General features: G+C 42.8%; 2 protein-coding genes across 8 annotated transcripts in view; both read right to left on the bottom strand.

Annotated features, from left to right (window-relative positions):
- The window catches only part of FHDC1 (FH2 domain containing 1), a 153,875-nt gene extending 108,185 nt beyond the window's left edge, over positions 1-45,690 (bottom strand). The window contains exon 1 of one of the 4 annotated variants that reach the window (XM_033940804.1): positions 45,531-45,690. The gene's annotated coding sequence lies outside the window, so the exon portion shown is untranslated. Of the gene's footprint in view, positions 1-44,749; positions 44,881-45,375; positions 45,509-45,530 lie in introns of those variants that run through there. The other 3 variants (XM_033940784.1, XM_033940795.1, XM_033940813.1) reach the window with 3 other exon arrangements.
- A 44,208-nt stretch (positions 45,691-89,898) lies between these two features.
- Positions 89,899-278,893, bottom strand: ARFIP1 (ADP ribosylation factor interacting protein 1). Of its 4 annotated transcripts, XM_033940741.1 has the most exons (11): positions 278,227-278,892; positions 265,770-265,916; positions 232,039-232,140; positions 201,509-201,617; positions 185,430-185,477; positions 181,333-181,428; positions 175,466-175,578; positions 170,998-171,219; positions 137,896-138,053; positions 121,068-121,242; positions 89,899-91,612 (listed from the first exon to the last, which is right to left on the bottom strand). In XM_033940741.1, exons 3-11 carry the CDS (start codon positions 232,129-232,131, stop codon positions 91,457-91,459), a joined length of 1,170 nt encoding a protein of 389 aa, XP_033796632.1. In that variant the 5' UTR covers positions 232,132-232,140; positions 265,770-265,916; positions 278,227-278,892; the 3' UTR covers positions 89,899-91,456. The 4 variants fall into 4 exon arrangements, with proteins under 4 accessions (XP_033796632.1, XP_033796642.1, XP_033796652.1 ...); XM_033940751.1 differs by lacking the exon at positions 185,430-185,477 and having other exon boundaries at positions 278,227-278,893; XM_033940761.1 differs by lacking the exon at positions 181,333-181,428.
- Positions 278,894-285,735: the final 6,842 nt, after the last annotated feature.

Below are 285,735 nucleotides of genomic sequence, written 5' to 3'. Positions count from 1 at the left end.
GTGGGTGATAATTTTGAGAGAGCTTTAAATCTTAGGGGACAATGCTGGATATACAGGCTTAATACGGTAGAGCCTGAGGGGTTGAATGTGGAGGTGGAGTGAACTACATTAATCTGACATCCAGCCAATGCAGTGCGGGGAATATCAACTGCAAAAGAAAGTACTGAATATTAATGAGCCGGTAGGACGCCACCGCCGCCATCTTACGCTGGTAAACTGTTTGGGAGTTCAATGAAGGCGGTAAATCTGGTAAGTTCAATGGGGAGTTAGTTAGGGGGATTTCAATCTTTTAGTACAGTGGTTCCCAACCCTGTCCTGGGGGACCACCAGGCCAGTCGGGTTTTCAGGCTAGCCCTAATGAATATGCAAGAGAGCGATCTGCATATAATGGAGGTGCAAGGCATGCAAATCTGCTCCATGCATATTCATTAGGGCTACCTGAAAACCCGATTGGCCTGGTGGTCCCCAGGACAGGGTTGGGAACCATTGTTTTAGTAGATTAAGGGATAATGTTAAGGGTATAAACGCTGACAGTTTTTGTTTATTGTCTTTTTAGGGGGGGGATCCTCGATAAAGCTTTGGCAAAACATGTCGGATCCAGCCTGCCCCTAGTCACATTTTTCAAGATAAGCTTATATTAACACTGTATTAAACTTATGAATGAAGTATATGATTAATGGAAATGAGATTGAAGCTGACCCAATATGGGATATTTGTAATCTAAATGGAATAATTTATGAAAAACAGACCTGTGAGGATATCTAACACACAAGGCTTCCCGCATGAAAAAAGTTTATTTCAGGGCGGTGGAGTGGTATTTCTGAGGCCACTAAAAATTGAATATAAATTCTTATAATAGTCTACAAATCTTCCACGAGTTGAGTGGTATTTTGGTCTACTTCAGGGGTGTCCAATGTCGGTCCTCGAGGGCCGCAGTCCAGTCGGGTTTTCAGGATTTCCCCAATGAATATGCATGAGATCTATGTGCATGCACTGCTTTCAATGCATATTCATTAGGGAAATCCTGAAAACCCGACTGGACTGCGGCCCTCGAGGACCGACATTGGACACCCCTGGTCTACTTGGAAAGTCAGCCACTAGGCCTGTATCAGGTGTCTAAAACACATAGAAACAAAACCATCAGCACAAATTATTACATTACAACTGAAATATATACATTAAAATTTGATTAAAAAATAAATCCTATAGAAATATATATGTTCTTAAAAAAATGATACAAGTTAAAACCACATAGAAAACATATCATAAATGAACATAGTACATAAGTAATAAATGGTGAACATATAATGGTATAGATAAAATCATGTATACAATGCAGTACAGGTGACTTATAATTAAAGACCAATATGAACAAGGCTAATGTAATTAAATAAAACAAATTAAAAACAAATACAGAGAGCAGTGGTGATATCAAGTTCAAAACTCATCACAAAACCTGTGAAGAAAATTATACTCCTAGCTATAACAACGATTCCTTAAAAATCTGTTTTTGTTATATTATCTTCTATTTTGTTTCGTGTGAATGGCCTTCTGAGGGGTGGAGCACGTAGTCAAAAGCAGCAACAGTATTCAAGAGAGCCTGGGGCAGACACAGAGGATCCTTAGCCATGAAGGAGGAGTAAAGGAAAAGGCAGAGATTAATTGGGGTCTATGATGACACTGCCTCAGGAAATCAAGTGGGCAGAACAGGGGAGCTTCAGGGTCCTATTCCTGCCTCCCTTCAGCAGTGTATTGCAAACTGTGCGCCGCCTGAGATTTCAGGTATGCCGCGAGGAGAGGCACCGGCTGACTGCCTACAGGACATGCCTCTCGTGGCGAGAGGCACATCCTGTATAAATTTAGCCGGCGCCAGTGCCTCTGTTTCTGTTCGAATGTCTTCCCTTCAAGCGTCCCCTACTGGTGGCTTAAGGCCCGTCTGGAGGACCGTCACCCATGCGTCATCACGTCAACGTCCACACCCTTTTGGATGCCTCGAGCCACGGCCACTATGTTTAGCGTGCTGCGGCTCGACAAAGTTTGCGAGACACTGCCCTATATATACTTCCTATGGTGTATTTAAGAGACAAATATGCACCTATTCATTGTTCCCGAGCTTTTAAACCCAGTGCAATCCATTTTCATCTCTGTATACCAGTGGTCTCAAACTCGCGGCCCAGGGTCCACATGCGACCCGCCAGGTACTATTTTGAGGCCCTCGGAATGTTTATCATAATCACAAATGTAAAATAAAACAGTTTCTTGATCATATGTCTCTTTAGCTATAAATGACAATATTATTATTAAGACAGCCAAAAGAAAAGATTTATAAACTATAAAGAGTTTTACCTCATGCAAAATGGTCATTTCTTTAATAAGACATTAACTATTTTTTCTGAGGCCCTCCGAGTGCCTACAAATTCAAAATGTGGCCCTGCAAAGGGTTTGAGTTTGAGACCACTGCTGTATACCAATACACACTCAAATGGCTTACCCCTTATAGAGGACGACTGGTACTCTTTCACCATCATTGTAGCAGGCCAACAATGCACTCATATTACATTACATATGTTGGGAAAACTTATTCCATAAACTATCAACAAGTGCAGAACAATAAAAGCACTTTTGCTTTTCAATACCTTCACTTTAGCAAACACAAATCCAGTCTAATCACGTATTGTACTATTAAGTCTTCTCTGCCTCCCAAGTACCCTAACTGGGATCTAGTTACACACAGCTATGCTGAAAAAGCACAGATGAGATAGGAATGTGGGAGTAGTACTGCTTTACTTAAGGGACAAGAAATGGAAGAAAGCTCTGTATAATCCTGTGGGATGGGGTGGAAAGGAGAAACAGCAGCTATAGGAGAAAAATATGTTCTATCCTGACACCAGGCAAGAAACAGTGACCTGACCAGGAAAGCACTTACTATAACAGAGGCTCGCCATGGATAGCCAGGAGAGGCAGCCTCTCAAGTGGAAGGCTGTGAAGGGGTGTAATAATAATAAAATTTTATTTATAACCCCGTAATACCTTAACAGTTCAGAGCGGTTTCCATCAAGAGAATCTGCCAGAAGCAGGTGAAATACATATAGAATTATATTACTCGCAGATAGCGTAGCTGATTTTAAGAAAGGTTTGGACAAGTTCCTGGAGGAAAAGTCCATAGTCTGTTATTGAGAAAGACATGGGGGAAGCCACTGCTTGCTCTGGATCGGTAGCATGGAATATTGCTACTCCTTGGGTTTTGGCCAGGTACTAGTGACCTGGATTGGCCACCGGGCTCGATGGACCATTGGTCTGACCTAATAAGGCTATTCTTATGTTCTTAAATTTATCATACAAATAGGACTTCACAGATTTCCTAAACACTTGGTAAGACAATGAATTAAAAAATAAACCACTTAAGGTTTTGCTCCAAAAACCAGCTTGATAAGATAAAGCTTTATCCAGAAACCTTTTTAAAATACATCCTTTTAACATAGGAATAGAAAAGAAAGTAATTCTCCGCATAGGTTGAGAATTTGTAGAGAATACAAAATGATTATTAGCAAAGAGTGTGTCCCCTAATCTAATCTAAATCTAACCCATTTGATCCAAGATGGCTGATGAACAGACGCTCTGAGAGCGACACTCCAGACATCCTACCTTATTTCCTGATTTGGTGGCTTCACGGCCCAATTTTCTGCTAGGATGCTGAAGAGAAAGGGCAGGAGCGCAGCTGGTGCCTCGCTGCGCTCGGATTTGCCTTCCCTCGGCAGAGTTGATGAACTGCTGCGGCGGATGCAGGGGGCAGCGTTGCCCATGTCGGTGAGCAGGCCGTTGGGAGCGCCCAGACAGAGCGAGGCTGGGGTTGTCTCTTCTGGGCTTGAAACCACCCTAAGCCCCGACCTGAGAACCCCATCTCCGCGACCTCGGTCTACCAGTTCTCCAGGGGTAGAGGAAACCCCGGAGAAGGGGGAGGTCCTTTCCCCAGAGGCAGTAAGTTCTATTTTGGAGACTGTGGAAGCAGTGCTCCATGACCAGGGTGCAACTGCAGAAGAAACCGAGGTAGACACATCATTGAAGGCGTCGGCGCAGTGTGCCACAGCCTCAAGGAAGGCAAACAGAATGTTGGGCATTATTAAGAAGGGCATCACGTCCAGGACGAAGGAAGTCATCCTGCCACTGTACCGTGCAATGGGCGCCCGCACCTGGAGTACTGTGTCCAGTACTGGTCGCCGTACCTCAAGAAGGACATGGTGGTACTTGAGAGAGTCCAGAGAAGAGCAACTAAGCTAATAAAGGGTATGGAGGACCTCTCGTATACTGACAGACTGAAGAAGCTGGGGCTTTTCTCCCTGCAAAAGCGGAGACTTAGAGGGGACATGAAGAAGCCTTCAAGATCATGAAGGGCATAGAAAGAGTAGACAGGGACAGAAGGGCCGCCGCGGGTGCAGACAGCTGGGCAAGATGGACCTCTGGTCTGCCTCAGCGGAGGCAACTTCTTATGTTCTTAGGACAAGCAGATGGAGGTGCATTCCAGTCAGAATCAAGCCAGGACAGCTTTTCTTCTCAGGACGGTGAGCATTTCTACACCCAGCAAAGGTTTCCTATTTGGGAGAAACCAGCACAAGTGACTTCTAGATTCTTTATGGGATCTGATAGCAAATTTCACTAAAACTATCAGTCCCAATTTCCAATATATAGAGGGGAAATTGATTCAACACACTAGAGAGCTGAAAGATTTAACAGCGGATTTGGCTGTCTCAAAGGCTACGATTCAAAAGTTTGATCAAGATATGCTTACAGTTAAACAAGTACAAGAGTCCCTAATTAAAGATAATACTAGTCTCAGGAAGAAAGTGGAAATGCTTGAAAATAATTCCCGGAATAATAATCTGAGACTTATCAATTTCCCTAGATTAACCACCGTCACTCCTAGGGAAATGTTAAGGATTGAAATATTGCAAGTTTCTGAGGAAACTTTACCACCATTTACTCAAGCGTATTATTTACCAAACAAAGATGGGGCTCAATTGCAGTCTAAAATATCAAATCAAATACCATTGAAAGTTTCTGAAATTTTAGAAACATCAGATAGAGAGACAGCGGTACCTTCTACAATGGTTGTGACTTTAGCCCTCGCAATAGATAAAGTATGGTTATTGAGACTTTTCCTCAAAAATAAACAGAAAGAGTTTCTTGGATGTAAAGTACAAATATTTCCTGATTTTTCTAGAGAAATTTCTACTTTTGAAACCTGGAGTCACTTTACTGGGCGCGACGTTTTACTTAAGATATCCTTGCAAGTGTATTATTTGCTACCGTTCAGTTAAATATGTTTTTTTTGAACCTCATCAGTTAACTGCTTTTCTGGCTTTGTCTCGACTGGATAAAGAGGAATCAACAGTAGCTCAATAGTTTATATAAGCTGTTCTTTATATCTCAGTTTTGTCTGTAATCTGTCTAATTTCTATAATAATTTTGTTTTCCTCCTTTTCTCGCTTAACGTAATCTTGGATCTCTTTTTCGAGGACTTGAGTTGGGTTAGTTGAAATAATTTTCTTTATGTTTATTGTGATTTATATTGGTTATAAGTTATATTTCACTAACCTACTTTCTGTACAACTGAATACTTATATTATTAAAACGATGCATATTTGTTTGTATAGAGCACCTTGGGGTGCCTGGGCATTGTATTTGATGTTGTTTGCATCAATAAAAATTGTTTGAACCTAAATCTAACCCATTTGCTTATGTTTCTCTAATTACCTGGTAAGGGTCCAAAGCAGATTACCGATAAAGAAGGTGGGTATACTAGCCAAGATCAAGAAATTATAAAAAAAAAAAGGTATATGTAAAGTATTAAAGCGGTAAAACAAACAACATCCACTTTCTTGGAATTCCTCAAATCTTAATACCACCAGATCTACCCAAAAATCGAAATTATCCTTCCCCTCATTAAAAGGCATTTCCCACCCAGGAAAACTGGGGACTTCCCTCTCCTTCAGATTCACCGAGCTCTGGAACAACCTTACCTCCCCTCTTCGAAACCTGAGTGCTCTTCAATCCTTCCGTAAACATCTGAAAACCTGGCTCTTCTCCAAAACCTAACACTCCCCCCTCTTCTGACATCCTAGCCCTCTAACATTCTTCTCCCCTCTGCTCTTCATCTAGCCCTTCCATGGAGTTCCTTCTCATTACAATTCCTGTAAACCGTGCCGAGCTCCATGGAGATGGTGCGGTATACAAACCCAAGGTTTAGTTTAGTTCAGTTTAGTTTAACATTCGATACAAGAATCTGTTAAAGTGCTTAAATATCGATGAAAGGAATGGTAAGAGCTGTGAATCTTATATGTAATAGCAGCATATTCCAAACTAATATAGCCCGATAGCTAAAGAGTTCTCCAGCAACTTTTTATAGCGAACTCCAAAAACGGAAGGGAAATATAGGATGACATTGGTCTTAGTCTGCAAAAATCTGACAGGTTTCAGAAAAAGTTACGCTATTTGCTCAGGGCCAGAGCCCTTACACCTCTTAAAACAGGCAGATTGGAATGTAATCTGAGCTTGTACCAGCAACTCGTGGAAGTGAATCAATAAAGGAGATGATCTTATTTCTATGTAAACAAAATCTCAGCGTGGCAGCTGTATTCTGTAACATCTGTATTTTGAGTCTCAACTGCTTTGAGAAACTAGAAGACAGAGCATTATATCAGTCAAAGTGTGACAAAAATTGGAGCCCAGACCACTAGAAAAGTACCTTTAACTGTTCATATGGTAGGATGAAGTTGCATGAAGGCACACAGTCAAAGGTAAGAAAGGTATAACAATGAAGACCTCTATGTGGTATAAGAAGTAACAAGCCAAATTGTGTGGAATACTGTCAAAGGCTTTGCTAAAATCTACCAATTGAATTAGCATTTTCTACCAACTACATGTGTCAAATATATGAACATAAGACTAGCCTTACTGGGTCAGACCAATGGTCCATCAAGCCCAGTAGCCCGTTCTCACGGTGGCCAATCCAGGTCACTAGTACCTGGCCAAAACCCATGCTACCGATCCAGGGAAAGCAGAGGCTTTCCCCATGTCTTAATAACAGACTATGGACTTTTCCTCCAGGAATTTATCCAAACCTCTTTTAAAACCAGCTATGTTATCCGCTTTTACCACAACATCTGGCAACGCGTTCCAGAGCTTAACTATTCTCTGAGTGAAAAAATATTTCCTCCTATTGGTTTTAAAAGTATTTCCCTGCAGTTTCATCGAGTGCCCCCTAGCCTGTAATTTTTGACGGAGTGAATATTCGATCCACTTGTACCCGTTCTACTCCACTCAGGATTTTGTAAACTTCAATCATATCTCCCCTCAGCCTTCTCTTCTCCAAGCTGAAGAGCCCTAACCTTTACAGTCTTTCCTCATACGAGAGGAGTTCCATCCCCTGTATCATATTGGTTGCTCTTCTTTGAACCTTTTCTAGCGCCGTTATATCTTTCCTGAGATAAGGAGACCAGAATTGAACGCAATACTCCAGGTGAAGTCGCACCATGGAGCAATACAGAGGCATTATAATATCTTTAGTCTTGTTAACCATCCCTTTTTTAATAATTCCTAGCATCCTGTTTGCTTTTTTGGCTGCCACAGCAGATTAGAAACATAGAAACATAGAAACATAAAAAGATGACGGCAGAAAAGGGCTATAGCCCATCAAGTCTGCCCACTATACTGACCCACCCAATTTAGTCTGTGTGCTAATGACCCAATTCTTTAACTTGACCTTCGTAGTGATCCTACGTAGGTGTCCCATTTATTCTTAAAGTCAGGCACACTGGTGGCCTCGACCACCTGCACTGGAAGCTTGTTCCAGCGATCTATCACTCTTTCCGTGAAGAAGTACTTCCTGGTGTCGCCATTAAATTTCCCTCCTCTGAGTTTGAGCGGATGTCCTCTTGTGGCCGAGGGTCCCTTGGGAAAGAAAATGTCATCTTCCACCTCGACACGTCCTGTGATGTACTTAAATGTCTCAATCATGTCCCCCCTCTCCCTACGTTCCTCAAGAGTGTAGAGCTGCAGTTTGTGCAGTCTCTCTTCGTACGAGAGACCCTTGAGCCCCGAGATCATCCTAGTGGCCATCCGCTGAACCGACTCGACTCTGAGCACATCTTTATGGTAATGTGGCCCCCAGAATTGCACACAGATTGGGCGTAAGGTTTCATCGCTAATCCCCAAGGTGAACCCTAGCATCCGGTAACTATGAATTGGGTTATTCTTCCCAATATGCATCACTTTTGTCCACATTAAATTTCATCTGCCATTTGAACGCCCCATCTTCCAATTTCCTAAGGTCTGCCTGCAATGTTTCACAGTCCGCACCCGTTTTAACAACTTTGAACAATTGTGTCATCTGCAAATTTAATCACCTCACTCGTCGTTCCAATTTCCAGATCATTTATAAATAAGTTAAATAGCACAGGTCCCAGTACAGACCCCTTCGGCACTCCACCGTTTACTCTCCTTCACTGAGAAAAATGACCATTTAACCCTTCCCTCTGTTTTCTATCCGATATCAAATTAGCATACCTACTACATCAAGCTGCATTAATGTGGAATTCGCTTCCTTTGAATATCAGATTAGAAAAGAAATAAATATTTATGTTTTCATAAGAAATTGAAATCTTATCTGTTTGGAAAATTTTTATTTGGACATTAGAACATGTCTGTTGTGTGTATATTTTACTGTATATTCTAGTAATGACTAGCTTCTTTTGTTGTGATCCACATAGAACCATTTTTTTTATATGTTGTGGAATATACTGCAAGAACAAACATTGAAACTATTCCTGGTCCACATACAGTACAAAGCGTCTTGGTTCATTGTTAGAAACTGGGGTTCCCAGGTAGGTGAGCCCTGAAATTGCCTAGCATGCTGTTGTATTTCTGTTCAAGTATGGAAGTCCTATATCATGAACCATGGACTGATACTTTGGCTGGGCTGTTAAGCTATTGGAGACAGTTGCCAAAATCAAACACACAGCCATAGGCTGTTACTCTGCTTCATCATGCGGGTCCCTAAGCAGAGGTGTGTGAGGAGCAGAACTTTATGAACAGCCTGGAGCCGATATTCAAAACTGGATGCAACTTGTCAGAGTCTGATTGAAACCTGGAGGCTCCATAGCAGGTTGACTTCAAAGCTGCTTGCAACAGAGTCAGTTGTTTGTTCACTGCCAATAAGCAAGACTTGTGGTCTGAAATGTGGATGAGCTGAAAACTCATGTTCTGTCATTCTAAACTTGCTCATGCATGTACGCTATTAAAACAAGAGTTGTGTAGGAGACACACACTACAAAAAAGACTAGCTGTCATGTCCAGAAGAGCAGTGTTGGCAGGAGCATCAGGGATAGCTTTTAAGTCACACTACTTAAGACTAGTCATACCGCATCAGGGCAAGGCCCAGTATCTTGTTTCCAAATATGGCCAATCCAGTTTATAAGTACTGGCAGAAAATCAAAGTAGATGGTATTCATGCTACTACCCTCCCCGGGACAAGTAACAAGTTTTTCCCTCGTCTTCCTTAATAATTGGTTTATGGGCTTTTCCTCCAGGAATTTTTCCAACTCCCTTCCCCCCCAACCGCCTGCTTTTAATCAAATCATCTAGCAGGCTGAAGCTGTAGAGCCAGGGATGGCCCATGATATCTTGAAGACTTCTGTATTATTTGAAGTGCCAAAGGCACGTGATTTTGTTTTTAGTTGTTATAGTGAACCTCAACGTTAATTATTTTAAAAAATTTATATTGAATTTCTAATCACTTATTAGAGTGTGAATGATATAATGTTTACATTTAGATCTTTGTCTCCTTTTGCTTGTCTGTGATATGGATTTTTAGGATTTTATATGTTCTTAAAGATTGTGTATGTTAATTGTGAGCTGCTTTGGCCAAAGGCGGAATAAAAATCCTCTATAATAAAACCCTAAGCGCACATGCGCACTTACAACACTGTGATCCCTGCCACCTTAGTGTCTGACTCCATGGCCGTATTCTATTTGCAGCACGTGCAGCTGTTTGCGGCGTGTGGTGCATGTGGCGGTTGGAAGATGGCCTACATGAAAAAAACCAAACGCTGCCCAAAGAAAACAGGAAGCGAAGAACCGCCGCACGCAGTCGCGCAATCAACACTAACATCCGTTTGGGGGGGGGGAGGGGGAAGGAAGAAATTGAGCACCTTGGAGCAGGAGGACAGGGAGAGAGTGTGAGCGTTGGAGATAGGCATCGCTGCAGGCACCCCAGCAACGGGATGAGGAGGAGAGGGCCCGATGATAGGGAGAGACCGCTAGAATTGGTACTGCAGGACAGGGGGAAGGTAAAAGGAAGGGATAATGGCTACTATTGGACAGGGGGAGCAGGGAAGGGGTGCTGTTGAACAGGGGGGAGGTAAAACCAATGGAAAAGGGGGGAGGTTAAAGTAAGGGAAAAGGCCTACTTGCTAGACAGTGGGAGCAGAGAAGAGGGGGGGTGTTGCTGGACAGGGGGGAGAAAAAAAATAAGGAAGAAGGGCTGCTAGCACCCGTTAATGTAATGGGCTAAAAAACTAGTGTTTTAAATAAATAAATAAATACATTTAAATAATGGGAGCAGTGAGGCTAGGCAAGTTACAATAGGGGAAAGAGCAGAGCGGTGGCGCTCTGGTGCCAGATTCACAGATGCTGAGATATCAGTATGGCAGCTTGAGTTAGTGCTGCCTGTGTGATCCTCTGAGAAAGCCTCATTCTGCATCACGGATTAGTTAGCACAGAGTCATTCTCTTCGCCATGCAAAGTCCATTGCAATTTGGTGCCAGATCACCAGTGGGCTACGGCAATGCCAGTTGCCAAGTTTTCACCCAAGCTCCTCCTTTATAATAATAATAATAATAATAAACAGTTTATATACCGCAGGACCGTGAAGTTCTATGCAGTTTACAATGATTAAAAATGTTACAAATTGAGTAGAACTGGCAGGTTAAAACTAGTGAAGCGGCTCTAGAGATCAGTTATTGTGGGAAAGATTGTACAAATCAACTGCCTAAGTACTTCAGGAACAGATATGTTTTTAGGTGTCTCCTGAATTCCCCATAAGTATTAGCAAGCATAAGTACGGTAATTGTTCCAAGTTTTTACCCCCATAATGCTGCTTGATATGAGAGAAGATGTTGATGATGACTTTTGAAATTTACATCCTCTAACCGGTGGAGATACAAAGTTCAGGTGTGAGCTTCTCTTATGTCTGTTGGTTGGGAAGGAGAAAAGGTCAGTTATATATTTAGGGGCTAAACCGAACAGTACCTTCCTGATCAAAGGGTTGCTGCAAATTATGCCAGGACCATCAGCACCAGCAGCAAATGACACAGACATGGATCAATATGAGGCAACATTGGCTTCAGCATAGGGAGTGGTTGAGTCAATCTGTGCTGATATAGAGTCAATAGTGCCAGTGGGTGCTGAGCAGGGCTGTGGAGTCGGAGTCGGAGTCGAGGTCGAAGGAAATTTCGGGTACCTGGAGTCGGAGTCGGAGTCAGAAGTACAAAAAACTGAGGAGTCTGAGTCGGAACATTTATCTACTGACTCCAATTTTGAACTTGGCATACCAATCACGAGCAATTCTTTCAGCTATAGCACCCACTATATACACAGCACAAATGTTGCGAGCAGCTTCTGCGGCCTTAGAACCTTGATTAAAAGCAAAAAGAAGGTGGTGTCGAAAATGCTCATTTTTCTCAACTTGACATTCCATTTTAACGATCTGAAAATTAACCAGTGCTGTGGAGTCGGAGTCGAGGAATCGGAGTCGGAGGAAATTTCGGGTACTGGAGTCGGAGTCTGAAGTACAAAAAACTGAGGAGTCGGAATCGAAACATTTATCTACCGACTCCACAGCCCTGGTGCTGAGGCACCATAAATGCAGTGACCTACACCAGTGGTTCCCAACCCTGTCCTGGAGGACCACCAGCCAGTTGGGTTTTTGGGATAGCTCTAATGAATACGACAGGCGTGCAAATCTGCCCCATGCATATTCATTAAGGCTATCCTGAAAACCTGGCTGGCTGGTGGTCCTCCAGGACAGGGTTGGAAACCACTGACCTACACTAACTCTGACTGGAGTTCCCGGAGTTCTCATGGAGCCAGTCAGCCAGAATAAGAAATTGCGTGTTTAAAAAGCTGAAGTCCCTCTTGGTAATTAACTCTGACTCAAGGGCTTGATTTGTTCTTCCATTCCCCAAGAGACATGAGTGAGACCACATCAAATACCTACAGATTTTTTAATTACAATTCTCAAGAATAGCATTGAAAGGTGTTTTGGGGGTTGGTTTTTGGGGTTTTTTTTAAGTTTTAATGGTACATTATACTTATAAATATCAGGTGTAGCCATGGGAGCTACTTTTGCCCCTTCAGTGGCTAATTTGTACATGACAAGCATTTGAAAATAATTAATTTACAACTTTCCATTTATTGGCAAGATCCACAGCTGGTATCGTTTCATTGACAATATCTTTACGCTGTGAACTGGAACAGAAGTAGAATTAAAACAATTTGTAACTTGGATTAACACCTGCAATGAATGTCTGTCATTGACGGTCAACAGCTCTAACAAGGAAATAAGCTTTCTGGATCTCGTTATTCACCAAGAGGCAGAAAGTTTTACAACTAAGGTATTTGGAAAGAAAACAAACACATTTCTCAAAGATGACAGTTGTCACCCGAAAAGACTGAAAGGCAGACTTCCTTTTTTCCAGTTTCTTAGGATTAAACATAATTAGCGGTATCGAGGCGTGCTTCAGCTTTGCAAGGTGTCCCTGTGGTAGGCGCTGATATATTAGGCCAAGTTTTACCTGGCCTAGTTTGCCGGCAACTAGCTATACCCAAGTCAACACCACGCCTACTTTTCAGATAGGCATCAACAGGCATTGCGTGGTATTTCACAGGAAACTTAAATTAATCATTTTTTTAAATCATTTTTTAATGGCATTGTCAGTTACTATTTGGCAAACTCATAGGGTTTCCAAGACCAACGTTGGATGAGCAGCAGCCTATTTAAGCTAAGTGTTGCTGTCGTATTAATTGAACTAAAAGGCCCTTTTATAAGGCAGTTTTTCAATGAATTAGGAGTTCTTTAATATGAAGGAGTAGTAATAGTAGTAATGTTTTGTTATTAATAAAATTGAATACTATTGGGAATAATAATAAAATTTGCCTATGAAAAATTAGTAATATTAAATAGTGAGTTTTTGAATACTAAGGGAAGGGAAGGGGGAGATGGTACAGGACTACCATGAGAGCAGAATGTGGACCTGAGATAACGTGGTTATGGGAGGTCCTATGCATTGAGAGTTGTCAACAATATACGATATACCCTCCTCCTAGTTTTTTCACCTAAGTTATTAAGACAGGTTCTGTGCTATATTTAGGCTAAGATATAATTATCAGTGGGACAATTAAATTTTCTTATGAATTGTTAGGCATGAGGAAGCCAATTTTAATTGTATGAGTAGATTAGTTCATTATTAACAATCCGGGAACCATATGAGTTGGCCAAATTTAATTTATTGGGTTGGATTTTATTTAGGAAGATCCGCTTACTGCATCTTTGGTTGTCAGCTACTATGCCATTTAAAACAATTTAGCTCCATGCGGAATTAACAACCCCTTTTATGAAGCCACATTAGGGCTTTTGTCATCACTGGCCACGGCGGTAAAAGCTCCAACGCTCATAGAATTTGTAAGAGCATCAGAGCCTTTACTGTTGCAGCTGGCGATAAAAAACCCTAAAGTGGCTTCATAAAAGTGTGTGTGTGTGGAGGGGGTAAGTTAGGCAACACTTAGGGCTCCTTTTACGAAGGCGTGTTAGCGGTTTAACGCCTCCTCTTGAGCAGGCGATAGTTTTTCGGCTAGCGCAGGGGTTAGAGCGTGATGAAAAGTCACACGCGTTAAACCCGCTAACACGCCTTCGTAAAAGGAGCCCTTAGTGCTCGTGATTAGGGTACCTAGAGGTGTATAGCCTAGGCTCCATTTATAGAATCAGGCCCAAAAAATGTATCTGAATACAAGAAAGCTTGGGGAAAGAACGTTGGATCTCTAAAGAAGAGGAGGGGATAGTAGGTGACATGGTTGGGCAGACTAGATAGGCCATATGGTCTTTATCTGTCTTAATTTTTCGGGTTTTCTAGGTGTAAGTCTAGATAACAGTCACAGCTGAGAATGATAGAGGTTTAATGATCTCTGACCACTATATTAGTGTCATTTGATTAACTTGACTGTTACAAAGAATTAAATCCATTAAAATTTGATGCTGTGTTAAGTAAAAAAAAAAAAAAAAAAAAAATCTGCCATGTTAAAACAAACTGAATATACGGACATTGTTTACAAGGTGCATCAAAATGAAAAATCTAAGGCACCTATCCAATGCCTTCTTATAAGATTTTGTACATATACGGTGTCTGGTGTTAACTCGCTTCAGATTTTCCTATGTACGGAAGCATGGTACATAGGAAAAAGCTTTCCTCCAGATTGTAATTCTATACAAAGAAAGAAATACCAATAAGAGCAATTACAAAAAAAGCTGAAAGTTGCTTATTCAACTGTCATAATAACAGTCAAACAAATTGAAAAGCTGAACAGTTTTCAGTCTTGGGCATGCTCAAGTCACCTAAAAGCTACAAAGGTATGAATGGACAATGGGATCATAAAGGCAGCTAAACCAAGAGCATTAAGTGTTAGGAGTCAGAATCGAAGGTAGTCCACTGAAGAAACCAAGCAACAGGACAACACACAAGAGATTATTGGTTGCTGAAGAGCCTGCTCAAAAACTAAAGTTGTCTGCCAAAAATATCAAAGATCGCCTCACTTTGTCACAGTTATAAGGAGGAAAAACAGCCAGTCAATAGGAGTGAGTTATGTTTTCAGGTGATAGCACTTTCACTCAGTTCTACCGCTTACCGGTCTGAGTCGCAAGTACCTGGGAGATCACAAAAAGTAGATTAAATTTCACATATCTCCTTTGAAGGGATAAACGTGCTTTTATTTTCCAAGTCATTTGGCTAATAATGTTTTATAGATTTTTCCTCTTAGGAACGACTTAAGAGACTGGGATTGTTCTCCCTTGAGAAGAGGAGACTGCGAGGAGATATGATCAAGACTTTCAAAATACTGAAAGGAATCGACAAAATAGAGCAGGAAAAAAAAATTACTTACAATGTCCAATGTGACACGGACAAGAGGACATGGACTGAAGCTAAGGGGGACAAGTTCAGGACAAATATCAGGAAGTTCTGCTTCACGCAACGAGTGATGGACATCTGGAATGCTCTCCCAGAAGAATCCACCGTTCTAGGATTTAAGGATAAGTTAGATGTACATCTCCTTATGAGTGGCATAAAGTGACATAGGTAAGGGTAAGCTAGATGCACATCTCCTTATGAGAAGCTTAGAGTGATATGGGGACTAAAACTATGCCAGGATACACCTGGCGGGGCCTCTGTGTGTGCGGATCGCTGGACTTGATAGACTTAGGGTCTGTTCCGGAGATGGCACTTCTTATGTTCTTATGTCCACACTTCTATTGTTAGTCACCTTGATCACATCCTTGGCAACAGATTGTATAGTTTAATTTCGCAGTGCCTGAACATGACTTTTAAACTAAAGAAACTGTATAGCCCGAGATATGCGTTATGGGCGGTGTGGCCACAAAGGGCACAAGGGAGGCAGGAGCTCCAAAATTGTGTCCTGTCCGTTGCCTTCACTGCTTGGCTGCAACACAGTGGAGGGATAGGAGCTCTAGAAGTGTGTTGTCCAGGATGTGTTTCCATCTCGGGATGGTCTTGGTTATACCCACCATGAAACAAGCACCAAAGGTTACGGTTTGGGTGCAGTTTCAGGATCTGGTTGAGCAGGCCTATGGATTATGCTGAACAATACCAAAATCAACAGAACAGTCGGAATGCTTGGAAGGAGAAACTGCTCAACTTTATGCAACCAGCAGTGATAAGTAACCTTTTGATTCAACATCAGCTAAGTTCTGATGAACATCTTTATTCAGAAGTCCCATCTCTGAAACAGGTAAAATTAGTGCATCATCGTCGCTCGATGATTGCAGTGCAAGGGTGCTCTTTTATGGAACACCTTGCCGTTTGAAGTTAAAGGGGGCTTCATCCCTAATAAATTTCAGGAGACGGATTAAAACTATGATGTTTAAGCGTTATTATTCATGCAGTTAGGAGGAGCGATTTGATGTGATGTAGGTGAGGACTGTGGTATTATGGATATTTGATTTTAAGCATACTTATCATTTGACAGTTGCCCGTTTATTAGATTTTTGCTTTTTGTTGTATGTTTTAAATTGTGAGTGTATTTTGTAAGTTGCTCGGAATTGCAGGATGAAGTGAGCAAGAAATTTTTTTAGAATAAAATAATTCACAACATAGCTCATTTCCAACAGGATAGTGCACCTGCATCATGGAACAAAAGCCTCTAAAAGGCATGGCTGGCTCGTGAACAGATATAATTGTTAGAACTCAAGACACCTTTTACTCACTCCCCATTCAAGGGCATTCTGCGCAATAAAATAATACGACAGCCTACTACTGTGTTTCCCCGAAAATAAGCCCTACCATGATATTTGGGGTAGGTCTTAATATAAGCCCTACCCCCAAAAATAAGCCTTAGTCACCGGCGGCAGCAGCAACAGCGCTCCCCCTTTCATCTCTCTTACCCATCCAAACCCCAGCCGTGAGACTGAAATACAGTACCTTATAACAAACCGCATCGTCAGCAGCACAGGCCCCATCGTGGCTTTCTCACACCTGGGCTGCCGATGATGCAGTTTGTTATTTCAGTCTCGCGATCGGGGTTCGAATGGGTGGGTCAGCAGGGAGGGGGGGTGCACGGCGGGGGGGATGGGAAGAAGGGAGGGATAGAAGCTGCAAGGGTTCTACTGCACAAGAGATGGGAAGGAGGGAGGGATAGAAGCTGCAAGGGTTCTGCTGCACAGGGGGATGGGAGGGATAGAAAGATGCTGCACATGTGGGGGAGAGAAAGGAAATAGGAAGAATTGGGGTGGAGGAGAGGAAGGGAGAGATAATCACTGTATATGAAAAAAAATAAGACCTCCCCGAAAATAAGACCTAGTGCCTTTTTTGGGCCCAAAATTAATATAAGACAGTGTCTTATTTTTTGGGGAAAACGTTAGCAACACAAGCAGCAAAACTTGACCATCACCTCTCCAACCTGCTAATAACACCACCAGACTACAAAATCCTCCAAAGGGAAATAAAAGCTCTACTATTCAGAAAATTTGTCAGGACAACTTAATACAGAACCAAAATTGATCACTATACCTGTAATTAGCACAACTTAATACAGCATCACATTTTTCCTCTGTTCCTGCAACTTGCACTTTTACCCTGTACCTCTTCTGCTAATGTCCAGTTTATATCTTTTGCAATCTGCCTAGAACAGCAAGGCTAAGGCGGAACATAAATCACTAATGTAACACAATATAGCTTTGACCAGGCAACAGCCCAGATTTTAACATTATTGAATATGAGTGGACAGTGATGAAAACAATCAGATATAGAATCAATCAGCAGAAGCCACATTAACTTTGGGAGGTACTGACCCAACATGGGCCATGTTTCAACTAAACCATCTTCCTCAGGGGTCCTAAGGTATGAAGGAAGAGATAAGGCGGCAAATGTGGAAACTAGGAAAAATTGCAAGAGAGTTTGGTAACTGATTCATTGATGTTTGGAGAACTCCGTGAGGAAACCCCCCCCCCCTAAGCAAAGCCTGTTACATACCCATGCTATCAGTCCAACAGCTTTGGGATTTGATATACCACTTGGGCAAGGTGTATTAAGCGGTTTACAGTCAGGTACTCAAGCATTTTCCTTTATCTGTCCCAGCGGGCTCACAGTCTGTCGAATGGACCCCGGTAAAGCAAAAACTCTAATCACATCTTTATTTAAAGGCAAAGAGACTTTGAAAACATTCAAGAATAAACGTGCAATGCCAGAAATGTTTCCTACCTCTATGAATGCATAATAAACACAGCCTTCTAAGGAAAGGCTCAAAAAAAAAAAAAAAAGGCAGTCATATGAGAGATCCATAAAGGGGAGAAGAGTCCAGCCTGCTGCAACCTGAAAACTTTCCCCTTCCACCCTCCTCTGACATAGCGTTAAAAGCTGAAGCGTACATTGCTCAATGTCTGCCTCTTTTACCACTGTATGCAGAAATTAGTCCTTCACTTGAAATCATTTGTTCCTTTCTGTTTCTGGAGGAAAAATCTACTTGCTTAAATACCTTTCATTCCAAGGCTGCACTGCTTCCATCCAAAGATCTCCACAGGAGAAAAAAAAACAAACCTAACAATTTTCCTAGTATAGAGACAAAAAACTGATTTCAAAAGCACAATAAGGCGCTGGAGTTTATTGGACGATTACAGCTTTTCACCTGTTTGGATGTAGCTTATTAAACTGACAGTAAAAATCAGGAATGCTATGAATTGCTAGAAAAGAACATCCACAACAATGGGAAGTTCTCGGACTGGGAAAAGGTGACAAGCGGTGTGCCCCAAGGCTCAGTTCTTGGACCAATATTATTCAACAAATTCATAAATGACCTGGAAGAGGAAACAACGAGCAATATAATCAAGTTCGCAGATGACACGAAACTATGTCGATCAGTTGGATCACAAAAGGACATTGAAGAACTCCAGAGAGATCTGAACCAGCTAGAGAATGGGCGGAAAAGTGGCAGATGAAGTTTAATATAGACAAATGCAAAGTGATGCATCTGGGTACGAAAAACAAGGAACATGATTATAAAATGTTAGGTGTGACATTGGGCAAGAGCGAACAAGAAAGGGACCTGGGGGTACTGATAGACAGGACCCTAAAGCCATTGGCACAATGCGCAGCGGCGGCAAAGAAAACAAACAGGATGTTAGGCATGATTAAGAAGGGTATTACGAGTAGATCGGCGGACGTCATAATGCCACTTTACAGAGCAATGGTCAGACCACATCTGGAGTACTGTGTCCAACACTGGTCTCCTTACCTAACGAAGGACATAACCCTGTTGGAGAGGGTGCAGAGGCGAGCCACAAAGCTAGTAAAAGGCATGGGAAATTTGAGCTACAAAGAACGCCTCGGAAAACTAAGCTTGTTCACCCTTGAGAGGAGAAGACTGAGAGGGGACATGATAGAGACTTTTAAATTACTAAAAGGTTTTGACAAAATAGAGCAAGAAGCATCACTATTGCCGTTGTCAAATGTGACTCGGACGAGATGTCATGGACTGAAATTGAGGGGCGACAGGCCCAGGACTAATGTCAGAAAGTTCTATTTTACACAGCGAGTGGTGGATGCTTGGAATGCTCTCCCGAAGGAGGTAGTGATGGAAACCTCCATTATGGGATTCAAGTGCAAGTTGGATGCACACCTCCTTGCAAATCACATTGAGGGGTACGTGAATTTAAGGACTTCATCAGGAAACACCTAGGTCTTAAACAGGGAACACCTGGATTGGTCTCCGCGTGTGTGGGTCACCGGACTAGATGGACCAGAGGTCTGATTTGGTGAAGGCATTTCTTATGTTCTTTCTTATGTTCACAAACCAGTCTATTTTGGAGATGTGCGAATGGCCAGATCTAATGGTTCTGATGATACCAGCGGCACACGGAAGACATTATTATCCTTCAGAACTAATATGAAAGAGGATCTCGTCAGACTACATCCCACAGAGACAAGAAGTGTTAAGGACACAATCCTCCTAATATATTCCATATATAGAGGGACATCTACAAGTTAACATTACAAAGTCCCGTCTAAACCTTGTGAGAGGCTGGCAAGAAACATATATCCCTTTCCTAAAGTTAAGGCAGTAACTGTCTCGGAACCATATGCAAGTTCACCCTTAGGGGCATAAGACATCTGGCCCGGTGCTTCATTACACAGAGTTAAAAAACACATTTTCCCCAAAAATGACAGACAGTAGAAACAAAACACAAGGCTTGACGCACCCAAAACATTTTTTGGCTGGAAGGGGAAAGAGTACAGGGAAAGGGCATCAGGTTTTGCCAGACAAAAAAACCTGTTGACTAGTTCTCAATTCACATAACTAATTTTATAACACTTAAAACTCCTGGTCTTCAATGGGCCACAAATCCTCAGCTACCCTGTCCAGCAGAGAAGAGAACAAAACCGAGACAGAGGAAGCAGAAACCACTTTTACTCTGAATAGTTTGGATGTGGAAAGCTGGTTTCAGGCCTAGGCCAGTTCATGCAGGCAAGCTCCTAAGGCACATCGGCTTCTGTGGAGGAGCCCGCAAGTCAGCAGGCACGTGCAACAAGATGACTGCACAGTGGCAGCTTAGATTTCAGATTCCATTAATTGCCTTTCCAAAGCAAAGCTAAAGTAGGAAAATCTGTTGTATAAAAGGTACAAAAGTTGTAGACCCTCTGGGGCAGGGAAATAACCTGCTGTTCCCAATTCAGTTGAGCTCAGATTTGAAAAGGCGTGTAATCATAGTAAATGACAGCAGATAAAAGACCCGAGAGGTCCATCCAGTCTGCCCAACCATACATGCTCCATAAATTATTTCGTTTAAATGGTCCTTTTTTTTAAAAGATATTTCTGGGCCAGGAAACCAGAGCCCTGCCCGGTAGTATGCTTAGGTTCCATCTACTGGAGTCTCCATCAAAGCTCGCTCCAGCCCATCTTAACCATCCCAGCCATCGAAACTCTCACTAGCCCATCCTCAACTGAATGATCATATATGCACATTGGTTACCCATAATCAAAGGAATTACTTACAAAATAGCACTACTTAAATACAAAATGTTAATGAATAAAGCTCCTGCATTCTTAAAAAGACTTCTAATCCCTACAAGATCTTTAAGATCTGAGGAGAAATCTCTCCTCTCAGTCCCTTCACTAAGATTCATTTGCACGCGGCGGGACATAATCTTCTCTGTTACAGCACCTCAAACCTGGAACTTGCTTCCAATTTATATTAGGGAAGAAAAATCACTTAGTAAGTTTAGAGGACTTTTAAAAAGTTGGCTCTTTAAGGTCGCCTTCAACTGAGCTGCTTGAATTCTATAAAACTCAAACATTCTATAGTAGACTAAAACTGCCTTAAACCGCCTTGAACCGCAAGGTAATGGCGGAATAAAAATCACTACTGTTAATGTAAAATCCTCTAAATGAAAATTAATTGGGTAACAATTCCCATCCTACTGTCATAAGAACATTAGAATTGCTGCTGCTGGGACAGACCAGTGGTCCATCGTGCCCAGCAATCCGCTCACGCGGCGTCCCTTAGGTCAAAGATAAGTGCTCTAAATGAATCCAGCCTCAACTGCATACGTTCCGGTTCAGCAGAACTTGTCTAACTTTGTCTTGAATCCCTGGAGGGTGTTTTCCCCTACAACATTCCAGTTTTCCACCACTCTCTGGGTGAAGAAGAACTTCCTTACGTTTGTACGGAATCTATCCCCCTTCAACCTTAGAGAAGCCTCTCGTTCTCCCTACCCTGGAGAGGGTGAACAACCTCAATGGTTTTTTGGGGGTTTTTTGTTGTTTTTCTTAAATGAATTGTAGTTAAATCTGTCTTCCTCGTGTCCTGCAATGTCATAGTTTTAAAATATTTGTGTTTTTTTACCTTTTTATTATTTGTAAATCACATTGGAATATGATATTGCGATTAAATCAAATTTTGAAATAAACTTGGAACATGGCCTTAATTCCTTCAAAGTACACCCATTATTTTCTGATTAGAGATCCTCTGTGTTCATCCCACGCTTGTTTGAACTCTGTCACCGTTTTCTTCTCCACCATCTCCCTAGGGAGCGCATTCCACGCATCAACCACCCTCTCTGTAAAGAAGAATTTCCTAACATTACTCTTGAATCAAATATGAAATCCAAATCCAAGTTTGTACCAGAGGTAATGGAGAGTGAAGCAGCTTGCCTAAGGACACCAGAAGCAGGTTTTGAACTTTGGTTTCCACGTTCCTGAGCCAGCCGCTCTTCCAGTCCACTCAACTTGCCTCGGGAGTTTGAGAGAAACGTTTCTAAGTTAACATCAGCAATCGCCCTCTTGCCACAATGGCTTTGCTATGGATGCAACAACAGCACTTTTGAACACGATGAGGCAGACACAGTTAATGCATAGCCCGTACTGCATGGGGGGGGAGTGTCTATATTTTACCTTTTAAATTTGAAGAGGTCTTGGGGAAGCAAAAAATCATTTAACAGAGGGAAGCCAGAATGTTTTCAGAAACCTTGCTTTTCAAAGCTGTAAAGAGAGCAGCTTATTCCTGGCTTTCCAATGCACAATTTTTCATTGCTATAGACAGAAATGAAGTCCAAGAAAATCCTTAATATTATTAAAGGAGAGAAAGAGCACCAAGCTTTGTGTCCAAGTCTATTTCTCTCTCTCTGTGAGAGTATCTGGGGTTAGAAATTCAATACACCTAAGAGAACATAAAGGGAGACCTGCAGGGTCAAGCTTTTCTTACAGTTCCAGTGATCCTTTTAAAGTAAACATTTCTGCTCCAAAATACCGTAGTTGAGAGAGAAAGGTTAATGGAAGTGAAACTGAAATATCGGACACATCAACTGCCCCCAACCTACTCCAAAAGGAGCCCCTAGGGCCTAGGCATTCTGGTATTCAGGATACCCACAATGAATATCCATGAGAGAGATCTGCATATAACAGAATCAGTGCATTCTGTTATATGCAGATCTCAACAGCAGAGATCAAGTGTCGATTAGCACTGGGGTATGCAGCCATGGTGCGCATGGACCAAATATGGAAGTGCAAGTACGTCTCAATCACCATCAAACAAAGACTGATCGCTTCCATTGTGCTTCCGATCGTGAAATACGGCTGTGAGGCATGGACATTCACAAAAGCAGATAGAAGAGAAACTGACGCCTTCAAGCTGTGGTGCTGGAGAAGACTTCTACGAATCCCAAGGACAACTAGGATCACCAACAAATAATCATATAAACCCAGAGTTGTCCCAGGAAGGCAAGATTGCCAGACAGAAACTGACCTATTTTGGACATGTGATGAGGGTGAATGCACGAGAAAAGTAAGTGCTACTCGGAATGGTCAGTGGTAAAAGGAACCAGGGGAGACCAAAGGCCCGTTGGCTGGATACCATAAAAAATGTCAGAGGAATGAACAAGTCATTGAAAGAAGCTGTGGAAAACAGGGAAACATGGTGAGGGCCAGCCTACAGAGTATCCAAGGGTGGTGGCATAGCGATGGTGAGGGGCGTTCTTACCCTGCCCCATGCACTCACCCCTTCCCTATGTTCCTATTTAACATTCCTGGCGTGAGCAGCAACCCCCAACCTGCTGCTCGCGCCAGTGTTGGCTCTTCCTCTGACGTCAGTTCTTAGGCGTGGATCAAGGAAGTGACATCAGAGGAAGTGCCAATGCTGGCGTGAGGAGCAGGTTGGGATTGCTGCTCACGCCAGGAATAATAAACAGGTATGGGAAGGGGCGCGTGGTAGTAGGAGGCAGGGAAGGAGCGGGGGGGGGAGAAGAGGACAGGCACCCCCACCAAGATGGCCCTATGGCACCCCCATCTCCTTTGCTATACCACTGTCCAAGGGTTGGACACGACTGAATGGATAATAGTAGTATTTATTATAGATAGGCTAAAACCAGACTGGCTGGAAGTTCCTTTAGTAATGGGGAAAGGTAAGAGTTTGGAAAAGCTGCCCTCTCAGAGACTATCAAGAGTCTGCATGCTTTTCCCCAGGTACATTGTTCGGCTCTGGCAGTTACGTCCTGGGTTAGCAGGATGCGAGTGGATGACCACGGGTCCAACTAATGTCCTTTCTTTTGCCACCTTTTCATAGTCAAAAAGTCTACTGAGCAGTAACTTGTATCGCTGAGGACTTAAAAAGTTTAAAAGTTCCGTTGCATCCCGAGAGGTTTTTGTAGATACGTGTGGCCAAAATGAGGATCCATCGCACCAGCTCTTCCCCTCCCACCCCAATGCAGCACTGCCACGAGACCCAGGCCAGAGTACTGCAGCAAAGAGGGTCACACCACAAGCCAGATCAGGCCAGAAGACGTTCGTTTTTCTCCTTTCAGGAAAGAATGCATTAAGAACTCTGCAACTGCTAGGAAACACCAAACTTGTCCTCAAGGACCCCTGTTTGTGGCTGTCCTGAAAACAATGCGTCTACCACATATTTGCCTACAGTGAAAGCAATCATTGGGAATCACTCAGGTATTTCAATTACCCCAGGGAAGTAATTCATTTGGTGTCTGCTCCACCTACCCAGAAATGATAACAAAGGATTGCAAAGAAGTTTAAACATTATTAGTGGCCTCATGAGGAGTTAATTTCTGACCACCAAAAGCACCTTGAATATTTTGAATCTGATGCAAAGAGTACATTAAAATCAGTCTGTATCACTTGGCTCTACAGAGAAAACAACCCTGAGTCAGTGAGAGATTAGAGAAACTGGGCCTCTTCTCCCTTGAAAAGAGGAGACAGAGGGGACATGATCGAAACATTCAAGATAATGAGATGGAATAGACTTAATTGATAAAGACAGGTTGTTCACCCTCTCCAAGGTAGGGAGAACGAGAGGGCACTCTCTAAAGTTAAAAGGGGATAGATTCCATACAAACATAAGGAAGTTCTTCTAAACCCAGAGGGTGGTAGAAAACTGGAACACTCTTCCGGAGGCTGTTATAGAGGAAAACACCCTCCAGAGATTCAAAACAAAGTTAGACAAGTTCCTGCTGAACCAGAACGTACACAGGTAAGGCTAGTCTCAGTTAGGGCACTGGTCTTTGACCTAAGGGCCGCCGCGTGAGCGGACTGCTGGGCACGATGGACCACTGGTCTGACCCAGCAGCAGCAGTTCTTATATTCTTAAAAAAAGAAAGAAGGGTGTACTTAATTGTTGGAAGCCCAGAGGGATATATTAAGGCTCATTTTGTCTTCCGCTCAAAAAAGCACAAAATCGGATCTGCATCTGTGTCTCATTCTTGTTTCATTTAAGCAGATACTTATTTAATATACTCGTATATTTTTAAAAAAAAAAAAAAAAAGAGGGGGGAGGGGAGAACAGAAAAATGAAACGAAGAACTCCCCCATTTGGCAATCCAGGAACTCATTTCTAATGAACGAACAGCTCCTATTAAACAGTGCAATTATTTTTTTTCCCCCAAGAAGATTTTTGTCATTGCATTACGAAGATTCAGCAGCCTGCAGTTTCAGGAGTTAATAAGAACAGCCATTCATACGGCAAGCATGTCTAACCCTAAGGATACATCGGACAGAAAGATTGATGGAGCTGAAGGTTTCAATTTCTTCAGCCTGCGTTTCTAGAGCACTAGTAAACCAGTTGAATAATTTACAGTCTGATCACAGCTGCACTTCCCAGCCTTGTCCCAATGATCTCACAGCTAGTCACACTTTCAGGATCTCTCCACTGGATCTGCGTCAGATCTCAGCACATTCTCCTGCGTGCCCACGGGGGTGATCCTGAGAACTTGAAAGGTGAGGCGGGGGGAAATAAGGACAGGTTTGGGAAACTTGGTCTATTGACTAGTTTATTTATTAAAAGCTTTCACAAAAATGTGTTCTGATCTTGGATACATTGGAGAATCCATGTATGATTTAACACAGTGGTCTCAAACACGCGGCCCGGGGGCCACATGCGGCCCGCCAGGTACTATTTTGAGGCCCTCGGTATTTTATCATAATCACAAAAGTAAAATAAAACAGTTTCTTGATCATATGTCTCTTTAGCTATAAATGACAATATTATTATTAAGACTTAGCCAAAAAGAAAGATTTATAAACTATAAAGAGTTTTACCTCATGCAAAATTGTCATTTCTTTAATAAGACATTAACTATTTATTTCTGAAGCCCTCCAAGTACCTACAAATCCAAAATGTGGCCCTGTAAAGGGTTTGAGTTTGAGACCACTGATTTAACATTAATGACATCAGCTATTTTGGCCAGAAATGGATGTGATTTCAGGAATGGAACACCAGGCTCCACTTAAAGTCAGATGTAACCCATGCCCCATCTCAAGGAAATAGCCAGTTTGGAAGGATAATTCCGAGTAAGAATTCCTTCCTCCCTCAAGACTAAAGGTCAGATTTAAGGGCCTTTCTCAGGGCTCTGAATAGGGAGGACTGTACCAGACTCTTTCAGACTAGCTGTAAAAGAGTCAGAACTAGAGGCTAGGACAGAACATTCTTATCTTGCAGAATCGGGTCTGTTCACAAAAACTCTTCCCTTCACAGGGAACAGAGGAAAGGCAAGACAAGAAAATGCGGTACTCCTTCACGCGGGTTCCAAACGCGAAGTGAGGCATCTCATTATTTATTCATGCCAAGAAGCAAATCTTTGAGAACAGCTCAAGTAAAAAGAGGAGAATTTCTGTGATGCACGCAATTAGGTAGACACATTGAGGGCACCTCGTTTCATCACGCTCCCTTCTGACTAGGTTAAAATCAGCAGCCAGGATGTCATAGAACTTCTGCTGGCTCTCAGGACAGCATTAAGAACACACGCCAGAAACAATCCTGTATGAAAATAAAAGCAAAACCTAGATGCAATGAATACAGTTGGAAAGGGCCTTAGGCGCATGAGCCAATCAGGGCATTAGGCCCCTCCCCATGCATCCCAGGATACACCAGGAAGAAGAAGGTCCACCATTTTGGAGTGACAGGCTTAAGGAGCAGGAGGGACTAGGCATCTCTCCTGCTGTCAACCTAATTTCCAGATACCGGAGGGGGGGGAAGGGGGAGAGGGTGCATCCAGTGGCAGGAGGGCATGAGCATCCCTCTTGCCAATTTTTTATTTTAGGAAGGGGAGCAGGGGAGGGGTCAGTTCGTGGGGGGGGGGGTCAGTGCAGGGAGGTTTTGGCTTGTGCTGGTAGGAGGGCATGGGCATCCCTCCTGCCTCTATTCTGGTTACAGGGTATGTCATCAGGGGGGGGGCAGCATGGCACTTTTTTTTATGGGCCAGATATTGTGTGTAAGATACATACACACCATCTGTGCCCATAGAAAAAAATGAAAAAGAAACCTAGGCAGACCTGTCATCTTTTTCGGGTTGGTAATACTGATCTGATTCTGGCATGCAATGTTAGGCCATCAATCGGATGGCTAGTTTTAATATTAGTGACCTCATTTGCATGCCAGAATTGGAGAATGTACAACTGCACGGAAAACCATGCGGCGAGTCGTTTTGTACATCAGGTCGGCATATACAATTGGTCGCTAATAAACTGGTTTAGCGACGATCATTAGATGATCAGAGACTTTAGTGCATCTAGCCCTAGATCTGGTGACAACACCCACAAACCTGATCGAGAGATCAATTTTCATCCTCTTAGCAGAAAAATGGGAATTCAGACAAGAAAGTCATTCTTTCCACACAAGCCACAGAACTCCCCTCAGGTGTCATGTTGATGGAATAACCTCTCTCAAAAATGTCATTAGAAAAACCACAACACTGTTAAAATGTTGTAAAGGCCATAATTAAGGCTGGAGAGATCACCACTAGGGAGAGCAAGCCAGGGTTGCCTTAAACCATTACATGAACCTTGCTGCTAAACCAAGTATCCTGTTTCCCAATAGTGACCAAGCCAGGTCACAAAAATCTGAACAAAACCAAATAATGGTAACATTCCATGCTACCAATTACAGAGCAAGCAGTATAGAAACATGACGGCAGATAAAGGCCAAATGGCCCATCTAGTCTGCCCATCCTCAGTAACTATTATCTCTTTCTCTCTCCGAGAGATCCCACGTGCCTATCCCATGCCCTCTTGAATTCAGACACAGTCTCTGTTTCCACTACCTCTTCCAAGAGACTGTTCCACACATCTACCACCCTTTCCGTAAAGAAGTATATCCTCAAATTACTCCGGAGTCTATCACCTCTTAACTTCATCCTATGACCTCTCATTGCAGTTTCCTTTCAAATTAAAGAGACTCAACTCATGTGCATTTATATTATGTACGTATTTAAACAACTCTATCAAATCTCCCCTCTCCTGCCTTTCCTCCAAAGTATACAGATTGAGATTTTAAGTCTGTCATGTCCCCATACGCCTTATCACAAAGACCACACATCATTTTAGTAGCCTTTCTCTGGACCTATCTTTTTGAAGGTGCGGACTCCAGAATTGTACACAATATTCTAAATGAGGACTCACCAGAGCCTTATACAGAGGCATCAATACCTCCATTTTCCCAATGGCCATACCTCTCCCTATGCAACCTAGCATCCTTCTAGCTTTTGCCATTACCTTTTCTTTTTTTTTTTTTAATTTTTTTTTTTTTTATAATTTTTTATTTATACTTTTACAGTTTAACATTCAATCAATATATGAAGGAAATATAACCATCTAATAGGAAATACAAGTATTAATTATAAAATAATAACACATAGTAACTATGAGTAAAGTCCACAATCTGAGAGAAGAAGGAATCAATCAATTCCAAGGGAAGTTGGTTCCAAGAAATAAACTAAATTACAAATAACAGAGTGCAGTTGGAATTAACTAACTAATGGCCTGCTGGGCTGATTCCATGGAGGTATCTGGAATTCTTGTAGTTACTTTACCTTCAAGAAAAAACTGCAATTGATCAGGTTCATAAAAAATATATCTATTACTCTGATAGGTAATACAGCATTTACAGGGGAAACGTAATTGAAAGGTTGCCCCTAAACTCAAAACAGATTGACGACAAGCCAGAAACTTCTTACATCTGGCTTGTGTCCATTTAGATACATCAGGAAATATACAAATTTTTGATCCATGAAATTCCACCTTATCAGTCCTATAGAATAGGCGAAGAATTGCTTCTTTATCTTGAAGAAAGACAAATGTTACTAATAAAGTAGCTCTATTCGTTATATCTTCTTGAGATGTCTCCAGCATACCAGTGAGATCCAATTCTCCTGGTATAGCATTCCCTTTATCTTTGTCCTCCTTTGGTAAATTTAGGTAATATATCTTTTGTAATGGTGGCATATTGTTTTCAGGAAATTTCAGGACGGTATTCAAAAAGGACTGAAATAGATCCCTAGGAGATTGAAACTTGGAGATAGAAAAGTTTAGAAATCTCAGGTTTAAGTTCCTATTGGCATTTTCCAAATTCTCAATTTTCCTGGCAAATAAAGCTTTTTCCTTAAGTTGTAAATTAGTGGTAATCTTCCCATCTGCCACAGATTTCTCCAATTTGTCCATTCTATTAGACTGTTGCTGAAGTTTCTCTTCCAAAGTTTTAAATTTACTTTTAGTATTTTGTGTAGAAAGTACAATTTGAGAGCATACCTTGTGTAAAGTCTCCATAGCACTCCATAATGCCTCCATATCGATCACCGCTGGCTTAATCAGGGGAGCAGGTGCAGCTATTCCGGGGGACTCCACCAAGGGATCCACCTCCACCTTCCCATCCTCCCACTGACTTCCAGATCCTCCGAAACTCGATGCTGACTGCAAAGGAATCAACAAGTTATATTTCCCATCCGGGGTCAAGGGTGAGACCTGCAGCGCCGCCAGAGACGTCAATTCTGGCGCTTCCTGTACATCTGAGGGCGTCCCCGACATCATCCCGGGACGCGGAGGAACTCCAGGCCCGAAAGGGCTAAGCAAAACGTCGCCTTCCAAGACCGAGGTCTGCCCACCTCGGTCAGCGGATACGCCCTCACCAACTGGAACGGCATAGGAAGTTATTGCCGCTTGCCGAGTCAACGAAGTGGAAGAGGAGGCAGGAAGCACACTCCTCTGCTTACCCCTGCGCTTGGGCATATCAGGTAAATTTCTTTGTAGAAAATTGAAAAATTGCCGAACAGAGCAGGAGCCACCTGATAGCTCGACTCACTCCGACGCCATCTTGATTCCTCTCTCCCCGCCATTACCTTTTCAACCTGTTTGGCCATCTTAAGATCATCACATACAATCACACCCAAGTCCCGCTCTTCTGTCGTGCACATAAGTTCTTCACTCTTTAAACTGTACCGTTCCCTCTGGTTTTAGCAGCCCAAATGCATGACCTTGCATGTTTGTCTCAATTGCAGACTTGGACTTTTCCTCCAAGAACTTGTCCAAACCTTTAAGCTCAGCCATGTTAACTGCCGTAACCACATTCTCTGGCAACAAGTTCCATAGCTTAACTATTCATTGAGTGAAAAAAAATTTCTTCCTGTTTTGTTTTGAAAGTATTTTCCATGTAACTTAATTGAATGTCCCCTAATCTTTGTAAATTTTGATACAGTAAAATACTGATTCACTTGTACCCATTCTACACCACTTAGGATTTTGTAGGCTTTACTCATACCCCTCCCCCCCAAGCTGAAGAGCCTTAACCTTTTTAGCCTTTCCTTATATTAGAGGAGTTCTACCCCTTTATCATTTTGGTCACTCTTAAGCTTTTCTAATTCTGCTATGTCAACATGGAAAACCAACTCATTTGGAGATACCACCCCAAGAGATGACATTTTGATGATAAGAAGGATGTCATATAGGCAGCTTTATGGGTAGTCAAAGTAAACCAATAGGTCTTGAGGTCCCACCATCCTATTAGCCTACATGGAGTGTGAGCGATAATTCAAGAGCCCGTTTTGGAAACTGACCTCACTAGTATGCAAACTCATGGAAACACTGATCAAACAGAAACTTGATACAATCCTGGATGAAGAAAATCTACGTGATCCCCATCAACATGGATTTACCAAGGGCAGGTCCTGCCAATCAAATCTGATTAGCTTCTTCGACTGGGTAACAAGACAACTGGATGCCGGGGAGTCCCTGGACGTAGTGTATTTGGACTTCAGCAAAGCTTTTGATAGCATCCCACACCGCAGGTTATTGAACAAGTTGAAATCGCTGGGATTAGGGGAAACACTAGCTGCATGGGTTAAGGATTGGCTGAGCGGTAGACTTCAGAGGGTGATGGTAAATGGTACCCCATCCAAAACATCAGATGTGACCAGTGGAGTGCCACAGGGCTCGGTCTTGGGTCCAATCTTATTCAACATATTCATAAGTGATATGACCCAAGGGCTCAGAGGAAAAATATCATTGTTCGCCGATGATGCCAAACTGTGCAACATAGTAGGTAAAAGCACTATGCCTGACAGTATGACGCAGGATCTACTACTATTAGAACAATGGTCTTCGACTTGGCAGCTCAATTTCAATGCTAAAAAATGCAAAGTGATGCACCTGGGTAAAAGAAATCTGTGCAGGACTTACACGTTAAATGGTGAGACCTTAGTTAGGACCACGGAAGAACGGGATTTAGGAGTAATCATTAGTGATGACATGAAAACTGCCAATCAAGTGGAAAAGGCTTCCTCCAAGGCAAGGCAAATGATAGGTTGTATCCGTAGAGGTCTTATCAGCAGGATGCCAGAGGTCATAATGCCACTGTACAGGTCCATGGTGAGACCTCATTTGGAATATTGTGTTCAATTCTGGATACCACATTACTGGAAAGATGTGCTGAGAGTTGAGTCAGTTCAGCGGATGGCCACCAGGATGGTCTCGGGGCTCAAGGATCTTCTGTATGAAGTAAGGCTGAATAAATTGCAGCTGTACTCACTTGAAGAACGAAGAGAGAGAGGGGACATGATTGAGACATTTAAATATATCACGGGTTGTATCGAGGTGGAAGAGGATATCTTTCGTCTTATGGGACCTTCGTCCACCAGAGGGCATCCGCTGAAAATCAGGGGAGGGAAATTTCATGGTGACTCCAGAAAGTATTTCTTCACTGAGAGGGTGGTCGATCATTGGAATGAACTCCCACAACAGGTGAATGAGGCCAACAGCGTGGCAGATTTCAAAAATAGATGGGATATTCATGTGGGATCTCTAATGAGGTAAGGGCAGGAGGTTGGTGAGCAAACTCATGGGGGAAGGGTCACTGGAGTGGGCAGACTTGATGGGCTTTGGCCCTTTTCTGCCGTCATTTTTCTATGTTTCTATGTACACATACCAAGTCTAACATTTATAAGTATATTATCCAATCTTGGGGCTGAGGCAGGAGTAGGGATGGACGAAGGGGGATATAAGACTAAGTTTTGCCTAGGGCAGGGGTAGGCAATTTAGATTTGCATCTCAAGGAGGCAGTGCATGCAAATCCATCTCATACATATTCATTGTGGATACTCTGAAAACCTGACCTGGCTCCAGCTCTCACAGACCGGAATTGCCTACCCCTGGCCTAGGGCATCCAGTTCCCTTGCAGTAGGTCTGTCTACCATGATATCTAACAGGAAGATGAAACCAAAATGAGTGGCAATGATGAGTAGAGATGGCAAGAATAGCTCATAGCAAGAGTTTTCCTGAAACCCCACATATGCTACATTGCATCTTCTTTACCAGTTTATCATAGCATTAATCCACTTAAGACACACAAAAAATAAACAACACCTTCATCAAACTCCAATTAAGTTAATTAGTTCAATCAAAACAGGAATCACCTACAGTTTGTTTACTGGATTAAAGTTTTAAGGTTATCATAAACGGCAATGTTTTCACTTAAGAGAAAAGCTGAAATGTCAAGAAAAAATATATTGTGCATTATTAATTTTCCTCAAACAAGCCTAAGGAATCTTTACTACAAATTGGTCATATTTACTCTCTTCCAGAAAGAAAAATCCTTGGCTCTGACTGCAGAGTCACAAATGTCTTAGATAGCTCTAAGTCTAATAGATGCTGGCACTGTCATCTTGAAGCTCAGACATTGGATCATCTACTATTCTATTGTCCTATGATACTTAGTTTTTGGAAATCCATATGGGACCAAGTGAATAATTTATTGGAAGATCTAGTGGCATTATCATATGACACTGTATTATTTGGTACTTCCATGAGAGCTAAGAGTCAAATATCCTCTAATAATAATAATAAACTTTTACTCATTATGACGGAAGTTGCCATATAGCATATTACGAAAAACTGGAAAACTTGGGACTGGCTAAGTTGTAGTTTTTGGTGGAATTCTTTATGTCATATCTTTAAAACAGAGCGTGTAATAGCCATACAGCAGGGGCATTTTAAGAAATTTAGGGATGTTCGGGAGCCATTAACAAAATACTGTAAAGAATGAATATTATTTTTCCTTTTTGAATATGCACATCCAAGACGGGGGGAGGGTGGGGGTACTTTTTGGTTTCTTATGTTTGCAGATAACTGTTGGGTAGGGAGGGGGAGGGATATTTGGTCTGAATGAATCTTGTGAAAATATTAAGTGATGTTAAAGTGTAAAATGTTTTTATCCTGTATTACACTTACACTTCTCCCTCCGTATTCGCGGTTTCAGTATTTGCGGATTCGATTATTCATGGTTTTTAGCTTGCTGGCTCCTCCCTCCAAATTACATTAGCTTGCATAGAGAAATTGCTGATTCCAAGCGTATACAGAGAAATCGCTGATTCCCAGCACTTTCTTCGCCATGTTTTGCCTCTCCTTCAGGAACAGACCAGGTCTCCCACCATGTTATTCGGGTTTCACTATATTCACATGGTTTTTAATAGAAAACAGCAAATAGCATATGAAAAAGTTATTCACGGTTTTTCTGTATTTGTGATTCTGTTAATCCCCTATCACAGCGAATACGGAGGGAGAAGTGTATTGAAAGTTTTAAAAATGAAGAAAGAAATATATATATAAAAAAAAAAAAAAAGAAGAGTCACAAATGTCAATGAAAAATTATTCTGTTCAAATCTCTTTTGAAACTTCATGACTCCTGAAACTATTCAATGAGTGAAACGGCTGCTCTCAGTCTCCTAGAGTCAGATTATAATGCTGGGATTAGGAAAAATTACATACCTGCACATTACCAAAATTATCTAAATAAGCCCAAACCCCTCGTTATGTAACAGAAACATCTTCATATTTACAGACTTACCATACCACATTCTACCAGGCACATATCGCTAACACAGTATTATCTTTCCACGCTAATATAACCTGAAGTGAAATTCTCATCATGATGTCAAACAACCATGCCCTGTCTTTACGCAACACCCCTGACAATGCTGCAGATCTCGATATAACTCTCTTAGAAGCACAATCAACAGCAATGTCAAACACACCATAAATCCATTCCCACACTTGATCCCCAAATTGACTCATATAGGGACACTTATACAACATAAGAGAGAGCATGCCGACAGCCAGTTTACAAGATCAACAGACATATCTCCTTTGCTGGACAACTTTTGATACTTTCAAAAATGTTCAGCATGTTCTATGAGTTTATGCCAAAGATGTGGACAAAGAAGGCCTAGAAACCCGGACTCAAAAATACTCCTACACCCACCCCTCAGTGGCTATCCCCAAATTATATCCTCATACTTTCTGCAATGATGAACATGTATACACCATCTCCAATTTAACCCGCCTATAGACTGTAGAGACTTTATTAGTCTGCTGAACCAACTGAACACAAAAATCCCTTATGAACACATCGTTTAAGCAACCCTGAACTCTGTAGACAATAGAAAACACAGAAAAATATAGAAACTTAATGGCAAGGGGTCATGTGGTACTCTCAGCTTGAGTGGACGTCCCTTACACCAGTTCTGGGGCACTTCCTAAACAGATCCTGCTTACTTTACCTCCAAAGAGACCCACAAAAAGGCAAAAAGGTCAAAGGTTCCCAAGAGTGGTAGTGAAACAGTGTCCCCAACAAAGATTAAATCAATAACCGACAAAATAATATGAATAAGGTAAATAGCTATCAGAATTTTACAAGGCATAGGTACCCTCAGTGCGAAGGGACAGCAACGGGAGCGTGGCTCCAATGCTTCACGCATCAAAGTGGCGCCGGGAAGGCGTACACCTACACACCATCATAGGGTACCAGAGTATGTGTTTTTAAATAAAAATAACACTATCACCAAAAAAGCAGTGCAAAATAAACACAGGGCACTGTTACAACAACCAATCAGGGAACCCCCCAGCCAACTCCCAAAAAAATGAAAGAGCAAACTTAGCTTCAAAAGATTTTCATCCAATGTCCAAGGGAAGTGAGACAGGGCAGATGGAACGCCAGAAGACCAGGTTCAACCAGCCTGGTTTCGAGAACAAGTCCCTTCCTCAGGAAGTTTTGGATTTTTCATCTTCATTGTGCGTCTCCTTATGGACTAAATGACAGCATCGAATGGAACACTATTGTTTAGTGTGGCTCCTCCTCCTGTGCTCTGATTGGCTCTATGTCCTTCCTGTTGGCTTTTAAGCAAGTTTGCGTGCCTTCTCATTTGCTCCTCCTTTCTTCCCAGCTCTCCTAGAGGACTGCCATTGATTGATTTGTTCAGTTATGGGTTCCTGTCGCTGTCCCTTCGCACTGAGGGTACCCAAGCCTTGTAAAATTCTGATAGCTATTTACCTTATTCATATTATTTTGTCAGTTATTGATTTAACCTTTGTTGGGGACACTGTTTCACTACCACTCTTAGGAACCTTTGACCTTTTTGCTTTTTTGTGGGTCTCTTTGTAAGGTTCTCTGGCAATTTTGTTTTTGGAGTTTGTTGTACTTTACCTCCAAAGCATCTTTTTGGCAGCGATGTATGGATATCGGTTTACTGCTGCTGGTTCAGGAGAGCATCAGCAACAGCAGAGCAGAATAGGAGGTTGCAGTATGCTAGCTGTGCGATGGGGCAGCCACACAGCTTAAAGAGAATGTTGAACACCTGCTTTTCGCTTGCACCCATGGCAGACTGCCCCTGCCCTCCCCCTTGGTGAGCCACTGCATCTAACGGGCCTGTCTTGTACACGGTGACGGGACAAAAGCCCACCGACAAATTGGAGCAGACAATTGAGCGCAAGACATCAGCGTGCCGACGAGGGGTGTAGGGAGAACCACACACACACTATTTACTGAATACTGTTCGTGCTGCCATATTAGGGGGTGTAATCCCCCCACATTATACAGAAAACTTAACTTTTCTCCTAAAAAATAGGGAAAATTTAAGTTTCCTCTATAATGGGGGGCTACAACCCCCCAAAACCACCCCAACGGCAGCGTAAACAGTATTTAGTAAACTAGGGGGTTCCCCCCCATACCCCCTGTCGGAGTCCTTTAAAATAAGGTTTTGTGCGGCGCGCTGAAGTTTTGCGCTCAATTGTCTGCTCCAATTTGTCGGCGCGTGTTTGTCCAGTGCGCTTATGACTATGAACCCATGTACACATACCCTGGAGTTATGCAAGTAGACAGGGGGCTACCAGCATCCCTGAGCTGGGGCTGTGCGATTTATCTTTTTTGCCCTCCCATCACTTTTTGGACATAACTGGGATCTCAGTACTGGCAACAGCAGGTTCTAAGTGCTGACATCATCCCTAGGAGCCAGAAACAGTAAACAAAACCTTAAAGATTTATTTAAATTTACATCTGAACATTCTTTGGGCAAGATGTATGGATGAAAGGGCATGCCCCTTTGAAATCTGGAGGAATGTAGAGGAACATGCTGGTCAGAATCTGTAGTCAATGCAAGGAAGAAAAAAGGAAAAGACAAGAATTCAGTTGTAGCCTCTTCTTCCACCAGAGTAGGTCTCATGGATAAACATGGTTGGTTGGTTGGTCACACTAATACTTCTATGGTTTATTATTATTATGGGACTAGTCTTTAAGCCCGTTATATTAATGGGTGCTAGAATAGATGTATCTGTCTGTCTTTCTTTCTGTCTCTCTGTCTCCTTAGCCTCTGTCTGTCTTTCTTTCTTGCTCACTGGCCGATGTCTGTCTGTCTCTGTGGCCCCCTGTCTGTTTGTCATTCTTTCTGTCTGTGTCTCTCTCTGGCCCCTTGTCTGTCTGTCTTTCTTTCTTTCTGTCTGTCTCTCTCCCTGACCCCCCCCCCCCCCGAGCAAACCAAGATTGCTGCCTGCATCCCAGCACACCCCTCCCCCCAAAGCAGCCCATTTTCCCTCTCCCCCTCCACTTCCCTATGCAGCAGTAGCAGCCGGATGCCTCGCAGCACCTTGAAGGACACCCTCCTGCCATTGCTCTCACTGCCGCACACGACGTAAATGGAACACAGCACGAAGCACAAATCAAGGCAGCAGGCAACACGCTATTTCAACTGCGCATGTGCAGGTAAGGGTTTTATTATAGAGGATTTATAATCCACTCATACTTTATCAGTTCCAGTGCAGCTAACAATTTAAGAAGTTGACTAACTCCTAGTTATGTCACCAGATTATATACAAGATTAGTGCTCTTTCTAGAAAGAATAGCATACTAAAAAAAAAACAAAAAAACAACCACAACCCTAGTGGAGAAGACATTTTTAAACAAGCATGTTTTGATGAAACATTTTATATGAAACCGAAGACTTAAGAATAGTGAAAATTTCTTTGCCTACCTTAACCGCTTGATAAGACAATAATTGTTCAAATAATTTTAATGTTTTAATTATTTTAGGAGACAGAAAAGACTTGTCGTTTTGTTTCCCAGAAATGCTATCCCCTTTTTTATGTTACACTGTTTGTGAAAATAATCAGGAACTTTATAAAGGAAGCAGGACATAAGAATAGCTTTACTGGGTCGGACCATGGTCCATCTAGCCCAGTGGGCCAATCCAAGTCACTAGTACCTGGCAGAAACCCAACGGGAAGCGACATTCCATGCTACCAATCCAGAACAAGCAGTGGCAGCTTAAACAGAGTCCTAATTTCCACAGGAAATCAGTGCGGGTTTTCAAAGTACATTCAATCAATTTTTTTTAGTGAATAAAATAAGACGAAGTGCCATACTGTGTATTGACTGAACTTTCTTACTCAAATTTTTACACACCCTACATATGCTATGTTGCAATAGTCAAGTTGACTCAGAATTATAGGTTAAAATCAATTTTGTAATAGGAAGAAGGCTTTTCTAATTTAATGATCTATATGTGGCTGTAGAGTTAACAGGCTAGCTAAATAAAAGCTAACCTGTTAACCTAGCCTAGAATTTTTAAGATTTTAAGATTTAAGCTAGCCTAGAATTTTTATAGATTAATCCAATTTGTATTCAGTTTGATTCATACAGATAATGAAAAGGATCTTAATCAAATTATTTCCAAAGCTCATGAATTTAGTTTTTTCTATATTCATCTTCAACTTGTGTTTACTCATCCACATTTCAAATAATTGTATCCCTTGTTGAATCCTTAGAAATGTGGATAAGTAAACACAAGTTGAAGCTAAAATAGAAAAAAAAAAACTAAATTTATGAGCTTTGGAAATAATTTGAATATGATCCTTTCAATTATCTGTATGAATCAAACTGTGAATGAAACTAAAATTGAGATGTCATCTGCATAAATGTTTGTTATAGAAACATTTCTTTTCAAACTCTAGTCCTAGAGATTTCAAGAATACATTGAAGAATGCCAGGGACAGGAGGGAGCCCTGTGGAACCTGCATGGATTACTCCAGCCCTCGGAAAAATCAGATGCTATCTTAACCCGAAAAAAACAAAACAAAACCCTGAGCCATCCACATACTTGACTTGTGACTCCCCATTTTTTCAAGAACTGTTAACAAGAGTATGGTCCATCAGGTCAAAGGTACATGATAGATCAAATTGCAAAAAAGTGCCTGCTTATCCTCACAACGCAAACAACATGTATTATTAACAATTCAATAATACAGTAGTTTCAGTACTGTGATACATTCTACCTCTCAAAAGGGAGAAGGGTTCTTGCACTGAAATTTAAAGGTGTCCCCATGGTCCCCTAGCTGATCTTGATTTAATTTGCCTGCTGTGTTTTACTGTACAATCTGAACACATGTGCAAACATATGTTGTTAATTAAATGTCAGTAAATAAATACAATTAATATTTTCTTGGTGGACAAATAGAAGTTTTTCATGGAGGACAGAGTTTGTGAAGAGATCCCACTGTCCAGCTCTGTTCCTTCACTGAACTGCAAGCAAATTTGAAGAGTTGGACATGAAGGGCCCCTTTTATCAAACTGCGCAAGCAGTTTTTAGCGCAGAGAGCCGTGCTGCTCCCGACGCTCATAGGAACTCTATGAGCGTCGGGAGCAGCGCGGCTCTCTGCGCTAAAAACTGCTAGTGCAGTTTGATAGACGAGGTCCTAAGTCTGGGTCAATGGACTGTTGCAATCCAGATGTGCAGCTTATAGGCTACCGGACTTTCTGGGTTATAAAACATAAATCAGAAATTTGGCAAGAACTCTACCAGTGCAAAAAAAAAAAAAAATCTGTGCTGTAATTTTTTTATATATATTTTTGTTAACACACATGTGCTTTCTCTGGACACGTTATTAAATTACTTGAAAGAGGTACTTCACCTACCCATTGGGGAACAGATTGGATTCACCGAATGTCATGTTTCTTGGAATGTCAGTTCTTATCAAGTCCATATCGCCCTCATTTCACATTGAGATCTCCAGAGAGCCTCGATCTTTCTGGATTTTTGAAGGCTTCCCCAGGATGACAATGCCAAACTCTCCTCTTCTCTTCTCGTAGTTTTAAGAATAAGCAACTTATCAAATAACTTTAAAAGAAAGAAGACACTGCTCTACAGAAGAAAACCTAAATATTTTCCCGATACGACAAGTGCTGTGCAGCTTTGCAAGCAATCTCTTTTGCATCCCAAAATCCTGATGCTTGCTAATAGCACCTCCTTTCACCCCCTCCTTTACAAAGCCACGCTAGCGTTTTTAGCGCCGGCCTCAGCGGCGACAGCTCAGACGCTCATATGAGCGGTTACTGCTGCAGCCGGCGCTAGAAATACTAGCGCAGCTTTGTATAGGAGGGGGGACAGGGAAAAATGCTTGCGTACCTGAATAAATTCATGTAAATCACTCTGAGCTTTCCCGGGAGAACGGTATAGAAAATGGAATAAATAAATAAAATTTGCAATTCCCTTATAAGCACTTGGCTGACTTTCAAAGCAATGATAATGTTTTTGTTGATCCTTTGCATTTTCTTCAGAAAAAAAGGAGAAACTTGTGCTACTTCCCCTTTCCAGTAGAGCTTTGGTGGGTGTAGAAAGCTATTTAGATGGGGGGAAAAGTGCATCTTGGGAGTAAAGTATTTACTATTTTTTTCTTATTTCACATATTTATGCCATGTGCCCCACTTTATCCTCATTACGTAGGCTTAACACTGAGATTGTTAATTTGGATTGTTTGAGTTAAGATGATCTGTTCAGTTTTGGAATGTAATTTTTATTTTTTTATTTTGACATCTGGAAAATAATTTTTTTAGGTGTGTGAATGCACATTCCTAAAAGGTGCAAAGGTTGTTTTACATTGATGCACCAAGAGATACTATGCTACCCCTGGAGTCTATAAAAAGAACTATGATGAGCAGTAAATTTGACAGATTAAGATCTTACCTGACATACACCTGCTTAGGGGTGATTTATATCACTGTCATGATATGTGGAAAACTAACCCATTTGGAGATTCTGCCCCAAGAGATGAAGTTAACATGATGAGCTGATGTCATAAAACGAGCTTGAGTTGATCCTCTAGAAAACTCAAGTAGAATGGATTAGTTACTCCTGAAGGTGGGGGATTTTTCCATTTTTTTAAATCATCCAAGGCTATTGTGTCCTCTGCATTTTATAAACTGTACTTAACTTGAAAATCAAAGGGACTCTGACTCATTTTACATCTGTGCACCATTGTCTATATGTAAACTCTGTTATTGTAGCTGGTTAACACAATATCAGGTGGCCCTAAGTAGTACTTTAACATGTTCAGAATGCTGCTCCTAGCCCTCTGAAAGGTTGCACGGATGCTATTTGTCAACATCTCCCTAAAGAAGCCTTTTGCCTGATTACCTGTTAAGCAGCGCACATATTTTAAAAGCTTGTGTATTGATTTTTAAGTCTGGGCGGCATGCATTGAAGCTACTAAGTAGTCAACTTAAAACAAACCAGAGAAAATATATCTTCACTCAACATGTAATTAAACTCTGGAATTTGTTGCCAGGGAATGTGGCAAAAGCAGTTAGCTTAGCAAGGTTAAAAAAAAAAAAAAAAAAAAAAAAAAAAAAAAAGGTTTGGATGATTCCTAAAAGAAAAGTCCATAACGCGTTAAGAGTTATTTCTAGGATAAGCAGCATAAAATCTTTTACTTTTTGGGGATCTTGTCAGGTACTTGTGACCTGGGGTGACCATGTTTGGAAACAGGAGACTGGGCTTGATGAACCTTCAGTCTTTCCCAGTATGGCACCACTTATGTTCGGTGACGGGTCAAAACCGCACGAGACAAAGCCACGTGGAAAAAGGAGCACCGACAATCGCGCACAGGATGTCTGCGCGCTGGATTTAAACAGTATTTTAAAGTGCTCCAAGGGGATGTGGGGGGACCTCCCCCCCCTTTACTTAGAACTGCTGGCGCTGTTAGTGGGCCTGTTATAGTTGGTTGCCCTTCACTTAAATTTACTCATTTTGTAGTTACTCATAATTCACACTTGAGAGGAATTCAGGGCTCCTTTTATCAAACCGTGGTAGAGCTTTCTATTGCGGGTCGGTGAGGTAAATGCTCCGACACTCATAGGAATTGAATGAGCATTTACCTCGCTGGCCCACGGTAAAAAAGTTCTACACAGTGTGATAAAAGTGCAGCATTTGTGCCGAGTTCTGCACAGGACCGGCAAAAAGCTTTCCTTGATCCCTCCCAGTCTTCCTCCAGCACAGTTCTACAGCTCCGTGTGTTGCAAATCAGCAGCAGGGCCCAGAAGAGCGATTATGTGCCTAGGATAGAAACCAACTCAGAATCATACACCAAGGGGTCCTTTTACTAAGGCGTGCTAACCGATTTAGCACGTACCCGTTATATTCTATGGGCGCCTTAGCATTTAGCGCATACTAATCTTTAGCGTGCGTGCTAAATCGGTTAGCACGCCTTAGTAAAAGGACCCCCAAGTTAGGGAGAGCGAATTGGGGAAGGGGAGAGCATGTGCTAGAGGACACAGAAAGAGAGAGAGTTGGGGGCTGAAACTACCAGGAAAGCAGAAGGGAAACAATACTGTGCTGGGGGGGGGGCCTTCAGGAGAGAAAAGAGACTGCTCTACCCGCCCCCCTCCCCCTCCCGAAAAAAAAGTTACAAATAAAAGTTGGCAGAATTCTATATTTTTTGTTTGCAAAATTCCCCCAGGAGTAGTTTCAGGACATTATTGCTGGGCATAAAATATTAATTCCTTATACCTAACTTGATTAGAACAAAAGGGGTTACTAGGAATTCAAGGAGAAATGTAAAGCTTTTCTCAAGCTTACTATTCCTATTGGTTTTGAATGAAAACATTCTGTATATTTTTATTGTAGTTAGTGCGATTATATAATATGGCTCTACATTTTTGTTTATTAGTTGTCATGTACCATTGGCTGTTATCTTATATAGTATTTTATATATCATTATCAGTGCTGAACATAGAGTTACCATATGGCTCCAGAAAAAGGAGGATGGATCGAGACATCCAGATTTTACTTCCTTTGCTTTCAATGGAAGTAAAACCCAGATGTGTCTAGCTGTCCTCCTTATTTCCACTGCATTCACTGAAGTAAAACCCGGATATCTCAATCCATCCTCCTTTTTCAGGAGCCATAAGGGAACCCTAGCTGAACAAATGATTTTTTTTTGTATTTGCAGAATAAAATTGTCAAATAAACAAGAGAATGCAATGACTGTGCAAGGTACAAGGCTACAAAATTGGAGGCAAAGTAAAATTGTTGTAGCAAAACCCTCATACCCACACAGATCTAAACCCACACTATTGATCAGAGGTTCTCAACCAAGCCAATCAGGTTTTCAGGATAACCCACAATTAATATTCATGAGACAAATGTTATGCGTTGCCTCCCTTATATTCAAATCTCTCCCATGAATTATCATTGTGTGTATCTTGAAAACCAGACTGGCTTGCTGTGTCCCAAAAACTGGGCTGAGAAGCCTTACTATTGCCAAAAGTCATTTTCAATAGTCATTTTAAAAATGTAATGTAGTTGCCTTGCCACAGCAGTATTAGTAAGTTTGTATGTAAGCATGGTTCTGCCAGCAAGAAAATTAAACAAATCACTATTGCCTTTAATAGAATCACATTTTGGACAATGCTATTTGTTGCTACTAAAAACACCTGAGTCAGATGGTTGTGCTTGTGCAGAATGTGGGAAACAGGTGACTTGGAAATAACAAGTGTAAAGGTGACTGACTATTAGATGTCAAAATGTTTGATTATTCACTATATTTATGTAGCTTCAGGAAACTTCATATGAAATATCTGCTTCAATATAAAACGCAAATCAACTATCAAAGTCTGGTTTGAAAGAAAAAAAATAAGATGTATTTACCTAATAATTATCATTTTCCCAGCAGGCCAGATTAAAGTCTGCAAACCACAGCAGAGGAAAACATCCTGTCCGATTAACCTCACCAGCCCTTTTCTAATCTAGAGGATCTGAGACTGAAGAAAGCCCAAGGCTTGCAAGTTTATCTCCCAACACCTCAAAAGATTAAAAAAAAAAAACAAAACAAACAACCACCCCAAACCACCACACAGATTGGCTTTGTCAGCTGAGCCATTTATGACCCAGATCGATATCCTACAGGAAACACAAAAGACATCTTTACAGCTCGAGTCAACCCCAAAGCAAACCTATTCAAGCAAACATTAACCCGAATTGCGGTACTGCTGCCTATTACCCCCGGTGGTCTCCAAAAGGCTGGGGGGGGGGATGGGGAGAGATGCTCGAAAACCCGAGGCCACAATTTCCATCCCGGGGACTCCCACAATTAGAGATTAACAACTACAAGATAAAAGCAGCGAGCTTTGAAGGTTTCCCACCGCGCGAACAGGCGACTAAGCAAGGTGCCAGAGAGAAGGACATCGCAACAGGTGCCGGGGGCAAGGGAAGAGGGCAAGTAGCTCGCCCGCACGGTGTAGCCCTTGCCATCCGACCAGCCCCGGCCATCAGTCTGATATGCCGCAAGCCGCGGCATTTCCACGCAAGCGACCCCGGCCCCAACCCGAGCAAAATCGCTGCACGTCGGGGAAGGGGTAAAACGTGGATCTCACGGATCTTAACTGCATCGGGATCCATCAGAGCCATAACCTATGCCGAGACTAAAACAATCATAATAATTTTATTGTTATATACCAAGTGGCACGGACCTCAGATTTTTAAGGATGTGCGGTTATGATCCGTCTTTTACCCCTTCCCCCTACACGTCTTTTTATTTCAACATCCAACACTCTATAAACCCTTAGTCCTCTCTAATTTTTCTAGTGACCAAACATTATCTAAAACCCATAATTCTCCCTTAAAATTTTATCTCATCGTTTAATCTATTACTTCAAAGTTGAAATGTAATTCTTGTTTTAGTTTGGACGTAATCCGCCTTGAACCGCAAGGTAACGGCGGACTAGAAATCACTAATGTAATCATTTATATTCCGCATATCCTACAATTCTATGCCGATTACAAATTATTCAGGTATTCAATCGTTTTTCCCCCAACTGTCCCGACGCTATCGACTGTAGCCGGGGCAATGGGGATGAAGTGACTTGCCCAGGGGTCACAAGGAGCAGCGCGGGATTCGAACCCACAACCTCAGGGTGCCGAGGCTGTAGCTCTAATCACGTCTATTGGAAAACGAGAAGAAGCGGGCTCGCGCTTACCTCCCTTTCCTGGCAACAAAGGCAGAGTAAAAGCCGGGGGGGGGGGGGGTTAAAGGCACTAACGCTGCAGATACAAACCGGATCCCTCGATCCTGCAGGGCGCCGGATCCCACTCGGCGCTGGTTTCATCGGAAGGAAGGACCCCCCCCCCCCTGAGCAGCGTTACTAGCCCTGCGGGGGGGAGGCTGGCAGCAGGGGCTCGGGGTCAGCGCAGCCCGACATTTGTAAAATCAATCAAGCCCGAGGAACAGAGTGAAAAGGCATGAGGGGGAGGGGGGAGGAGATGTGCAAACAGATCGCCTTTTAAATCAGGGGCCAGCAGTTCAGGGTCTCCCTCGGCCGTCCCCCCCCCCCCCCTTCTTCTTTATCTCCTGCAACTTCGTGACGGATTTACAACTTCCAGTCAAGCCTGAGCCGCGAAAGCGATTGCAGCCCCCCCCCCCCCAAAGGTTCGTAGAGATGTCCGTTTAAACGTGCACATTGGGGGAGGGCAGGGGAAACCAGCAGAGGATTACAAAAAAAAAAAAACACCAAACAAACCCTAGGGTCTGGCAGTATAGAGAGAAGCAATGCAAAAAAAAAAAGACAAGACAGGATTTTTAATTAAAAAATAGCACAGTGCAATTAAGAAGGCTGAAGTGGCAGAGCCAAACCAAATTCCCACGCGCACAGGTACAGCAAAACAGAAGAGAAGCCGGATCTACCTTTCAGACGTTACGTCCACGACACGTTTCGCCTCCAAGACTAATAAGTTCATGGCTTTCGGCTCGGAGGTGTTGGTGCTCGTTAGGCGGCGGCAGCAACGGAGCCGCTACCGCTTTCAGGCAGCCACCTGTCTCGTCAAACTCTGCCACCCTACCTAACTCACCTCTCCCGCTCGGGTCCAGGTAGCCGCTGGGGTGAGGAGGAAGGGGGGCGACGCCGCAGCTCCGCTCCCGATTAACACCTGACCCGCGTCCCCGGAGACTCCGCACCCGCCTTCACGCTGAGCTGGCTGCGGCGCGCGGACTGGGGAAGGGGGAGTGCAGTGCGCAGGCGCGGAGCCCGGGCGGGGCGGGGTCCGGCGCAGGTGACGCGCCCGCTACTCTGCTTTCCCTGCGGTCAGGGACGCGGGCTGAGGCGGCGGCCCCCGGGTGCGCGCTCAGAGCGAAGAGGAAGGGACGGGGCAGGTAGAGAGGGGTCGCCAGGGCATTAGGTGGGATGCCAGGGTTTCATACAAGTACCCTGGCAGGGGCCATTTCATATCTGTTACACCCTCCCCTGCATTTTTCCAGTACTTCCCCCGTGCATCTTCCTTACACATGTACCATAGTAGATGACACAACTGGGTAATTGAATAAATTGAATATTGTTCCAAAGGAAATGTAGCACAAACAAGGAACAATAATAGTTATTAATACAGTTTTAAAAAAGGCGTTTAGAATCCAAAAGTAGAGTAAAATAACTCAGCATAGGGAAAAACCCTTTTATAAACTTTCATAGAATCAATCATTGCACCATCTTGTTAGAATAAATTATTTTTAAATAACTTCATAGATTCATAAGTAATTCTTAAATCTCCATAATGTGTAAATAAAGTCCAAAGTCTCTGAGGAAGCCAGGACGGCGAAACGCGTCAGAACCCCGCTGGGTCACCGCTGCAGAGACATTGAAACTATAATCTGTTTACTTATATTAGCTTTTCACAAAACTTTGGACTTTGGACTTTATTTACACATTATGGAGATTTAAGAATTACTTATGAATCTATGAAGTTATTTAAAAATCATTTATTCTAACAAGATGGTGCAATGATTGATTCTATGAAAGTTTATAAAAGGGTTTTTCCCTATGCTGAGTTATTTTACTCTACTTTTGGATTCTAAACGCCTTTTTTAAAACTGTATTAATAACTATTATTGTTCCTTGTTTGCTGTTTGTGCCATAGTAGATGACGGCAGATAAAGACCCGAATGGTCCATCCAGTCTGCCCAACCTGATTCAATTTAAATTTTTTTAATTTTTTCTTCTTAGCTATTTCTGGGCAAGAATCCAAAGCTCTACCCAGTACTGTGCTTGGGTACCGTACTGCTACTAATCATTTCTATAGAGCTATGCAGCAGAGCTGTACATCAAAGCATAGAAGAGACAGTCCCTGCTCAAAAGAGCTTACAATCTAGTCAAGACAGAGACACTGAACAAGAAAGTGCATCAATTCACTGCTCAGGTAGGGGAATTACAAAGGGAATGATAAAGAAAGAGATTGGTGCTTAGCAAGTAGGGGAATTACAGAGGTAATAAGAGCATATTGGTGCTTAGGTAGGGGAATTACAGAAGGAAAGACAAGACGGACATGGGGGAAGGGGTAAAACACGGGCCTGACAGACCTCGCGGATCTAAAACCGCACGTCCTTAAAAATCTGAGGTCCGTGTCCTTGCCACTTGTAGTTTCTGTCTCTTACAGACCTCTATGACATTTTAGCGCTGACGGATCCGTCCCAGCATAGGGAGGGAAAAGTATTAGGATCCGTCAGCGCTAAAAATGTCATAAAGGTCTATCAGAGCCAGAAACTAAAAGTGGTGCGGACCTCAGATTTTAGGAAACCGATTTAAAGGATTCGTTTTAGAGCCGCTCCAGCACTAGTCTCTGGCTCTGACAGACCAGAGATTATAAACACAGAAAATAATTAAAAGGCCAGAAGGAAAAGTCCAACACGCTGGTGGGAAAAACAGAGAACCATGAATGAGAAAACCTAAGACAAAGAAAAGGAGGAAGGGGAACCATAAGAGAGAAGAGAAAAGGTGAGAGAGCTGACAGAAAGGGAACTAGTATGTGATGAGTTGTTTGTACAATCTAAATCACACAGATGCCAGGTCCAAGATTTATCCTTAACTCTTCCCCCCTGGGACCTCCTGGACTATGCCAGAGCGTTAATTGTGCAGCTCAGTAATAAAATAGGATGTCTGGAAAGCAAACTGAAGTACGGGAATGTTTAACAGCAGTCTCCCCACGAAGATCACAAGTTACCTCTTAACCCCCGAACTCCGGAGGGGCTCCAAGATCCAGGGCCTCAATTACGGCAAATTCTATGTCGGGCTTAAAGGATAAGCAGAGCGCAAAACGGTTAAACAGCCCTGTTAAGCGCTGGGTTTTCAGGATCTCCTCAAAGAGACCTCCAATTTGCGATCCAGGAAGCCTGATTCACTATAGTGCACTCTTACTTTTAACTATAATAAGATCCAGCAGACTTAAACTTATACATAAAAAGGCTTCTGCTCTGCCGCTCCAGCACTAGTCTCTGGCTCTGACCAGGGCCGGATTTAGATGAAAAGAGGCCCTAGGCTATTCCACTTATGAGGCCCTTTCACCTCCCATTTTTAAGTTTGTAAATTACACGAGAGATAAAATACATCATTGCTGTGATATATATCAATATGTTAAATGAAACATGTTGTTATTGGTACTAACCTTTATAAAAAATGTGATACGGATAATAAATTAAAAAAAAAAAAGTCGAGAACACTTATTTGGACATTTATTCTCAGCACCATATATAGTACTTGTAACAATAACTAATCAAACATAACACACAACATTTACAAAGAAACAAAATAAGGCACGTCAATATTTGCCATAGCGAAAAAAGCTGGTCCAGGGAGGAGTTAAGATGGCGTCTCGCCGGTAACCACGCTGAGGAAGGCTACTGCTGGAGTTTACTTTACTTCTGCTGTTAAAGCGTTTTGAATTACACTAACATGGGTAAGAGAAAGGGGAAAGTAAGGACTTACCCCTCCGAGTCCTCTCCTTTTCCCCTTTCCACCATGGAGAGATTTGTAGTCCGAACAGCGAATATCCCCGGAGCGGGTGCTGGCGAAGGGGCGGCCTTACCCGAGCTCAATGTCACGCTGAGCCCGGAGGAACGACTTCCACCCTCTGACCCAGGCATGGTGACACTGCCAGAACTAGCGTTGAGCACGCAGGCTATGATTGGCGCTGCGGATCTCTCAATGGAGGAGGGTGGTATCCGGAGCATGAGAGGAGAAACCAGTTTGCTGGGAAACAATATGGGAGCGAGTTCTGAGCTCCACCTGGTTTCTGAAGGTGCCGTAGGAGGTGCAGAGGAGATGCACGGAGAGAGATCCAGGTCTGAGAAACTTGGTCAGCGGAAGAATATTGGTGAGCAGCAAATTACACCTCTGGTTAAACCTCCCCATGTTACTTTAGACTCTATCTGGGACGCTGTAGCTCGCTTAGAGAAGATTTTCATTGGAAATAAGGCTTTGGTGGACAATTCCTTGCAAGACTGTAAAACACGTATTGTCATCCAGGAGGCAAAGAATTTTGAGCTTGAGAAAAAAGTAGAGGAAGTCCAACAAAGTTTTAAGGATATAAAATCTAATACCTTGATTTATGGACAAGGTATGACTGGACTGAGGAATAAAATGGAGAAAATGGAGAATTATACCCGTAGGTTGAATCTGCGTTTTATCAATTTTCCTCAATCCAGGACTGTAGCCCCCATTGAACTGCTTAAGAAATATCTGATGGAAGTTCTGGGGGTTCCAAAGGAAACTGTGCCTCCATTTTCTCGAGTCTATTCTATGCCGGGGAAGAAACGACAATCTTCTTCCCAAGGAGAACTATCGATGGACAGTTTAAATGTAACACAACTATTAGAAACATCTTTGGAAGAAGAGTGTATAAGAACCACACTCCTAGTTACATTTGTTTTTGAATCTGACAAGGACTGGGTGATGAGAATGTTTTTTCGTAACTCTGATAAATTGTTTTTGGGAGGAAAAATTTGGGTTTTCCCTGATGTCTGTATAGACACTCAGGAGAAAAGGAAGCAATTTTTGGCTCTACGAGCTCAGGTGATAGCCCTGGGTGCTCATTTCTTTTTGCGTTTTCCTTGTAAATGTTTAATATTATATGAGTCAAATAGATATCTTTTCTTTGATCCCAAACAATTGGAGGCTTTCCTTGAGAATAAGCGTAAAATACAGGTACAGGTATCGGGTCAGGGGGAAAGAGTATAATTATTATAATAATTATTAGTAAGTGGAAGATGGTAGTAGTAGTAGTTTAACTGGCGAGACGTTGTCATTGTTGATATTATTGATTTAATTAAGTAATTTTTCTGAGATGTGCCTCTTTTTCCTTATCCTCTCCCCAGCTTTAATTGAGGACTTATAGAGAAAGCTGCTATGAATATACTTGCTTTTTGAATTTCAAATGGAAAATAATATTTAGTGGTTTGTTTTGTAATTAGCAATATGCTTTCTATTTCTTAATGCATTTTTATGTTGTATGTTTATTTAAAATTGCATAAATAAAAAAAAAAAAAATATTTGCCATAGCAATCAGTGAACGTATGAACTATACTTTGGTGCAATCTAGTATATACAAACGAACAGACCCAATGAGCCGAAACGCGTTGATCTTAACCAATACATTTTTATGTTTGTTTATTAGTCATATGCGTAGAATTTCTCCTTATTTTCGGTTCAGTGTTTTAGTGTTCACTGTTTTTAGAATAGTGTAATTTTAATTTTGCTAACAATTTGAATGTAGGCCCCTCTTGATCTTGAGGCCCTAGGCTGAAGCCTAGTTAGCCTATAGGAAAATCCGGCCCTGGCTCTGACAGACCTCTATGACATTTTAGCGCTGACGTATCCTAATACTTTTCCCTCCCTATGCTGAGACGGATCCGTCAGCGCTAAAATGTCATAGAGGTATTTAAGAGACAGAAACTACAAATGGCACGGACACAGACCTCAGATTTTTAAGGATGTGTAGTTTTAAGGACGCGAGGTCCTTGAGGTCCGCATTTTACCCCTTCCCGGACATTGGTGCTTAAAAGGTGGGTTGGAGTTTGGAATTGAAACCATCTTCAAAGAAGTGGGCTTTGAGTCTGGATTTGAATACTGCCAGAGACAGAGCTTGACATACTGAGGCCTAAATTCTTTTTGATAAAACACGTTAAAAAATGACAGGGTGCTATCACAGCCATAATGGTAGCAAATTTTTTTTAAAAAGCGATTCATTGTCCAAAAAACGCTCATGTAAATGAGGTTGGTGGAGAGAAGCGAAGACTTGCTAAATTTGCATGTGCCCATCGCTGGTAATAGAGATGGGCACATGCGCAGAAAAAAACGCAAAAAAGAAAAAAAAAACACAACAGCAGGAGAGATGCCCTTGCTCTCCCACTGCCACACTACACCAGCTAGCAGCAAGAGAGAGGCCCACTCTCCCGCTGCAATGTTTTTTTTTCATTTGGAAGAGGGACAGAGTGGGCTTCTCTCTCATTGCTCGGGGGGGGGGGTTGCTTGGCAGCGGGAGAGAGTGGGCATCTCTCCCACTGCAGGGGGATTTGCTTGGCAGCGGGAGAGATATCCATTCTCTCCTGCTGCATCACAACACCCCCCCCCCCCCCGCCTCCGACCCCTCTCCCCTGTACCTTTGGTTAGATGGCTGTTCAGATGGATGCCTACTCCCTCTGGCTAGTGCTGCCCAATTCACAATTCAAATCGATTCACTTCGTCAGAGGAGGGGCGGACCGCAGCAGAGGGAAGACAGCTCCTGAGGCCTATGGCAACCTGCAAGGATTACCAAAGTACCGGTGATCCTCTCTGCAGCCTGCTCTGTGCTGGGAATAGGTAAATGGATGTGCGGGAGGTCAGAGGGGAACACGCAGGCCTTTGGGAGGGAGGGGGAGGGACATTCCTTCGGTGGTGCAGTCCTTCGGGGAGACATGCCTTCAAGGGGGGTGCAGGCCTTCAGGGGGGACAGGCCTTTGGGGGTGGGGACAGGCCTTCAGGGGGGACAGGCCTTTGGGGGTGGGGACAGGCCTTCAGGGGGGGACAGGCCTTCAGGGGTGGGGTGCAGGCCTTCAGAGAGGACAGGCCTTCAGGGGGGACAATGCAGGTCTTCAGGGGGGACAGGCCTTCTTGGGAGGGGAGTCCTGGTGTAGAAGTATACGGAGGGAAGGAAGGGGAGTTCAAAGAGACGTGCATATGCCAGACTTTGGGGGTAAGAAATAATGAGTCTAAAAACAGAGGAGAGGGAGGGAGATGGTGGACAATGGGATTTAGGGAGGGAAGGAAAAGAAAGGGAGAGAAGTTGTACACAAGGAATGGTGTGGATGGGGGATAGAGATACTGGACAGGAGGGTAGTTTGGAAGAAAAAGGGAGAGATGGTTGACCTTGGGGTGGTGGGGAAGGAGGGAGAGATGAAGGATGAAAGGGTAGTTGAGAAAAGGTGGATCTAGGGTTGGAGATGAAAAAAAAGAAAGATGCCAGACCTCCAGGGGAGGGAAGGGAAACGGAAAGGGAGGACAGAGATGGAAGATGGATGGTTAGCACGGAGAAAGAAGAAAACGACAAATAGGCAGGAGACCCTGGCAAGCGAGTTAGCAGAAGACAACTAGAGCCTGGGACCAAAATGATTTGAATAATGACCAGACAACAAAAGGTAGGAAAAAAAATTTTATTTTTTATTTTGTGATTACAATGTCAGATTTGAAATGTGTATCCTGCCAGAGGTGGTGTTAGACCTCGAACGTGAGCTAGAATTTAACAGAGAGAGGGAACGTCTTTTTTATTTGTTTATTTTGTTTACACCACAGTGCCAGTGTGGGTAGGAGAGGGCAAAGGGGGTGAAGAGGTTATAAAAGGGGTGAAGAGGCTATAAAATAAACCCACCAGGATGTTTGAAAAAAACACCCACTTGGGCAGGAAAATCAAATTGAAATTTTTTTTCCTGAATCGGGCAGCACCTCCTCTGGCCAACTGGCCTGCCTCTTCCAAAATGGGCCTTCCCCTCCCCAGTGCATCCTGGTATGTACTGGGCGAGGGGCCTAGGGATCTGTTTGGCCTTCTCCTATGGGAGGGGCCTTAAACAACTGCTTGCTGCTTGCACATGCATGCTCCAACCCCTACCTTACACATGCATGCTCGCACCAGCGTTGCCTCTGACGTGACTTCCTGGACTCACGCCCAGGAAGTGACGTTAGAGGAAGAGCCGACATCGGCACAAAAAGCGGGTTGGGGTTGTTGCTTGTGCCAGGAAAGTTAAAGAGGTACGGGAGAATGGAAAGGGCGTGCGAGCAGTGAAGGAGCGGATGGGGACGGAGATGTTTCAAGTTTATTAAGGTTTTAATAAACCGCTTATCTAAGAAAATCTAGGCGGTGTACAATAAAATATAAAGAAAATAAAGTCATAGTAAAAAACAAACAAACATAATTACATAAGAAATATAACATTGCACGTGAGACAAGAAGGGGAGGAAATACAATGTACCATATAAAGGGCGGGGGAGGAGAACCTCTCACCCTCCCTACTCTACTGCATGCAGTGCAGCAAAGCAGAAGGGACAGAGGCCCAGATTCACTAAGGGCATGGATCGGATCCGATCCATGTCCAAGGGGCTGATTCACGAATTGCCCTCATGCAAATGAGGGTGATCGGAATCAAGCCCCCAACCGACCGCCCAGATCGCTCTGTAGCGATCCCGACACATGCACAAGACCATCTGTAGATGGTCTGCGCATGCTTAAAGAGCAGCAACCTTTTTTTTTTAACTTTTAACTTTAGACCAGAGAGCCCGTGGTTTTAACCCGCTTTAAACCAAGGGCTCGCACAGCAGGGGAAGGCCGGGGCAACGCTTGGAGCAGAGAGCAGGAGAGTTGGGGGCAGAGAGCGCAGGAGATTCGGGGCAGAGCAGGGCGGCAGAGAATTGGGGCAGAAGAGAGCAGGGCGGCAAGAGAGCTGGAGATTCGCGGCAGAGAGCATTAGATGCAGTTGGAAACAACATGAGCGATTAGACCCCAAAAGTCGCTTGTTTGTTCATCGGTCATCCCAGTCGGTGTTGCAGTTTTTTTTTTTTTTAAGTTCAATTTGTTTATTTATTAAAGTAATAAAGAAAAGGAAAAAAGAACATCATATAACAATAACAGTGTACAGAAGACTGGCATTAAATGACATACCATTACAGAGTTTAAAAATGCTGCCTGCCTACATTTGAATGCCGTTCCCCATCATTTGCATGCGTGGATCGCAGGATGATCGGGACAGAGGTTAGTGAATCAGGTCGGAGGGAAATCAGTTGCAAAGGGGTCACAAACCAATCGGTAAACAGTTGATTTGCTTAGTGAATCTAGTCTGGAGTTGGCCCTTGAGGAGAAGGGTAAGATATGAGAGATTTCTCCGATGAGCGGAGTGCCCAGTGGGGATGGGGGGGGGGAGGAAGTGTGGGGAGAGAGGAGAGATACTGAGGAGCTGCGGAGTGAATACACTTGTAGGTCAGTAAGAGGAATTTGAACTATATGTGGAAATAGAGAGTCAATGACGTGACTTGAGGAGAGGGGTAATGTGGGCATAGCGATGTGGCGGGATGTGAGGCGTGCAGCAGAGTTCTGAACAGAGTGAAGGGGAGAAAGATGGTTTAGCGAAAAGCCAGTGAGAAGCAAATTACAGCAGTCTAGATGAGAGGTGATGAGGGACTTGGCAGTGTACACTTCTCCCTCCCTATTCGCTGTGATAGGGGATTAACAGAACCGCAAATACAGAAAAACCGCGAATAACTTTTTCATATGTTATTCGCTGTTTTCTATTAAAAACCATCATGAATATGGTGAAACCGCGAATAACATGGTGGGAGACCTGGCCTGTTCCTGAAGGAGAGGCAAAACACGGTGAAGAAAGTGCTGGGAATCAGCAATTTTCTCTGTAAATGCTTGGAATCAGCGATTTCACTATGCAAGCAGATGTTATTGGGGGGGGGGGGGAGGAGCCAGCAAGCTAAAAACCGTGAATAATCGAAACTACGATTGCTGAAACCACAAATATGGAGGGAGAAGTGTACTCAGAAAGGAAGGGTCTGATTTAAGCAATATTATAGAGAAAGAAACGACAGGTTTTGGCTGTCTGTTGGATATATGAAGAGATAGAGAAAGATGACTCAAAGATTACCCTAAGGTTGCGAGTCGATGAGACAGGGAGGATGAAGGTGCTGTTCACAGAAAGAGAGAATGGGGAAAGAGGAGAAATGGGTTAGGTGGAAAGATAAGAAGATCAGTCTTGGCCATGTTTAATTTTATCCTGAGCTTCACTTCAAAGTCATGCTTCTGTAAAAATTTGCTATCTAGAAGGTGGCACCTGCTTCTGTCATTTTCAATATATCCTGTTATATAAAGTGAGCATGTTCTGACTGTGATCTTGAAAATGTACCATGCAACCGCAAATAAACAACACAATACAGAAATCCTTCGCTATCATGAGAAACCTCAGACAAATTCGGAAATTCTTTGAAAGAACACAATTCCAGCTTATAGTACAATCCCTAATCCTAGGACTACTAGACTATTGCAACATCCTCTACCTCCCATGCCCAACCTTTATGACCAAACAACTACAAACAATCCAAAATACAGCTTTAAGACTCATCTACTCATTGAGAAAACATGACCATATCACAGAAGCCTACATCAACTCACATTGGCTACCAATCCAAGAAAGAATACAATTCAAATTCTACTGCATGTTATTTAAAACTCTTAACGGAGACAGCCCATCTTACCTGAACAACCGCCTCATCCCAGCATCCACAACCAGACATAGAAAAACACACTCCCCATTCATTCCCCCACCCCCCCCGACCAAAGAAGTAAAACGATCAAAACTACACGACGGCCTCCTGGCCACTCAAGCAGCAAGACTGGACGGCCAGATCTCCAACCTTCTGGTGTCCACCCCAGACTACAGGACATTCAGAAAAAAACTAAAAATCATACTCTTCAAGAAATTCCTGAAACAGCCCTAACCTCACGCTCTCTCAACAACACTAATAATAGACAAAGGATCTACCCTTTACTTTCATAGCAAGGACAATTGTAGTTTATAAATCTTCTGTTAAACCTCCCTGTTCTTAACTACCAAAGAAATGTCAAAAGATCTACTCTCTACCACTCTAGCAATTCTATTGTTATCTCATTGTAACCCTGTTTATAAATCTTTTGTAAGCCGCCTTGAACCTCAAGGTAATGGCGGAATAGAAATCCCTAATGTAATGTAATGTAATGTAAAATGGCTGTAAGAATTTTGATGGAATTGGGTCAATCTACACTTTTCAGTGTGAGAAAGCAATTTAACTAGGTCTGGAAAAGGGGATAGAGGGGTATAGATAAAGGATTACTGCACAGGTCCTGGACCTGTTGGGCCGCCGCGTGAGCGGACTGCTGGGCACGATGGACCTCAGGTCTGACCCAGCGGAGACATTGCTTATGTTCTTATGGAGTTCACCAAAACTCATTGGGGGGGGTCCAAAGGCAGTGGCGTAGCAAGGGTAGGAGGCACTTGGGGGCGGTGGCGCCCCCTGTGCCCTCCTCTCTATCCCCCTGCTCATTTTGCACCAACCACCCCTCCCCTTCTCTCTACCCCCGCTCCTTCCAGGCCCCCACGCCACACTCACACTCTCCCTTCCCATCCAGTACCTCTTTATAACTTTCCCAGCGTAAGCAGCTTCTCCAGCTTGCTGCTCACACTGGCTTTCCCTCTAATGTCACTTCCTAACCCTGCAACCTGGAAGTGATTGAAGCCATGCCATCGCGAGCAGCAAGTTAGAGTAGTTGCTCACGCTGGCAAAGATTTTAAAGAGGTATGGGGGCGGTGAAGGGAGGGTGCGAGCATGGCGTGGGGTGGCAGAGAGGTGCCAGCGCCCAGGGAAGTCTGCCCCCCTCCCCTACTATGCCACTGGTCAAAGGGGAATTTTTCAGCCCATTGGTCAGACAAGAAAGCCAGCCAATAGGCTGAAGGGAAAAACAAGACTGAAGGTTGCTAAGCAGGTTGTTAAGGTACTGTCTCCGTAGTTACTGTTCCTGCTTCCCCCCTTTTATTGGCTGGCTAAGGAAGAAAACCTGCACAATGTAGCTAAGGGGTTCTGAGGGAAACAGAGGCTGAGGGAACAGATTTGGAATGTAGATATGATTTCTGATGATTGTGTGTCTGCTTTATCATGTTTTTACAAAATTATGTATGTAAATTATGTAAACCGTTTAGAAATTTTTTAAATCTATAATAATAAAACCCTAGAGCGCGCATGCGCTCTTGAAAATTCGTGATTCCTGGCGCCGTGAGGTGTGCTTCTGTGGCAGTATTCTATTTGACACCTCACGGCGCTTGCAGGGGCTGGAGGCGCGTGCGGTGGCTGAAGGCGCACGACTGTGCTCTATCCAAACCTCCAGGCTCCAGCGGCGTAGGCAGCACCAGTGGCAGCAACTGAGTGGTGGACAGCAACCCCACTCCGGCCGTTGACCCTCAGCAAACCTCCCGGCTCCAGCGGCGTAGGCAGCACTATAAACACGCTGCTTCGCGCCCTTCTACTGCCGATTTCCTCTGCCGCGTCTCTGATGACATCATCGGAGACAGACGCGGCAGAGGAAATCGGCAGTAGAAGGCCGCGAAACAGTGTGTTTAAAGTGCTGCCTAAGCGGCTGGAGCCCGGAGGTTTGTCGGCGATGGGAGGGTCAGGAGCAGGCTAGATCGAGCAGGACAATGGCAGTAAAAGAAGGGGGAGGGGCCGAACGGAGCAGGGAAGGGTAAGGGAAGAAAAGGGAAAGGGAGGTGGGGGAAAATGCTGCTACTGCTACACAGGGACTTGGAGAGGAAGGGAAATACTGCTACTGCTTCTGCACAGGAAAGGGGGGGATAGGAGGGAAATGCTGTTGCTGCTGCATAGGGAAGTGGGATGGAAATGCTGCTGCACAGGGAAATGGGGAAAAATGACAGACAGATAGCGGGAGGGAGGGAGGGAGACAGAAAGAAAGAAAGACACAGGGGCAGGGAGAGGGACAGAAAGACAGGCAGAGAAAGGGGGCCAGGGAGAGAGAGAGAGTCAGCGGGAGAGGGAAAGGGGGCTGCTTTGTGGGGGAGGTGTGCTGGGGACAGACAGCTTTGCTCTGGGGGGAAGACAGAAGGGGCCATGGAGAGACAGGGAGAGGGAAAGGGGGCTGCTTTGAGGGGAGGGGTGTGCTTGGGGCAAACAGCTTTGCTCTGGGGGTAGACAGAAGGGGCATGGAGAGATAGGGAGAGGGAAAGGGGGCTGCTTTGAGGGGAGGGGTGTGCTTGGGGCAAACAGCTTTGCTCTGGGGGGAAGACAGAAGGGGCCATGGAGAGACAGGGAGAGGGAAAGGGGGCTGCTTTGGGGGGAGGGATGTGCTGGGGGAGACAGAAGGGGCCATGGAGAGATAGGGAGAGGGAAAGGGGGCTGCTTTGGGGGAGGTGTGCTGGGGACAGACAGCTTTGCTCTGGGGTGGAAGACAGAAGAGGGCCATGGAGAGACATTTGGGGGGGAGGTGTGTGCTGGGGGCAGACAGCTTTGCTCGGGGGGGAGGGGGAGGGGGGAGACAGAAGGATACAGACAGCGGCCAAGGAGAGAGAGATAAAGAAACACAGACAGACAGACAGACATCTATTCTAGCACCCATTAATGTAAAGGGCTTAAAGACTAGTAAATAAATAAAATAAAAGGGGGGACACAGCAGAAGTTAATGCAAGCTGGGGGATGCTTGGAAACTGATACAAGGATAACTGCAGCACATTGGTCAGACATACCTAACCAAGCTTTGCCAGCCAATAAGCTGCAGGCAAGAAAAACCAAAACTCAAAGTTGCTAGGGCACTGTCTCTGTAGATACTGCTCCCGCCTCCCCCTCCCCTGCAGCCCACAGGTCAGACATTGCTTAGTCAACCAATAGGCTATAGGGAAACTTGGGCCTAAAGGTTGATGTCTGATAACCCAAACAACAACCCCATCATAATCGCACAGCCCACTTTCCCAAGCAAGAAATATGTATATACATAGATCTCTCCTTAACAAGATAAAGTGATAGATAGTAGAGAATGGCACGGGTCAAATCTTTCCCTGTCCCCGCAGGAACTCAATTTCTCTGTCCCGTCCTCATGAGTTGTGATGATATCCCTGTTAAGGTCTGCCTTAACTGCACAAGCCTCGAACACTTATGATTTTAAAGTGTTTGAGGCTTGTGTAGACGAGGACGGAGCTTACAGGAATGGGGCAGGGATGGGACGGGAAAATGAGTTCCCGTGGGGACGGGGAAAAATTTGTCCCCATGTCATTCTTTAATGGATAGCTCATTGTAGATGTACAGTATGTGTAAGAAAAACAGGTGTGGATATATGTGGATATTTAACCTACACATTTTTTCTTTGGATACTGTACATAATGTAATGGACAACTCATTCACTACAAATGCATATTCTATACCAGTGTTCTTCAACCACCGGTCCATGGACCGGTGCTGGTCCAAAGAAATTTCCTGCCGGTCCATAGGGCCAGCACGTGCATCAGGCCCAAAACAGTGTTCTTCAACCACCGGTCCACGGTGTGATCGATGCGGCGTTATCTTTGAGCCAGCTCCCTCTTCCTCACTGATTCAGTGCACAAAGCCACGGGCAAAGGCTCCTATGCGTGTCCTGCGCCTGAACCGGAAGCCTTTGCTCTGATGTTGCAACATCGGAGGGAAGGCTTCCAGATGAGGCACAGAACGTGCAAGGAGCAGCTGCCCGCAGCTTTGTGCACTGCATCAGTGTGGAAGAGGGAGCCGGCCTGAAGATAACACCGGGGGTGGCATAAAATGGGCAAGCGGGAGCAGGCCAGAAGGTAAGGCATAGCATGGAGACAACAAAGGTAGGGGGGAATGATTTTATTTTTGAATTTAGTGATTGAATTGTGTCAATTATGATAATTTACATCTGTTGTCAGTGTGTTTTGTGTAGTTTAATTTTGTGGTTAACCATTATGTGTTGTTAATAAGATTATATTGTGTATCTGTGAAAAATGAATGGAAAAAATAGTGTTACAATTAGTACTATTATGGGGGCGGGGTCTGGGGTGGAGATTGGATAGAGATGGGCAGGGTCTGGCCCACGATGTAGCCCAGTGTTCTTCAACCGCCGGTCCACGGATCAATGCCGGTCCACAAAATAATTATTTTATTTCTGCTGGTCCATAGGTGTAAAAAGGTTGAAGAACACTGTTCTATACTTTTTGTTTTAACTTTATCGCTTCACTTCAGTTCAGTGCATAGGTCCACCTGTTGGCATAGGAATCCTTGGATATAGGGTCAGCTGAAAGCTTGTTGTTTGTTTTAAAACCTGCATTACTGTATCCTGCGTCTCATGCAAACCTACCCCCTTGCATTTCAAGCCACTGGGGAAGAGAGGAGCTCGGTGTGTTGTTCGGTTACCTGGGTGCATGACGCCTCGTCAAGAACAGATGTTTGTATAAACAACAACCAAGGATTAGATTTGTATAGCAAAGCCAGTCCTCAGCCTTAGGAAAATAAATAACGACCAGAATTAGAGAACTAACCTCAGTTCTGCTTTCCCCCTAAGAGACGGGTCCAATCTGCTGCTTTTGGGTCATTCTCGGGGGCTGCAGAGAGCTGTAGGGGTATGCGCAATGACAATCCTAGGAAGGGCAAGGACTCCTGGAGTGAGGAAGGTCTCCTTTTAACTCTGGGCAAGTCAATTATTAACCCTCTAATGCCTCAGGTACCAAAACAAGCCCCTGTATATAATATGTAAGCCTCTTTGACTGTAACCTCAGAAAGGTGGCATATCAAATCCCACCGCCATGTGCACGATGGAGGATTATCACCTTCCCCGACTCAAAGCTGCAAAAGTTCAAATGTTGCCTTAGGGATCGATAAGGAAAATAAATAAAACAGAGCATTGAGCACACCTTACAAATTAAAAGCTATTCTCTATGACTCAGACCTTGGCACACAAGCAAAGAAGGCTTGTTCCGTCCTTGGCAACAAGTCAGCCACCTCAGTGATCATAGTGCTATACACTCTTAAAGAAACACCTTGATAAATTCAGCCAGAGGTGAGAGCACAGCTGGGCGTGTGGTGTGCACAGTGTTTAGAGATGTCCAAAGCACTAAGGGGAGGTAATCCCTTACATACAGGCATAGATGATTGCAATACCAGCATATATTTTTCCAATGTTTCTTTCTTATTAACAACCACAATGATACATATTCTCTGTCCTTGCGCGCACTCAGTGGCATAGTAAGGGGGCCCAGCTCCCTTCCTCCTCTCTGCCCCCCCTATTACCGCACGCACACACCACTTCCCTTCCCCCATACCTTATAACATTTGCGGCGTAAGCGGCGATCCCAACCTGCTGTTCGCGCCAGCATTGGCTCTTCTTCTGATGTCACTTCCTGGACCCGCGCCACGAGCGCTAAAGAGCTACAGGGGAAGGGAAAGGGAGAGCAGCAGTAGAGGGCGGGAAAGGAGGGGGTGGGGGGTATACCTCTTCTGGTCCTTTTGAGAATTACACCCCCCATAAACATAAAAATCTCATCCTTCTAAATTTTTCCTTAAAACATTTTTTATAAAACCATGCATTTTAAACATTTTTAAAAAAAAATTGATCATAAGACTGGACTTGACAAAGTCCCGAGGATAAGTTTTGGGTCTTGCACTGCAAAAGATCTTTGACATTTAGGGCCCTTTTTACAAAGCCGCAGTAGTGATTCCTGCTTTGCAAATGTGACAGCTCCAGTGGCATGGTAAGGGGGAAGGGCTAGCACCCCTTCTCCTCTCCACCCCATGCTCCTTCCCACTCCTCCCCCCACATCACGTGCATTCACGTCACCCCCACCATACCTCTAGCTCTTCATTGGCACAAGCAGTAACTCTAACTTGCTGCTCGCGCCAGCATCATCTTGCCCTCTGATGTCACTTCTGGGTCCCACGCCTAGGAAGTGATGTCAGAGAGAGAGCAGGCAACAAGTTGGTAATATCAGATGGAGAGCAGGCCTTAAGCTGGTGCCTAGGAAGTGATGTCAGAGGGAGAGCAGGCAGCAAGTTGGCGCCTAGGAAGTGATGTCAGAGGGAGAGCAGGCATCAAGTTGGCGCCTAGGAAGTGATGTCAGAGGGAGAGTAGGCATCAAGTTAGCGCCTAGGAAGTGATGTCAGAGGGAGAGCAGGCATCAAGTTGGCGCCTAGGAAGTGATGTCAGAGGGAGAGCAGGCATCAAGTTGGTGCCTAGGAAGTGATGTCAGAGGAAGAGCATGCAGCAAGTTGGCACCTAGGAAGTGATGTCAGAGGAAGAGCAGGCAGCAAGTTGGTGATGCTGCTCCCGCTGAGGAAGTTAAACAGGTATGGGGAAGGGGGCAGGCATGACAGGGGTGGGGGCAGTGAAGGAACAGGGGTAGAGAAAAGGGCGGAGGAGGGGCACCACCCCCCTGGGCACCTCTCACCCTTGCTAAGCCACTGTACAGCCCATTCAATTCCTATAGGCTGCATCACATTTGTTGTGCCAGGACTCACCACCACCGCTTTGTAAAAGAGCAGGAGCCCTAGATTTCTAGTTTAGTATTATTTGGTATTACGAGACAACCCTGTTGGGTGGCCTACGCTGTCCAGCACATGTATATATTTTTAGTAAATCCTGTAAGTATAAAGGTTGGGTGAGGGATGTTGCACATGGGGGGAGAATTGGGGTAGAGGAGAGGAAGGGAGAGATGATTGTTGTACATGACAAAAATAAGACATCCCTGAAAGTAAGCCCTAGTGCATTTTTTTGGACCCAAAATTAATATGACACTGTCTTACTTTCAGGGAAACATGGTACTTTCCCAGAGCTCAGAACTGTAGCATTCTTGGTTGATCCCTCCCAGACACAGAGGTCTCCCTCAGCTTCTTGATTAGTTCCCAAATTCAACACAGACACTCTTGGGGTGGGGACTGGGTGGGGGGACAACAATGAACCCTACGCCTAAGCCAGGCTATGTAGAGTATGATCTCAGTCTGAAATTCATTGTGAATGCTCATCGTTACGCTAGCTCTGTGCCAAAGAGAACTTCCTTCTGGAGTTTATAAGATGTAACGTGTATAGGCAACCTATCCAGGTATGCTTAGAAATTCTTTCTTAATCAAGCCTGTGGCATCCCAAACAATGGCAAGTATTTCTGTATTTGTCTTGGCCTGGGACTGCCTTTTTTGGTTCTTGCGGATCTTTCCTTTCTCCACAGAGCAATCGCTTAGGAAATGACACCTCTACGATTAAGGGCAGGCAAAATCAGATGGTATCACCAGCGCAAAATGAAAAGCACAGACATAAGCATAGCGGTCAGAAGAAGAGGTGGAGGAAACAATGTTTATTAAAGGATCCAACACTTTTCTTTGTTACTACACTTAAAGGAATACTGTGTACCCTGCACGCGGTTTTGTTTCTGTACAATTTAACATTGGATTGACTTGAGAAACAATTCATTAGTAACGTCTATTGATGACCCCTGATGTAGGCATTACACCAAAACAGGGCCATGTCAGGTCTTTTAAAAGCACTGTTTCCATTACCTCTTCTTAGGCCCCTTTAATTTCCCATGACCTCCATGCCCTTCAGGTGTTTTTCTCTTTTACTACTATTTGTGGCTTTTGAATTGGTTGGAATGGGGATGTCCCTGGTGACCATAACCTCTTAAGCATTTCCTTTGGGTGCTTCTCTTCAAACCCTTTCTTTCTGAGTTCTCACACTTTTCCTCTGATGCTCCCACCTAGGTCTCTTCTTTTTCTACAGAAACCTTCAGTTATTTTAAGATGTTATCACTCACATACTTTTTTTCTTTGATCTTTGGAAATTAGGGGTCTGAAATGTGCATCAGAACTTATGATATGAAGATATGATAGAGACATTTAAATACCTACATAATGTAAATGCGCATGAGTCAAGTCTCTTTCATTTGAAAGGAAACTCTGCAATGAGAGGGCATAGGATGAAATTAAGAGGTGATAGGCTCCAGAGTAATCTAAGGAAATACTTTTTTACAGAAAGGGTGGTAGATGCATGGAACAGTCTCCCAGAAGAGGTGGTGGAAACAGAGACTGTCTGAATTCAAGAGGGCTTGGGATAGGCACGTGGGATCTCTCGGAGAGAGAAAGAGATAATGGTTACTGCGGATGGGCAAACCATTTGGCCTTTATCTGCCATCATATTTCTATGTTTCCCTGTAGCAATATTCCTCTTTCCTCTAGTTTTTGGCAAAGTTTCTGGGTATAACTTCTTGGTTTAAATATAGGGTCTGTAACATAAAGGTAGCAGTATATCATCTCTTCTTTATCTCCAGGAGTTCATAGTGACAGAGAGAAAACTGGAGAGGTGGCAGAGCTGAAATCAATCATGTACAAAGGAGAGAAGGGGCACAGGATATATAGTTTATGGAAGGAGCATAGAGAGAGGGAAGATGCTATATGGAAGAGAGATAGCGAGAGAGAGAGGGTGAACACTGGATGGAAAGGGCAGAGAGGGCAATGAAAGGAAGGGACGAGACAGAGGGTGAACAGTAGATGGAAGGGGTAGAGAAAGGGAGACAGACACTGAATGGAAGTGTGGGGAAGAGGAGGGACAGCCGCTGAATGGAAGTGTGAGGGAGAGGGGGAGCAGACACTGGAAGGAAGTGGGGAGGAGAAAGAAAAAAGGGCACATGCTGGATTGAGGGAAAGAGGTGACAAGATAAAGGTAGACACAGTGAAAGAGGGAAATTGAGGACTGAATAGTAAAAAATAATTTTGACAGAGGCAGAAAATAAATTGAGTAGGAAGACCAGGGAAGAACAGGAGGAAGGAAGCAGAGAGAGAGATGCCAGAGCAGGGGGGAAGGGGAGAAGACAGATACCAGACCTGTGAGGAGGAAAAGAGGAAGGAGACAGATATTAGATCTAAGGGGAAAAAAGGAGGAGAGAGATATGCTAAAATCTTCTGGGAGGGAGGAAGGAAAGAAGGAAAGAAAGAGGCAGAGAAAAGTGGGGGTGTTGTAAGTAGATTAGAAAGAATACAGAGAGAAAGGCCTGGACGAAAGGGGAAAGACAGGAGGCAGATGCAGGACTATTGGAGGTTCGGAGAGAGAGGGAGACCTGGAACAAAGGTAGAAAGGAGAACTGAAACTGGCTCTGGGGAGGGTAACAGGGGGAAAAGAGAGAGAGACCTGGACCCAAAGGGGATGGGGCTGGATTGTGAAAGAAATGTTGGATGCAAAAGAAAGAAAGATTGGATGCACAGTCAGAAGGAAGTGCAACCAAGAGACTCATGAAATCACCAGACAACAAAGGTAGGAAAAATGATTTTATTTTCAATTTAGTGATCAAAATGTGTCTGTTTTGAGAATTTATATTTGCTGTCTATATTTTGCACTATATTTGTCTATTTTTCTATAGTTACTGAGGTGACATTGCATATTTTAAAGTAATCTGCTTTGACGTCTTTGAAAAAACCCCGAAACTCGTAAATGATAATTAACATTTTCTCTGCGTACAGTGTGCTTTGTGGGGGTTTTAAAAATATATTTTATATTTACCATTATGAATTAATAAGATATTGTGTGTACATGAAAATGAATGGAAAAAATTGGGGGCGGGGCTGGGGTGGGGCTAGGGTGGGATTGGGGGCGGGACTGAACATTAATAGATGTCCTGTTTTGATGAAAAAAATTAATGGTCACATTAGCAATATACTATAAACTAGCATGACGCTGCTGGGGGCAAAACAGGGGTCTCTAAACCTTTTCACCTTGAGGGTTGCAAAGTGGTAATAAGAAAGCCTAGGGTTACCAGATGCCCAAATTTCTCCGGACATGACCTCCTTTGGGGTTCCGGACGGCTTTTCAAAACTCGGCATTTTGTCCGAGTTTTGAAAAGCTGTGTCGGGCAGGGAGGAAGTCCGTGCTGAGCGGCTGTCACGCGATGATGTCACAAAAGCAGGCAGCGGGGGGCAAGTCTAGGGCTTGGGGGCAGGGGTGGGCGTAACTAGGTGAGCCTGGGGGGCAGGGCTAAGGGGTCCAGATTTTCTGAAAGGAAAATCTGGGAGCCCTAAGAAAGCTCAAAGGACTGCAAACACCACCCTCTCTCCCACACACACACACAGTTGCTACCTTCCCACTCTCACTTTCATCCACTCGCCCATTTTAGGCCTCCAGACCTTTCCCAAATTAAAAATGTTGCTTCTCCAGCCCTTCCTCCCCACTGTCCTCTCTTCTTGCTATTTCTTTAGCCCTTTATACTTACTAGATCTGACTGACCTTTATCAGGCTGGAGTCAGTGAGAGAAGAAGGGGTGTAGTCCTGAGCAGTCCCACAGTAGCACTAGCGGAGGCCTCAACAAATTTTCAGCCTTCATACACTCTCTTTCTCAACTCCCCTTTCTCCCCAGATTTACTCACCAGATTTACTCACTCTCTCTCAACCCTTCCTCTTCAGTCTTCACCTACTCTCTCTCACTTCCTCTCCTTGAAAACAGTGTACTAGCATAGGGCTTCTCTACTGCGATTTGACTCTCTATGTAATCCTGAGCCACGCAGCGCAGGAAGCTCAGGAGTTGTACGGGAGTTGAAGCCATAAGACTCCTGAGCTTCCTGTACCACAGTGGTCTCAAACTCAAACCCTTTGCAGGGCCACATTTTGGATTTGCAGGTACTTGGAGGGCCTCAGAAAAAAATAGTTAATGTCTTATTAAAGAAATGACAATTTTGCATGAAGTAAAACTCTTTATAGTTTATAAATCTTTCCTTTTAGCTAAGTCTTAATAATAATATTGTCATTTATAGCTAAAGAGACATATGATCAAGAAAGTGTTTTATTTTACTTTTGTGATTATGATAAACATACCGAGGGCCTCAAAATAGTATCTGGCGGGCCGCATGTGGCCCCCAGGCCGCAAGTTTAAGACCATTGCTCTACCACAAGGCTCAAATTTACATACAGAGCCGAGTCGCGGTGGAGAAGCTCTGTGCTAGCGCACAACTTCTGAAAGGGGGGCAGTCCTGGGCAGTCCACAGCAGCACCACTTGCTCATATGCGAGGGCAACAATGAAGGATTGTTGGAGACCATCTGCCCTAAGTATTCTGTATGTATTCTTCCTTTTCTTTCCAACCATACTTTAATTGTAGCATTGTGTTGCTGAGATTCAGTTTAGATGTTATACAGTGGAGTTAGCACATGGAGGTACTCAGCAAGACTCGGGGAGAAAATTTTATTCCCTGTCCCTTACAGAAGCACCATAATACGTTAGCTTCTGCTGCGGAGTTAGGTGTTGCATTCCCTTTTGATCTAATCTGATCTAATATTTGTGAGTTGTACAAACCTAAACAGGCTCTAGGCGACTTGAAAAGGGTAGATAGGGCAAGAGGGGAAGTAAGGAGGAAAGGGGGGAGAAAGGAGGAGGGAACCAAATCGTACTAAGCAAAAGAACAGATGCGTATGGTGGTCTAATCAAATTAATTGTCAAAGAGAAGAGTTTTCTTTTTTTTTCCAGAATTGGGCACGGTTGGCTTCTGTTCCTGGCACCATCATTTGATATCTACTTGTATGTCTGATTTATCATGTTATCTTCGGAGAACACCTAGAACAAGTAAGCAACTTTCCTATACCAACGTAGAATTTTTCAAAGCAGCTTCAATCCAAAGCAATTGTTCAATGATGCACTAAGGGCTCCTTTTATCAAGCCGTGCTAGCGGTTTAACGCGACTAATAGCGCACGCTAAACCGCTGGCCGCGCTAGCCGCTACCGCCTCCTCTTGAGCATGCGGTAGTTTTTGGCCAGCACAGGGGTTAACGTGTGATGAAAAGTCACGCGTGATAAAAGGAGCCCTTAAATTACCTGTAGCTATCTCTTCCTGCCAAGGACCTTTCTGACTTGGCAGCTCGTTGGAGTGCTGAGTTGGTGCATTTGACGTTACCAACAGATCTTTTTTTCTCGGATACAAGCTATCCCTTATTATGTTTCCTCGGCAGAGTTGAGGGAATGTCAATACAGAATAATTTATCAAGCTTACATATCTCAAAATAGGCTTTATCACATGGGTTTTCTTGTCTCGGCTCAATGTTTGAAGTGTTCTTCGGGGGCCAAATTCTTTGACGCAGGCTCTCTGGACCTGTGGCCTTATTACTGCCTTTTGGAGGAAGGCGACGAGATATTAAGGATGGGTGCTGAATCAATCTATTGCGTTACATGCGGGGGCATTTTATTGGGTCAGAGGTCAGTTTTGGGTTTCCATGGGAAAGGTCCTCGCATTTGGGTGAGGAAAGTGTGGGGAAAAGTGCATTCTTCAACATTGGACACAGATGAGTGGTCCCTCCTTTTGGCATTGGAGGAATAAACTTCATGCTCTCCTGTTGCTGGAACTTCAGGATCTACATTTCACGTTCAAGAAGCAGAGACATTTTCTATCAATCTGGGGGCCATATATTCATACTTTACATCTGAGAATTCAGAGTCATATTCTGAATTGGTTGGGGGATCCCATGGTTTCCGTATCTTAAGCTTTTGGGGTTTTAATTCATCTACGGTTGACTCTGTATATATATTTCTCTGCCTGTATGGTACATATGTCTCTCGGTAAATGTGGGTATATGTATATCTACATTCTTCTTTTTATTTGCCTTCTATTTTTTTTTGGGGGGGGAGGGGGCTTCACATATGCGCTTTGTATAGTTGTGGCCTGGTACTCTGTCATTTGGCTATAAGGGTGGGTGGTTTGGGATGGATGGGGGGAGGGGTACGTTTGGAATAGTTCTCATCTGAAAACTTGGCTACTTTCGAAGTTGTAAATTCCGCTCCTCTCCGTACTATTCCAAATCCATATTTATCTGTTCTCCTTTCTAATTTCTTGTAAACTGTGCCAAACTCTACTGTTATAGAGAAGATGTGGTATATAAGCCTAAGGTTTAATTTAGTTTAGTATGGTGTTATGGAGGGGCTTGAAGGGGGGAGGGGAGGTCTAATTTGTGACTGGTGTTCTGCTATCATCTATACATATGTTTCTTATGAAGTGGGGCACCTATGATACGTCAGATGGAGGGTTTTGCCAGTGTCTTTCTTGTTGTACTGTTATGCATCTGTACATGCTCATGGTTGCACAGCACAGAATAGTTCATGGGAGGGCGGTGGCAAGAGGGGGAAGGGGGGTTCTAGTATGTTCTTTATGGTAAAAAAATTTTGAAGGCCTGGAATTGTCGATACTTTTCTTTTCTTTCACCTAATAACAAAATATTTTTTTTTAATATTGTCTGCAAAATTGTTCACACTTTTCAAAAATAACTACAGCTACTTTTCAATGCCCAGAAATAGCTAAGAAGAAAAAATTAAAAAAATTTAAATTGAATCAGGTTGGGCAGACTGGATGGACCATTCGGGTCTTTATCTGCCGTCATCTACTATGTTACTATTAATATGTCCATGCATGTTACGGATCTCCTCTTCTTTTTCAGCAACCTTTTTAAGCAGCGGAGAAATGTGTTCTACTAGCTGGGCCTTGTCTGTCCGCAGTTGGGAGTTTTCCAGTTGGAGTCTTGAATGACTTTTTTTCAAATCAGCCAACTGACTTTGAAGAGGTCAACTATTCAACTTCCCTTATTTTCTTCCTTGCTGTATATGATGGAGCTGTTTGTGTGCATTGAAAACGTTCTGTGATTCATCCTGTACTAATCTCTTCAGATGAGAGAGCATCAATTCAAAATGTCTTTCTCTTTTTCAGACGCCAATGCCGAGATCTGTCTTGACTGGCTATTGCTTTCATCCAGTCTCAGCTGTTGTTCCTTTTGTAAGTGATTGGTACTTTCCAGTACTTGGGAAAGTAAATATCCATTTTCTTTTGTCATGTATTCACACTTTTCAGCTATTTTGTTACATAAATATTTATCCTTTTTTCCCCTGCCATGCCGGTATTTTCTGCATTATATTGTAAATGCTTTCTGTCTTTATCTGTTTTTAATAGAGAATGACACGGTGACAAAATTCATCACCGTTCCCATCCCCGCGGATAACTGCGGGAAACCATCTTCAAGTCATTCTTTAAGGAGAGAGGGAAGAATCAGAGTATAATTGGGCACAACCACTGACCCACAAGCTTTGCTTTGAAGAATGCTGGTGTAGAAGGACCGAGGTTGAAACAGACACTACAGAATGACAGTCTCTGGTATCCAGAGCAGATATTGTGATGTCATAATGCCTCATTCCACCAGTGAATAAGAGCCAATCACATCAGTGATGTCACAATGGCTTCATTATCCTTGGCTCACATAAGAATCAGAGTATGAATGGCCACAACCAGTGACCCGCAAGCTTTGCTTTGAAGAATGCTGGTGTAAAAGGACTAAGGTTGAAATAGACACTAGAAAATGACATGGGATTGTATATCAAGTTAAAATTTAATAAAATGTTTTGCTTGTCTTGCAAAACACTTGCAATCCAAGGTTTTACTGTCCTTGGTTGGCATTGTTTGCTATTCTTGTTTTTGCTGTTACGTTTGTCATCAATAAAAATTGCTTCAACATAAATTTCCTGTAGCTACACTTTCCCCTCACCATTCGCGGTTCCTGCACTCGCGGTTTCATATAACCGCAATTTTTTCTGGGGAGGGGGGAAAATTTAAAAAAACAGTCTTAATGTAAAAAAAATCCATCTTTTTTTCCTCCCTGCCGCCTTCCCGGCCTTACCTGATGGTCTAGAACAGGAGTGCCCAACGCGTCGATCGCGATCGACCGGTAGCTCAGGAAGGCAATGTGAGTCGATCGCAGAGCCCATCCCGGGCTCTGTGATAGACTCGTTTTGCCATCCCGATCTACCGGGCCTATCAGCCTTCTTCTCCCCGACGTCAAAGACGCCGACGCCGGGCATCCACTTTAGGCTGTTTTTGTCATTTCGGGGTGGGGAGGGGAGCGTGGCAGCGGTAGCAGCAGCCTGAAAAAGAAATCATCCTGGCCGGGGTCGGTGTCATGCTCCGGAGCTTCTACAGGTATCTCCCTCTCCCTTCTACCTGCTTCCGGCCACACCCCCTGCTCCGCGACTCTCTTCGGCAACTCAGCAGCAGCGATCAACACAAGCTTCTGACGTCGGGGCCTACCCTCTGCGAGTCCCGCTTGTTTCAACTTCCTTTTTCCACAAAGGCGGGACTCGTAGAGGGAAGGCCTCGATGTCGGCAGCTTGTCTTGATCACCGCTGCTGACGAGTTGCTTAAGAGAGCCGCGGAGCAGGGGGGTTTTGCCAGGTGCAGGTAGAAGGGAGAGGGCCAGATGCAGGACTCGTGGGTGAGGGAGCAGAAGAGAGAGAGAAAGAGAGAGGGGAGGGAAACAAAAGGAAATATTTCATACTGGGCTGGGCCGGAGTGGAGGGAGGGTGGAAAGATTCTGGCTACAGGGTGCATTAACAAAGGAAAAGGGGGGAAAGCTGAAAATGGAGATAGTGACACAAAGAAGAGAAAGGGTAAGCAGGACCTACTGAATAAGGATAGAGATACAGAGGGGACATGAAGAGGAGGTGAAATAGAGACATAGAAGTAATGCTGAAAAAGTGTGTGTGGGGGGGAGATAAAGACATTGAAAGGGCAAATGGTGAACATGGGGTAAAGACAAGGACAGAGACAAATGAAGATTCTGAAAAAGTGGTGAGATAGGGATATAGGTGAGATGGACACAAAGAAGGGTGATGCTGGAAAATAGGTGGAATGGTAATTCTGACAGACACAGAAGGGAAATGCTGGATCAAGGAGAGATGGGGCTCAGGCTGGATGGAATGAGGAGAAATGCCTTGTTGGCCCGGAACTTCCTCTCCTACGTCAGAATTGACGTCAGGGAGCGGAATGCTGGTCAGTGCGACGCTTCTGCAGGGAAAGCTTGGGATGGTGTTGGCTTGGGGGCTGTTTCCCGATGGCGGTGGCAGCAAACCGAGTGGCTTGGGGGAGGGCACGGAGAAAGAAAGAAAGGGGGCAGACAGGGAGACAGAAAGAAGGGGGAACAGGGAGACAGAAAGAAAAAGTTGGGGGAGAGAATGAGGTCTGGAGGAGAGGAAACATACAGGAGGCTGAAAGAAAGGAAGAAAGATTGGATGCACAGTCAGAAGAAGAAAGTGCAACCAGAGACTCATGAAATCACCAATCAGCAAAGGTAGGAAAAATGATTTTATTTTCAATTTAGTGATCAAAATGTGTCGGTTTTGAGAATTTATATCTGCTGTCTATATTTTGCACTATGGCTCCCTTTTACTAAACCGCAATAGCGTTTTTTAGCGCAGGGAGCCTATGAGCATTGAGAGCAGCACGAGGCATTCAGCGTAACTCCCTGTGCTAAAACCTACTATTGTGGTTCAGTAAAAAGGGAGGGGGTGTATTTGTCTATTTTTGTATTTTGTTACTGAGGTGACATTGCATAGAGTCATCTGCCGTGACCTCTTTGAAAAAACCCGGAATATGAATAATTAACATGTTTTCTGCCTTTCAGTGTGCTTTGTGTTTTTTTTAAATTTTATTGTTGGTAGATCATTTTGACTTAGTCATTATAAAAGTAGCTCGCAAGCCCATAAAGTGTGGGCACCCCTGGTCTAGAGTGCTTTCGGGGCAGGAGCGATCTTCCTACGCTCCTGCCCCGTGCAGATCACCATGAGGAAATGGCTGCTGGGAGCTCCCATAGTCTCTCGAGACTACGTTGGGAACTCCCTACAGCCATTTCCTGATGGCGATCTGCACGGGGCAGGAGCGTAGGAAGATCGCTCCTGCCCCGAAAGCCCTCTAGACCACCAGGTAAGGCCGGGAAGGCGGCAGGGAGGTGGGGGTGGGTCAGAGCCAGATAATCGCGGTTTTTCGGCACTCGCAGTCTGGCTCTGCCCGTATCCCCCGCGAATGACGAGGGAGAAGTGTACTCATTTTAGAGCTGAGAGAGTTGTCATTATGGCAAGAGAAATACTCATGGTAACAGTCTGAATTGTTACAAGATGTCACTGTATGGTGTGGCCTTTAGAAAACATGAAACTGTTGTTAGTGACGCAGTGATTAAAGCTACAGCCTCGGCACTCTGAGGTTGTGGGTTCAAACCCACGCTGCTCCTTGTGACCCTGGGCAAATCACTTAATCCCCCCATTGTCCCAAGTACATTAGATAGATTATGAGCCCACCAGGACAGACAGAGAAAATGCTTGAGTACCTGAGTAAATTCATGAAAACCGTTCTGAGCTCCCCTGGGAGAATGGTATAGGTCAGGGGTCTCAAAGTCCCTCCTTGAGGGCCGCAATCCAGTTGGGCTTTCAGGATTTCCCCAAATGAATATGCATGAGATCTATGTGCATGCACTGCTTTCAATGCATATTCATTGGGGAAATCCTGAAAACCCGACTGGATTGCGGCCCTCAAGGAGTGACTTTGAGATCCCTGGTATAGGTAGTGCTTTTTTTTTTTTAATTTACAGTGACCAAGCTAATAAATGGTGAAAAGAGCTATTTTTATGTGAAGGTGATTGCTTGCATAGAAGTGTCAGCCCTTTCTGTTAAGAACACAATGTTATCATTAACATAAACTCTCAACACTGCTGGAGATTTCTGGAACAGCACTGGCTGAACCCTGTTTCAAGAACAGACTTCTTATGCTGGCACACAAAGGTGAACATAAAATCATTCTCCCATCTTGATCACTGCAGCTCTGCCACAAAAAAACTCAGAGGCAGCCATTACTATTTCTCTTACGGTGGGTGAAGTTGCCGCTGCCTAACATTAAAAAGAAGCCATGCTGAGAGAGAAGGTTTTAGAGAATGACACGGTGACAAAATTCATCACCGTCCCCATCCCCGCGGGAAACCATCTTCATGTCATTCTTTAGGGAGAGAGGGAAGAATCAGAGTACGAATGGCCACAACCACTGACCCGCAAGCTTTGCTTTGAAGAATGCTGGTGTAGAAGGATCGAGGTTGAAACAGACACTACAGAATGACAGTCTCTGGTATCCAGAGCAGATATTGTGATGTCATAATGCCTCATTCCACCAGTGCCTAAGAGCCAATCACATCAGTGATGTCACAATGGCTTCATTATCCTTGGCTCACATAAGAATCAGAGTATGAATGGCCACAACCACTGACCCGCAAGCTTTGCTCTGAAGAATGCTGGTGTAGAAGGACCGAGGTTGAAAATGACATGGGATTATTTCCCGCGGTTATCTGCGGGGACGGGAACGGTGATGAATTTTGTCACCGTGTCATTCTCTATTTCCTAGCAGTAAATATTAAAAAGAGAGAAAATGACAATCTAACTATTAAATCCTATGAAGATGCTGGCTATAGATAAACGAGGTATAGAGTAACTTTGGATGGCATCAGAGAGTGAGGCACCCTATTCATCCCTGTTCCCCCTACACTACACCCATACCAAAACTAGAAAAGCAAGTCATTTTTGAGGATGGCACCTGTAAGTGAACTAACTTGTTTAGCCTTTTTTTTTTTTCAATGGACAGATGTTCCACCTCCTTTATCAGGTTTTTCCTTATTCACTCTATTCTTTTTGAGATGAGGTAACCAGAACTGGCATGGTTGCGACATGAATGCTCTACAGAGCACCCTGACGTTCTCAGTCTTGTTTTTCATTCCTTCCCAAATAATCTCTAATCTTGTTTTCTTTGGCAGCTGGAAATGTCAACATATTATCCACAGTGATTCTACAAACTTATTGGATAACGACTCAACTTAGAACTGAATAGTTGATATCTTAGGAATTACTTTCACTATGGGCTCCTTTCACGAAGGTGCGATAGTGGTTTTAGCGCACAAACTGGATTAGCGTGCGCTCACTGAAAAACTACCGCCTGGTCAAGAGGAGGCGGTAGCGGCTAGCGCGTGTGCTATTCCATAGCACTACATCGGGAACTCCCTACAGCCATTTCCTGATGGCGATCTGCATGGGGCAGGAGCGTAGGAAGATCGCTCCTGCCCCGAAAGCCCTCTAGACCACCAGGTAAGGCCGGGAAGGCAGCAGGGAGGTGGGGGTGGGTCAGAGCCGGATAATTGCGGTTTTTCGGCATTCGCAGTCCGGCTTTGCCCGTATCCGCCGCGAATGACGAGGGAGAAGTGTACTACATTCTCATCCAAAAAATCATCCCAAGTTCCAAATGCCTAGAACAAGACCTTTTGGATGTGTGAAGGGAGCAAAGTGATGGACTGGCCACCCAGACATGGCAACAGAGCAGTGGGGCACTGTACAGGTTGCTGCTGTGATCTTCACAAAAAGGGTGCCACATAAACATCTCACCAGAACTTCCTTATAGGTCATGGCAAGCCCCCCCCCCTAAAATCCACTATACCCACCTGTCTACAAACCCAAATGAACTTATGGCTGTGGGTGCCACCTATATGGCAGTAGAGTGGGGTTGGTTTGTTTGGTGTTTTTTTTTTTTTATGGACTCACATTTTCCACCATGAATGTCATGGTTAAAGTGGCTTATGGACCTGGGTCCTCCTCTCTATGGTTCACTATCTCACCCCCCCAGACTACTTAACTCTGTGCAGCTCTACTAGGCTTTCCTCTGCCAGGTGCTGATGTTCTTGAGACAGGTATGCATGTTTTTATTCCGATTTTTATGACGGTGTGAGGGAGGGGGGGTCAGTGATCACTGGGGGAGTGTGTGGGAGTCTGTACTTTGTCCCTGCAGTGCTTATCTGGTCACTTTGGACACTTCTGGGCACATATAACTGGTTTTAGATTGCCGAAGTCACAACGTATAAGTTCCATCCAGGCCTCATAAAACTTTCAATTATTCCTGCAGTACGACTGTCTAGGCCGGCCCACATCCCGCCCTAACCACTCCTTCAAAAACACCTCTTTCAGCTATGGGTGCACAGCGGGATTCAGAGGCCTAGAAAGGGTCTGGATACGTCTAAAAATCCGTTTCGGTTATCGGCACTTAGACGACCTGTCTTTTTGATCGTCCAAGTGCCGACTTGGGTGGAGTTTTAGACGTATTTCTGTTTTGATTATGAGCCCCTCAGTCTCTCCGTTTCACAAAATCTTCCTTCAAATCCTCGCGTTTTGCAATGACTTTGAATAACTTAGGGCTCCTTTTACTAAGGTGCGCTAGCGTTTTAAGCGCACGCAGGATATTACTGCGCGCTACATGGCTAGAACTAACGCCAGCTCAATGCTGGCGTTAAGGTCTAGCGTGCGCAGCAATTCAGCACGCGCTATTCCGCACGTTAATGCCCTAACGCACCATAGTAAAAAGAACCCTTACTGTTATCAGCAAATTTTATCATTTTACTCAGGGGTCCTTCTCCTAAAGTGTGCTACAGGATTTAGTGTGTACTAAATGCCAAGAAGCCCATAGGTATAAAATGGGCTTCCTAGTATTTAGTGAGTGCAAATTATTAGCGCACCTTAATAAAAGGTATGGAGAACTTGGAATATGAGGAACGACTTAAGACACTGGGATTGTTCTCCCTTGAGAAAAGGAGACTGCGAGGGGATATGATCGAGACTTTCAAAATACTGAAAGGAATCGACAAAATAGAGCAGGAAAAAAACATTATTTACAATGTCCAATGTGACACGGACAAGAGGACATGGACTGAAGCTAAGGGGGGGACAAGTCCAGGACAAATATCAGGAAGTTCTGCTTCACTCACCTGGAATAATCTCCCAGAGGAGGTTATTGCGGAATCCACCGTTCTAGGATTTAAAAGCAAACTACCGTAGATGCACATCTCCTTACGAGAGGCATAGAGGGATATTGGTGATTAAAATTACACCAGGTGAACACCTGGCTGGGCCTCCGCGTGTGCGGATCGCCGGACTTGATGGACCAAAGGTCTGATCCGGGTATGGCAGTTCTTATGACACCTTGTTGTCTTTTCTCCAGATCATTTATTTATTTCAGTTAGTTATATACCGCTTATTAGCTTACATTCAGGTACTTGATCATTTTGTCCTTATCTGTCCCAGTGAGCTCACAATCTATCTAATGTACCTGGGGCAATGGAGGGTTGAGTGACTTGCCCAGGGTCACCAGAAGCAGTGCAGGGCTTGAACCCCCAACATCAGGATGCTGAGCCTGTAGCTCTAACCCCTAGGCCACACCTTCCTCCTTATGCAAATGATAGCACAGGTCCAGGATAGACCACTAGGGCAGTCCACTATTGACCTTTTACCATTTTGAAGACTGACCGTTTTGTCTTATGCTTTGTTTCATATATATTAACATAGTAGATGACGGCAGATAAAGAACCGAATGGTCCATCCAGTCAACCTGATTCAATTTCAATTTTTATTTATTTTTTCTTCTTCTTCTTAGCCATTGCCCGGTACACAGTAAAGCTTTCTTCCCCATGCCATTACTTCTTACTCCATAGCCCCAGGTACGTTAGATAGATTGTGAGCCCACCGGGACAGACAGGGAAAATGCTTGAGTACCTGATTGTAAAACCGCTTAGATAACCTTGATAGGCGGTATATAAAATCCTAATAAAAACTTGGAAAAAAAAACCAAACAACACTTCTTATTCTTTCTAAGCCAATGCAATTTAGAAGGAATTACACAAAGGGCATGAGAATGCCCATCTCAAAAATTGAACAGAATGTGGGAAAAAAACTGACAAAAAGACAATTTATTTATTTATTTTTAAAATTTCTACTCCTCCTAAGACCTATGTGGTTTACAAGGAAAACATACATAATCATGTGAACACACATAATCAAGCCCACATAATACATTAACTCATCAGAATTATTTAACATACCAAAACTAGTAACATTTCAGTAAAATCTAAATCTAACCTAGTAAAAAGCTTTCACAATCAGATGTGTTTGAAATAGGCCACATTGGATCCCCCCCTCCCTTCCACCCAAATATGGCCCAATGTATTTTTGTGGGAGTGGAAGCTAATATACGTACAGTGAAATGGAGTACTTAGGAAATTCCTTCCTTCAAACTGCCTCCCTTGTACTCTCCTAATCCGTTCAAACTGCCCCTAAACCACCAAAACTATGCTCTACCAAGGATCCATCAACCAGCAAACTGCTCTCACCGCCATAAACTATCCCAACTGCCTCAGCCCCCACAATGTTTATATTTATTATTCATTTGATATTCTGCTTAATGCAAAACGTCAAAGTGGCTTAAAAAATAAAAATAAAATTGAAAGAAATGCCAACGATAAAAGGAACGATAATAGAATCAAACAAGAAACACTCATACAATTAAAGTTAAAACAATATGGTGCTCATAATCGAAACGGAAATACATCTAAAAACCGGCCTAAATCGACACTTGTACAATCATGTAAAGCAAGTCGTCCAAGTGCCGATAATCAAACTGGGTTTTAGATGTATTTAAAAATGATTTAAGTCTATTCAGTGCTGCTGTACACACAGAGCTAAAAGGGGCATTTTAGGAGTGGTGAGGGTGGGATTTGGGCGGGACATGGGACGACTTAGACTTAGTTGTATTGCAAATATAACCGAAAGTTTAACGAGAATGCCTAGATAGAACATAAACGTAGCAACTTAAGCGAATGAAAACCAGGTCTAAGTGCCCAGAAGGTACCCAAAGTGACCAGGTAACCACTGTATAGACAAAGTACAGACCCTCACACACTCCCCCAGTGATCACTGACCCCCCCCCACCAACATAAAAATCAGAATAAAAATTTTACATACCTGCCTCCAGAACATCAGCACCTGGTATAGGAAATCCTAGTAGAGCTGCACATAGGTGTCTTAAATAGCCTGGGGGTGGGGTGGGCTAGTGAACTATAGAGAGGAGGGCCAGCCCCATAAGCCACTCTATTCCCTGCATTCATGGCAAAGCATGTGCACCCCCCAAAACTCTACTGTACTGTCATATAGGTAGCACCTGTAGTCATAAGGGATATTGGGGTAGTAGACAGGTGGGTCTAGTAGGTTTTGGGGGTGATTTGGGTGGGCTCCCCATGACCTATAAGGTGAGATGTTTATGTGGCATCCTTTTGGAGAAGTTTGCAGCAGTGCCCTATAAGGTGCCCCACTACCGTGTTGCCATGTCTGTGTGTCCAGTGCATCACTTTACTGGCCCCTCCCATGTCCAAAAGGTCTTTTTCTAGGCATTTTTGACTTGGATGAATTTTTGGATGAGAATGGGGTATAAAGATAGATGACTTAGCGGTCCGGGTGATCAAATGGCTGGCCGAATAGTTAGATGATTCTTGAAAAAATATATATATATATAGATTTTGGATGTATTTTTTGAGAATGGACTTAGACACTGCCAACTTTGGGCGACTAGCGACTTAGGCCGAAAACGGACGTAGATGTTTCTTTTGATTATGCCCCTCCAAATAAATAAATAAATAAATAATTAAAACACAACTAAATATAAACATACTAATACCTGGAATTCTATTTAGTCTACCCCGAAATATGAAAAGCTTTCTGAAAAAAAAAAAAAAAAAAAAGGTCTTTAAAAGTGATTTAAACTTTAAAAAAGACTGCTCAAGCTGAATAAAAGATGGAAGATTATTCCAAAATAAATTAAAAAATATGCTGAGGGGCGCATAGATTCATAGTGAGCTAGTCTTGGAGATGGAAGGACAAGTCTATTGGAATCAATTGAACGCAATGAATGAGAAGGAGTATATGGCACAGTAAGAGAAGCTAATAAGTTCCCCCCAAATTATCCTCATGCTACTGCCTCTCACCCACAATGAGTATTTTTTTTGTATAGGGCAGTTTGCAGGATGGAAGAGCAGTTGCATGTTTAAACTTTTTGGTTATGGGGCAGTTGTGGGATAAATTGTGTTGGTTAGGCAGCTACAACATAGAGATTTTGGGCTTGGAGAACTTTGCAGGGAGGTGGGGTAGTTCTTAGGATTTGTGGAAGGTTGTAAGATTAGGGTTCTGTTCAGCGTTGAGTCGGTTTGTGGAATAGTAGGGCAGTTGTGGAAATAGATTTTAGGATTGGGCAGTTTGCAAGGTGGTGGGGGTAGCTTTTGGGAGTATGGGTCATTTAGAAGGCAGGGTGAGTGGGCACTTGCAAGGGATAATGTTTGGCAGTGGGGTAGTTTGGGGATTGTGGGCCAGATGAAGGAGATTAGTTTTTGGGACTGGAGCATTTTGGTGCCTGTGTAGATAGAGAACAGAATAAGGAGAGGCTGTTTGAAAAGAGAAATTCCTTAACTATGTTTCACTGTATGAAAGTTTCTATGCTACAGACACAGGAACTCCTCCTTGACTAGAAATGCATTGGGCCATTTTTTCTGGTGGGGGGTGGGAGGAGAGTTATTTCTCTGACATCCTCACAGTGTTTTGGCCCACTTTCAAACTGGCAGCTTCTTTTTGGATGGTGTTCCTCACATTCCACATATCTTCCATTCTGTTAAATTTTCAGTTATTTTGCCCATAGACAGACATTTCTCAACACATTTGGTATAATTCTTTTTAACTTCTGTTGGGTTGCAAGACTTAAATTGGCCACCATCCAGTCCTCAGATACTGTGGCTGTTTTAAATGATAGGTTGCAGATTACACGTAATAGACTATTAGTTTCATGTTTGAGCTCTTTCAGATCTCCAGGTAGAATACCAGTTGGTCCTCGTAATGTTTACTTTATAATTTCTCAATTTGCCCTATTATATTTCCTATATTTACTGTACAGTGATTTGCTTTAGTGGTTTTGATTCATCACCATATAAAAAAAACGATGTGGTTATGACCCAACATGCTGTTCAGTAAAAATTGAGGCAAATACAGTAAAACCTTGATTTACGAGCATAATTCGTTCCGAAAACATGCTTGTAATCCAAAACACTCATATATCAAAGCAAATTTCCCCATAAGAAATAATGGAAACACAGATGATCCGTTCCACAACTCAAAAACTTTAATACAAAATAATATACATACTCGTATTGCAAGACTTTGAGTCTGACTTTGGTACCGGGAAAGATGGTAGAGGCGCTGATAAAGGACCGCATCATCTATCACCTTGACGGTCACAAACTGATGAGGACCAGTCAGCACGGCTTCAGCAAAGGAAGATCTTGCTTGACAAACTTGCTGAACTTCTTCGAAGGAGTAAATGGGTAGATAGGCAAGGGTTCTTTAATAAGGCAAACAAGGCAAAGGCACAGTCATTATAATGTACCGTATTATTACCTAGTTTTCACAACAGTGCCTCTTCCAGCATCATTTTAGATCACACTTAACCTATCTTTTCTTAGGTCTGTCTTGGTCCCTCTTTTTGGTCTAGAATCAAATAGAATTATTAACTACCAAGCAAAGTAGACTTGTCCTCAAAAACTTTACGCCTCAAGACTGTTAATCCATAGGTTGCCACCAGTCTCATTTCCGCTGTGCAGAACAAGGTTGTCCCATCTGGAAATTTTAATAAACAATTAGACACTCCAAACCAGACTGTAAGAACATAAAAGGCATATTGGGTCAAACCGATAGTCCATCCAGCCCAGTACCATGTATCCAATAATGCCCAGTTCAACTGGCAGAATCCCAAAGAGCAGCAAGATTCCATCATTTCTTAGTTCATTGGATTAATTGAGCCTGAAGCTCAAATCTTTGCACACACCTGAGGTATGTTCCTAAATCTCTTCTGTTTCTTTTAAACTATAATCAATATTCATAACATCAGTGCAGATGTGCTGTTGCATGTCTAGTGCAAATTAAATATTTAGCACAAACTAACTTCCCCTCCCCCTTTAATGAAGCCGCTTTAGGCTTTTTTTATCACCAGCTGCCATGGCATTAGAATTCCTATGCGTGTCAGAGCTAATACAGCCATGGCCAGCAATAAAAAAAGGCCTAATGCAGCCTTGTAAAGGGTGGTTAAATGATCTAACATTCACTAAAATGGTTTAACTCTTATTTTTCTATAAATATTAAATGCACTAAAACAAATACAATCATAACTCAGAAATGAAAAATCTTTTCTTCCTGTACATCCCTAATCATCAGTAGGACCCAAGAAAACCTTCACCTTTGAACACACTGCCAGAAGTATTCACAAATAAGATTTTTCACAATTACTCTGCTTTGGAATGCGGGAAAACTGAGAAATTGCTCCAGGTATCCAGACTATTTATTAATCTCTTGCCAGACCACCACACTTCTTAAATGAATTCTACCCGCAGCAACAAAGTCAAACAATTGCTTTGCTTGATGTCAATCCTGGACAAGTGAAAACAGAAGAGGATTCAATTTCCTTGGCACTGCTTAGAATGCGTCAGAATGCACCTGAAAATTAAGTCTTTGGTACTGTACCTGCATGGTAACATAGTACATGGCTGCAGATAAAGACCATCCAGTCTGCCCATTACTTATACCCCTGGCATCCTGAGGACCTGTTCAGACCGGTTACAGTTTAAGAAAATGTAAAAAACACAACTGTATGTAGAAGCCTTCCTTTAAAGTCATGTTAGAGAGAGATACCCAATGAAGATTTTGATGACTTGTGTTTTAGAACCACGGAAGATTGATGATATGTAACTTTCCTGCAGGTTTTCTGCTACTTTTAGTAGTTTAATGTGGTGTATTGAAAGTATCTTATGTATGTTGTCCTCTGAACCATTGTGAATGTTTTATTTTGTAAACCACTTAGTTATAGGCAGTCAAGACATTTTAGAAATAAATAAATAAAAATACATGATTAAATTAACTCTCTCTTCTTTGATATTTCTGAACCATAGACTAAGTCCACCTGGTATTGTCCTAGGTTCCAACTGCTGAAGTTGCCATCTAAGCTCACTCCAGCCTATCCAACCATCCCATTGTCTGAGGGATATCTACTGTAAAGTCTGGCCAGTAACGTCTTCATGTTCCAAGTTACTGGAGTTCCCATTGATGCCCTCCCCAGACCATCCTACACCGAATCATCATTGAATAGTGATGAAACAAGGGACATTGTGGTACAGCTGTGATGATGAAACGGACAAATCAGGGCACATGTTCCCAATAGCACAGTTACTTACCATAATAGTTGTTATCCAGGTACAGCGGGCAGATATTCTCAACATGTGGGTGACGTCATCCACGGAGCCCCATAGCGGACAGCCTCGCAAGCAGACTTGCTTGAAGAACTTTCAAAGAGTTTGCGAGTGAGGTACCGCGTATGCGCGAGTGCCTTCCCACCGAACTTAGGTCTTGCATCTCCTGTGAGGTACCTCAGTTCAGATAGCTAGCTAAGAAGCCAACCAGGGGAGGTGGATGGGTTGTGAGAATAGCTGCCTGCTGTCCCTGGACAACAACTGTTACAGTAAGTAACTGTGCTTTATCCCAGGACAAACAGGCAGCATATTTTCAACATGTGGGTGACCTCCAAGCTAACCAGAATGGGATGGTGGGAGTGTTGGAAATTTAAAAGACTGTAGGTTGGGATGAAGCAGAGACCCTTGATTCTGTGTAAGAGAGGGAAATACTGGTAGAAGTAGAGGCTCCCTGGTGCCGAGTTGAAGTAGAAGGGAGTAACATGGTTGTCTGGGCCACCGAGGAGCTATCAGAATCATGGTGGCATGCTCCTTCTTGAGTTTGACAAGAATCTTGAGAATCAGAGGGAATGGAGGGAACGCATAGATAAACTGATTTGCCCATTCCAGAAGAAAAGCATCTGTCTCGAGGCGGTGAGTAGAGTATATCCTGGAGCAGAACTGAGGCAGTTTGTTGTTGTGGGGAGATGCAAAGGGGTCTATCTGAGGAGTTCCCCATTGAGCAAAAATGTGATGGAGAATCGAGGAATTGAGTGTCCATTCGTGAGGTGTAGAAGACGACTCAATTTGTCCACCAGACAGTTTTGCTGCCCTTGGCAAAGAGGGAGAGATCCTGTTCCTCCCTGCTTGTTCACATAATACAAAGCGACCTGATTGTTCATTTGAATGAGGACTACCGTGTCGTGAAGATGCTGAAAAGCTTTCAGAGCATATAAGATCGCTCTGAGTTCCAACAGACTGGTATGACATTGACGATCTATACTGGACCAGTGACCTTGAGTACGGAGACTATCTAGGTGCACCCCCCAAGCGTATGTCGAGGAATCTGTCATGAGAATCTTCTGAAGAGGGGGGCACGTGAAATAGCAAACCTCTGGAAAGATTGGAAGACAGCATCCACCAGTGGAGAGACTGTCTCAACGAAGGAGTCACTGTAATGTGTTGAGAGAGTGGGGTCGCAAGCTTGATGCCACTGAGATGCCAGGATCCACTGAGGAATTCTGAGGTGAAGTCTGGCAAAAGGAGTCACGTGAACTGTAGAGGCCATGTGACCGAGAAGAACCATCATGTGTTTTGCCGAGATTGACGTAAGGGAAGACACTTGTTGACAAAAGTGAATGAGAGTATCTTGACTTGGTTGAGGCAGGAATGCTCCGAGTTGAACAGTGTCAAGGATGGCTCCAATAAACTAGAGTTTGGGAGGAACGTAACTGGGACTTTGGAAAATTGATTTCGAACCCAAGACTTTGGAGAAACGCTATAGTCCATTAAGTCACTACAATAACCTCCTGTTGAGACGAGGCTTTGATAAGCCAGTCGTCCAGATATGGAAAGACTTGAAGACCCTGCGTCCGCAGGGCTGCAACCACCACCACCAGGCATTTTGTGAAGATGAAGATTCCTCACCCAAAATCTTAGGAATCTGCGAGAGGCTCGATGAATTGGAATACGAGTATAAGCCTCTTTGAGATCTAGGGAGCATAACCAATCTCCTTGATCCATCAAGGGATACAGAGTTGGAAGAGAGAGCATCCGAAACTTCTCTTTGACAAGAAATTTGTTGAGAGCTCTGAGGTCCAGGATAGGTCGCAAATCCCCTGTCTTCTTTGGGACCAGAAAATAATGGCAATAAAACCCCGTTTCCCGTTGGGTCAAGGGAATCTCCTCCATAGCACAGAGGCAAAGAAGAGCCTGAGCCTCCTGAAGAAGAAGGGGAAGTTGTGACATGTTGGAAGGAAACTCTTTTGGAGGGAGATCTGGTGGAATTTGAAGAAATTGAAGCACGTAACCCTCTCTGATGATGGTGAGAACCCAGAGGTCTGATGTAATCTGCTACCACTGTTGGTAAAAGTGATGGAGGCGACCTCCTATGGAAAGGAGAGAAGACTAATGGATGAAGATGGACATTATCTTCTTCTGTTAACCGCATAGAACTTCCATGGTAATGCAGTATACAAGAATAAAGTTATTATTATTATTAGTTATTATTATGCTTAGATTTAGATTGTCAAAAAGACTGCGCAGGCTTAGCCACAGCAGGAGTCTGGGGTTTTTGCTGACGCTGCTGTGGCTGTTTCCTAGGTGGAGGCCTGGAGAAAGCTGGAGTAGATTTCTGTAGATGACGACGTGGAGGTGGCCTTTAAGGCTTAGAAGCTGGAGGTTTAGCTTTAGGTCGAATCAAAGAGGCAAAGGACCACTCATGCTCTGAGAGACTCTTGGTGGCAGCCTCAATGGAGTCGTCAAACAGCTCATTAACTTGGCATGGTATATTGGCTAGACGATCTTGCAAGTTAGTATCTATGTCCACAATGCGTAGCTAAGCCAGACGTCGCATTGCCACAGAAAAAGCAGTGACTCGAGATGACATTTCAAATGCATCATAAGTCGCTTGAAGCATGAAGAGATGTATTTGTGATAGAGTATGGTGTAGTTGTTGAAACTCAGGCAACCGGTGCTCAGGTAAATCAGAGAAGAAGTAGGGCATTGTCTTTATGCAGTACTTGAGATAAGATATAAACATGAAGTTGTAATTCAAAATCCTATTTGCCATCATGGAATTTTGATACAGACAGCGTTCAAATTTATCCATCGTCTGTCCTTCTCTGTCTGGAGGGACTGCAGCATAAGCCTTGGTAGGATTAGATTTTTTTGAGAGATGATTCTACCACCAAGGATTGGTGAGACAATTGCGGCTTCTCAAACCCTTTACAAGGAACTGTACCCAGATTCCATTTTTGAGGGAATAGCCAGAATTGAACAAGGAGTCTCGAGATTCCTTAGAAAAGTTTGCTTCAAAACAGGATTCATGGGAAGTCTCATGGTGTCCTTTGGCGGATGTGGCAATTCCCTCTCAGCCAAATATTCAGGAGTATACTTAGACTCAAATTGAAGATCAACTTGAAGAGCCTTACTCATGTCAAAGATGAATCTTGAAAAAGATGTGGATTTCGAAGATGAAGAGCCCTCAGGAGGAGAAGTAGAGTGAGACTGAGGCATTGCTGAATAAGAAGGAGAAGCCTCCCTGGAGTATTGGGAAGGGATGTCTGTATCCAACATAAGTCACAGAAGAAGCTCCGCTGAGTGATATAGGCAGAGTCAGAGAGTGCTTACATTTGAGATGCCTCGATGGAGAGGTCCCAGGAGTATGAGGAACTGAATGTCTCGACTCATGCCTCGTAGAAACAGGGGAACAAGGATCCCTCATAGCATGCCTTGACAGAGGAATCTGGGACCTGGACGAGTTTCGAGATGGAGAAGCACTAGGCGTTGCAAGCTTCGGAGTTCGAGACCTATGCCTGGTTTTTGAAGGGGTCTTGATGGGCCTCAAAGAACGAGGTAAAGAAGACTCCTTATCCTTCCTCGAAGATAGGTGCCTCGATGACGAGGAATGCTTCCAATGAAACCTCAATCAAGGCTTCTCTACCACCTCTTGAGCAGGTTGAGTAGCCAGCGACCAGGATCTGGAAGGACGAGGTAAGGAGTCACTGGAGGACAAAGGCTGAGACCTAAGAGGTTTTGCTCATTGTGCCTTGACAGAATGTTCAGACTGGCTCGCAGAAAGCAGGGTCGAAGTTGGGGCAAACTTGGCAAAGACTGAGGTGAGCTGCCTGGTCAAGATTGCATGCAGCATGTCCTTGAAGCCAGGCACTGAAACCAATGACTCTGGTCTACAAGGTGCAGCAGTGCGCTCCACAGAGGGCGACCTCAAAGATGAGTATTCCCTGTTTTTGGAGGCATACTTCGGAGGGGGTCTCGTAGAAACTGGCTTGACTGCACTCATTGCCTGGACTGCCTGAGACTCAGCTGGAGGCTTCTTAGCTAGTGTACCTGCGGAGTGAAGAGCAGACTTGCCTGAGGACGACACCTTAGGAGGCACAGCAGATGAGGCCTTCACAGACAAGGGCAACTTGCTCGAGGTTGAGGCCTTTTCTGCAGACGGCTCCATGGAACCACATTGCTGCTGGATCTGGACGCAACTTCTCTGGAGATCTCTTTTTTAAAGGGTAGCACAGTGCGGGCAGGACTCAGGACAATGTTCGGGTCCCAAGCACTTAATGCGAGTCCGTAAGTAAAATCACCTGGTTACACTGGCAACACCTTTTGAAGCCTGTAACAGGCCGGGACATAGAAAAAAGATGGCCTCAGCCAAACGAGCGTCGGTGGCAGGGCCTGAGCCCAAGCCCCGTTGGACGAGAACCGACAAAAAAAATTAAACTTTTTTTTTCTTTAAGACGTGCCGCACAGCAACTACAAAATAAAAGAACGAATTAAGAAAGAAAAGCCGTGGTGCGAGAAGGCAGAACTCAAAGTCGGGCAGAGTTGAGAAACACAGGTGCTTCTTGGTTCTGCGGAAAAACGAGAACCGAGGTACCTCATAGGAGACGCACGACCTAGGTTCGGCAGGAAGGCACTCGCGCATGCTCGGTGCAGCATTTGCAAACTCTTTGAAAGTTCTTCAAGAACGTCTGCATGCGAGGCTGTTCGCTACTTGGCTCCGTGGATGAGAATATGCTGCCTGCTTGTCCTGGGATAAGGGGTGTTACTGAGATCTCAAACAATATCTTGATAATAAACTTAGAGGTATAGCCATGGTTGGGCAGAAGCAGGCCCACCCAGTTAAGCAGCAGTGACCCTGACAAACAGCAGAATTGGAAGCAATATCAACATCGACACTGACTACTACCCATACCCCCTAACCTAAAGCCCCAACAAAAAAAATCAGTTTTGGCTATGCCATTGGATAAAACTACTGAATAAAGCAATCTTTTTTTTCCCCATTCTATTCTAATGCTGCCCATCTGGGGACATATGTTAGTTATCCATATAAATGGCTAGGTTTCTGAAATAAAGCCTACATAAATTTAAAGCTGTCCACTATTTCAGACTGGATATAGAGATTGAAACTGGTTCTTAATTGAACAATTCGGCTGCTCGACACAAGGGTTATTTTCACCCAAATCATGAGGAATGGACTCACCTAGAATTTGTTATTTTAGAGGGGATGGGATAGAACTTTCAGGGGGGGGGGAAATGCTGCTGGTGGATTGATTTTCATATGGGTGTTGGAGGGAAGGAGGGAGTAGGGAAGAGTGTTTGGGGTTTGTTCTTATGTAAAACATTCAATAAAAATGTATTGATACAAAAAATATTTTTTGAAGCTGCAACATAGGGAGTGTGTGAAATAATGCCTTACTCAAAGTTAATCAGCCTTTAATGAATAATCCTACTACAAAAACACTACATGTAATTGTATGGCATGCAGATACTCAAGTCAGATAAGGCAGCTAGTAAGTGGCAACATAATTTCCTGTATACCATGCTAAAGAAACAACATAAAAGCAACAATACAGAACTAATCACTGCTAATTAAAGTTGAGCTTTTTCCATTATAATCATAGAACAGGAAAGTACTCAGCCTAGAGAGGATGCAAAGGCAACTGAATCATTTGCAGGTTAGAAGCAAATACTGGAACACAATAAAAATAACAAATTGTGGAGAAAACTATAAACAAAGAATGACAGGAATGCAGAAAAAAACTAGAAAGGTTTGAAGAGCTGAAAACACAGCCTCTCAGCTCCATGGAAAATGAAGAACTGTTTGTCCTGCAAGCCGACGTCAGGCAGAAAGATACAGGCATGCGTGCAATATGAGCATTGCCTAAAAATTTAAAGAGACAGTGCATTTGGTAGTGTCTGTACCAGGCTCTGGAGAACCGTCACCCCATATGTGGGAATATTATGCCTGCTTGTCCTTGGAGAAAATAACGTTATAACCCTACAGAGCAGGAACACATTTTATAAAGCTTGTAATATGGTGGCAGTGGGCGTTTAGATCTGCAGCCAATTATTAACAAGCAAACCTTTGCGGAATTAAGCTATAGAAACTCAAGAATCCCAAACGGCATCATCAGATGTTAACTTCACGTTATGATTTTATGAAATAAATGGTTCCTAGAATCTAGAAGTGACCTGCTGACGGGCCTATTAAGTAAAGCAGTTTGCTTGTGGACACAAACTAGACATTTGCAGAACACTTTGCTATTAAGGCAACTGGATAAGTAGGTAGTTGTCATAACTAGGTACTTGCTGCATGAAACCATCAAATTTCCTTGGTTGTAATAAGTCCAGTGAATTTAAAAAAAAATTATTTTAAGTTAAAGGTATTTTTTAAAATTTATTTTAAATTCTTTATTCATTTTAAATACATCATCAAGTGTAACAAATTATATCAATATATCACAACATGTATTACTTGAAAATCTTACATAAATAATCATAAAATATAAAAATTATCCCCCCTCCCACCCAATCTTCTTCAAGTACAACCAATAACCTAATTCAAATAAAAACAAACTTATTAAAAACAATCAAATTTTCTCCCCCCCCAATAAAAAAATATATATCTACCAACAGGAAAATGATGTTCACTCATTGCAATAACTTTCTAATGGCCCCCAGATCTTTTTAAAATTATCATAACTACCTTTCTGCAAAGCAATTGCTTTTTCCATTTTATAAATATGACAAAGTGAATTCCACCAAAACGAATAACTAAGATTAGAATAATTTTTCCAATTACTAGTAAGATGCTGTATTGCAACCCCTGTCATTATTAGTAAAAGTTTGTTATTATGGGATGAAATTTGACTTTTACTCCTCATAGAAATACCAAACAGAATAGTATCATAGGATAACGCTACATGGTTTTCTAAAAGACAATTTACTTGAGTCCATATTGAATTCCAAAAAATTTTAATATAGGGACAATAATAAAGTAAATGGTCCAATGTCCCTGTTTCCAAATTACAATGCCAGCATCTATTAGACTTAGAGCTATCTATTTTAGAGCGTTTTGGACCCCTGTTTGTTTACAAAAGTTAAAGGTATTAAAAGCACGCAAGAGCCCTACTTTTGGTACTTGCTTTGCTTCCTTTGTGCTTTAAGATCTTCCTAAAAAAAAAAAAACCCCAAAAACCTCGCTTGTGCCCCTGGGACTTCCAGAACCACCATCACTGTTGAATGCCCATTTTAATTTTTTTTTAAAAATTTTAACATGAACATTTCAATTGCCACAGTCACAAACCCCACAGACCAGCCCCTGTGCATTGTGCTTTCTTGGCCCTTCAGTACACCATCCAAAGATCATCACTTATTTAAAATATTTATTATCCACTCTATGTGCAGATCTAGGCGGGGTACAATAAAAACCATAATGGCACACAGAAATTATTTCAACAAATACCTTTAATAGAAATACAAATGTTACAGATTCTGAAGAAGAGTGGGTGAATTGTTTTTACAGGACTAACCACTGGCAGAGGAGGCAAACAGATCTACCAGAATCAGAGCAAATCGTATTACAAGGAATGATGCTGTAAAAGAGGCTTGTTTAGGTTAAGCACAGAAAACAAATGCCAAGAAAATCAGCTCAGTCATTTAAGCATACAGTACATGAATCATACAATTCATACAGTTGAAAATACTGAAAGTTGTTATACTTCATTTTATTGTTTAACAGAAGGCAAAATATAGATAACCAGGGAATAAGAACAAGTGCAAATGAATAATACCCCAAATAATGAGCCTTTAAATAGAAAAAATAATGATAAAATTAAAAAGTTTTACATTTAATGTGGATTGCACCACTGAAAGCTAAATGCATTTCTAAGAGGTCAAACACTTGTACTTCATGCTGATGAAGTGTATTCTGCAGTTAAAACTGTACTGGCCCCACTTCTGTTTATTTCTCACTTATAATCCATCACTGTTTGCTAGGATGATTTACAAACGCATCAAGAAACACAATAATTCATATAGTGTTCATTTAAGAACCCAACTTCCAGGAATGGGGTGGGTGGGTGGATGAGATTATATCTTTATAGAAGGGAAATATAGATTTATATATACAATGGATAAGAAAGGATAATCTTTAAAAAGGCACATAGCTCTGAATTAAGGCCACCATGGTATTTGCCGTATAAAGAAAGTATTTTAGAAAACAAAATATTAACAAGTTTAGAGTGTAAACGGTCGGCTCCAGTCTGGAAAGAGCCTTGTGCAACATGAAAACAGGTGTATTATATCAAAAGCACTGTTTTCACATATCCAACACCCTTTTCATAAATGTACCACAAAAACTGGACACAGTTGTGCCACAAGCCAAACACCAGTTTTTAGCAGCTAATCTCTTCATATAGGTGTTACACGACGGCTTTGGATATTACTCACATCTTCACCCTCTCCTTCTGCAACAGTTACATGAAAAGTCAGCCTTTTAAAGATATTTAATAGATTCAAATATGAAAAAACAGGTGCTGGTACAAATCACATGAACCACCATTTGTAATTATTACACTTAGGCATCTTTTGCAAAGCCGCGCGAGCTGCTACTCTGCGCTAATGGCCCTGAAGCCCATAGAGATTTAAGACTTTGGGGCCATTGCTGCGTGGCTTTGTAAAAGAGGCCGTTAGCCACCACAGTGGCTAAAAACCACACAAACGAAATCTCCTCAGTGCAAAAACTATATTAAGATGCTTTCATGCTACAGAAAATAGCCATCCACCCCAATGTACAAAATAAGTGTTTTAAATTTAAATTACACACATGAAATTTGGATACGTTAAAGCCTGTTCCCGACCCTCTGTTGATTCTAATAGTTCATTGTTAAAGTATTAGAAAAGGGAAAAATTAAAGCTGTTTGAATCACTATGACAGTCCGTTCATCCCGGTTTCCCCTCTCTGATTAGGATTCTGGTCACATGACAGGTCCTCTTTTAGTTTTAATTATTGCTCCTCAAGCCAGGAGGGAGCATCCACTCCAGGATTTTTCAATTTGATGTGAAATTGTTTAAGTGTCTGTTCAAGTTGCTTCTGATTCCCAGCAAAGTAAGCTGCAATGGCATTGTGGAACAGAACAAGCTGATTGTGCAAAACTTTAACCTACAGAGAAAGAGAGAGAAAAAAGAACAGTGGTTAGGTAAACATTCATACCCCACGGAGAAGCATCATCAGTCACATGAGGACAAGTAAAACAGACATATTGTATTTTCACGCATATAACGCTTGCGTTATACACGATTTTTACAAACCGTGCATAACCTTGAGCGTTATATGCGTGAGCGCGTTTTACAATGTTTTTTTTTACATAGTTCCCCCCCCCCCGACGTCCGATTCACCCCACAGGACCGCTCGCACCCCACCCCGAAGGACCGCTCGCACCCCCACAGCCTCCCCACCCCCATCATGGAGAAGCTCCTACCGTTCTCCTGCTGCTTCCTCTGCCGGCGGTCCCGGGCCTTCTGTGAACCCTGCTCTGAAATGCTTCCTCTTCCGCCGGTCCCGCCGGAAGAGGAAGCATTTCAGAGCAGGGCTCACAGAAGGCCTGGGACCGCCGGCAGAGGAAGCAGCAGGAGAACGGTAGGAGCTTCTCCATGATGGGGATGGGGAGGCTGTGGGGGTGTGAGCGGTCCTGCGGGGGGGGTGAATCAGACGTTGGGGGGGGGGGGTGAGAGCGGTCCTGCAGGGTGAATCGGACGTCGGGGGGGGGGGGGGGCCATCAGGCTTTCAGGGTGGGGACCGGACTTCAAGGGGGAGAGGAGAGTCGGGGCGGGCCAGAGGAGAGTCGGGGCGGGCGAAAGGAGAGTCGGGGCGGCATGCGCGGTATACGGGTGTGCACGGTATATAAAAATTTCTTTACATAAATTACAGTTTCCCGCGCGCTATACCCGTGTGCGCGTTTTACACGGGTGCGCGGTATATGAGTGAAAATACGGTATTTGTATGTTTATGATGGCTTCTAGCTCTATTAGTAGCAGCCTTCATTGGGCTGACACTACAAGCTTTCATTTGTAACCATGTTATGCTCATTCTTCCATCTCGCTTAGCTCAATCCTTGTAATGACAATCTTGATGCTGGGCCACTAGTTGAGGACTCCCTTTGTGGCTCTACAATAGTTTTATTTCATTTTCTTATATACTGTCTTTTTATCCCAAAATGGAGATCAGAAGTGGTTCACATCATAAAAATACAATTCATCATACATAAGAAAACAACAAAATGCTATATATTTAATTCCTAAAAAATTGCTGTGAGCATATTTAAACATCTGGGTTTTCTAATTAGGTATCTTAGAAGGCATTACTAAACATATGCTTGTATGAATGATTTTCTTAAATATGTTTTTTTTACTGCTATTCAGACCGTGTAAATAAAAGTAACAAGTAGCACAGAAACAGAAAAAATGAAGGCATAAGACCTTATCATATAACCTTATCCAGTCTATCCGTCTACTATCCCTTCCAGGTCAAAGGTTCCTCGTAATGTTCCCTTAAGATAGTAACTCATGTTAAAGTTTGTATTTCTGGGAATAATTTTCAGCAGTACACCTAACTTTGGATCACAAAATATTGTGTATTTTGGTTAAGATTTGATGGGGGTTTTTTTTGTTTTTGACTAAGCATGTAGATAGGATTACATATATGAAATATCATTAAACCTATTGTATTCTCTGATGGATTTTATGTAAATTAGATTTAATCTAGGACACATTTATAGAATGGAACATACATTTAATACACAAACTTACATGACACAAATTTGTCCTCCAAGCAAGCCATCCAAAAAGTTCTAGAAGGCTATGAACACAAATGCTCAGTCTCTGAAACCCTGATAGTTGAAATGGACTGACACTGACTATTAAGGAGACATGGTTCAACAAATGGAATTACTGCCATATCTGGCTATAAATTAATTAGGAGGGATAAAGAAGGCAGAAAAGGGGAAGGAACAGATCTATATAAAAATATCATTAAAGAAACTGAAATGCAGGAGGTATGGAGAAAAAAAGAAACACTGTGGATTATTTTTGAAAGAGATGGTGGCACTTCCATCCTCAAACGTCCACAAACCTCCAACTCAAAACAGAAGAACTAGATAGGGATAAATGATTATCATAGAAGTGGGAAAAAAAGAGACTGATACTATGCAACTCGAATTTACCAGTTGTGGATTGAAGTAACCTATCTACAAATCTGGAGAGAGGTAGAAAGATTGTGGGTATCTTCCAAAGGGCTTTACTCAGGCAAATGCTGGCATAATCCACTAGGAGAGTGTGTAGATACGGGATCTGTCTAGGTGGGTGCCTACTTGGGCAGCAGTCATCACCACGTATTACAGTTTGATAAAGAATATTCACTGAGGAAGCACGACCACATCATAGCGGCATACCTCGACTCACACTGGCTCCCAATACAAGCAAGAGTACAATTCAAATTCTACTGCCTACTATTTAAAACCATAAATGGACACAGCCCAGCCTACCTAACAACCACCTAATCCAAACTACCTTAACCAGACATAGGAGAACCCACAAACCATTCACGCATCCCCCAATCGGAGACGTGAAACGAAAAAAACTGTACGATGGTCTTCTAGCCACACAAGCAGCAAAACTGGACCACCAACTCTCCAATTTACTTATAACGACCCCAGACTACAAATCGTTCAGAAAAGAAATAAAAACCGTGTTATTCAAGAAATCCTTGAAGACAAACTAACACCGCAAGACTCTTCCCAGTTCTCTGAAACAACTCGCTCTTCAATTCCTCTGGAAATGGCCAGATAACTTCTTTTATAATCCGCCTTGAATTGCAAGGTATTGGCGGAATAGAAATCACTAATGTAATGTAAGGTAATATAATGTAAGAAGCTAAGGCAGAGTCCAGACACACCAAATTAAAATTTCTAAATTTTTAACACACTATGGAAAATGGAAATATATCTGATGAAAGGAAAAAACCTATGTGCATGATGGTCCAAGCGAGGGATTTTGGAGGTGATAATGTCCGAGGTTCTCAAGGTAGTGGCCAAAGCCAGAAGGATGCTAGGTTGCATAAAGGCATAACCAGCAGAATGGAAGATAAGATAATGCTCCCATTACAAGTTAAGAACATAATCATTGATATAATGGGATAGTCTGAAGGTTCATTGAGCCTGGTATCCTGTTTCCAACAGTGGCCAATTCAGGTCCCAGTACCTGGCAAGATCCCAAGTGAAACAGATTTTATGCTGCTCATCCTAGAAATAAGCAGTGGATTTTCTCAAGTCCATCTTCATAATGGCTTATGAGCTTTTCTTTGAGGAAATTGTCTAAACTATTTTTAAACCTTGTTACGTTAACTGCTTTTACCACATTCTCTGGCAACAAATTCCAAAGTTTAAATACATGTTGAATAAAGAAGTATCTTCTCAGATTTGTTTTAAATTTACTACTTAGTAGCTTAACTGCAAGTCCCCTAGTCTTTGTACTTTTGGAAACGTGGGCACAGCTCTTTGGCTGTCGTAAGTGCATGCATTTACATATTAGGCATGTCAATAGTGGGCATGTACTTGTATACTATAATGGAACTTGGGTGCCCAGGTTCTGTTACAGAATAAGCTCTCACTGGACTCCACTGTTTAGGGGTGCCTAAACAGAGGAGTCCAGATACTGAATTGCCTCCTTACAGTACATGAGAAAATGATTCATGATATATTGTGGAAAAGAGGTAACAGATTACACAAGAATTTAATTTTACTTCTACGAAAACAGCTTGAAACTTTCTGAATCATCAAAGAGAAGGCAATTCTCTAGATTAAATATCAGAATGTTCTTTACTAGTATATATTGTGCTAACCTGAAGGATAATGATGGACCGGAAATATTGGTGGACTTGCTTATAAAGATAACTTTTAATTACTTCTATCTACACTTATGACCTTCCTGAATCAAGGCCTGCTGCTAGTATCAAGCCTCAGAAGTGTTTATCTTTAACAGACAGCTCAGCTAATCATTAAGTTTCCTGAACTGGTGTGATTTCTTGCTCATTGAGTTTCACATGGGACCAAGGCATCACCCTTCAACAATAAACATTAACAAATATTTATAAATGTGAACTTTAGGCCAGTGTTCTTCAACCTTTTTACACCCGTGGACTGGCAGAAAAAAAAGAATTATTTTGTGGACTGGCAAACTACTAGGACTGAAATTTAAAAACCCTGTTTTCGGCCCGTCTCCGCGAGCTCGGTCCCCGCAAACCATCTGGTCCCATCCACACAAGCCTCAGTTATGATTTTATATTGAATGTATTTTATTAAAGTATAAAAAAACCAATATTCTGTACAATTGTCATTTTATAAATACAAATAATTCAGAGCAAGGATCAACAAAACCCCTGTCTCCCCTCCCCTTCACATATATCCCCTCTACTATCAAGAAAATTATTACAGAATGCTACACAGAAATATCTTGCTAACAGAATACTGCAATCACACATAACAGGAATAGTTTTAGGGGAGTGCAACTAGGGCAACTGCCCCCTGGTCAGAGAGTGCCCTAAGCCTGCTGGAAGCTAAAGAAGCACTGCCTGGGCTTTGCAGTCCCCAGTTATGTCTAATACCAGCTCTAGCAGGATATATATTTCAAATCTGATATATTCTAATCACAAAATAGAAATAAAATTATTTTTTTTTTCCTTTTGTTGTCTCTGGTTTCTGCTTTCAATCTTCTTTTCACTCTCTTCCTTCCAGCGTCTGCCCTCTCTGTCTCTTCAATCCAGCATCTGCCCCTTCCATCTACTGTCTGTCCTCTCCCCCTTCCATATGGTATCTGTCTTCTTTCTATGCCCCTCTCCCCTTTCCATCCAGCTTGTGCCCCCTCTCTCCTTTTTACATGATTTATTCCAGCTTCACTGCTCTCTTCATTTTTATTTCTCCTACACAAGATCTATCATCGTTGTCCCTCTCTGCTTATTTTTCTGCTGACCCCTTCCTATCATCAATCTCTCTACTTTCTCATGCCTGTGTCTCCCCTTCCCCTCCTCTAATCTTTCTGCCAGCTGTTTCCTTCCTTTTTTCATTCTCCCTTCCCTCCTCCTCCTGTCCAGCAGTAACTCTCTTCCCTTCGTCCCCTCTCAGCAGCATCTCTCCTTCTCCCTCTCCAGTAGCAGCTGTCCCTTTTTTTCCCTTGCCCAGCAGCTTACCAGACTCCTTTCCCTCCTTCCCTCCCAGCAGCATCTCTTCTTCTCTTTCCCTCCAGGTCCAGTAGCAGCTGTCCCTTTTTTTCCCTTGCCCAGCAGCTTCCCATACTCCTTTCCCTCCTCCCCTCCCAGCAGCATATCTCCTTCTCCTTCTCTCCAGGTCCAGTAGCAGCTTTCCCTTTTTTCCCTTACCCAGCAGCTTCCCAGATTCCTTTCCCTCCTCCCCTCCTAGCAGCATCTTTCCTTCTCCCTCTCCAGTAGCAGCTATCCCTGTTTCCCCTTGCCCAGCAGCTTCCCAGACTCCAATCGTGGCTTTCTCCCCTCCCAGCAGCTCTCCTTACTTCTCAACGCAGTGATTCAGGAAGGCAGCTTCGGGTCCTTTGTTGGGTTGCGCCGCCTCTGAGGAAAGAGGAAGTTGCATCATCAGAGGCAGCCGCGACTCAGCAAAAGCCCCAAGGCTGCCTTCGTGAATCGCTGCGCTGGGAAGTAAAGGAGAGCTACAGAGAGGGGAGAAAGCCACTGTCGGAGGCTCCCCAAGATCTCTCCGGCCCAGCGCAGACTTCAGATGTTGATCTTGCCGGCCCTACGCGGACCGGCAGGAAATTGAAGGGAGTCAATCTTGCCGGCCCTGTGTGGACCGTCAAAAATTTCCTGCGGACCGGCGGTTGAAGAACTGTGCTTTAGGCAATCATGGCAGTTTAAGTCTGCTCTTCTCTAATAAGGTGCTACACAAAGGACATTGTACTTGTAGGGCCAAACTTTAAAAAAAAAAATCAATAGTAGTGTGATGCGATACCAAAATTTATGTTCCATTGAACCATTTTCTAGAAAGCAAAGAGTCTAGTATACTTACAGAAAACTGCTGCAGAAATATTTAAAATCATATTTCAGCTGCTTTTACAACACAAAATAACATGCAATTTTAGTTAAAGGGAAAAACCTTCCCCTAAGTTTAATGCTTGGTTTCCATCTCCTTGCCATACAGAGATCCTTGTGTACATTCGGCTTCTTTTTGAATTCCATCATTATTTTTATTTCTGGGGGCACCTACTATTTCTGTGGGGAAAAAAAAATTTTCTCAGGACAAACAAAATAACACGCTCTCACAACTGGGTGATGTCTTCCACTAAAACTTGCATGGTTAAAAGAAACTGGAAGCTTCATTGCCGTTGCACGAGCCCAACTTGTCATCATGCAGGACCTTCCTTTGAAGCTGTTTACAGAACTGGTAATTGTACCCTCTTGTTCTTTAAAGAATATATTTCTTTTAAAAAACTGTGCTTGTTGTGTGTGGACTTCTTTTTTTTCCTCCATATTGTTTGGCCACTTTTAAAGTTTTCTTCCTTTTTTTGTGTTCTTATTCTTACCCTTTTTTGAATACCAGATGATACATTCAGGCCTACCTTTTCAAATTGAGTCTCTTGATTTTTCAGAAGTTGTATTTTTCAGTGACAAGTACTAGAAAAAAAGCCCTCAATGGCTCTAAGAACTGTGGTCATTGTGGCAAGATCATATCCAGTGCAGATACTCCCAACTGGTGCCTGTAATACCTTGGGCCTAATCTCAAACCCCATTAGTGTTATTTGTGCTCTACTACTAAAAGAGGGATTCACAGCCAAAAAGAACAATGAGAAAAAATATTCAGTTCTTTGGGACCCAAGAGCTCACCAGACTATGGGGACTCAACACTGAAAGGGAACATTCTCCCTGAAGGATTTACAGTCAGCTTTCATGATTCAGAAGGAAAGTGATGCGCATCAAGCTGAGGCCCAGCAGCACTGAAACACAGCATCGTCAGAGTAGTGTCAAAAGCATTAAGGAACTGACAACTGCTGTATTCTTGAAGCACCCCTGGACTGAGGACTACTCATTCTCCTTGCTATTAGATGAATTGTTCTAGCCTTTGAAGACCCAGGACCAGGCTACCAGGACACCTCAGGTTACTGAAGACATGGCTTCAGACAGTGAACATTCTTCAAGGAGGAGCTGAACTGAAGGACTAATGAGAGGCTTGCTTTATCCCCTACTCAATGTGATGCATTGGTTGGAGAAATCAATTGGAATAAGCAGTAAATCTATCTACGTATATTCTGGGGTTCTGTCAGGTATTTGTGATCTAGCTTGCCCATGTTGGATCCATGATACTGGCCTTGATGGACCTTTGGTCTGTTCCAGTATGGCAATGCTTATGTTTCAATTATACTGATGTCGCTGCATAGAATCCTGAAGCCAACCCTCAAGACACAAGTTCTGCTGCCTGTTAGTGTTTCATCAACACTGGAGTCTCAAAAGCAGATAGCTATTCTGGAATCTATTTCCAGGGCACTGGGGGGAGGAAGCTTTCAAGGCCTGTAGGCATCTTACTACTACTACTATTTATTATTTCTATAGCACTACCAGGCGCACGCAGTGTTGTACATTAAACATGCAAGAGACAATCCCTTCTCGAAAGAGCTTACAATCTAATCATGACAAACAGGACAGAAGGGTGTTTCTATACATACTGCTCAGGTAGGGAATTACAAAGGGAATGATGAGGGAGTGACAAATAGATATAGGTGCTTTATAAGTGGGCTGGGGTTAGGACTTAAACACAGCTTCAAAAAAAGGTGGGCTTTCAGCCTGGATTTGAATACCACCAGACAGTGTCGTAGCCAGGGTGAGAGGCGCCTGGAAAGGTTGCACCCCTCCCCAAACCTGATCCTCCCTGCCGCACGCATCCTCCCTTTTCATTCCCCTGTACCGATGAAGTTGTTGCTTGCAGTAGTCAACCACATGCTCCTTGTGACCCCATTGGCTCTCCCTCTGATACCACTTCCTATGCGCAGCACCCAGTGGGAGAGCCAACGGATCGTGACCACTTGGTTGACCACCGCAAGCAACAACTTCAACTAGAGGTATGAGGGAAGGGCTGGGGTTAGGACTTAAACACAGCTTCAAAAAAAGGTGGGCTTTCAGCCTGGATTTGAATACCACCAGACAGTGTCGTAGCCAGGGTGAGAGGCGCCTGGGAAGGTGGCACCCCTCCCCAAACCTGATCCTCCCTGCCGCACGCATCCTCCCTTTTCATTCCCCTGTACCGATGAAGTTGTTGCTTGCAGTAGTCAACCACATGCTCCTCGTGACCCCATTGGCTCTCCCTCTCATACCACTTCCTATGCGCAGCACCCAGTGGGAGAGCCAACGGATCGTGACCACTTGGTTGACCACCGCAAGCAACAACTTCAACTAGAGGTATGAGGGAAGGGCTGACGCACCCTACCAACATGGTGCCTGGAGTAGACCGCCCCCCTCTTACACTACTGCCGGAGACTGACATACTGAGTTAGGCAGTTTGTTATAGGCATATGGTGCAGCAAGGTAGAAGGGATGGAGTTGGGAGTAAAGGAGAAGGGTACAGACAAAAGAGAGTTATCTGAGCGAGTTCCCGGGGCAGAGTATAAGGAGAGAAGAGAGGAGAGGTACTGAGGAGCAGCAGAGTGAACACACTTGTAGGTCAATAAGAGGAATTTGAACTGTATGTGGAAATAGACAGAAAACTAGTGAAGTGATTTGATTTGTCTGGGAGGTCTTTATTCTCTATTTTTGTTTGGTACCTGAATTATTTTCTCAGTGACTTCTATTGTGAGCTGTTATTTTTGTGATTTTCTGAGTGTAAAATGGCTCTTCCCTGTTGGTAATTGGGAGGAAGCTTCCCCAAAGCATTAAGCAGCAAGTTCTATAAATGGTGTCCTGATTGTAGGTGGCAGTAGGAGCCCTACCGCTGTCTAGTCAGCCAATTGGGACGCACGTTTAAAAAAAAAAAAAGCCTCGAGAAGGGTCACCTATATCAGTGTTCTTCAACCTTTTTACATCTATGGACCGGCAGAAATAAAATAATTATTTTGTGGACCGGCAAACTACTAGGACTGAAATTTAAAAACCCTGTTTCCGGCCCCTTCTCCGCGAGCTCGGTCCCCGCAAACCATCTGGTCCCATCCACAGAAGCCTCAGTTATGATTTTATATTAATTATATTTTATTAAAGTATAAAAAACCCAATATTCTGTACAATTGTCAGTTTATAAATACAAATAAAATAGGGCAAGGATCAACAAAATCCCTGTCTCCCCACCCCTTCACATATATCCCCTCTACTATCAAGAAAACTGAATAAGCCAAATTATTACAAAATGCTACACAGAATTATCATGCTCCACAGTCACACATGACAGGAATAGTGTTAGAGGAGTGCAACTAGGGCAACTGCCTCCTATTCAGAGAGAACCTTAAGCCTGCTGGAAGCTAAAGAAGCACTGCCTGGGCTTTGCAGTCCCCAGTTATGTCTAATACCAGCTCTAGCAGGATATATATTTCAAATCTGATATATTCTAATCACAAAATAGATATAAAATTATTTTTTTCTACTTTTTGTTGTCTCTGGTTTCTGCTTTCATCTTCTTTTCACTCTCTTCCTTTCCAGCGTCTGCCCTCTCTGTCTCTTCAATCCAGCATCTGCCCTCTCCCTCTTCCATATGGTATCTGTCTTCTTTCTATGCCCCTCTCCCCTTTCTATCCAGCCTACGCCTCCCTCTCTCCTTTTTACATGATTCATTCCATCTTCACTGCTCTCTTCATTTTTATCTTTCCTACACCAGATCTAGCATCTTTGTCCCTCTCTGCTTATTTCTCTGCTGACCCCCTTCCCATCATCAATCTCTCTCTCATTCCTGTCTCTCCCCTTCCCCTCCTCTAATCTCCCTGCCAGCTGTTTACTTCCTTTTTTCCTTCTTCCTTCCTTTCTCCTCCTGTCCAGCAGTAACTCTCTTCCCTTCCCCTCCTCTCCTCCCAGCAGCATATCTCCTTCTCCCTCCCTCCAGGTCCAGTAGCAGCTGTCCCTTTATTTTCTCTTATCCAGCAGCTTCCCAGACTCCTTTCCCTCCTCCTCTTCCAGCAGCATCTCTCCTTCTTCCCTCCAGGTCCAGTAGCAGCTGTCCCTTTTTTTTCCCTTGTCCAGCAGCTACCCAGCCTCCAACAGTGGCTTTCTCCCCTCCCAGCAGCTCTCCGTACTTCACAGCGCAGCAATTCACTAAGGCAGCCTTGGGTCCTTTGATTGATCACACTGCCTCTGAGGAAAGAGAAAGTTGCATCATCAGAGGCGGCCGCGACTGAGCAAAAACCCCAAGGCTGCCTTAGTGAATCGCTGCACTGGCAAGTACCGAGAGCTGCTGGGAGAGGAGAAAGCCATTGTCGGAGACTCCCCATGATCTCGTCAGCCCTGTGTGGACCGGCAGGAAATTGCAGCTCGTCGATCTTGCCAGCCCTGTGCGGCCGCTGATCTGATCGCGGCTAGGGAATCTCCCTGCCTTAATCAGATTAGCGGACGCAGCAGGGAACCTGTGTCCCTCAACAAAGACTACAAGCAGGAGGGATACCCAGTCTTTCCTGCTGGAACCCCACAAAGCCCCTCTCAAATGTCCGCAGCAGGAGGAGTGCCCAATTCCTCCTGCCGCCATCACCCCAAGACATCCTCCAGCAGGAGAGATGCCCAGCCCCTCCTGCTGGAAACCCCCCACCCCATGAGACATTCCCTACAGGAGGGATGCCCAGTCCCTCTGGCCAGACCCCCCTCCCGAGACATCCCCCTAATTAACATAACATCTTCCAATTCCTTGAATCCTCTGAAGGCATGACTGCATTTTTTCACAAGATTCTGAAAGACATTCAGTTGATAATGTAGGAGTCTTTTTTTCTCTGTACACCCTGTTAACAAGAAGATAGATTCCATGTATGAATCCAGATGGTTCCCAGAATGGAGAAGCAAAAAAAAAAAAAATAATCCACACCAAATTGTAGTAGTTAAATCTGCAGTCAAAATATCTAAAACTTCCAAAACTCACTCCTTGGGGACCCAGGGAGAGATGTTTGGACTCGATTCTCTTAGATAAAATATTTTTCAGAATTCTACATTCCCTTCCCACTAGTGTTGCATCTGATTTCAAAACAAGCAAACTGAAATGACAATTTGAAATAATTTTGTATGATTTTTGATTTTTATTTTAAATTAGTCTTTTACTCTGATTTTGATTTTACATTTGAAATCACAGCGAGAGAGTAGCCCTTAAGCAACAAAACACCGAACACCTCCCTCAGCAGCAGAATAGATGCCCAATCTCTCCTGCCACCAACCAACACCCCCAACCCCCCTTGGCAACAGGAGAGTTGCCCACGTTATCCCACTACCACACACCCCCCCCCGGTGCCTCCGATGAGCCCTGCTGCTGGGGGGGGGGGGCGGTGTTGGGTATTTTGTTGTTTGATAGCAGAGACCTCTCATTTATAGTGGAAACATGGCTAAAAGACCTAGATAGCCCTGAAATCCCCCATCAAGGATACTACATACTACAATCCCCAAGGAAGCACAAGAGAGGAGGTGGCCTAGCGATAATATACAAAAGCTCTGAGTAGACTCAGCAACCTACCCAGATCTAGAATACCTCGTTTGCAAACTCGAAGATTCGCCCAACCCCACACCAAACAACATTGCAATCCTACTAATATACAGGCCTCCTAACCCTCAATCAAGTTCTGTCCCCAAAATAATTGAAATAATAATGAACCTGGCATGCCATTACACCAAACTCCTTATCCTCGGAGATATCAACTTCCCTCTCGAATCCACAAAGAACAAAGACATCTCCAAATTCAAAGCGCTGCTTGAAGATTGCAAAATCACTATCATACCTTCAGGCCCCACACATGAGAAAGGACATGCCCTTGACATACTAGTAGCTGCCCCCTCCAATCTTACTACCAATGTCAAATGGACTCCGGTACCATGGACAGACCTTTACCTTTTAAACTTCTGCCTAAATTTCACAACGGTAAACCTGAACAACAAAGTGGCACACAAGAACACAGAACACATGGCGCAAGACAATAAACAAATACAAATCCAACATAGTTGAGACTAAGAAAAACTACTACGCCTGCAAATTAGGTACCAGAACGTTGGACAATGAAAAACTATTTCACCTGGTGCAGCAACTCACAACTCCACCGATACAAGATCCACAGGACTCCTCAACAAAATCACAGCTCAAGAGCTAGCCAACTTCTTTCTCAAAAAAATTAAAAATGTTCAATCTGAGGTAACCAAAGCTCTCACCACCGAGATGCACACTCTCATCATGTTTCAACTCCTTACTGAACCCACCAAAGCAGATCAAATCTAGGCTTCATTCTCCAACCTGCCCATCCCTGACACAAAAATACTATCTAAACCAGGGGTGTCCAACCTGCGGCCCTGTGAAGTATTTTGTGTGGCCCCGGTCAAGGGCGATGCAGTGTTTTACTCTGCTGCCCCCGGGTGTTTACCGTCTTGCCAGCTCCCTCCTCTGTCTTGCTGCAGCATTTGTGCGGCCCCAGAAACTTTTTTTCCAGCCAATGCGGCCCAGGGAAGCCAAAAGGTTGGACACCTCTAATCTAAACTGTCCATGTGCTGCAGCTCCCTAGACAACTGCCCCTCTTATCTCCTCACTGCCGCTCCTGAATATATCACCATCTGGATTACCAACCTCCTAAATAACTCCCTAAACCAAGGCCACTTGCCAGAAATAATGGGTAAAATAGCACTCACCCCTATACCAAAATCTGCAGATCTCTCTACAGCCTCTAACTATAGACCATCACAGGCATACCCATCCTGACAAAAATCATCGAGGCCCACGTGTGCAAACAGCTCACAACCTACATTGAGCAACACTCATGCCTCTACCCATCCCAATTTGGATTCCGTCAACACCACAGCATAGAACTTCTCCTTCTGACTTTGATCACAAAAACCAAACAAATACAATCGGTACAGGATGTCAAGCAATACTCCTTCAATTCAACATTTCAGCAGCCTTCGATTCAGTAGACCACCACCTACTACTAACAAAACTGTCAAAAATCGGCATAACTGGCACAGTGCTAAGATGGTTCCCAGATTTCCTACAAAACAAGGAATACATCGTCAAAACCAATGGAGAAATCTCCAACCTCTGGAGGGCCTTCTGTGGCATCCCACAGGGCTCCCCACTTTCCCCCATCCTATTCAACATCTTCATGAGCTCTCTTGGTAACATCAAATTCGAAGATGAAAGCATACTGTCCTACGCAGATGACATCTTTCTCCTTATTTCCATAGCCAACAATCACTCGGACATTACCAACAAAGTCTCACACAACATTGAAAGAATCCAAATCTGGGCAACCACCAACAAACAAAAATTAAACACAACTAAAACCAAAGTTCTATACTTCCACACTCCTCAACAGATGGCACCAACAAGCATTACTCTTCGATCGGGAAAGACCCTCCCTGTAGAAGAATCCTCCAAAATCCTAGGTTGCATACTTGACTCCATACTTACCATGGAACCACAAAAGTCTCCAGTCTCCGAAAGAAATCCCTCTACACCTTGAGACAACTAATTAGACCATACTTTCACCAGCACCACTTCGCCCTAATTGTACAACTGATGATACTAACACAACTAGACTACTGCAACTCCATCTACATAGGACTCAACACCGCTTTAATCCACAAAATGTAACTCATCCAAAATACAACTGTCAGATTAATCTTGAACCTGAGAAAATACGACTTGATTACAGCCTTCACCACACCATATTCCAGAAGAAACTGAAAACTCAGCTATTTGACACTTAATCACCTGTATCCTCCCCTTTCCCCTCCCCCCTCCTCCCCTTCTCCCTCCCCCTCCACCCTCGTCCCTCTCTATAAGTTGCCTTGAGCTTACCTAGGTATGAGTGGCGCAGAAATAGAAGATTAGATTTGGCATCTCTCCCACTGCTGGGGGGTATGTTGGTTGGCAGCAGAAGAGATTGGGTATATCTCCTGCTGCCGGGGAGAGGTTTGTTTGCTTGGCGGCATCTTTCCTGCTATTGGGTGGAGGGTTACTTGTGGCTTGATTTTTTGTTGTAGGGTTTTTTTTGCCTTTATTCTGTGCACGTGCCCATTGCTATCACCAGCAATGGGCACATGCATATTTTAAAGTCATCTGCCTTGACCTCTTTGAAAAAAACCCTGAATATGAATTATAATTAACATTTTCTCTGCATACAGTGTGCTTTGTGTTTTTTAAAATTTTATTGTTGGTAGATCATTTTGACTTGGTCATTTTAAAAGTAGCTCGCAAGCCAAAAAAGTGTGGGCACCCCTGTTCTAATGCAATCCTTAGGAGCCAACCTAGATTTCACATGAACATTTCACTATGCAGATGACATAGCTATCATGCTACCTGTAATGGCTGTGTTAGCCAACACTCTCACCACTGACAAAAATGTGTCCACGTCATAGAAAACTGGACCTCAACCCACCCCCTCAAACTAAATAAGAAAACCCCCAAATTCCTTTGGCTAGGATCCTCAACTGACCCATGCTACACTCCAAGGATTATAATAGATGACATAGACTTTCCATTAGAACTACAATCCAGAATATTAGGAGTAGAAATCCATGTACAATCAATAATAAAATAATCTTTCCTTGTGATGAGAAAGCTAAGATCCATCAAAAATACTTTGAAACAGAGGCTTTCCGAATCTTAGTGCAATCCCTAATCCTATCTTGACTAAACTACTGTAATGTAAAACTAATTTTTTGCTCTAAAACATCGTTATCGTTTCTACAACTAATTCAAAATGCAGCAGCAATGCTCATATACGGATTATGGAAATCGGAACACCTATTGGCTGACAATAACCACAAGGATCAAATTTAAAATTAGGCATCATTGCCTTTAAGATCCTGACAGGCAACATCCCCAACTACCTAATAGAGCTGGCCATTCTACTTCAGGGTGCCTCCAACAGATATTCCACCAGAAATCTTTTCCACTGAAAATTCCCAGCATGCAACAATATAAAGTCTACCAGGGAAATTACCCTTATCTATCCAATATGAATTAGCAAAATGTGGGAACCAACTACCATTTACACTATGATCTTTTGACCATTATCTCAGGTTCAGAAAACTTTTTAAAGCATTTCTATACCAAGACAGGGAGCCAACCCTGAAATAACTGGATTGGTAATTGTAAAAGTCTATTTCTAAACTGTCTAATGCAAATCCTGGGACATAACAATGAGCCAATGGTGACTTACTCGAACTTGTAACTATTGTAACTATGACATAACTAAATTAGTAATTGTACTGATCCACCTATACTAGCAACTCTATTGCATGTCCCTGTCAAACTTTCCATTGTAACTTCCTGGGTAACTTACCCAACCTCTTTTTTTATTTAAAATCTTTATTAAGTTTTCGAAGCTAACAAAAAGTGCAAAACAATATACATACATATATTAATAATCATAATAAGCACTTATAATCAATCAGTAACAATACAGAAAGGATAAAACCCCAACCTCTTGTAATCCGACCTTGATAAGAATAGGTAAAGGCGGAATAGAAAAACCTGATTAACATTACATTTAATTCTATGAGGTTTTAAAAATTCTGTCATGAAGTGTCTGCACTGAGAGCTTTTCTGAGTTCTTTCATTTGGTATGGTGTAGAGAATGACATGGTGGCGGTTTACCCGCGGCTACCGCGTTTAGCTGCGAGTAACCCGCCAAAAACGGGGAATGAAAATTAGCAGCCTCTGCGGGGACGGGGACAAGGCCATCACTGCCCCATGGAGCGGTGAATGGTCTTGTCACCGCAGTGAGGCATAAAGGATTGTGCAGTCCCCGCAGCCCCCACCCGCACGCCGGCTCGATCGTTTAACCAGCTTCCTCTCTCCACCTCACCTTAGTTTGCCGGCTTTCTTTTTCGGCAACCGGAACGCTTTCAAAAGAGCCGCGCATGTGCGGCTGCTCAGTATTCAATCTTCTGCTCTGACCCAACCAGAAACAGGAAGTTGCAGCAGAAGATTGAACTTTGAGCAGCTGCGCGTGCCGGTCGCCGAAAAAGAAAGCCGGCAAACTAAGGAGAGCTGGAGAGAGGAAGCTGGTTAAACGATCGAGCCGGTGTGCGGGTGGGGGCTGCGGGGACTGCGTGTTCCGGCTCACACAAGGAAGGAGGGGGTGAAAGGGAAAAAGTTTCTCTTCCTTGGAAATAGATTCTGAAGTGACTTCATCAAAGAAGACCAGCACCAAATGTACAAGAAATCCCTTAAACAATGTCAAAAGAGCCCAAAATAGAAAACTGCTACTGCCTTGAGACTCCATTATTGAAGGAATCAACTTGAAATCACAGAAGAGACAGGAAAAGGTTAAATGCCTCATGGAATCCTCAGGTACAAAATAATAATAATAATAACTTTTATTTTTCTATACCGCCATAATCTTGCGACTTCTAGGCTGTTCACAAAGAAGAAGAGCTGTACAATCAGCGAATTACAGTAGATGAATACAAGGTGGTTGAAAGGAAAATTATACATAGGTTGAATTATAAGAAATTAACTATTTTACATTGAAAATAGTCGGACACCAGCGAATATCAGGATACAATTATGAAGAGGGAATTTTAGAAGACAGGGAATGTGGATACCTAGTGTGAGGAAGAAATTCAGGATAAGGTGTGGTAGAGCCAGGTGACATCCCTCCACCATTAAATGCCTGCAAGGACACTGTTAATCCTTCAGGGCAGGAAGTTGCACAGAATGAGTGACTTTTTGTTAGAACACAAACCAAATTGTGAATGAAATCAGAGCAGACAGTTAGAATTATAAAATTGATGTCATTATCCATCTGTAAATAAAGGCGTACTAGAAATAATGCCTCAGCAATACAATTTTCAGAAGTTCTATTTGCTCATGGTAAGGGAGAAGAGAGATTGCTAGTGATAGTGGGGGGACTGATAGAAGATATGAAAGAAGGGTGGTAGAAAGGAACAGATGATAAAGGAGGGAGGGAAGGGTGGTGATGGAAAGGAATAGAACAGACATTGAAAGAGGGTAGAGAGGAACAGACCCTGAAGGGAAATGTGGAAGGCAGAGTGGGAAAAAGACAGATGCCAGACTATGGGGGAGCGGAGGGAAGAAGATGGGTGCTAGACCAATTGTGGGAGGGGGTGAAGGGAGAGGCACAGTAACAGCAAATGGAAGAAGCAGAGAGAAGACACACAGTGGATGGAAGGAATTGAATGAGAAGATGTGGAAAGCAGAAACCAGACAACAAAGGTAGAAAAAAAAAATTCTATTTATTTATTTATTTTTTGCTTTAGGATAAAGTAGTATATTAGTTGTGTTGATAAAAATTTATAAACAAAGCCCTGCCAGCTGAACATCTCTTTCTCTAGTTCAGCAGCAGGAACTTTGATTTATAAGAAAGGAATAAGCTAAATATTGCAGTACTAAGGCTTATATGGATGCTGCGGGGACGGTGACAGGATGGTGAATGGGATGGCAGTGGCGGTGACGGGGCGGTGCAGAGGATGCTGGGCTGGGGACGGTGCAGTGACGGGGACAGATTTTTTCCCTGTGTCATTCTCTAGTATGGTGAAACAGGCAATTCATTGGATGATGTGTTCTAAAAAGAAGTGGTTTTAGAAAATATTGATAAGAGTGAATGTTAACTTGTAACCCTTTCTGAGCTCTCTCTGGGAGTGGATGGAATTAAAAAAAAACCAAATAAATAAGTTAGCTTGTCCAAAGAGAGGGTACAGAAAATTTTATAAACAAAACACATTTCTTACAAAGGACAAAACTTTATCATTACGTCACAAGAAGTCAGTAATTTAACAATTTAACAATTACAAGAGAAAAAACCCACTAGGTTTAAGACTAAAAGAAACTACAATAATTAGAAGTACTTTTCACATTTGAGAGGGAAAATTATATATGCTTATTTCCCCATCACTCTGAAAGGCAGAAAGAGCAAACGTGCAAGAGCAATACCAGAAACACGTTTTTTGGCATCCGTTTCATACCTGAGCTCAACCATAGTAAGATTTTCATTCCTGATTAGCAGCTTTTGGCAGCAGTCTGAATGGCACATTATATTGTATTTTGAGCTAAAAGTCACCGACACGTGTTGAAAAAACGTGGAACAAACTAATCCTGTTAATACATGTATGGGTACAACACTTCTTGTCTGCCTCCTTAAAAGTACAAATTTTAACATCAGGGTAGAATGTGTTAAATAATGATTTACTGAGGGATTCTAATTTCTGCTTTACTCTTTTTGTAAAACCCACTTTGTTGATTGCAAATAACATAACAAAATTTTTGTATACCGCATTACCCTTCAAATCTATGCAGTTTAACAAAATGGGAACACAGAATGAAATACAAATTCAGTGCTCCAAAAATTTCCTAAATAAAAAAGTTTAACAATTTCCTAAAATTTTGATATGATGTAGATGTAAAAAATAACTGACGAAAGTCTGTATCCCAAATAGCTACTTGAAATGACAGAAATTGGTTGTGATCTAGATTATAAAACATAAGAGCTGTCCACATATATTCAAAGGCTAATAACTAGTCATATGTCATATTTAAAATGACCATTGCAGCATGAGGAGGATGCTATTGGTGCTAATTAGATCATATCAAAAGCAGAAAGAAAAATGTGCATACATGAAGGTTTGACAAAGTACAGAAGCCAACATTTGTAGAAAAAGCTAAAACTAGACAGCTATTCACTGCAGTTTAGAGATATGTCCTAGTCTCCCAAAAGGGGCAGGGGAGGGGCTTTGCTTTATTTCAGCTATTTGGTATACCTACATTCATCAATAAAATAAGATATCACAGCTATTTGACCCATCTATGTTTCAGTCTTGTAATCACACAGCATACAGATCAATCTATCTAGGCACCTAATTATACCAGATACACACACAGAGGACCAGGTTGCATAGCATAATAATAGATGTAATTGTTTGGAAATAGTGGATAACAATTATGTGTGTTTTATTATGTTTTTACAAAATTATGTATGTAAATTATGTAAACCATTTAGTTTTAAACGGTATAAAAATTTTTTAAATAAAATAAATGCAGCCCAGAGATGGAACTCCTGTCTTAAGAGTAACAAAAATCAATATAGTATGCTACACATTGAAAAAGGGATGCCTTGGAGGGGCAGAATGGATGCAAGATTTAACGATTTTCTCCTTCTACGTTTTTTCCCCCCTTTTAGGAATTTATTTGTTTGTTTTTTTTTTTTTCCATTATTTTTTATTTTCAAATTTTACATAAAGTGTACATAATAATATAATATAATTGATAAATGCATAGTATCACTTTTATATCTAATACATTATATATTTAAATTTGATTTTTCCCCTCACCCTCCCCCCACCCTTTCATTACTTTAATATAAAATTTTTAATTTTCAAATTTTATAAAAATTATACAACATATTAGAATACAATTGATAAATATTCAATAACATTTTTATATATAATACAATATATTCTAAACAATTTTTGTCCCATTTCCCTCCCCCATCCTTTTTTTACCTTTTATTCATATGTTACATTTTGTATAATATATTATAACTTATTATGTATAAATTATTTTCCTTACCCCCCTCTATGTGTGTCATAAAAAAATTCCTGAAAAGAAGAAAAGAAGAAAAAAAAAAAAAACAAACAAAATATTATATTATTTATTCATTATAGTATTTTGTCAATGGCCCCCATATTTTTTTAAATTTAGTATATGTCCCTCTTTGTATTGCTATTGTTCTTTCCATTTTAAAAATGTGACATATTGTATTCCACCAAAATGTATAATTTAGGTTCTTATAATTTTTCCAGTTATTAGTTATATGTTGAATGGCAACCCCTGTCATAATTAATAAAAGCTTATTATTTTCTGGTGAAATTTGACTTTTTTTTCTCATCAACATTCCAAATAAAATTGTATCATACGATATTGCAATATGATTTTCCATTAATTTGTTAATTTGTGGCCAAATTGAATTCCAAAAAGTTTTAATATAGGGACAATGATATAATAAATGATCTAATGTCCCTGGTTCTAGATTACAGTGCCAGCATTTATTGGACTTAGAATTGTCTAATTTTTGTAAACGTGTTGGGGTCCAAAAAGCTCTATGTAGTAAAAAGAACCATGTTTGTCTCATAGATGCTGACACTGTACATCCCATTCTCCAAGACCAAATTAGTGGCCATTGAGATGCATTAATTTGATGTCCAATCTCAATGCTCCAAATGTCTCTTAGACCATTTCTTGGTTTTTTATTCAAATATTCAGATATTAATTTATACCACAATGCGGCTTGATGTCCTAGGAAGTCTGCTTTAAAGCATAAGAATTTTAAACTATATTGATTGTTCAATGTTTTCCATTCAGGGAACCCTACCTGAATGGCCTGCTTCAATTGCAACCATTTAAAACTTTGTGTTTTATTAAGACCAAATCTATGTTGCAATTGTGAAAAATCCAGCAGTTTACCTTCTGAAATAACATCGTCTAAAGATCTAATGCCTGCAATAATCCAGTTCTTCCAAAGGATTTGAGCTCCGCCAATTTTGATCTTGGAGTTTATCCATATAGATTGATTAGTTGATTTGTATATTGGGATAGGTGTTAATTTATCAATAAATCTTAACGTTTTCCAAGTATCCATTATTATTTTATTTTCTCTGTATCTTCTAGGTATATTAATACTTGGAAGGTGAACTAAATTTAGGGGAAACATAAGGCGCCATTCTAAATACAACCAATCTGGTGCATTATCTATAAGTTCTGGGAGGATCCAATACATACCCTGACGTAAAATATAGGCTTGATGGTACCTATAGAAATTTGGAAAATTTACCCCTCCCTCCTTAATTGATTTTTGTAAAGTTACTAAAGCTATTCTATTTATTTATTTGTTATTAAACTGAAGTACCACAGTACTTATAGTATGGCTTCAGGGAAGCAAAGTAAATTAGAGTTGGCTTTTGTGGCTATGGGTGGAGCTAAGAGGCCTAAGCCGGACCCTCTGACGCCATTGAAAATACTGCTGGGCCATGATGTCACAGATCTTCTTGATCCAGTCATGGTGGAACTTCAAGTTATAAAATCTCTAATTCAGGAGAGTGCGACTAACATTACATTACATTGATGTCTTCTATCCCGCCAATACTTTTCAGTTCTAGGCGGTTTACAACAAGAAATTAGCCTGGGCATTCCCAGGGAGATTACAAGGTTGATAGCTATAGTATGCGTCCGGATCTGGGAATGGTCAATACGATTTGGTTAAACCATTTGACAAATTTCTTGAATAGTATGGTTTTCAGTTCTTTCCTGAATGTTTTGTAGTTGGGCGTCATGGTCATCACATTTGAGAGATGGTGGTCTATTTTTGCTGCTTGTGTGGCTAGTAGACCATCATATACTTTTTTTGCTTTGCATGCCTTTGATTGGGGGTGGGTAAAGTGTGCTTGAGTTCTCCTTGGTCTGGATGTGTTTTTCCTGATTAGATAGTTGTTCAGATAGCTTGGTCCATTTCCATCTAGGGCTTTGAATAGGGTGCAGTAGAATTTGTGTTCTATGCTTGCTTGTACTGGGAGCCAGTGAGAGTCTTGGAAAGCTGAGGTAATCACTTCTTTGCAATCTGAGGTCTTGTTTCTTTCTCAGCAGTTTGCAGTAAATATTACTAAAACCAAGCACTTGGAACAGAGTGTTTCTGGTGTGAAGGACAAGTTGCAGCATTACCAAGCCAATCATAAAACTCTGGCACAATTAAAGAATAAGAAGAAGTTAATAATATAGGCTGCCAAAACAATGTGCATCTCTTGGGTCTTCCTGAAAGAATGGAGGGCTCAAATGCCATTACATTTTTGGAAGACTTTCTACCAAGATTATTAAATCAAAATTTAAGTTTCCCTTGGAAATTGAAGGGGCCCATCAGGTACCTAGCTGAGTGACGAATTGTGAGGGAGGCCCTCGACCATTAATTTTCAAAGTTCTGCACTATCTGGGCCTTGATATTTCATCCATGTCAAAGGGATGCAGAGATCTCAAACGGCAGGCTGCCAAACTGTCATTGGTTCCAGATTTTGCTAAACTTATAGCTTGGCAAAGATAACAATTTTTGTCTATGCGTTCTCAACTTTGGCAAATGGGTGCCCAATATGGTCTCATGTATCCAGCAATAATGCATATCACCTTCCAGAACAGTATAACCACCTACAATGAGCCTAAAATGTTACAAGACTTTATTAATAATCATTTGGGTTCTATGACTTGAATGTCAGAAATTTGTTCTGGTCTTGCTATGTTCTTCTTACCTTTGGACTACCAGAACCAGTATGTGTCACATAAGGAAAACTTACACTGTAAAATCTTGCACAGTAATTTAACCTGTAAACTGTCCACATGTGTCAAATTAGGATAAAACTTATAATGTAAGGATATCTATGGCAAATCATAACCGGTAAACTGTATATTATGTATATTAATATCAGATCCCTAGTATGTGCCAAGTTAGGATAAAAATTTTTATTGTAATCTTGTACTGAAATTATGTATGTTTAACCTGTAACCCGTTCTGAGCTCTTTGGGGACAATGGGATAGAAAACAAAATAAATAAGATGGCTGCCGCAGCAGTGTTTTATTGCCAAAACACAGCCCGGAAGAGCAATATTTTTTTTTTTATTTCAAATATGTTTATTGAAACTTTTAGGCAAATAAAACAGAACAAATAGAACAGAAATAGAGTCTGCCAAAGTATGACTACATAATGATACAGAAACAATATTGAACACATGTAGGAAATGTGAAGGTATGCAAATACACAAGGTAACCCTGTAGATGTCAAAAGTGTAACCTGGAGAGGGAGGAGAGAGTACCATGCTCAATTATTGAGAAATGAGGTCAGAATTTGTAATAGGAGAAGCACCGGAAAATCGTAAATTATCAGGAGTCAACGATAAATAATGTAATTCAGTATGCAATAACATTGCAGAGAGTTATGGTGGAGATATCAGTGGCTGTTGAGAGAAGTTTACTATGGGGGCCCAGATTTTAGTGACAGTGGTTTGTCTGTTAGAGAATTCCGCTGCTTTGGATTCATATAAGTGTATCATGAGGACTGTATTCCACCAGAATGTGGTGTTCAGTAGATCAGCAGATTTCCAATTATGAAGAATCATTTGAATAGTAATTGCTAATAAGATGTTAAGTAAGGATTTCTGCCAATTGGATAGAAAGTTTCCAATTGCGAGCGCTCTAAAAATAAGTATATCAGCATTGAGTGTAGATTGTATCAGGAGAATCTGTTTGATGATATGCCAAATTTGAGACCAAAGGGTGGTGGGATTCATTCTATGACACTCCACATCCCTTTTCTATAAAGAATGCGCTCCAAACTCTTTCCCAGATCGAAAAGGTCCACAGATTTTTTTCCCCAGTTCAAAAAGTTTTATTTTCAAATATGAGAACAGTATATAATGTAAACAACAGTTAAAAAAAATTTTCAGGAAAGGGGTTTTTGGAGATGGGGGACCTAAATCCTAGAAACCCCCAAAAGTTGATTTTTAGAACCCCCCACATCCCCAATTTCTTCCATAGGCTGCAATAGCCTATACTCGCTGTGCTTTGCTGGCGCTGGGAACTGCAACTGCGGCTGAAAAACTGAGAAGACTTCTGCCTCAGAAAAGCATATGAAAGTCCATATGCTTGTATTTTGGGCTGCCATTCAGACTGAAGTCTGGACCAAGCCCTCTGACTCCCACATGCATGCATCGAAGGGAGGGGGGAGGAAAACCACAGCTGGAATCCGCTAAAGTCCAAAGACAAATCTAGAGTCACCCAGCCTGCGCTCAAGCTCCTGAAAAATCAAGAGCGAGCCATGCTCCAAAGGGAATGGTCCCTGAACCTCTAAACTTATTATTGCAGGCTGGCTAGGCAGGTGCCCTGTATAATGGGGTATCCTGCTAGCTACAGACTTGTACGCTGAGATCTGTGCCTTCTTGCAATCAGAGATGTCCCAGGACTGCTGGGAATCTTTGCAGCACCAGAAGCCTTGAAATCTGGATTAAAAACTTGAAAATAAAAAAGTAATCTCAGAGCAGATCAGAAGACACCTTCCATCTTGCTTGCAGAAGGAACCTCTGAAGAGCTACAGCACAGCTCACTGGGGAAGGAGGCAGAGCCGAAAAAAAATAGCTGATGCCTTCTGCAACCTTGTGATTAGAGAGGGTCATTACCCAATTATTGAGACTACTGTACCCTTTTGCACCAGAAATTAGTTTAGGGTTATATGAATTTTCAAGTGTTAAAATAAGGTCATACTAAATTAGGATCCTCTGGAGTCTATTGCTTATACAGCAGTCTATTGCTTATACAGATAATTCTCTTGTTTGATATACATTGGGTTAAAACATTAGGATTACATTCTTAGCTATTGCTTTTCCTCAATTACATCTTACCCAGACTAACAAAGTCAATTTCTCTTTTTTTCTGCCCTTTACAGTATTAGTATTCTGACTGCTTAGTTTTCTTTTCCTTTCAGTATTCCAGCTCTCCCATCTTCTCATTTGCTACCATCCTTTATTATTGTGATTTTTTTCCAAGTCTGATGAATAAACAGATGCAAGGAAACAAGAGTTCCTCTAAGCCTCCGAAACTAAATGATGCAACTTGGATTGAAAGAATTTAAATCCTGCTTTCCATCATCTGCTGGTCTTTGAAATGGATGGATCCAATGCCATTTGTCCAGGGGGAGAATGTTAATTTCAAAGAAAAAAATATTATTAACAAACAAAAATCTACTCAAGTCACCTGATGCACCAGTGATGGAGGAAGCATATACTGATGGCTTCTTGCAGTGCAGTACAGGGGAACAACATATGGCTGCTTGGAGATGTTGGAAATATGCTTCATGTCACCACACTGGAATGTGTTGTGAACTAGTTCAAACCAAGTTGTTTTGAAGTACTGGGGGCTTTTATCCTGATGAATGTATTCTTACTTGTTTCTTCTTTATGTGTGTATTAAGCTGCTCAAAGCTTCATTTCTCTTGTTAAATAAAAGAAATGCTGTTTAATGGCTTTTGCAAAAAGAAAACCTTTGGTTGAGACCATCTGAAAGCAAACAAACCTCTTATCTAATCGAAACTCTGGGCACTGCATCTGCATTTGGAGCAAAGATAATGTTTTCTGTTAGTGAAGTCCTGTGAAGATGACCACATAGAACTCTCCTCATTAACCATTTTTGTCAGGAAAACTGCATACTTTGGATCACTATCATCTTCGTGACCAAGCTTCTTTTATAAGGAAATGCACAAGAATCTGGAAACTGCAAATCAGAGCAGTCTCTTCTCATTGCTACTGCTATGCTTACGTCCATCCTGGTTGCTGGTGCTCTCTATCTGCTTTAGTGCTTGCTTCTCATCTCTGGGAAAAGGGGTCCAGATTACCACTTTGTCAAGGCGAACTCTGGAACCTTTAGTGACCTTTATTAGGCTGATGTATTTTTATGGTAAATACTAAGAGCACAACATGTGGTTCCCAGCACTTTTTCCTGGTTGAACCTAAGGAATGGGATGGGAACAAGCCATGCTATATGACTGCCAAATTCAGGCCACAGAGTAGAGTGGTCAAGAGAGGATGAGAAAGATGAGTCCCAGAAGAAAAATAGATCTCTAAGATTGTTCTTTTGTATTCTGTTGGGGTGGGCTAATGGATGCAAAAACACACCGACAGATACTACACAGATATCTTTCTCAGGTTGGTGGTAATGAAACCAACATTGACCTTTTTACATCTCTGCTGAGTACTTAGGTAAAATGACCCAAAGTAGTATATGACTTCAGGTCTATTCAAAATGTTAAGAGTACGCAGAGGCTTACTTAGTCAGCCTGACTACAAACATTAAATAGGGTGTCCCTGAGACTGAGAAAATGTAGGTCAAATCAAGGAATGTGATATGTCCTTGGTAGGGCTCTCCTGCTATATATCTGATGATAAACGCAACAACATTAAGCTATCAAAATTTTTCAGTCATTACAGAGGAATCAACAAACAAAGGGGGAAGAAGTAACCTTTTCTGAATGATTTTCTCCTCCATAGATTCTGTTAGAGACGAGAAAACAGAGCAAAGGCAGTCCTTTGAACTCATCATTGATCCAGGAAGCCATGGTTTCCAGACTTGTTGAATAAGAAAGAGGAGAAATCTTTTGGATTGTCAAGACACAGTAGATCAAGGATCCATACAACACTCAAGTCTATAGTACCTCAAAATAGATGGCTTGGAAATTGATATGAAGGTTCTGAAGTCCAAGGGATTTGCAGACAGATTAGTTTCTTGATATTTGTTCAGATTATACTACGCCAAACTGTGTGCCTCCTGAGATTTAAGGTGTGCCGTGGTACACTGGGAAGGAGGAGAGGTGCCGATGCCAACTGACTGCCTACAGGACATGCCTCTTGTGAAGAGAGGCACATCATGTAGGGTAGTCAGCCTTGAAGACGTACGTAGGCAGTTAGAAAAATTAAAAACCGAAAAATCACCGGGCCCGGACAGAATCCACCCTAGGGTACTGAAAGAACTAAAGGAGGAAATAGCGGAACTACTACAGCAAGTTTGCAATCTATCCCTGAAAACAGGAGTGATCCCAGAGGATTGGAAGATAGCCAATGTTACATCCATTTTTAAAAAGGGATCAAGAGGTGACCCAGGGAATTACAGACGGGCAAGTCTGACCTCGGTTCTGGTGAAAATGGTGGAAACGCTGATAAAAGACAGCATCGATGAGCATTTTGAAAGAAATAAACTTCTAATCACAAGCCAACATGGCTTCTGCAAGGGGTGATCGTGCCTAACGAACTTACTACACTTCTTCGAAGAAATTAACAAACGGATGTACAAAAGGGACCCCATAGACATCGTATATTTAGATTTTCAAAAAGCCTTTGACAAGGTACTCTATGAACGCCTACTTCGGAAACTGAAGAACCATGGGGTGGAAGGAGACGTACATAGATGGATCAGGAACTGGTTGGCGGGTAGGAAGCAGAGGGTAGGAGTGAAGGGCCACTACTCGGACTGGAGGAAGGTCACGAGTGGTGTTCCGCAGGGGTAGGTGCTCGGTCCACTACTATTCAATATATTTATAAATGACATAGAAACAGGGACGAAGTGCGAAATAATAAAATTTGCAGACAACACCAAAATATTTAGTGGTGCTTGGACTAAAGAGGACTGCGAAGAATTGCAAAGGGATCTGAACAAGCTAGGGGAGTGGGCGACGAGATGGCAGATGAAGTTCAATGTAGAGAAATGTAAAGTATTGCATGTAGGAAACCCGAGGTACAGCTATACTATGGGAGGGATGTTATTGAGTGAGAGTACCCAGGAAAGGGACTTGGGGGTAATAGTGGATAAGACAATGAAGCCGTCGGCACAGTGCGCAGTGGCCGCTAAGAGAGCGAATAGAATGCTAGGAATAATCAAGAAGGGTATTACAAGCAGAACGAAAGAAGTTATCCTGCCGTATCCGCTTAGAACCGCAAGGTACAAGCGGAATAGAAATCACTAATTTAATGTAATGTTGTATCGGGCGATGGTGCGTCTGCACCTGGAGTACTGCGTCCAATACTGGTCGCTGTACCTTAAGAAGGATATGGCGATACTCGAGAGGGTTCAGAGAGCGACACGTATGATAAAGGGTATGGAAAACCTTTCATACACTGAGAGACTGGAGAAACTAGGGCTCTTTTCCCTGGAGAAGAGGAGACTTAGAGGGGATATGATAGAGACTTACAAGATCATGAAGGGCATAGAGAAAGTAGAGATGGACAGGTTCTTCAAACTTTCAAAAACTACAAGAATGAGAGGACATTCGGAAAAGCTGAAAGGGGAGAGATTCAAAACCAATGCTAGGAAGTTTTTCTTCACCCAACGGGTGGTGGATACCTGGAATGTGCTCCCAGAGGGCGTGATAGGACAGAGTATGGTACTAGGGTTCAAGAACGGATTGGACAATTTTCTGAAGGAAAAGAGGATAGAGGGGTAAAGATAGAGAACTACTACACAGGTCCTAGACCTGATGGGCCGCCGCACGAGCGGACTGCTGGGCACGATGGACCTCTGGTCTGACCCAGCAGAGGCACTTCTTATGTTCTGTCCTCTCCGGCTGGCCCTTTTCTTTGCAGGTACCCTCCACTGCTGGCGCAGGGCTCATTTGAAGGAACTTTGTGAATGTGTCGAAGTGATGTGGGTAATATCATTACGCATTCCCCTTCCTACTTCAGTTTTAGAAAATTAGTAAAAACAAAACTATTTAATCGATTTGTAAGTTAAGGTTTTACTGGTCTTTTTACTTTCAAGTTGTATGTACGTGCTGATGATTTTATATTATGTTTTATTCTCTGATTGTCCATCATTATCTTACTCAGGTCTCTGGCTTGCTATACTGCCACCTGAGACACTTTCCAAATTTTGTTTGTACTGCAATCTAGTTTACAATTTTGAAATATGATATCCATTTTAACACTCCCTGAGATGTTGAAGGAGATACTCAAGATTCAATCTGAAAGGTCCAGATTGTAGTAGGCATGTACATATAGATTGTTGAATGGCTTTTCTCAGTTTTATGTACTCACAAATAAAAATGATTGAACATTAACAAGAATTATTAAATTCATGAAGTGTGTAAGTAGTTCATCATGCTAATAAAAACTGCCATATGGCTTTTACAGTACAGGCAGCTTACCCAATTAATTTCAATCCCTACAGAATTCAATGTGACCACTGGAGAGAAAACAGTTTGTAGTTCTTTTGTTTTCTCTCAAGAGACGAAGCCCAATCAATGTGTACAATGGTTAGCACATAAGTTCTTCACTCCCTAAACTTTACCGTTCCATCGGGTTTTTGCAGCCTAAATGCATGACCTTGCATTACTTAGCATTAAATTTTAACTGCCAAATTTCAGACCATTCTTCAAGCTTTGCTAGGTTTTTCTTCATGTTATTCATACCATCCGGAGTATCTACTCTATTGCAGATTTTGGTATCAACTGCAAAGAGGTAAATCCTACCCAACATCCCTTCAACAATATTGCTTATAAAAGTATTAAAAAGAACAGGCCTAAGAACAGAACCTTGAGGCACACCACTGGTAACATCCCTTTCCTCAGAGCAATCTCCATTGACCACTACCCTATGTTGCCTTCCACTCAACCAGTTCCTGACCCAGCCTATCACTTTGGGGCCCATCCTAAGGGCACTCAGTTTATTTATTAGACGCCTGTGTGGAATACTGTCAAAGGCTTTGCTAAAATCTAAATACACCACATCTAGCGCACTCCCTCTATCCAATTCTCTGGTCACCCAGTCAAAGAAATTGATCAGATTTGTCTGACAAGACCTACCTTTAGTGAATCCATACTGCATAACTTAATGACATGCATCCATTTTTTTTACCTTGTTTTCTTCCAGAAATTTCAATTTAATAGAAACATCGTTGCGCATTTTGTCATATTTCTCTTTGTACAACTGGAAGAGTTGTTGGGATTGCTCAATCTTTGGCAGAGTGGCTGCATCACGTGGTCCGAGATTAAGTTCTTCTAAGTCAGTTCGATATGCATCATACTCAACTCTGCAAAACAAAAACAAAAAGATGCTTAATATCATCACCAAAATTTAATAGGTTATCATTATTAGTCATAGCCGGCTCATTTGCATGACCATAAAGCTGACAGCCTAATGAACTACCTAAGTACATTTCTCTTTGCTTCATTATTCTTCATGATCACTCCACTAAAATGACCAAAGTGCCACCTATATTTCACCATGGTCAATCTAACCCGGCTGTCAACTTTCACTAGCACAGGTTTTTGTTTTTTTTTTTAAAATTCATTATTGATTTTTAATCAAAAACAGTGTCATACAAATGAAAGAACAAAAGATATTCCACATATTCCACTATTATCTATACAGGTAACATAAATATCATTCAATAATTTTACCTAAAAGAGAGGCCACAACTGCTGCAAAGTCCAAAAACCAAAAAGTATTACTATAAGCAGTAAGGGGGGGGGGGACGACAAATTTTTATTTAAGTGTGAAGTCTAAAAAAAATCCAACAATCAATCAAAAACCACCAATAATAAAATTTTAAAAGTCATGGGATAGGAGGCAATGTTCAGTAGTGGATTAGGAATTGGTTATTGCATAGAAAACAGAGAATAGGGTTAAATGGCCATTTTTCTCAATGGCGGAGGGCACATAGTGGAGAGCTGCAGAGATCTGTACTGGAACTGGTGTTATTTAATAAATTTATAAATGATCTGGAAATTGAAAAAACAAATGAAGTGATTAAATTTGAAGATGACACAAACTATTCAAAGTTGTTAAAACAATGAGGATTGTGTAAAATTGCAGGAAAATCTTAGGAAACTGGAAGACCGTGCTTCCAAATGGCAGATAAAATTTAATGTTGACAAATGTAAAATGATGCATTAGAAAGAATAACCCAAATCATAGTTACCAGATGCTAAAGTCCACCTTAGGGCTCAGTACCCCAGAAAAATATCTAGGTGTCATTATAGACAATGCGCTGAAATCTTCTGCCCAATGTGCGACAGCGGTACAATAAACAAACAAGATACTGGGAATTATTAGAAAAGGGAAGTTAAATAAGTTCAAGATTATTATAATGCCTCTGCATCGCTCCATGGAGTGACCTGACCATGAATATTGTGCACAGTTTTGGTCGCCATAGCTCAAAAAAGATATAGTGGAATTATAAAAGGCTCAAAGGGGCCAGAATGATTAAGGGGCTTGAACTCCTCTCATATGAGGAAACACTAAAGTGGTTAGGGCTCTCTCTCCATCTTGAAAAAGAGACAGAAAAGAGGGGGATTATAATTGAGGTCTACAAGTGATGTATAACAGGTAAAAGTGAATCGATTTTTAACTCTTTCAAAAGTACAAAGACTATGGGACACTGAATGAAGTTACATGGAAGGAAAGATTAGGTTCTTTCCTGGTTAATCTTCTTTCTTGTAAACAGGAATAGTAGCCTTGATAAGTGGCTAAAACCCTCATTAGCCGCAAGGATTGTAGAGAGCTCACTATTTTCTTCTCATGCTGTATCTCCCATCATTCTGGGATGAGCTTCACCCCCCTCAGTCAGTACCAAAGCTTCTAACAAGGTCTAAAGCAGTGTTCTTCAACCGCTGGTCTGTAAAAATTTTCTGCCAGTCCACAGGGCCGGCACGTCCATTGGGCCCAAGACAGCGTTCTTCAGCCTCCGGTCCACGGTGCAATCAACGCGGCGTCTTCGGGCCGGCTACCTGAGTGCTGCAGTGCACAAAGCCTGGGAAAAGGCTCCTACACGCGGCCTGCGCCTGAACCGGAAGCCTTCTCTCTGATGTTGCAACATCAAAGTGAAGGCTTCTAGATGAGGTGCAGGACGCACGTGAGGAGCCGCTGCCCACAGTTTTGTGTAATGCAGCATTCAGGGAGCCGGCCCGAAGACGCTGCGTTGATCGCATAGTAGATATAACATCGAGGGGCAGGCCAGAAGGCAAGGCACATGGAGGGAGAGACACAACAATGGTAGGGAAAATGCTTTTATTCAGTGATTGATTTGTCTGTTTTTTTTATTTAGTGATTGATTTGTCTGTTCAGGAAGAAATGCTTTTGTTTCTTTTCCTCTCGGATTGTACTGCTTGCAGAGTCTTGCATCTTAGGGTTTGTTTGTAACTATTAGTACTTTTAATTTTTGGGCCTGCATTTGCATGGGGTTATCTGTTTTCTGGTAGGAATGAATGTTGAAAAGCATACAGTGTGCTTTGTGTATTTTAATTTTGTGGTTAACCATTATGTGTTGTTAATACAATTATATTGTGTGTGTATATATGAAAAATGAATGGAAAAAATGGTGTTACAATTAGTACTATTATGGGGGCGGGGTCTGGGGCAGGGATGGGCACGACTTAGCCCAGTGTAATTCAACTGCCGGTTCACGGACTGGTGCCAGTCCCCAAAATAATTATTTTATTTCCGCCACTCCATAGGTGTCAAAAGGTTGAAGAACACTGGTCTAGAGTGCCAACATGAGAGTGGTGTGGGGAAACTCCCCGAAACAACACAAGTCTGTTCTGCTCTAAATACAAACATTAACATCAACACTTTTTATAACACAGCACCGGCGTGGGATTGGAGAGGCAAAAGGGGATGGGATGGGTGAAGAGACTATAAAAATAAACCTGCCAGGCCATTTTAAAAAAATGCCTGATTGGGCAGGAAAAGTGATTCAAATTGAAAAATCAATTCAACAAGGTGAATGAAATCAACTTTTTTCCCCTGAATCAGGCAGCACTAGTTTCCAGCAGTGGTCAACAAGAAAGAAAGGTTCCATGCTACCAATCCCAGGGCAAGCAGTGGCATCCCCCCATGCCTTTCTTAATATCAGATTATGGACTTTTTTTTCAGAAATTTGTCCAAATCTTTTTAAAACCCAAATATGCTAACCACTGCCTTGGCAATGAATTTTAGAGCTTAACTACTAGTTGACTGAAAAAATACTCTTGTTTTAAAAGTATTTCCATGTAATGTCATTGAGTGTTCCCTTGTCTTTATGCTTTCTGAAAGAGTAAAAAAAAAACAACAATTCACTTTCATCCAATCTACACCACTCAGGATTTTGTAGGCCTCAATCATATCCCCCCCCTTTTATGTTACTTTTCCAAACTGAAGAGCCCTAACCTCCAGCCTATCACAAGAGAGGAGTTCCATATCCTTCATCATTTTGGTTACTCTTCTCTGAACTTTTTCTAATTCCACTATATCTTTGCAATATGGTACAGAATTGAATGCAATGCTCAAGGGGAAATTTCACCCTAGAGTGACAGAGGCATTATATTAATCTTGGTCCTATTGTTTCTAGAGGAAACAATAGCTAAACTAAACTAAATCTTAAGTTTATATACCGCATCCTCTTCATGAATATAGAGCTCTTCAACAGTATCTAGGATTCCTCATCAACTCTCAGAAGTCTACGACTCATCCAGCCAAAATTTTTTTCTTTTATAGAAATTGTCTTGGACACTATCCAATCTTGAGTAATTCTTCTAGAGAACAAGTTCCAAATGCTCTTGGCCATATTTATACAATACAACCAGAAATCAAGGCAATGACCAGGGTTTACTTATAGATGTTGGGGCATATGGCTGAAAGAAGATGTGGCTAAGTGCATCTGCATTAAGGCCAATCCAATAATACAGCCACAACTCATTCAAAGAAGTCTCCTAAAACAATCCCTCACCATTCAAACCCACCTGCTTCCAAACCCCCATCCAATACTCTCCCAATCCAAATCAATGACCCCCTCAGCTCAATCACATCTCTCAACCCCACTGATGTCATTTGCCCTTTGATCTCCACAACCCCTTTAAACAACAAAAGTTTATAGGCCCCTCCTCCTACCCAAATGTGGCCATGGAATCCCTCCCTCATTCTCTCTGATACCCTCCATACTCCTGGGCTTTAATTCAAGTTTTCAAGTTTATTTTGACTTGATATACTGCCTAATGTACAATCTTTTTTTTTTTGTATAATCATCTTTATTGGGTAAGGCAAGATAACAGCACAAGCAAACAATCAACATTGCAATGTCCAAGTGGTAAGAAAAACAAGCAAATATCAAAATATGCAAACGTAACAATCTGATAAGTAGCCGCAGCGCTGTCACCTTGGGCACCCAGATTTTTAAAAGAAAACTTTAACCTTGACACTTAGGAAAAAACCCTCTAACACCCCCCCAAGCATACCAGCACCCTCCATTCAACACGCACTCAAACACCCTGCACCCCCACCCCCTCCCCTCCTTCCCCATACAGACTCACAATCACCCTTCAGTCCTACAAATCAGCAAGCTGCTCAGAACACTATGCGCGACGGCAAGATCATGTAAAAGAAGAGAGCCCTCATAAAACAGTGTTAAGTACATCATAGCATATAACAGAGAAGGAAACTCAGTCATCCGCCAGCACCAATGCAGTGTGAAATATAAAGACAGAGGCAGGACCATGAGAAAAAGCAAATATAGTTAGAGAGGCATGTCCATGGAACAACAGAGGGGCTATTATGAGGAAGTAGAAGCAGAGTCCGGCTTCAAAAAGGCATTCCAAAGTTCACAATAGTCCTTCCAATGAGCTTGTAAGCGCGAAGAGTAAGTTTGCAGCTCAAATGAGGCCAAAGTGTCCATGTGACATGGACCATACAGAGAAAGATGGCACCTACCCGGGGACAGACCAGTAGCTGTGCAGGATGAGCATTTTCCCCACCAAGATGGCGTGGAGAACAAATTTCTGTGAGGGCGCATTAAGGTTCTGTTGAGATAGGTCCTGCACATCTCCAACAGTAAAGGGCGGGTGGATTCCAGTGGAAGTTGCAACCAAGTACCCCTTACTAAGCGCCGGTGGATCAGGGTCCAGAAAGGTAAGTTTTGAGCAGAGAAGAAAAGGAATGCAAATAGGTACACGGGGAGAGATTACCAATGAACACATAAATTATCAGGCCATAGCCCCATCTGATAACCTCTAGATCTAGTAATATACGCTCTGGTGCAGTATACGAAAATTGTGTTTCTTGTAAAGAGACAGATTTAATAAACAAGTATATATTTTGAAAAGAAAACATGAATGTCATGAAGGGGATACTGGCAATTCCCATGGTCCCTAGTCCATTCCGACACTATGGGTTTGAAGGCACTGACCCCTCCCTCCCTTCCGCGTACCAGTGGCAATCTTGTTCTTGTGGGGTGGCACATCGTAGAGCCCTGTTCATCCAGAGAACCACATGCCCAAGATGTAGGAGCATAGTATTCAGAGAGTCATAGTAATGTTTAATTTGGATATAGAGATAATACTGGTTGGTGGGGAGCCCCCAATGGGTGCAAAGTGCTGAAAAAGTAGGGAAGGCATCCGCCCCCCAAGTGTAATAAATCGTATATAGTGAGACTCGCGCTCCGCACGACCTACTCAAGCCAGGCAGACCCCTGAAACCCGGTGCAAAGTGAGGATTGCCAATCAGGGATAAAAAGGGGGACGGGTGAGGCACCTTGTTCTGAAGTCTCCTCCACCATGCCCAGGCTCTCCGAAAGGCTTGTAGGTAATGCAGCGAGGGATACCTCAAAGAGACTGGCGAACCCTGAATCCCATGCACGAACGAAATAAAAGATACCGGGGAAACAACAAGTAGCCAATAAAAATCCGGAGGGGAATAACGCCGATGCAAAGTCAAGTGTTCGTGGATCCAGCGAAAAAGGGAAGCTACATTGTATAGTCGAATGTCTGGTAGTCCAAGCCCGCCCTGCCCCTTAGCTCGAGTCAGTTTTAAGAATCCAATATGCGCCCGTTTGGCATTCCAAATAAATGTACGAACAATAAAGTTATAGTGGCGTTCGTCTGCACGGCTAACCCAGAAGGGCCACTGATTGTACCGCGTACAAGAGCTTCGGGAAAAAGGACCATTTTCACCAGGGCTACCCGGCCCATCAGGGACAATGGAAGGGATCGCCATTTGTGACATAGGGAATGGATCCTACCAATCGCTGCCGTGATATTGGCTTCATACAACTTTTTCGGATCTCGATAAAGATAAATCCCTAAATATTTCAATTTCCCAGGTGCAATGCCCACTCACAGCTGCTGGAACCAAAGATCCCCGGGGGAATCATGCAACAGTAAAGCTTCAGTTTTTTCATAATTGACCTTTAAACCAGTGAAGCGTCCAAATGAATTAATGATAGCCATCAAGCGGGGAAGGTTGACGTCGGCATGCCGAATGTAAAGTAGCATATCATCAGCGAACATGCTAATCCGAAATTCATGCCCTCCAATGCCCAAACCCTGAAGATCCTGATCCTGACGGATCCGCATGGCCAGGGGTTCAAGAGAAAGAAGGAATAACAAAGGGGACAAAGGGCAACCTTGCCATGTGCCCCTACCCAGATAAAAAGGTTCAGAAATCCCCCCATTGATCATCAGTTGAGATGTTGGGCTAGTATATAATGCTGCCATCCATGCGGCAAAATCCCCGGAAATACCATAGCGTTCAAGGATCCAAAAAAGGTGTCGCCAAGAAACCATATCAAACGCCTTTTCTACGTCAAGACTGGTAATTAAAGCCCTATCAGAGGCCCTGTAAGGAAGCTGCAATACCGTGAGCACCTTAAGTAAGTTCATGGAGGCATGTCACCCTGAGACAAAGCCCACCTGATCCTCATGGATCAGGTTCGGTAAAATTGTGTTAAGGCACGCCGCCAAGATCCCAGCAAGAATTTTAATATCCTGGTTCAGAAGTGAGATGGGACAATAAGAGCCCAATTGGTCCACAGGTCTTCCCAGTTTCGGCAAGATAATAATATGAGCGCTATTATGAGTGTTACCGGGTGGTGTTTCCGACCGAAGTCCCATAAAGTAAGCTTGCAGGGAGCCCAAGGCCAGTGGGGGTAGGAGCTTATAAAACTCCGGGCCAAAACCATCCGGCCCAGGAGTTTTAGCCAGTTTGAGTTTGCAGATAGCCGTTTGTATCTCCTCCCCACTAATCGGTTGGTTAAGCGTATGCTTCTGTTGGTCGGTGACCATGGGCAGGGACATATCGCGGAAAAAATCATCTCGCGCATTATCATCAGGTGGCTGTTCAGCATAGAGCTTTTGATAAAATTGAAGAAATTGGTCTGTAATTGCCTGCTGCTGAGTGTGCACCCTCCCTGCCCCATCCTTAATATGAGTGATAACATGTCGGGCTCTCGGAGGTCGGATCAAATTGGCTAGTAAGCGTCCGGTTTTGTTACCCCAGGCATGCAGCTTGTATTTGTAGAAGTATATATTTCGAGAGGCCCGTTGGGATAGTATATCATTAATCCGAAGTTTAACCTCCAAAAGCCTATCCCGCAAGTCGCTGGTGAGACTCGAGATGTGTGAGCATCGCAAACATTGTAACTCGGCAGTCAGGGATAATAATTCCCCATCCCGTTTTTTCTTGGCTACAGCAGAATAGGCCAACACGTGGCCTCGCAAAACAGCCTTAGCTGCCTCCCAGTATGTAACCGGGCTCACATCCTCCGCATCATTCGTCTGGAGGAACTCCTCCCACCGCTGCCCCAGGTAAGTGCGAAAAGAAGGGTCCGAATACAAGTGGGGGGACATCCTCCAAGTCCTACCCGAAGAGGCAGGAGAGAACTGCAGAGTGGTGCTCAAAAGAGCATGGTCCGACACCAAAGGAGCGTCCATAACTGCCTTGGTCAATTTAGAAAACATGCTATCAGAGATCAAAATGTAGTCAATGTGAGAATATACATTGTGGGGGTGTGAATAAAAAGAAAAATCACTATCAAGCAGATTCAGGGTTCGCCAGGCATCCAACAAGCTCAATTCTTGTAGAAGAAAAGGTATCCCCTTGTTGTAGTGTCCCCGAGGAACAGTTTTAGCCGGTTTACAATCCAAAAGGGGCTCCGCCACCACATTAAAATCTCCCCCTATGATCAACTGGTGAGAGGAATAGTTGGCCAAAATCCCTACCAGAGAGGAAAAAAAATCATGTGAGTAAACATTCGGGGCATAGACCGTACCCAAAACTATAGGCGAACCCCACAGGTCTCCAATCAAAAAAAGGTAACGGCCTTCCGGGTCCTTAAGTTCCTTATGGATATGAAAGGGAATTTTTTTATGAATCAAGATTGCCACCCCACGCTTTCGGGAAGAATAGGCTGAGAAACCCACCTGTCCCCACCCCAATCCCTCCGAAGTTTGAGATGTTTTGTAGCGGGACTAGGTGGGTCTCCTGAAGGAACGCTATGTCACAGTTCTTCCTCTTTAGGTATGATAAAATTTTTGTACGCTTCACAGGAGAGTGAAAACCATCAACGTTCAAAGAATTAACATTCAAAGTTAGCCATTGTAAAAGGTAAAATATGAAATGTAATGTAGTAGACAAAAAAACCAGAGAGGAGAGAGGGATCGTCCCAGCAAAAATCCCCCCATCCAGAAATCATGGAAAAAGCTATCCGCTCGTCGCGGCATCCAGCGCAACCAAAACACCGGGCATATCTCCATGCCCTAGGACCTCAGGTATGTCACCAACCATCCGACCATGCATACTCATACACACACACACACATACCATCAGCTGTAACCCCCCCATCCCACCCCCCCCAACTACCCTCCCCACCCTATACAGTCTACCCCAATACAACAGAACAGCATAGATACAGCAGCCCCGGGCCACCTCCATCCCACTCATGCAAAGTGTGAAATAATAAAGGATAAAACCCAGAAGGCATAAAAGGCATGACAATCAAGTGCTTATAGTTCACCAACCGCTGAGGCACAAAGAACATTTGAGCAATTAAAAAGGCATAAACCCTAGAAACAGGTAGTACAAGAAACATCAAGAATGGGGAACACTTGAGGGGCAATCCACCAAAGGAATGCCCTATGTTAAACCTGGGCAGCAAACAACGAACAGTGGTATAAAGGCATTGCCAAAATCACCCTCTCACGCTCCTAAAGGCGCAGAAAAGGGGGAGAGGAGGCAAACTCAGTAGGCCATCGCAGGTCCCCTGACATATGAACAAATGCCAACCCTCAAACAGGATCAGTCAGTCATGGCCCCAACATTCTCAAAGTAACAGGGCCCATCGACTCAGCAGCACCCAGACCACAAGGATACTTTAGCAATCCGAGTACCTAGAAAACAGGGCCTTCATTCACCCGGCTGAGAGGGTTCGGTCACAGGAGGAAGCTTTTGAATAAAATGCTCCATAGCCTGAGGAGTGTCCAGAAACGTGACCTTGTTATTGTAGAATATTCTGGCTCGAGCTGGGTACAGAAGATTAACCCAAATGTGCCGTTTGAAGAGCTCATTGCAGAAAGGTGCCATGGCACGCCGCTGGTAGGAAACATGTGGAGAAAAATCTTGAAAGATGAGAATCTTGTGGCCCTCAAACTGTAGCTCCTTCCCTTTTCGGTACAGGAACAGGATCTTCTCTTTCACAGCAAAGTTTAGAAAGCGTGCTATGACTGGTCGCGGTCCCTGCTCTCCTTCGTTGCGTATCCCCACTCGGTGCGCCCGCTCGATCAACAGCGGGGCCAGAGGGGCCTGTATATCAAAGGCCTCTGGCAGCCACGCTTCCAGGCGAGAGCGAAGATCTACGTCGCGCACGGAGGCAGGAATTCCGATGAAGTGCAGGTTGTTCCGTCGTCCGCGGTTCTCTTGATCTTCTGCACGCTTTAAGCCGATGTTTCTAAAGTGCGGAGGCGCTCCTCAAAGCTGTCTGTACGGACTTTCCTGTTGGGCAATGCGGTCCTCGCGCGCTGCAGACGGTTCGTCCTGCGATTCTAAACGCTCTACTCATCTCCTCCATAAAAGATTGGATTTTGGTAAGTTTGTCCTCCATTACCAGTGTTAGGGAGCGCGTGAGTTCTTGCACCAGCCGCATCCTGCAGGATGAACATCGGCACCGCGTGCTGTTCCGCCATCTTAGGGGCCCTTCACGGAGTGTTTAGCCTTTGTGCCTCTTTGAAATTTAGTCGGCATAACCAGCGCGTAATGCCCGAAAAAGAACAACGCGGAGGCGCAACACCCGCCCGCCGGTTTGCAGGAGAAGGGAAAGCGCGATGCACCGCCCGGATATGCGGGTTTAAAGCAGAAATTTAGTGCGGGGTGGCCCGGAGCTGCAGAGAGGCACGTCCAGATCAGGTCTCGCAGCATCACGTGACCCCCCCCCCCTAATGTACAATCTAAGCGGTTTCACATAAAATATTTACTAAAATGATAATATAAAGGGGTACAAACACAAACAATTAAAAATAAGGGAAACTACACTGGATACAAAAGGGAAGATGGTAAAAAGTTACATTGCCTAAGAAAAATGGATGGGAGAAATGGAAAAACAAAAAGGAAGTAGAAGAGAAATATTGGAAGTGATTATATGTGGACCATGGCTGGAGTGGTCCCCTCTTGCTCCTGCCCAACCGACTCCAGCTCTCAAAACAACCACCATGACTTCTAGTAACAGCTTCATGATACTACCATTAGGGGCTAGTCTTCCATGTGACCCTGAGCAAGTCACTTAATTCTCCATTGACCCAGGTATATACCTTAGATTGTGAGCCCACTACAGAAAGTACCTGCATATACTGTATCAAGTACAGTGTTGTTTATAATTACAATAGTAGCTACTTTAGAAATGATACGTAGTAGTAATAAGGCTAACCCTTAGTTGCACCACTTGCTATTTGAGAGGAATGGAAGCAATTAGGGAATCTACACATTTTTCTTTTCTTTTTTTAAGTTCATTATTGATTTTTCCAAACTTCAATAGTGCATTACATAAAAATGTAACATATAATATACAATAAAAGCAAATTCAACTTACAAGTATTTCATAACCATCCATTGTTCTCCCACCCACCCAATGATTATTCAATAAAACACATAAAACATAGATTATCGCAAAAACCATTACCTTATTCTAATTAATAATACCTCCCATCCTACCCACCCACCCCAAGTGTAAATACTCAAAGAACAAAATTAAAGACAGAAATATCCCCCTCTCCTGGATGTGTATGAAAACAAACAAAAACTGACTCCTAATCAAAGATCTACTATAGTGAAGAAATGTAAGATGTCAATGGGCCTCAAACCAATTTAAATAAATTACTGTGTCCCAAACTATCGACATTCATTCTTTCATATCTATAGCTGGAGAACAGATTTGCCCATCAGAAAGGGAAATTTAAACGATTGTAATCCTTCCAATTTCGGGTTATCATTTGGATGGCAATCCTGGTCATGATAAGGAAAAGATGGCATTTATATCGATCCATAGGGGGCTGTTCCACACGACCCGACTCATATGTCAGAGGAACTGAGGACTCCAATATGTTGTTAATCTTACCACATATTGACCTCCAAAAGTTAATCTTACCACATATTGACCTCCAAAAAGTTCTTCCCCCTCTTAAGTCCATCTATTCTGTACCTTTTTAATCTTTTGTAACCGCATAGAACTTTACAGTATTGCGGTATATAAACTGTTATTATTATTATTAAATATCAAAGGACAATAGAACAATAGATGATCCAACTTGCTTCAACTGCAACCACTTATAATTTTGAGAGTTAGCAATACCAAATATTTGTTGCAGTCATGAAAACTCAAGCAATTTCCCCATTTGACATAACATCATCTAGTGTACGTATGCCCTGCCTGAATCCATTGCTTCCAGAAGATCCCAGAATTTGAACCTTGGAGTTTAGCCATATGGATTGATGAGTGGAATTTTCTACTGGAACACTTTTTTTTAACTTTCTTTGTTATCGACAAAGGTAGAATTTGAGTTGCAGAAAACTCTAGCTCCTTTTTTTCTAATACTACTACTTATTTCATATCTATAGTGCTGCTAGAAGTATGCAGCATTGTACATTAAACATTCAAAAACCTTCAACAAATATTACAACAAATACACCAAATCCCTTCTGCAAACTAGATACTTGCCCCCCAAATGTGATGAAAACGGCTCCGATCTACTTCAAAGCTAACATGCTACTATGGGTCAACTCCCTACTATCCGCAGGAAACTTCCCTCCAGAACAAGGACATATCTTAATAACCCCAATCATAAAAAGCATAAAGGACTCTTCCAACGCACCTTCCAATTACAGACCAATAGCTAACATACCACTATTCACCAAAATCGCGGAAGGGGCAGTAAAAGCAGAACTCTCCGCATACCTGGAAAAATTCAATATCCTAAGCGACAATCAATCGGGCTTCCGCACGGACCACAGCACAGAGACCATCATCGCCTCCTTACTAGACCACCTGCACATACTCTTCAGTCGGGGCTCCAGCGCCCTGATCTTACAATTTGATCTAAGCAGTGCGTTTGACCTAGTTGACCACACTATTCTCCTGGAATGCCTGGCCCACATTGGAATCTACCGACCGGGGTACTCAGCTGGTTCCAAGGGTTCCTACGAAACAGATCCTACAGGGTACACAAAAATGACAACCTCTCCTACAGCTGGGTGAACTCCTGCGGTGTACCACAAGGCTCCCCCTTATCCCCCACCCTATTCAATATCTACCTCGCCTCCCTCAGTAACCTCCTTCACAAACTTAAGCTCAAATTCTTCATCTATGCAGATGACATCACAATTGTCATCCCTCTAACCAGTCTATCCCAGGATCTTCTCAACTACATAACTAGCATACTCAGCCAGATAGAACTCTGGATGCTCTCCTTCAAACTAAAGCTCAACCCAGACAAAACAAAATTCTTTCTAGCCACCCCCAAAGACAAAATCAAAGACACCACAATCCAGGTGAAAGGATTGGTTTTCCCACTCGAACAAACATTAAAAATACTAGGAGTCACGCTTGACAAACATCTATCCCTAGAAAATCACACAGACCTCACTGTCAAGAAAGGCCTTTCAGCACTCTGGAAACTCCGTACCATAAAGAAATACTTCGATGACACTGCATTTCGACTATTAGTTCAATCCTCTATCCTCAGCATACTGGATTATTGCAATATCATCTACCTAAGCTCCACAAAGAAAATCACCAGAAGACTAAAAACTGATTCAAAACACAGCTGTCCGCCTAATTTTCGGCCTGAACAAATGGGAACACATCACCCCCTTCTACCACCAACTGCACTGGCTACCCTTCGAATCCCGAGTCCTCTTCAAGTTCGCCTGCATCTGTTACAAGACAGTATTTGGTCTCTCACCAAAATACCTCTCCACACATTTCAACATGTATTGCACCAACAAGAAATCCCGCAGAATCCAGTTGTTTACCTTCCCCTCCATAAAATCATGCCAGCTCAAAAGATTCATCGACAAAACCTTCGCCTTCCAGGCGGCCAAGCTGAACCCTTGGCTAGCCCAAATGATGCTAGAGGCCCCGACCTACCTAGACTTCAGAAAACTTCTCAAAACACACCTCTTCCGCGAACAAGACCCTTAATCCTCACCCCCCGCATACACTCCAACCCCCCCACCCCCCACATCCCTCTCCCCCCCCTCCGCTGGTTTCCCACACCCTCCATTTTATCTTCTCACCCCAACTACGATAAACCTGTGCTAAAACTACTTTGCTTCCTTCCACGCTACCTGCAATTCCGACAAAATTATTTGTAAATCCGGGTTCAGACCGGATCCTAATGTAATGGATGTAAACCGCCTAGAACTCTTTGGGTATGGCGGGATATAAGAACATAATAATAATAAAAGACAGTCCCTGCTGCATAGAGCTTACAATCTAAACAGACAAACAGGACAAGTAGGGGGTTAGGGAGTTTTTCCAGCATGGTTATTTTACAGTGAATGGGGGTTAGGAGTTAAGCACAGCCTCAAAATGGTGGGCTTTTATTCTGGATTTGAATGACATTAGGAACAGAGCTTGATGTATTGACTCAGGCAGTCTGTTCCAGGTGTATGCTGCAGCAAGGAAGAAGGAAATTAGTCTGGAACTAGCAAGTAGACGAGAAGGGTACAGATAAGAGAGACTTGCAAGGGTACAGATAAGAGAGACTTGCCTGATGAATGGAGTTCCTGGGGAGGACTATATGGAGAGATAAGAGAGGACAGATTATAGAGGAGTTGCAGAGTGAATGCACTTGTAAGTCAGTAGGAGTTTGAACTATATGCAGAAATGGATAGGGAACCAATAAAGTGACTTAAGAAGAGGGGTGATGTCAAAGCAGCTCCTGATTGGCGAGGCCTGACTTTAGTACAGGAAGAGGCAATCGGAGCATACCGCGAGTGATTTCCTTCATTCGCCGACACTCTGACTGCCTTCTCCTGTCTCCCATGCTAAAAACCGTATGCCCGGTTTTTCAACATTCGAGGGGGTTCATGGAACAGAACCCCCGCGAATATCTGGGGAGTACTGTATACTCAAATATAAACCAAGATTTTTGTGTCCAAAAATGGGAGTCTCATTTTATATTTGGATGGGCACCCACCCACCCCTCTTTTGGACCTACTGCAGGCCTCCCCCAGGCCTGCAGTAAGTCCTGGTGGTCCAGGACAGGAGGGATCCCTCTCGTCTCGTCATGGCCAACTTCAACACATTCTACCTTTATCCCATCTCACAGACTGTTAAAAAAATCTACTTTTAAAGCCCTGGTGGTCCAGCAGTGAACTGGGGCAGGAGCAATCTTCCTACACTCCTGCCCTGTGCAGAGTCGTTACATGAATGGTTGCCGTGAGTTCTCACGGTCTTGTGAGGTTCCCCCCGAGAGCTTACAGCAGCCATTCAGGAGTGTAGGAGGGGCAGGAGTGTAGGAAGTTCACCACTGGACCACCAGGGCTTTAAAAGTAGGTTTTTAAAAGTCTGGGAGGCAGGAGGGAGGTGGGATGTATCAGAGTTGTCTAGAACAGGAGGCATCCCTCCCGTCCCATCGCTAGACCACCAGAGCAGGTTTGGGGGAAGCCTGCACAGCATCAAGAGATGGAGGGAGAGGGGGCAGGGTGCAGAACCTGGCAGGACAGGGGAAGGAGGCAGGGGGCTGGGTATAGAGCTGGGCAGGGGAGGAAGGAGGGCTGGTGCAGAGCCTGGCAAGGGAAGGAGGCAGGGGGCTGGGTACAGAGCCGGGTAGGGAGGAGGGCTGGTGCAGAGCCTGGCAGGGCAGGGAGGGGAGGTAGGCAGGGGGCTGGGTACAGAGCCGGGCAGGGGAGGGAGGAGGGCTGGTGCAGAGCCGGGCAGGGCAGGGGAGGGGAGGGAGGCAGGGGGCTGGGTACAGAGCCAGGCAGGGGAGGGAGGAGGGCTGGTGCAGAGCCTGGCAGGGCAGTGCACTTGAATATAAACCTCTGGTTTATATTAGAGTCAACCTTTTTTGAGGGGAAAATAGGTCACCTCGTTTTATATTCAGATCAGTTTATATTCGAGTATATACAGTATGTTTGCCTCTCACTATGGACTTTAAGACTACGAGCCTTTGATGTTCAGATTTTGCTTTACTTTTTGATATTTCCTACAGTAACTAGGGAGCTGAGGAAAACACTGCATGAGGAAAAGGGCTCAGGGAGAACAGTTCCATGCCAATGCCATTAGATGATGATACTCACTTATGTACCTTGTTAATCCTGTTCTCTCTTTTTTTTTTTTTAAATCCATTTCAGGGAACATTGCTTTATGCTCTGTTGCAAAAGACATACCATAGAAATATTGTAGGCTACAGTACCTTAAAAAGGAAAATCTTATAAGATTTTGAGCTCATGCCAGAATTTGCCTACCAATTATTATTTCCTGTTGGCTTACCATCATATCACTACATTTGCCATCAAAGAAATACTAAACATACGCTTAACAACTCTGAGTATAATATTATAAGTCAGGTTTTGTTTATTTACATACATATTCAAAATAGGGGGGGTGGATATTTCTGTCCTAATTTGACCCTAGAGTAGTTACACTTGGGGTGGGAGGAAGGGTGGGAAGATATTATTAATATGAAGAGGGTAAGGTTACTGGGCAAATAAATGTCGCTATGTTTTATTGTATAATCACTGAGTGGGGGGAGGGGGGAGAAAATGAGTGGTTATAATTGTAAGTGGATGTGCTTAAATTGATGTTTTATGTGTTATATAGTCATGTATTGCACTTTTGAAGTATGGAAAATCAATAAAGAATTATTAAAAAAAACAACTCTGGGTATCCACCAAAAACAAAGACAAAAGATATCCTAGAACATGAGGAGAATGTGGCATAGTGGTTCGAGCTATAGCCTCAGCACCCTAAGGTTGTGGGTTCAAACTCTGCGTTGCTCCCTGTAACCGTAGGCAAGTCACTTAATCCTCCACTGCCCCAGGTACATTAAGCAGATTATGAGCCCACCGGGACAGATAAAGAAAATGCTTGAAGTACCTGTATGTGAACCGCTTTCAATGTGGTTGTTTAACTACAAAAAGGCGGTATATACCAGTCCTAATCCCTTTCCTTTTTAATATTATATAAGAACCAATGAATATTCACTCGTACATATTTCCTCTTTTCTAAGCCTAGTGCTCTTGTTGCCCTCAGGATGCCTCATCTGAAAGCTCAGTTTCACCCCTCCTTATTTAGTCTGACTAACCTTAACCGCCTCCCCAGTGAACTCCAACCTTTAACCATGCCCACTGCAAATAAGTGGATATCATGTATTCTAGAATATTGTATACTTTCTTAGATACTCACCGATTTCATTATATTATGAAAATATAAAACTTGGGTTACCTGGCTGTTTCATACTGCTTCACAGTCATTAATGTATCCTCAATTGTTTTGTTCACCAATGTATTTACACTGGAAATGAAAAAATTAATGGCTCCAAGAAGTATCTCTCCATTTTTAGCTAGGAGTTTCTGTGTATCTGCATTATATCCAAACTCCTCCTAGAATCAAAAACAGGTTAAAGCTTAAAACCAGACCAGGAACCAAATTGAAAGGGGAGGGGAGAGGGAAAGGTACATGGAAGAAAAATGAATCAATTGTGGAAAGCTTTCAGAAAAGATGGACAAAATTTCTGAAAAATGGTACCTACAATGAGTTAAAAGCATCAGGAGATTTTAACTATTTCTTACATCCTGAAATTATAATCAATATGAACCCTCTCTTTTCATTTCCACTTATAAGAAACTGCTAAATGAATGGACATAGTTCTACACTGGTGACTAGCATGTGCTTCTATGCCGCTCTTTCATTCTAGAAATTAGAAAAAAGGCACTCAACTTATTTAAATATTAAAGAAAGAGGCAATAATATATCACAGATTTCTGGAGAGTGGAATGGTCTGTTCAGAATGGAGTGTGAGTTATAAGGGAGTGATAGCCTTGAAAAAAACGCTGGTTAACACATGGGTGAAACGTGTCGGTTATCTTTCCCTTTCTGTGAACTGAGACCAGAAGTTAAATTAAACAAAGCTAAGTGAACCATTTTTGGTTAACATTTATAAGTTAAAACTATTCAAGATAAGAATGAAAACGGAAATTTAAAAGGAATAACATTAAAAAAGAATAAATGATCCAATGACGAACTGAGGTATAAAGCCGCCCACTATGAGTGATTACTGAGTGTGAAGGTGGCCTTGCTGAGGATCGAATTGTGCTTAAAAATATTGGAACGAATGAGGTGTGATGATATATGGTGTATATACTGGAATCTGTGCTCTTTCATTCTAGAGCAGTGTATCGCAAGGTGTGTGCCTCCTGAGATTTCCGGTGACTCGCAGAACACTGGGGAAGAGGAGAGGTGCTGGCACAGGCTGACTGTCTACAGGACGTGCCTCTCGCGAAGAGAGGCATGTCCTGTAAGCAATCTCCCGTCGCCAGCCCTTCTCTCCAGTGCAGGTCCTTCTCTCGGCGCAAGACCCGTTTGAAGGGCCTTTGCGTATACGCCGACGCCAGCGCACTTCTGGGTGTCTCGAGCCAGGGACACTAGGTTGAGTGTGCCCCGGCTTGAAAAAGTTTGCCAGACACTGTTCTAGAGAGTGAACAAAAATACATCTACAATAAGCACAAAAAAATAAATAAAACAGACATACCAAAAAAATAATCATTAAAATAAAAAACATCCTATCTATATTATATATCATTCGACTGCCAGCAACAATTAAAACAAACAAAGTTAACTCCTTCTGAAAGGCCTGTTGGAATAGATGTGTTTCAATCGTTTTCAAAATTGTAAACAATTCTGTACATACTGTAATGCGACTGGAAGAGAGTTTATTTATCTATTTAATTCGATTTCTAGCCTGTCCTCCCCAAAGCTCAGAACGGGTTACATAAGGACATTCACAGTGCAGACATTTTACCATCTACCATCTTGCTCCTTCTATGTAACAAATCTTTGGACCCCTTTTATTAAGTCACAGTAAAGCAATTTAGCACGGGCCAGCGAGGTAAATGCTCCAGTATTCATTCAATTCCTCTAAGCGTTGGAGCATTTACCTCATTGTCCTTCGCTAAAACGCTCTACCGCAGCTTGATAAAAGGGGGCCTTAGCTCTCAAGTTTTCCAGTCTTATTTGTTTAAATAAAGGAGGGTACATCTATCAGCAGTTTATCTGTTGATCGCAGTGGACGTGGAGTATAATAAATTCTAATTGAGGTAGACAAGTCAAGAGGCACATCAGTATTCAAAGATTTGAAAATCAAACGGAGTATCTTAAACAGTATTCTCTATTTAATTGGCAATCAATGCCACCTAGATAATACTGGTGAAATATAAAATTTACAAGTGTCAGAAATTATTCTGGTTGTTGCTTTTTGGGCTAATTGCAGTGATTTTAGCCAATTAAATGGAATGCCCATAAACAAAGAATTACAATAGTCAAATAATGGCACAAATAATGCCTGAATCATTGACCTGAAATTTTTTTCAGACAACAAATCTTTGAACCTGTGCAGCAATTTCAATTTGCAGAAAATTATACTGAAAAGATTCCTTAAATGTGAGAGAAGAATTCAGTATAATACCAAGATACTTGATTTCTTGCAATATTGGAATGACTAAGAGGCTCATAATCAAAAGTGAAATCCGTATAAAAACCCGCCCAAGTTGACACTTGGATGATCTAAATGACACGTTGTCCAAATGCCGATAATCAAACTTTTTTGACATATCCAGGGACTTTTTAGGCCTCTGAATCCCGCTGCCTACCTACCTCCTACCTGCCTGTAATAACGGTCACAGACCTGCCTACCTACCTGGAGCTGGGACTGAGTTGTTGTTTTTCCATTAAAGGATCGTGCCCTTCTGCTTTCTGGCATTGAGCAGGGCAGTGAGAGATTGATGTTGATATTGGTTGGGAGATTGTTGTTTTCTTCAAGCGGCTCATCAGGGCAGTGAGGGCAATGCAACATGGAGGACGCTGAGCTGGGATGGACATTGGAGCTGGGTGTTGGTGGCAAGGACGGCTCTGAGTGGATTCTGCCCTGTGCAGGCTAGGAAAGCGCAGTTGGCCCACTCTGGAACCAGTCCAATAGTTTGAGAGGCTCTGTGTGGGCAGTCCCGATCCGCTGTGTAGTTGGTAGACATCTGAATATCCCTGGCCTTGCCTAGTGCTCTTGGCTCCTTTTTACATCGACGGCGGGGAGCCTTGATGGCCTGCATCAAAGCTTGTCTTTCCTTCCTGTTCCTCTATCTGGCAAGGGTGGTTGGCTGTGGAGCCCACATCTTTTTTCCATCGGCTGCAGCAGGGACATCGATGGATCTTCTATGGCCTGCCTTCTTTCCTTGGCCTACTGTCTTTGGCTGTTAGGTCCCTACTGCTTCATTGATCGGGCTGATGAGATGATCTTCAAAGACTTCATTTTATTTTCTATTATATTCTGCTTTTTATTCGGGGGGGAGGGGGGGGGGCGGTTATTGTGCTATTGATATTGTTTCTCTCCATACCATTTACTTCATAGACGCCTTAGCTTAGATTATGATCCAAATCTGGGACAGCTAAGGAAATTCTATGTACCTTAGCCCTACATACACAAATGGTTCAATTAATTTTTTTATGTTAACAATTTTCTTCTTTGTTGTATCCATTTTTTGTAACCCCCTAGAAACAAAAGGCTTTCACAGTAAATAAAGATTTATGTTATGTTCTTAGGAACAAGTCATACACAGCAAGAGTGAAACCATGCATATTGAAAAACCTTTTTGGATATGGGTTTTCTGAAGCAGCTTCAGCGAAATGTATCAGACTCCAGCACTGGTGGAACAGATAAGTGCATACAGCTCAGTGTGAATTGTTAATGAGAATTTTTGAGGTTCGGGATTTGGGCAAAATTCAAATGTGCCATGATTGAGAAGTTGTAGTGACATATAGCGGAGGGCTTGACCATTGCTTTGATCTCTCTCTATCTTCTGAGCACCATTGAGTCAGTGTTAGATTTTCTTTTAATAGCTGCCAGGTTTTTTTGTTTTTGGACAGTGTTCTTATGCTACTGTCATGGCTGAAAATGAGAAGAGGTCGGAAAAAAAGTGAGTGCTCAATAGGGGATTGGGAGAAGAGTATAGGAGTGAATCATGTGCTAGGGGGTGGAGAATGGGGCAGACAATAGGGGCACCATGGGGTTAGAATAAAAGGGTGAATATGCCATGGGGGTGGGAGCAGCAAGCTGAAGGCTTGCCATAGGGGATAGGGAGGAAAGGAAAGATATAAGGCTAGATTCACAAACCTGCTTGATCGGGACCAACACATTCCCGATACGGGCAGGTCTGATGAATTCTTTAAAGTTGAATATGCAGATGGGGCGATTGGAGAACTCCCCCATCTGCCTGCACAGATCGCTGGTGTGCGATCCCGACGCATGCGCAGACCATCTGTAGATGGTCTGCACATGCGTCCAGATCCGTCCAAGCCATGACTTTTATTCTTTTTAACCCAGCAAGCCCGTAGTTTTAACATGCTTAAACCCACAGGTTAAAACCACAGGTTCGCAGTGCGGGGAAGGGCAGGAGAGATTCAGGGCAGCAGGCAGGAGAAAACCGGGGACGAGCAGAGTGGCGATTTGGGGCGAGCAGGCAAGAGATATCGGGGCAGAGCAGGGCAGTGATTTGGGGCAAGCAGGCAGGAGAGATCAGGGCAGAGCAGGGAGGTGATTCAGGGCAGAGCAGGCAGAAGAGATTCGGGGAAGAGCATTGGGATAGCAGGCAGGAGAGATTCAGGGCAGCAGAGAGCAGGGCTTCTATGGAGCTGGAGAGTTGGAAAGATGTTTTCGACTGGTCCCTAGCAGTCGCTTCTTGGGTTGATCGGCCAGCCCAGTCGGTTTAAAAAATTTGGATGGTGAATCGCGTCCCTATCTACTTTGCATGTGTTTCTCATTTGCATGCACGGATTCGAAGCGGATCGCAGGAGAGGTTAGTGAATAGTGCAGGAGGGAATTCTGGTCGCAAACCAATCAGTACACGATCGATTTGCTTTGTGAATCTAGCCCATAGTGATAGATGGGGAGGTGAGTAAAAAGAGGTTGGGGTATTGTATGCAGGTGAAGACTTTAGAGACAGACAATTATGCACAATGTTGAGATTTAGAGGGAAGCACATGCAACAATGGATTTGTAAGGATAAGATGTCAAGGTAAACTATTCTGGAGTCACTTTATTGATAAATATGCTACAAAAGCTCATAGACTCGACACTGGCAGTGTTTCAGCGTTTGTGTCTTTATCAAGAGTCTTGAAGAGTTGACATAGTACACATGGACACTATGGATGAAGCCCTGGTGAAAAGTCTGAAGGAGCAGCAAATGAACAAGTGTCCAAAATGAAGCTAAGGGTCAAGAGTAGGCGACTCCAGAACAGTATACCAGTGATTGATTACTTGACATCTTATCCTCAAGACTCCATTGTTGCGTGTGCTTCCCTCTTCGTTGAGGCCTTTCTTTGGCTTCCTCTTCAGAGATTTAAAGGAAAACAGAACTGAAGTTGGAGTAAGGAGGAACAGAGGAGGCTGGAGGAGCATGAGAAAGGAAAAGCAGGGATTTCGGATCTTATGATAGGGGAATTTCTAAGCAAAATGTTACAAATAAAAGTTGCAGAATTTAAAAATATTATGCAATTTTCAAAAGTTTGAACAGAATTAAAAATTTTTGTTGCGCAGAATTATGCCATGAGTAAAATTCTAATAAACAATGTCGAGAGCAAGGTAAAGGTTTACTGGTCAGAGCACTGGGCTATGACTTAGAAGTCCTGGGACATGAATTCAAGACATTACATTACCATTTTTATTTTGCCATAGCCCTTATGAGTTCATAGAGGATCACAATAAATTCAATTAGTGGAAACAGACCCAGTTAAACATAGTATAATACCAAATTCCTTAAAATACAATAAACAAAAATCATAATCAATTTCAAGATAGAAATTTCTTAAAAAAGAAATGTTTTTAAAAGCATCCTAAAAACTGTAAAACGAATTTCTGATCTAATTAAAAATGGTAAATCATTCCAAATTAGAGGTGCAATCTCAAGGCGAAGTGGCCATGTTAGGGGTAGGGTAGGGAGGAGGGCTTTGAGGCAGGCGGCTGTCGGCGGAGAGCAGCCAAATGCAGGAAGTGGAGCGGCCAGGTAAACAACCAACCGAGCGAGCCGGGCCGCTGAGAAAGCATGAGAGACCCGGGCCGGGCTGCGGACGGGGACGGAGCTGGGGCGGTGAGCCTTCCCTGCGGCTATCCGCTGAGGCGAATAGCTTTCCAGCGGCTACGTTTCGCTCCCTCTGCCACAACTTCCTGTTTCTGGCAGGGCGGGACGCGGCACATGGAAAGAAGTTGCGGCGGAGGGAGCGGGCATTGGAGAAGCAAACTTTTGGTTGGTGTTGGAAACTTCAGAAACAGGTTTGTAGGTCGGACGTGGGGATGGCGCGTTTGAGAATGAGAGAGATAAGTCGGGCCGCGGACGGTGAGACTTGGGAGAATGGGAGGAAGAGATGCCAGACCGTGGGCAGAGCAATCTACGAACTTTGAATTTGGGTGAAGAGAGCTATTTTGACATCAAAATTCAATGCAATTCAGGGTAGTGGTGTCGGGGGAGGGAAATGGAGGGGGAGGGATGCTGCTTTGGCTGCACAAGGAAGGCTTTGCAGCTCAATTCTGGACCCAGAAGAAGATCCAGGTTCTTCAACAGTAGGGAAAGTTCAAAATGTCAAGCATTAATCCCAAAACAAGAATATCCAGTGAAGGATGAAGCAATATTTAAAGACTTGCTCACGTGTAAGTGCTCTTATTATGGGATCATACTTCCACTTAAGAGAAGAAAATAACTACAGGATAAATAGCACACACCCTCATCCTCCCAGAGTATTCTGCTACTTTATATAAGAGGCATAATCCTAGAATTAAGTCTTCACACGTGAGACGTCCATCTGTTTTCACGGGCACTAACAAACATGAATGTTAACAGATGATAGAATTCTTGTTTAGCCTTACAGCCAACATTAAAGCAGATGTGCTGATAAGATTATTCAATTTAAATGTTTGTACATGTTTTATGAAAACTTTGGCAATTAATTTTAAAGTACATAAACTGCACAATAAACCTTTTACATGTTGGCTGTACTGATCAACGTACGAGGATGCCTCTGGTTTAACTCTGCTGTGACTCAAACATTCTGAAGGCAATAATGCTTTGCACATTTTTAAACATCATTTACTTGTAATTCTCTCCAGATATCGAAACAATTGCATTTCTAGTATATTTGTAAATTCATGACCTTATTGAATTTCTAAAATATATTATTTTATAGACACACATGGCTGGACAAACCTCAGGTGCCAAGTTGCCATGGCGCCTTAAAAAAACCCCAAGACCTGGTGCCTAGGTTTTGCACCCTGAAGATCCCTGCCTGCAGTCCTCCTCTCTCCTCCTCCTGAGTCCAGCCAGCATCTCTCTACCTCTCTTGAATCCCTCCCTCTCTCCTTTACCCACATCATCTCCACCCAAGACTTCTAACCTTATCTCATCACCAGCAACAGTTGCAGCAATAAAGAAATGCTGCTCTGGCCAGCGTTGGAGCCTTCCCTTTGATGGTCCTGCTTCGTGGAAGCAGGTAGTTACATTACAGAAAGCGGGACTGACTTCGGGAAGGTCTCTGACACCAGCCAGAACAGTATGCCTTAATCGCTGCTGCTGGCAAAAACACAAGGTTACAGGACCTAGAAGGAGGGAAGTGTGGTGAAGGGAAATGCGCCTTAGCCTGGGCTAGAGGGACTTGAGCTAGACCCTGGGTGGGGGTTGGAGCAAGACGTGTTGGACCCGGGGTGGGGGACTGGAGGGAGCTATGCTAGACCATGAGTGGGGGCAGGGGAGGGACAGGGCACAGACAAGAGATGCTGGGCATGGAGACAGGGACACAGGGCAATGTTGGAGAATGAGTGAGATAGAAACATGCATTTATTTCTGTTTCCCTAGTATTGCTATATATGCAGTGTAACTCCTTGAGATTTCCAGGTCAAATTTCATATCTCTATTATCCAAAAGAAGAGAGCAAAGAATGCTTAGTTTTAAAACCCACTTATTAACAACCAATGATAAAATCCATGCACACAGTAGTCTTGTCAATCATAAAAGCATATGGCAAATCATGGATGCGACACGGACCGTGTTTCAGCTAAGTTGCCTGCATCAGGAGTCCTAGAACATATAATGATATAAAATGCCATAAGACATAGATATCATAAAATAAATAATTGACAACAATATCTTAACATGAAATAAATAATTAACAATACTTGAAATACATTAAAAAATATAAAAAATTCAAAAGACATGCATACCCAAATAGGTTAATGACAAACCAAAAGTGAAAGCCAAATCTATGCGGATACTATGAAATGCAATTTGCATACTTAATGTATCTTGCACATCATTTAAAATGTGCAATGCACATGCATTCTAATAACAACGGTATATAATTGCACCATTTACCTATCATGACTAGAAATTTAATGAGCACTATTTACCAGTAATAAAGACTGAATGTTGAAAACTCTGGTAGGACTGTAGGCAAAACTATTGGCTAACAACACTGATTAACTACAGACATAATACTTGAAACAGTGTTACGAACGAACTACTCATTCAAATCTCCAACAAGATGCATTGTTTACCAAATGTTTTGTTCTAACTTCAAACATGATACATTGTAACAAAGTATCAGAAGGAGGACAATACTAATATGGTATACAAATACAGTGGTGCCTCACACAACGAACTTAATTCGTTCCAGGAGCAAGTTTGTTATGCGAAAAGTTCGTTATGTGAAACGCGTTTTCCCATAACAATACATGTTAAAAAAAATAATTCGTTCTGCAGCATAAAATATGCTAAGATGACATAAAAAAAGATAAATTTGTCAAAATGGTGAAAATGGTGGTCTTGCTGAGGCCAAACTCTTTGACGAGGTCACACTGTTTTACCCCACATTCACTCCTTCTAATTATTTCCCGTTTCATTTCAACAGAAATCACCTTCCTGCTTTTTTTAGAAGCCATGATATATAAAAAATATTGAGTTTATCTTAAAAGGACGACTGTATACAGTGAGAGAGGGCAGTTAAGTGCAGTGACTAACGACTGCCTGCAGTGCCTGCGCGGAAGGATGCAATACATCGGCAGCTCGGGCGACTTCGTTGTGTGAAACGAAGTTCGTTGTGTGAAACGAAGTTCGTTGTGTGAAACGAAGTTCGTTGTGTGAATCAAGACATGAAGTTCGTTGTGTGCAGCGTTCGTTGTGCGAGGCGTTTGTTATGCGAGGCACCACTGTATATACAAAACCTAAGCGGATTTATCATAATGAATGTCACACTTTAAGATTGGAACATAATGGGGTCTTAAAAAGAAGAGGAAGTAATGAGAATGAGCCAATGCAAGTAAAATAATGCAATTGAAAATTTAAAAATACGGGCAGACAATAAAAACAAAAAAAGCAATAAAACCAAGGGAAGTCAAATAATATCATAAAAATTAAAAATAAGCAAATCAGACAATAAAATCTAACTTTTTGTTTTAACCTTCGTCCTACAAAACTTTGGTTTTTACTATTGGCCTTTTTGCCATTCTTATTAGACCTTACTAGATCTTAATTGGAATGAAACGCTTTAAGTTTTTATTCAAGAAAGTATTCTTCAAGTAGCCAGATACCAATTACTCATCTAGTTTTTATTCAGGTAAGCGTCCATTTTATTCAGGAAAGTGCACTTTTACAAATGTTTTTACACTGTACTTTTCAGCACACATTTCCATTGTTTGCTTCTTGTCCATGACACAGCTGATAACAAGGTGATAACGTATTCAAATGACATTATGGGCTCCTTTTGCTAAGCTTGCAATAGCGTTTTTAGCGCACGCATTTTAGCGTGCACTAAACCTTTGCTACACAGCTAGAACTAACTCCAGCTCAATGCTAGTGTTAGCATCTAGGGCGTGCCGAAACCGCTATCACAGCTTAGTAAAAGGAGCCCTTTGTTCTTTTTCTTTATTATTTGCCGCTGGTTTTATTGCTTTCATTGTTTTTTATTGTCTGATTGCTCGCATTTTTAATTTTTATTATATTATTTGACCTACCTCAATTTTAGAAAATTGATAAAAACGAGTTTGTTCAATCGATTTGTAAACTAAGAATTTTATAGCACTGCAAATTCAACCATTAACCTTAAGAACTATATAGCTTTCTACTTCTTCCATTACATAAGATTGTATAGATGTCTTTAAATTGTTGACCTCTTCGCTGATTGTCCAGCGCTTCTTGTAAACCGCCTCGAACTTTTCATGGCTTTGGCGGTATATAAAAATAAAAATTATTATTATTATTGCTTTCTTTGTTTTTATTGTCTGCCCGTATTTTTAAATTTTCAATTGCATTATTTTACTTGCATTGGCTCATTCTCATTACTTCCTCTTCTTTTTAAGACCCCATTATGTTCCAATCTTAAAGTGTGACATTCATTATGATAAATCCGCTTAGGTTTTGTATATATTTGTATACCATATTAGTATTGTCCTCCTTCTAATACTTTGTTACAATGTATCATGTTTGAAGTTAGAACAAAACATTTGGTAAACAATGCATCTTGTTGGAGGTTTGAATGAGTAGTTCGTTCGTAACACTGTTTCAAGTATTATGTCTGTAGTTAATCAGTGTTGTTAGCCAATAGTTTTGCCTACAGTCCTACCAGAGTTTTCAACATTCAGTCTTTATTACTGGTAAATAGTGCTCATTAAATTTCTAGTCATGATAGGTAAATGGTGCAATTATATACCGTTGTTATTAGAATGCATGTGCATTGCACATTTTAAATGATGTGCAAGATACATTAAGTATGCAAATTGCATTTCATAGTATCCGCATAGATTTGGCTTTCACTTTTGGTTTGTCATTAACCTATTTGGGTATGCATGTCTTTTGAATTTTATATATTTTTTAATTTATATATTTTAATGTATTTCAAGTATTGTTAATTATTTATTTCATGTTAAGATATTGTTGTCAATTATTTATTTTTATGATATCTATGTCACATGGCATTTTATATCATTACTAGTATTTTAGCCCGTTACATTAATGGGTGCTAGAATATGTCTGTGTGTCTTTTATTTCTGTCTCTCTCTCCCTCCCGCTGTCTTGTCTCTCTCCCTGGCCCCCTTTGTCTGTCTGTCTTTCTGTGTCTCTCCCTGTCCCTGTGTCTTTCTTCTTTTCTTTCTGTCTCTCTCCCTGCCTCCTATGCAGCAGCATGTCTCTCCCACCACTTCTCTGTGCAGCAGCCACAGCAGGATTCCCTCCCCCTCCATTTCCCTCCCTCCACACCACTTCCCTGTGCAGCAGCAGCGTTTCCCCTACCCCCCCTTTCCCTTCCCGTGGTCTGGCCGGCTCCCTTAGTCCCTTACCGCACGCCCTCCTTCCCGCGGTCCCGACTAACCTTCCGATTCCAGCAGCGTCTGCAGCACTCTACACACTGTGAAGCAGCGTGTGTAGAGTGCTGCAGACGCTGCTGGAATCGGAAGATTTCAGGACCCGCAGCCCTTGCCGGAGCTGAAGAGAGCTCTGGGTTTTGTTTTTTTTTACGCGGGCCCAGCCGGAGCAGGAGGAAAAGCCTGGGAGGCAGAAATTAAAGTCCATTCCGGCTCCCGCTGACGTCACCCTGGCCAGTTCACATCCTTCAGACTGCAAGAGCCGCCACACCCGACAGGCTCTGCGCCGCTGCGCACATGCGCACTCCTACCTGCGGGTCCCTACAGCTCACGGAAAATGGGAGCACGCAGATGGGAGTGCGCATGCGTGCTTAGGACTTTATTATATTAGATATGTTCTAGGACTCCTGATGCAGGCAAATTAGCTGAAAAACGGTCCGTGTCGCATCCATGATTTGTCAATAGTTTTGCCTATAGTCCTAACAGAGTTTTCAGCATTGAGTCTTTATTACTGGTAATTAGTGCAATTATATATTGTTGCTATTAGAATGCATGTGCATTGCCATTTTAAATGATATGCAAGATATATTAAATATGCAATTTGTCTTTCATAATATCCACATAGATTTGACTTTCACTTTTGGTTTGTCATTAACCTATTTGGGTATGTATGTCTTTTGAATTTTATATATTTTTGAATTTATATATTTTTAATGTATTTCAATTATTGTTAATTATTTATTTCATGTTAAGATATTGTTGTCAATTATTTATTTTTATGATATCTATGTCACATGGCATTTTATAACATTATATGTTCTCGGAATCCTGGTATCGAGTCCATGATTTGCCCTATGATTTTATGATTGACAAGACTACTATGTGAATGGATTTTATCACTGGTTGCTAATAAAGAGAGTTTTGAAGACCTGTTCTCTTCTTTTGGTCCTTGCTGGGGTCTCCATGAACCCCATTGCATTTAAATGTTTATATGTCATTGTTAGGTGTGCAATTGTCCCAGCTGGGGATAAAGTTATTTAGTTATGCAGATGATTTTAAGATCATTATTCCATTTGCTACCTCTCTTTCTGAAGTCATTCCTAAGGCAACAGAAGTGTTCAATTTGATGGAGCAATGGATGACTGAATTTAGACTAAAGCTTAATTCAGAAAAACGAAAATTTTTGTAGCTTTACCTCACTCGTTTGATACTAAAACATCAGTATGTATTGGACCAGGGTTTGACTATGAAGGACCAGGTGGACTCTTTGGTTAGAAAGGGTTTCTTTACTCTTTGGAAGCTTCGGTCCATTAGAGCGTATTTTGATGTTTCATCATTTAGAATTTTGGTACAATCTCTTATATTAAGTCAACTTGATTACTTCAATATTGCCTACTTAGCAATTTCTCATAAGAATATGCAACGATTGTGAATGGTGCAAAATGCGGCGGTCAGGTTGAAGAAACACGATCATGTAACACTTTCCTATCGAGTGCTGCACTGGTTGCCGATGGAGGCACGTGTGAAGTTTAACTTTGGTTGTTTTTGTTTTAAGGTTTTATTTGGTTTAGCTCCTAAATACATAACTGAGTTTTTCTCTTTTCCACCAACAGACATAAGAGAAGCTCACACCTGAATTTTGTTTTTCCGCTGATTAGAGGATGTAAACTTAAAAAACATCAATATCTTTTTTCATATCAGGCAGCATTATGGGGCAAAGATCTAGAACAATTGCTTCTGCTTACTGATACTTATGGGGAATTTAGGAGACATCTAAAAACATGGAACGCACTTCCAGAGGATGTGATAAGCCAGAGCACTATACAGGGGTTCAAGGAAGGTTTGGATAGGTTCCTGGAGGATAAGGGGATTGAGGGGTACAGATAGAACTAGAGGTAGGTTATAGAAGTGGTCAGAAACCACTTCACAGGTCACAGAAGGGCCGCCGCGGGAGCGGACCGCTGGGCAAGATGGACCTCTGGTCTGACCCAGTGGAGGCAACTTCTTATGTTCTTATATCTGTTTTTGAAGTACTTAGTTGCTGATTTGTAGAATTTTATCATTCAATAATCAGATCTTTTTAGGGTTTTTAGTTATTGTTTTTTTACCTTTTTAGTTTTATTCAATTTGTTGTGTTTTTAATTATTGTAAACCGCATAGAACTTTACGGCCTTGCGATATATAAACTGTTATTATTATTTGCTGTGGTTCCTTATTTCATATTTGTTTAGTGTCTGTGTTCTGCATATGTAGTTTTCTGCTAGCTAGAATTCAGTTTTTGTGTAGAGATTTGAAGGGTGGTATTCTAGGCATGGCATAATATTTAGAGTGCTGACTTTTTCACAAATAAAGCTGTTGCTCTTTAAATCTCGGGAATTAGTGCTGTTATTGCATAATAAGATTCTCAGTGCATTTTTTGCATGAGTTTGTGTTTGGTGTTTTGCAGTAGATAGACTGCATGTTGGTCTTACTGAGATGACTTCAAAACTTTAATTTAAATTTAGTTTGTTATAACATCAGACAGGGTTTGTGAAATAATCATAGAATGTAATTCTACTTGCAATCGTGGAAGTGGATCAATAAATATAAATAAATAGAAATGCTCCACCTACTAACTAGAAAGCACAAACACAACGGAAGAAAAAGGCCTCAGGTATTATTACGGCAGAGCCGAAGCTCAAACCACATCATTGGCCAAAAAAACTTCCGAAGTGAATGTGCTACTACCATTACACTAGCACCTATTGTGGTGGAGGCGCTCCTATTTTAAATAAGTTCAAAAAAAAGAAAGAACGAACTTTATAAGTTAAGTACAAGTTCATATTGAATATAGAAAAATTTAATAAATATTTTGCATAATATGATATATTTTGATCCCATGAGATCCCGTGAAGAGTGGGTTCAGTGTATTCATACACTTGAGCCAACGGGTACAATTTCCCTCTGAGGATTGAGTATCAAAATATTCTTTCATAACCATCCTGTTATTAATATGGGGATGTGATATATAGCCGGGGTTTATTATATTGAGTGGATGAAGTGTAGTGGTAGTAGCACATTCACTTCGGAAGTTTTTTTGGCCAATGATGTGGGTGGAGGTGGTTGAGCTTCGGCTCTGCCGTAATAATACCTGAGGCCTTTTTCTTCCGTTGTGTTGTGCTTTCTAGTTAGTAGGTGGAGCATTTCTATTTATTTATAATCATAGAATGTACATAAATGTGTCATTTTCTTTCTTCTGAGATGGCAACTCTGTTGTGGATAGTAGGCTGCAGATGGAAAGGATGAGAGAAGTGTGCAACAGTAGGTATGGCAAGGGACTTGGGGTAGGGTGGGACAGGAGAGGAAATGCATGATCAGGGCAGGCACCATGTTTTTTTCTATCAAAAAGTTGGCAACCTCAAATTCCTGGTGGGCAATAAATAACAGCAAAAGGAAAGCAGAGTGGCTGTGTGTCAGGCCACAGCTTCCTCTGCTTCCACTCATATAGCATGCAAAAACTGAACCAGGTGGAATAGATTTTGAATTTAGCACAGCTATTCTTGCCTTCTGCTTCTGATCCTTACTGGGCTAGAGAGGTGGGATTGAGGGAATGGAAGTTGTGTGCAGTGCTAAGGGTGTGTGAGCTGTGTGCCACAGGGCAGAGAAGAGGAAAGAGCTCTAGGTGTCTTGAGTGGAGGAAAGGGGCATAACAGCTGGGTGTGCTGCAGGAGATGGAGCAAGAATTGTCTATGCTGCTGTGGTGGTGGGAGGGGGTGAGTGAGAGATGTGCGGTGGAGAAGATAAAAAGCTAGAGCTGTATTAAGAATTCAGGGGGTTTTCTTGTGGGGGGGGGTGTCATATATGGGATTGAAGCCCTAGAGCAGGGGTGTCAAAGTCCCTCCTCGAGGGCCGCAATCCAGTCGAGTTTTCAGGATTTCACCAATGAATATGCATGAGATCTATTTGCATGCAATGCTTTCAATACGTATTCATTGGGGAAATCCTGAAAACCCGACTGGATTGCGGCCCTCGAGGAGGGACTTTGACACCTGTGCCCTAGAGACTCGATGGCACGTAACCACATATATGAGGTGGTGAGAGATAGAGAGGTATGTGGCACTGCAATGAGGTAAAGAGAGAAAAAGTTGGGGGTATCCATTCACATTAAAGCTACCATGATAAAGAAAATACTTGGAGCAATAGCAACCACAGAAGCAGCCCTTAAGGAACACTGTTTCTCTGGAGGCAACTCTCTATCAGTCCTTTTGGTAGGATAAATTACTGGAGTTTTTTTTTTGAGGGGATGGGAATTGAAAGAAGCTCTTGTCTGGGGTTTTTTTTTTGGGGGGGAGAGAGTAGAACAGAGATTCAGAAGTCAGTGCTGTGGATAGGGATTTAAGTCAAGTTTGCTGCTGGGGAGACTGGTTAGGTGATGAAGAGTGACTGTATTTGCTGAAAGTGGATGGGACTAATAGCAGGGAAGGGGTAAAACCCCTCACGGATCTTAACTGCACACCCTTTTAATCTCAGCATAGGCTATGGCTCCAACAGACCTCTATAACAATTTAGCTCTGACGGATCCTAATGCTTTTCCCTCCCTATGCTGAGACTAAAAGTGGCACGGACCTCAGATTTTTAAGGATGTGCAGTTAAGATCCATGAGGTCTGCGTTTTACCCCTTCCCGCATGGAAGGGTTAAAACTACAGCGGGGGCAGGTGGGCAATGGAGAGAGGATAAAGCTGCAGCTTTGGGTGGGGTAGGTGGGTGGACGCACTGACCCACCTACCCTTTTGGCTTCTCTCCCACTGTTCCACCAACCACAGCCTAAAGTCTCTCTCCATTGCCAGATGGTGAAACGGAGAGCAGTTGTCTCTTATCTGTTCTTTCCTGCTACCGTGTTAAATAATTTATGTGTATCATCTTGAGCACACTATGAATGTGCAATTTATGGAAGTGCACAAATGAATAAAAATTTCAGTGGTTACAAGTCTTAGGATCTAGGAAACTATCAAACTCTGATATAAAAGATTCTGTGTAAACATTTTAAAGTATTCTACTGCCTTCAAAGTTATTTCTAAAGAGGGTACCCAAATATACATTGCTGACTATAGTTCTCGATTACAAGCTAAACACAGGGCCATGCAGAATTATTTTGAAAGCAGATAGATTGTGACTCCATTGGGACAGACAGGGAAAAATGCTCAAGTACCTGAATCTAAACTAAACTTTAAGCTTATATACCGCATCTTCTCCACAAGAAGAGAGCTCAGCGCGGTTACAATAAATTCATGTAAACCATTCTGAGCTCCCTTGGGAGAATGGTATAATTGAATAAATAAATAAAATAAAGTACATTATACCCCAAAGGTTACATTTAAATCTGGAACCCAATTTCATAAAATATAAATGTTTTAATAACTCAAAACTAAATGTACCCAAGATGACTGTTTATGCAGTTCTCCCAAACACAAACTAGGGGAAGGGGTAAAACGCAGACCTGACGGACCTAGCGGATCTAAACCCGTACGGCCTTAAAAATCTGAGGTCCGTGTTGGTCTGTGTCCGTGGCGCTTGTAGTTTCTGTCGCTGACAGACCTTGATGAGATTTTAGCACTGACGGATCCATCTCAGCATAGGGAGGGAAAAGTATTAGGATCCGTCAGCGCTAAAATCTCATCGAGGTCTGTCAGAGCCAGAAACTATTCGAGGTCTGTCAGATTTTAGCGCTGACGGATCCTAACACTTTTCCCTCCCTATGCTGAGACGGATCCGTCAGTGCTAAAATCTCATCAAGGTCTGTCAGCGACAGAAACTACAAGCGCCATGGACATGGACCTCAGATTTTTAAGGCCGTACGGATTTAGATCCGCGAGGTCCGCGTTTTACCCCTTCCCACAAACTAGTGCTATCAGACAAGCACAAACACAAATCAACTATAGCTCTTTGGGAGCCTCAGTTCAAATCAGCAGGAGCATGTTATGAAGTGTGAGAGAGAGAAGCCTTCCAGATTAGGTTCCAAAACAGGCCCAACTCCCATTGGGCTTCCAAAGTTCACAGTGACAACTGCTGACTAAGCAGTACTTGTGTGTCTCAGTAGACTAAGCCACAATCTGATTTAGGGCAACGTAAAGAGGACGATCAAAAGAAACATTAGGAAAAAAGCGTTTTTTTATTTATTTTTTTTTACGTAGTGCAACTTACAAGTAGGACAAAACCATAATAATTTCCCTGTGAAAGCCAGGTGGAGTTGACAGAGAGGTCTTGCAATATTAACAGAAAAAAATCTCATGTGGTAGCACTTCCAATTAGATGTGATTAATTAGCAATTCCTCCTCATGTTGGGTCTCAGGTGTTAAAGAAACATGAGAACGTGCTGTGTCATCAGTAAACATACAGAACTTGAATCCAAGCTAACAAAGTAAATCCCCTTAGCAGCAAAAACAACAAACAAGAATCAAGAGTTGAGATACACAAAGTCTCTCTCAGATGTCGTTAAGGATACAAACATAAAGGCAGTAAAGCAAACAAATATAATATACTCATGAAGTGACTGATAAGGTCTAAAACAGAAAAAATAAAGGAGCACCTCAAAACCTATGACTAGTCAGTGTCTTGGCATGGAAGCTCCTGAGTCAAAGCTATGTATGTGAAGAAGTAATATTCTGAACCTCTGAACATGAAGCAACATGAGCCAATTATTCTACCCATCTTCTCTCTACACAAACAGGAGAAAGCTCTCAAGATGTTTGCCATTGTTTCAAGTCATAGACTTAAAAAACACACTCCTTCCCACCACTAATAGATAGAACCTAACCAGAATAATGCATTCATTCCAACATGGCGGCAAGTATAGTGTCATAAATGAGACAGACAGCTGAAATATACCAACATAGTAGCAAACAAGGCATGCTCAAAATACATCTTAGACCAGGGGTGTCCAACTTTTTGGCTTCCTTGGGACGCATTGGCCGAAAAAAATGTTTCTGGGCCCGCATAAACACGCAAACACTGCAGCAAGACAGAGGAGGGAGCCGGCAAGACGGTAAACACCCAGGGGCAGCACAAAATACTTCATGGGGGCCACTGGACACCCCTGTCTTAGACCGTGACATTTTAGACAATTGATTTACATTTACTGCTTTTAAAACAGATAAAATAGCTTTGGTTCACTTACAAACATCTCATCACATGTATTTTTCAATTACAACTTTATTTTTTCTTTAAAAAATCATGCTTATTCAGAAAGGACTTGTTTGAAAAGCAATAGGCACATATTATTTTGGTATAAAATGAACTACTTTGCTTTTCTGTATCATATATTAAAAAAATATATATATTTTTACTTAACTAGAATGAGGCACTCTCAAGAGATTTTTTAAAGAAATTGTGGTTTTAAATGCCATGTGGGAGGCTTAAAAAAAAAAATCTGACTTAGCTAGCGGCTGCGCTGCGCTAATAGCCCCGAAGCCCACAGAGATTTAAAGGACTTCGGGGCTTTTGCTGTGTGGCTTTGTAAAAGAGGCCGATAGTGGCACTTGCAAAACTTCATTACTACAGGAGAAGCGACTCTGCATCCCCTCAGGAAGATCTCTCAAACTAGAATCAGCAAGCAAATGCTCATATAGCCACTTTATCCCTTGCCTGTGGAACCAACTGCCTACTCAGATCAGGTCACTGGTCTTTCAGAGAGCAACAAAGACCTTCCTTTTTTGCCAAAGATAATGAGTGAAGTGACTCCTTGTAAACTGACCCCTTCGAAAGCTACATTCTTTAACCTCTCGTTCCTATATAGTTAGGAAACTGTCCCCTTGTATGCGTCTATCGGTATCCTCTCGTCCTTTCTTAGTTCTTTTGTCATCGATAGTCCCTGCCTTTAGCTTCTTGTCCTCTCCCTACGCTGTGAATGTCCTTTTGTAACCCGTTCTGAGCTGTTGGGAGGATGGGATAGAAATCTAAATAAATAAATACAAGATCCTTTATCCAAAATTTTTTTTAAAAATCCCCAAACTAAAAACCAAAAATCTTTTTGTAAGGTTGCATTACTAATTCATACAAAAAGCTTACTTTTAGTAACAAACCGAAACATGGTCCCAAAGTCACTTTAAAGACTTCACTCTACACCAGGGATGCCCAAATGGTTGATCGCGATCGACCAGTAGATCGCAAAAGCAACGCGAGTCGATCGCATTGCCTTTGCAATCTTTTTCTTCCTGCCTTAGGCCTGGTGCATACAAGCACCGGACCCACAAGACTTCACCTCCAACGTCAATTCTGCCATTGGAGAGGAAGTTCTGGGCCAGCTAATCGCTGCCTGGCTGGCCTGGAACTTCCTCTCTGACGTCTGAATTAACGTCAGAAGTGAAGGCTTGTGGACCCGGCACTTATATACGCCAGGCCTGGCTCAGGGAAGCAGGGAGAAATCGGTGTGGTGGCTGGGGGGGGGGGCGGCAGGAAGAGAGAAAGAATCGGGGAAGTGGAGAAATCGGCGCGATGGCTGGGGGGCAGGGGGAGAGAGAAAGAAAGACAGAAATAAAGAGGGGGTAGGGGGAGAGAGAAAGAAAGAGACAGAAAGAAAAGGGGAGGGGCAGAAATAAATAAATAATGGATTTACAGAAGAAGGAAGTGCAAATAGAGACTCATGAAATCACCAGACAAAGAGTAGGAAAAATGATTTTATTTTCAATTTAGTGATCAAAATGTGTCCGTTTTGAGAATTTATATCTGCTGTCTATATTTTGCACTATGGCCCCCTTTTACTAAACCGCGATAGTGGTTTATAGCGTCCGGTGCTGCAAGGGGTATTCAGCGCAACTCCCTGCGCTAAAAACCGCTATTACGGTTTAGTAAAAGGGGAGGGGGTATATATATTTGTATATTTTTGTATAGTTGTTACTGAGGTGACATTGCATATTTTAAAGTCATCTGCCTTGACCTTTGAAAAAAAAACCCAAATACAAATGATAATTAACATTTTTTCTGTGTACAGTGTGCTTTTTAAAATTTTATTGTTGGTAGATCATTTTGACTTGGTCATTTTAAAAGTAGCTCACAAGCCAAAAAAGTGTGGGCACCCCTGCTCTATACTGACAGTAGTTCAGTTTTTCATCTTACTTCAAACTGGTGTTCCTCTGATGTGTTGCTGGTGGCTGCAGTGATTCAGTGTGGCGCAATGGTTAAAGCTACAGTCTCAGTATCCCGAGGTTGTGGGTTCAAACCCATGGTGCTACAAGTAACCCTGCACAAGTCACTTAATGCCCCCATTGCCCCTGGTACATTAGATAGATTGTGAGCCCACTGGGCCAGACAGGGAATAATGCTTCAGTACCTGAATACATTCATGTAATCAATGAGAGAAAGATATAGAAAACTGAATAAATAAACAAGTACCTGCCACATCCCTGCATGCTCTGTCGCATCCAGCCAGGAAGGAAAGAGGAATTGATGTCAGCAAGGCAGGAGAGGGCAGAGAGAAGCTTGCAGGGCTGCAGCAGATGACAAATATGAATCGCTACAGCCACTGGTGACACATCATTCTAAACCCCCCAAAATTCTAAATTCTAAAATATCTCTGGTCATGAGAATTTCAGATAAAGGATTGTGAACTTATAATATAGGACAGCTAAGGGACAAATCATACAACTACCCATGACAATGACCTAAACTGCAAACATATTGGACAGAAATTAAAAAGATGGACCTGCATTGGTGCACCACATTTCAAACAGGAGGTCTCTCTCAAGAGAAGATTTACTTTTCCCATGAGAATTATTCCTGTTCATCAGTGTCTGCACCTAACTTAAGTCTATTCTATTTCCTGTTCTACATTTGGAGATAATAATGCCCTACATAAATACATGTTAGACGATAGGGCTAGCCCAATGACCTAGTCACCACTCTTGAGTTGCAAATGAAATGCAGATCGCTTTGTTGAAGCACCAACACCTGATCCTCAAGCTGTCTATAATATAGGCAATGCTGATGAAGTACAACTCCCATTCCCGAGGGAACTGGGAAGAGCAATTCCTCCTAACCAGCCACATAGCAGGATTGGAAGTAGCTTCCTCAGCTACTGTTGCATTTGTTGCAGAGAAGTAGCAAGAACTGATTTCTTTTTTGAGTCCCGAGATTAACTTGGATGGGCACATTGTCTTCAGTTTTCCTCTCATTGGCCTATGCTGCTGTCACTGACTAGGTGTGTCTAACTCTAAAGGACTGTTGATATTGACCCTTTTGGAAAAAGAAAGTGACTGTTGAATACTGATTTTTTAAAGAAATAGAGCACTTTAAATTTTTAGAGAACATAGGAAAAAGAAAAAATATTTTAAAATAATTTAAAAAGTTATGAGTGAGATTAAAGATAAAAATGGGTGGCAGGTGGTCGAAAGCCAATGATTAAAACTAAGAGCATTGAAAAAAGTGGAGATTAACACCCTTCGCTGGGCGTGAATGCTCCAAGTCTGAGGCCACTAGTCCACCTAAATTAGATATAAGAATAGGAGTTAAGTTAGAGAAATAAAAGGGTCTAAAGGGTGGGTTTCATAATACAGTGTTCCCTCGGTGGCTCGCAGTTGGCGGTTTGCGGTCCCGGTCATTCGCGGTATTTTCTGACCGTGAACCGCCGACAAGGAAAGGACAGCAGGAGAGAGCAGCCGGAGCACCGCGAGTGCAGGAAATCACTCACGGTACACTCCGACCGCCTCTTCCTATACTAAGTTGGGCCTTATCCAATCAGGAGCTGTGTGTCAAAGCAGCTCCTGATTGGATAAGGCCCGACTTAGAGCAGGAAGAGGCGGTCGGAGCGTACCACATGATTTCCTGCACTCGCAGGTTCCCCCATGAAAAACCATATTTGCGGTTTTTCGAGATTCCGTGGGTTCCTGGAACGGAACCCCTGCGAATCTCGGGGGAGTACTATATCTTGATTTCAATGGACTAGTTGTAATACTAAGTAGCTAATCCATTGTGAGTATAATAATGTAATGTTCTAAAGTCAAGGGGCCATGGCCCACCCAGGCCACCTGTAGCCATGCCCTTAAGAACTGAAAGCACATATGACAATTTCAAAACCTGATTTAATTGGGGAAAAGAGAGACATAATGCAGAACATATGAATATTTTCAATGAATTCCTATAGAATTAAAAGGTTTCCTACTTTTTCTAGAACTCCTTGGCAGTGAGAACATATAGTCTAGAGCAGGGGTGTCAAAGTCCCTCCTCGAGGGCCGGAATCCAGTCGGGTTTTCTGGATTTCCCCAATGAATATGCATTGAAAGCAGTGCATGCAAATAGATCTCATGCAGATTCATTGGGGAAATCCTGAAAACCCGACTGGATTCTGGCCCTCGAGGACCGACTTTGACACCTGTGGTCTAGAGGTTTGGAATGGCTTATAAAATGGTTCTGTAGGCATAATTATCCTATATGAAATAAGATGAGCAGTTATTAAAGTACATGGTATGATCAATTGCCAAGGTAATGAAAACGTTTGCTTTCCTCCTCCATCTCCAAGTCAAATAATAAAGCCTCTATTAAAGGAGAAAACAAAACAAACCTCAAATGAAAAAGCACCCTGAAGTTATTCTGCATAATAGCCATATTAGAAACCTACATAAAAACGGGGTCTGCAATCACAAACCCTCAGTTAAAGCAATGCATTGTTACAACACACAGTATATCTAAACAGATAGTATAGAGTTACAAAAACAAAAGCAGTGCAAAAACAGACACCTGTAACCCACAGCCTGCCAATATCCACAGGAAGAGTAGGAAAATGTCAGAACAATCTAAAAAAACTTCCCAATCCAGCATGAGGGCATACATTGCCTGTGCAAATAAAAGAGCAGCTGAAGGAGTTCCCTGAAATGATGTAGGAAGACTTCACATAAGGAGAACCACTTTCTAATGGTCTCTTATTTGGAAAGCTTCATATTCAAAATTCCTGCATGTATGAAAGCCCCAACAAATTATCTTTAGCACCAAACAATTTCCTTTAAAAACCACACATATACATTATAGTCATGAAAAATTCCAGATCAAGAAATACCCCAGAACTTACTATACTTCATACTTTTCTACAAAAACTCAAAATGTGTTACTGTAATTAAATAGTTCCAGTACTGTCAACATTAATATTTTTTTTAAACTAGATTCCCTTCCCTACATATGATCTTCTGGTGCTCTTAGTAATGACAAAAACTTCAAAGGCAGCAGTGGAGAGGTGTTTGAAATAAAGCCCAAGGACCTCCTCATAATTACCAGGGATTTTTTTTCTCCCTTGACTCTTCCATTTGACGTCTACCTTCTTCCTCCTACAACCCAGCCACTACAGAAGTCATCATCAGTGGAAAGCCACTTTTGCCAATATTCTTTCTACCTATCGCAGGTCATTGAAAGAATCATACCACAACAAACTCCGCTGGACATCACTGGCAATGCCTCTATCCTCAGAGTGAACTTCTTTTATCACTACCTTCTGTCGTTTCCCACTCTACCAGTTTCTAACCATATCACTCACTCTAGGGATCATACCAAGGGTATAGGTCTGATGCTCCACTAACTAAGATATCTATGCACTTTTGCAGTTACTCTCTGAACTGATTTGAGCATTATGGGAAGAAGGAGGCTGGTTGGTGAAAGGACTTTACCACCCAGTATCACCACATGGTAGATGTGAATTGCTTGTTTACTCTTTCCAAAAATACTAGGACTAGGGGGTTATGCGATGAAGCTACTAAGAAGCAGATTTAAAACAAATCAGAGCAAATATTTCTTTACACAATGTTTAATTAAACTCTGGATTCGTTGTCAGATAATGTGGTGAAATCAGTTAGCTTAGCAGGGTTTAAAAAGTTTGGATCGTTACCTAAAAGAGAAGTCCATAGGCCATTATTGAGATGGCTTGGGGAAATTTACTGCTTATTTCTAGGATAAGCAACATAAAATCTGTTTTATTACTTGGGATCTTGCTAGGTACTTGGGACCTGGGGTGGCTACTGTTGGAAACAGGATACTGGGCTTGATGGACCTTTGGTCTATCCCAGAATGGCAATTCTTATGTTATTATGAATTTATGAACAGACAAGATGTGTGGAATAGTCTCCTGGTACAGGTGGTGGAGATAAAGGCTGTGTCTGAATTCAAGAAAACGGGGGATAGGCACATGGGATCTCTTAGGGAGAGGAGGAGATAATGTATGGGCAGAATGTATGGGCCATTTGGCCTTTACAAACCACATCACCGAGGCATACCTCCATTCACACTGGCTACCAATACAAGTAAGAATACAATTCAAGTTCTACTGTCTACTGTTTAAAACCATAAATGGCGATAGCCCAACATACCTGAACAACCGCCTAATCCAAACCACCTCAACCAGACAAAGGAGAACCCACTCTCCAGTCACATACCCCCCAATCAGAGAAGTCAAATGGAAAAAAAACTATACAATGGCCTCCTGGCCACACAAAGCAGTGAGATTGGACCACCAATTCTCCACTTTGCTGATAATGACCCCAGACTACAGAATATTCAGAAAAGAAATAAAAAAACATACTATTAAAAAAAACCCTACTACTCAACAATTCCTTGAAATCAACCTAACACCATCAATATTCTCAAACAACATCCAACGCCATAAGAACTTTTTTGAACAACCTCGCTACTCTCAAATTCCTCTGGAAATGGCCAGATATATTCCTATGTAATCCGCCTTGAACCGCAAGGTAACGGCGGAATAGAAATTACTAATGTAATGTAATGTAATCATGTTTCAATGTTTCTAACTATTCTCAGAATATTCCTTTTCTGCTTAGAAAAAAAAAATCTGCATGGACAGAAGTCTGATTTAGTAGCATGCTACACCTCTTGAAGACCAACATAACAAGTGCAATAACCTATATGTGCATTAACTAGCTCTTAGTAATGGCCCATGTTAATAAAATGCAAATAATTTAAAACATAAGAAAACTGCCGTTGGCATGAACACATTACTGCTGGTGTTGATGTAAGTTTTGTGCGTTAATGGGTCTGCATTAGTGTATGCACATTTAAAATACACACTATTTAGCTATAGGTAATGAGCAGGTTTTGCAGTTCATTACCTATTTTACATTCATGTAGGTGTAAGCTCAATTAGCATATTTTAAAGGTACAATTAAAGAAAGCTACATCAGCAAAAAAATTAGAAATCGCTTATGTGTATGAACATGTCTATAAACTGGTCCTTCTGTTTGACTCAAGATCATATGAAAAACAGACGAGGCAGTGTGCCTTGAGCACACAGTACATCTCCCATATACCTCTTTTACAAAGGTGAAAGAAATACATTTTGAGAAATTTTATAAAGATGGAGCACTCAGGCTAAATGGTCTCATATCAGCAATAGGTTATGTGCTGCAATCTTTAGCAAACTCAATTTCAGGGTATAGAGATACATTCTTCCTAATTTTCCAAAATCTGTTTAGATCTTGTGTTGGTTTCAATGAACATTTTAACATACAGGGTAGATGATGTGATGAATTTGCTTATGTCGAAAAACATGAATTTTGTAATGTGTGTATTCCAATCTCTCTTCATGGTAGAATACAAATCAGCCAAATGAATATAACAAATTTAATCTTGTTTTTGCAAATTGATATGAATTAAAATTCTAAAAGCTAGATGGCTATAAATTGCTTTTATAAATACTTTATAAAATGAAATACCATATTTTTCGGTCTATAAGACGTACCTACGTGTAGAGAAGGAAAAACCAAGATAAAAAAATTTGGTTCAGAATTTTTTCTTCTTGGTTTTTCCTCCTCTACACGTAGGTGCGTATGGTGGTCTGGTGCTGGGAAGCCTGAAGCCCCCTCGGTACCTTTTTTTAACTGGCAGTGGTCCAGCACGGTCTCCTGCTGGATGGCTGCCTTTTTCATTGCAGAGTGGCGCATAACGTAGGAGCGTGACCTTTGTGCTTCCTGCCTGATCCCGCGCCGTGTCAGTTTTGAGAATTTATATCTGCTGTCTATATTTTGCACTATATTTGTCTATTTTTCTATAGTTGTTACTGAGCTGATGTTGCATATTTTAAAGTCATCTGCTTTGACCTCTTTGAAAAAAAAAACGCATATAAATGATAATTAACATTTTCTCTGCGTACAATGTGCTTTGGTTTTTTTTTTTATTTTGTGGTTACCATAATGTATTAATAAGATTATATTGTGTGCATATGAAAAGTGCATTATATTGTGTGTACATGAAAAATGAATTACAAATAGAACTATTATTAAGGGGGTGGAGTCAGGGGTGGAGCTTGGGAGGGGGTACTTGGTTGGTATTTGTTAGGCTTAGGGGGTACTTGGTTTGAAAAGGTTGAGAAACACTGGTGTAGAGGCAACTTTTCTACTGGGGAGGAAGGTATGTCAGTCACCATTCAAGGATAGCAGTTAAGTGATCAGACTAAGGGTCCACTAAGGGGTTCTTTTACTAAGATGCGCTAGACGATTTAGTGCGCGCTAAATGCTAACTTGTCCATAGAATATAATGGTGGGTTAGCATTTAGCGCGCGCTAAATCAGCTAGCGAACCTTAGTAAAAGACTCCAAGTTTGTAGCCTCTGGTTGACAATTATTGCTGTGATAGCTGGGCTTAGTATGGAGACAGGAAGATAAATGTAGGGGAAGTCCCCATCTCTCAGATGGCCTTAAATAAAGGCTAAAAGTGCCATAGCCCAATATAGCACAATTACTTACCGTAACAGATGTTATCCAGCGACAGCAGACAGATATTCTCTACATGTGGGTGACGTCACTGATGGAGCCCCCTAGCGGACATTTTCGCAAGCAGACTTGCTTGAAGACCATCAAGCTTGCGATTGGCCCGCGCATGCGCACGTGTCCTTCCCGCCCGACCTACGGCATGCGTCTCCTCAGCGTGTCCTCAGTTCAGATAGCTAGCAAAGAAGCCAACCACGGGGAGGTGGGTGGCTTGCGAGAATATCTGCCTGCTGTCCCTGGATAACACCTGTTACAGTAAGTAACTGTGTTTTATCCCAGGACAAGCAGGCAGCATATTCTCTACATGTGGGAGACCTCCAAGCTAACCAGAATGGGATGGAGGGACTGTTGGCAGTTTAGGAGAATAGGTTTTGTAAAACGGACTGGCCAAAATGGCCATCACGCCTGGAGAAACATCCAGACAGTAGTGTGAGGTAAACGTATGACCCAAGGACCAAGTGGCAGTCTTACAGATTTCCTCAAGTGGAGTTGAGCGGAGGAAAGCAACAGATGCCGCCATCGCTCTGACCTTGTGGCCAGTGACTCGACCCGGGAGGGAGAGACCAGCCTGAGCGTAACAAAGAGATACAAGCGGCCAACCAGTTAGAAATGGTCCGCTTAGAAACAGAATGACCCAAGCGATTAGGATTGAAGGAGATGAAAAACTGGGGAGCAGTACAATGAGGAGCAGTGCGCTTCAAGTAGAAGGCCAGCGCACGCTTACAATCAAGAGAATGCAGAGCCACTTCTCCAGGGTGAGAATGGGGCTTCGGAAAAAACACAGGGAAAACAATGGATTGGTTGATGTGAAACTCAGAAACAACCTTAGGCAAGAACTTAGGATGGGTACGGAGAACCACCTTATCATAATGGAAGACAGTGAAAGGAGGGTCCGCTATCAAAGCTTGAAGCTCACTGACTCGACGGGCAGAAGTGAGAGCAATAAGAAACACAACCTTCCAAGTAAGAAACTTCAAGTGAGCCCGCACCAGCGGCTCGAACGGGGGTTTCATTAAGCGAGCAAGGACCACGTTAAGATCCCAAACCACAGGAGGAGGCTTAAGGGGCGGATGAACATGGAGAAGGCCTTTCATGAAGCGGGAAACCACAGGATGAACAGAGATAGACTTCCTGTCAATTGGCTGATGAAAAGCAGCAATGGCACTAAGGTGGACTTGAACCGAGGAGGACTTGAGACCAGCGCCAGATAAGTGTAACAGATAGTCCAGGACAGCAGATAAGGAGGCAGACAGCGGCGCCTACTGTCAAGTAGCATACCAGGAAGAAAAACAGGTCCACTTCTGATGGTAACATTGGCGAGTGGACTCCTTCCGAGATGCCTCCAGGACATCCAGCACAAGCTGAGAGAACTGGAATGAGGGCATCAAGTCTTGAGGAACCAAGCCGTTAAGTGTAGAGACTGTAGATTGGGATGAAGTAGAGAACCCCGACTCTGCGTAAGCAGTGAAGGAAAAACAGGCAAAAGAAGAGGCTCCCTGGAACTGAGCTGTAACAGGAGGGAGAACCATGGATGTCGGGGCCACCGAGGAGCTATCAGAATCATGGTGGCACTCGTGGACTTGAGCCGGACGAGAGCCTTCAGAATCAGAGGGAATGGAGGGAACGCATACAGAAACAGGTTCGTCCAATCCAGCAGGAGAGCATCTGCCTCGAGTCTGAGTAGGGTATAGACCCTGGAGCAGAAGCGGGGTAACTTGTGATTGTGGGGAGACGCGAACAGATCGATGTCCGGAGTCCCCCAACGAGCAAATACCTGATGCAGGGTCAAGGAATGGATGGACCATTCGTGAGGCTGCAGAAGACGACTTAACTTGTCCGCTAGACAACTGTGCTGGCCCTGAATGTAGACCACTCGAAGGAATATGTTGTGGTGGATGGCCCAGTCCCAGAGCTGCATCGCCTCCTGGCACAGGGACAGGGATCCCGTTCCCCCCCCCCCCCCATTTGTTGATATAATACATGGCGACCTGGTTGTCTGTGCGGACCAGCGCCACTCGGTCGCGAAGCAGGTGACAAAAAGCCTTCAGGGCGAGGAAGATCGCTCACAGCTCCAGCAGATTGATGTGACAAAGTCGGTCGGCACTGGACCAAAGACCCTGAAGACCATCCAGATGAGCACCCCAGGCGTAGGCCGATGATTCCATAGTCAGGACCTTCTGCGGAGGAGGGGTATGAAACAGAAAACCTCTGGAAAGATTGGAAGAGAGCATCCACCAACGGAGAGACTGCCTCAACAATGAGTCCAGAGACAGGGTCCCGATCCTGGTTCCACTGGGACGCTAGAGTCCATTGAGGAATACGGAGGTGAAGTCTGGCAAAAGGAGTCACGTGAACCGTGCAGGCCATGTGACCTAGGAGGACCATCATGAGCCGAGCCGGGACCGGAAGGGCTACCCTCCGGCATAAGCGAACGAGGGTCTCCTGTTGAGGCTGAGGCAAGAAGAAGCGGAGACGAGCCGTGTCCAGGACCGCTCCGATAAATTCCAGAGACTGGGAAGGGCAGAGCTGAGACTTGGGGAAGTTCACCTCGAAGCCGAGGTTCTGAAGGAGCAAGATGCTTTAATTCGTCGCTCGCAGAACTTCATGGCGAGAGGACGCTTTGATCAACCAGTCGTCGAGGTAGGGAAACACCTGCAGGCCGCGGAGACGCAGGGCCGCAGCAACCACCACTAGACATTTCATGAAGATCCTCGGAGAGGCCGCCAGGCCAAAGGGAAGAACACGATACTGGAGATGGAAATCCCCCACCCGGAATCTCAGATACTGGCGAGAGGCCGGGTGTATCGGAATGTGCGTGTATACCTCCTTGAGGTCCAGTGAGCACAGCCAGTACCCCTCGTCCAAGAGGGGGTACAAAGTAGGAAGGGTGAGCATCCTGAACCGTTCCCCGACCAGAAATTTGTTCAGAGCACAGAGGTCCAGGATTGGACGCAGATCCCCCGTCTTCTTGGGTAATAGAAAGTACCGGGAATAAAATCCGGTGTTCCACTGGTCCGGGGAACCTCCTTGACCGCCCGAAGGCTAAGAAGGGCCTGAACTTCCTGCAGAAGGAGAGGCAGCTGAGACCGAGCAGAAGGAAACTTTCTTGGAGGCAGGTTCGGGGGTACTTCGGGACAGTAAGGGAATTTCAAAGTACCTATTCTTTATTTATTTATCTTATTTTATTGTATCCTTTAATGTATATTTCTCTGTAACCTATATTACTTATAATTTTAATGCACCCTATTGTCTATTTCTAAGCGGTTTCTGTAAACCGCTTAGAATCCTAACGGAGTTTAGCGGTATATAAGAAATAAATTACATTACATTACGTGCCTAAAGTGAAGGGAGTACCCTTCCCGGATGATAGAAAGCACCCAACTGTCGGTGGTAAGACTTTCCCACTGGGCATAGAAATGATGTAGATGAACCCTGATGGGGAGGGGGGAAGGCTCCAGGAGGAAGGGAGCCCGAAGGCTCGGACTGGAATTGTCAAAAGGATGGCCCAGTCTTCGCCGGAGCCTGGGTCTTAGTTTGACGTTGCTGCTGCGGCCGCTTTGAAGGAGGCCGAGAGAAGGCAGGTGTAGATTTCTGTGGGTACCTCTGGAGAGGAATTTTGTATTGCTGAGCCGGAGGGGCCTTCGGTTTAAGTTTCACCAGAGAGGCGAAAGACCGTTCATGGTCCAATAGGCGCTTGGTGGCCGCCTCGATCGAATCATCGAAGAGCTCACGACCCACACACGGGAGATTGGCAAGATGAACCTGTAGATTCGGATCCATATCCACAATGCGGAGACAAACGAGCCGATGCATGGCGACCACAAAGGCTGTGACCCTCGAGGACAACTCGAAGGCGTCGTATGCCGCCTGAAACATATAGAGGCGGAGCTGGGAGAGGGTCTCCTCAAGGAGACGAAACTCCTGATGCTGAGAATCTGGTATGTCCTCCTGGAACGAGCGGAGGGTGTCCACACAAAACCGGAGGTAGGACGTGAAGATAAAGTTATAGTTAAGGACACGATTCGCCATCATTAAGTTTTGGTATAGATGGCGGCCAAATTTGTCCATCGTATGGCCCTCCCTACCCGGAGGGACGGCAGCGTAAACCTTCGAGGGGTTGGACTTCAAGGAAGACTCAACCACCAAGGACTGATGAGAAAGCTGAGAACTTTCAAACCCCTTAACCGGAATCGTCCGGTAACGGGACTCCAACTTGGAAGGAATGGCCGTGACCGCATAGGGGGGTCTCCAGGTTCCAGAGAAATGTTTGCCGGAGAACCTGGTGCAATGGCAAGCACAACGCCTCGTGGGGCAGATGATCAACACCCATTTCCTCCAGAAATTCCTGGGTATAACGGGACTCAGACTGGAGGTCCAGTTTCAAGGCCCTACCCATGTCCGAGATGAAATGAGTAAAGGAGGAGTTTCGAGAAGAAGACATCCTCCTGAGGAGACCTGGAGCGAGATCTGGGGACAGCTGAGAAAGAGGGAGAAATTTCCCTCGAATAGTAAGCCGGGGCCACGGAGTCCTGCAAATGGGAGACTAAAGAGGCTCTACTAAAGAGTCTGGGGGCGTCGAGGAACGACCCTGTGCTAGGTGGGCCGGGGAAGACCCTGGAGTCCGAGGAATTAGCTGGTGACACCACAGGGAAGACTGGGTAACGGAAAATTCTTCCACCGGTTTCGAAGAGGACCCCTTAGAGGCTGGTAGCTGCCTCGATGGGGAGCACAACCCAGAGTCCAACTCAAGGACAAGCGTGTGTCTAGAAGGTTTCGCGGTCGGAGACCTGCCCCGAAGGGGCAGAGAAGACCGGGGCTTTTTAGGAGGGGCAAACCTCGACAAAGTAGCGGAGCAAAAACGACCCCCTGGCCTGGATCCCCGAAAAGTCACAGGCGACTCGGGGGAAGAATCATTCGAGGGAACCCGGCGAGTCTTGCGGGCAGGGCCTTGAGAAACGAGGGGATGCTCAGGCTGGTCAGACCGAGACTGGGTTGAGACAGAGGTCAGAGGCGTCAAAATCGGGACCTGTTGGCTCACACCGAGGAAAGCTGCGTGGTAAGAATAGCCTTAAGCATGTCCTCGAACATAGGCACCGAACCTAAGGATGGTTGGGTCCTAGGTGCAGCAGTGCGCTCCTTTGGGGGCGACCTCGAAGAAGAGTATTCCTTACGTGAGGAGGCATGCTTAGAGTGATGTCTCGAAAATGCCGACGAGACAGCACTGACATGAGACTCAGAGGTAGGCTTCTTTGCCGGCACACCTGAGGAGGAAAGAGGAGACTTACCCGAGGCCGGAGTAACAGGAGGGGCCGAGGCCAGAGCCTTCGAGGCCGACGGGGACTTCGAGGCCGAAGTGCCCAACGAGGGCGCCGAGGCCGAGCTCGAGGCCTAACCCGCAGAATCCATGGGGCGAAAGAGTTGGAGAATCTTGGCCACCCTCCTACGAAGAGCCCGTGGTTGCAAAGTCCCACAACGAGGGCACGACTCAGCGCGGTGCTCTGCACCCAGGCACTTCACACACCAACGATGAGGGCACAACTCAGCACGGTGCTCTGCACCTAAGCACTCCACACACCAACGATGAGGATCGGTGATGGAGATAACCCGGTTGCACTTAGTACAGTTTTTAAATCCGGAACGAGGCCGGGACATAAGAAAAAAGATGGCTGTGGCCCCGAAACCAGGCGGCCAGAGCAAGACCGGGAACCCGGTCAAAAAGATACGAACTGAAAAACAAACAAAAGAAAGAAAACACAGACGCGAGCACAGCGACTCAAAATAAACTAACCAAACAAGCCGCGGTGCAAGAGGGACCAGATCGCGTGAAGCAAGGGAGCAGTGCTTCTGGCTCCGCGGAAAACTGAGGACACACTGAGGAGACGTATGCACGGGCCAATCACAAGCTTGAAGGTCTGCTAGGGGGCTCCGTCGGTGACGTCACCCACATGTGGAGAATTTGCTGCCTGCTTGTCCTGCGATAAAAGGTGGCTCCAATTCAACTAGAAACCCCATAAAAAAGGTGGAAAAAAACTGTTAGTCAAGAAACATAAAAGGAAATGTAATAACTGCACACTTCAAAAACGCACCATAGCCCATGTACAATTTTTGTGTATGTTTGCTATAGGTTATCAGTTCCAAATTCCTGTTGCTATTGATACCTTCTCTTTCAGAAAATCAATTTTTAAAATGCATTTTATTAAGTCTTACATGAAGTTCCAAGGATTTCAAGCTCAAGTCTGCAAAAGCATCACCAAGCAGCTTCTGAGTCTGCACCATCTGATAAAGCTGGGAGGAGAGAGTCTGTGCCAGTTTTAGGATATTTTCATATTTCTTCTTGTTATCCCTCAGGATCTCTATTTGAGATTCCAGCTCCAAGTCCACAGTTCTTGAACCACGCCCTAGTTTCTCAGAGATAAGCTGGCGAGTACACTGCAGGGTAGAAAAGAAAAGATAGTTTTGATATCAAAACGTTGCATTACTGTGGAGTACGGGATACAGCCACTATATTCTTCAAGCATCACTGTTTGAGAAAATTATTTGGCTACAAAAAGTAGGTACATGTTTACAGATGCTTGATTATTTGAAAGGTATTAATGCACAAAATAAAATCTTTCCCAAAGGAAAGGAAGGTATAGAAATAGGGGCACAAAATGAAGTTAAAGCAGCTAGACATACTAAAGACAAATGATAGGCAATATTTTTTCATATAAGGGGTGATAGATGCCTGAAGTACCCTTCAAGAGAAGGTGGTGGAGAAAAAATGTATTTGGGATTAACAAAGATCTCTAAATGACAAGAAGATGAAACCAAGATTTATGTGATTCAGTTTAAGAGCAGCCAAATGATCTCTCAGTTATTCTAAGTTGATTGGGGGGGGGGGGGGCATACAATACACAAAGTGAAACCTACAATGCTAATCATCTTATTGGGAACATTAGATTGGATCATTATGTTTGTACTACCAGTAGTAGAAGTCACATTTGTGGATGCATGATTTTTCCATTTGACAAAATGGAATGAAATCAGCATTTTGTTTAAAGCTATCAAAACTGAGAGAGATACCAATCCAAAATAAATTATTCATCACTAATTTTTGTTTTAACAAAGAACAAAATACTAATAGAAATTCCAAAGTTAGAAAATTAGGTATGTGTTTTTAACTAAAACTAAGCAAAACCTTCGTCACGTCTACATTTTCCTGTTTTCATGCAGTTCGTCTCTTTAGATTCTCTGCTCCCCCAATGACAGGAAAAGCTCAGATTGCTTTGTTATTATTCCTGTGATGTTAAAGAAACGTACTGGAGTTGGAAAAAATGTGTCACCAGCACGCTAATCCATAAGAAACACCTATTTATATATAATGATGATATAGGTCACAAATGTTTGTTATTAGTAGGGGAGCTAGTGGTAGACAGTGCAAGAACAAAGCATTATGGAACAAGGTAACTAACTGCCTGGCTCACTTAATCAAGCAGTCAAAGTTTTTACAGAAACAAAGTAAGGGAGATAAAGAAGGGGATGGAATGATGAGAACTTTGTAGTTTAGAATAAAGATAGCAGAGGAATAATGTTATGAAGAGGATAATTCTATAACAGGGTACCTAGGATAAGTGTGTGGTGCAGTGGTTAGAGCTACAGCCTCAGTACTCTGATGGGGAAGGGGTAAAACGCGGACCTCGCGGATCTAAACCCGCACGTCCTTAAAAATCTGAGGTCCATGCCGCTTGTAGTTAGTTTCTGGCTCTGACAGACCTCGGTGACAATTTAGTGCTGACGGATCCATCTCAGCATAGGGAGGGAAAAGTATTAGGATCCGTCAGTGCTAAAATGTCATCGAGTCTGTCAGAGCCGATTTACTGGGGCTGCAGGAAACCAGTTTAAAGGATTCGTTTTAGAGCCGCTCCAGCACTAGCACTAGTCTCTGGCTCTGACATTCCTCAGTGACATTTTAGCGCTGACGGATCCTAATACTTTTCCCTCCCTATGCTGAGACGGATCCGTCAGCACTAAGTTGTCACCGAAGTCTGTCAGACCCAGAAACTAACTACAAGCGGCACGGACCTCAGATTTTTAAGGACGTGCGGGTTTAGATCCGCAAGGTCCGTCAGGTCCGTGTTTTACCCCTTCCCACTCTGATGCTGTAAGTTCAAACCCCACACTGCTCCTTGTAACCCTGGGCAAATCACTTCATCCCCCATTGCCCCAGGTACAGTAGATAGAGTAGGAACCCACTGGGAAAAATGCTTGAGTACCTGAATGTAAAACCACTTAGGCTATAAGCGGTATATAAATACTCTAAAGAAAAATAGGGGCTTACTATTCTTTAAAGAACATTAACTCCAAATGCCACTTACATTTAAGACACAATCACTTACACTAGCTTTATAGCTAGTATAAATGCCAGAAAGCTCCACAAATTCTATAATTTACATGCATATGGTATTTGGCGATCCATTCAAACTTGGCTAGAGCACCAACCCACCAGCAAAGCAGACACCATCAAAATACAACACACTTTTCTGCTAGTGGGTATTCTTTAAGGGATCGTTTATGCACTTAAGTGACTGCAATATTACCATTTTTATACATGTTGCTGCCTAAAAAAAGGCAGCTCCTGAAAGTGTGAGACGAGACAATAGAGAACTGCATTATGGAAAAACAAAGGTTCTGAAAGTCAAACATTTTCATTTTGATTAGTTTCCCATGTCTTCTAAGAAATGTTTTAAAAAAATGTTTTCATGAGGTGGGGCAATGTTGTCAATAGTGTACACTATTCAACAGTGTGCATTATTTGAGCAATAGTGCATACTATTGATGACATAGAATAAAACTCTAAAACTGAAATCCCAGGAGTCGATATTCAAATTTACTTGCCATTATCAAGATAATGTTGTTGAATATTATGTCTGACTCTAGAGAGAGAAATGGATAATTGTTACTGTGGACGGGCAGACTAGATGGGCCATTTGGCCTTTATCTGCCATCATGTATCTGTTTCAAATTTTTCCAATTCGATGAGTATTTGAAGTAAAAAAAATGTTGAGGTCTTGCAACAACTGCTTCCATATTAGTTACTTGGGCAGCATTTTGCTTTAGCTGTAAAGAAATAGTTTCTTTACGCCAAAACCTAAGTGACCATAAATCATCCAAGTGTTAATGTAGATGTCTTACCAGGTTAACACCACCATCAAGGAAAATCCTGCTTCATGCTAGTTAACATTATCTCTGATATCCTTCCCCATACATCACTCTTCAGCCATGGATTCCAATACCAGCATATCCACCAGCTGACCCACTGTGCTGAGGGGAAGTGATGTCATGCAGCAGAGGTGGGCTTTCTGCCAACACCTTTGCCCTTATGAGTGCTGGATTCTTTGGAGGGACCCGCTCCTTGAGGGTCAGCGAGATGCTGCATTTAAAAGAGGTTGAGGCTTGCATCTCAACCCCCAACAATCCCCAGTGAATTATTCCTGGAAGATGTAATTCAAACCACATAAAACGTTCATTGTTGAAAATCTTAGGAGTGGTTTGTAAGGAAACTGCCGAAGCAGAACTATCTCTACTTTTCCTTTTTGCTCTATTAACAGGTATAGTCCAGAAAGTGAGAACTCATTTGGCAGCGTCCTCTCTCTAAAACACCCTTACAGCTTTTATATATATATATATATATATATATATAAATATAAAAGAACTCATTTGGCAGCGTCCTCTCTCTAAAACACCCTTACAGCTTTTTTATATATATATATATATAGATACACACACATATATATATATATATATATATATATACACACACACATATATATATATATATATATATATATACATACACACACACCCAGTAGCTGGAATCAAGGCTGGGAGAATGGTATAGAAAATTTAAATAGATAAATAATTGAAGGATTCTTCTATAAGGAGCCCAGGTTGTAGCAATGACCAAACTAAGGGGAGGAAGGAATATAAATCAAGGGAAATCCTCCAAGAAGTGACAAATGAGGGCTCACAACAACAGATCCCAGCTCCGATTGCTAATGAACTGGAAAAACAAAGTAGCAAAAGAAACTTCTGGATTGGAACAAAACAAAACAAGGAGTTCCATCGCTACATGCCTGACTTTAGCTGGAAAGCTTTAAGTTTAAAATTTTAAGTTTAAATTTGGGGGCAAAGAGAAGACAAGAAGTAAAAATGTCCATTCCAACATGGCACACAATATTTATGCTGAGCTTTGCCATGAGTGAATTCTTAAAATCAATATACACTTTTTCATAAATAAGAAACCTTTCAGTTTTTAAAATATCACAAACAGTTCTTCAGGCATATGCTAACTCCACATTTCTCCCCATGGGGACAGCCTTTCCTCTGCATGCTACTGAAGTGTGATGTTGGCTTATTGAATAGAACATTATCCATTACGAGAGCTGCTTGGTAGGATACTTCAAACCCAGAGGCAAACTTTCTCAAAAAGAAAAACATTTTGACTGTTTAATTGCTGTTTTAAAATCTTAAAAAAAAAAACTCTGGGAGTAATTATTGCATTACAATACTTTAAGCCAAGAATATTGCACAACATCACAACATGTACTAAGGAAAGAAAAAGGAAAATGAACTTCAAATCTGACATGAAAGCAAAAAGAAAATGTACTTTAAGTTTGACAGGCTTGAGCTTGCAGACCTTGTATGTGTTTAAGCTCCATCTTCTTACAAGTTCTAATTTCTCCATAGCTGGATTCTTTGGCTCCTCTGCTAGAACAACAGGTCCACTCTTCTGCTGTATTCTCAGGTCTCCTGATATGAGCAAAACATAAACATTGATTTTACACATGGAAACAAACAAGAAATGCTACTGTCCAAAGCATTAAAGAACTGTAAGGAACACACCAATGGTTAGTACGATGGGCTGAGAACCTGGGTTTGATTTATTCCTACTGCAGCTCCTTGTGACCCTGGACAAGTCATTTAACCTTCATGACCCCAGGTACCTGCAAGTGTGTGCGTGTATGTAGGGGATGTTTTGCTTACAAAAAGTTCAAGGATATATATTTTTTCCTCGCATTGTTTAAAATTGACAAAAGTTTTTTCTGCCTATAATGTGGAACTGGTAGAGTCATATTGTATTGGACTCACCGTAAACTGAGGTTTTTTTCTTTCATCTTGAACAAGCACTTTGGCGTCTGTGTAATTATTTATTAGTGGAGAGTTCTAATTATTTTCAGTATTTTTCCTCCATTTTATAGATAGATAAGATAGATACACATATAAACAAATTGCATTGGCTGTTACCACAGAAAAGGCAGTTTATCAAAACCATGACTCTACCTTTAATAGATTTCAAGCTATTTTAGTTTCTACATAAAAAAATAAAGTGTTCGGATGTCTTCCTTAACCAAAATGGTGCCATATTAACTGGGCTGGATAATTAAAACCAAATTCTGGGTGAAAATCGATGGACAGATTACAAAGGGAAAATGAGCAGGAGTGATGATCTTGCTAGCTGTGGTTATTTACATAGAGCTCTATTAAACTTTTTACCCAACCACAAAAAACCCCCCCCCAAAAAAACCAACAACCCACAGACGTGTCAATAAAATAATAAATGCTTAAAACTGCTGTCAGACACTCATATTATCACACTAGAGAACCATCTGAGGAACATTCATTGGCCCGACCTTAAAAGAAAGACATTCAGAATATGAAAAGCAGTTTAATAGGGTCTGTTGGCATTAGCACAGATAAAGCAGGCACCGGACAGTTCGCCAGAGACTGGTGAAAGGCCTGCGAGCAAGAATTCCCAGGAAAAAGCCCTTCCTCAATGTACTTCAGTCTGCTATGTTCGTTGGTGACCGGGTGAGGACTGCTTGCCACCATGAAGCATCCTCCGAGTGTGATGGTATAGGACTGCATATCCAGAGATCATGTAGGATAAATTTTGAGAAATACATAAAAAAGGTCCTTCAGCCCAAGGTCCTGCCCTCAGTCAGAGACATCTTTGGTGCCAGTCGACCATTCATTTTTCAACAGGATGGTGCCCCATGCCAGGCAGCCAAGAAATATCTCAGCTCCTGGACTGGTCAGGAAACAGCCCAGATATCAACTCTCAACTTTAATCTCTGGACCAGATTAAAGAGAGCAGTAGTGGCAAAGCAATCGTCCAACAAACATGAACTGATAGCAGCAATAATCAACTTCCTGGTTCCACACATAACACCACACCTATTGACCTCCAAAGACTTACGGGACAGCATGCCAAGAAGATGTGAGGAAGTAATCAAGGCTAAAGGATATCAAATACACTACTCGTGAGATTGATGAAGTCATCAGATAACTGGACAAATTATCATTAACAACTTGGGTAGCATATGAACAGCATTATGTTTATGAAATGTGTCAAATATTATGCTTGTCTTGTTAAGTGATTACAGAGTTTCTGTTATTACCGTATTTTCGCGGATATAACGCGCGCGTTATACGTGATTTTACGTACCGCGCATACCCCTCGCGCGTTATATGCCTGAGCGCGGTATAGAAAAGTTTTTGTACATATCATCGTGATTTCTGCGCGCTATACCCCTGTGCGCGTTTTACAATGGTGCGCGTTATATCCGCGAAAATACGGTAGTTGGAAATTTAAGCATTAAATAAAATTATGATGATATAGCCATGTTTGTTTGTTTTTTTTAAAAGCATGCCTAAAATGCTAGGGGGGCTCATAATCGAAAGAGAAAAACGTCCAAAAACCGGCCTAAGTCGGCACCTGGACAAACATTTCTCAAAAAAGTCCAAGTGGCAATAATAAAAATGGGGTTTGTATTTCTAAATGTGGGAAGTGTATTTCTAAATGACCTAAGCCTTCATAGTGCCGCTCAACGTCCAAAGCTAAACGGGGCATTTTGGGAGGCGTGTCGAGGGCGGGAGTTGGGCGGGACATGGGCCAGCTTAGACTTAGTCGTACAGCATGTATAACCGAAAGTTTAACAACAGAGCCTAGATGGAACTTGGACATTGTGACTTAGACCATGTAAAACATGGTCTAAGTCACAAAAACCCACCTAAACTTATCAGATAAGCACTGAAACACATAACATAGACCCCCCACACACTACCACAGTGATCAACACCCCCCCATAAAAATTTTATTCACAACCTTAAATTTCAGCCTCCAGACCATCATTACCTGGCCGCCTGGCAAAGGAAAGCCTAGTCGTCCAGCCCAGAGGCAGCTTAAGTCATCTTGGGGGTTGGTTAGGGACCCATAGAGAAGAGGACCCATGCCCATAAGCCCCTGTAATCACTGCATTGATACTTAAACATGTGCACTGCCAAAACCCTTTTTGACTGGCATATAAGTGGCTCCTGCAGCCATAAGGGCTATTGGGGTGGTAGATAAGTCGGTCTAAGGGATTCTGGAGGTGGTTTGGGGGGGTTCACCGTCACCTATAAGGGAGCTGTAATGAGGAGAAGCCATGGCACCCTTTTTGTGAAGTTCACAGCAGTGCCCTGTAAGGTAACCCCACTATTTAGGTGGCATGTCTGGGTGTTCAGTCCATCACTTTGCAGACCCCTCCTACGTCCAACTGGGCTTGTTCTAGGCATTTTGGACTTGGACAAAAAGTTGGACGGAAATGTGGTATAAAGATGGACGATTTAGCGGCTTGGACGATCAGATCGGCAGGACGTATAATTAGACGATTTTCGAAAGTAAAAAAAAGTTGGATGTCTCTTTCGAAAATGTGTTTTAGGCTCTTTTTAACTTGCGAGATGGACGTAAACGGACTTAGACGTCCCTTTCGATTATGCCCCTCTAGGTGTTTTGACAATTTTGGCCAGTAGTGTATATTTACACTCACTTTGTACATTGTAACATCCCGGTTAACTTATTACTGTACCTACAACCACTTTGTTCATAATAACTGCACCTACAATTCATTTTATACATTGTAACCTCCTGGGTAACTTGACCCAGCTTCTCATACTGTAATCCAGTGTTCTTCAACCACTGGTCCACAGACCGGTGTCAGTCTGCAGAAATTTCCTGCCGGTCCACAGGGCTGGCACGTGCATCAGGCCTGAGACAGTGTTCTTCAGCTGCCAGTCCACTGTATGATCAATGCGGCGTTATCTTCGGCCCGGCTCCCTCTTCCTCAGTGCTGCAGTGGGCAGCAGCTCCTACGTGTTTCCTGCGCCAGAAGCCTTCTCTCTGATGTCGCAACGTTAGAGGGAAGGCTTCTGAATGAGGCATGGGATGCGCGAGGAGCCGTTGCCCGCGTCTTTGTGCACTGCATCAGTGAGGAAGAGGGAGCCGGCCCGAAGATAACACCAGGGGCAGCATAAAACGGCCAGGTGGGAGCAGGCCTGAAGGTAAGGCACAGCATGGAGGGAGAGAGACAACAAAGGTATGGGGAATGATTTTAGTTTTAAATTTAGTGATTGAATTGTGTCAATTTTGAGAATTTTCATCTGCTGTCTATATTTTGCACTATTCAGGAAGAAATACATTTGTTTCTTTTTTTATGGAGTTGTACTGCATGCAGAGTCTTGAATCTTAGGGTTTGGTTTGTATATATTAGTACTTTTAGTTTTTGGTCCTATATTTGCATGGGGTTCTGTTTTCTTGTAGGAACGAATGTTGAGAAGCATACAGTATGCTTTGTGTAGTTTAATTTTGTGGTTAACCATTATGTGTTGTTAATAAGATTATATTGTGTGTGTGTGTATATATGAAAAATGAATGGAAAAAATGGTGTTACAATTAGTACTATTATGGGGGCGGGGTCTGGGACGGAGATGGGTGGGGTCTGGTCCACCACTTAGCCTAGTGTTCTTCAACCGCTGGTCCGTGGATCGGTGCCGGTTCACAAAATAATTATTTTATTTACGCCGGTCCATAGGCGTCAAAAGGTTGAAGAACACTTCTATAATCCATCCTTGAACTGAATAGGTAAAGGTGGAATAGAAAACTTGATTAACATAACACCAGCTCTTTATATCTTATTGTGAAAACAGTTTCAGTGAAAGCTATGGACATCTACCAACCTATCGCCTCATAGCTATAACTGTGGAGCCATATGGATCATTAGAATTCATTACAAAGTACTCATGACCTGCAATATTATACAGAATTACTCTGAACAGTTATTACAGAACTCCAGTTATCACCAATCTTCCTAAATCACAAAATTAAGAATACACATATAAGCTGGTTATAAAGCTAGATGAATGGTTAATATATCAAAGCTACCACAAAATGTGCTGGAATCCAAGACTTAAGTTAGTGTAGAGGTGCAAACATTTTGCTTGGGAAGTTAAAAATCAAGGCACACTTGTGTCCTCCTGCTTTGCGAAAGAAAACTGATTCATACTGGAAGCTGCAGATTTGCAGAACAGTGCAAATGTGTCTGAAGCCATCATCTGGCTATCATTAAGAAAAATTTACTGAGCTGTTGAATCTATTGTCAAACGTTTTAAGAGTCATGTGGAGTCATGCACCAAAAGCTAATCACCCCAAATTACATAGTTGCACTGAACTGTATATTAAATAAAAATCAGCAGATATTGCCTGATTGGTGATAGGAAGCAAGATTAAAGTATAAAGAGCAAAGTCAAAGGCCAGACCCTTCTCAGATAACTCAGGGGCGTATTTACTCTTTGGGGAATACTTGTACCATATTAACACACTGTTCTAGAAAGGAAGCTTGCTGGTGAGCTTTTGGCAAAGCAGATCTCAAGAGTTACAGTGGAAATTTCTGGCCAATCACAGCCACCATTGGCTTAATGTGTATGGTACCAGCATTGCATCATATTACTGCCACTACTATAATTTAATTTGTTTATTTCCAAGTTTGCTCTAATTGTGTATTATGCAAACATTTGACACATACATCATCTTGACTAAATAATTTCACAAAGGATGTTAATGTCAAAGTAGATTTTCAAAACACAGAGTATTTATGAGATACTTTTACATAAACTATAGATCCAGTATATGCAGATTTCTTTCTAGGCTACATATATATATTACATTACATTAGAGATTTCTATATGTATGAAACAGACCAGGGATTGTGTTACCAACTAGAGAATGATGCAGGGACAGGGACAGAACTTGTGGGGACAGGACGGGGATATTGAGAATCCGCAGGGACTGGGAGAAAATTGTCTCCGTTTCATTCTCTACTGCCAACTTACTTGCAACTGAAGCCACCTAAAAGCTGCAATGATCACGATAGTTTCCAATGTACAGTTTAAAGAAGTCCAAAGTGATCACTGGATCAACAGCTGAAAAATATCAAGCATGCTACCATTGCTTGTGTTTGAGCAGGCCATGACTATTGCTTAGAGAATATAAGAATTTGGAGGGGAGAGAAGCAGAATGAGAAAAAGCTCAAAGTTATACTGCAGATTACAAAAGTGAAAGAGTAAAACAATCACTTGACTTGCACCACCCATAGCAACAGAAAAAAAAATCAAACGAGGAGCACAGCTGTTAGAAGTTAGTGCAATGTCAGCAGTTAAAGGGTGTTATCCAGTCACTGCTGGCAATACCTGGGGGAACAATTAAATCATTTCCTTGTCCAGCCAGTCTGCTAGCTGCTGCACTGCTAGGAGATATAACAGGTGACATGGGTGGCAATGAAGAACCTGGAAAGGGTACATATTGATCCATGTTAAAATATTTTAACAACAGTCTCCCTTGTCAAGTGTTACAAACACAGCCCAAAGTATTTGCTAAAGGAAGTTGATTTTGATGAACTGTTCATTCTGCTCTTTGACCAAAACATTTCATGCTTCTCTCACCTTTGCTATGTAAGAAGTTTCTTAGGGAAAGATGGTGGGATTAAAAATAAATAAATAAATAAGAAATCCAGCTACCAGGCTTAATTAAAATTAAAGATCATAAAGTATTTCATAAGAAACATATACTTGAATATCTAATAAGTAAACTTCACTATTAAAAACTGCAGAGCATTAGTGGACAAAACAGATTTTTAATTTTTTTTTTTAACTTGATGCCTCTGTGATAAGAGGTCTACTGCTAAACCTAGAAAAGGAAGATCATTCCCCAGAGGAGCCATACTGGTTTCTCAGTGGATCATATGGCACCACACACCCAGATCTAAACTGCAGGTTGCTTTTTATGTATATATGAGTAGTATAAAAAGGGTTTGTCACATCTAAAATATATAGTATCATTTAACACCCAACTGCTAGACATATACCGACTAAAATAAATTTTAACTAGTATAACCTGTTTCAAGTCTTGAAAGGAACTTAAAGCAATCAGTTTAACATGGAAATTAAAAAAAAATAGAATCCATGAAATTACAAAAAGAGAATAGGTTCTTATCTTGCTAATATCTTTTCTAGTAGATTGGTCACTCTGGATAGACAGGGTAATCTCCCCATGCTCGGAAACCATGCAGAAGCAATCCATTCCAGCTTTTCAATCCCTCCTTCTTCACCAGAGGGATCTGCTGCCCACTTCAGTTTGTACCAATGCAGATGATAACCCTATATAGAAACACAACTGAAGGAGGGATACAGGGAAACTCTCCTAACTACAACTCTGTTCTACTCTGAAAATATAGCAAACATGCTAAACATTGCCATTGAATAATCATACCAAACATTTATGGAGCTCAAATATTACCCCAATGTGTTATAAAAATAGATTATTCTTCATACTCAAAATTATCCGATTGAGACAGTAGGCAGGGGTCCAGAATGATACACCTATCTACTAGACAAAATATTGCCAGCGTAAGAACCCAATCTCATTTTCTAGTGCAATATGTGTGTCATTCTAGATGGACAAGATGTACAAAAGCAGTCCCAGAAACCTAGGGTGGGAACATTGTGCTAGCTCATTACACTGAAGACTCAAAATAAGAATTCTCCCTTGCCACTATATCCACTCTGTAAAACTTGGAAAATGAATGTAGAGTGGATCAGGTCGCTGCCCTACAAATCTTCTCGGGGGAGAACGCCTGAGCTTCCGCCCACAAAGAAGCCACGCTTCTAGCTGAATGTGCCTTTACAGAGATTGGTAACTGTTTTCCACAGGCAATATATGTTGATGAGATGAAATGGCCCTACGGATCTATCTGGAAATCGTGGCCTTGGATGGATGTTGGTGTGTCACACTGAGTCTGAACAGTAAGCACAATAGATGGTCAGACAGCCCAAACTCATTGGTAACCTCAAGATATCATACAGTAGAAGCACTCTCCTCACATCCAACTTTTTCAGAATCCGGTCCTTCTTCTTAGAATCCTAAGGAAAGGGGCAGGAATATGGGGGGGGGGGGGGGGAAAGGCTTTTAAAGACAACCCCAATTTTTCTTACTCACTGTGACCTGTGCTGGAGATGTGCTGCAGCCTGCCTCAGCTCATAAAATAGCTGGATCTGGGAGAAGAATCATTACTTCAATTGGACTGCTCCTCCAACGCTGAATCTTTGGGCTGTTAGTCGGACTAAAGTCTGCCTGAGGCAAAACGTAGCTGACACCCTGAGCCTCCTACAGATGCCTGACAGCTGGTGCTCAAGCCCCTATGACTCAGGAGGCAAGCAAAGCTCTTTCAAGGATCACATCCACTCTGCAATCCTGCATATCCTTTAACACCATGCCTCCCTCACTTGGTAGGGTTCTGAATTTGGTTACTCTGAGCTCCACAAAAGTTTCTGCAGGTTGGCTCACAGGTACCACAGAGGGATTGACTTGTCAGCTGCTGACCTCAGTCTGCTTCTCCTTCATGAATGCTTAGCTTGACCCTCAAAGTGGTGAGCTCTGAGCACCAAAAGCCACGGATGTTACTGGACAGAATTATGAAAGATATCCTGCAAACAGGATGGTTGGATAGGATGGAGAGCGCTTGGACAGCAACTTCAGCATTTGGAACCTTGGACAATACCAGGTGGACTTCATAGTCTATTTTCCAGAAATTTCAAAGAATAGACAAGTTAATCTATCATAATAAAACCCTAAGCACACATGCACACTTCAAACGGTGTGACCCTGCCTCTGTGATTTGTGCTTCCGTGGTGCCGCATGTGCAATACAGTGTGCGGCGCAGTATAGCATGCGAGGTGTACGGCGGTGGAACCTGTGGCGTTTTGCGACACATGCGGCAGTTTCCTCAAACTTCTTCCAGCTGGAGCCTCTGGTATTTGTGTGTCGCAATTTCCCTGCATTGGACCCTGCCAGAGCTGCTTGATTTTTACAAGGTAGGTGGGATAAGGGGGGCTGGAGCTGAAGCGTCTCAGCGCATGAGAAACAGACAGGCAGGGGGCAGCGAGAAATACAGACACACAGAAAGATAGGGGGCCAGGGAGAGAGAGAGAGAGAGACAGACAGCGGCCAAAGAGAGAGAGAGAGAGAGAGAGAGGCAGACAGAAAGACAGCAGCCAAAGAGAGAGAGAGAGAGAGAGAGAGAGAGAGACAGAAAGACAGACAGCGGCCAAAGAGAGAGAGAGAGAGACAGAAAGACAGACAGCGGCCAAAGAGAGAGAGAGAGAGAGAGAGACAGACAGAGGCCAGAGAGAGAGAGAGAGAAAGACAGCGGCCAAAGAGAGAGAGAGAGACAGACAGACAGAGGCCAAAGAGAGAGAGACAGACAGAAAGACAGCGGCCAAAGAGAGAGAGAGAGACAGACAGACAGAAAGAAAGATAGACAGCGGCCAAAGAGAGAGAGAGAGAGAGAGAGACAGAAAGAAAGACAGACATCTATTCTAGCACCCGTTAATGTAACGGGCTTAAACACTAGTTTAATCATAAATTTTTAATGGATATAACTAATGGGCAGAATGGATGGACCATTCAGGTCTTTATCTGCCATCCTTTACTATGAAAAAAGGCCAAAAAAATATATACACTAAATTAAAGTTCCCTAGTGGGAAATCGGATAGTTCCCACTTATAGTTAAATGTAAGTGAAAGTTCTATTCTACATACAGGAGTCGGCCTCAGTAATGGAGCCTACGCGTAGTCGTATTCAATGACTGAGGTACCTCACACTTACATTTAACTATAAGTGGGAACTATCTGATTTATATTATTTTTCAAAAAAATATATAGAAATATACAGAGCAGATCAGTAAGACCCTTTCCATCTCGTGTGCAAAAGGAAAAACTGAAGGGGGCAGCAGAGCCCTCTGGTGATGGAGGAGGGATTGAAAAGCTGGAATGGACTTCTTCTGCGTGGTTCACGAGCATATAGAGATTACCCGTATGTCTAGAATGACACACCTATTGCACTAGAAATTCCATTTAGAAACACAAAAAAGTAAAGCATGTAGCATAGTTTACAAACACTACATACTAAAGAGGGATCACCAGTTGGCATAAGGATTATATGAGAGGACAAAAAGCTAAGTGTCATCCTTACGCACAGCTTAATGCTGTAATGACCAGCCCCATATCCACAATACCAAATAAGGAATTGCTCAATCTTTATCAAATAGCCTTTTATACTTATTACAAATGTCAGCCTTTTAGCCTTAAGCTGAAAGGGATAAATTTTTATTACTTCTACTCTAACAAAGATTAGAAGGGGCCCCTATGGTTAGTTCCATCACTGAAGTGTATATTCTCCATCTCAGAATGTCCAGAAAAACCTCACAGGCCTCTGGCACTATAATACTCACTGACATCCTTGCTGTAACTGTGGAATCTTTCACTGTAATAGGCTTGTTCTACAGAAAAGAAGTAGGGCAAGAAAGAGAGACTTAAGGAAAGATCACTCTGCAAAGAGTTTTAGTACAACAATTACACTGGATGGCTGTGGCCATCTATACTCTGCTCTGCAAATCTATATCAAAACAAGTAAATACACATTAAAAAGTTTCTCATCTTCATTTAAGGACTTTCATGCTATTAATCAAGTACATCATTGAATGGGCTGGGAAAATTAAAATGACATGAATTAAAGATGTTTTCTACTCAAGGAGGGCTAGTGATTAAAATACTGTTATATGACCTTCAAAAATAGAAGTTATCTCCAATGGGTCAATTCATGATCACTAAACTACAGCAAAACAGGGGTTAGAGGGCTTCTTAGTAGCTGAGGAAGATTTTTTAATTCTGGTATTCTTGTGTTTATAAAGTTACATATTATGTTGCATATTCTGTAAATGCAAGGCAAGAGGTGGGGACAATTCTGTTTGATTTTTAATTATGTGAATGGTCCACTCATTCTCAGGTGAGACTGTGGGATAGTGTAAGCTCATATTAGGGAATTAATTTTGTCACTGTATTTTTAGTATTGATTTTTATGTAAACCATTGAGTCCCAAATTTTGTGAAAAAAAGACTGCCCATAAATATGCATATACATTCATGTATGCTTATAATAGTACTGGGATACCCACTCTATTATATGGTGCATAAGCTTTGTCAGCAATGAAAATATTCCACAACACAGATTAGACAGTTTTGATTCATGCAGCTTAAGAAGCATTTTCCATATCAAGTGGCAAGAAAAGATTAAAATCAAAGTAATAAGAAAGTAATTGGTGGCCATTACTTCATAGCCTAACATACTACATACAGTACCAGCAACTTAGATAGTTTGGGTACCTATAAGAATGGATGACAACACATACCAAGGTAAGCCATGAACTGGAAACCAGAAGGGAAAAGAGGTTCAAAAGTGGCATCAAACAGTTAAAAGTGACCTCAATAAGCCAGACATCCAAAGTCAAAAACAGTTGATGAAATAAGATCAATGAATGTGGAAAATGCCAACTGGCTTATGAAGCTATTAAAAAAAAATAAAAAAAAATTATAAATATAAGCCAGTGCCTTCTAACAGTCTTTTTATCCTTAAATATTTTTCACATTCCGCTAACTAAAATATTTATATACTCGTGTGTGTATATGTGTATATATGTGTGTGTGTGTGTGTGTGTATATATATATTTATATATGTAAAATTTAAGAGGGAAGAACAAGACAGCATCAGCAGTGGATGCAGAATTTCAAGCTTTGGGAATATGTAGCCAAGTTGGGTGAACATACGTTACTTGATGGGGAAGCACAAGAGTAGGAACAATGCTTAAAGCACTTCAGCTGGGATTCTGTTCTTTCACTAGGTTGCAAGGCAAACTTCTTTGTGACTCCTACAGCCTGGAAAGCTGTTTTGGTAGTTACACTTGGCAATGGAAAGTCTGTGCCACTAGAGAAACTCCAAGCTCTCTTTCAGTCCTAAACAATAAGACTCTACTCTAGAAAGCTGCATGGGAATAGGGATTGTGGGAATCCTACAGAATCCTACAGTACACAGTTACTTCCTAAGTTATTTCTTGGTAAAATTAGCCGTGCCTCAGAGACTGAATCATCTAGCAAACATTTCTATATTGCATCTCATCAGTCAAGCTCTCATTCATTGGCAACTGGCAGGTGTTTACATTTTAAGTCACTTATTTAAATATTCTTTTTTAGTTTTTCAAAATTTTTTAAGAAATAAATATAAAGATTTTTTAATAAGATAGTGCAAAAACTTTAAAAGCACTTATCTTTGAGTAGTCAGCACTGGTTCCCAACGGGGCCACCCGTTTTTGGATTTCCTTGGGTCACATGTTTCCGAAAAAACATGACGTTCTTTACGTTTCTATACGTATGTACGTAAGCACCGGGAGCGGCGCTTTACTAATTAAAAACCTGAGCGTTCTGTCAGCTTGTCGCCATTTTCAAAATCCCTTTACACGGAGGACATATGAGAATCTGGTTCCGTAAGTTGTTTCATTAAATTTCGTCTAAATGTTTCATTGAATTGTGCTTAAAGATTTCTGCAACAATGTAATGAAGAAATAAATGTAACAAATAAAATTGTTTATTTCAGGCACTGCTTACTTTCCCCTGAGGAAGCCACATCGGGTGAAACGGTGGCCCCGTTGGGAACCAGTGCTGACTACTCAAAGATAAGTGCTTTTAAAGTTTTTGCACTATCTTATTAAAAAATCTTTATATTTATTTCTTAAAATAAAAAATTTTGAAAAACTAAAAAAGAATATTTAAATAAGTGACTTAAAATGTAAACACCTGCCAGTTGCCAATGAATGAGAGCTTGACTGATGAGATGCAATTTAGAAATGTTTGCTAGATGATTCAGTCTCTGAGGCACGGCTAAGTTTACCAAGAAATAACTTAGGAAGTAACTGTGTACTGTAGAATTCAATTGATACTTCCTTAGTACTTGTAATTTGGTTAATCCTACAGAATCCACAGGATTCCCACAGGTGTAAAAAACATTATCATGAGATTCTTGCAGGGATGGAAGACGTTATTATGAGATTCCCAAGGGAACTGAAGTTCCTGCTGTAGAATTCCTGCAGAAATGTAATCAAAATCTCTGGAGACTCCAGAATGAGGCTTGGACAACAGAGAGAAGTAAACGATAGCTTCAACTCCTGCAGATATGAATGGGGATGGAGGAGATTAAATTAAGGGGATGGGTGGAGATGGAATGGATCTTAGTGGTTACAGGTATGTATGAGCTAAATTCCATTAGGAATGGGTGGGGATAGGTGAAATTTCTGTCCCCATGCAACTCTCTACTCCACACGGACTTGGAAACGAAGCACTGCTTGGGCAGTAAAGGACGGCATCTTGGCACTCAGTTCTGGGAGGATTATAGCAGCTGAACCAAGACACCTAAGCAGTATTGAAGACCTTTTGAAAATTCACAGAGGTGTGGTTAATAGTTTAGTTTCAGTTTGTGGACTTTTAGCTGTCAACGAGTCATCCAGAGGATTAGTGGCCAAATTAGACCAGTCTTGGGGGTCCATCAGATTTGGAGATGAAGGAAACAATAAACAGACTGGAGATGTTCCTGTTAGAAAAAATGGATAGTATTGTGATTTTTGACTTATACCCTACCCAAGCAAAGATGCATGAGGATGAACTTGGTTGACGAAGTATATTTAATGGGTGCTAAACAACTACTAGATTTGAAACCCAGCAATGCTACACTGTTTAGAGATTATGAGAATGCAAACTATAAGACTGAGAGACTAGAAAAATCAGCTAAGATGAGAGAATTTAAGATACATGAACTTTCTCAAGTCACCATCGATTACACCAACACATATGGTAAGGCAGTATTTGGTAAAAATCCTTACAATAATCAGAAACATTTCAGCCCTTGTATCTTGTGCATATCATGTTGACAAGATTTGGGCAGTTTGAGAGAGGGTGGAGGACCAGAAAGCTGAATTTTCTACTTATATTTTAGATTTATGAATTTTTGGAAGACTCAATTACCGTATTTTCGCGGATATAACGCGCGCGTTATACGCGATTTTACCTACCGCGCATACCCCTCGCGCGTTATATGCCTGAGCGCGGTATAGAAAAGTTTTTAAACATAGTTCCCACCCCGCCCGACGCCCGATTCACCCCCCCAGCAGGACCGCTCGCACCCCCACCCCGAACGACCGCTCGCACGCGCTCCCACCCGCACCCGCATCCACGATCGGAGCAAGAGGGAGCCCAAGCCCTCTTGCCCGGCCGACTCCCCGACGTCCGATACATCCCCCCCCCCCCCGAAGGACCGCCGACTTCCCGACAATATCGGGCCAGGAGGGAGCCCAAACCCTCCTGGCCACGGCGACCCCCTACCCCCACCCCGCACTACATTACGGGCAGGAGGGATCCCAGGCCCTCCTGCCTTCGACGCAAACCCCCCTCCCTCCAACGACCGCCCCCCCCCCAAGAACCTCCGACCGCCCCCCCAGCCGACCCGCGACCCCCCTGGCCGACCCCCACGACCCCCCCACCCCCCTTCCCCGTACCTTTGGAAGTTGGCCGGACAGACAGGAGCCAAACCCGCCTGTCCGGCAGGCAGCCAACGAAGGAATGAGGCCGGATTGGCCCATCCGTCCTAAAGCTCCGCCTACTGGTGGGGCCTAAGGCGCGTGGGCCAATCAGAATAGGCCCTGGAGCCTTAGGTCCCACCTGAGGGCGCGGCCTGAGACACATGGTCGGGTTTGGCCCATGTGCCTCAGGCCACGCCCCCAGGTGGGACCTAAGGCTCCAGGGCCTATTCTGATTGGCCCACGCGCCTTAGGCCCCACCAGTAGGCGGAGCTTTAGGACGGATGGGCCAATCCGGCCTCATTCCTTCGTTGGCTGCCTGCCGGACAGGCGGGTTTGGCTCCCGTCTGTCCGGCCAACTTCCAAAGGTACGGGGAAGGGGGGTGGGGGGGTCGCGGGTCGGCTGGGGGACGGGCGGAGGTTCTTGGGGGGGGGCGGTCGTTGGGGGGGGGGGGTTTGCGTCGAGGGCAGGAGGGCCTGGGATCCCTCCTGCCCGTAATGTAGTGCGGGGTGGGGTTAGGGGGTCGCCGTGGCCAGGAGGGTTTGGGCTCCCTCCTGGCCCGATATTGTTGGGGAGTCGGCGGTCCTTCGGGGTGAGGGTGCGAGTGGTCCTGCCGGGGGGGGGGGATGTATCGGACGTCGGGGGGGGGCATCAGGCTTTCAGGATGGGGACAGACCTTCAAGGGGGGACAGGACTTCAAGGGGGGACAGTGCACGGAAAGTCAGGGGGGGTGAACGGAGAGTCAGGACAGCGCACGGAAAGTCAGGGCAGTGCACGGAAGTCAGGGGGGGTGAACGGAGAGTCGGGACAGCGCACGGAAAGTCAGGGCGGGCGAAAGGAGCGTCGGGCATCATGCGCGTTATATGCCTGAGCGCGGTATAGAAAAGTTTTGGTACATATCATCGTGATTTCTGCGCGCTATACCCCTGTGCGCGTTTTACACAGGTGCGCGTTATATCCGCGAAAATACGGTAACTCTTCTAGTGTAGGGACTTCAGCTAGATGTTTTTTTTAAATTTAAAATGAAATAAATTGTTATATTCAATAACTGAATAAACACTCCTTTAGTATGAAGCTAATTAATAGGTACCACTATTTATCAGTAGTGCTGCTGCTGTTTGTCTTGCCACTGATTCAACAGGACACAGAGCATTGATTTATGATGACAACTTACTTAAGACAGAGAAGCCAGAATGTACAGGACACTTACTTTCCTGGGACATCATATGACTAATAAAAAATAGTACTCATCTCATAGCAGGAAGTTATTACACAATCCTCAGCTTTTATCCTTAGAGCTAAACTACTCCACTATCACATGGATTCTATTCTGTCATGAAGAAGCTTTCTTTTTTGTCTTAGTGAGCCCTCATGGAGACCAAGGAAACTACAGGACAGGAAAACAGAGGAAAATACATGCCCAGATGCCTCTGACTGAAAGTATTTAAAATTACACTAGTTAATAGATAATTTCTAAGCAATTAAAAAAGTCAGATAATTTAATGGATTTTAAACAGAATGCTACCCAAGATGCCTAAAAAAATTGAAATGTGTACATTGTAATACAATTGTCCCAAGCTTGCCAGAGCCAACGGAGGACCAAGAAGACAGCAGACAGTACAGCAATGCTAGGCAGATCCATAACAGCAGAAATAAGAACATTGTATAAAGGTGGAATATAAATAATAAACTAAGAGGATTACAATAGTACATCATAATTAAAACAATAACTTAACATAATACCACATACATCACAATAGATCATTACATAACAAGTTTTCTTTATAATGTCCTGAGAGGATCATTAAATCCAATTTTTCTGGGTCAGACTAATGGTCCATCTAGTCCAGTATCCTGTTTCCACAGTGGCCAATCCAGGTCATAAGTATTTGGCAGAAACCTAAATAGCAGCAACATTCCAAGCTATCAATCCAGGACAAGCAGTGGCTTCCCCCCTATCTGTCTCAATAGCAGACTATGGACTTTTTCTCCAGGAACTTGTCCAAAAGGCCATTCCATGTCAAATGGTCTAGACCTCCCTAAGTGACCATCTCAGAAGTAAAGAAATTTTATTTGCTGAATATAGGCAACATATATAATTAACACAAAGGAAATAAGTTAGGTAACACTAGTGCTGCCCAATTTCTGATTTGAATCGAATCAAATCGATTTGCTTAAAAAAAAAAAAAATCAGTCTCCCAATTCCGTGACCGACCCTCCTCCCCGTGCCTTACTAAAACAGGAGCGGCAGCGCTGCCTCTTGCTGGTTGTCCACTGCTGCTGCTGCTTTAGGGGGTGAGGGGGAGGATCAGTCAGGAAGGCCTGTCCCCCTGCTCCAAAGGCCTGCATCCCCCTACGCCGAAGGTCTGCATATTCGGCCAGCTTCCCCGCTCTTACCTTAACATAATACGGCAGCCTACAAGATCGCCAGTGCTGTAGCGATCCTTGCAGCTGCCATCGTCGTCGTAGTCAGTGGCACGTTCCCTCTGCTGCGATCCTGCCCCTGACGTCAGAGGACCGCGGCAGAGGGAACATGCTGCTGACGACAATGGCAGCTGCAAGGATCGTTACAGCACTGGCAATCCTACAGGCTGCCATATTATGTTAAGGTAAGAGCGGAGAAGCTAGCCGAACATGCAGGCCTTTGGAGGGGGTGGGATTGGCCTTCGGGGGGGAGAGGGGCAGGGCAAGCCTTCAGGGAAAGCTGGGGGAACATGCAGGCCTTCGGGGGGGGGGCAGGCTTTCAGGGGAAGCTGGAGGAGCATGCAGGCCTTTAGGGGGTGGGAGCAGGCCTTTAAGGGAAGCTGGGGGAACATGCAGGCCTTCAGGGGTGGGGGGCCCTGGTGTAGAAGTACACAGAGGGAGGGAAGGAAGGTTCAAAGAGACGTGCATATAATGGGGGGAGAGAAATAATGGGTCTAAAAACAGAGGAGAGGGAGAGAGATGGGGGACAATGGGATTTAGGGAAGGAAGGAACAGAAAGGGAGAGAAGTTGGACACAAGGGATGGGGTAGAAGAAGCTGGGGGTGGGTGAGCATAGAGATATTGGATAGGAGGGTAACTGGGAAGAGAAAGGGAGAGCTGGTGAACCCTGGGGTGGAGGAGAAGGAGGGAGAGATGCTGGATGAAGGGTAGTTGAGAAAAGGAGATATGGTGAATTTGGGGATGGGATGGTCCATCGCTGCAGCTGCGGGGGTTTAGAGATGAAAAAAAGGAAAGATGCCAGCCCTCCGGGGGAAGGAAGGGAAAGGAAGGGAAACAGAAGGGGAGGACAGAGATAGAAGATGAATGGTTAACACGGAGAAAGAAGAAATAAGGAGACCCTGATCAAAAGACAACCAGAGCCTGGGACCAACATTATTTGAATAATGACCAGACAACAAAAGGTAGAAAAAATAATTTTATTTTCTGTTTTGTGATTACAATATGTCAGATTTCAAATGTGTATCCAGCCAGAGCTGGTGTTAGACCGCAAACATGAGCTAGAATTTAACAGAGAGAGGAAAAAAGTCTTTTTTGTTTATTTTGTTTACACCACAGCGCCAGTATAGTTAGGAGAAGGCAAAGGGGGTGAAGAGGCTATGAAATAAACCCACCAGGATGTTTGAAAAAAAAACAACAACAAAAAAAACCCCAAACCGAAAACCCAATTGGGCAGGAAAATCGAATTGAAAAATCGATTCAGTAGGCTGAATCGAATCAATTTTTTTTTTTCCTGAATCAGCAGCACTACACCCTTTTTAAATTGAACAATGCATTTAAAAAAAAAAAAAGTTTTCAAAGATCACCTTTCTTCAGATCTGACCTGGTCCACATTTCACTTCTCAAGGAGCCATCATGAAGACATGAGGATAAACACTCCAAAAGGTTGAAATGTTTTTGAAGAGTATTAGTCAATCTCACAGCCACATCACATTGTGTTTTTAGAATTAACTATCTGGAATATGTTGGATTTAAAAAAATCTAAATCAGAAACATTGGCTTCTACAGTTCTTTCATTTTGGATTTTTGTCACACCTGTGGACTCCTACAGGTCAACTTCACACTTTATTGACTTCAGAATTGGATGGTAGAACATTTCCTTGAAGTATCTGTGATTGAAGACTTTGAACATTTTATGTTTACTGGTTCATAACAGCATACAGACTCCTGAGGCAGGCCCATTGGGGCCTAAACACGATTGTGTCGAATCATTGCAATAAAAGAAATTGGAACATCTACCAGTCACCTTCATTGTTTGTTTTCTGCTTTCATGTTTGTGAAGGTGGTACCTCCTTTTTTGAAATAGTATACACACAAAGGAGGCATGGGAAACTTCCTCACCATACAACAATATTCTGTTCTGCTCTGCAATATATAAGAAAATAATAAACAAGCAACATGAAAAACAGGCAAGAACATGATTGTAGCAGTTTTCTGGGTTTTGCAGCGTCTGAGTAGAAAGAACTGACGTTTCAGCCATCATGCTGTGGCTTTCTTCAGGGTATGCTGTGAGCTCTGCAGTGTGCCTTTATATATATATATATATATATAGTGGGTCTACAGACCTGATTAAGAACAGGGCAGTCTGTGGGTCAAGAAATTTGAATTTTTGGTGGGAAAGTTGGTTGGGTTGACCTGATTGACAAAAGGGCAGTCTGTGGGTCAAGAAATTTGAATTTTGGCATGAAAGTTCATTGGAAAGCCAAGGCAAGAACATGATAGAGTAGTAACATGGAATCAACCTGTTGCGTGCAACAAGTACTAGCTGGAACAAAGCTAGCAGTAAAGACAGGCACTCTCATAGAGACAGCCATCTGATGGTTGGAAGATACTCAGACCTGAAAAGAGAAACATCTAAGGCAGAAAAAATGCAGGCAATACAGATAAATAAAAACAGAATACACCTCTCCCTCCGTATTCACGGTTTCAGCAATTGCGGTTTTAATTATTCACGGTTTTTAGCTTGCTGGCTCCTCCTCCCAAATTACATCAGCTTGCATAGAGAAATTGCCGATTCCAAGCATTTACAGAGAAAATCACCGATTCCCAGCACTTTCTTCACTGTGTTTTGCCTCTCCTTTAGGAACAGGCCAGATCTCCCACCATGTTATTCGTGGTTTCACCATTTTCACGAAGGTTTTTAATAGAAAACAGCAAATAACATATGAAAAAGTTATTTGCGGTTTTTCTGTATTTGTGGTTCTGTGAATCCCCTATCACAGTGAACCTACAGAGGGAGAAGTGTAGATAGAGGGCGGGTCGTATTGACTCCATCAGGGACTAACAGAAATAAGATTACCAAAGGTAAGAACCTGATCTTACATTCTGTTTTGTCCCCTTCGGAGTCAAAACGATAGGTGACATCTAGGGTGGGACAGAAGAGCCTGCCCTCAATATTGAGGCCCCCAAAGCAGTCTCAGACTGATCCGCCACATCCAAATTTCAGCCAGATGAATCGCCAGATCTTTAGTTAATGTATAGTGCTGCATATGTCTAGCAGCACTATAAAAATAAGTAGACGAAGTACTTCCGCTTCTAGATCCTGCTTCAAAAGCTGTGTCTTTGGCAAAGCATTTTGCTAAGCGCAAGCCACATTAACTCTGGCTTTTCTCTCCTGCAACATTTGCAAATCTTGTTGTGTGCTTCTGTATGTTTGTTCTTTGCCTGTGAGTATGGCCTCTTCAATCTCAGCATTTTAGGGTGGAGTCCAAAATCTTTGTTACGTGTCTCTTCACTGACTGACATTCTATAGATTTGCTTATTGTGTTCAGCTGTCTAACACTCCCTATATCTATACACACTCGTACATGTGTAAATTGATAACACATTACAAATACAATATTCACAAATATATACAACAAAGACAAGTATTCTGGCCTCTGTAAGAAATGAACTGAGGCATATCTGTTTTTTCCATTAGTTTACTATCACTGCTAGCTTTAAGTAACAGTCTATAAATTTACATTTGAGATGAAGTATGTTAACAAATGATCAAATATGGTTTCATATTTTATCTTTATTCAACGTCACTTCCTGACAAAGCTTTAACAGGCGAAAAAACTAAAGTCGGGGGGCCAGCTCGTGCTAAATGGCATCAGGAGAATATTCACTTTGTTTCACATGGGTTGCCGGATGCAATGAAGTTCAGCAGACCGCCCAAATGAACAGACTGGACAGATAAGCATAATGCAGCATATGCAGTATTAGCATAATTAATTTTTCTGGGCGGTAGGGACTATGATGGTCCCATCGGCAACCGATACTATGTTCATTAATCACTGAACTCCTCACTTAGTTGAAGGTTTGAGCACTTCACTATTTCATTTATTATTAAGATTTTCTGTGGATTTTGGGGGAAAAGTTTTATAGTATCACAACTATAGTAAATGTGGATCCCTAATTTTTTGTGTTGTTGTTTCATCAAATTATTCTTTACTAGCTCTTTAAGCCCATTACATTAACGGGTGCTAGAGACGCTTCCTCCTTTTCCCCTTCCCCTTGCATTTCCCTTTGCACGGTCTCCCTCGTGATCAGGACGGGGTGGAGGGGGCTGCCGGCTGGGGCCAGCGGAGAGGAACTAGGCGGCTGGAGGAGTAGCAGCAGTCGCTGCCGATCGCAGCCTCCGTCCTACCTGGATTTGCTTTTTTTTCTGCATCGGGAAGGTGGAGAGCGGCCTGCGAGGTTCGCTACAGCGGCTGGCGAACCTCAGCAGACCGCTTTGAAGAGCAGCGGCAGCGGGAGGGAGGAGTCTCTGGAACACGCGTCTCCAGCTAGCGCAGGCGCCGTGAGGTGTGACACAGAAGCACATCTCACGCCACCAGGAATCACGATCTTTGAAAAGTGCATGCGTGCTTAGCCTTTTATTATTATGGATAATCTTACACATTTTTATACCATATCTTTATAAATTATAAACTTCCAAGTTGGCAGGGATATCTGCTAGCTTTCAATCCTATTTCCCGCTTTCAGCGTTGCTGCAAGCAGAGCATCTTTTACATGCAGAATTATATGCAGTCCGTGTCTAGTGGGCAAGATTAGTCATTCTGTTGATCAGAAGAGCAGTGAATAGTCTACAATTGCTTCAATCAATAAAGTGTATCCTAATTGATCTACAGCTGAATCATTTCTTTTTCTTACAACTCTTGGATTGTGTAACTTTCAATCCTAGAAACATAGAAAACATAGAAACATAGAAAGATGACGGCAGAAAAGGGCCACAGCCCATCAAGTCTGCCCACTCCATTTACCCACCCTATTAAGTCTGAGTGCTAATGACTTAGTTCCTTAACTCGACCGTCGTAGGGATCCCACGTGGATGTCCCATTTATTCTTAAAGTCGAGCACACTGGTGGCCTTGATCACCTGAAATACTTCCTGATGTCACCACTAAATTTCCCTCCTCTGAGTTTGAGCGGGTGCCCCCTTGTGACCGAGGGTCCCTTGGGAAAGAATATATCGTTTTCCACCTCTACACGACCTGTGACGTACTTGAATGTCTCGATCATGTCACCCCTTTCCCTGCGCTCCTCTAGGGTATAGAGCTGCAGCTTGCCCAGTCTTTCTTCGTATGAGAGACCCTTGAGTCCAGCGACCATCCTAGTGGCCATCCGCTGGACCGACTCAGCTCGAAGCACATCTTTCCGGTAATGTGGCCTCCAGAATTGCACACAGTATTCCAGATGAGGTCTCACCATGGTTCTGTAGAGTGGCATTATGACTTCAGGTTTGCGGCTGACGAAGCTTCTATTGATACATCCCATCATTTGTCTTGCCTTGGATGAGGCCTTCTCTACTTGTTTGGCAGCCTTCATGTCTGCGCTGATGATCACTCCCAAGTCCCGTTCTTCTGAAGTCTTAGCTAGTATTTCTCCATTCAAGGTGTATGTTCTGCATGGATTTCTGCTACCGAGATGCATGACCTTACACTTCTTAGCGTTGAAGCCCAGCTGCCATGTTGAGGACCAGTTTTCCAATGTGATCAGATCCTGCATCATACTATCTTTGAGATTGCTTTCACCTACAATTTACACAGTTTGGCGTCGTCGGCAAACAGTGCTACTTTACCCTGAAGCCCTCGGGTCAAGTCCCTTATGAATATGTTGAAAAGGGTTGGTCCCAGGACTGAGCCCTGCGGCACTCCGCTAGTCACTTCCGATGTCTCAGAGAGGGTGCCATTGACCACCACCCTCTGAAGTCTTCCACTCAGCCACTCCTTGACCCATGCAGTTAGTTTCTCATCTAACCCCATTGATTTCATCTTGTTTAATAGTCTACGGTGTGGGACACTGTCAAAGGCTTTACTGAAATCCAAGTACACTATGTCCAGAGACTCTCCCAAGTCCAGCTTTCCTGTCACCCAGTCAAAGAAGCTGATAAGATTGGACTGGCATGACCTGCTCCTAGTGAATCCATGTTGGCAGGGATCCCTCAGATTCCCCTCATCCAGTATTGTGTCCAGTTTGCCTTTAAGTAGGGTTTCCATGAGTTTACACACTATTGATGTGAGACTCACTGGTCTGTAATTCGCAGCCTCCGCTCTGCAACCCTTCTTGTGCAGAGGAACAACGTTGGCAGTTTTCCAGTCCAGGGGGACTCTCCCCGTTCTCAGGGAGAGATTGAAGAGCACGGCTAACGGTTCCGCCAAAATATCGCATAGCTCTCTGAGCACTCTTGGGTGCAAATTGTCCGGTCCCATGGCTTTGTTCACCTTGAGTCCTGACAGTTCTCTGTAAACATCAGCTGGTGTGAACTCAAAATTCTGAAATGGGTCTTCCATGCTTTGCTTTGCTTCCAGCTTCACAATATGGAGGGCACCTAAGAGTGCAGAATTCTGTGCACTACATATGGAGAGCGATCTTTCAACATAACCTGAACAAATTAGCCAATTTACCATGTAAAAATGGGAGTACAATTTGAAGATAATTTTTTTTAAGCAAAACCAGCTAATGATACTATGCATTCTGATTGAGACGGAGTGTAAAGCAGCACACACACCTCCACAATACATGTCAAATGAAGTTGGAAAGAACAGGTATACAAAGAAAATTTTGGCTGCCCAGTAATATTGATTTTCTAGTCAAACTTTTATTGGTGTGACTATAACTATGATTGCAACTGTCTTAACTTTTACAGCTCCTTCAGTTTCACTGTACATTTCCTTTGCTTATATGAGATGGTTTTAAGTGCTCAATATAAGTTAATAGCAAGGGACTTTAGTACAAAGATTTAGAAGTGGAGACTACGTTAATCTATTAATCTTTGTTAAAATAAGATGCAGCTCAACAGAGATGGTACTTTTAGAACTTATTTACAATTAGCAAATATCTAATCTAATCTTCATTTTATATACCGAATCTACTCCCTAAGGAGCCTGACTCGGTTTACAGTTTGTAAAAAATGAAACATAACAAGTAAAAACTGTGGGATAAAAACAGAAACTGGTTAGATTAGATAGATGGAAAAAGTTAGAAAAAAGTATGTTGAACTGCTTAAATTATTATACGACAGCTAAAATCAAATTAACTATTGTGAAAACAATCAGGTTTTTAAACTTTTTTGAAATTGAAATAATTGATCTACCAGTCTTAGAGAATCTGGAAGTCTATTTCAAATTCTCACCAATTTAAAAGTAAAAGATTTACTAAGCTTCCCAGTGCATTTAATACCTTTCAGAGAAGGAAATGCTAATTTGTGAATTGTTGTAATTCTTGAATAGCAGGATCTAAAGGAATTCCCACTAAGGGGAATCAAAGAGTTAAATATTCCATAAAGGAGTTTGAAAGCCACACATGCACACTTGAACTGTATCCTACGATGGACCGGAAGTCAATGGATTTTTCTCAGCAATGGGGAAACATGGTTGTACTTTCAAAATAAGTTTGGCCACTGTATTCTGTATTAACTGGAGATGATCTAAACTGTCCTGTTTAATACCCAAATACATGGAATTACAGTAGTCCAACTGGGCCAACAAAGTGGATTGTACCAGTAATAAATAATGTTCTTGATAAAATAGTGCCCTGTCTTTCCTCAGCATGCACAAATTAAAGAAACATTTCTTTGCTAAGGAATTTATCTGGTCATTAAAAGTGAGAGAGGAATCCAGAATAATACCCAAAATTCTAGAAGTGAAGTCAAGTTGTAATATAGTATTTGATTTCAATGCAATATTAGTAGGGAGATTTTTGAAGCATTCAGTTTCATTTGAATGGAATTCGCCCAACTCTGGAGCTTAGAGATACAGCTATCTATGCCTGTAACCAGGTCACTGAAATCATGTTTGACTTTCAATAAAATAAAAATTTCATCCTTATAGGTAAAAATAGATTCTGCAGGCAAAAGACAGAAATTTTTTAAAGACATCATATAGATATTAAATAAAATAGGTGACAAAGAAGAACCTTGCAGCACCCTACATTTGGGTATCCATGAAGATGAGACCTGGTCCTCTAAACATACCTCATAAGAATGTCACAAAAGAAATTTACTAAACCAATCTAGAACCACATGGGTTAGTCCTATGTTAGCCAACATATGAATCAAAATATCATGATGAACCACATCAAATGCAGCAGACAAGTCAAATTGTAATAATACTGCATATTTTGGAATCACTGAGGGACAGTAGTGAATAGGAAGAGACCACTTCTTATCATCTCTAAATCATCTACTCTGTAGGTGCTCCTTAAACTAATTTTATTTATAAAGAAACAAATTGTACAGCTGTTCATGTGTTATTCAATTGCCTTATATCCATTCCTTTGTGCTGCTGATAAACTGTACAATGGTTCATGAATAACTTCTGATTGATGTCAATTTATTGCCTTTCATTTCAACAATGGAAAAATTAAAACCAATCAAGATCAGTGTCTTAATTATATGGCTCTTGAAAATTAAATAGGGATATCTTTCTGAAGGTGGCAATTTTAGTTCACTCAAATGTCCGCTGCTATGAGGTAGCACACAGACAATTCCCAAGCTCTTAGTTTGATGACAGACACGCTCCTGATTCACATGCTGTTATAAATAAGCATGAAAGAGGAGTTGTCTTAGAATACAGACACTGCTCTGCCATCATTTCAGACAATCTAACAATGATGAACTCTAGCCAACAAGCCTAATACCACGCCTATTCAGTCTGGAAGACGGACTAAGTTGAAGCCTCCTTTGAGCAGGAAATAAATTGACTTGCCCCTATCATTCAGTGTACCAATGGCAAAGGAGACTCTTGTGTTTATGACCAAGGAATTCTACAGAATCACAATCAAATACTTCAACCATTAGACTCCTGGGATCCAGTTCAGGCATTTTGGCCCCGATTCTGTAAAAAGTGTCTATCATTAGGCACTTAGATCGGTATACCTAGTCAATCTAGGTGCCTAATTTAAATTTTAATTGGTTCAATCAGCTCTGTTAATTGAACAGTGACATTAAAAAATTTAAAAAAAATCACTGCCTACCCATAAAGTAGGTGTGGTTAGGGGTAGAGTTTGGATGTGGATTGCCTTAGGCACCAGTAGGTGTTTAGTTTAGGTGGTAGTAAATTAGGCCAAGAAAGCCTAATATACTGGCACCAAACATTATGACCCCTACTGGCGTCTAAGTCGAGTTGGGCGCCACTAGGTGCAATTCTACAAATGGCACCTAGCAGTTGGTTGACAATTGTGCTGAGTTGTGCCTAGCCCATGAGTTAAAGGCACATTTGTGATGGACCTATAATTCTCCCACATGGCAGTAAATGGAGTGAACAGAACTTCTTATGCTCATAAAATTACTAAGTAGTCTAAAGCTGTCTCAAGAGAAAAATAGCTTACATTAATTGAAATGTGTTAAGTGAAATATACCAATACACACAAACTTTAAACTGTTCTTTGAAATTGTCTAATCTAGCAATTAATTTCTCAGGTCTGAGTTTGGGGTACCACTTTTACCTTGGAATGGTCCTGCTTCAATGATGCCTTCTTTATTGCCATCAAAGCTATGGGATGTTATCTGTGTTTCAGAAAGGCCAAGCCCAGTTGGCAGTGAACGTTTCAAGTCCTGTGAAACATGGGAAAAGAAAGGCACATCCATGTAAAGATCCCAGAATACAGGGCACTTAGACATTTTGCTGCTCTTTCTGTGCTATACAGAACTTGGTTTATGCTGTCATCACATTCTATCATAATACATCAGCTTCAAAAATGACACAAAGCATTTGAATATGTGTTCTGGAATAGAGTTAACCCTTATCCTCCAAATTATTTTTTAATTTACATGCCTTAAACTGAGCCCAGTTAAAAGCAGATTGAATTTAGCTATTTATATACCAGTTTGGTATGTGTGTGTGTGTGTGTGTGTGTATATATATATATATATATATATAAATAATGTGTGTATGTATATGTATATATATATATATATATATATTATATAAATACTGAAACAAGACACTTGAAGTTACGGATTTTCAATAATATTTCATGCAACAGTAAAACCTCCAGAAATGAGCACTCCAAAAAATGAAAGTTTCCAAAACTTGTTTTCTCTTTAAGAAGTTAATTGTGTCTAGTTGCATATTTCAGACTCAGTTTATTTAATTTTTTGACATAGGAGGTTTCTTCATCTTCCTCTGGGTCTCCAGCTCAATTAGAATTAGGATATGACATCATGACCCCTCCTATGCAATTAATAAGGATTTTGTTTTATCGAGTCTTCTAAACCAGTGTGCCTTCACACCAGATCACATATACCATGGCAAGTCACCAGATCAAAGACAGTATTTGGAGTTTGCTTTTATCAGCATCATGTAGAGAATGATCACCAGTGCTGGTTATATAATGTGCTGGAGCTCTCTTCTAACATGGATAATCATATATACCTCTCCTTCTTCCTAGCTCAGTATTTTCAGGATGTGGAAATGAATTGATCACATGCAGAGCACAGACAGTAAGGCCTTACTTGTGTCTGCATCTTCCCCCCACCCTTCTTCAAGGCTGTGTATCTTATTTCCAACCTTTGGCTCCAAGTTTTCTTTGTACACTTCTCCCTCCGTATTCGCTGTGATAGGTGATTAATAGAACCGCAAATACAGAAAAACCGCAAATAACTTTTTCATACGTTATTCGCTGTTTTCTATTAAAAACCATCCTGAAAATGGTGAAACTACGAATAACATGGTGGGAGACCTGGCCTGTTTCTGAAGGAGAGGCAAAACACAGTGAAGGAATTGCTGGGAATCGGCGATTTTCTCCTTAAACACTTAGAATTAGCAATTTCTCTATGCAAGCTGATGTAATTTGGGGGGGAAGGGGGGAGGGAGCCAGCAAGCTAAAAACCGTGAATAATCTAAACCGTGAATGCTGAAACCGCGAATACGGAGGTCGAAGTGTATCCACACTGCCTGTTCCAAGATTGTTGGTGCACTACATAATATTTTGCTAACCAGTGTTTGGAGTTTGAATAGATCAGGGGTAGGGAACTCCGGTCCTCGAGAGCCATATTCCAGTTGGGTTTTCAGGATTTCCCCAATGAATATGCATTGAAAGCAGTGCATGCAAATAGATCTCATGCATATTCACTGGGGAAATCCTGAAAACCCAACTGGAATACGGCACTCGAGGACCGGAGTTCCCTACCCCTGGAATAGATTGAGGAACTTCTATATCCAATACAATTTAATTTAGTCACTGTAGCAACAATCTGCAGCCAAGGACTCCTTCCAGAACCCTGTAGTCATGGGCCCTGAATTTGGCTATCAAGCATCACCAATGACCATGACTTCACTCTTCATTTCCCAGTTGACTTACCGTAAGTAAGGTGCCTCAGCAAACCCAGGGAGCCAAAGACCTCACTTGGTACTTTAATCAGATATTTTTCACATGGCAGCATGCAGTGCTGTCCCTAAACTACCAGACTGGTTTAACACAACTCAAAATCTGGTGGTTGGAATATATCTGCACATAAAATGTAGTAACGCTGTGTAAAGCAATCTATTTATTTATATATTCTATTTTATTTATTTATTGGGATTACTACCTATATGAAGAGGTTCACCCAAGGTGGTGTACAGCAGTTATAAAATTGGCAACAATCCCAAAATGGATGGCAACAATCCCAAAATAGATAAGAATATAACACCCCCCTCCCCTTTTTACTAAGCTGTGGTAGAGGTTTCTACTGTGACCTGGACCGCCGAATGCTCCGACGCTCATAAGAATTCTGAGCATTGGAGAATTTACGCTCCAGGTCACAGTAGAAATCTCTACCACGGCTTAATAAAAGGGGGGGGGGGGGGAGATAATGTTCTTATCATCTATTTGGGGATTGTTGCCAATCTAGAAATTCTTCTAATAAAATTTAAATTTTAAAAATAGACTGCACCAAATATCCATACAATACTTTTCATCTACAAAAATAAATTATTTTCCCTCTTAAGACGGCTGGACTCTCTATTACATAAAGACCACTAACAGCAAGTATCAAAATGTGATTTTTTTTTCCATGCTATTTATGCTGATTGTAGTGACAACCCTTAAAGCCAGTAATAAGAAAAAAAAAAAAAAATCAGTCTAGCAATTAGTTATTCCAACCTCCTTGAGCAGCAAGAGATTGCAGGCACCAAGTTACATCCAATTTTTCTTAATAGTAGGCACAACAAATGATCACAACTGTCATTTTCAGACCTTTTAAATGGTCATCTCAGAAATATAGGTCAGCTTTCATAAAATATGAAAAGGCTGGATCGCCAATGAGTTTCCCCTCTCCAGAAGTGACTATTCTAAACCACATCACAGCAGGACAAGGCTTCTTTTTTTAAAGGACAAAATAGGTGATAACAAATGTAGAGCTAGACTTACAATATACAGTCAAGAAAGACACAACCAGAATACATATTATTTTAAGCAATTTGTGTGTGCGTAAGCTGGTAAACAGATTATGGCTAATATTATAGTCTCAAATTCTTTTTACTTTTTATTTTTTTTTTTTGGGGGGGGGAGCAGCAGGAGGACTTGCAATATTAGATATATTTGCTTGAATTTACTGTATTTGATATACCAATCATTACTTGGCATAGTGTGCCTCACTACAGTACAGTGGTACCTTGGATTACGAGCATAATCCGTTCCAGGAGCATGCTCGTAATCCAAAATGCTCGTTTATCAAAGCGAGTTTCCCCATAAGAAATAATGGAAACTCGCTTTGATACGTTCCCACCCCCGATAACCGGCATCACTCCCCTCCGCTCGCAAAGGCCCCCCCCGAACAACTTAAACTTACCCCCCCCTCCGGTCTGGCACCGGCACCGGCGCCCAGGCACAGATCGTGCCGGTGCCTAGAAAATCTTCCAGCTTCTGCCTGCCTTGAGCATGCATCTGCGCATGCTCAAGGACTTCTAATTCTCCCTCTCCCCGAGAATCTCGCACGGGGGGGGGGCGGTTGGAGCGAGGGGGCCTTTGCGAGCGGGTGGGAGCGATGCTGGTTATCGGGGGGGGGGGGGGTGCTCGCAAATCGAGTCAACACTCGGTTTGCGAGTCAAAAGTTTGCTGAGTGTTTTGCTCGTCTTGCAAAACACTCGCAAACCGGGTTACTCGCAAACCGAGGTTTAACTGTATTTGCTTGTATTAAATGACCAACCCTGCTCTTAAAAATTCAGAAAGCGTTAAAAATTTTTTACAGCTTAGTAACTGGGTTTTCCAGTATTGCCTTGCCCTTATTTCTCAAACCAGGCCACCAATAAAGAAAATCTGCACAGATTCCAAAGTACTTTTAATAAAGAATTTTGCAGACACTTTGCAAAACTCCTTATTACATTGCTCCTGCTTTCCAGATTCTTTGACATCACCACCCAACAAATCATTACTAACTTTAGAAGGAAATAAAAGACTCGGAGTAGCAACAATTCAAAAAAGCTAACCTAGTAACATAGTAGATGACGGCAGATAAAGATCCGAATGGTCCATCCAGTCTGCCCAACCTGATTCAATTTTAATTTTTCTTCTTAGCTATTTCTGGGCAAGAATCCAAAGCTCTACCCAGTACTGTGCTTGGGTTCCAACTGCCAAAATCTCCGTCAAAACCTACTCCAGCCAATCTACACTCTCCCAGCCATTGAAGCCCTCTCCAGCCCATCCTCCCCCAAACGGCCATATACAGACACAGACACCCCCACACAAGACTTTCTTTGTACTACACCACAGAAAATGACTAAAGATAGGCAGAGGGGGAAGCAAGTAGATGGTGGGAATACATTAGAAAAGAGAAACCATTACAGGAGTGAAAGCCTGGGCAAGGGGGAAGAAGGTTATAAAAATAATAATAATAAAAAAAAAGGAAAAATAAATTAATATAAAGTACAGGTGCTAGAAGTCATTTAGTTCTGTTATTATAAGATAAGTGAACATTAATTAGCAATATTTTGTTGATATTACGGACTCTTGAATGACATATAGTAGTACAAGTGGATCGATTTTTCACTCCGTCAAAAATAACAAAGACTAGGGGACACTCGATGAAGTTACAGGGAAATACTTTTAAAACCAATAGGAGGAGATTTTTTTTTCACTCGGAGAATAGTTAAGCTCTGGAACGCGTTGCCAGAGGATGTGATAAGAGTGGATAGCGTAGCTGGTTTTAAGAAAGGTTTGGACAAGTTCCTGGAGGAAAAGTCCATAGTCTGTTATTGAGAAAGACACGGGGGAAGTCACTGCTTGCCCTGTACTGGTAGCATGGAATATTGCTACACCTTGGGTTTTGGACAGGATTGGCCACCGTGAGAACGAGCTACTGGGCTTGATGGACCACTGGTCTGACCCTGTAAGGTTATTCTTATGTTATTTTACTAAGGTGCGGTAGCCATTTTAATGCGCATGAATGCATCCATAGGATATAAGGGACGTGTTAGTGTTTAGCGCGCGCTAAAACTGCTACTGCATCTTAGTAAAAGGACCTAATAGACATTAACACTTCCTAAATAGAACAGATTTATTACAGTTGATCATTCTTCTAAAGATTCTATAATACAACTACTGTGATATCAATATTTCAATCAGGAGCCCATTGTCAAGAAGGAAAATAAATGGGGGTAAAACTCTGAAATTAGAATGAAGCATCTGGGATAACTGCTTCATATAGAATACAATTCTGGAGACCGCACCTTCAAAAAGATATAATAAGGACTGAGTCGGTGCAGAGGAGGATTACTAAATTGGTCAGTGGTCTGCCATAAAGCGTACTAAGATAGACTTAAAGACCTCAATATGGGGGGAAAGATTGGAGAGGAGAGATATGATAGGGTTCATTTCAATACCTACATGGCATAAATAGAATGAGGGGGCATAGGATGAAGGTAAAAGGTGATAAGATTCAGAAGTAACCTCAGAAAACACTTTGTCACAGAAAGGGTGTTTGTTAAATGCTTAGAACGGCCTCCCAGTAGAGGTGGTGAAAAAAAAAGTGTATCTGAATTCAAGAAAGCTTGAAACAAGTACGTTGGATTTATAAGGGAAAGGAGGAGATAGTAGATGGTATGGTTAGGCAGAGTAGATAGGCCACATGGTCTTTATTTGCCTTCATTTTTCTCCGTTTCCAATCTATTCGTGCTGTATATTCACTTCTTTTAACTGAAAATACTCTTATCACACCATGGACGCCTGTTGTAATGGGAGATTTGATCATTAGGTATGAAGATAGCTGGGTGGCTGGCGGACATGAGGGTCGCTTGGTCACTTGTCTTCCTGGAGCAAAGGTAGAGGACCTCACGCGTCACCTAGATAAGATTTTAGACAGTGCTGGGGAGGAGCCTGCTGTACATACGGATTCCAGTGACAAAGAATGTGGTAAGGAAGTTCTGGAAAGCAATGTTACTTACCGTAACAGTTGTTATCCAGGGACAGCAGGCAGCTATTCTCACTAGTGGGTGATGTCATCCGACAGAGCCCCGATGCGGACGTCTCACAAGCATACTTGCTTGAAGAAACTTCAGAAGTTTCGAGATGCCCGCACCGCGCATGTGCGAGTGCCTTCCCGCCCGATGCACCGGGCGTGTCTCTTCAGTTCAGATAGCTAGCAGAGAAGCCAACCCAGGAGAGGTGGGTGGGACGTGAGAATAGCTGCCTGCTGTCCCTGGATAACAACTGTTACGGTAAGTAACATTGCTTTATCCCAGGACAAGCAGGCAAGTATTCTCACTAGTGGGTGACCTCCAAGCTAACCCCAATGGGATGGTGGGAGAGTTGGCAACTTAGGAGAAATTAAACTCAAAACCGCGAGCACTAGAAGGCAAGAACACGGGTTCACTCAGCGCAGAGAGTTGAAGCAAAACTTCTCATCTCCGCGGAAAGAAAAGAACTGAGGAGACACGCCCGGTGCATCGGGCGGGAAGGCACTCACGCATGTGCGGTGCGGGCATCTCGAAACTTCTGAAGTTTCTTCAAGCAAGTATGCTTGTGAGACGTCCGCATCGGGGCTCTGTCGGATGACATCACCCACTAGTGAGAATACCTGCCTGCTTGTCCTGGGATAAGCCAAATTTAGGCTCTTAGGCAGGAAGCTAAAATCCAGAACCTCCAGGGTAGCATTTTCAGAAGTGCTCCCCACTCTATGTGCAGGACCCAAGAGACAAGCAGAACTTCAGAATCTCAATGCGTAGGAGGGTTTTGGATTTGCCAGGAACTGGGTAACATTCAGGGGAAGGGGGAGCCTATTCCACAATGCTGGGCTGCACCGTTAACTAGGGTGAAACCAAGCTGCTAGCATCAACATTTAAAAAGGAAACAGAGCAGCTTTTAAACTAGAACCTGGAGTAAGACTGATAGTCGCTCAAAAGTGCAAGGTTTGGAACAAGGTATCTTTAAAAAAGATATCACCAAAACAGAGAAGACAGGGCACTAAAATACAGAGTGGACATACACTTTTCCATCTGTATTCGCGGTTTCAGCAATCGCAGTTTTGATTATTCGCAGTTTTTAAGCTTGCTGGCTCCTCCCCCCAAAAAAATTACAACAGCTTGTATAGAGAAATTGCTGATTCCAAGCGTTTACAGAGAAAATCGCTGATTTCCAGCACTTTCTTCACCATGTTTTGCCTCTCGTTCAGGAACAGGCCAGGTCTCCCACCATGTTATTTGCAGTTTCACCATATTCACGATGGTTTTTAATAGAAAACAGTGAATAACATATGAAAAAGTTATTCACAGTTTTCCTGTATTCGTGGGTCTGTTAATCCCCTATCACAGCGAATACAGAGGGAGAATTATATTTTAAAGATTGCTAAGCAAGTTGCAACTAGGAATAACAAACATTGTTTGAAATGTCTATATACAAATGCCAGAGTTAGAATACACTTCTCCCTTCAAATGCACGGGTTTAGAACTCGCAACTTTGGTTATTAGCAAATTTCTACCCCCTAACCCACCCCCACCTCCTGGACCTCTCCACATTGTACCTGGTGGCCTGGTGGTGAAGTGGGGATGGAACGATCTTCCTATGCTCCTGCCCTGTGCAGAGCCGTCAACAAAAATGACTGCTGTGAGTTCCCGCTGTAGTCTCGTGAGACCACACGAACTCACTGCAGCCATTTTTGTTGATGGTTCTACACAGGGCAGGAGCATAGGAAGATCGCTCCTGTCCCACTTCACCACTAGGCCATCAAGTAAGGTGTGGAGAGGTCCAGGAGACAGGCGGGGGTGGGTCAGAGTTGGTCAACCCACTTCCAAGTGGACTCTATAGGGAAGGGGGCAGCACATACATATATGATGTTGAAACGAAAAGGGTTGTCTTGATCCTTAACCCTTATTGCCACCTCCTTCTTGATGTTATGCAAAAATCTTACTGTTACTAATTTACTTTATGTTTTACTAAAATTCAATCATAAAGTAAATTAGTAAGTAAGACTTTTGCATAACATCAAGGAGGAGGTGGAAATAATGGTTAAGGATCAAGACATTAACTTCAACATCATATATGTATGTGCTGCCCCCTACCCTATAGAGTCCACTTGGAAGTGAGTTGATCTATATTTGTGGAAGGTTCCATTTAATCTCACTTCATCATCTTCTTTATTTTGGAAGTGGGTCAGAGTTGGTCCTAAAAGTTATTCATGATTTTTCCATATTCGTGGGCCGACTCTGCCCCTAACCTCCGCAAATATGGAGGAAGAAGTGTATATAACAATAAATGAAAAGATAGATATAATAAGCATCTCTGAGATCTGGGACAAATGGGACACTGATACCAGGGTACAAATGATATTGCAGTGGTAAGATAGATTGAATTGGTGGAGGCGAAGTATTACATTATTTATTTCGAAAATTTCTAGACCGCCTATAACTAAGCGGTTAACAAATGAGACATTCACAACAGTACAAATGGAAAATGCTTTTAATTACAGTACAATCACATAACTTAATCCACTAAAGATAGCGTCAAAAACTGGAGGAAATTATATGTTGTCAATCTTCACTAAGTATTGTGCAATAATCACAGTTCAAGTTTTTTTTATTAAATATCTTTGTTAAGGAAGGCTTTGAATCAGACTTAATTCTACAGGAACCAAAACACACCTTGGAATCTCTTTGGGTGATAGTTCCATGTGTGAAGGGGAAAAGGATAGTGATAGAAGTGTACTAATGTTCACCTGGCCAGGGTGAACAGACATGCTGAAATATTATCAGAAATTAGGGAGGCTAGAAAACTGGGCAACACAATAATAAAGGGAGATTTAAATTATCCTGATATTGACTGAGTAAATGTTAACATCAGGGCAAGCTAGGGAAGTAAAGTTTCTTGATGAAATCAAGGACTGCTTTATGGTGCAACTTGTTCAGGAAACAAGAGGTGAAGCAATTCTAGATTTAGTCGTCAGCAGAGCACTTGATTTAGTGGCAAAGGTAATGGTGCTGGGGCCGCTTGATAATGGTGATCATAACATGATCAGATTTGATGTAAACTCTGGAGTAAGTACACAAAGGAAATCAAATACAATAGCATTTCATTTTAAAAAAAGGAGACTATGACAACATAAAAATAGTAAAAAAAATTTAGAGCAAAGTTCAAAAATTTACATCAGGCTTGGAAGTTATTTAAAAATATCATCCCTGAAACGCAGTACAAATACATGTATAAAAAAAAGGAAGAAGGAAAACCAAACGACAGCCAGTGTGGTTAACAAGTGAAGTGAAGGAAGCTATTACAGCCAAAAGATAATCCTTCAGAGAGTAGAAGGATCTGAATGAAAATAGGAGGAAACAGCATAAGGAATGGCAAGTCAAAGGCAAGGCACTGATAGGGAAGGCAAAGAGACCTTGAAAAGAAGATTGTGTTGGAGACAAATACAAAAGTAAGGACTTTTTTAGGTGTATTAGAAACAAAGCTGGGACAAGAATCAGTTGGACCTCTAGATAACCGAGGAGTAAAAGGGGTTCTCAGGGAAGACAAGGCCATAGCGGAGAAATTAGAAACAGAGTAAAATGAAGACAGATAAAGACCATATGGCCTATCTAGTCTGCCTAACCATGCCATCTACTATACCCCTCCTCTTCATTAGAAATCCAACGTACTTATCCCAAGCTTTCCTAAATTCAAGTACAGTTTTTGCCTTCAACCTCAAGCATTCACCACTCTTCCCATGATGAAGCATTTTATGAGGTATGATAGGCTTAAAACCGATAAATCCCTGGGACCGGATGGCATCCACCCGAGGGCAATCAAGTAACTGAAAGGGGTTATAACTGAACTGATTCAACGAATAGCCAATCTGTTGATTGATCAAATCAGGAAAGATTCCAGAAGATTGGAAAGTGGCAAATGTTATGCCAATCTTCAAGAAAGGTTTGAAGGGATATCCGGGAAACTACAGACCAGTGAATCTGACTTCGGTACCGGGAAAGATGGTAGAGGCGCTGATAAAGTACCGCATCATCGATCACCTTGATGGACAAAAACTGATGAGGACCAGTCAGCACAGCTTCAGCAAAGGAAGATCTTGCTTGAGTAAATGGGCAGATAGACAAGGGTGACCCGATCGATATCATAAATCTAGATTTTCAGAAGGCGTTCGACTAGGTCCCACATGAACATCTACTTTGAAAAATTGCAAGCCATGGAATCGAGGGTGATATACTAACATGGATTAAAAACTGTTTGGCAGATAGGAAACAGAGAGTGGGCAATACTCAGATTGGAAAAGCGTCACGAGTAGAGTGCCGGAGGGTTCAGTGCTTAGGCCTATGCTCTTCAACATATTTATAAACTATCTAGAAACTAACACGACAAGTGAGGTGATTAAATTTGCAGATGATACAAAGTTATTCAGAGTAGTGAGGACACAGAAGGATTGCAAAAACCTACAAAAAGACATAAATATGCTCGAGGAATGGGCCGCAAAATGGCAAATGAGGTTCAACGTGGATAAGTGCAAGGTGATGCATGTTGGTAACAAAAATCATATGCACGAATACAGGATGTCCGGTGCTATACTCGGAGAGAGCCCCCAGGAAAGAGACTTGAGAGTACTTGTAGACAAGTCAATGAAACTGTTCACGCAATGTGCGGTGGCGGCGAAAAAGGCAAACAGAATGCTAGAAATGATTAAGAAGATGATCACGAACAGATCTGAAAAGGTTATCATGCCGTTATACCGGGCCATGGTATGCCCCAACCTGGAATACTGTGTCCAAAACTGGTCGCTGTACATGTAAAAGGACATAGTACTACCTGAAAAGGTCCAGGGAAGAGCAACAAAAATGGTTAAGGGACTGGAGGAGTTGCCGTACAATGAGAGGCTAGAGAAACTGGGCCTCTTCTCCCTTGAAAAGAGGAGACAGAGGGGACATGATCGAAACATTCAAGATATTGAAGGGAATTGACTTAGTAGAGAAAGAGAGATTGTTCACCCTCTCCAAGGTGAAGAGAACGAGAGGGCACTCGCTAAAGTTATAAGGGAAAAAGAAGTTCTTCTTCACCCAGAGAGTGGTAGAAATCTGGAACGCTCTCCCGGAGGCTGTCATAGGGGAAAGCATCCTTCAGGGATTCAAGAAAAGATTGGATAAGTTCCTAATGGAACAGAACATACGGAGGTAAGGCTAGACTCAAATAGGGCACTGGTCTTTGACCTAAGGGCTGCTGCGTGAGCGGACTGCTGGGCATGACCCAAATCTTATGTTCTTAACTTCTGAATCTATCCCCTTTCACCTTCATCCTATGCGCCCTCATTTCAGTTTCCTTTCAGTTGAAAGAGACTTGTCTCATGTGCATTTATGACACCTAGGTATTTAAACCTCTCTATCATATTTCCTCTCTCCTACCTTTCCTCCAAAGTATACATATTAAGATCTTTAAGTCATATTTTGACTCTTTCTCATTTAGATTGCTGGTTCAATCTCTTGTTCTCTGTACATTGGATTATTGTAATATGCTCTATCTTTCGATATCCAAGAAAAATTTAAAAAGTTTGCAGATTATCCAGAACACTACTGTGTGTTTGATTTTTGAATGGAAACGTGACACAGTATTATCATAAACTGCACTGGTTGCCAATAGAGGCAAGAGTGATTTTTAAGTTCAGCTATATCTGTTTCAAGGCTCTCAATGGGTTATTACCCAGTTATCTCATGGATCATTTTATATTGCCAATAGAAAACATCTACATAATCTTCAGCTCTTTGATTTTCCTTCTGTAAAAGATGTGTGCATAAACACTTCTTTAGTAAGATCTTAGTGTATCAGGCAGCATTATGGGATAAACAAATTAGTATGCATTTTCTATCTCTACTTCTCATTTGGCATTTAGAAAATTTATGAAGACTGATTTGGTAGGTAAATATTTTAATTACAGTGGTGCCTCACACAACGAACTTAATTGGTTCCAGGAGCAAGTTTGTTATGTGAAACGTTCGTTATGTGAAACGCGTTTTCCCATAGGAATACATGTAAAAAAAAATAATTCGTTCTGCAGCATAAAATATGCTAAGATGACATAAAAAAGATAAATTTTTTGTTATTATTTTTATTTAGATACATCTAAAAACATACATCTCCCTGTCCTTTTACTTCCACTATCTTCCTATCCCATCTCTATTCCCTTTTGTCCCTCTCCCCATGATCAATCATCTCACCACCTCTCTCTGCCCTCACCCTCAGGGTTCAAGATTGCTTCCACTCTTTTTCCTGTTGTTCTCTCTGCCTGTCACCCTATGATTTAGCATCCCTTCTGCCCTTGTCCAATATTTCCCCTTCTCTCCCTCCCTCTCATCCCCTGCTCCAACATGTGCTTTCAGCGGCCTTCTCCCCCCTTAAGCGTCTTTTCTTCTCCACTCCACCTTTCCTCCCTCCCTGCCTCCACCTTTGTGGCGCTTTTGCACCCGACCGACAACAGAACAGGCCCGGTCGGACAAATCTCCCTGTCCTGTAGCCGCGAATCTAAATTACCTTCTTACAGCAGCTGGATTATTGAAGCTGCTGTAAGAGGTAATTTAGATTCGCGGCTACAGGGCAGGGAGGTTTGTCGGCCGGGCCTGTTGTCGGTCGATCGGGGGACCTGACCAGCTGTGCACATTCTTCGGGGCGGACCGCCCCCTCCCCCCTCTTTCGTTCGCCATTGCCTTCTTCCTACCTGCCCTGCCGCAGCCGCACACAGCCGACCGGAAGTCTTCCTGATGTCAGCGCTGACGTCGGAGGAAGGGAGGGCTTTGCTTAAGCCCTCCCTCCGACGTCAGCGCTGACATCGGGAAGATTTCCGTTCGGCTGTGTGCTGCGACAGGGCAGGTAAGGAGAAGGAGACTACCCTCGACCAACCCCGCTGCGATCCAACCCCGCAGGAACCCCGGAAGGATGCAGCTCGGGCGACTTCGTTGTGTGAAACGAAGTACGTTATACGGATCACGACATAAAGTTCGTTGTGCGCAGCGTCCGCTGTGCGAGGCGGCCGTTATGCGAGGCACCACTGTAATTGTATTTATATCGTGTATACTTTTATTTTAATTTTTGTTAACTGCACAGAATCGCGATGTAGCTGCGGTATGTAAGAAATTTTGTTATGTTATGTTAAGTGTTTTCTCATATGCTTTATGATGAAGACCATCAACCATTTTAGTAGCCTTCCTCTGGACTGGATCCATCTTGTTTATATCTTTTTGAAGGTGTGGTCTCCAGAATTGTATACAATATTCTAAATGAAGTCTCACCAGAATCTTATACAGGGGCATCAATACTTCCTTTTTCCTACTGCCATTCCTCTTCCTACACACCCAAGCATCCTTTTAGCTTTTGCCATCGCATTTTCAATCTGTTTGGCCACTTTAAAATCATTACATACTAAAACACCCAACCCCCATTCCTCTTTCATGCATAAAATTTCTTCACCCCTAAACTGTTCCCTTGGGTTTTGCAGCCCAAAGGACTGTTAACAACTTTTTATCTACATTAAGGAACTCTTAAGTTAATTATTACATCTCTATAACACTGGAAGATGCAATGGGGCAATTTGACAAACTGAAGAGTAGCAAATAGCCTGGACAGGATGGTATACATCCCAGAGTACAGATAGAACTGAAAAATAAACTTGAAGAGCTATTGCTAGTAATTTGTAACTTTTCTTTAAAATCTACCATGGTACCCGAAGACTGGAGGATTGCTAATATATGATATGCCAATTTTTAAAAAAGGGGTACAGAGGTAATCCAGGAAATTATAGACCGGTAAATCTGACATCAGTGCTGGGCAAAATGGTTGAGACTATTATAAAGAAAAAAATTACAAAGCATATACATATGCATGGATTAATGAGACAAAGCCAACATGGACTTAGTCAAGGGAAATCTTACCTCAACCAATCTATTACATTTCTTCAAAGGGGTGAATAAAAATGTGGATGAATTGTGAGCAGGTTGATACTATGTACACTTTTCCCTCCATATTCACAGGGGTTAGAGGCAAAACCAGCCCATAAATAACTTTTTGCTTTCATATTCATGAGGTCTGGATGTATAGCCCTCACGAATACTGTGAATTCACGAATAATAAACCTTCCTTTCATATTCGCGAGCATAGATAATGTCATACACTTCATATAGTATCTCTGGTGTAGCTGCAACAAAACTCAATGTCATACACTTCGCCAATGCTGTTTTCCCAACCATACTGAACTTTTTCTCTCTGCACCCCAGTAAAGCACACTCTTATCCGACACTGCCGTTTGCCCGACCATGCTGAAGCAAAGCGCTGAACTTTTCTTTCGGCACCCCAGGAAAATACATACTTCTCTAATGCAGCTGTTTGCCCAACCATGCTGAAGCAAAGCGTTGAACTTTTCTTTTAGCACCCCAGGAAAACACACACTTTTCCAGCACTGGTGTTTACCTGATTTTGCTGAAAAAAAGCATCAAAGTTTTCTCGCAGCACCCTGGGATGATGTCACTGGGGGCGGAGTCAGCAAGTTGAAAACTGCAAATAATCAAAGTCTCAAGTGTCAAACCTGCAAATCTGGAGGGAGACCTGTATTTGGATTTTCAAAAGGAATTTGACAAAGTACCTCATGAAAGACTCCTGAGGAAATTAGAAAGTCAATGGATAGATGGTAATGTCCTATTATGAATTAAGAACTGGTTGAAAGACGGAAAACAGAGCAGGTTTAAATGGCCAATGTTCTCAATGGAGAAGGGGTCTGTGTAGGAACCACTGCTTAACTCTTTATACTAGGACTAGGGGGCATATGATGAAGCTACTAAGTAGTAGATTTAAAACAAACAGGAGAGAATATGTCTTCACTCAACGTGTAACTAAACTCTGGGATTTGTTGCTGGAGAATGTGGTGAAAGCAGTTAGATCAGCAGGGTTTAACTTCCTAAAACTAAAGTCCACAAACTATTATTAAGATGGAGTTGGGGGAAATCCACTGCTTATTCCTAGGATAAGCAACATAAAATCTGTTTTAGTCTTTGGGATCTTGCCAGGCACTTGTAACCTGGGTTGGTTACTGTTGGAAACATAATACTGGACTTGATGGACCTACGATCTCTCCCAGTAATGCAACTCTTACCTTCTGTTCTTATGATGTTTGTTGAAAGGGAGTGAAAGAGTAGCCCAATGGAACTGAGAACTAGGGGAATTGGGCTCGATTTCCACTGCAGCTCCTTGTGACCCTAGGCAAGGTACTCAACCCTCCGTTGCCCCAGATATAAAATAAGTATGTTTAATATGCAACTGTTTTGACTGTAACCATAGGAGAGAGGTAAAGCAAATACCATCCCTTTTCCCTGTACCTTGTAAAAGTGCTGCTGCTGTTACTCTGTACATCCAGAGGCTGAATTAAATCACGTTTCTACAGTCTACAGTAGTGCTTCTCAACCTTATTATTTCATGACCTCCTTGACTGTTTGCTCAATGCCCAGTGAATCAGAGTATTGGACAATCTTTCACTCCCTCCCTTTCATGTCTGATCCTCTGTCACTAACCTTATTCCCATTCATTTTTTTTTTCTTCCTCCTGCAGGTAATGATCTCTCTTCTCCCTCCAGTGAGCAGTAGGAGAATAGTGCTTTTCAGCTGCACCTGCCTTCTCTGAATGATACAAATAGGTATCAAGACAAGGCCTACATGTTGAAATTTCAGATTGAAACCAGCAGAAGGGACTGATCTATCATGAAGAAATCACTTTACAACTGGCTAGAGATGCAGATGAATTGATATTGCTTTATATTTGTTACTAGTCTTTAAGCCCGTTACATTAACGGGTGCTAAAATAGATGTGTCTGTCTGTCTGTGTTTCTTTCTTTCTCTCTCCTTGGCCGCTGTCCTTCTGTCTTCCCCCCCCCCCCGAGAAAAGCTGTCTGCCCCCAGCACACACTTCCCCCCAAAGCAGCCCCCTTTCTCTCTCCCTAACTGTCTCTCCATGGCCCTCTTCTGTCTTCACCCCCAGAGCAAAGCTGTTTGCCCCAAGCACACCCCTCCCCCCAAAGCAGCCCCCTTTCCTTCTCCCTGTCTCTCCATGGCCCCTTCTGTCTTCCCCCCCAGAGCAAAGCTGTTTGCCCCAAGCACACCCCTCCCCCCAAAGCAGCCCCCTTTCCCTCTCCCTGTCTCTCCATGGCCCCTTATGTCTGTCCCAAGCACACCTCCCCCCCAAAGCAGACCCCTTTCCCTCTCCCCCTGGCCTCCTGTATTGATCCCCTTCTTACCCTCCCTCCATCCCGGCGTCTTCTGGCCTGCTCCTCTTCAAAGCAGCCTGCGATTGTGGTGGCCGGCTTTAGCGAACCAAGCAGGCCGCTCTCCAACTCGGTAGCACGTTCCCTCTGACGTGATCCCGTGCGTCAGAGAGACCGTGCTACTGAGGTTGGAGCGCGGCCTGCGAGGTTCTTTAAAGCCGGCCATGATCGCAGGCTGCTCTGAAGAGGAGGATCAGCGGCGGCGGCAGTGGTAGCGGTGAGCGAGGGAGGGAGGTGTGTTCCCTGCCGAGGACGCGGGCAGGGAGAGAGCTTGCCTGCGCTTCCTCGCAGCAGCAGTTGGTGAGTGAGGGCGGGAGGAGGGGAGTGGCCAGAATGTTCCCTGCCGCCGGGTTCTAAAATGGAACACGGCCACAGCGGCAGGGATCACGCTGTTTTAACATGCGCCGGTAAGCTTTTATTATATAGGATTATGTTACTGTGATCAAGTACCTGTATTTTGTTTTGTAAAAGATTATTTAATATTGTGCCTTGTAAGTCAATTTAATGTTTTTAATATTAGTAATATTGAATTATTGTAACCCGCTGAGAGGTGTCCCTCCTGGTTAGCAAACAAACTTTTGTGAAATAAAAAAATTTGGTTTTAAGACTGTACTAACTAATGAAAACAATGAGTCACAAACTGTGAACAAGCCTAACCTCTTTATTACTGAACAGACCCTAGTGTGATATATGAGCTCTAGCACAAATAAGAAACTGTGATACAAATCAACATGCTATGTGACATACCTATATTTTATCCTGTTCCCACAATAAGATGCAAGCAGACATTAACCACCTTTTCCGTGAAAAATAACATCCTAACATTATTCCTAAGTCTACCATCCCACAACCTCAATTCATGCCCTCTAGTTTTACTATTTTCCCTTCTCTGGAAAATATTTGGTTCTATATTAATACCTTTCAAGTATTTAAATGTTTATCATATCTTCCATGTCCTCCAAAGGACACAAATTCAGGTCTTCCAGGCTCTTCCCATACGTCTTTTGGAGCAAACTCCCACCCATTTTTGTCGTCTTCCTTTGGACCACTTCAAGTCTTCTTATATCCTTCGCTATATGGCCTCCAAAACTGAACACAATACTCCAGGTATGGTCTCAACAATGTCCTGTACAGGGGCATCAACACCTTTCTTCTGCTGGTCTTGCCTCTCTCTATACAGCCCAGCATCGATCTGGCTACAGCCATCTTGTCACTTTGTTTTGTGGCCTTCAGATCCTCATACACCATCATCCCAAGGTCCCTCTCCCCATTCATGCATATCAACTAGACAATGACACGGTGGTTGTTACCCGCGGCTAAAAGTCACTGTGAGTACAGGGACAAGACCATTCACCGTCCCGTGGAGCGGTGAATGGTCTTGTCACTGCAGTTAAAGAAGTGAGCACGCACGGTCTGGCAGCCCCCCCTCTCTCCTTCCGGCCGTACCACCGTGCATCTCCCTCCCTTTCCCTTACTTTCTCTTCGTGACAATTTCTATAAGGCTATGCACTGTATTGCAGCCGGAGCTTTGAAGTCACGTCACGTGTGGCTGCTGGAAAAGTCTCCTCCTACGCAACTTCCTGTTTCTGGTTGCATCGGAGGAAACTTTTCCAGCAGCCAACGGGGGAAGAGAGAGTGGGGAGAAGACACTGGGAAATGGGGAAGAGCGAGTGGGAATAAGACACTGAATATTTGAATTGCTATCCCCTTTTGACTTTTCCCTATCATTCTCTCCTGCCTTTTCTCCTTACCTACCCACTTCCCTTCCCCAATCCCATCCACTTTGGTTAACTCCTTCTACTCAAAGAGCAATCTTCTCTCTAGGTTTGTGGGGATGGGGCGGTGATGGGGACTGAGCTCGTGGGGACGGCCGGGACGGTGACAGGGACCAAGCCCACAGGGACGGGATGGTGATGGGGGCGAGCTCGCGGGGACGGGGACAAATTTTTTTCCCCATGTCATTCTCTAATATCAGCCTCTCACCTCCCAGCACATATGGTTCCTTCAGATTTCTACTCCTCAAATGCATCACTCTGCTCTTCTCGGCATTGAATTTTAGTTGTCAGATGTTAGACCATTCTTCTAACTGGTGCACCTCTTTACAAGTGTGACTATTAAACATACTTAGGGCTTTCTTTTACTAAGCTGCAGTAAATGCTACCACACGCTTTATGAAGCTTAAAAAGACTTAACACTGAGGCATCCTGTGGTAAAAACTCAATATGTGCTTGGGGTAGGGGTGGGGGGCAGACAGTGGGTGTGACAGCATGAATCGGTTAGCACAGCCACATCACCACACACTGATTATCATGGGATTAGTACATAAACCCTTACCAATTACAAAATAGGTAGCAGTATAGGCTCATGCATTAATAGTTGCTAATGGTGGTTTTCCATTAATTTGGAAAAAAAAGCCATTTTCCAGCTGCAGTAAACATAGCCTTAGCGTGCTGGAAAAATCCACCTAATGGTGCGCCAAAACCACTGTTTACCACAGCTTAGTAAAAAGACTATTGAATGTTGTTCTCCTGTTTTGAACAGCAGAAACCATCTATGCTAAAATAGAATTTTATAAATATTTGACAGAATTGTTCTGTAACTTATCACCTCATTCTAAAGGGTTAAGATGAGTTCAATGTTTCACAAAGATATTAATGATTTGCTTAAACCAGTAAGACCAAATAAGTGTCCAAAAGCTCATCATGCTTGTACCACAGTGCCCCCTGATGGGCAAAAATTCAATAAGTAAAAGTAGGAAGCTGTTCTCTCTCTTTTAAGACACTAAAATGTTCACAGCCTAACCAAGAGGCGAATGATGTGGAGCCATGAAACTTACAAATTATTCCACACTTTTCTTTTCAATAATATGAAAAGAAAAGCATCATAAAACTGTGGAAAACTTGTAAGTTTCATGGCTCAAGTTTCAAGTTTATTTAAAATTTCTGAGTAGTGTACAATAAAATAGAATTACAATGGTAAAACAATATTAGAGCTTGACAATAAATCAACAGAAAAATGAAAAAACTGACTAAAGAAACGAGAACAGAAGGAAAAAGGGGAAGAACTACAATATTTTGAGAAAAGAGAACACATAAGTGATAAACAATAGGGAGATTTATTTTAAAAAGTTAATAAGTATCTAGCCCTTATAAGAGCTGTTAAGTTTCAAAAGCATCTCGGGATAGAAATGTTTTCAGCTATGTTTTGAAATGGGGCTCCAAATCATTGAGTGTGAGAATGTTATAATGCCCCTGTGTTGCTCCATAATGCGACCTCATCTTGAGTCTTGCGTTCAATTCTGGTCGCATTCTCTCAAGAAAGATATAGCGGAACTAGAAAAGGTTCAAAGAGTGACCAAGATGATAAAGGGGATGGAACTCCTCTCGTATGAGGAAAGTCTAAAAAGGTTAGGGCTCTTCAGCTTGGAAGAGACGGCTGAGGGGAGATATGATTGAAGTCTACAAAATCCTGGGTTGTGTAGAACAGGTACAAGTGGATCAATTTTTTACTACATTAAATATTACAAAGACTAGGGGACACTTGAAGTTACAGGGAAATACTTTTTAAAACCAATGGGAGGAAATACTTTTTCACTCAGAGAATAGTTAAGCTCTGGAACGCATTGCTAGATGCTGTGGTGCTGTGGTAATCATTGTTGGTTTTAAGAATGGTATGGATAATTTCCTGGAGAAAAAGTCCATAATCTGTTATTGAGACAAACATGGGCAAAGCTACTGCTTGCCCTGGATCAATAGTATGGAATGTTGCTACTATTTGGGTTTTTTGCCAGGTACTAGTGAACTGGATTGGCCCCTGTGAAGACAAGCTACTGGGCTAGATAGGTCTGACCCAGTAAGGCTATTCTTAAGACAAATCGGATGTGGTAGGAAACCAATGACTAGGAAGAGATCCCTGGAGCAGATTCATGTGAAATCTCGCCTAAGCAACTACATCTGGAGTGGGAGCCATGGAGGCCAGAACTTGCATGCAATCCCACACACGAGGGCCTGGAAATTACAAAAAGAGAATGGAAAGAACACCCTCCCTAGCTGAGTACTGAAGAGGACTCCTAGAATTTCAAGGGACCGAGTAGGAGTCAAAAGACTTGGCAAACTGACTATCAGTCCAATGACTTAAGGTAGTTCATCACTCTGCCTTTCTCTGATACTCCCTTGGAGAGGAGATGTTCATCAGCCAATTGGCCAGATAAGGAGTTACTCAGATTCCTTCCCCAAAAGAAAAGCTGTTATTACCACCATTACTTTGGAAAAGGTGGACAGAGCTATACAAAGATCAAACAGCATCACCTAAAACTGGAAGTGTCTCCCCAGATAAAGTGAAGCATTTCTGATGAGGAAGCCAAATTGGAATCATTTGGACTGACGTACAGGCTGTACTACTTCCAAGTGGATGAGGTTTTGTAATGTAGACTGAACTGTCAATTTCTTGGCCCATGCTTTGTATGAGGAATCCAAGAAGAAATCTGAGAGACAACAAGTGAATTCCACTTGTTACCTTCTTTTATAATATCTAAGACCCACAGATTCAAAATGATTTTGGTGCAGTCCATGAAAAGGTTGGACCGACATTCCTCTTTAATAATGTTTGAAAAGTGGACCAGTACCTCATTGGGTAGAACTGGTGGCATTTTTTACTCTAGGGTTTGAAGTGGTGTTTCTTTTGTCTGCATGAACTCCCCCCCTCCCCAATCTGGCCCCCTTATGAGGCCTTCCCCTTTTTTCCCCTCTTTCCGCATCCTCTGTCTAGTTCAAATAAAGCTGATAAATAATTGAAACTCTGTTATTCTGTAATTCTAATAACATATCTGTAATTCTGACAAATAATTGTAAATCTGCCTGTCTAAGCAGACCCTAATGTAACTCAATGTAAACCGCCTTGAACTCGCATGGGTATGGCGGTATATAAAAATAAACTATTATTATTATTATTATTATGAAGGAAGATCACTTGGTCAAAATCTAAATTTCTGATAGGAAGATTTCCCTGAACTATAAAATTTAGCATCCTGGAATAATGGACAAGACTGCTATGTGAACCGAGGTCTGGGTTTATCCTTGGGCAAATGTGAATTTTTAATCCCCTAAATCCTTCCTTGACTATCTGCCCAAATCCACTCCAAACAATAGGCTGTCACAAAAAACAACAACAAAAACAACAACTTGGCTAGTCAGAAGCATAGCCAACAACTGGCTGCAACTGCTAAAGCCATCTGTTTGGCTGAAGCCCTGAGCAGATCATACAGTGTTATCAGTTAAGCAGGCCAACCATACCTCCCAAAGAGGGTAAAAAGTTCCAAATGGAATCCGACATATAAGTCTTTTTAACCCAATCAAGGCAGGTTTAAGCTGCATAAGAACCACAAATTATTATAAAGAACAAAATGACTATTATAAAGAACAAAACGACAGAACATATAAAAAGATTAATGAGAGAAAGTCAACATGGATTTAGTCAAGAGAAATCTTGTCTCACCAATTTCCTACATTTCTTTGAAGGGGTGAATGAACATGTAAAGGTGATATCGTGTATTTGTATTTTCAAAAGCATTTGACAAAGTACCTCATGAAAGACTTCTGAGGAAATTAGAAAGTCATGGGATAAGAGGTAATGTCCTGTTATGGATTAAGAACTGGTTGAAAGACAGACTAGAGAGTAGGTTTAAATGGTCAATATTCTTAATGGAGAAGGGTAAATAGTGGGGTTCCTCAGGAGTCTTGTGCTGGGACTGTTTATTTTTATTTATCAATGATCTAGAGATGGGAATAACTAGGGAGATAATTGAATTTGCTGATGACACAAGTTGCTCAAAATTGCTAAATCGCAAGAGGATTGTGAAATTGCAAGAAGACTTTGTGAGACTGGGTAACTAGACGTCAAAATGGCAGAAGATGTTTAATGTGAGCAAGTGCAAAGTGATGCATGTGGGAAAGAGGAACCCGAACTATAGCTACGTAATGCAGGGTTCCATTGGAGGAATCACTGCCCAGGAAAAGGATTTAAGTATCATTTTTGAGGATACTTTGAAACTCTCAGCTCAATGTGCAGTGACAGCTAAAAAAGCAAATAGAATGTTAGGAATTATCAGTAAAGGAATGGAAAACAGATGAAAATGTTATAATGCCCTTGTACCATTCTATGGTATGGCCACATCTTGAATACTGTGTACAGCTCTGGTTGCCATCTCAAAAAAGATGTAGCGGGATTAGAAAAGGTACAGAGAAGGGCAACAAAAATGATAAAAGGGATGGAATGACTTCCCTATGAGGAAAGGCTAAAGCAGCTAGAGTTCTTCAAGCTTGGAGAAGAGATGGCTCAGGGGAGATATAGAGGTCTATAAAATACTGAGTGGAGTGGAAAGGGTAGATGTGGATCACTTGTTTATTCTTTCCAAAAAAATACTAGGACTAGGGGGCATACTATGAAGCTACTAAGTAGTAGATTTAAAACAAAACGGAGAAAATTTTTCTTCACACAATGTGTAATTAAACTTTGGAATTTGTTGCAGGAGAATATGATGAAATCAGTTAGCTTAGCGGGCTTAAAAAAGATTTTGATAATTTCCTAAAAGCGAAGTCCATTAGCCATTATTGAGATGGCTTGGGGAAATCCAATGGTTATTCCTAAGATAAGCAGCATAAAATCTGTTTTACTACTTGGGATCTAGCTAGGTACTTGGGACTGAGTTGGCCACTTTTGGAAACAGGATGCTAGGCTTGATGGACCTTCAGTCTGTCCCAGTATGGCAATTCTTATGCTCTTATGAAATTGAGCATCATAGACAAACATGGTTTGATGGAACAGGCTTCTCCCTGTGAAGAAATGAATAGTTTGGGGAAATGAGGAAATAAGTAGTTCAGATAAGGGACTGGACCAATGCTTTTTTTAAAGTTATTTTTTCTGTTTTTCTCCAAGGAACTTGGATTGAGAATATTGGGAGAGAGATACTACTTCATTTGCATATTTTGGGAGGGCTAACAAAGAAAGAGACATGCAAATTAGGTTAACAGAACTGGTTTTGCTCATTGATGTATCAAGTATATGCAAAGAGACTATGGGATTAAGATACACTGCGAGGGGACTAAAGCTCTGATTGGCTTAGGACCTTAGGCCTCACCCAGAGCATCCCAACATGCATTGGGAAGGGGAAGAGCCACCATTTTGAAGAAGCAGCCCTATCGGCAGGAGGGAGTGGGTATCCCTTCTGCCGATGTTTCATATAAAGGTAAGGGGTGTGTGGAGATGGTCAGTAGGGGGGTTGGGTGGATGTCAGGGGGTGTGGGGGGGTCAGGCACAGCAGGAGGGAGTTCTTTTGAGGGGGATGGGGGATCAGTGGGAAGGAGAGAAAGAGGGAGGGAGAGAGGAAATGGGGATCTCCTTGCATGTTCAGCTGATCGCAGCAGGGGAATCCCCAATCAGCTAAGCCGGCAGGTCCCCCCAAAGCCACGGTTTTGAAGAGTTCGGCCAGCTCAGCTGATCAGGGATTCCCCTGCTACAATTAGCTGATGGCAGGCAGTGGCGAAGTAAGGGAGGGTGCACTGCTCTGGGAACCAGCACCTCTCCACCCCACACCGCCACCTACCCTCCCTTCCCTGCCCCACATACCTCTTTAAAAAATCTCCGCCAGCGCAAGCAACTACTCTAGCAAGCTGCTTGCGCTGGTCTGGCTCCCTCTGAAATTACTTCTGGGTTGCAGTCAGGAAGTGACATCAGAGGGAACACTAGTGCGAGCAGCAGACTTGAGAAGCTGCTTGCGCAGGCGAAGATTTAATGAGGGATGGGGGGGTTGCTGCGCTATCTATGGGGTGGAAGGGGGTTCCGGCAGGAGGGATTGGGCATCCCTCCTGCTGCATTCGTTCAGGGGATTGGGGGGACTGGCGGCCGCAGCTATGGCCGCTAAACTTATCGCAGCAGCCACTTTTAACATTCTTTGTTCACAGTGATAGTTATCCATTGTCCTTTGATACTTAGCTTTTGGAGGTCTATATGGGGTAGAATTAATAACATTTTGGAATCATCAATTCCTCTAACGTACGAGGCTGTTATTTGTGGTACAATATTACATGTTAAGACCTTTATAGATCAATATAGAAGCCGTCTTTTCCTTATAATGACTGGGGCAGCCATCTAGATGATCACCCGAAACTGGAAGAACTGTGATCATTTAAATTTTTCATTCTGGTGGGCAAGTCTTTGTTCTAATTATAGATTTGAAAAGATAAACGCTGATAATTTGGGACATGATAATAAATTTAAATTGATATGGGGCTCATTGACATCTTATGTTACCTCTTTATAATTGATTATTGATTGATATGAGTTAGTTTTTGTTTATTTAGGCACATATCCAGGGTAGGGTGGGAGAGAGGGGGATTATTTCTGTCTTAGATTTGTTTTAGGATACTTACATTCGGGATTGGGTGAATAGATGGGAAGATATCGATCAGAATAAGATATGGCTTTTTGCGGTAATTTATGTTTTTGTGTTTTATTGAATAATAATTGGGGGGTGGGTAGATGGGTGGGGAAAATTGGTTGATTAAGAACATGTGTAAACTGAATGTGCTTTTATTGTATTATTTTATGCTACATTTGTTGTATTGCACTATTTAAGTTTTCAAAATCAATAAAAAAAATTTTTTTTAAAAAAGATAATGTGTGCCTCCATTTTATCATAGTTACCCCTTTTGAAAGTTAATGCTGCTACAGTAGATTTCCTTAATGTCTTCACTCCAGTTATTAACTCAAATTTGATCAGTAATAATCATTGTTTTCACTCTTGAATTAAATTCTGTATTCCACTAAGGACTAGATCTAAAATAGCTCCCCCTCTTGTTGGTTCCTGGCCCAGTTGCTTCAAAAAAAAAAGAGTCATTTATTTAGTCAAGGAAGTTCACCTCTCCAGCATTTCCTGATGTGATATTTATCCAGTCAATACTGGGGTAACTGAAATCATATATAGTATTGAAAAAAACAAAGGAAGCGGGATAATCAACACCATAGCAATGACTTAAAAACTTCCTACAAAAACAACAAATTCTATAAGAAATATTTCATAGAGGGATGTAACCTTGACACTAAACACTTCTGATAGAGGCCACAGTCAAAATCATTGGCTACTTTATCCCCAAAGCTGCATATAAAGTAAATAATTAAAGATGAAAACATGCAGAAAAGAAATGTTCTGTCAGCAATTTAGATATTATGGAAACTCAAATAAAGCTGGAAAAATGTTAGCAAATTTTCTTAAAGCAAAAAAAAGAAAAACTAAAATTATTGCAATAAAAGATACAAAAGGTAATACACACACCAGCACTAAAGATATTGTAAAACAATTTCTTGATTTTTATAAGAGTCTATATACTTCAGATTCTTGTGAAAATAAAGAACAACTAAAATTATTGCAATAAAAGATACAAAAGGTAATACACACACCAGCACTAAAGATATTGTAAAACAATTTCTTGATTTTTATAAGAGTCTATATACTTCAGATTCTTGTGAAAATAAAGAACAAGATGGCTTAGAGTTTTTAAATTCAATTATTGGACCAAATATTCCAGAACATATAAAAGGAAGTTTAGAAGAACATATATCATTAAAAGAAATAGAACTAGCATTGAAATCTCTTAGAGTTGGATCCGCTCCAGGTGGAGATGGATATACTGTTGAATTTTATAAAACATTTCAAAATATTATATTGCCTTATTTATTAAATTTATATCAATATCAGATACATAATGAAAATATATCAGGTACTATGGCAGATTCTGTAATTATTGTCTTACCAAAACCAAACAGGGATCCTACATTGGTTTCAAACTACAGGCCCATATCATTGTTGAATGTAGATGAAAAATTGCTTGCTAAAGTATTAGCATTAAGATTGGCAAAAGCTCTTCCTTTTATTATAGATGTACACCAAACAGGATTCGTTGCTAAAAGACATTCCTCACATAATACCAGACTGGCACTTCATTCTTTAAACTTAGCGAAAACTATGAATGAACCAGCTTTCTTAATATCGTTAGATGCAGAGAAAGCATTTGATAGAGTGGAGTGGAAATTTATGTATCAAGCTTTAAAATGGTTTGGAATAGGTCCCTTTTTTATTAAAATGATTCAAACATTGTATAGCTCTCCTGGAGCAAGATTAAATATAAATAATAACATTTCAGAAAGATTTAACTTGTTACGGGGGGTTAGACAAGGTTGTCCTTTATCTCCCTTACTTTTTGATATTGTTCTTGAACCCTTATTAATTGCAATAAATCAAACTAAGGGAATAAAGGGGATCACATTTTCAAATTGGGAATATAAATTATCTGCATATGCAGATGATATTCTTTTATATTTGAGGAAACCGGAAGATACCATTCCATGTTTATTAAATTTATTAGATAAATTTGGTAAATTTTCTGGATACAAAATAAATTGGGAAAAATCTGAAGTTCTTCCAATTAATGTCCATTGTACCAAAGGATTATTTGATTCATATTCATTCCAATGGAAAGAGGAAGGAATAAAATATTTAGGAATTGTTATTAAAAATACAATTGATGATACAGTAACAGAAAATGAAAAAATTTTATTAAAAAAAATAACAGAAATGTGCGAGCAATGGAATCCTTTACATCTTTCATGGTGGGGAAGAGTTCAAACAATAAAAATGATGATCTTACCTGTGGTTTGTTATCAAATGAGTATGATTCCGATATTTTTTCAGGGGTCATTTTATAAAAAATTAAATAGAATACTTACAAAATTTGTTTGGTTTGGGAAAAGACCAAGAATCGCTTTAGCAACATTACAAAAAACAATTGGAGAGGGAGGAGTAAATTTTCCAAATTTTTATAGGTATCATCAAGCCTATATTTTAAGACAGGGTATGTATTGGATCCTCCCAGACCTCATGGAGAATGTACCAGACTGGTTATATTTAGAATGGCGACTCCTGTTTCCATTATATCCGGAACATCTTATAAGTATAACAATGCCCAAGAGATATAAAGATCACAGAATTTTATTAGATACATGGAAAACACTAAGATTTATTAGTAATATTACAACAGATCCAATAACTAAATCGTTAAATCAATCCATTTGGGTAAACTCCAGGATCAAAATTGGTGGATTCAAAATAATATGGAAGCAATGGATAATTGCAGGTATACGGTCTTTAAATGATGTTATAGTAAATGGATCCATGCTTAGTTTTTCACAATTGCAACAGAAATTTGGATTGAACATAACACAATATTTTAAATGGATGCAATTGAAGCAAGCCATCCAGGAAGGGTTCCCTGAATGGAAAAATCTTAATACTCAATATAGTTTGCAAATCCTTTGCTTTCAGGCAGATTTTTTGGGACACCAAGCCGCAAAATGGTATAAATTATTATATGGATTTTTAAATAAAAAAAAAAGAACAGGACTTAGGGACATTTGGAGTATTGAGATAGGACAGACAATTTCTGCAACTCAATGGCAAAAATTTTGGTCCTGGAGAATACATACTACAATGTCAGCATCTATGAGTCAAACATGGTTATTTTTATTACATAGAGTTTTATGGACCCCTACTCGGTTACAAAAAATAGATAGTTCTAAATCTAATAGATGCTGGCATTGTAAGGTAGAAATTGGGACATTAGATCATTTAATCTATTTTTGTCCCTGTATAAATGCCTTTTGGAAAACAATTTGGCCCCAAATTAATATATTATTAGAAAATCATGTTGGACTTACATATGACACAATTTTATTTGGAACAGCAATGAGAACACAGAGTCCAATATCAGCAAACAATAACAAACTTTTATTGATATTAACAGGGGTCGCCATACAACAAATTACTCAAAACTGGAAAGATCATACAAAATTAAATTTCACTTTTTGGTGGAATTCTATTTGCCATATATATAAGATGGAAAAAGCAATAGCGTTACAACATGGTTATATTAAAAAATTTAATAAAATCTGGGGACCATTGGCTCTTTTTTCTAAAGATCAGATATCATAGCACAATGATAGATCATATAATAGGGGTTAGGGTGGGTACAATATTATAATAACAGATGATTTATAATTTATTGCAAAAGGGGTCTTTATATATGTTTGTATTAAAATATATATTGATGGATATTCAAGTGTACATTGAAAATTATATGTATTATATATTTATCACTTGATGTAAGAAATTTAAAATGAATAAAGAACTTTAAAAAAAAAAAAAAAGATGAAAACATGCATCCCCTCAAACACTGCTTATAGCTTTTTGCTGTTTTTGTGGGAGATTCCTCAGTGCAAAGAGACCAACAACGTTTATGGCTATTATCATTCTGTTGCCAAATTTGCTAACTTCCCTAATTCTGTTAATATTTCGTTAGCCTGTTCTTTCTTCATCTGTTAGTAGACTTTGTAGAGCAGTGGTCTCAAACTCGCGGCCCGGGGGCCACATGCGGTCCCACCAGGTACTATTTTGAGGCCCTCAGTATGTTTATCATAATCACAAAAGTAAAATAAAAGTTTCTTGATCATATGTCTCTAGCTATAAATGACAATATTATTATTAAGACTTAGGCAAAAGGAAAGATTTATAAATTATAAAGAGTTTTACCTCATGCAAAATTGTCATTTCTTTCATAAGACATTAACTATTTTTTCTGCAGCCCTCCAAGTACCTACAAATCCAAAATGTGGCCCTGCAAAGGGTTTGAGTTTGAGACCACTGTATCACTGAGCTTGGGATGCAATGTCACAAAAGGAGATCATTGGATATTGTAGGTGATATTGTGGAAGGATTAAGTTTCTACTCTTTTTTTTTGCATAAAGTCTGATTGTTAAATAGTATATTTTGTTACAATGGATACAGAATTCCCCACTTACATTATTACAATAGTGAAATCAGATGAATGAACTCTAAAGAATGGGGAGGCTATTTATTGGAAATATGGGTCAAAAGGTCAAAAAGATTTGTTAAATCCAGGACTCATATTTAAGTACTTTAACAATGCAAGAACAATCAGCTTTGTTTAACAACCTGAATTTATAATGGTTTGGTACTTATGGATGATAAAGGCCATTTGGCCTTTATCTGCCATCATGTTTCTATGGGATAGGCACGTGGGATCTCTTGGAGAGAGAAAGAGATAATGGTTACTGCGGATAGGCAGACTAGATGGGCCATTTGGCCTTTATCTGCCATCATGTTTCTATGGGATAGGCACGTGGGATCTCTCGGAGAGAGAAAGAAATAATGGTTACTGCGGATAGGCAGACTAGATGGGCCATTTGGCCTTTATCTGCCATCATGTTTCTATGAGTATAATAGCTAGTAGGAGCATTGTAGCTAGATTGAAAAAGAGAGGATAAAGAATTAGGGTAGAAGGGGTGTTAGGTGATTTTGTTGGGAGGGAGGGGGTAAAAACTGTAAAACTGTCATCAGCATTGTTGATTGCCTGTATGTATCAGATGATGCAGTGTTTTTATAGTCTATTGTTTTATCTGGCAATGATATTGAATGACAAAGATATTTGAATATAAATATTTTTAAGAAACATAGCTGCAAGACATCTCATATCAAAAGAGATACTGCTGAACCCTAGAGCTGATGTATTTTTCCAGTTCTTTTAAAAGTAGCCATTGAGAATTACATATGAAATTTACTGGCTTAGGATTAAATTGGCTAAGAAGTCCCCTCTCTCCAGCATTTTTGCTTCCCAATCCCATACCAGTTGATCTTGGCTCCAAGGATTATGTGCAAAGTGTTGCTCCCTAACAGAACTACATTTCAGTGATCAAAGGACTGGGCAAGGACTGGCACGTGCTCACGGTCTTTGTGGTGGCACCACCACCTCTGAGAGGGGCAGAACACTTGTACACTTTGCTGTGCCAGCTCTCATGCTCAGTCATGATAAAACCATGTCTTTTTCTGAAAGCAGTCCCCCATATACTGCTACTAGGACATGGATCAAGTAAACCGCCAGGGAGGACTAGAGGTGGGTAATGGAGTGTGGATGATTTCTTGTATTACTGATAAGAATACCACTCATATTTTATGTGCAATATTGTTGAGAGCTATTTACCTTGATGCTATAAAAGATATGAATGTTCCACAGAAACGACTCAGAGGGGAGGCAGGAGCTTTCAGTGGCAGCTGTATTTGGTCTGAGTTGTCTCTTTCACTGGGCATTTTTTCTGGGAGCTGATTTCTGACAGACATGTTATGTTGGTTACTGTATGTAAAGTAGTAAAGAAGCTCTCATACCCTGTTAAAACTGTGCTCAAGTGAATCATCAAGCTCTCCATTGCTGGTCACAGTGATTTCAGCTGCTGCATTTCTTGGTGAGTCTTGATCCATCCTGGGCTCCTAAAACAAATAAAACAAATAAAGTTATATCGTAACCCAAGTAAAAAAATTACTGATTCTGCATATCTGAAGCCAACTGAAAAAAATATCTGTTTGTGGAGGTAAAGGCTTCTAACTGTACAGAAATTTCACATAAAAACAAACTCCTTTTACAGACATACTCTCTCTCTAAACTTAGATATACTCGTATATACAGAAATATGCTAAAAGATAAAGATATGTATATATACACACAAAAGAAAAGCCCCATTATCCAGCATTTAATGATCTGGAACACAAGTAACTGAGGGGCAGATTCTCAAAATTAAATCTGCCTTTAACGTGCTTGCTAAACCAGTTCCAGATGGTTTAGCGAACTTGTATTTTAGCAGCAGATTATCAAAATGGCTTACCAAGTTTTCTAGCAGTCTCCAATAATGCCATGCAAATGTACTACAACAAGGTCATTAATATTAAAATGATGATCCAAGATGGCCGCTGGATAGGAATGCTAAGTTACATGCTCCTGTGGGTTTGCTCTAGAAATTTTTCTCTTCATTTTACCTGGTATTTTTTCTTGAATAATGCCAAAGAGGAGGGGGAGAAGTGCCGCTATTGCCTCGCGACGCTCCGGGACCACAGTCTTCAGGAACATAGAGGAACTCATGTGGCGCATGCAGGGCATACCGGCAATGTCAGTGACTTCCCCACTGGAGACACTGTAGAGAGCCGAGATGCAGCAGAGCTCCCAGGGTCTCGAAACAACTCTCAGTCCTGACATGAGAGCACCCCCCCCCACAAACGACCGCTCCATGTGGGCGGAGGAGCTTCCGGGAGTCGGAATGCAACTACCCACAGAGGCCAGAGAGATCACAACGGGGGCTGGAGATTCAGACTCTCAGATTTTACAAGGGAGTCTGAATATGGATTCGGAAGAATTGATAACATCAGGGACTGGATTAACCTGGCCTGAACATCGACAAGAAGACTTGCCAATGGGTGAGCAAAGTACTTTACATTTACAGTTTTCTCAATTTCAAAAACCCCGCGAAGTAACACTGGACGCTTTGTGGGATCTCGTGGCTAATTTGGCTAAGACTATTAACCCTCAATTCCAACAAATTGAAGGGAGATTAAAAGAACATGATAAAGATATTGCCAATTTAAAGCAATTGACTGGCGACTCTAAAACTACAGTAGAAAATATACAGCAAGAGATAAAATCTTCTAAACAAATACAAGAAACGCTAATCAAAGATAATATAATCTAAGAAAACTTGAATCACTTGAAAATGCTTCTAGAAATAATAATCTTAGATTGATTAATTTCCCTAGGATTACCACAAAGCACAGTTACTTACCGTAACAGGTGTTATCCAGGGACAGCAGGCAGATATTCTTAACGTATGGGTGACGTCACCGACGGAGCCCCGGTACGGACACTTTTAACTAGAAAGTTCTAGTTGACCGCACCGCGCATGCGCGGGTGCCTTCCCGCTCGACGGAGGAGAGCGTGGTCCCCAGTTAAGATAAGTCAGCTAAGAAGCCAACCCGGGGAGGAGGGCGGGTCCTAAGAATATCTGCCTGCTGTCCCTGGATAACACCTGTTACGGTAAGTAACTGTGCTTTATCCCAGGACAAGCAGGCAGCATATTCTTAACGTATGGATGACCTCCAAGCTAACAGAGGGGGAGGAGGGATGGTTGGCCATTAGGAAAATAAATTTTGTAACACAGATTGGCCGAAGAGTCCATCCCGTCTGGAGAAGGCATCCAGACAGTAGTGAGTAGTGAACGTGTGAACTGAGGACCAAGTGGCAGCCTTGCAGATTTCCTCAATGGGCGTGGAACGGAGGAAAGCCACGGAAGCAGCCATAGCTCTGACTCTGTGGGCCGTGACAGCACCTTCCAGTGAGAGACCGGCCCGAGCATAACAGAAGGCAATGCAGGCAGCAAGCCAGTTAGAAAGCGTTCGTTTAGAGACAGGGCGACCTAAACGGTTAGGGTCGAAAGATAGAAAGAGCTGAGGGGATGAGCGGTGAGCCCTGGTGCGATCAAGATAGTAAGCAAGGGCACGCTTACAGTCCAGCGTATGCAGCGCCTGTTCCCCAGGATGAGAGTGGGGTTTGGGAAAAAAGACAGGCAAAACAATGGACTGGTTGAGGTGAAAGTCCGAGACCACCTTGGGAAGGAACTTAGGATGGGTGCGCAGAACCACCTTGTCATGGTGAAAAACAGTGATAGGTGGGTCGGCAACCAGTGCATGCAGCTCACTAACCCTCCTGGCAGAGGTGATGGCAATGAGGAAAAGCACCTTCCATGTCAGAAATTTGAGTGAAGTAGTGGCAAGAGGCTCAAACGGAGGTTTCATGAGGGCTGACAAAACCACATTCAGGTCCCAGACGACTGGAGGAGGCTTCAGAGGTGGTTTGACATTGAAGAGGCCTCTCGTGAACCGGGAAACCAGGGGATGAGCCGTAAGAGGTTTTCCGAGGATAGGCTCATGGAACGCAGTGATGGCACTGAGGTGGACTCTGATGGAGGTAGACTTGAGGCCAGCGTCGGACAGAGAGAGCAAATAGTCCAGTACAGTTTCCACCGCCAATGAGGTGGGATCGTGGTGATGCAGTAGACACCAAGAGGAAAACCTGGTCCACTTCTGATGGTAACATTGGAGGGTGGCCGGTTTCCTGGAGGCATCCAAAATGCGACGGACAGGCTGAGACAGATTCTGTGGAGAGGTCAGCCCTAGAGAAACCAAGCTGTCAGGTGGAGCGAGGACAGATTGGGATGTAGTAGAGACTGATGCTGCTGCGTAAGTAGAGTAGGAAACACAGGAAGAGGAATGGGCTCCCTGGAGCTGAGCTGGAGCAGGAGAGAGAACCAGTGTTGGCGAGGCCACCGAGGAGCGATGAGAATCATGGTGGCATTGTCTCTGCGGAGTTTGAACAACGTCCGCAACATCAGAGGAAGTGGAGGGAAGGCATAGAGAAACCGACCCGTCCAGTTGAGCAGGAACGCATCCGGGGCCAGACGATGAGGAGAGTAGAGTCTGGAACAGAAAAGGGGCAGTTGATGGTTGTGAGGGGCTGCAAAGAGGTCCACCTGAGGAGTGCCCCACCGATCGAAGATGGAGTGGAGTGTGGTCGGATCCAGAGTCCACTCGTGAGGTTGAAGGATGCGGCTGAGATTGTCGGCCAGGGAGTTCTGTTCACCCTGGATGTAGACAGCCTTGAGGAAGAGATTGCGGGCCGTGGCCCAGGTCCAGATGCGGATGGCCTCCTGACAGAGGAGGGGAGAACCGGTGCCGCCTTGCTTGTTTATGTAATACATGGCGACTTGGTTGTCTGTGCACAGGACAAGAACCTGAGGGTAGAGAAGGTGTTGGAAAGCTTTGAGTGCATAGAACATGGCCCTGAGTTCCAGGAAGTTGATATGATGTTGACGTTCCTGAGGGGTCCAGAGACCCTGTGTGCGAAGGTCTCCCAGGTGGGCTCCCCATACGTAGGGGGAGGCATCCGTGGTGATGACCATGGAGTGAGGGGGTAGATGAAAAAGCAGACCCCTGGAAAGATTGGAGGAGTTCAACCACCATTGAAGAGATCGCTGAAGAGACGATGTCACACAGATGGGATGAGAAAGAAGGTCCGTGGTCTGAGACCATTGGTTGGCTAGAGCCCACTGAGGTGTTCTGAGGTGGAGTCGTGCCAGAGGGAGCACATGGACTGTGGAAGCCATGTGGCCCAGGAGGACCATCATCTGCCGAGCAGGGATGGAGTGATGAAGGAGCACCTGGCGGCAAAGATGGAGCAGGGTCTATTGACGGTCGGAGGGGAGAAACGCCCTCATCAGAGTGGTGTCGAGAACTGCTCCAATGAACTGAAGTCGCTGTGTGGGAAGCAGATGCGACTTGGGGTAGTTGATCTCGAACCCCAGAAGATGGAGGAAAGAGATGGTGTGTTGAGTGGCTTGTAGCACAAGCGGGGACATAGGTGCTTTCACCAACCAATCGTCCAAGTAGGGGAACACCTGGAGGTTGTGAGACCTGAGGAAGGCCGCCACCACAATAAGGCACTTGGTGAACACCCTGGGCGATGATGCGAGGCCAAAGGGTAGCACTTTGTACTGGTAGTGATGGTGCTGTATCTGAAACCGGAGGTAGCGATGTGAAGTCTGATTGATTGGAATGTGAGTGTAGGCCTCCTTGAGGTCTAGGGAACATAGCCAGTCGTGTTGAGAGAGAAGAGGGTAAAGCGTGGCAAGGGAGAGCATTCTGAACTTTTCCTTGACCAGACACTTGTTGAGGTCCCTGAGATCGAGGATGGGACGTAGGTCTCCTGTCTTCTTGGGTACCAGGAAGTAGTGGGAGTAGAAAATCCCTGACCCCTTTGGTCTTGGGGGACTTCTTCGATGGCATTGAGAAGAAGGAGGGATTGAACCTCCTTGAGAAGGAGGAGGGTTTGAGAGGAGTGAGAAGCAGACTGTACGGGAGGATTGTCTGGTGGAAGAGTCTGGAAGTTGAGAGAGTAGCCGTGGCGAATGATGGCAAGGACCCACTGGTCTGACGTGATGACCTCCCAACGGCTGAGAAAAAGTTGCAGGCGTCCTCCGATAGGTTGAGGAAGAGGTAACGCTGGTGAGAGACTGGCTATACCCTGGAGAAAGGAGTCAAAAGGGCTGAAAAGGTTTTGACTGAGGGAGAGGCTTGGCAGGTTGATGAGATTGGGAGCGAGCCTGAGTTTGCTGTTGCTGACGAGGTCGGCGAGGTTGTTGCGGAGGTGGATGAAGAGGTCTGGCTGAGAATCTGCGTTGGTATGAAGACTGCTGTCTATAGGGGCGAGCAGGCGGAGTCTTCTTCTTCGGTTTGATGAGAGTATCCCACCTGGTCTCGTGAGCAGAGAGTTTCTGGGTGGTGGAGTCTAGGGACTCTCCGAAAAGTTCATCACCAAGACAAGGTGCGTTAGCCAGGCGGTCTTGGTGGTTAACATTGAGGTCGGAAACTCTCAGCCAGGCCAGACGTCTCATGGCAACCGCCATGGCCGAAGCTCGAGAGGTGAGCTCGAAAGAATCATAAATAGAGCGCACCATGAATTTGCGGAGTTGGAGCAGACTGGAAATGTGTTGTTGGAAAAGAGGGACCTTACATTCAGGAAGATACTTTTGTAATGAAGAGAGTTGTTGAACCAGATGCTTCATGTAGAAGGAGAAGTGAAAGGTGTAATTATTGGCTCTGTTTGCAAGCATTGAATTTTGATAAAGGCGCTTGCCAAATTTATCCATCGTTTTGCCCTCTCTGCCAGGAGGGGTAGAAGCATAAATACTGGATCCCTGGGTTTTCTTCAAGGTGGATTCGACAAGAAGAGATTCATGGGGTAGTTGGGGTTTGTCAAACCCCGGGATAGGGATGACCCTGTAGAGACTATCCAGTTTTCTAGGGGCCCCCGGTACCGAGAGAGGGTTCTCCCAATTCTTGTAGAAAGTTTCCCGTAAGATGTCGTGGACGGGTAACTTTAGGAATTCTTTGGGGGCTTGCTCGAAGTCTAGGGCATCTAAGAAAGCCTGTGACTTCTTAGAGTCAGATTCTAATGGGATAGAGAGAGCCGCTGACATTTCCCGAAGAAATTTGGTGAACAAGGATTGTTCAGGCTTGGAACCGGTATCGATTGTGGAGGGCTTCTTGTTGGTTGAAGAAGCCTCATCGTCGGTACCGGGTTGGGATTCTTCCCAGAGGTCCGGGTCCCTGACGTCGGTGTGTATAGGACGGGACGGTGGTGTGGATGGTACTGCGTGGCGAGTCTTAGAGAGAGATTTGCCAGAACGCATGGAGACGGTACTGGGGGAAGAGGAACGGTGCCGGTCTCGGTCGGCTTGGCGACGGTCCCGATGTTGGAGAGGATCGGCATCAGAGTGTAGTTGCACGAGAGGGTTGATGGGTTCCGCCGCGAGCACCGGCATGGACGTGTTTAATGGTACCGATGGAGTCGACTCCGGTGGTATGGTGCTAGGCTCGGGCTGGTCCGGTACCGGAAGGAGCGGGGCCAATATTGTTGGCAACAGGTGCTGTAGTTGTTGCTGTAGCTGCTCCTGTAATTGAGTTTGGAGTATGGCCGCAATGCGGTCGTCCAGAGGAGGCACCGGTACCGCTTTTTTCTTTTTCGGTACCATAGGTGCTGCTCTACGCCCCGGCGATGAGGAGGCCGATGACGAGGCACTCACCAAAATCGGGGCGGAGCGTTTACGGGGTCGGCTGGATGCCGGGAGGACCGGTGTCGCCGCCGTGGCAGGAGGGCGCTCAAGGGAAGTGGAAGGCTTCTTAGCCGGCTTACCTGACACCATCGACCCCGAGGAAGGATCAGGCGGTGTGGAGGTAGTCGGTGCCGACTTTAGCGGCGCCGTCGATGGTGTGGCAGACTCCATGGCAGATCCGGTGCCAAAAAGGATGTTCTGCTGGATCTGCCTATTCTTTAACGTACGTTTTTTAAGAGTAGCACAGCGGGTGCAGGTGTCAGCCCGATGCTCTGGACCCAGGCACTGTAAGCACCAATTGTGCGGGTCAGTGAGAGAGATCGGGCGTGCACACCGCTGGCACTTCTTAAAACCCGGCTGAGGGGGCATGAATGGAAACACAGCCTCCGCAAAATCAAACCCGGAGGCCTGTATGTTGGCAACAGGCCCCGCCGGGGCCGGCCAGAAAAATAAAGGAAAAGACAAATTAAAGAATTTTTTTTTTTTTTTTAAGGCGAAAAGGAAACCCGAAGGGAAAAAGGCAAAAAAGGAAGAAAATTACGTGAGCGGGAAGGCAAAGTAGAAAATTTCAACAGCCGTTGAAAGCATATGCGTCTTCTTCGCTCCGCGGAAACGAAGACACTGGGGACCACGCTCTCCTCCGTCGAGCGGGAAGGCACCCGCGCATGCGCGGTGCAGTCAACTAGAACTTTCTAGATAAAAGTGTCCGTACCGGGGCTCCGTCGGTGACGTCACCCATACGTTAAGAATATGCTGCCTGCTTGTCCTGGGATAATAACTATTAGGGAAATGTTGAAACGCTACTTGGCTAAAATATTGGAGGTCCCTGAGGCTTCATTACCTCCCTTCACACAAGTCTATTACCTTCAAAGTAAGGTGCAAAATATCCAACAAAATGTGAACCAGGACTTATTGAATGTTTCAACCTTATTAGAAGTTTCTGATAGGGAAGTAGCTGTTCCTGCTACTTTACTTTTGACAGTTGCCCTTATTTTAGATAATGCAATAGAGAGAACTGACTCGAGCTAATTAAACCTCCAAGAGAAGTACTCATAAAACTGTAACTCTGCTCAGAGGCTTGTAACTCTAAAGAGAGGGAGGTAACCCTCTCTTGAAACAAGAGTTATTATTTCAAATCATAGCATAGTGTTTTAGTAAAAATGAGTACAACTCTTGAGGGTAACAAGGCTTGAAAAATGTTTTTCAAGCCTTGTTACCCTCAAGAGTTGTACTCATTTTTACTAAAACACTATGCTATGATTTGAAATAATAACTCTTGTTTCAAGAGAGGGTTACCTCCCTCTCTTTAGAGTTACAAGCCTCTGAGCAGAGTTACAGTTTTATGAGTACTTCTCTTGGAGGTTTAATTAGCTCGAATCAGTTCTCTCTATTGCATTTCAGCTACTTTCTGACTCTTAATTGCTACATTTTCCCTGTGTATTTGGAAACTTATTTTAGATAAGACTTGATTGTTACGAATATTCTTCAAAAACAAACAAAAAGCTACTAATTATCATTAATGAAAGAATTTCCAATGATGTTTTAATTGATAAATGATAAATGTTTAATATATATGTATTTGTTGTAAGATGAAAAATGAATAAAGAATTATAAAAAAAAAACCAAAAATAATTTTTGGGATTTAAAGTTAATATGTTTCCAGACTTAGCACGTGAGACACAAAGACGTAGGAAAAAATTCTTGTTAATGAAATCTGGTGTTTTAGCTTTGGGGGCTACCTTTTTTCTTCGTCATCCGTGTAAATGTATAATTACCGTATTTGCCGGCGTATAGGACGACTGGGCGTATAAGACGACCCCCCAACTTTTAGTTAAAAAATAGAGTTTTGTGTTATACTCGCCGTATAAGACGACCCCTTCTTCCTTCTCCACCCCTTTGTATTCCCCCATGTGCTTTCAGCGTTCTTCTCCCTCCTCTGTCTTCAAGTGCTTTCAGAGTCCTTCCCCCCCCCCCCTCTTCTCTACCGCCCCGGGTGCAGCACAGCCAGCCAGGTCCCCTTACTTTTGTGGCACTTCCCCGACCGACCGACAACAGCCCGGGTCCGACAAACTTCCCTGCCCTTAACCGCGAATCTAAATTACCTTCTTACAGCTGCTGTAAGAAGGTAATTTAGATTCACGGCTACAGGGCAGGGAGGATTGTCGGACCCGGGCTGTTATCGGTCGGTCGGGGAAGTGCCACAAAAGTAAGGGGACCTGGCCGGCTGTGCTGCAACCGGGGCGGGGCGGCCGCCCCTCTCTCTTGGTACTCTCTCTCTCCTTACCTGCCATGCCTGCAGCAGAGCCGAACGGAAGTCTTCCCGACGTCAGCGCTGACGTCGGAGGGAGGGAGGGCTTTGTTTAAGCTTTGTTTAAGCCCTCCCTCCCCTCCGACGTCAGTGCTGACGTCGGGAAGACTTCCGTTCGGCTCTGTGCTGCAAGCAGAGAAGGTAGGGAGAAGAAGAGCCGCGCGACTGAGTACATCCAGCCCCGCAAGTAAGGGCATGTAAACTGTACCCGGCGTATAAGACGACCCCCGACTTTGGGGAGGATTTTAAGGTACTAAAAAGTCGTCTTATACGCCGGCAAATACGGTAATTATAAATCACATAAATTTGTTTTCTTTGACCCTCCTCAATTGACAACATTTTTGTCGATGTCTCGACTGGATAGTGCTCAGTGAAAGATAGGTGCCTTTATCTCAGCTATCCTACCATAATTTCTTTAAGAAAGGATTCTCTTTATTCTCGCTTATATTTACATTTTGGATCCTATTTGAGGACTTGAGCTGGATTTAAGCTGATTTTTTTTTCTTTCTTATATTATAATTATGTTCTGTTATTCTGAACGTCTTGAATTTGTTTTCTGTACAAGCATAATCTTGACTATGTAAATTGAAAATCTATAAATAAAAATTTTTAAAAATATTAAAATGCTCACTCTGAGCAATTCTCTATAAAATCTCCGAGCAATTCTCTAACCTCATTGTGCTACATCTGCAGCCAAAATTTGCCAACAGATCTGAGCTGTCATTGCCTTACATTCTGATCAGTGCCTGAGTCCTGATTGGCAATGACAGGAAAGTAAGGTTTGACAGCTCAGGATATACCCTGCAAATTAAAATAATAAATAAATAAATAAATATATATATATATATTTTGAAGATTGGCAGGAGAGATGCCCACTTTTTCCTGATACATCGCACAATCACCTGACACGGCTAACCCCCCTCCCACCCAATTAAAATAATAACAACAACAAATAGAAGAGCAGTAGGAGAGATGCCCACTCTCTCCTGCCACGTTGCAAAATCACCCAACATGGCTAACCCTCCCCCCCAATTAAAATAATAATAATTAAAAACAAAAACAAGTTGAAGATCGGCAGAAGAGATGCCCGCTCTCTCCTGCCATGTCGCACAACCACCTGACACTGCTAAACCCCCTTCCCCCCACACAGCAGGAGAGATGCCCACTCCCTCTCGCCATGAAGCAATACACCCCCGACACCCACCCCGACAGCAGAATCACACTCCCTCCCACCGCCAAGCAACGCACCCTCCAACACCCTCCCCTGGCAGTGGGAGAGATGCCCACTCCCTCCCAACATCACACAACCACCCTGACCTCTCTCCCAGTGCCTCTGACAACTCCCGCCCCCTTACCTTAATTACAATGGCTGGCCAGAGGGAAGGGAAGGCCCGCCATTCTGAAGAGGCAGGCATGCTGGCAGGAGGGAGTAGGCATGGTCTGACATATGGATATATTTAGGACTCAAACATACTGGGTTACAGAGCACCAGATTGTGGCCCTTAGACATGGGCTTTCACTGCAATAGCCAGGCTTGGTTATGTTATAAAAAGCAGAGGAAAAAAAAAATCCCATTTAGATACAAATGAAGGCACATGACACACTAGACCAGGGGTCTCAAAGTCCCTCATTGAGGGCCGCAATCCAGTTGGGTTTTCGGGATTTCCCCAATGAATATGCATGAGATCTATGTGCATGCACTGCTTTCAATGCATATTCATTGGGGAAATCCTGAAAACCCGACTGGATTGCTGCCCTCAAGGAGGTACTATGAGATCCCTGCACTAGACTGAGTTGGAAACAACACAGGATGAGAAGAAAAATGCTAAATCAAAAAAAGAAATAAAGGAAAAAAGGCCAGAAGAAAACTACCAATTTACAAATGTACCTGGCAAATGAAAAGTATATTCTACCTTTTTAACACTGCAGCTGCAAAGTTCTTAAACTTGCCTTCAGCACATGAAAGAGAAAAGCAAGTCTCTCCATGTCTACAACAAACAAGAGCATGATTTTATATATAATTATATGAGGAGCAGATCAGATTTGAAGAACCAACTACTGCCTGGCTGAAAGATCTCTCTCTTCTTGGTCGAACATGTTTCTGGGCTAAACCCAATTAACCACTTAAGGCATTTCATGGCAAGCTTTTTATCCCAGGCCAGAAAAAAACCTTCACTCTCTGTTCTAGATATACCAGCTTTCTTTCTAGAAGGGTAATATTATATGCTGTATATAACTCTCAACTAGTGCTGCCCGATTTCTCATTGGAATCGGGTGAATCAATTCGTTCGTTTAAAAAAAAAAAAAAAAATCGGCCTCGCCAATTCAGTTACTAAACCTCCCCCTCGTCGCCTAAAGCAGGAGCAGCAGCGCTGCCTCTTGCTAGCTGTCCACTGCTGCTCCTGCTTTAGGAGGCGAGGGTCAGTCGGGAAGAGACAGGACTTTGCAGCATCCTCCAGCTTCCTCCTCCTGTGATCCCGCTCTTACCTTTAGCTAATATGCAGAGAGGATCGCCAGTGCTGGAGCGATCCTTGCAGGCTGCTGTCATCCTGAGCGCCACGTTCCCTCTGCCATGATCCTGCCTGTGACATCAGTGGAGGGGAAGGTTCGCGGTAGAGGGAACGAGCTGCCCAAGATGACGGCAGCCTGCAAGGATCGCTCCAGCACCGGCGATCCTCTCTGCAGGCTGCTGTATTTTACCATCCCACAGTCAGAAGGGGCTGAAGCGTAGCCCAAGACTCACCAACCCAGCACCCAGAGTTAAAGATCTACCTACAAAGCATGACACAGACTACATCCAGGGCCACAAAAGACAGCCTGTCCTTGTCAAACATTCTGCCGCCTTCTCTTCAGAGAGATATCTAGATGCTGAAGAATCTTATGAACTCCCCAAAGCTGGATGACTGCCAACCACACTGTCTATGCTGTAAAAGGTAGGAATAAGCCACTGGACAGGCTTAGAAATAACTTTAAGAATAAATTCCAGATAAAGCAGCAGGCCTTCGGGGGGGGGGGGGAGACACCAGGCCTTCGTGGGGGGGGGAAGACAACAGGCTTTCAGAAAGGGGGAGACCAGGTATAGAAGTAAACGGAGGGAGGGAAGGGGCTTCAAAAAGAAATGCATATCTTGAACTGGGGGGAGGAAGGGAGGGAATAAATAATGGGTCTAAAAAACAGAGGAAAGGGAGAGATGGTGGACTCTGGGGTGGTGGGGAAGGAGGAAGAGATGCTGGATGAAAGGGTAGTTGAGAAAAGGAGAGATGGTGGATCTGGGGATGGTAGGGTCCATCACTGCAGCTGCAGGGATGGGGACAAAAAAAGAAATATGCCAGACCTCCAGGGGAGGGAAGGGAAATAGAAGGGAAGGACAGAGATGGATGGTTAGCACGGAGAAAGAAGAAAATGACAAATGGGCAGGAGACCCTGGCAAGCGAGTTATCAGAAGACAAACAGAAACCAGAGCCTGGAACCAACGCTTATACTTTTATTACAACCAGCGCTTATACTTTTATTAGTACTTTTTGCACAGATCGGTTGGTGACTGAGAACATTAATATTTATTTGCACTTTATAGCATTTTTTGCACTTGATGTATTCGTTTTATTCAACTTGTGAAGTGTTTATAAAATAAACTCACCAGGATGTTTGAAAAAAATACCCGGTGCAGTAATTGGAGAGACCTCCCACGTACTTGGGAGTTCTGATCGAAAAGTCGACGAAGCCAGCAGCGGCGAAAAAGGCGAACAGAATGCTAGGAATAATAAAGAAGGGGATCACAAACAGATCAAAGAATGTTATCATGCCGCTGTACCGCCCTCACCTGGAGTACTGCGTCCAGCACTGGTTGCCGTACATGAAGGAGGACACAGTACTATTCGAAAGGGTCCAGAGAAGAGTGACCTCGATGGTTAAGGGGTTGGAGGAGCTGCCGTTCAGCGAAAGATTAGAGAAACTGGGCCTCTTCTCCCTCGAACAGAGGAGATTGAGAGGGGACATGATCGAAACATTCAAGGTACTGAAGGGGATAGACTTAGTAGATAATGACAGATTGTTCACCCTCTCCAAGGTTAAGAGAACGAGAGGGCACTCTCTAAAGTTGAAAGGGGATAAATTCCGTACAAACGTAAGGAAGTTCTTCTTCACCCAGAGAGTGGTAGAAAACTGGAACGTGCTTCCGGAGTCTGTCATAGGAGAACACACCCTCCAGGGATTCAAGACAAAGTAAGACAAGTTCCTGCTGAACAAGGACATACGCTGGTAGGGCTAGTGTCAGTTAAGGCGCTGGCGACCAGAGGGCCACCGTGTGAGCGGATTGCTGGGTATGATGGACCACTGGTCTGACCCAGCAGCGGCAATTCTTATGTTCACCCAATTGGGCAATCGATTCAATAGACTGAATCGAATTGAAATTTTTTCTCCTGAATCAGGCAGCACTACTCTCAACAGTAAGACAGCAAAAATAACATAGCTTCACATCAAAGCAATGGTGCTTGTAGCATTGTCCCAAGTAGCCAATTCACATTGTTCAATAATATAATTTGTCATCTATCACACACATTGCGATTATCAATAGCTCAAAGTTCACTTATCTGCAATTGCCAAACTTGCTAATAGATTCAAAAAGTTGAAAATCCCAACAGGAGACCCCTTCTCACTAGAGCATCTTCAGGAGAACAAAACAGCTATTAACTGACAAGTAACGCGGCACTCCTCTAAAAGAGGCATACTTGATGTCTCTAATGTGATGACATCACTATTGACCAATCCCTGTATGGTGACATCATCCATTTATTAAAATGCTTTCCACTCTACCAAGTAATTTAAGCCCACTGGAGTTACAGAGTTTAATTTAAATATCCATTGTTATTCATGCTGCCTAAGACAGCACTGGATGTTACCACGATGTTTACTTAACTGAAGCTGCTCTAAAACTACAGAACCAAAAGAAGAGAGGTCCAACTTCGTCTGCAGTAAAAAAACCAGCCAGGAACAAACAAACCAAAACTGCAGATATGTACCACGATGTAGGCGAATTTGCAGAGACTCTCGGCGTGACACATCATCTGTTTGGTTTTATATTATCTTTTTCAATATTTGTTGTGTCATATGTTTTTTCCTTTATCTACCATGGACCCCTGATGAAGGTTGTCCGAAACACGGACCGTGTTGGGTCCCCCGTTTGGTAAAAAGGTTTTAATATATAGTTTGCTGCTCTAAAACTAAACATCGAAAAGCAGCAAAATTATGGTTTGCATTAAGACAATGCTCCACCAAGTGTGCTGAGATTTTTTTGAGTGTTCACACAATGTCTATGCTCAATAAGTCTGGTTTTCAATTGTCAAGATATCTGTCCAACATACACAAGATTAGAAGGACAAATCAGTACATAAATAACATTATCAGAAGTACAAGATGCATTGATTTGCAACGTAAAAATATCTCTTGTTGTTGGATAAATAAATTGTGAAGTTTCCATCATAAGGTCACAGACCAAACAATGACCACATTTTGTGTAACCTCTAGTAGCCTCCCTCCTCTTCCCAACACAATTTCACACTTCAGAAGGACACAAAACATTAAGCAAGTTGTTATTCCTAGTATAAGAAAATACGATTTTTGTGTTTTCAAACGAAGGATGAGCTGACAAAACATGTAAATTCTTCTTAATAATTTTGACAAAATCAGTACTATGTGTGTTAAATTTCAACACACAAGTTAATATGTTTGATTTAATTTCCCATTTCTTTGAATCTAACAAATCTAATCAATGATTATATCTCATTCTTATAGCAGCTTTTTTCACTATGGGCTCCTTTTACAAAGGCGCGCTAGGGCCTTAACGCATGGAATAGCATGTGCTAAAATGCCACGTGCACTAGCCGCTACCGCCTCCTTTTGAGCAGGCAGTAGATTTTTGGCTAGCGTGCACTAATCCGGTGCGTGCGGTAAAACCCATAGTGCACCTTCGTAAAAGGAGCCCTATGTTTTGGGGATAGCCTCAAGCTTGCAATTTAAATGTCAGTTCTTTAGCTTTATCTTCATAATTCTGAGTAGAAGAATATAATCTCCTATATCGCAAGAATTAAGGGAATGCTCTGTCGAGAATGCAACGGAAACATACTAGAAAAACGTAAGAGAGTGTTTCGATCTGTGGGTTTCACAAACACAGATGTTTGCAATCTTCTAGATGTTGGAGAAATCTGAATAACCAAAAATGTGATTGTATTCAAATCCCAGCAAGGTTTGAATTTAATAATCGCATAGCAGGAATGCAGTTCCTGTACAAAAGAAGTAAATTGAGAACTTGTCCCTGTCCAGATGATAAATACATCATCTATTTACCTCCACCAACTTTGAATGTAACAGGCAAATTGTGACCCATATACCCATTTATTTTCAAAAGTGAATTAAAAATAAGATTAGTGCATAGGAAAGTCCCACATTAAAGAGCGCTAAACCTATTTCCTAATGTGTTTTAGTAATAGGACCCCTTAAATTGTTATCTGTGTCAGTGATATTACCAACTGAATGAGAAAAAATTCTTGGATTTGGGGTAGTTTATGCAATACTCTGCCCTTGTGATTTATGCTACATAGGGCATACAGCACGGAGTTCAAAAACGAGATTATTTGAGCATTGTTCAAATATTACACATAAAAGAAAAGTGGATGTACTTACATGACACTGTGCTGAAAAAAATCATTCCTTTGAGGAGTTCAGGTGTTTTGTATTAGACCATATTCCATTTACAGCATGCCATGGTGATGTAAAGACGTTGCTGCATCAAAGTGAACAGAGATCCATTTTTTTCCTTTGAACCATTTGGCCTAATGGACTTAATCAGAAGTTAGAATGGGGTGCTTTTTATTAGAAATGAAATTAGTTGTTTGATCGAACGAATTCTAATGGATAAGACGTCATGAAACCGGTATTTTAAATCCAAGTGCCATTCTGAGTTTTGTGTAGACAGAGCAGGAGAAAACGTGAATTTCCCTGATGAAGCCATTGAATGGCGAAACAAGAGCCTTGTTGGATGGTAACATCTAGTTCCTGATTCTTCAGTCCAGCGTGAGAATTGCTATAGCAGGAAGATCAACTCGCTGGAAGGAACATGAAATGTTATGAGTGAACACCTGTGTCTCTTGTTCTTTTTCTTTGTTCCCTGTGGTGGTTTTTTCCTATTTTGAAAAACTACATTTTTGCCTATGATACAGAACAGAACTGGCTAAAAAACTCATTGGGTTGCTGTCTGTAGAGTGTTGATGGTTGAGGCTTTTTCTCCACTGAATATAAATGGTTTTTCATGTGGTATTTCCACCACTTGGCTAATAACATTTTGCTGTGTTTTGAATTTAAATTTTTCTATCACATCTCCCCTCTCCTGCCTTTCCTCCAAAGTAGGGGTGGTTGAACAAAAGTAATTGATCCACTCCCATGCCTCGTGTGACCTAAAACGTCAACTTTGCTTAAGCACTGCGGCAGAAGGAAACCACCTAGGAGTCTGAAATTTTGCAGTTTGGTACAACACCTTGGGGCACGTTTCTGTGCCAAGTTTGAAATCTTTCACGAACGTGCTTCCATTTCTACAGGTCAGCAAAGTAGGGAAAAAAAATTCACGAATGAAAATTTTTGGCACAGTTTGGCACCATACTGCTGTTGGTAGGTAATTCATATGAGGGTACAATTTTACCAGCAGACATGTACCATGAGGTACTTCCAAGATTTGCAAAATGAGCTTTTGCAGTCAAGTGAAGCTGAAGATATGACCATCCCAAAAATAAGGCTTTATGCATTTATGCCAATTTTCACTGTTTTTCAGATTCAAATATCTCTAATGTGTAGTTTTGTTTGTTTTTAATATCATTTGAAAGAGCATGTTTTTTTGCTACAGAAGCTATTCTGTTTCATTTTGGACCTGACCTTTCTATGGTGAGAATTAAAGCTTCAAAAATAAGCATTAGTTGTATATGTGCATGAATAGTTAATATTGAAAAGAGGCATGTTTAACACAAACCATGTTGTATGCAAATGAACAAGGTACATGAAGTTTCACAGTTAAGTTCAGATTGTTACTGTTTTATGATCCCCTTCCTTGTATCCATGCATTTTCATATACCCCCCGCCACTGGTCGTGAAAATCATGACAAGTGCATTATACACCGAGATCACATATTTATCAGTTACTGATCCATTGTCTGAAAGACATTCCCAATAGTCAGATAATACCATACAAATTTCTAAGCTTTATTAAAGACAAAACAGAAAAGTGCAAAAACCACACTTATTTAAAGTGCGCATACATACTGATAAAAATCAGGAAATCGCATAAATTCAACTTTTAACTCAGTTTCTTGCACATGGTTTTGAAAGTCTGGTCAATGTTTGCCAAAATAGCCTGTGGATAAGTGTACTGTCTGCCTGATGAAGTGGTCAAAGGTGCATTAAGGCCTGCAATAATATGCTGTTCAGGGATCCAGCATATGTCTCTGTGGGGAGGCCAGTGAAATGACTATGCGGGACCTTGTGGATGCAAAAAATTAATCAGGATGTCGCATTCTTCCATTTAAATTTCACATACATGACCAATCCACCAAGAATTGTCATATATGCAAGCTAAGTACTCTCCAGGTTGAAAGCTGGATGCTTGAAAGGTAGGGACATGTTTAGGATCAGTATCAGACTCTAAGACATTAGTAATGAATGAGCTGGAGTCACTTGAAATTTTGCTAATGCAGAGTCTAGCAGTGTCTATGGGCTTAAATTGGTGATTTCCTCTTGTTCCAGCCACTGTATGGCCCATACTAAACCTTTGTTCCTGAGCAGGTCTTATTGCTTCAATATCTTCCTTAGCAATGAAGAAAAATTTGATTCCCGAGAAAGATTTATCGTAGAATTCAAATAGATCCCTTGGTGTCAAAATTTGGTTACTGAGAGGACGTTGTAAGCTGGCATAGGCTGTTCCCTCAATCCCATCACATGGAGATTTGCCATGGCTGATGCCAAAGAAGTACCACTCAGCAGTAATTTGAAAGTCAGTATCATGGCTGCAGAAGTTAATGAAATTCTTGAACTTTTTATATTGCGCAGCAGAACCATCACTAAAGTAGTGAATATTGCTTAAGACAGGCAAGACTTCCTTCAGATGGCAGAATAAGCTTCCTCAAAAATGCATGAACTGCAAAAGTATCGTGATGCAAGTAGTCACTGATCATGAATGAATCCTAGAAGAAAGAAGCTTAGAGACTGAAGGCTCCTGGGAAAACTCAGGCCAGACTTCTGTCCGCATACAGCTAAGAAAGAGGAGGCGACAGTAATCCCTTGTGGCTGGCGATATTAGAAGTGATCTAGTAGGGACCAGTCCACCTGCTTATCAACCTTAGTCTCCAGGCAACACACCAATGCTGTCTCAATTGGCAAGCAGTTTTGGTCCCATAACCCTTCCAAGAAAAGGTAAGGGAGACCATATCCAAAGATGAAGCTTAAAAGAAACAACCTGCACACTTCCCAAGACACTGGAAAGACAGCATGAGCCAGACCACATGCTGAATTGTCAAACACGGGGAAAAGAACAGAAACATCGCCCACACCTACTAACAAGTCCAATGCAGCCAACTCCAGCAGTCGGTAAAGAATCCCTTTCAAAATCCATAAAGAAGGGCAGGCATGGAAAATTGCAGGTCAGACATGTAAATAGCTGCTATTAATTCCTACATCTTAAGAATCCAAGATTGGGTGTTTTCAGTGTGCATGAAATTAATACTACCAAGACAAAATTATTATGGTTTGGGCCAAAAATTGAGCAGTTGCCTAGCTCAATTTTGTTAACTTCTGGTGACTCACTGAAAATTGATTTTTCACCTAGAATTCTGGATTTTATTCTCAATTCTTCACTCTCATTATCTAATCAAATTAATCATGCTACTAAAAAATGCTTTTTCAGTTTAAAGATGCTTAGAAGAGTACGTCATCTTTTTGTCAGCAACATTTTGCAGTTTTGGTTCAGGCTATTATTTTATCTCATTTGGACTATGGCAACTCACTTTATGCTTGTGTAAGTAAATGTAATTTGAGGAGGCTACAACTTATCCAGAATACGCCGGCTAAACTGATATACGGTAAACATAAATATGATCATGTCACACTTTTATTGAGATCCCTTCACTGGCTTCCTGTTTACTGGAGGATCCAATTTAAATGTGCAACTGTAATTTTCAAAATCCTATATGCAAATCCTATATTTTTACTCATTTGGTTCCTGTCTCATTTTATTCACAAGAAATTTCTAATTCTAGGAGCTCTCAGAAATATAAACTTGGCTTTTCCACTGTTAAAGGAATACAAACTATGGCCAATTTTCGTCAATCATTTTCTTTTTTATTCATTAAAGTTTAGAATGACCTTCCTTCTATAATTAGAGTTCTCTTTTATCTACCCACTTTTCGTAAAGTACTGAAGACATTTATTTCAGAAATTTACTAATGATCCTTCTTTTTCAAATAATCATAAAAGATAAAATTGTGGCTTAAAAGATATAGGGCTCCTTTTACGAAGCCACGCTAGCGGTTTAATGCACGTAATAGCGTGCGCTGATTTGCCGGCCACGCTAGCCGCTACTGCCTCCTCTTGAACAGGCGGTAGTTTTTTGGCTAGCGCGCACTAGAAATGTGCGTGCGATAAAGCCGCTAACGTGGCTTCGTAAAAGGAGCCCATAGTTTCTGTTCTAATCTCTTGTATAATTTTATTAATATTTTGTTAACCGTATTGAGCCCTCCTGTTGAGATGAATTGGTATAAAAAATAAAAAATCAAAATCAAAGATTAGATTTAGATTAGAGATCTGAAATGTTCCACTCTGAGGACTTTGCAAAAAGAGAATACTCCCGGGGGAATTCTGTGCAACCCCCTCCCCTGAAAATTCTGCATTTATTTATAAGTTTCTTGTGCAGAATTTCCCCATTATAAGGGTTAGCATCTTCCCCTAGCTATGAAATATCCCCCTCCCCATTACCACAGCAGTTTCCCATGCACCTTCCTGCAGAACTCAACCCTACGGCACACCTCCATCCCACATTGTTATGACAGTCCTCCCACTCCATCCACTTATTTTTCCAACCCCCACTGTTCCATCCATCATTTTGGCAGCCCTCCCTTCCCTTTACTGCACACACTTTCACATTTTTTCTGCCCCCTCTATCTATATTTTTACAGGCCTCCCTCCCACTCCCTCCTGTTCCTGCATACTCAAAGGACTGCTTCCTGCTCCTCTGCTATCCTGGGTCTGACTGTTCCTTTGAATCACATGGGCCTCTGTACAGACATGAAACTTAAAGGAACTGCCAGGGACCAAGGCAGCAGAGGAGAAAGCAATCTAGTCTATGGCTATACAGCTCCTTTTCTTGCCGCACTGGACTGGTAAGTATGTAGAGAGGGAGCGAAACAGATTGGAGGCAAATACACAGGAAAGGCAGAATTCTGCGTAGTCTGCAGAGATGGGAAATTCTACAGTAGCGAAGAATTGTGCAGTAGCAAAGAATTCCCTCAGTTGTAAAGAGAGTCAACCAACAGTTAATAAATTTGGCAAAGGTGCAGCTAGGTCATATTTGGCTGACCTTATTAGTATTCTAGCTATAAAACAATTATATTTACTAAAAAGTGAGAAACTAAATCATCAGACTTAAAAAGTTATAAAAATGCTCCCTCAAAAACAAAAAAAATCCAAAGTAAAAGCAAAACCAAATAATTTAAGTGAATTGCATCCAGTATTTGCAGGCACCTACCCACCCAAATACTAATCAGGTCTGATCTTGCTTAGCTTCCAAGATTTGACATAGTTGAAATGATAATGGCCATACATGCCATTTGAAATAATTGGATCAAAATGCCTTTCAAAGACAAAATCCCCCCAAAAACAAAATTAATCAGTATATTAAGCTAGGCGTGATTTATGAAAACGCAAGGAAGAAGCAGGGCATGCAGTATACTAGGATTTACATTTAAACAGATTTTTATTCTGCAATCAGGTGCTGTATATGAATCAATTTAAAACAGGTAACCCAAGAACCAAGAGTGCCCTCTTGTGATCAAATCTAGTTGTGACAAATGAATTGTGCTTATGCTTCTTCATTTATTATGTTTTTTTATGTTTTATTAAAACCTGATATAGTGCTGAATCTTTACAGCAGTTTACAATTAAAAATGATCAAAAAAGATAAAACAAAAGGAACTCCATAATCTTCAGATAGAAAAGGTACAGCAAACTTTCCAGACTCAATCACCCACATAACACAGGTGTAAAAAGGCAATCGTGATGTTTTACAGATTTTCTAGTGCAATCCTCGCTCCCCCTCCCCCCAAAAAACCTGTGTAAAAAAAAATAAGTTTTTAATATTTTAAAACTAGTTCTAAAATGTGCTTCAGCTCTTAGTTCACCCCCAAATGTTGGGCATTATTTGTGCTTTTTCCTCCATTGCTTTTATTTGTTCTTCTGATGCCAAAGATATAAATAATATAAGGTCCTGTTTACTGTATACAGTGATGTGTTTTAAGTATAAGTAAACCAACTCTATTGCAGCTCTTTTGTAAAATAAATTTTTCAATGGTGCAATAGTTTCATTACACCTATTTTGTAAATAAAACAACTGCTAGTTTCCAGGTAGAAAGCAATGCTATCTTCTGGAGAAGAAAAAGAACACAATCACTGATTTATATGTCTGGCTGCTAAGCACTAGCACCCCCCTCCCCTGAAATTTAATGACGCTGGAAAAATTTAATCTGGGTAAATGATTTTATTTTTTGTTTTTATTAATGGATGTAGCAGGCAGCGTAAGAACATAAGAATTGCCGCTAATGGGTCAGACCAGGGGTCCATCGTGCCCAGCAGTCCGCTCAAGCGGTGGCCCTCTGATCAAAGATCAGTGCCCTAACTGAGACTAGCCCTACCTGAGCACGTTCTGGTTCAGCAGCAACTTGTCTAACTTTGTCTTGAATCCCTGGAGGGTGTTTCCCCTCTGACAGACTCTGGAAGAGCGTTCCAGTTTTCTACCACTCTCTGGGTGAAGAACTTCAACCTTACGTTCGTACGGAATCTATCCCCTTTCAACTTTAGAGAGTGCCCTCTTGTTCTCCCTATCTTGGAGAGGGTGAACAATCTGTCTTTATCTGCTAAGTCTATTCCCTTCAGTATTTTGAACGTTTCAATCATGTCTCCTCTCAGTCTCCTCTTTTGAAGGGAGAAGAGGCCCAGTTTCTCCAATCTTTCACTGTACAGCAACTCCTCTAACCCCTTAACCATTTTAGTCGCTCTTCTCTGGACCCTTTCGAATAGTACCGTGTCCTTCTTCATGTATGGCGACCAGTGCTGGACGTAGTACTCTAGGTTAGGGCGCACCATGACCCGGTACAGCGGCATGATAACTTTCTCCGATCTGTTCTTGATCCCCTTCTTTATCATTCCTAGCATTCTGTTTGCCCTTTTTGCCACCGCAGCGCATTGTGCAGATGGTTTCATCAACTTGTCGTTCATAACTCCCAAGTATCTTTCCTGGGAGGTCTCTCCAAGTACCGCCCAGGACATCCTGTATTCGTGCATGAGATTTTTGTTACCTACATGCATCATTTTACACTTATCCACGTTGAACCTCATCTGCCATGTCGATGCCCATTCCTCGAGCTTGATTATGTCACGTTGCAGATCTTCGCAATCCCCCTGTGTCTTCACTACTCTAAATAACTTTGTATCATCTGCAAATTTAATCACCTCACTCATCATACCAATGTCCAGATTGTTTATAAAGATGTTGAAGAGCACGGGTCCAAGCACTGAGCCCTGCAGCACCCCACTGGTGACGCTCTTTTAGTCCGAGTATTGTCCATTTACCTCCACTCTCTGTTTCCTATGCTCCTGCCAGTTTTTAATCCATGTGAGTATTTCATCCTCGATTCCGTGGCTCACAATTTTCCGAAGTAGTCGCTCATGCGGAACCTTGTCAAATGCCTTCTGAAAATCCAGATATACAATGTTTACTCATGATGGCGGGTGGGAGGAATAGAGGAAGACACACCGGACCCACATGAGAGAAGAAAAAAGGGAAGGGAGCGAGATACTGTACTGCAGGGGCAGGGAACTGGAAACTTAAAGCTGCAAAAACAATAAAGAGGTAAAAGAAGTAACTAGGAGAGAGTTTGTGCCGGCAAGTCATCTGCCGAGGGCTTGCTGCCGCTGCTGATCCTTTGCCTATCTTTTTTCCCCATCTGTGGGTGTATTGGGGGTGCTTGCTGTTTTCATGCCAATAGTTTGTGGGTACCCCAGGGGGCCGCTGCCTGCGCCCATATGCCACAGGCCCAGAATCATACCTAGTCTCCTGCCTCTCAGAATCACTCATTCCTGTCCTAGCCCCAACACCCCTTAGAAGTGTGTTATATACCGGGCGATATCTGAATACACTTACCGTATTAGTTGTGTTGTGTGCTGGTCATTGGTCAATTTATTGTTCGCTTTCATTAAATGTTTTCGGGCAGATACAACAAAGTGTAAAGAATTTGGTGATTTTGGCAGGCTTTTCCAATTTTGTTCTAACTATGCCTTGCCTTCAAATTGGTTCAAACTACTGTGACTTTTGCTTGCCTCTGCAATTTTATTTCGCCTAGTCTCTCTTTCTCCTCAGCTGTCCACCACCACCCCTTGCCTGCTCCCCCTGTCCAGCAGCATCCCCTCCCCTCCGTCCAGCAGCACCCCTTCACTGCTCCCCCTGTCCAGCAGCAGCCCTTCTCCCTTCCTTTTAACTCCCCCCTGTCCAGCAGCACCCCTTCCCTGCCTGTTTTATTTACCAAAGACAACATTTGAACTTCATAGTCTATAGCAGCCCAGAAACAGCGCTGTTCTTATATTATTCACTACTGGATTAACATTTTAGTACCTTATAATTGCCCCCTTCTCCATAGAAGCAGCAAGTTGTTGATGTAGACTGCTTGTGACTTCAGGGAGCACTTCACAGCTTCTTCAACTGAACTAAATATAGACTGGAATTCAGCCTCAATCAATAATTGCTGAACTACTAATTAGTGTGAAAAACAGCTGTAGCAGTTCCCAAGTGCCTGCTCTCTTTTAATTGCTATTATTAGTCAGGCTCTAAATCAAACATTATTTTTAGCAAGGCTGATGTTTAAAATCATTAAATTCTAGGGGCCATCTTTTCAAAATTATTGGTGGTGCTGAATTCAACTCAAATTATCCCTACCTCGACACATTAAAGGAGTTTGCTGAATACTGGGAGATCAGGCATCTAGAGAGATTAAATTTATGATCACAAAAACTCATGTACCATCCCTCCCTTTCAATTTACTCTAAAGGCAATAATTTTACTTTTTTGCTACCTGAATACTTTTGCAGTTGTTTGGGGGTTTTCTTTTTTTATGAAACTGACTTAACAATAAATTTAGAATGGCACCTTAGTTCATGAACCTTAAAATAATTAATTAAAAAACAGATGAATTTCTTTTTTTACTCAGTGTATCCTCTCCATTAGTAGATTTTTTTTATTTTGCTTGGTTATACTAAAACACTTTTCCAATGTATTCCAATAAGCTATACCTCATGCCATTTGTTTCGGATGTTATCATTAACTTGTATGGAAGCAATGTTCATGATTCACACTTTACACTTGAAATGTAACATCATGCTGAGTGGAACAGATCACATACCTTTCGCCACTTCTGCACTGCATTTTCATATCTGGTTATAAACTTAATTACACACTTCCCATTTTGTCCCATGCCCCTCCCCAACCTATAAGGCAACCAATTTTTCACAATCAGAACCATTAAGTTCCATCTGCAGACTCCAATCAAAAAGCTTGAATATTTATGCTACAGGCAGTCCCTGAGTTACAGATGCCCAACTTAGGTACGACTCATACTTAAGAATGCAGTTTCGGCTTCATTTGATTTCACAGTGCAGTATTTCAAGCGGAATAGACTGCTACACTTCTCCTTAGAGAGTTGCGCGGGGACAGAAATCCCACCCGTCCCCGCCAAAGTCCCACCCGTCCCCACCCGTCCCCGTGAGGAATCCCACCCGTCCCCGTGAGGAATCCCTCCGTCCCCACCCGTCCCCGCGAGGAATCCCCTCCGTCCCCACCCGTCCCCGCGAGGAATCCCCTCCGTCCCCGCCCGTCCATATAAACTTCAGAAATAGTTATTTCATTTAATTATGCTACTGAATAAAAGGCTCTGGTAGAAACCATTTACAAATAAGCAAAAAGACTTTATTAATTTGAAAATATTAATTGGGAAGAATATATACTTTGCAAATGGGTTTCTACCAGAGCCTCTAATGTTTATAAATTTTTATCAACACAACTAATATACTACTTTATCCTGAAGCAAAATAAAAAAAAAGAAATATAATTATTTTCCTACCTTTGTTGCCTGGTTTCTGCTTTCCTCATGTTCTCATTCAATTCCTTCCATCCACTGTCTCTCTTCCTTCTGCATCTTCCATTTGCTCTGTTACTGTGCCTCTCCCTTTCTTCCCCCTTCCAAATTGGTCTGGCACCCATCTTCTTCTCTCCGCTCCCCCCATAGTCTGGCATCTGTCTTCTTCCCTGCCAGCGAGTTCTCCCTACTCTCTCTTCCCCATTTCCTTTCAGCGTCCTTCTCCCCCATGTCCTGTCAGCGTCCTTCTCCCCCCTCTGTCTTCCACATGTGCTTTCAGTGTCCTTCTCCCCCCTCTGCTTCCCCATGTCCTTTCAGCGTCCTTCTCCCTCTCTGTCTTCCCCATGGCCTTTCAGCGTCCTTCTCCACCCCCCCCCGTCTTCCCCATGTCCTTTCAGCGTCCTTCTCCACCCCTTTGTCTTCCCCATGTGCTTTCAGCATCCTTCTCCCCCCTCTGTCTTCCACAAGTGCTTTCAGAGTCCTTTCCCCCCCCGCCCTTCCCATGGCCTTTCAGCGTCCTTCTCCACCCCTTTATCTTCCCCATGTCCTTTCAGCGTCCTTCTCCACCCCTTTATCTTCCCCATGTGCTTTCAGCATCCTTCTCCCCCCTCTGTCTTCCACAAGTGCTTTCAGAGTCCTTCCCCCCCCGCCCCGCCCTTCCCTTCCCATGGCCTTTCAGCGTCCTTCTCCACCCCTTTGTATTCCCCCATGTGCTTTCAGCGTCCTTCTCCCTCCTCTGTCTTCAAGTGCTTTCAGCGTCCTTCTCCCCCCCTCCTTCTCTACCGCCCCGGGTGCAGCACAGCCGGCCAGGTCCCCTTACTTTTGTGGCACTTCCCCAACCGACTGACAACAGCCCCGGTCCGACAAACCTCCCTGCCCTTAACTGCGAATCTAAATTACCTTATTACAGCTGCTGTAAGAAGATAATTTAGATTCGCGGCTACAGGGCAGGGAGGATTGTCGGACCGGGGCTGTTGTCGGTCGATCGGGGAACTGCCACAAAAGTAAGGGGACCTGGCCGGCTGTGCTGCAACCGGGGCGGGGTGTGGCGGGGCGGACCGCCCCGTCCCTTGGTAGCCACTCGAACCGCGAGGCTACTCTCCTCCTTACCTGCACTGCCTGCAGCACAGAGCCAAACGGAAGTCTTCCTGACTCAGTCGCGCGGCTCTTCTCTCTACCTTCTCTGCTTGCAGCACAGAGCCGAACGGAAGTCTTCCCGACGTCAGCGCTGACGTCGGAGGGAGGGAGGGCTTTAAGCTTTAAGCCCTCCCTCCCCTCCGACGTCAGCGCTGACGTCGGGAAGACTTCCGTTCGGCTCTGTGCTGCAAGCAGAGAAGGTAGAGAGAAGAGCCGCGCGACTGAGTACATCCAGCCCCGCAGGAACCCCGCGACCCTCGGAGGCGTCCCCACGGGATCCCCGCGACCCTAGGGGGCGTCCCCACGGGATCCCCGCGACCCTAGGGGCGTCCCCACGGGATCCCCGTGACCCAAAGGGGGAACCCGCGGGTCCAGCGGGATTCCCGTCATCCCCGTTCCCGTGCAGCTCTCTACTTCTCCTGTAGCAAATTCAAGAATGATGCATGGCCACATTAAGAACAGTGTGTGGTTGTGAATGCTGTACCTTAGAGGGAACACTGGTAGGGACAGGTGGCCCTTTTCTCAGCTGGGAGTAGAGGTAAGCAGCAAGAATCTTAAAATCTACAAATTCTGAATTGCATACAAATCCGACTTAAGAACAGCTTAAAATAATCTAATGGAGAAACTTAATACAATTTAATGTACAAGCCACAAATATAAGTAGGTAATAAATGCTATTAGCATGTATATTTTACATTCACAAATTATTTACAAGCCTATATGCAGTCTATCAGGCCATGTCTTTGCTTTTGACATCTGATAATAGTATGAGCAAAGAGCTCCTAGCTTGGGTTTCACACGTCATTGTTAGTGAGAAATAATTAAGAAGGGTAAGACAGTCAGTATACTTATCAAGATGAGCAGAGGAAACAATGCATGATGGCAGAAAAAGACCCAAATTCACTAAGCAAAACCAATCGTGTACCGATCAGTTTGCGAGCCCTTTGTGACCCAATTTCTCCCCAACACGATTCACTAACCTGTGTAGTGATCCTCTTCTGATCCACACATGTAAATGAGGGGAACTGCATGCAAAATAGGCAGGGACGCGATTCACTAACCATTTTTTCAAATCCGACTGGGCTCTGAAAAAGCGACTGCTGGGGACCAGACGCAAACGTCTTTCCTACTCTCCTGCTCCAAAGAAACCCAGCTCATAGCTCTGCTCTCTGCTGGTCCTACTCTCTGCTGCTTGCCGCTCCAATGTTCTTCCCCGATCTTTCCTGCCTGCTCTGCCCCGAATCGCCGCCTTGCTCATCCCCAGATTTCTCTTGCCTGCCACCCTGAACCTCTCCTGCCCTTCCCCGCACTGCGAGCCCATGGTTTTAACCCGCGGATTAAAACCACGGGTTCCCTGGCCTATGTAAAAAAGTTAAAGTAAAAATAAAAATAAAAATCATGGCTCGCGCTGCCCCCACCCCCGCACACCGATACTCCCCACACTGCCGATGCCTCCCGCACACTGATGCCTGTCCCCCCCCTGCGCCGAGGCCCCCCAACACAAGGCAGGAGGGAAGCCAACTCCCTCTATCATCTTAAATGCCACCGGGCCGGGCCCACCTCCCTCCCTCCCTCTCTACTTACCTGCAGCTCAACCTGAGCCGGGCCGGACCCACCCACTCCTCCCCTCCAAGAATTGTTGGGAGCAGGAGGGGTTCTCAGTCCCTCCTGCTCCACGCCTCCTCCTCCGACGACTGCGGCCTTAGGCCATGCCTCGATGCATCATCTGATGCGCGGATAGGGGCCTAAGGCCCTGATTGACTGAAGCACACTGGGCCTGGGGCGCCTCAGCCAATCAGCGCCTTAGGCCCCTCCCCATGCATCAGATGATGCATCGAGGCATGGCCTAAGGCCGCACTCGTCGGCAGAGGAGATGTGGAGCAGGAGGGACTAAGAACCCCTCCTGCTCCCAACAATATTAAGGTATGGGAGGGGGTGGGGGCCTTGCTGGTCATCCTACCGGCCTTGGAGGAAGTCTGGTATAGGAGGGAATGAGCACCCCTCCTGCTCCCAATGATTCTTAAAAGGTAGGGGGGAGCGGGTAGGTCGGGCCCAGCCGTCCGTCTGTCTGTCCTGCCAGCCTAACAGGGCATGAATTATTAATTCATGATTAAATTGTCTCTCTTTGACATTTCTGAGACATAGACCACAGAAGTCCACCCGGCACTGTCCTTTTTTAAAGATATATATTTTATCATTTAAGAAACTAGTATTAAGATAGTTTTTTAAAACACAATCATTTCTTATCTTTATAGCTGAATATTTATATTATTTATTTATTGAGATTTATTAACTGCCTTTATGAAGAGATTCACTGAAGCCTACTCCAGCCTATCCAAACTTGTCATTTACAGGTCACAGACCAGACGGTTTGGATAGGTTGAAGTAGGCTTCAACAGCAACTCCAATGGTTAGAACTCAAGGACAGTGCCGGGTGGACTTCTGTGGTCTATGTCTCTTTGCCCCACCGAAAGGCTGGAAACTTCAACTCTTACTGGAACTCACATGCGCAGATGGGAGAGAAAGCACAGTTACTTATCATAACAGGTGTTATCCAGGGACAGCAGGCAGCTATTCTCACATGTGGGTGATGTCATCCATGAAGCCCGGATGCGGACATCCTCGCAAGCAGACTTGCTTGAAGAAACTCAGACGTTTTGAGTCAGCTGCACCGTGCATGTGCGAGTGCCTTCCCGCCCAGGAGAAGCCAACCAGGGGAGGTGGGTGGGTTGTGAGAATAGCTGCCTACTGTCCCTGGATGACACCTGTTACGGTAGGTGTCAGGTCAAAAGCACGCCGGGACAAAGGCGCGCGCAGACAATTGAGCGCAGCGCGGAGGCGCGCACCGCAGAAAATTACTGTTTTTACGGCTCTGACGGGGGGGGGGGGCGTGGGGGGAACCCAACCACTTTACTTAATAGAGATCGCGCCGCGTTGTGGGGGTGTTGTGGGGGGTTGTAACCCCCAACATTTTACTGAAAACTTCACTTTTTCCCTGTTTTTAGGGGAAAAAGTTAAGTTTACAGTAAAATGTGGAGGGTTACAACCCCCCACAACACCGGCGCGATCTCTATTAAGTAAACTGGGGGGGGGCTCCCCAACAAAAACCCCCGTCGGAGCCCCTAAAAACTGTAATTTTCTTCGGCGCACGCCTCCGTCTTGCGCTCAGTTGTCGGCGCGCGCCTTTGTCTTTCGCGGGGTTGTCTATGAACCGTTACGGTAAGTAACTGTGCTTTATCCCAGGACAAGCAGGCAGCCTATTCTCACATGTGGGTGACCTCCAAGCTAACCAGAATAGGATGGTGGGAGTGTTGGCAATTCAGGAGAATAAATGTTGTAATACTGCCTGGCCAAAATGGCCATCCCATCTGGAGAAAGCATTCAGACAATAATGAGAGGTGAAAGTATGAACCTAGGACCTAGGTGGCAGCTCTGCATATTTCCTCAATAGGAGTAGATCTGAAGAAAGCTACTGAAGCCACCATGGCTCTGACTTTGTGGGCTGTGCCTCAACTCTGTAGATGCAGTCCAGCCTGGGCATAGCAGAAAGAGTTACAAGCAGCCATCCAATTGGAGATGGTACACTTAGAAATTGGATGTCCCAACTTGTTTGAATCGAAGGAGACAAAAAGTTGAGGAGCAGATCTGTGTGGTTTCGTGCGTTCTAAGTAGAAGGCCAACACATGTTTACAGTCCAGGGTATGAAGAGCTGATTCTCCAGGATGAGAATGAGGTCTTGGAAAAAACACTGGAAGTACAATGGATTGATTGAGATGAAATTCTGAAACCACTTTAGATAAGAATTTAGGATGAGCATGGAAGACCACCTTGTCATGATGGAAAACTGAAAGGTGGATCAGCAACTAAAGCTTGCAGCTCACTGACTCTTCGAGCAGATGTGAGAGCAATGAGAAACACCACTTTCCAAGTGAGGTATTTGAGATGAGCCGTAGCCATTGGTTCAAAAGAAGGCTTCATTAATTGAGAGGTTTGAGAGGTGGTTTGAGTATGAAAAGACCTTACAGTCGTCCAGGTACAGAAATACCTGAAGACCATGGTTCCACAGAGCTGCTGCAATCACCACTAGGCACTTGGTGAACACTCTTGGAAATGATGCCAGGCCGAAGAGTAGCACTCTGTACTGGAAATGCAGATTCCCCACCCAAAATCTGAGGTACTGACGGGAGGCTGGATGATTTGGAACGTTGATTGTAAGCCTCCTTGAAATCTAGAGAACATAACCAATTGTTCTGATCTAGAAGGGGATAAAGGGATGCCAGGGACAACATGCAAAATTTTTCTTTGACCAAAAATTTGTCGAGAGCCCTGAGATCCAATATAGGCCGCAGATCGCCCGTCTTCTTCGGAACTAGGAAGTAACGGGAGTAAAAACCCCTGCTCTGCTGTTCCAAGGGAACTTCCTCGATGGCATGGAGACGAAGCAGAGCTTGAACTTCCTGAAGAAGGGCGGTCTGGGAAGGATTGGAAGGATACTCTCTTGGAGGAAGCTCCGGTGGAATCTGAGTAAAATGAAGAGAGTATCCTTCCCTGATGGACAGCACCCAGAGGTCCGATGTAATGGTCTCCCATCAATGGTAAAAATGATGGAGATGACCTCCTATGGGAAGAGGAGAGGACAGAGGCAGAATGATGGAGGTTATGCTCTGTTTGAGGCAGTCAAAAAGGCTGAGAAGCCTTGGGTGTAGCAGAAGGCTGAGGTTTGTCGCTTCTGCTGCTGTTGTTGTTTCTTTTGCGGTACTCGATTATAAGTAGCTGCTCTCGGAGGATAACGCTTCTGATAGGATGGAAGAGGTCAAGAAGGTTTTGAAGGAGCCGGCTTAGGCTTTGGTCTGACAATGGAAGCAAAAGATTTCTCATGCTCAGACAACTTCTTGGTGGCGGCCTCTATAGATTCATCAAAGAGGTCATTGCCGTCACAAGGAATATTGGTCAGACGATCCTGAATGTTGGGATCCATATCAATAGTGCGAAGCCAGGCAAGGCGGCGCATTGCAACTGAGCAAGCAGTGACCCTCGAGGAAAGCTCAAAGGCATCATAAAATGACTGAAGAAGGTGCAACCTGAGTTGTGCCAATGTAGCAATGACTTGCTGAAACTTCTGGATGAGGAAGGTTTCTCCTTTGAAGAGGACCTGCGTCTCGATGAGTGCCTCGATGAATGCCTTGACCTGCAATGAGAGTGCTGCCTGGAAGCAGGTCGTGTTCGAGGTGACTTTGCCCCATGCCTTGAAAAGGGCAATGCCTGATGTGAGGATAAAGGGCTGGAAGTTGTAGATCCAAGATGAGACCCCATAGACTCAGTGGCTTGGATCAAGGTATCTCAAAGCACTCGCAAAGACTGGACTCCTTGCATAGAGTGTGAAGATTCCAGACTAGACACTCGCAAAGACTGGACACCTTGCATAGAGTGTGTAGATTCAGCTTAAGGCACAGGCAAGGACTCAATCACTTGTGAAACTGCTGAGTGCCCAGGCTGGACTGCAGGAAGCAGAGTCGAAGCAGGACTATATTTGGTCAGTAACTGAACACACTCCCTTTCTAAAATGGTCTGGATGGTAGCCTGCAGTTGTGGATCCGAGTCTGAAACTGGACCACTTGCTGAGGCTAAAGGTTCCAAGAGTGAAGAGGAAGGATGCTTCGGCCTGGAAGCATGCTTCTTGGGCAGTTTAAGAACTGGAACTGGAAGTTTCTGCTGAGGTATCTGACCTGAGGGAAGCTCAGGAGAAGACTTGGCAGATTTACTTGAGGTCGAGGACGCTCCAAACGAGGAAGGTCTAATGAGAGTCAAGGTCGTGGAAGCAGGAGGATACCCCGTGGCAGGCTTGACTGAGTCGGAGGTCGAGGCTGGAGTGAGAGTTTCCATACCGAAAATCTTCTCCACTTGTACTTGACAACGTTTAAGGGCTCGAGGTTGAAGGGTAGCACAGCGAACGCACGACTCTGGGCAATGATCAGGCCCCAAACACCGAAAGCACCAGCAGTGTGGGTCAGTGAGAGAGATCACACATTGGCACTGGCTACACTTCTTGAAGCCCATGACCGGCCAGGACATAGAAGGAAAAAATAGTCACCGGAAAGTCAAAGCCCGCAGACTGAGAGCGTGCGGCAAGGCCCGCCATCACTCAACAAAAAAAACAAAGAATTCGACTTTTTAAAAAAATTTTAAACAAATGAAGTAAAAGAGCACAGTGACACGGTAATAAAGAAATAAAACATGAGCCGCAGTGAGATAAGGCACGAAGCGAACTAAGTTCAGGATAAAGCGTCAAAGACGGACTTCTTAGCTCCGCGAAAAACTGAGAACTGAGGAGATGCGCCCTATGCTGGGCAAGAAGGCACTTGCGCATGCGCGGTGCGGCAGACTCGAAACTTCTGAGTTTCTTCAAGCAAGTCTGCTTGCAAGGCTGTCCGCATCCAGGCTCCATTGATGACGCCAAATGTGAGAATAGGCTGCCTGCTTGTCCTGGGATAAAACACCAGCTCCGATCCTGGTGAAAACCCCCCACCATGGAGCCACTCGGCCTGCGCTCAAAGCCACTGCGAACAGAACCTGGGGTGAGCCTTGCTTCTACAGGAATAGTCCCCGAGTTTCCAAACTGTTAGTGCCGGCTGGCCAAGAGAATCCACTGAAAAGCAGTCTGCTCCTTGGCTATAGACTTCTTGCCTCAGAGTCTGAGCTCTCCCTTAGCCAGAGATGTCCCAAAGCTAGGAGCCTCTACTGCACCGAAAAGTCTCACGATCAGACTAAAAATCCTGAAAAATAACCATAAGCAGAACATACAGGCTTCTACCATCTCACGTGTAGAGGACAACTCAAGAGAGATGGGAAGTGGAGCAAAGAAAATGCTAATAAGGCTTTCTACACAAAATCTCATTGGAAGGGACTGATTACCCAAGTTTAGAAATAGAGTTGCATCTATGACCTTACATTTGAAAGCATAGAAACATAGAAATAGACAGCAGATAAGGGCCATGGCCCATCTAGTCTGCCCACCCCAATGACCCTCCCCTACCTTTCTCTGTGAATAGATCCCACGTGTCTATCCCATTTGGCCTTAAAATCAGGCACGCTGCTGGCCTCAATAACCTGAAGTGGAAGACTATTCCAGCGATCAACCACCCTTTCAGTGAAAAAGAATTTCCTGGTGTCCCCGTGCAGTTTCCCGCCCCTGATTTTCCACGGATGCCCCCTTGTTGCCGCGGGACCCTTGAAAAAGAAGATATCTTCTTCCACCTCGATGCGGCTAGTGAGATACTTGAATGTCTCGATCATGTCACCCCTCTCTCTGCGTTCCTCGAGTGAGTACAGCTGCAACTTATCCAGCCGTGAAAGAAATCAGATAGAATGGGCCCTCAAGGTCCTTATCTGCTGCCATGCTCTATTAAGCACAAATCCATCAAGGAAAGAAAAATATCTGTCTTGCAGAGTTCTGCAAAGAAAAAACTGTTTAAACTGAAACAGCTGAGATATAGCAACTGAATTAAATTTTCCAAAAGCACAAGTACAAACCTGGGCTTGTGCCTCTGAAGCCAAAGGACAGCTGCTGTTTTACTTCAACAAAAGGCAGTGTGGGGATCAATCGCAGTACCGTGCTTCAACAGTAATACCTCACTCTTCTGGCTGGGTAAGGCAAGGAAAGCTCCCAATATCTGAAAGCTGAAAAACAAGAGGAGGAAACTTACAAAAGGAAAAAGAAATAAAATAAAAATAAATTTACCTCTATAGGACCTAAACCCAAGGCAGTTCCTTGCCCGGCATTGGATAAGGCAAATATACTTCTTGATGAACAAGAACTTAAAGTAAGAAGTATCTCTGACTGAGGTCTGGAAGTCTCTTTGGGTGGAACAAATTTTTCAATATAAGATCACCCAGTTGTGTCAATTTTTTATTCAAGTATCAGATAAATTTGAAATCGATTTGGTGTTATGGAAACCAAGTTAGGATCTCTTGAGCTTCAGGTGTCTCCTCCAGGTCACAGGGTCATCTAGTGTCTAAAGCAGGGGTGCCCACATTTTTTGGGCTTGCGAGCTACTTTTAAAATGACCAAGTCAAAATGATCTACAAACAATAAAATTTAAAAAAAACACAAAGCACACTGTACGCAGAGAAAATGTTAATTATTTATATTCCGGGGGTTTTTCAAAGAGGTCAAGGCAGATGACTTTATACAATGTCATCTCAGTAACAACTATACAAAAATAGACAAATATACCCCCTCCCTTTTTTACTAAACCGCAGGGAGCTGCACTGAATGCCCTGCGCTGCTCTCAATGCTCATAGGCTCCCTGTGCTAAAAACCGCTATTGTGGGTTAGTAAAAGGGGGCCATAGTGCAAAATATAGACAGCAGATATAAATTCTCAAAACGGACACATTTTGATCACTAAATTGAAAATAAAATCATTTTTCCTACTGTTGTTGTCTGGTGATTTCATGAGTCTCTGGTTGCATTTTCTTCTTCTGACTGTGCATCCAATATTTCTACCCTTCTTTCAGCCTCCTGTATGCTTCCTCTCCTCCAGACCTCATTCCCTCCCCCAACTTTTTCTTCCTCTCTCCCTGCCCCCTCCCCTCCCCTTTCTTTCTGACTCCCTGCCCCTTCTTTCTTTCTATCTATTTCTCTCCATACCCCCTTTCTTTCTTTCCCTTCTTTCTGTCTCCCTGCCCCCCTTTTTTGTGTCTCCCTGCCTGCCCCCTTTCTTTCTCCTTGCCTTCCCCCAAGCCACCGCTGCCGCCATCAGGAAACAGGCCCCCAAGCCACTGCCACCGAGTTCTGCTCTCCCTGCTTCCCGACACCGTAGAGAGGATGCAGGAGCAGCGAGCCAAGCAGCCTTCCCCACCCGACGTCAATTCTAACGTCGGAGAGGAAGTTCCGGGTCAGCCAGGCAGCAATTGACTGGCCAAGAACTTCCTCTCCAATGTCAGAATTGACGTTGGGTGGGGAAGGCTGCTTGTCCCGGCGCTTCTGTGTCCTCTTTATGGCGTTGGGTAGCAGGTAGAACGCGAAGCCAATACAAGTCTATCACGGAACCCAGGATGGGCTCCACAATCTACTGGTCGATTGCGATCAACCTTTTGGGCACCCCTGATCTAAAGAATCATTTCCTACATTGCACATAAAGCCACTGAGAATAAATTACAGATTAACATGGAGATGCAATTTCCCTTAGATTGTCACTTCATATCTTAAGAAAGTCCTATCACTCACACTGAGCATATTACTATATTATATCTAGTTTGTTTTAGCCACTATTTAAAAGTTACAGGTATGGCTCAAGAAGTTGTGATGCCCCCTGCCGGGGCCAACCTGGGGGATATCAGCTGCACTAGTAAACTACATATAAATAAAATCAGAAAATATTATTTCACTTAGTTAAGAAAAAAAAAAATATATATATATATATATAAAGATGTGTTCAACCTATAACTTATAACAGCCTGATCTTAGTTTCAACCACATATATAATCTCTCTTTCCTACATGTGCTTACCCTTTCTATGTCTTCCTATCCTAGCTAAAACTGTATTTCTCCCCTTTTACCTCTTGTAACTGAAGTCAGTCTATAATGGGCAAATGATCATTCATGTTGTCTTATTAATGACTTATGTTTGTATATCCCCCCCCCCCCACTTTTTATAATTTTGTTATTGTAAACCGCTTAGAAATTTGAGAAGTGGGATAACAAATTTTAAATAAAACTTGGAAGAAACAGTTTCTTTCTCTTGGTTGGATCATCTCTGGTTGAGGCAGTCAAAATGACACAGAAGACTGAAGACAGTAAGAGGCAGTGGAAAGGGGTGAAGTTGCTATAAGGGGGAGAAGAGAGGAGAGAAAATAGAAGACTGTGTGGCACATTCAGTGCTGCTACCCATTCAGATAGTGGCACTAAACATAAGAAGAAACAGTGGTACTGGCATTTAACTTAAGTTAATGACTTTGATGGCTAAATATTTACCCTTATTAGGTACAAAGTTACCATAAGACAAGCAACCTGATTTCTTATAGTTGAAATGAATCGAAACCAACTATTACATGCAGAGAAATAAAACTTTTCTAATATCCTTCTATGGTCAGTTCACTTATCTTTCATCAGTCTTTAAAAAATGAACTAATACAAAAACTTCCCCTCCGACATCAGAATTGATGTCGGGGTGGGGGGTGGGGGAAAGGTTTGTGGGCCTGGCGCTTGTGAAGTGGCTACACGTGCCTGGCTTTTGCTGCGTCAGGGAAGCAGGGAGAATGCAAAAGCAACGCAAGTCTATCGCACAGCCCAGGAAACAGTCACCAGGCATTCTCTCCTCAGCATGTTTTGATAGAGGGTGTGGTTGGGACACTCTATAAATTGGTATAAGAACATAAGAAGTTGCCCCCGCTGAGTCAGACCAGAGGTCCATCTTGCTCAGCGGTCCGCTCCCATGGCGGCCCATCAGGCCTAGTGCCTGAACAGTGATCCCCGATTAATTTTATAACTTACCTCTAATCCCATCCCTATAATCTACCTCTACTCTTATCTGTACCCCTCAATCCCTTTGTCTTCCACGTACCTATCCAAAGCTTCTTTCAATATGGATTCCTATACACTAAATCAGTGGTTCCCAACCCTGTCCTGGAGGACCACCAGCCAGTCAGGTTTTCAGGATAGCCCTAATGAATATGCATGGGGCAGATTTGCATGTGTCACCTCCATTATATGCAAATCTCTCTCGTGCATATTCATTAAGGCTAGCCCAAAAACCCGATTGGCTGGTGGTCCTCCAGGACAGGGTTGGGAACCACTGCACTAAATAATATACATTCTATGTTACTTTTTACGTATCAAACATTTGTATTTATGTATTATGTTATTTTTGGATCTCTTTGTAATTCCCCCCTCCACCTCCCATTTTATGAAGACACGTTAGGGTTTTTATCGCCACCCATGGTGGTAAAGCCTCTGACACTCATAGAATTCCACAACTGGCAATAAAAAAAACCCTAACGTGACTTCAAAAAAAGGGGAGGGGGAATTATGATTTAATGTATGTGTTTTAGAATTTTTAGAAGTTTCCCATGATGCAGCCCTATTAGGGGTAAAATGTGGTCCACACAGAGTTATTTTAGAATATTTCATAATAAAGTTCAACTTTTAATCATCTGGGATATGCTCTTCATTTAGTAATCAAAGAAAATACTATTTCACAGAAAGGGTCATAGATGTGTGGTGGAGAAAAGACTGTCTGAATTCAAGAAAGCATGGGATAGGAATGTGGGATCTCTTAGGGAGAGGATGGACCATTTGGCCTTTATCTGCCATCATGTTTCTATAACATAAGAATAGCCTTACTGGATCAGACCAATGGTCAACCTAGCCCAGTAGCCCATCCAGGTTACTAGTACCTGGCCAAAACCCAAAGAGTAGCAATATTCCGTATTACCGATCCAGGGCAAGCAGCGGCTTCCCCCATGTCTTTCTCAATAACAGACTATGGACTTTTACTCCAGGAAATTGTCCAAACCTTTCTTATAGTGCCACCCGATTCAGGAAAAAAAAAAATTCGATTTGATTCAGCCATTGAATAGATTTTTCGATTCGATTTTCCTGCCCAATTGGGTGGTTTGTTTTTTTGGGGTTTTTTTTCAAACATCATGGTGGGTTTATTTTATAGCCTCTTCACCCCTTTTATAGCCTTTGCCTTCTCCTAACCACACTGGCGCTGTGGTGTAAACAAAATAAACAAACAAAAAGAGTTTTCCTCTCTCTGTTAAATCCTAGCTCACGTTTGCAGTCTAATACCAGCTCTGGTAGGTTTCAAATCTGACATATTGTAATCACAAAACAGAAAATAAAATTAGTTTTTCTACCTTTTGTTGTCTGGTCATTATTCAAATCTTGTTGGTCCCAGGCTCTGGTTGTCTTCTGATAACTTGCTTGCCAGGGTCTCCTTCTTTCTTCTTTCTCTGTGCTATCCAACCATCTTCCACCTCTGTCCTCCCCTTCCGTTTCCCTTCCCTCCCCCTGAGGTCTGGCATCTTTCCTTTTTTTTTGTCTCCATCCATAGATCCACCTTTTCTCAACTACCCTTTCATCTAGCATCTCTCCCTCCTCCCCCACCACCCCAAGGTCCACCATCTCTCCCTTTCTTTTCCCAACTACCCTCCTATCCAGTATTTCTATCCCCCTCCACACCATTCCTTGTGTCCAACTTCTCTCCCTTTCTGTTCCTTCCCTCCCTAAATCCCATTGTCCACCATCTCTCTCTCCCCCTCTCCTCTGTTTTTAGACCCATTATTTCTTCCCCCCAAAGTTTGGCATATGTACGTCTCTTTGAATCCCCCTTCCCTCCCTCCCTCAGTGTACTTCTACACCAGGACACCCCTCCCCTGATGGTCTGTCCCCCACTGAAGGCCTGCCTGTCCTCCTGAAGGCCTGTGCCACCATCCCTGAAGGCCTATCCCTGTCCCCCCCTTGAAGGCCTGCACCCCCCCCCGAAGGCCTGCACCCCCCTTGGAAGGCCTATGCGTTCCCCCTGACCTCCCACACATCCATTTACCTCATTTCAGCAGCCTGCCGAGAGGATCGCTTGTGCTAGTAATCTCTGCAAGCTGCTATAAGCCTTCGGAGCTGTCTTCCTTCTGCTGCAGTCTCGCCCCTCCTCTGACGTCACAGGCAGAATCGCAGCAGAGGAAACAGCTTCGAAGGCCTATAGCAGCTTGCAGAGATCGCCAGCACAAGCGATCCTCTCTGCAGGCTGCTGAAATGAGGTAAATGGATACCCCGCCCGCATGTACCCATTTTCTTATTAACTTCTTTTCCCCTTCTTGCTTCTCTATTTCTACTCTTCACTGTTCTCTTTCTTTCCCTTTCTCCCACCAGACATTTTTCTCTGCTCACTCCAAATACTCTATATCATCTTTCCAACCCTATATTTCTCTTCCTGTCTCCTTTCTCATTCCCATCCTTCGTTCAGTACTTTTTCACTCCTTCATAGTCTATTCCTATTGGCTCTTCACTCCTTGCCTCCTCCCCCTCAGCTCTCCTCTCAGGCTGATTGAGGCTGCCTACACTTGATCTCTTTTTTTTTGTTTTTGTGCAGCAGTCCGATGGCAGAAGAAATGTTTAAATATACTGTACTTCATTTGGTGCTGCTGTGGTTTCAGTCTCGTGGCAAGAGCTGCAGGATCCATACAGAATCTTTCCTTCCTCCCACCGAAGCCTGCCTGCCTTCCCCCAAGCCGACCCGCCACCGATTCCGCCTCTCGCCACTCACCCCCTGCCCACCCCCATTGCTCGCCAACTCCATTTAACACCCTCCGCCACAACTTGAAAAGGGCCTGGCGCATGCAGCGATTGCACCCGCCGACCCATAAGCCTTCCCCCGACGTCAATTCTGACGGAGAGAAGGCTTATGGGCCGGCAGCGTACAATCGCTGCACATGCCTGTCTCTTTTGGAGCAGCGGCAGCACGCGGAATTAAATGGAGCCGGCAGGCGGGCCGCAAGCAGATGGGCCATGGTGCAGACAAGCACAAACAGCAGCATTGTCTGCCGAGGCAGGGAAGATGTACAAAGAACCACCACTACCGCCTGCATCCTCCTAACCCAGGCACAATGTGATGTTATGGTAGCAGTGCATCGGGCCCCCCTGAACTTCTCAGGCCCAAGGCACGTGCCCACTGGGCCTACCCTTTAATCTGGCCCTGGATGCGCGGGAGGCCAGGGGGGAAGCTAGACACCAGCACTTCCCGACTGACCCTCCCCCCTCACCCTCTAAATCAGGAGCGGCAGCAGCCGGCCAGCAAGAGGCAGCGCTGCCGCTCCTGCTTTAGGGGGCGATGGGGGAGGGTCAGTCACCGAATTGGGAGGCCAATTTTTTTTGTTGTTTTAAATCGATTCACCCGAAGTGAATCGGTGAATCAATTCGAATCATGAATCGGACAACACAACTTTCTTAAAACCAGCTATGCTATTTTCTCTTAGCACAACTTCTGGCTATGCATTGCAGAACTTAACAATTCTCTGAGTGAAAAAATATTTCCTCCTATTGGTTTTAAAAGTATTTCCCTGTAACTTCGAGTTACAAAATCTTTGTAATTTTTGATGGAGTCAAAAATCGATCTACTTGTACCCATTCTACTCCACTCATGATTTTGTAGATTTCAATCATATTTCCACTCAGCCATCTCTTTTCCAAGCTGAAGAGCCCTAACTTCTTTAGTCTTTCCTCATAAAAGAGGAGTTCCATCCCCTTTATCATCTTGATTGCTCTTCTTTGAAACTTTTCTAGTGCTACTATATCTTTTTTGAGATAAAGAGACCAGAATTGAACGCAATACTCCAGGTAATGTTGCAACATGTTTAGGTATCATTGTACTCAGTATGCAGTGGCTGCTAAGAAAGCAAACAGAATATTTTGTATTGATCCATGGTGAGACTGCACCTTAAATACTGTGTGGAATTCTGGTCACCACATCTCAAAAAAAAGACATAGCGGAATTAGAAAAGGTACAGAAGGCGAACAAAATTATAAAGGGGATGACTTTCCTACGAGGAAAGGCTAAAGTTGTTCGAGCTCTTCAGCATGAAGAACAGATAGAGAAATTATTGGAGAAAAGAGTACGGTAGTTACAAATTTCAAATTGACTAGTGATTGCTGTAATAGGAATATGAATGAATCAGGCTATTATTGTATTGGGGTTTTGTTTTTTTTTTAAACTCTGGGGTATGATATCTGATTTTGGTTAGGATATAAAAGTTATTATACACTTTTTTTCTTTGTTATTGTATTGTTCCTATATTGCACCAAACTAGGGGACCCTTTTACTAAAGCTTAACATGTGCTAACAGCTAAATGCTAAGAAGTCCAGAAGTATAAAATGGGCTCCTGAGCTTTAGAAAAGGGCACCTAGGTGGTTTTCTTCTTTGGAAACCATAACAATTTGTAATATATAAAATATAGAAATAAAACCTATTAAAATGTGAGGAATTCTTCAGAGCCCCTTTCCCATGAAGCACAAAAGAGAGCTAGAATAATAGATCAGGCGACAATTCCTAATATGGAACCATACATTATGTAACTATAGTTCAGGTTCCTTTTGCCCATATATAATCAATACTCTGGGATGTGTACTAACTGGTTCAGGTGATTTGCTACTCTTCAGTTTGTCAAATTGGTCCATTACATCTTCCGGTTTTACAGAGATTTGTTTCAGTTTCTCTCATCAGCACTGAGTACCATTTCTGGCACCAATATCTTCCACGGTGAAGAATAAAGCAAATAATTCATTGAATCTATCCGTTATTGCCTTGTCTTCCCCGAGTGCCCCTTTTACCCCTCGGTCATCTAACAGTCCAACCGATTTGTTCAATGGCTTCTAATATACCTATAAAAGGTTTTAATATGTGTTTTTTTGTTTCCAACACAATCTTCTTGTCCTGGGTTCTTTGCCTTCCTTATTAGCACTTGGCATTTGACTTGCCATTCCAAATGCTGGTTCCTAGTATTATGTTCAGTTGGATCTTTCTTCCACTTTCTAAAGTATTTTCTTGTAGCTCTAATTGCTTCCTTCACCTCACTTGTTAACCATGCCAGCTGTCGTTTGGACATCTTTCCTCCCTTTTTAATGCACGTAATATATCTAATCTGGGTTTCCAGGATGGTATTTTTGAATAGCAGTCATGCTCGATGTAAGTTTTTGACCTTTACAGCTGCTCCTCTGTTTCTTTTTTATTATTTCTCAGGTTATCATAGTCTCCTTTTTGTTGTTGTTTTTTAAGTTAAATGCAGCCCCTCAATATCTCTCCACAGTTCCCCTATGCTCCCACCCATGAACTCCGTTCATCGGGCAACTCCCTCCTATCCATATCTCCACTGCCTATTCCAAACTTTGGCCCTTCCAGCTGTGCAGTACACATGGAACAAACTGCCTAAGTCTTTACGTCACTTTTTTAATGATGCTTTCAACTCTTAACTCACCATAAAATTACCTATGTCCATCCTATTATTCTCTGCAAGAATCTCCCCATATCTCCTGTCTGTCCAATTTAGATTGAAAACTCTTCTGAGCAGGGACTGTTTGTTGCATGTTGAACGTATAGAGCTGCATACACTTTCAGCACTATAGAAATAATAGTAGTAGTGTACAGTAGTAGTATTGGATTTCCTTGTATACTTACACTGGTGATTATATCAAATTTAATCATGGTATGATCATTGTTGTTAAGTATCCTTGGTACCATTACCTCCCACACCAAATCATGTGCTCCACTAAGGACTAAGGGCTCCTTTTACGAAGCCACGTTAGCGGTTTAACATGCATAATAGCGCATGCTAATTTGCCAGCCGCGCTAACCGCTACCGCCTCCTCTTGAGCAGGCGGTAGTTTTTCGCAGGGCTGTGGAGTTGGAGTCGAGGAGTCGGAGTCGGAGGAAATTTCAGGTACCTGGAGTCGGAGTCGGAGTCAGAAGTACAAAAAACTGAGGAGTCGGAGTTGGAACATTTATCTACCGACTCCATTTTTGAACTTGGCATACCAATCACGAGCGATTCTTTCAGCTATAGCACCCACTATATACACAGCACAAATGTTGCGAGCAGCTTCTGTGGCCTTAGAACCTTGATTAAAAGCAAAAAGAAGGTGGTGTCGAAAATGCTCATTTCTCTCAACTTGACATTCAATTTTAACGATCTGAAAATTAACCAGTGCTGTGGAGTTGGAGTCGACGAGTCGGAGGAAATTTCGGGTACTGGAGTCGGAGTCTGAAGTACAAAAAACTGAGGAGTCGGAACATTTATCTACTGACTCCACAGCCCTGGTTTTTCGGCTAGCACGGGGGTTAGCATGCGCTAAAAATGTGCGTGCAATAAAACCGCTAACGCGGCTTCGTAAAAGGAGCCCCAAGTTTAGAATTGCTCTGCCTCTTACTGGTTCCTGAACCAGCAGCTCCATAAAGCAATTCATCAAGGAATTTTACCTCCCTAGCATGCCCCAGTGTTATATTTACTCATTCAATAGTGGGGTAATTATAATCACACTATAATAGTTGGAAAAAGCACGATAATCACTAGAATTTAGAAAAAAAGCCTGCTCCAAAAATTACTTGCAATAAATGCTCCTAGCAGATGCCAATCATCCAATAATCAAAAATTCAAAATTCAAGAACAGAATGAGGAGAGAAGAAAAATCCCTCAGTTAGGCTTCTTGGGTTTTAAAGAAAAAAACCTCCACTTTCACTAATAATAACTCCCCCCAAAAAAGGGGGTACTGTTGTCAAAAAAATAAGTCCAATTACCTGATTGAATGTAATAATGTTTCCAAAAAACCCTTTGGATAAATATTTGATATTTGGATAAATATCATAGGGGGGTCTTTTACTAAGGTGTGCTAGCTGATTTCAGATGAATTGGAATTAAACCCCTGACACAGCGAGGGAGACAGTATGGGACAGTGGAATTCCTGTGGCACGACCTGTAAGGACTTTGGTGGCTGGCGTTTGTTTGTTAAAACACTGAAGGCTTGTGGCACTGCAGGAATAGATGTATTTATTTATTCCATTTTCTACACCGTTCTCCCAGGGGAGCTTAGAATGGTTTACATGAATTTATTCAGGTACTCAAGCATTTTTCCCTGTCTGTCCCGGCGGGCTCAAAAACTATCTAATGTACCTGGGACAATGGGGGGATTAAGTGACTTGCCCAGGGTCACAAGGAGCAGATGGGTTTGAACCCACAACCTCAGGGTGCAGAGGCTGTAGCTTTAACCACTACGCCACACTCTCCCCACATAAGTCCCAGCTTTACTAATTATTTGGCAGTGATGTGCCTTTCAAACGCATACCCTGATGCAAGTTGCCAAATACATTAGCTTCAAGGTTTTTTTAAACATTATTACATTCAATCAGGTTATTGGACTTATTTTTTTGACAACAGTGCCCCCCTTTTATTTTTTTTTTTTGGGGGGGGGGGTTATTATTAATGTGAGAGTAGAATTTTTTCCCTTAAAACTCATGAAGCCTAACTGAGGTTTTTTCTCCTCTCCTTATTCTATTTCTATTCTTGAATTTTTGGATGATTGGCATCTGCTAGGAGCATTTATTGCAAGTAATTTTTGGAGCAGGCTTTTTTTTCTAAATTCTAGTAAATTAAAATCACCCATTATTATTGTGCTACCTAGTTTGTTAGCCTTCCTAATTTCTAATAACATTTCAGCATCTGACCATCCTGGCTAGCAAACAGTAGTACACTCCTATCTCTATCCTCTTTCCCTTTATATACAGAATTTCTATCCATAGGGATTTGGGTCCTGGGCAAGGGTTTTGCTGCACGAGGGATGGGAGGGAGAAAAGGATAGAAGCTGGGCAAGGGTTATGTTGCATGAAGGATGGGAGGGAGGAAAGATGCTGCACATGTGATGGAAAGAAAGGAAAGAAGAAGAATTGGGATGAAGGAGAGGAAGGGAGAGATGATCATGTGCATACCCCAAAAATAAGGCCTAGTGCGTTTTGGGGACTCAAAATTAATACAAGACACTGTCTTATTTTCGGGGAAACACGGTACTCATATACACCTGTGGCCCACATATATACAGTCACTTTGTCCCTCTTCACAAAAGCAGTGACAGGGAAAAAGCAGGAAACTACAGGCCAGTAAGCCTCACTTCGGTTATTGGAAAAGTAAAGGAAGAATGGCTTAAGGAAAGGATAGTGAATTTTCTAGAATCCAATTGGCTACAAGAACCGAGGCCACATGGCTTTACCAAAGGTAAATCGTGCTAAATGAATCCAATTGAATTCTCTGGCTAGGCAACCACAGAATTGAATCAAGAACTTTCGCTAAATGTAATCTAATTTCAGCAAAGTATTTGACACGGTTCTTCATAGAAGGCTCTTGAATAAACCTGATCAAGACAGGTCATTCTAGTGGGTAGGGGTGGTGGAGCAGAGCTGAAAATCAAATGAGAATGTTAGGGTTAGAAGCTTAGAAGCATAAAAGAGTCAAAGGGGTTTTTAGCATGAATGTTGAAATCACCAAGGATGAGGGAGGGAGATGAATGTTCAAGAAAGTGGGAAAGCCGGGAGTCAAAGTCAGTGAGGAACGAAGAGAAGAACTTAACAGGAGGTTGGTAAATGGCAGTTATACAGAAGGGCAGCGGTACAACAACACTCAAGGTGATGTCACACCATGGAGTGATTCAGAGGCCATAAGAATAGCTTTACTGGATCAGACCAATGGTCCATCTAGCCCAATAGCCTGTCTTCACGGTGGCCAATCCAGGTCACGAGTATCTGGCAAAACCCCAACTAGTAGCATTACAGTAGTCTTGATCTTATTCACCCTATCTTTCCTAATAATGATCTCTGCATACATGCTTTGATTTTATATGACAATTTAAAATGACAAGAGTAAATAAGCCACTAACAGTCAGACTATGGAGAACAGGAATTGGATAAACCTAAAACAAGAATATTTTTGCAAAACGAGTAGAGCCCAAGAATGCCCTAAGATCTGTTCTTATTCATTATGTGAAAATTTACATATCACACAGTAAGAACCCCTGATGCTGGCAAAACAAACAGAAACAAGGAACGTGTCAGGTCAGTACAAGCATCTGATTTCTTCAACTGGGTGCTTTTTTTGAAGCATCAATAATTCTTGAATCGTTGTGAACTTTTCATCTGTTTGTCATCACTTTCCTTGGTCCCTAAACATTCCAAGAACCAATACTGACATTTAACTAGCACTGTATGATATACTGCACATCACTGATCCAGTTTCAGAATTCATGCACCAAACACTTCACTGTGTGCCTAGAGAAGACAAGTGACAGACGCACTGCCGGGGAGGGAGACCAGTTGGGGGTCTCCTGTCAACCTCTGCTGTACACGAGCTGAAAGTAACCCAGATCAGCTTTAATAAAGACGCTAAACTAACGGCAAGAGACTAAATTTACATTTTTTTTAAAAATGCCAAAAAAACCTATAAATGCACTTACGTAAAAGCGCCAAACAATAATCCAGACCAGAATCACCTCACTTCCTGTCTTAAACGATGTACATATGTGGCCACTCCAGGAAAGCGCCCCAAGACGCCTAGGGAGGCAGTGAAAGCAGGAAGAGGAGCGCCTTCGCGGACACGCAGCTCCGGGACACGTAAACGGTAGTGAGAGGAAGCAGGGAAGGCCTCGTCGGCACAGCTGCAGCTCCTCCTCCTCCACCTCGGAGAGGCTCCTGGGCGAGGAAAGGAGCCGGGATCTCTCTCCGTCTCCGTGCTCTCTTTGCTCCTCAGCTGCGACACCGCTCTTCACCGGGCGTCAAGAGTCCACAAAGTAAGCGGCGACCTCCCTCAAGCACAGGCGTCGCAAACGGCAGTCGCGGGCCAACTTTTTCCGCCGAGCTGTCCCAAAAGGCGATACGGGGACAGGGTACAGCGCTCGCGAAACCCACAGAGCGCTGCCGAGCGAACAGGTTTTCCACTCAGCGAGGCTCTTATTTTACGTTTCCTCCCCCCTCCCCTTTACCGCCGTTCCCTTCCTTTCTCTCGCAACTACCGGAGAAGAGAAATATGGGGCGAACAGTATTCTTCCGCTCATGCGCGCCAAGAGGAGACGTCACCGATCGTGAACCGAAGTCCGCTTCCGGCCCCTGACTTTACAGAATCGCGCATGCTCCATACAGGTGTCTGATAAAAGGGGCGGGGGGAAGGCGCCAGAATTGTATTTTGAAGGAGCCAAAAGATGGGATAGAAGTGGTGGGCGGGGGAGTGGGAGCCTAATGGTGAAGTAGTGGGCGGGGGAGTGGCCTAGTGGTTAGTGCAGCTACCTCAGCACCCTGCCGTGCTGAGGTAGCTGGGGCAGCAAATCACTTAGCACTTCATTCTATAGCAAAAGGCACTTGATTCTGTATCATAGCTGTTGCTTTCCACTGTGAATCTGCAGAAGGATGTCACTCAAAATTCTGAACTGCTCCCCTGCAGCAGTGAAGAACAGCTCCCTCTTCACTTTTTCCTTCTGCTAGCAAACTCAGAAAGTGTGTTCTGATCCGCTCTGCTTTCTTTTTATTTTGGGGTATTTTTTTGCCATGAGTTCTCTATTTTCTTGGACACCTGGAATGCGCTTCCAGAGGACGTGATAGGGCAGAGTACGGTACTGGGGTTCAAGAAAGGATTGGACAATTTCCTGCTGGAAAAGGGGATAGAAGGGGATAGAGGATTACTGCACAGGTCTTGGACCTGTTGGGCCACCGCGTGAGCGGACTGCTGGGCATGATGGACCTCAGGTCTGACCCAGCAGAGGCATTGCTTATGTTCTTACGTTTCTTGTGTGGCTTCGATGCTCAGAGGTCCTTTTCTTGGGCTTACTCTGCCGGGGAAAGGACACAGTCCCGCATGGGCGGACTGCAACTCACAGGCCAATCTCTTGGAGTTCCTGTGGAGCTCCCTTTGGGAGCTCGGGGTCCATTCCCCTGGGAGCTTGCTCGCCTGCTGATTTATCAGAGGTTTGAGCGCAGGCTGTGGGGCCTCAGTGTAATGACCCTCTAGGAATCAGGAAGCTAGCTGCAAATTTTCTCCCCTGATGCATCGCATGGATTTTTGGGGATGGGAGTCCATTGTTGAGGCACCAGAAGTCACAGTGAATACTCCCATTATTCCCTATGGGGAACATCTGAGGGGGAGGGGTGGGGTGTGTCTGAAAAAGCCAAATTTGAGGGATTCTGGGGTTAGGTTCCCCAACCTCCAAAACTCCTTTTCAACTTTTTTTATTTTTCAGTTAAGCTCCCATGGGCTGTTTTTGGCGCAAATTTTCTGGTGGTGGCAATTTTTTTTTTCTGCCTCAAAACCCCTCTTTTGCTTAGAGATCACCCTGTATTAGTACACCCATCACCAGTGATAGCACGGCCCAAAACATTGTCTTGCCTCTCCAAAAGGTCTTGGCAAATTTTGACTCTCCTTTGCTTTTGTTTATCGGTGAATTCCTTTGGAACCCCGATCGCCGCCCCTCCCCCCCCCCCCGGCCGACCCCGGTTCCCCGTACCTTTTAAAGGAGTAGCAATATTCCATGTTACCGATCCAGGGCAAGTAGTGGCTTCCCCCCTGTCTTTGTCAATAACAGGAACTTGTCCAAACCTTTCTTAAAACCAGCTACACTATCTGCTATCCACTCTTACCACATCATCTGGCAACGCATTCTAATCTAGACCTTAACTATTCTCTGAGTGAAAAAAAAATTCCTCCTATTGGTTTTAAAAGTATTTCCCTGTAACTTCAGTATTACAGAATCTGTATTTGTCTTTTATCACTTTGGGCTCCTTTTACAAAGGCGCGGTAACGGTTTTAGCGCACGCTAAAATGCCGCATGCACTAGCCGCTAGTGCCTTCTTTTAAGATAATCTTTTGCGTGTGCTAAAAATGCTAGTGCACCTTAGTAAAAGGAGCCCTTTGTTTAGCTGTTGGTGCAAACCAGTCTCTCATTCTTAGGCTTAAGTTCATCTCTGTTTATGCTTATTGAAAACTTCTATACCACTGTTAATGAATGGGGAGTTACTTTTGTGGTTAGGAAATATACTTGCTGTTTGTTTTTGGGTTTGTTTTTTTTAGAACGGTTTTGTGATCATTTTGTATATATATCCTGAAATTGTACTATGTTTAACTTTGAAAATTAATAAAATTTCATGAAAAAAAACCCCAACTAATTTTTGATTTTTGAAAGTTGTGTGTTCAGCACTTTTGTTCTTTTCTGTGTACATTGACATTTACAGAAAAAATCAATATATTTTAAAAGACGATGCTAGGTGCTGGTTTTAGGAATTCTTTTCAGTGCTGCCAATTCTAAATTGTCCTTGAAGATGAGGCTGGGAAAATACATAGAATGGGTGAAGGCAGGGGGGATACATTTAATACAATATGGATGAAGGTTGGGGGGGACTTAAGAGACAAAGAATGGGTAAAAGAACATAAGAACATAAGAAGTTGCCTCCACTGGGTCAGACCGAGGTCCATCTCGCCCAGCGGTCCGCTCCCGCGGCGGCCCATCAGGTCTGCGACCTGTGAAGTGGTTTCTGTCCTCTTCTATAACCTACCTCAAGTTATATCTGTACCCTTCAATCCCTCTATCCTCCAGGAACCTATCTAAAAGCAGGTGTGATATATAGAGAATATGGGTGAAGGTAGGGGGGATACATAAGAAAGTGAATGGGTGAAGGCAGGGGGATACATATGAGAGAGAGAAAGGCTGAAGAGCATGCATGTGCTTGCACCCACACGTGTGTGTCTTGGCCCTCTGAATATTATATTAAATATGGACTCCAATAAAAAAGGAACAAGCCTGTTCTATGGAAACTTGTCCTACCTCAATGAAGCCTCTGCTTTTGGCAAATAGGATGGGAATCTCTGCTGAGAGTTACTCCTCTTTCGCAGGCTCTCCCCTTATACTACAGGTAATGGGAACACCTTAGGAGGATCTCTTCATTCTGGACCCCCCCTCCAGTAGACCTTTTGCCTCAGGGCTTGCCTGATCCACTCTGCTCCAGGTGCATTTAACCACCACCCGGCCTGAGCTGGGTGGTGGTTAAATGACTCGGACTCGGTCTCTAACGGCACCTTAGCACTACTTGCCATAAGGCAACTAAACAATAGCCTCGCTGAGAGAGTGTTGTTAGAAACACCTCTGTTATTGTCCCAATAATCCCACCCATATACAAGGGACCTAATTTTGAAATAGGGCTGAAAGTTCTACCTAAACAAAAATATTAAAAAATCCAAAAAGCAAACTGACTACCCATTCTCTTCATATGCCAGATTGCCTTGCTTGCTTTATTCCTCGTGGACATTGTTCCAGGAAGACTTCGAATTTTCAAGCTAAGTGATTTATGAGCTTTTGAACACAGCTATATTTATATATCATTGTATGATTTTTTTGTGTGGCCTTTTCCAGCCTGGTTTGATAGTGCTTGTTATATGTTGTTATACCTTGTCTGGTTTGTTTGTAGTGTTTGTATGGTGTTCTGTGTATGCTATTCTATGAAAATTTTGGGATATTTTTGCAAATTTTAAATTCATAAATATGTACAATATTTCTAACTTTGTAATTTGAGTACATTGCTCTGATATTATAGTATTGTTCTGTGATATATACCCTTCAGGGATTTCTTTTTCTTAACTTTGAGATTGCCTGGATGTATATTTTTAGCTAGATGTAACAGGTACAGAGGGATCTATCTCCATCCCCATGAGTTCTGTCCCTGCCCCATCCCTGCAAGCTCTGTCCTCATCTGCACAAACCTTGAACACTTTAAAATCATAAGTGTTCAAGGTTTGTGCAAATGAGGACAGAGCTTGCAGGGATGGGGCAGGGACAGAACTCACAGGGATGGAGATAGATCCCGTGGGGATGGGGACAAATTTGTCCCCGTGTCATTAACCTTGGAAACATTCTGGCACTCAGAAAACTTCTTTAATTGGGGGTCATAAAAGATGTATGAGGTAGCAAGTTTCCATATTTGACTAAACATTGTAAGAATATGAAATAAATTCTACACATCATGCTTACCACCACCAGCTCATAACCTTCCCCTGGCTTTAAATTAAATATAGAAAAATGAAGGTAGATAAAGACTATATGGCCTCTCTAGTTTGCCTATCCATGTCATCTACTATAGTGTTCCCCCGGTCATTCGCGGTTTGCGGTCCTGGTCATTCGTGGTATTTTCCGACCGCGTACCGCTGACAAGGAGAGGGCAGTGAGAGAGGCAAGAGAGAGCAGCTGGATCGCCGCGAGTGCAGGAAATCATTCGCAGTATGCTCCCACCGCCTCTTCCTGCACTAAGTCGGGCCTTATCCAACCAGGAGCTGCTTTGACAGCTCCTGATTGGATAAGGCCCGACTTAGTGCAGGAAGAGGCGGTGGGAGCATACCACAAATGATTTCCTGTACTCGCGGTGCTCCGGCTGCTCTCCTGCTGCCCTCTTCAGACTCTCCCATGAAAAACCATATTCGCGGTTTTTTGAGAATCGTGGGGTTTCCTGGAACAGAACCCCCGCGAATATCGGGGGAGTACTGTACCTGATACCTTAGAGATCCAATGTACTTATCCCAAGCTTTCTTAAATTCAGATGTTTTTCATCTCCGCCACCTCCATTGAGAGGCCATTGCACGCATGTACCACCCTTTCAGTGAAAAAGTATTTTCTGAGGTTACCTCTGAATCTGTCTTCATCTTCATCCTATGCCCCCTAATTCCAGAGCTTCCTTTCAATTAAAAAAGACTTGCCTCATGCGCATTTGTGCCACTTAGACTTTTAAATGTCTCTATCATATCTCCCTTATCCCACCTTTCCCCTACAGCAGGGGTAGGGAACTCCGGTCCTCGAGAGCCGTAATCCAGTTGGGGTTTTCAGGATTTCCCCAATGAATATGCATTTAAAGCAGTGCATGCAAATAGATCTCATGCATATTCATTGGGGAAATCCTGAAAACCCAACTGGATTACGGCTCTCGAGGACCGGAGTTCCCTACCCCTGCCCTAAAGTTTATATATTGAGATCTTTAAGTTTGTCCGTATATGCTTTACGATGAAGACCACTAACCATTTTAGTAGCCGTCCTCTGGACCGACTCCATCCTGTGTATATCTTTTTGAAGGTGTGGTCTCCAGAATGATACACAATATTCTAAATGAGGTCTCACTAGTCTTATACATGGCCATCATTACTTCCTTTTTCCTATTGGCCATTCATCTCCCTATGCAATCAAACATTTGTCTAGCTTTCACCATTGCCTCTTCTACCTGTTTAGACACCATAAGATCATCACACAATGTCACACCCAAGTCCCACTTCTCTTTCGTGGACAAAAGTACTTCATCCCCCTAAACTGTACCATTTTGTGTGTGTGGGGGGGGGGATTTTGCGGTCCAAATGCATTACCCTGTATTTCCTAGAACTACATTGTATCTAGGTCCTTCCACATGTTCTACACATCATCAGGGGTATCTATTACAGGTTTTGCAAAGAGGCCAACCTTACCAGACAACCCATCAGCAATATCAATTTTATGTTAAAAAGAACAGGCCCAAGAGCCAAACCTTATGGCACACCACTGATAACATCCCTTTCCTCAGAGCAAGCCCCATTTACCACTACCGCTCTGTTACCTTCCAATCAACCAGTTCTTAATCCAGTCCATCACTTTGAGGCCCCTACTGAGAGCACTTCATTTATTAGATGCCTGTGTGGAACAGTGTCCAAGACTGCTAAAGTCTAAATACACAACCTCTAGCACTCTCCCTTTGTTCAAATCTCTAGTCACCCAGTCAAAGAAATTGATCAGGTTTATTTGTTAAGACACACCTCTAGTCAAACCATGCTGCCATGGGTCCTGTAATTCACTGGATTCCAGTAACTTTACTATTCTCTGTTTTAAAAGCATTTCTGTTCATTTACTTACCACAGAAGTCAGCCTTACCAGTCTGCACTGTAATTCCCTACCTCTTCCTTAGTTCCGCTTTTGTGGAGAAAGATCACATCCACCCTTCTCCAGTCCTCTGTTTCCACTCCCGATTCTAGAGAAGTATTGAAAAGGTCAGCCAGCGAAACTACTAGTTCCTTCAGTACCCTTGAATGTATGCCCTCCGGGATGTATGGTGTATGAAGATTGAGTGTGGATAATCCACAGTGGCCCCATTCAGCTAGTGAGGGTGGGAACCACGGAAGGAGAGAGGGTCAGGGATAGAGTGCTGCCTGATGCTTCTTACTGCAGGGCACCCAGGGCAACTGCTCCATATGCCACCCTTTTGTACACGTTCTGTGATCATTACCTGTGTCACCATCCCATAAGAATATAGGAATAGCCATCTTGTGTCAGACCAATTGTATATCTAACTCAGTACTGCTGGCCAATCCAGGCCACAAGTACCTGTCAGAAACCCAAATAGTAGCAACATTCCATGCTACCGATCCCAGGGCAAGCAGTGGCTTTTCCCATGTTTCAAGTTTCTTTATTTTTGATATACCGTCTATCAAAACACATGTCTAGACGGTGTACATTATAAAAGATTATAGAAAACAATTAAAATAGGTAATTAAAAGCAATAATTTATCAAATATTAAAAACTAGTGTTTTAGCCTGTTACATTAACGGGTGCTAGAGTAGATGTCTGTCTGTCTGTTTTGTTTTTTTTAATTTGTCTCTCTCTCCTTGGACGCTGTCATTCTTTCTGTCTGTGTCTTTCCCTGGCCCCCTGTCTGTCTATCTTTATTTCTAACTCTATCCTCTTCCCTCAATCCTGCATGTGGCCTTTTTTCTTTCTCCTCCCCACTTCCTTCCAACGTCTGCTCCCCCTGTCCTCCACACTTCCATTCGGTGTGTGTCTCTCTCTCTACCCCTTCCATCTACTGTTCACCCTCTGTCTTGCCCCTCTCTTCTCTTTCCATCCAGTGTCCGCCCTCTCTCTCTCTCTGTTCCATATGGCCTCTCTCCATCTCCTCCTTCCTTTTCCCTTGGTCTGGCATA

Source organism: Geotrypetes seraphini, chromosome 1, assembly GCF_902459505.1.
Source record: "Geotrypetes seraphini chromosome 1, aGeoSer1.1, whole genome shotgun sequence".
Taxonomy (NCBI): Eukaryota; Metazoa; Chordata; class Amphibia; order Gymnophiona; family Dermophiidae; genus Geotrypetes; species Geotrypetes seraphini.
The sequence above is the reverse complement of the archived record's forward strand: the minus strand, read 5'-3'. Positions and strand labels throughout refer to the sequence as shown.

Excerpts from the sequence above, each read along its gene's own strand:
- ARFIP1 (XM_033940741.1), bottom strand. The coding sequence starts at position 232,131 with ATGGATCAAGACTCACCAAGAAATGCAGCAGCTGAAATCACTGTGACC. Across the intron at positions 171,220-175,465 it reads GGAGCTTAAACACATACAAG|TGTACTCGCCAGCTTATCTC; the intron begins GTCTGCAAGCTC and ends TCTACCCTGCAG. Across the intron at positions 91,613-121,067 it reads AATTTCTGGAAGAAAACAAG|GTTAAAGTTTTGCACAATCA; the intron begins GTAAAAAAAATG and ends CTTTCTCTGTAG.